Source organism: Moschus berezovskii, chromosome 25 (assembly GCF_049115385.1).
Source record: "Moschus berezovskii isolate FMDL1 chromosome 25, NW_MosBer_1.0, whole genome shotgun sequence".
Classification (NCBI taxonomy): Eukaryota; Metazoa; Chordata; class Mammalia; order Artiodactyla; family Moschidae; genus Moschus; species Moschus berezovskii.
In genome coordinates, this window is record NC_142484.1 from 10,453,818 (window position 1) to 10,735,977 (window position 282,160).

The 282,160-nt window shown below is 53.3% G+C and overlaps 5 protein-coding genes, 1 non-coding gene and 1 pseudogene across 24 annotated transcripts; 3 read left to right on the forward strand and 4 right to left on the reverse strand.

The window, feature by feature from the left end:
* Positions 1-31,507: 31,507 nt before the first annotated feature.
* Positions 31,508-32,606, reverse strand: LOC129548885 (transmembrane protein 183 pseudogene; annotated as a pseudogene).
* Positions 32,607-58,189: 25,583 nt separating this feature from the next.
* On the forward strand, positions 58,190-58,262 carry TRNAD-AUC (transfer RNA aspartic acid (anticodon AUC)). Its single transcript has one exon. It is a non-coding gene; the product is annotated as a tRNA-Asp (tRNA).
* A 28,098-nt stretch (positions 58,263-86,360) lies between these two features.
* Positions 86,361-100,114, forward strand: FADS1 (fatty acid desaturase 1). Of its 7 annotated transcripts, none has more exons than XM_088832419.1 (13): positions 86,905-86,922; positions 87,785-87,905; positions 88,592-88,702; positions 89,239-89,436; positions 90,106-90,207; positions 90,311-90,439; positions 93,752-93,812; positions 95,687-95,763; positions 96,655-96,752; positions 96,927-97,023; positions 97,273-97,352; positions 97,472-97,597; positions 97,829-100,114. In XM_088832419.1, exons 3-13 carry the CDS (start codon positions 88,640-88,642, stop codon positions 97,878-97,880), a joined length of 1,083 nt encoding a protein of 360 aa, XP_088688545.1. In that variant the 5' UTR covers positions 86,905-86,922; positions 87,785-87,905; positions 88,592-88,639; the 3' UTR covers positions 97,881-100,114. The 7 variants fall into 7 exon arrangements, with proteins under 7 accessions (XP_055271742.1, XP_088688545.1, XP_055271745.1 ...); XM_088832418.1 differs by lacking the exon at positions 86,905-86,922 and adding an exon at positions 87,110-87,124; XM_055415769.2 differs by lacking the exon at positions 86,905-86,922 and adding an exon at positions 87,164-87,380.
* A 1,173-nt stretch (positions 100,115-101,287) lies between these two features.
* On the reverse strand, positions 101,288-106,873 carry FEN1 (flap structure-specific endonuclease 1). Its single transcript, XM_055415772.2, has 2 exons — positions 106,726-106,873; positions 101,288-104,202 (listed from the first exon to the last, which is right to left on the reverse strand). Exon 2 carries the CDS (start codon positions 104,181-104,183, stop codon positions 103,041-103,043), a length of 1,143 nt encoding a protein of 380 aa, XP_055271747.2. The 5' UTR covers positions 104,184-104,202; positions 106,726-106,873; the 3' UTR covers positions 101,288-103,040.
* Positions 106,874-107,075: 202 nt separating this feature from the next.
* TMEM258 (transmembrane protein 258) lies at positions 107,076-110,795 on the forward strand. The gene is made up of 4 exons (XM_055415779.1): positions 107,076-107,181; positions 108,943-109,052; positions 110,050-110,186; positions 110,685-110,795. Exons 1-3 carry the CDS (start codon positions 107,179-107,181, stop codon positions 110,174-110,176), a joined length of 240 nt encoding a protein of 79 aa, XP_055271754.1. The 5' UTR covers positions 107,076-107,178; the 3' UTR covers positions 110,177-110,186; positions 110,685-110,795.
* A 2,673-nt stretch (positions 110,796-113,468) lies between these two features.
* On the reverse strand, positions 113,469-146,132 carry MYRF (myelin regulatory factor). Of its 11 annotated transcripts, none has more exons than XM_055415775.2 (27): positions 145,983-146,132; positions 133,192-133,279; positions 132,741-133,004; positions 130,293-130,354; positions 129,116-129,395; positions 127,845-128,095; positions 127,639-127,762; positions 125,508-125,703; positions 123,849-123,925; positions 123,552-123,662; positions 122,821-122,911; positions 122,263-122,463; positions 121,934-122,045; positions 121,366-121,475; positions 120,366-120,526; positions 120,221-120,293; positions 119,856-119,944; positions 119,490-119,558; positions 118,974-119,054; positions 118,747-118,832; positions 118,446-118,637; positions 117,956-118,207; positions 116,554-116,641; positions 116,248-116,322; positions 115,799-115,904; positions 114,279-114,353; positions 113,469-114,095 (listed from the first exon to the last, which is right to left on the reverse strand). In XM_055415775.2, the coding sequence occupies exons 1-27, from the start codon at positions 146,026-146,028 to the stop codon at positions 114,015-114,017; spliced, it is 3,441 nt and encodes a 1,146-aa protein (XP_055271750.2). In that variant the 5' UTR covers positions 146,029-146,132; the 3' UTR covers positions 113,469-114,014. The 11 variants fall into 11 exon arrangements, 10 of the variants coding, with proteins under 10 accessions (XP_055271750.2, XP_055271748.2, XP_088688238.1 ...); XM_055415773.2 differs by having other exon boundaries at positions 116,554-116,656; XM_088832112.1 differs by having other exon boundaries at positions 116,554-116,659.
* Positions 146,133-152,047: 5,915 nt separating this feature from the next.
* DAGLA (diacylglycerol lipase alpha) lies at positions 152,048-218,241 on the reverse strand. Of its 3 annotated transcripts, XM_055415783.2 has the most exons (21): positions 218,103-218,230; positions 181,154-181,290; positions 180,474-180,612; positions 179,920-180,131; positions 178,355-178,456; positions 177,436-177,574; positions 174,203-174,290; positions 172,030-172,164; positions 171,406-171,483; positions 169,483-169,607; positions 163,510-163,663; positions 162,897-162,980; positions 162,705-162,782; positions 162,129-162,209; positions 160,966-161,108; positions 160,343-160,411; positions 159,926-159,998; positions 158,551-158,747; positions 157,744-157,873; positions 157,029-157,216; positions 152,048-155,474 (listed from the first exon to the last, which is right to left on the reverse strand). In XM_055415783.2, the coding sequence occupies exons 3-21, from the start codon at positions 180,566-180,568 to the stop codon at positions 154,520-154,522; spliced, it is 3,126 nt and encodes a 1,041-aa protein (XP_055271758.2). In that variant the 5' UTR covers positions 180,569-180,612; positions 181,154-181,290; positions 218,103-218,230; the 3' UTR covers positions 152,048-154,519. The 3 variants fall into 3 exon arrangements, with proteins under 3 accessions (XP_055271758.2, XP_055271756.2, XP_055271755.2); XM_055415781.2 differs by lacking the exon at positions 181,154-181,290 and having other exon boundaries at positions 218,103-218,241; XM_055415780.2 differs by lacking the exons at positions 181,154-181,290; positions 218,103-218,230 and adding an exon at positions 181,763-182,537.
* Positions 218,242-282,160: the final 63,919 nt, after the last annotated feature.

A 282,160-nucleotide genomic window follows, 5' to 3' on the forward strand; every position in this document is an offset into this window, starting at 1 on the left:
CGCCCCTCCTGCCATTGGCCCAGGAGGATCTTTCGAAGGCCAGCGGGCTGGGGCAGCGGTTCCCGGCTCCCCCGCCTGCCGGGCCACGCGGAGTCCAGAGGGGCCGGGAGGCCGGTTACGTGTCCGAATTCCTCCCTCCCCCCACCCCAGCCCGGGGCGCCCGAGGAGGTCCCAGGGGAGCCTGGCGGGCCCGAGGGGGCGGCGGTTGGGGTTCCGGACGCTTGCGCGCAGGCCGGCGGCCCGTGCTCCCGGGTGTGCACCTGATGCCCGCACCTTTGTGCCGCCAAAGGCTCCGCGCGCTTTGCGGTGCGGACCGGCCCGGGGCCGGGCTGGCGGGCGCGCAGGCGCGGCCAAGCCGCCGGGCTGGCTATTTCCACTGGGACCAGCCTGGCTAGGTGACGCCCTCCCCTAACCCGCTGGAATCGGGACTCCAGTATCTCCACATTTTGCTCGCTCTCCACACTGGCGCCCTCCTGCAGCCTCCCTGGGGGAACGCCAGCCTGCGGCTGCCCAGGGCTCCAAAGCCTGTAATCAGTGGATCTTAGAAAAGAATTGTGGAACCTCTGATGTGCTTCCTTGTGTTCGGCGCCATGGTGGGGAGAGGACGGAGGCGGACGCCGTCGTGGGGAGAGTGGGGACGCCAGGACTTGGTTCTGGCCCTGAACTCAGGAATCTCTATTGGGAAGAAATACTATGGAAACAATACAGGACCTCATACGGTGAACTGTACGGTGCTGTTATACAGACTCCGAGAGATAAAGATGGGGATATCAAAAGAATAGGCCTGTGCAGGCCCAGCACCAATGGACCGAGCTGCGTGGGATTAGTGCCCTAGTGAAAGGATTGCCTGGCTTAGAAAGCTGAATTCTTCTACCCTCCCAGGTTTTTGCATAGTTTAATAACTAAAATGATATAAGATATTATCAGGAGAAAAACAAACACTTAATAATATATTTACCTCCTGTAGGGCTTCCCTGAAGGCTCAGATGATAAAGAATCTGCCTGCAATGCAGGAGACCCAGTTCTGATCCCTGGGAGATCCCCTGGAGAAAGGAATGGCAACCCACTCCAGTATTCTTGCCTAGAGAATTCCATGGACAGAGGAATCTGGTGGGCTACAGTCCATGGGGTCACAAAGAGTCAGACAGGACTGAGGGACTAACACTTTCACTTTTTCATACCCGCTGTATACTTGTGAGATACTCAGAAAAACTGAGTAACTCCCTGAAAATTGCATGGTGGAAGCTCTTCACCCTAAATACCATCTTCAGTAAAAAAGACAAAAGACGTGGGACTTCCCTGGTGGTCCAGTGGTTAAGAATCCACCAGCCAATGCTGGGAACACTGGTTCTATGCCTGGTTGGGGAAGATCCCACATGCCCCAGAGCAACTAAGCCTGTGTGCCTTGGGTACTGAAAGCCTGGTGCCCAGGGCAGGTGCTCTGCAACAAAAGAAGGCACTGCAATGAGAACCTGGCACACTATAAGGAGGAGTGGCCTCCACTTGCTACAACTAGAGAGAGCTCATGAGTAACAACCAAAGATCCAGTGCAGCCAAAAATAAATATATATATATTTAAAGGAGAAGATGTAGGATTTCCCTGGTGGTCCAGTGGCTAAGACTCTGTTCTTCCATGAAGGGGGCCAGATTCCATCCCTGGTCTGGATCCCACATGCCGAAGCTAAGAGTTCCCATGCCACAACTAAGTCCCTGTCCAGCCAAATAAATAAATGAAAATAAATATTTAAAACAACAAACAAAAGATGTTGGGGGTGAAGACCTATGGAAGGTCACCAGGAAAAGCACAGTAAACAAGGTTAGGTTTTGTGTGGATTTGAGGCTTTATCTTCTGCACTGGACATGAGTTTGAGTAAACTTCGGGAGTTGTTGATGGACAGGGAGGCCTGGTGTGCTGCAGTCCATGGAGCTGCAAAGAGTCGGACACGACTGAGCGACTGAACTGAACTTCTGCACTGGTAAGTGTTTCTAGAAATAAGGTCATCTTCCTCTGTACATTGAGGAAGATACCCTTACGGATGGAGATTTCCCATGTACATGTGAATGCCTCTTACAAAAGGGTAACTTCTACTCAGTTTTCAGTTTCTCATGGTCTGCAGTTTGTTAAAAGTAATCAGCCTGAAATAGCCCTATGCCAAAGAGTTAAATTCTGTGGTGGCAAATTTTGTTCCCGTATAGCAGAAAATTCCTTTGAAAATTTCCCAAGATGTCTCACAGCCCAGAAACTAAGTTGATAGATTGGTCCGTACCATGTTGAACCAGCTTCCCAATGGTGAGAATAGGTCAGTTCAGTTAGAGTTGTATATCTCATTTCAGGTGGTAAGTGATGCAGCTGGGTCGCCAAAGTTAGCCCCATATTGTTCAGGAGATCATGTATTTAATAAGAAGAATTTCTTTTTCTTTTTTAACTTTTAATTTTGTATTAGGGTATAGACGATTAACAGTGTTGTGATAGTTTCAAGTGGGGGACTCAGCCATACACACATATGTATCCATTCTCCCCAAACTACTCTCCCATCTAGGCTGCCACATAACACTGAGTAGAGTCCTGTGATATACAGGAGGTCCTTGCTGGTGATCCATTTTAAATCCAGCATCGTGTACAAGCAACCATACGTTCGTTCTCCAAGTTTGTGAGTCTTAATAAGAGGAATTTCTAAGGAAACAAAGTGAATGGTTGGAGCAAGTTATAACCCAATGTCTGAGTCCTGAGAGCCGCCAGTGAGAGCTGACATCAATTCTAGATGTCAGGCTCAAAGCATCTTCAGATGGAGCAAGGGCAAGTGGTGGCAATCAGACTTTCCTGATTTGCAGTTTGAATGTCTGATGATATCATCAGGCGTACTGGTGGCCCATCGAATTTTTCTGAATGGCCCAGACAACAACAAACACAAAGAAGATTGTCTAAACATGAGCTATTGTGGTAATTTCTCTGAAGTTTATATCAAGTCATTCAGTCTATAGGGCTTTGAGGAAAAGAGCAGCTTTTGTTCTTAGTGATTCCAAGTCAGAAGGGTGGGAGAAAATTGGAAAGTTTAGTTTGGAGCATCATAACCAGATATTTTAGGAAACTAGTAGAATTCAGGATCCAGTTCAGTTCACAAGTAAATAACAAAATCTCAAAGACAGTGAACAGCACTAGAGTCTGATATCTAAAAAGGTGTGCTGTTGAAACAGTTTTTGTCTTTAAAATCACCCTGTTCAGTCACTAAGCTGTGTCTGACTCTTTGCAACCCCTTGGACTGTAGCACACCAGGCTTCCCTGTCCTTCACCATCTCCTGGAGTTTGTTCAAACCCATGTCCATTGAGTCGGTGATGCCATCCAACCATCTCATCCTCTTTTGCCCCCTTCTTCTCCTGTCCTCAATCTTTCCCAGCATCAGGGTCTTTTCCAATGAGTCGGCCCCTCGCATCAGGTGGCCAAAGTATTGGAGCTTCAGCATCAGTCTTTTCAATGAATATTCAAGGTTGATTTCCTTTAGGATGGACTGGTTTGATCTCTTTGCTGTTCAAGGGACTCGCAAGAGTCTTCTCCAGCACCACAGTTCAAGAGCATCAGTTCTTTGGCACTCAGCCTTCTTTATGGTCCAACTCTCACATCCATACAAAACTACTGGAAAAACCATAGTTACACGGACCTTTGTTGGCAAAGTAATGTTTCTCTCCTTTTAAGATGATGTCTAGGTTTGGCGTTGCTTTTCTTCCAAGGAGCAAGTGTTTTTTAATTTCATGGCTGCAGTCACCATCCACAGTGATTTTGCAACCCCAAAATAAAAGCTGTCACTGTTACCACTTTTCCCCCATTTATCTGCCATGAAGTGATGGGACTGGATGCTGTGATCCTAGTTTTTGGAATGTTGCGTTTTCAGCCATCTTAAAATCACCTTAATTTCTACCAAAGATAGACAAATTAAGACCAATTTGTTTGCAAAAGAAGTATAGCCTCATCAGACTTGGCCAGATTATCTACATTAAGTGCAGCAAGAATAGTGATTGATCATGTGGGCTCTCTAAAATCTGGTTTGAGGGAACTTTACATAAGGAATCTTCAGAGTGAAATTTTCACAGCTTCTTGAGGTCAAGAAGCCAAGCCAAGGACCAGCCATTGTGAAAATTAATTAACAGAAACCTCATGTAAGATGGAGTTGGGAGGTCAAAAGAGGGAGCTCTCATGCCCCACCATTCAATGTCAATTGCAAACCCGATAGAAAGTACTTTGACTGTATAGTCCATGGGGTCGCCAAGTCAGACACGACTGAGCGACTTGCACTTTGCATCTCCAGCAGAAGAAGGTTACTACTTAATGCCCAACAGGAGGAAGGAAGAACTTCTCCTTGCCCTGCAACAGTCCAGCCAATGAGAGACTGTCACAACTCGGTCAGTGAAAAGCCACTACATTTCAAACTTCCTGTTTCTTACAGTGGACTCTTTGTTTATATCAGTCCCTTCCAGCTTCCCTTTCTTTTCTATCAAAGAATGATTTTGAAACTGCTAGGTGGCATTCAGCAAGAGGCAAAGTGATAGCTAAGAAGTAATTTATCAGATTAGGACACTCGTGGTGCTTACAAGTGGGTAGGAGAGAGGATGCTGTGTCCCGAGAACTTAGTGGGCTACAGTTTTATAACCAAAGGAGAAGTGTGTGGGGGGGTTCGGAAGACCACTTTATTCCTCATTCTTGAGTAGACGTCACGATTCCATCATCAGCTCCTCCTCCAGGTTGGACAGTGGACTTTTCATATCCCTACATGGTCAAGCTGGGACTATCATGGCACTATGGAAAAATAATTTCAGGTCTCAGTACAATGAGGAACTTTCACCTTAAAGTGTCACCTTTCCAGAAATTATTGTTTTTTATGTGTGCAGAGAGCATGTCCTAGAGGTCATTAACTTACTGAGCTCACTGGGCAGAATGTGGGTCTCATGCCACCATTGTTTTATTGTTTTGAGGCATGTCTCATGCCTCTGTTTCATGGTTTTATGGTTAAGCAAACCTGCTTTCTTGAGTGATCATTAACTTGCTGAGGTCTCCCAAAGCCCCCTAAGGTTCCCTCTGTAAATGCCTAATGGGATTTCTGAGCTGTTTGATTATCCTCCTCTGTCCCTATCAGTTCTCCCCTTTGTTCTCCAGATTTGCTTGTGATTTGCCATAGGTTGTATGTAAATTGCCATTCTTTGCTGTTCCCATATACACCCATTTTGCTGGTAAAATAACTGATGGTTTTGTTTTAGGTCAACACCATCAGACTCTCCTGCAATCCCTATAGATTCAAGTGAGTCCTCTATTTTTGAGGTTCCCTCAAATATCATGACATTCCTGCCCCTGCCAGTAAGTGGCAGATGAAGGCCTTATTCATCTGGTAAGCTTGCTGGTAATCTTGCAAGTAAGGTGCCAGGCCAGCTTTGTGAATGGGTTTTATTGGCTCCATAAAGTCAACCTGAGTTCTTTAAAGCTGTCTGGTCAAATCTGAGTCTCTGCACATCTCTCAGATACGGCATTCCAGTCAAAGGTCTGGTTATATAACCAGTGTTTCTCGTTGTGTCCTATTATAAGGAGAACAGATTCTTAGAAACTAAGAGTTTCTGAATTTCTGGAGGGATCTGGTAGAGAGAAGACATAAATGTTTCATCTTTGTTCACAAGATATATTTGACTAAATTACTGTAAGTCATAGATAGCTTAAGAGAAAAAAGTTTCCTTAAGTGTGGAAAGCGTGCGTGTGTGCATGCATGCTCAGTCGTGTCCAAATCTTTGCAACCCCAGTCAGGCAGATTCTTTACCTCTGCACCACCTGGGATGCCTAAGTGCAAAAAAAAAAAAACCAAAACAACCTTAAAGCAATAAAACAAAGTCACAAAAATTATAATCATTCTTATCAGTTTATTCAATTCCATATTGTTAATTCTTGATCTTTGTTAGCAATTTTATGAATCCAGTTTTTCCTTAGGGTTCTGTTAATTCTTACCCAGTTCAGTTTTATGGTCTTAAGGTTATCAGAAATGTGTATTTGTCAGAATTCCTTTTCTTGAATCTCCTTGATTCTGCATACATTGGAATGTTTTGCTTTTCCTCTGGCTCCATTTAGCTTAGGAAAAATTCCTGCTGGATCTGAATATCAGCTGTTCATTATGAGTTCAGCCAGACTGGTGGCCTCTCACCTTATTTTCTTTCTGTCTTTTATCGAACCATTAATCTCAGGAGGTAATCCACAAAAACTTTTGAGAATCCTTCCTGCATTTAAGGCATTCTTTAATTATGGCCCTTGGCTTGGCCTTTGACCGAGGAGTGACAGGTATCTAAGAAAGACTGTCTGCAACCTCAAGTGGTTTTATTTTCAAAAATAATTGTCTAATAGTCTCTGGAGTGGAAAGGGAATTCAGGCAAAGGATTACTAGGAAAAGCGCTGAAAGGAGAACAGAGAGAAGCAGTAGGAGTTAAGTTAATCTCATGGTCTTTTTTTTTTTCTTCTGTAAATAATTTTTAGTTTAAATTTCTTACGTTTGTTTGTTTGTTTTAATTTATTTAGTTATTTTAGTTTTGGGTGTTCTGGGTCTTCACTGCTGCACTTGGGTTTTCTCTAGGTGTGGCGAGCAGGGGCTACTCTTCATTGTAGTGTGCGAGCTCCTCCCTGCAGCAGCTTCTCTTGTTTCTGAGCACGGGCTTCAGCAGTTGCAGCACACAGGCTCAGTATCTCTGCAGCACGTGGAATCGTCCTGGACCTGGGATCAAACCCACGTCCCCCGCATTGGCAGGCGGATTCCAATCCACCGTGCCACCAGGGAAGTCCTAACGTTTTGTTGTGATACCTCTTGTATCTTTATTTTTCATTCGCCTTTTACAACAAATCTTTCAAGAGGCCAATTTGGAACCTGTGGGAGGCTTCCAAATACCAAGTAAAATAGGTATCCCTCTAACTATTTGATTTCAGAAGCCCTTGCTTGTAAGTGTACTTCCTAAATGGTTTTATCTAATCAGAATATTCCCCACTTTTTTCATGGTAGTTCTAGGCTGTAATTTCTCTGAGGGCTGGCAGCAGCTGGGTCGGAACCTAGCCACAAATGAAATGTAACCTACATTTTCTGTCTAGCCAGGTATGCTAAGTCACTTCAGTCGTGTCGGACTTTGTGACCCCATGGACTGTAGCCCGCCATGCTCCTCTGTCCATGGGGGTTTTCCAGGCAAGAATATGGGAGTGGGTTACCATGCCCTCCTCCAGGGGCTCATCTAGGGATAGAACCCACACCTCTCCTGTCTCCTGCATTGGCAGGTGACTTCTTTACCACTAGCGCCACCTGGGAAGCCCTAATCAGCTTTACCCCGATACAAAAGAAAAAGTTAAAAAAAAAGGTAAATGATTAAATATACAAACTAAGATAAAAGCTATGGCCCAATTCTCGGAAATCCCCAACCCTTCCCCCAAATAGTTGGAATAATCCTCCCATCCTTTAGCCTATGAAATTACCCATCCTTATAAAAAGTGACAGCACTGTGCCCTGCCGCCTCCCTCACTTCTGAGATGGCCCTCACTCTGTCAACAGAGTGTGTCTCTTCCTCAGCGAACCTTCTTTCGCTTTACCATAACTCGCTCTTGAGCTCTTTCTTGTGCAAAGCCAAGAACCCACACTTGGCAGCCATCCCAGGGACTTGCCTGAGACCTGGGACGTGACCATCTTCTCGAGCCTTCCTTTCTTTCCTGCAAGAGGCGTCCACAAGAGAGTGAAAACCATGCAGCCGTCACACGATCCAGAAAGTTCACTCTCAAAGACAGCCTAAAAAGTTAAACCCTCTGTTGCTACAGGCGGTAAGAATGATGTGAAAATGTATCTCCAGTTTCCCAATAGTGAGCCGGGTGTCTTCGGTTATGGAACTGCTAATCTTTGACAACCAGCAGCTGCTCCTGGCATGGAATTTTTTTTTTTTTTTACTACTAACAAAACAACAGAAGTTGACAGGACAAAGGCCTCTTATGGACAAGGACACCTTATGACAAAGTCGCGTAAGAGCTGGCAAGGTTGAACAGAGAGATTGCGGAGAGCGCAGTTGCAAGCCCAGGTCATTACCTGAGCATCTGACTAACTGGCTGATTGGATCCACAGCTTATATGGTGTCCATTAGATGCACACTGGTCCGTGCACCTCCCTGCTGGCAAGAGACTTGACAGAGTGTTCTCACCGGGCATAAAGTCAAGCGCTCAGGACATGAATGACAAAGACAAAAGAAAATAGTAATCCTCCCTGGAAAGAAAGGGGTCAATAGGACACTCATAACATTCTTAGCAAAATCTGGGCACGCCAAGGAACTAATTCCACAGATATTTTCTCCTGCTAATCTAAATTTACATAAAGAAAAGGACTCTCACCTCTCTTATTTCCATCAGATCCTGCAGGCAGAGATCCAGGAGACTGATGTGATAAGAATTCTTAATTTCTGCCAGCTTTTGCCTGAGGCCTCAGGTTCTCTTAGCTGCAACAGTCAATTACACAGATTAAACTACCAGGGAGGCATTTTTTTTCTTTTACCCTTCTAGGGTCTTTGACTAGTCTAATAATTTAACTGATGTAGGACAGATTACCTTGGTGGGTCAGACGGTAAAGAATCTGCCTGCCAATACAGGAGACCTGGGTTCAATCCCTGGGTCAGGAAGATTCCATGGAGAAGGAAATAGCAACCCACTCCAGTATTCTTGCCTGGAGAATTCGATGGACAGGGGAACCTGGCAGGCTACAGTCCATGGGGTTGCAAACAGCTGGACACAACTGAGCGACTAACATACACACAAGACAGATTAATGGGCTTCCCAGGTGGTGCTAGTGGGGAAGAACTCGCCTGCCAATGCAGGAGACATAAAAGTAGTGAATTCGATTCCTGGGTTGGGAAGATTCCCTAGAGGAGGGCATGGCAACCCATTCCAGTATTCTTGCCTGGAGAATCCCATGGACAGAGGAGCCAGGCGGGCTGCAGTTCAGAGGGTTGCAAAAAGTCACACACGATTGAAGCGACTTAGCATGCAAGCACGCGAGACAGATAAACAGGAGAAAAGCAAACAAAAAAAGCTTAAGAACATGTATACCTCCTGTGTGGGGCTTCCTTGGCTGCTTACCGATAGAGAATCAGCCTGTCAATGCAGGAGATGTGGATTCAGTTCCTGGGTTGGGAAGATCCCCTGGAGAAGGAAATGGTAACTTACTCCTGTAATTTTGTCTGGGAAATCCCACGGATAGGGGAACTTGTCAGGCTACAGTCCCCGAGGTTTCAAGGAGTCGGACATGACTTAGTAACTAAAAAACAGCAACACCTCTTGTATACATGGAAGATCGCCAGGAAAAATAAGTAACTCCCCAAAATGGCAGAAACCCTCACCTTAAACACCACCTTCAGCTGAAGACAAAAGGAGTTGGGGGGAAAATAATTTATAAAAGACAATTTGCAGGTGATCCAGTGATTAGGACTCTGTGCTTCCACTGCAAGGGGCATGGGTTCCATCCCTGGTCTGGGAACTAAGATCCTTCTTGCCCTGAGTGGCAGCTAAAAAAAAAAAAAAAAAGAGGTGTTGGTGGTGGAGAATCAGTTTGGGAGGTTACCAGGAAAAGCACAGTGAACAAAGGTTAGATTTTTCGGTAGATTGAATTCTCTGTCTTCTGCACTGATAAGAATTTCTAGAGGTAAGGTCGTCATCCTCTTCCCAGAACACAGAGGGAGATACCCTTGTAAATGGAGATTTCCCTTATACACATGAATGTCTCTTATCAAAGGGTAACTTCTACTCAGTTTTCAGAGCTTCTCCTGTGTCTGCAATTTCTTAAAAGAATCAAAGAGACATATTTTGGGGTGGCAACTTTTGCTCCCCCATAGTAGTAAGAATGGGGAAGAAGGGAGGACAGCTTAGGGACTGAGTTAGGAGTGAACAAGTGGTCCTCATATTTCAGTGAGGTGATTTCCGAGTCCCTGAGTTGTGGCACCCTCAGATGGTAAAGAATCTGCCTGCCAATGCAGGAGACCTGGGTTCAGTTCCTGGGTCAGGAAGGTTCCCTGGAGAAGGAAATGGCAGCCCACTCCAAGGATTCTTGCCTGGAGAATTCGATGGACAGAGGAACCTGGCAGGCTACAGGCCACGGGGTCGCAAAGAGTCAGACATGACTGACTGACTAACATACACACACACACACACTCATTAGCATCTCATCCCAACCCTGTAAGGTGGTCAGGATCCACACTGTTATAGCTACTTAAACATGGAGGGACTGCAGTTTTAGAAAGATGAAACAGCCAAATATGCATGGTTACAAGTGGCACGGACATCACACTGCCTCTCTCCTAATGGACTGTGGGAGGAGCCATTGTAGAAACCGCTGGCTGCAGCCTGATGCAGTAAGAGGCTGCGAAGATGACTTTGGACAACAGGCGGGAGGGCAGGGCAACGGGGCAGCCACAACGGGTCCCTTGCGTGCCACCCCTGCGGTGGTCAGCCTCCTCTCTAGCAATGTCACGTCATGTCTCAGTTCCAGATGGCGAGAATGAGACGTCACTGGCATTGAAGACTGGACATAGGGATTCACACCTAAAGCCTTGCCCACACAGTAAGAGAGGATGAGGCAGACGCCTGGAAAGAGTACGCTGACTTTTATGCCTGTTAAAGGTTTGCTGGGACTTCCCTGGTGGTCCAGGGGTTAAGAATCCACCTGCCAATGCAGGGGATGCAGGTTCAGTCCCTGGTTGGGAAGATCCTACATGACATGTAGCAAAGAAACCCAAGTACCCTAGAATCCATATACAGCAATGAAAGATCCCAAGTGCTGCAAATCAGCTAAACAAACAGATTAATCTAAAAATATATTTTAAAAAAAGTTTACTGAAACAGTAACCAATATTGTTAATTTTTGAAAGGGGGATTAACACAATACATAGAGAAGATGAATGAAAAATGTTAAAAAGATTCTGGAGCTCAGAGGAAGGAGTGCTAAATGAAAGGGAGACCCAGGGGTCATCTCATGGGGGAGCTTCCCAGGCTGAGAAAGGGGCATGTGAGAAGGTGGCTGAAGCCCTTAAAGGCAGCCAACACATTTGGAGTGAACAAGGAGGATGGATCGGCCAGGAGGGGTGGGCTTCCAGCAGATTCCAGGGAAACAACCCCCAGAGTAGACTCTGAAGATCATCTGATGAAGATACGAATGAATGCACATGAGAACAGTGAGGAGTGGCTCCAGGAGGGTTCTGGGAAGAACTGCTCTGCGTAGGGTTCAACCTGGGCAAAGCCTGGCGTGCTGCTGGAAGGATGGCAAGACTGTATCATGGAGGAAGCAGGGAAACTCCTGAAGCAGGAGTGTGCTAGGACCAGACCTATGATGTAGAAAGAGACTTTGGGGAACAAGTTGGAGCTGGGGTGGAATATAGGGGAGACATCCTGCAAGAAGTAAGATCCGTTCAGAGGCACTGCAGCATCCCAGCAGAGAGAAGGGGAGGGAGTCTGCACTAAGGGAGAACTCTATCTTATTATTTTTGCCCCATCACTTGTGGGATCTTAGTTCCCTGACCAGGGACTGAACCCAGGGCCATGACAACGAAAGTGAAACACAAGGGAACGGGGCAGACACAACCTTTAAAGGAATGACGTAGCCATTGTTGGTTAGTCACTCAGTAGTGTCTGACTCCTTTGCAACCCCATGGGCTGTAGCCCACCAGGCTTCTCTGTCCATGGGATTTTCCAGGCAAGAACACTAGAGTGGGTTGCCATATCCTTCTGTGGGGGATTTTGCTGACCCAGAGACTCAACTCATGTCTCCTGCGTTGGCAAGTGGATTCTTTATCACTGAGTCACGTGGGAAACCCAAGGTAACGTAGCCATATGACATGACAGAAACTGGTTAGAACCAACCAGGTTCAAGATAGCAGATGAGCAGACCTGAGCCTCATTAAATTCTCATTGTAATATATTAGCATGTGCTGAATGACACGCCCACCAGTGTCATGGTGCTCTGTGGCCAACCATAAGAGGTCAGAAGCGGGGAGGTGGCCCAATCCCTGGAAATCTCCATCCCGTACTCAAAACAGTTGGAAATAGCCGTTCCCTTCTGGAGGGGATCTTCCCAACCCAGGGATAGAACCCAGGTCTCCTGCATTGCCGGTAGATTCATTACCACCTGAGCCAACAGGGAAGCCCCAAGAATACTGGAGTGGGTAGCCTATCCCTTCTCCAGTGGATCTTCCCAACCCAGGAATCGAACTGGGGTCTCCTGCATTGCAAGCAGTTTCTTTACCAGCTGAGCTACCAGGGGAGCTTCCCAGTCATTCGCTTATGAAATTACCCACCCCTATAACAATTGACAACCCATACACCTTCTGAGATGACCCTCAATCTGTCTGTGGCATGTGTTTCTCTCTATACTCTCTGAATAAACCCACGTCTTACCTATCACTTTCTCACTGAATTCTTTCTGCGATGAGACATGAAGAATCTGAGCTTCACTGGGTCCTGAAATGAAGTGTGTGATCGAAATTAAAAGACTGTGGGTTGAAGTCCCAACCGGAGTTGCATAGTTTCAAAAGCGCTGAGTCCTAACCATGAGGCCACTAGAGAACTCCCCTAAGGGAGAATTTTAGAAGGCTGAAGTCTGCAGCATCACTGCCTTGCCCCTACCTACCTCCTCCTGCTCTATTATTCATTATTTTCACTTCTTGGATGGACTGGTGAGACTGTCCCCTTAGAGAAAATCCCCTGTTTTCCAACTGACTTCAGGGTCCTTCAGGAATCAGGGTGATTTCAGAGAGAGATGAGCTTGCCATGGCATCCTCCTGCCCCACAGAACCCTACCCTGGCTTGCAGCAGTACCAAGGACCACAGTTCCTGGGGATCTTGTCAGGAACTCTTTGTGATCCTTGCACTTTATCAGGAACAAACAGACCAGCATGGGTGGCTTAGAGCTGAGGTCGTCTCAGCCAGCCAGGTGGGTGAAAGGGTGGGCAGGGTGGGGCGGTTACCCAGGAAGACAGAGCCTGGAAGGATGGAGCCCATGACACCATTCCCCACAGAACTGGTGAGTGAGGTTTTCTGTCTTGTCCTCACCAGGAGTCTCTGAAGTCTGCGGTAGATTGGCGGAGTCCAGGTAGCAAAGAGATTGGTTAATCAGAGGGAGGGTGAAAATCAAAGACAGCCAAAGGGATCAAGCCCTGGGAATGTGATCAGACAGGGAATGTGATGTGACATGGAGCACCTCACAGGCAGAGGACCAGCTGGCCCAAGCCAAAAGCTCTTTCTGGCCACTTTTGTCTCTTCCCTCCTTTGGTTAATAAATACAGCCAAGTCACCTCAATCTTTAAAAAGTCTTTACAGTCATCTTTTTCTCAAGCCACCACTGCTCCTTCACAGGCCATTAATTGTTGAATTTGGGGACCACAGATCCTTTCTGCGTCTACTTTCTGTCTCCTCTTCATTTCTCAGATTGCTATAATCTTCTCCAATTCTGAGAGTGGCAGTAACCATCCCTCCTATCTGTCTAGCATGTTCAGTTCAGTCACTCAGTCGTGTCTGACTCTTTGCGACCCCATGGATGACAGCATGCCAGGCTTCTCAGTCCAGCACCAACTCCTGGACCAAGCTTATTCAAACTCATGTCCTTTGAGTCGGTGACGCCATCCCACCAGCTCATCCTCTGTCCTCCCCTTGTCCTCCCACCTTCAATCTTGCCCCGCATCAGGGTCTTTTCAAACGAGCCAGTTCTTCGCATCAGGTGGCCAAAGTATTGTGCTTCAGCTTCAGCATCAGTCCTTCCAATGAATATTCAGGACTGATCTCCTTTAGGATGAACTGGTTGGATCTCCTTGCCGTCCAAGGGACTCTCAAGAGTCTCCTCCAGCGCCACAGTTCACAAGCATCAGTGACCTCTATCAGGTTAGGGCATGCAAAGGGCTCTCAAGTGCACAAAAGCCCTTAGTCCAGTGCCTTCCTCCTCCTCCTCCTCACTCCTAAGGTAGCTACTATGACTCCTCCATCTTTGCAGAAGAAGACTCCAGTGCTCAGAAAGATGACAGACCCTCAACCAGCAGACACTAGACAGAGTCTGCCCCCACCACGGCTTCTGGAATCTGATCTGAAAACTCACCAGCGAGTGCGGTCACCCCTTCTCGACCCTCTGAGAGGCGTCTGTCAGGCTGATACCCCTCCCTCTTGCCAGACCATGTCCCTTGGCTCTTGGACAAGACGTGGTCCTGATTCTACTACTAAACCATCCCTTCTTTTATCTCTTCTGTTTATTTCTCTTGCTCTTCCTCCCCACTAAATGTTCTTGGCCTTTGACTCACTCAGTATTTTCACCTTCAGGCACCACGTCTAGGGTGACTCTGCCTCTCAAATCTATATCCATGTAACTCCAGAGGCATGCAAAACTAACCATCCCACTACCCCAGGTAACCTCCCTGAGTCCAGAGACAGGCATGCCCAGATGTGTTCCCTGGGCATACTCAGGTCTAACCTTCACTGTTTCTGGTAGAAAGCTGAATTTTCCCTCTTCCGTTCCAAAAGCCCTTACTTTTAACACGTCCGTTTCTATTAATGGTACCGCTCCTCTTCCTGTCATTCCATCAGAATTCTAGAGTGACTTTCACTTCTCTTGCTTCCCACTCTTGCAAAAACGTTGTGTTTGGGGATCTCTCTAGTGGTTCGGTAGTTAAGACTCCCTGGTGCCAATGCAAGGGGTTTGGGTTGGATCCCTAGTCAGGGAACTAAGATCCCACATACCCTAAGGCACAGCCAAAAGATTAAAAAAGAAAAAAAAAAGTTGTGTTCGACAGATTCTACCTCCATCAGTGTTTCCCATCAGCCTCTTTTGTTTTGATGCCGCTGCTGCTGCTCTCATTGAAGGCCCTCCGAAACCCCCGGCCACTGCTGCACTGCTGCAGTGCCCTTTGGCTCAGCCCAGCTCTTACTGGAACTTCTGCCCCAGCACTTTCCACGGTTTCACAATGCCCTGCCCAGTGAATCAGCCAGGGATGAGGCAAAGAAGGGAAGGACATAAATGGCAGTAATGTTTCCTGAAGATGTTGGTCTTGCCCAGGCCTCCAACTCTAAAGGCTAAAAAAATACAGGATGTCATCAGTGGTGAGGGGAAATGACCTTATCTTTGTGCCAAATCATAGTAGAAACATCCTCTGTCTCTGATCACGAGGCCAACTAATGACTAAGGAGGTGGGTGTCTTACTGCAAAAAAGATGCTCCTCGTTAGCCTGCAGATTGAAAGAGGAGGAACAAAAAATAATAAAGGTTGGGCTAAGGGGAAGCACTAAATCCTAGAATAAGAACCAAGATAGGAGGAGCCTCCTGGAGACCTAAAGAGGAGATCGAATACAACATATATATATATATAAACAAGGGTGACTCTACCTGGTGGGGAACCAGGGTAAGAACAAAGGGGTGATGCTCAGTCTAGAATACCTGGGAATGTAGTATCCTTACTGCTCATTTTAACATCAGATATAAACATGCATTTTTACAGAGCATCCAAGTCAGGGAAGGACAGTGACATGACCATGGATCAGACCCCAGAGAATACCCGTATTACAAAGCCCAGATTCTAGCGCAAGCTCTGGCCCCTGTTAGCTGTGTGACCCTCCTTGACTAGGTCACTTTATCCCTCTGAGCCTGTCTCTTCATCTGTTAAATGTATGTAATCCCCACCTCACAGGATCATGAAGATATAATCGACAAATACAATAAAAACTAAGAACACTTGACCAGCTATGAAGTAATATACATGATAAAAGGGACTTACGACTCTTGTTCTTTCTACTGGTTCGTCTCAGTGGAGCTGGAGCTTGCGTGCTCTTGCCATTGTTTGTTTGTTTGACTGTCAGGACCAATAAGGAACATTTCGTGAACATTTCCTATGCACATAGCTCTGCTAAATTCTTTAAACCCAGGATTCATTTTACTCTTCATAGCAGTCCTACAAGGACCACTAAGGACACTAAGGCTCAGAGGGTTAAGTAGCTTGCCATAGGTCCCACAAGCAGGGATGGAATATGTCTGATTCTGTAGCTCATGCCTTTCCCACCAACTTGCATTCCTTGGTGAGTGTCTAAATGCTAAAGGGTAAAACCTAAAACCATTCAGTCTTCAGTCACTCAACAGCTGTTGATCGAGTGCCCGCTCACACCAGGCTCAACAGAAACAAGGCAGCCAAAGTCAGTGGATAGAGCAGTCCTCAGGGGAGGAAGAGCTGCTCTGGGAACCTTGGGCTTGCAGCCAAGTTTGCTAACTTCAAGTGCATTTGCTCATTTCTTTATTTTCCAGGAAAGAACCATTTTTTCCCAATATTAATTTGGATGTACTAGATCTTAGTTACGGCACGTGCGATCTTTAGTTTTAGCAAGCAAACTCTTATTTGCAGCATGTAGGATCCAGTTCCCTGACCAGGATCCCACCTGGGTCCCCTGCATCAGTAGAGTAGAGTCTTAGTCACTGGACCACCAGGGATGTTCCTACATTTGGTCATTTCAGAATGTCATAGTTTTTAGAGCTGGGACAAGCTCATTAGATCACCAAGAGGGCTAAGGCCCAGCAAGCATGAAGGCCTTGAACCAAGGCTATGTGGCAATCTAGTGGAAAAAGAAAGACTGGAAGCTCAGGTTTTCTGAAAGCTCAAAGCTTTTTTATCAGCGATCGAGTTATTGACAGCAAAAAAGACAGATTCACATGGCAAGACTGCATCCAACACAACAAAACATACATGTGTGTTTGAACAGGAGGCTGATGGGTCTCCGAGCTCCAAAGGGTCTCAGAGCCTGGATCCTGAAGTTTCCTCCTGCCTCGCCGTTGGTCACATCTCTGTCCTCTCTTCTTACCTTGTAGACACCCAGGGTTCATAGGCTTCAATCTACTGGGACTTACAGGCCCTGGCAGGCTAGCCTCCAGCCAGCATCCCCACTCGTAGTCTTTGGTTTGCCAGACAGTTGACTCCCATGCTTGTGCCCGCACATGGGGTGACCTAAGGAAGGGAACATCCTGACAACTGAACATGCCCTTACTGTCCCCATTTTACAGTTGGGAGAATCAGAACTCAATGAAGTTGAGTAATTCACATAACTGGGATTTGACCTTTAGGTCTAATTATAAAGTACAAGCTCTTTCCAAACTAACAATTGATTAACCCTTTGGACACTCTGTTCAACCTTGATAATATATTAAAAAGCAGAGACATTACTTTGCCAACCAAGGTCCGTCTAGTCAAGGCAATGGTTTTTCCCGTGGTCATGTATGGATGTGAGAGTTGGACTGTGAAGAAGGCTGATTGCCGAAGAATTGATGCTTTTGAACTGTGGTGCTGGAGAAGACTCTTGAGAGTCCCTTGGACTGCAAGGAGATCCAACCAGTCCATTCTAGGGGAGATCGATCCTGGGTGTTCATTGGAGGGACTGATGCTGAAGCTGAAACTGCAATACTTTGGCCACCTCATGCGACAAGTTGACTCACTGGAAAAGACTCTGATGCTGGGAAAGGTTGGGGGCGGGAGAAGAAGGGGATGACCGAGAATGAGATGGCTGGATGGCATCACCGACTCTGTGGATATGAGTTTGAGTGAGTTCCGGGAGTTGGTGATGGACAGGGAGGCCTGGCGTTCTGTGATTCATGGGGTCGCGGAGAGTCGGACACGACTGAGCGACTGAACTGAACTGAACTGAACTGAACTTGGACACTCTGTTAAAAGAGAAGAAAAGGAAAAGATGGATGCCATAAGATACCACTTATACGTAGAATCTAAAATGTGGCACAAATAAACTTATCTACAAGACAGAAGCAGACTCACAAAGAGAACAGACTCGCGGTTACCAAGTGGGGACAGGGTGTGGGGGAGGGTTGGGTTGGGAGTCTGGGATGAGCAGACACAAACTATTGTATATGGAATGGATAAAAAAGAAGGTCCTACTGTGTGCCACAGGGACCTCTGCTCAATGCCATGTGGCAGCCTGGATGCAAGGGGAGTTTGGGGGAGAACGGACACACGTGTATGTGTAGCTGGATCACTTCGCTGTGCACTGAAACTATCATGATATTGTCAATCAGCTGTATTACAATATAAGATGAAAAGTTTGTTTCGGAAATTCTAGAATATCCAAATAGGAGGATCTTCCTGGAGATGTGAAGAGAGGACCGAACATAATGTATATAAAAGCAAGGCTGGACTACCCTGGTCGGGTAGTCCTCTACCCAAGGCAGAGGACATGGGTTTGATCCAGGTTGGGAAAATATCACTGCTGCTGGGCAACTCAGCCTGTGTGCCACAAGGACTGAGCATGAGCTCTAGAGCCTGTGCTCCGAGACAAGGGAAGCCGCCGCAGTGAGAAGCCCAAGCACCGCAACTGGAGCCCTGCTCTCTGCAACTACAGAAAGCCCACTCGCAGCAACAAAGAAGACCCAGAGCAGCTAAAAGAAAACAAATATATTTTTTAAAAAACCAAACAAGGGTGACTCTGATGGGGAACCAGTGTAAGAACGAATGGGTGATGCTCAGTCTAGAATACTTGGGAATCCAGTATTCTTACTTCTCATTCTAACATCAGATGTAATTATCATGCATTTTCACAGAGCATCCAGGTCAGGGAAGGACACTGACGTGGACCCTGGGCCAGACCCCAGAGAATACGGGTATTACAAGGCCCAGAGTCTAGTCCAAGCTCTGATCCCCACTGTCTGTGTGACCCTCCTTGACCAGGTAGGTCACTTTATTACTCTGAGCCTGTCTCTTCTGAAAAATGGAGGTAAACCCTACCTCACAGGATTATGAAGATACGAGCAGACAAATACTACAAAACTAACAATACTTGACCATCTATGATGTAATGGACATGGCATAAGGGACTCAACGATTACTGCAGTTTCTACTGTTTCAGCTCAGTAGTTCTGGGGCTTGTGTGCTCTTGCCGCTGTTTTCTTTGCCTGTCAGGACTGATAAGGAACTTTTCTGAGCATTTCCTATGCACCAAACGCTGTGTCAAATTCTGTAAAGCCATTATCCATATGAAGCCTCATAACAATCCTACAAGAACTAATAAGGACACTAAGGCTCAGAGAGGTGAAGTAGCTTGCCCAGGGTCCCACAGCTTACAAGCAGAGTTGGAATATGTCTGCTTCTGTAGCCCAGGCTTTTTCCACCAAATTGTGCTCCTCAGTAAGAGCAGTGTCTCAATGCTAAATGGTAAAAACTAAAACCGTTCATTCATTCACGCAACAGCTATGGATCGAGGGCCCACTCATGCCAGGCTCAACAGGAACAAGGTGGCCAAAGTCAGTGGATGAAGCAGCCCTCCTGGGAGGAGGAGCTGCTCGGGGGACCTGGGGTTCACTGCCAAGTTTACTAAGATTGAGTGCATTTGCTCCTTTCAGAATGTCATAGTTTTTAGAGCTGGGACAACCTCATTAGATCACCAAGATGGCTAAGGCCCAGCAAGCCTGAAGCTCTTGAACCAAGTTTGTGTGGCAAACAAGTGGCAAAAGAAAGACTGGAAGCTCCAGTTTTCTGAAAGCTCAAAGCTCTTTCATCAGCTATCTAGTAATTGACAGCAAAAAAGACAGATTCACGTGGCAAGACTTCATCCAACACAACAAAACATATATGTGTGTTTAAACAGGAAGCTGATGGGGTCTCCGAGCTCCAAAGGGTCTCAGAGCCTGGATCCTGAAGATTCCTCCTGCCTCGCCTTTGGTCACATCTCTGTCCTCTGTTCTCACCTTGTAGACACCCAAGGTTCATAGGCTCCAGTCTAGTGGGACTTACAGGCCCTGGCAGGTTAATCTCCAGCCAACACCCCTACTTGTAGTCTTTGGTTTGCCAGGCAGCTGACTCCCATGCTTGTGGCCAAACATGGGGTGACCTAAGGGAGGGAACGTCCTGAGAATGGAACATGCCCTTACTGTCCCCATTTTACAGTTGCAGAAATTGGAGCTCTGTGAAGTTGAGTAATTCATGTAACTGGGATTTTAACATTAGGTCTAATTGCAAAGTATAAGTTCTTTCCAAACTAGTAATTGATTAACCTTTTGAATGCTTGGCTTTCCTATTTATAAAAACAGAGATTTGACAAACCTAGACAGCATATTAAGAAGCAGAGACATCACTTTGCAGAGAAAGGTCCGTATAGTCAAAGCTATGGTTTTTCCAGTAGTCGTGTATGGATGTGAAAGTTGGATGCTTTCAAACTGTGGTGTTGGAGAAGGTTCTTGAAAGTCCCTTGGACAGCACGGAGATCAAACCAGACAATCCTAAAAGGAAATCAACCTGAATACTCATTCGAAGGACTGATGCTGAAACTGGAACACCAATACTTTGGCCACCTGATATAAAGATCCAATTCATTGGAAAAGACTCTGATGCTGGGCAAGGTTGAAGACCAAAGGATAAGGGGTGTCAGAGGATGACATTGTTAGACAGCATCACCGACTTCAATGGACATGAGTCTGAGCAAACTCAGAGAAGGACAGGGGAGACTGGTGTGAGCAGTCCATGGGGTCACAAAAAGTCAGACACAACTTGGTGACTAAACAGCAACAAATGAAAAAAAAAGATACATACACATAGTGCTCACTTCTGATGGCTGCACTTAATGAAGAGAAAAGCACTTTTAAATTGTTATAGATGCTAGTGAAATGATGCTGAAGCATATCTACATATGTGAAGTGAAGTGAAAGTCACTCACTCGTGTCTGACTCTTTGAGACCCCATGGACTTAGACCATGGAATTCTCCAGGCCAGAATACTGGAGTGGGTACCTTCTCCAGGGGATCTCCCCAACCCAGGGATCGAACTCAGGTCTCCCACCTTGCGGGCAGATTCTTTACCAGCTGAGCCACAAGGTATAGATAGGGTGTTCATACCTATCTATAAGGTTTCAGACAATTCAGCATCATTAACAATATAATTGGGAGGTTGCTGAACCAGGACTACAATTTAGATTTTTGGCTTTTAATCCAAAGGCTCCTTGCCAAAGAGGCCAGCAGAACTGGGCAGAAATGTTGCCACTGTTCTCCAGGGCTCTCTTCCCACGATTGCTGTCAGGTTTGATAGATGGCCTCACAGTTCAGCTTCTTAGTGACCAACTCTGAGAGGCTTAGAAAGTGCCAACGAAGCACGGGAGGAAAGAGATCTGCAGGCACTGCAGGAACGGAGCTGAAACACGGCAGGTATGTGGGCCCCGGCTCTAGGATGAGATTTCCACTGGGTATCAGGCCAGGGTGTAGGCCAAGATGCGACAGGGTGGCAGCAATGCTGTAACTTGGGCTGGAAGGGAGCCTTTTCTCACCTTATGAAAGAGAAACAGGCCCAGCGATTGGCTTGTTTAAGATCAGCCAGCAATTAGGAAATCTGAGAGGGTCCTATTCCTGATAACAGTCTAAGCATCTGGATCTACCCTGAATGAAATTAAAAATCTTGGATGAAATATACGAAGTATCACTAAAATGCAGCCACCACCAATTGCCTCAGCTGTGCAGAGGCTTGTCAGACCTCAGGTGCTCTGTCCTTGTGCTGATGGACCACATCCCTCACTCTGGGTCCTTCCCCGGGAGAGTTGACACCCAGCCCTGGCAGCACCACGTGCTGAGCTTGGCCACCTCTGTCTGAAGGCTACGCGAAGCAGGGGACAAGCAGACAACTGGGCTTCTGTAAGGGAGATACGACACCAGTGGGGGCAGAACGGGCCTAAGTTCATTGGCCTCACTGTGTGCCTCCTGGCTCTCTCCTTTCTTATAAAGGAACAGATTGTCTCTAAGTTCTCTCCTAACTTCTGATTCTGCTTTAGAGACATATGATGCTTCCTGGTGAAGGCACCACTTTCGCTGCCTCAAGGGGGCCAAGCCGAAGAGGCAATCGGGCAATGTGAGCTGGGGCCAGCCCAGTCCCCGTGCTGGCTGCCGAGAGGAGTCACCCACCAGCTTGAGTCACCTGGGAGTCCTGTCTGAACTGGCAGTGTTAAGGGAGAAGGTGCCAGTAGGAGAGGTCCATCCCGAGGCAAAGGAGGCAGCCAGCCTGCCTCTCCTCACCTCCCGCCCTAGCTCCTGACACTGGGTGTGGCTCAGGGGAGGCAGCCTCCTTAGAGGCCACTTTTATGAGCCCGTCCGTGCAAACCTGCACCTTCTTATGCCCTCAAAGTGATCCCCCGTCCACCCAGCTCCACTTCTAATTATCTCCAAAGTGTATTTCCTCCCCAGCCCCCGAGGTACTACCTATGTGCAGGCATTTTCATCTTCCTGCCAGGATTCTGAAGTCAGCATGGAAGACCCTCCCTCACTTTTCTGGCTCGTCTCTCTCTTCCCGTCATCCTGCCTTGCAGCCCAGGGAAGCTCTCCGTGTTCCGCCAGCAGGGCTGTGTGTGACCTTCAGCCTTCCTGGTCCCTGCTCCTCTCCTGGACAGGCTGCCACCCCCCACCCCCCGACCTTGTGGGTGAGTTAGTCGCTCGTGTCAGCCTTTGGCCCCAGTGCTGGGCTGGGCAGCCAGGGCCCCCTTCAGAAGTGAGTGTGGTAGAGGGGAGAGCCCTGCCCTCTGCTCGGACACACTCCTGCATGGCCTTTCGGTTGCCTGCTATGTGCCCCCGGACAAGTCACTTCTTTCCTTCATTCAGCATTTCTAGGCGTGGTGGGACTTTGGAGCATGACACCTTAGCTAAGGCGAACTGCCTTTCCTGGAATTCCCCTCCCTGTGGGGCGGCCAGGAGAGACAGATGTGCAGGACTTGAGGGTGCAGGGGAAGCGCAGCCCTTTTGTGTTCTGAGGATGGAGCAGGGAGGGCAGAGGCAGGGCGGCTCAGGCACCCTGGTCAGTGGGCTGGGTGTGTGCGCCTCTGGGGTGTGGGGCCCCGGCTGGTCCCCAGGGTCACCACAACGTGGAGATCACAGGCGGTGAGAGCTCTTCCAGTCTGTCCCTCATCCTCCCCTCTCCGTGTCCATCTTCCCTCCCGAGCTGGCCCCACTGATATGCAGGGAGGACACCTTACCCAGGCCGCAGAACCAGGTCACCTGTGCGGGAACTCGGACCCCAGGCCAGACCCCGACTCTGGCTCTTAGTGTATTCTGTGACAGGTACCCTTCCAGACAATGGAAATAGGAAAACAAATGTCAGCCCTGTTTATGGTCTGGATCCCCCATTGGTACGATGAGAGAAGAGGTTAAATGATCTTTAAGATCTCAGCCCGAGAAGGGAATGGCACCCCACTCCAGTATTCTTGTCTGGAGAATCCCATGGACAGAGGAGCCTGGCGGGCTACATGGGGGCTACATGGGGTCGCAAAGAGTCGAACACGACTGAAATGACTAAGAATGCAAGATCCCAAATGCTCCACCAAATCTCTGATCAGAAGAGCCCCCAGTGAAGTTGCTTGCAGCCACTCATTGCACATCCCATGGACTTATGGAGCCATTCCCTTGGAACATGGCTTGGTGGATGGAGAATCACCCAGGAGTCAAGCTTTATGTTGCTAAGGTTGTATCTGCCCAGGGCTGAAAGAAAGACCTTTGAGCTCTGTCCACTGTTAGCTCAGCCAATCAACCATGTATTAATTTTTCTTTAATCCTGAGGTCAAAGACCTTCCACACTGTGTGTGGGAGGTGGGAAGCACACAGCTTCTCCTCTGTACTTCTCCAACTATTCATGGTGAAGGACTAGCATTTCAAAACTAATTTCTAATCCATCTATGCTTTCATAAGCATAGATCGTTTTCACAGATCTATGCTTTCATAAAATACAATAAAAATGAATCATTAGAGTAATGAAAGCCAAAACACCAGTAATCCAGGAGGAGAATGCTTTAGAATTAGAGATAGTAGGCACAACATTCTTCCATCAAATTGCTATCAGTTCAGTTCAGTTCAGTCACTCAGTCGTGTCCGACTCTTTGCGACCCCATGAATCACAGCACGCCAGGCCTCCCTGTCCATCACCAACTCCCGGAGTTCACTCAAACTCATGTCCATCGAGTCGGTGATGCCATCCAGCCATCTCATTCTCTGTCGTCCCCGTCTCCTCCCACCCCCAATCCCTCTCAGCATCAGAGTCTTTTCCAGTGAGTCAACTCGTCGCATGAGGTGGCCAAAGTATTGGAGTGTCAGCTTTAGCATCATTCTTTCCAATGAACACCCAGGATTGATCTCCTCTAGAATGGACTGGTTGCTATAAACATCTATAAATTGTTGCTATTCTTATTTAGTCGCTAAGTTGTGCCTGCCTCTTTTCAACTCCATGGACTGTAGCCCACCAGGTACCTCCATCGATGGGACTTCCCAAGCAAGAATACTGGAGGTTGCCATTTCCTTCTCAGGGGGTTGTCCTGACCCAGAGATCGGACCCGAGTCTCCTGCGTTTCCTACACTGGCAGATGGGTTCTTTATTGCAGAGCCACTAGGGAAGCCCAAGCATTTCTAAATACCTGGGCATGGACAGACAGCAAACCAAATCGTGGCTGGTGAGGCTCCAGAGAGACCCGGGGCACATGACCAGTTCCTTAGTTCTCCTGGGTGGAGGCTCTTAGGGGACGCTCCCTGCTTGTTCTAGTACAGAACAACAAAGGAACAATCATCACTGTATGACCTTGCTTCCAGCAGGACCTGTCCGGTCTCAGATTTCTCACCTGTAAGATGGAACGGTGTCAGAACCATAAGGGCTGACCATGCAGACCGTTCAGAACAGCTGAGCCTGACTGGGATTTGGCTGCGGCTGCTGCTGTACTGCTACTTTTACTGATAAGTCAGTGAAAGGGCTCATCAAAGAGTGTATCTGGGGAGGCTTGAGGGCAGACACATAGCTGGGGGTGTCTTGCTCAACCTGGGCTCACTTGGTTGAAGAATATTTTTTTGGCTGCACCAAGTGGCAAGTGGGACCGTGTTTCCCAACCAGGGATTGAACGGGTGCCCCCTGCATTGCAAGCACAAGGTCTAAATCACTGGACTACCAGGGAATTCCCTGAAGGATGTTTTCATGGGATCTCTCTGGGATTTAAGGCAGCCATGCAGCCACCGCCCGGGGGACACAGAAGGATGAAAAGGGGAGAAGCATGCACCTCCTTTCCATGAGACATCAGCACCCTTTGGGGCCATCAGGTCCAGCGACTGGGAGCATGGGAAGGTGACCTTGGGAAGCACAAGGTCTTCTGCAACACTGGGTGGCCACCAGGCAAGTTCTTTCAAGAAGCCAAAGTGGGCAGGTCGGAGAGTCACAGGAGCTTCTCTCTCTGGTCCTGTAATAAGTGAGGAGGCTGTGATCTCAGTGGGGCAGGATCACTGCCAAGGAGACAAAAATTGCCTTCTTGGGGGCTGAAAAAATATCTTACTCTTTCTATATATAAACACAGACAAGCACAGGGAACTCTGCTCAATACTCTATGACAGTCTGGATGGGTGGGGAGTTTGTGAGAGAATGGCTGCGTGTATATATTTGGTTGGGTCCCTTTCCTGTTCACCCGAAACCATCACAACATTGTTAGTCAGCTATTCTCCAACATAAAAAAGTTAAAAGACAAAAATAAACATAGATATACAAACAATAAGTGGACAGTCATCTATGGTATTAAACTTTCTAGATGGGATATGATTTGGGGATAACTGTCTAAAGTGGATCCTTAGGGGCATGAGAATTAAAAAAGGTTTGCACATACTAACCTGGAGGGTCCAAAGTCCTGCCGTCATGTAGACAGAGGCAGTGAGCTGTGAACTCCGCTCAGATCTACCCACACCCAGGTCTCATTACTCGTAACAAGAAACCTCCAACTCCTGAGCACCCTGCAAACAGGGCCATCCCAGGAGCCTTCCCAGGCTGTTCCCATGTCCACCACCCTTGAGCAAAGCCTTTGCAAAGGCCTCATGCAGAGCTTTGATTCATTTACTAGCCACTCTTTGGCTCGCAGAGGCCTCGAGCTTTCTTTCATTGTAAGAAGCTGCCAGCTCACCCCCAGGACACTGCAGAAGATTTAGGAGGCCTGGCACAGGCTGGTTGTCTCACAAGCGAAGTCCCTGTTCTAATGCCAGCTTCCAGCAGGATGTTCCAGATGCATTAGCTGAATGGGGAACTCTTCCCTGCCTCCACGTTCTCCCCAGAATCCTGCCCCATGGAGAGCCTGTCTGTAGCTGTAGCATCTCCAGACTCCCTCTCGCTCCCCAGCAGAGCCTCCTGACCCCTCCATGCTCCACTTAACTTGAACCACGGTAAAATACACCCCGGGTCCTGTCACCTGCCTGCTTGAGACCTTTCCCATTGCACTTAGAGTTGTCCAAACGCCCCACTTCAAGCCTGCTTGCTAGTTTTGAAAAGTCAGGCTCTTTCCCCAAGTGTTCCTCCTCTCTCCCTGCCCACATCTGGCCCAAGTCATAGCTCAGCGGGATTCTCGCCAACCTCCCCACGCGCCATCACCACCCTCACCCGCCATCACCCCTTAGCCTCTACCGCCCTGTTTCCTCCATAGCAGCTGTCACACTTCGTTGACTGGGTGATTGCTTTTCTTCCCACTAGACTGGAAGCTTCCTGAGAGCAGGGACCAGGTCCTTTTGCCCCCGCTGCTGTGTGTGTCCCCCCTCTCAGAGTGCCTGGCGTATCACAGGCTTCAGTGAGTATTGAGTGAGTGAACGCGTGGACAGGCGACCACCAGGCTGTGCAAAGCAGGCTGGTGTGAACACACACTGGATGACTGTCTCCCTCTGGGCCGCCTGCCCACACCCAAGCCCAGCACTGCTGTTAAGGATTCACGTGGGCAGGTGACTGAAGAAGCGGCTAAAGCCAGAGACGGTGCTGCACAATATTCTCTGGGGGATAGGACCTGAATTGTAACAGGAGGGAGGAGAGCAGGACATACCCTTTGAAAGAATGACACAGCCAAGGACGTGACATAAACGGATTAGAAGCAAATGGGCCCAAGATGGCAGACAAGTCAATTGACTAGACCGTGATCCTCCATGAACACTCATTGTGACACATCAGCGAGGTAAGTGGCACACTCACAGGCACCAGGACAGTTCCAAGACTGACCATCAAAGACCGAAAAGTGAGAGGTGGCCCAATTCCTGGAAATCTCCACCCCTTCCCTAAAATAGTTGGAATAATTCTCCCACTCTTCAGTTTATGAAAGTCCCAGTCCATTAAAACGAACATCACCATATTTCAGAGCTCTATCACCTTCTGAGATGGCCCATACTCTGTCTGTGGAATGTGTTTCTCTCTAAATATATCCGCTTCTTACCCACCACTTTGTCTCTCTCTGAATTCTTTCTGCAATAAGACGTCAAGAACCAGAGCTTCATTAAGTCCTGAAACCAGGTGTGTGATTTCAGTTGGAAGACCGTGGTTTGGGCTGGATTCAAGTCCTGGCTGCGTGGGTTCGAGTCTCAGTCAGGGTTTTGGCTGAGTTCAAGTCCCAGTTTGAGGTACATGGTTTTAGAATGACCCTGGGAGAGATCACCCTGCTGATCAATTACAAAGCCTACTGATAATTAACCTAAGAGATAAATTACAAATTCTTACCTCCTCCCCAGGAGACCTGGTCAATAAGCTGGTAGAAAAGTGATTCCTCTTCTGCCTGCTCCAGTGAAAGTGTCCCCAGAACTGGACAGGGAAGGAAGAGGAGGCTGGGCCACCATGCTTCCTCCAGCACTGGCAGTGTTATGTTCACAACACCCACACCCTGTAATGTCCTCTTTCAAGACATTGTCCTACCTTTCACGACATTGTCATGACTTTTGCCACATCTCCATGGACAATATCCCCCCAACCTGACTGCGTGCATGCATGCTCAGTCGTGTCTGACACTTTGCGACCCCATGGACTATAGCCTGCTAGACTCCTATGTCCATGGAATTTTCCAGACAAGAATACTGGAGCACGCTGTCATTTCCTATTCCAGGGGGGCTTCCTGACCCAGGGATCAAACCCAAGTCTCCTGCATCTCTGCATTGGCAGGCGGGTTCTTTAGCACAGCACTACCTGGGAAGTCCCACAACCTGACTCTGCCATGCTAATTCATTGTGCTCTTAGCAATACCAGTGGGTTCCTATTTTCAAGGAATTTTCATGTCTTTGATCTCCCTGATTCAGCCAACGTAATGCTATGATGAGCCAAACTGATCACCTATGCAGCACTCAGGGGAAGGAACTAGAAGAGCAGCCACTAGTTACTATATACTAAAACTATGCTGGGTGCCTTCCATGCATTATTTCACAAGTGAGTCACTGCCTGTGGAGTAGGTTTTTTAATCTATGCCTTATAGAGGAGGAAGTGTGGACTCGGAGACAATAAATAATGTACTCCAAACCACAAAGGTGCTAACTGAAAACCCATTAAGAGGTCTTCATCAGACTGTGTTGTTCAATCCTAAGGATATGTGATAAGGATCTGTATAAATTTAGACTTCCTCTGTGTGATCCATGATCAGGTGAGATTTCACTAGAGAGGCTTCAGTGTTAAAGTTAAATACCATCTGTTCATCAGCCAGCAAATCTGCCTTGGGAGGTCTTGGGTGAGGGAGATTAGGGGAATTTCAGAGGCCTGGAATGAAACTCAGGAGGCCTGAGTTCCGGTTCTTATTTTACACAGACGGTGTGCCTTTAAACCAGTGCTTCTCCTCTCTGGGTCTCTGTTTCCCCCAAAATAAAACAAAGAGGTAAACACATTTACTACTTATAACATCCCTTCTGTTAATAGTACAAATGTTCTAGGAGTGAATCATTCATCATGTCTAAGACTCACTTTAACCTTCCTAGATACGCCAACTTCTTTCCCAAATTCTTTTCTGCCCAGTATTATCATACTTCCGAGCTCCCAGTAACAAAACATATGATCCCCATTGCCCCCTCTCTCCCTTCCTCAATATTCTTTCTTTCATGTTATTCAGATTTCATTGATTCCCATTTATTCCTGCCACCACCATCCTGCTTCTGGTTACAGTTGCTTTCTGGCTGGTTCCTTCCTCAGCCTCGGTTCGTCTGGTCCAGCTACCAGACTGATCTTAAGAGGCCACAGAACTGATTTCTCTGCTATAATCTTCAGTGACTCCCCTAAAGCCACAGCCTGCCAAGCTCCAGGGGCTGATCCCAATCTCTTTGCTTCTTAACTAATCATGTGGACATATAACTTCTTAAGGCCTCTATCCTATAAAACACAGAGAGTGGATAAGGTCCTGCTCAAAGTCCTTTTCAAATCAAAAGTGCCCTGATTCTACTAGAGTTGGAATGACTTTTCTGTTGCCTCTAGTGTTTTCTAGTCCCCAGGCTGCCAGCTCACTATTCTGTCCAAATGTCTCAGGAGTCACTCACTGGAGGTCTGCCTGATGGGGAGAGTGGGAGGGTCTTGGGTCATGATCAGTGACAGTGGGTGTGGCATTTCACCCCCTGACGCTGCTCCTCACCGAAAAAAAACAGAAAGTCATTCTTCTCCTCCCTCCCTACAGATCCATTGAGAAGATGAAGGAATGACTCTAGAAACAACCCTTCCTTCCTTCCTTCCTGCTTTTTCACTTCCTCCTTTCCCTCCTTCCTTCATAAAATAGCAATAAAATGCCAGACACTTGCCTTGGTATTGGCTGCTGCTGCTGCTGCTGCTAAGTCACTCCATTCGTGTCCGACTCTGTGTGACCCCATAGATGGAAGCCCACCAGGCTCCCCCGTCCCTGGGGTTCTCCAAAAACAGACCGATTTGGTTCCCGCTCTCAGGAAGGATCTTACAGTGGAGACCAGCACTGTTCAGCAGTATTTTCCAGGCTGACAGAAATACAGGAGCCGCTAATCACGTGTGGCTACTGGGCACTTGACATGTAGCTAATGTGACTAAGGATCTGAATCTTTCATTTTATTTAATGCAAACTAATCTAAATTTAAGTAACTGATGGGGCTGGGGGCTACTGTATTGGGCAGTGTAGGTCTGGACATTTAAGGGCAAGGAAGACATCAAAAGTAAATTGATTTTTCAAAAACTTGAACATAATAGATAAGCAACAAGGACCTACTATATAGCATGGGGAGCTATGCTCAATATCTCATCAGTCAGTCAGTTCAGTCGCTCAGGCATGTCCAACTCTTTGTGACCCCCATGGACTGCAGCACGCCAGGCCTCCCTATCCATCACTAACTCCCAGAGCTTGCTCAAACTCATGTCCATTGAGTCGGTGATGCCATCCAATCATCTCATCCTCTGTCATCCCCTTCTCCTCCTGCCCTCAGTCTTCCCCAGCATCAGGGTCTTTTCCAGTGAGTCAGTTCTTTGTATCAGGTGGCCAAAGTATTGGAGCTTCAGCTTCAGCATCTGTCCTTCCAATGAATATTTAGGACTGATTTCCTTTAGGATTGACTGGTTTAACTAGTTTAGGATTGATCTCCCTACAGTCCAAGGGACTCTCAAGAGTCTTCTCCAACACCACAGTTCAAAAGCATTAGTTCTTCGGTGCTCAGCTTTCTTTATGGTCCAACTCTCATATCCATACACGACTACTGGAAAAACCATAGCTTTGACTAGATGGACTGTTGTCAGCAAAGTAATGTCTCTGTTTTTTAATACCCTGTCTGGGTTGGTCATAGCTTTTCTTCCAAGGAGCAAGCGTCTTTAAATTTCATGGCTGCAGTCACCATTTGCATTGATTTTGGAGCCCAAGAAAATAAAGTCTATCGGTCTTTCCATTGTTTCCCCAGCTATTTGCCATGAAGTGATGGAACCAGATGCCATGATCCTAGTTTTTTGAAAATTTTTTTAAGGTTCTGAAAACCCTGTCACCTGCTTTATTTCTGCTGCCACTGCTGCTAAGTCACGTCAGTCGTGTCCGACTCTGTGCGACCCCATAGATGGCAGCCTACCAGGTTCCTCTGTCCCTGGGATTCTCCAGGCAAAAATACTGGAGTGGGTTGCCATTTCCTTCTCCAATGCATGAAAGTGAAAGTGAAGTCGCTCAGTCGTGTCCGACTCTTAGCGACCCCATGGACTATAGCCAACCAGGTTCCTCCATCCATGGGATTCTCCAGACAAGAGTACTGGAGTGGGTTGCCATTGCCTTCTCTGCTTTATTTCCAGATAAGGGTAAAGGGAAACAAGGAAATACTCACTTGAATTTGAGGGGCAGCTAAACTGAAAGCAATAGTAGCAACAATTTCACGCCTCTAAGGTTACTCTGATCCATAAAGGAATGTAAAAATTTCCTTGTTTGGAGATTTAAGAGTTTAATTTTCCCCTAAAGCAAGATCATCCACTTTGGCTGGGATAAAAGAACAAAGAACAACAAACTCAGTAGCACCAAATGGGGTTTAACACAGAAAATAGGGCCAGGTTTCTCCTTTCAAATGCAAAATTTTACATTAAATTACACTTAAAAAAAATAGTTGTTTTTCCTCCTGATTCAATCCATCTCCTTCTTTTACCAGGAGCCCCAGAAACCTAAACAGCATGAGCATTATTGACTAGATATACAATCCAGCTGCCCCTTCCAAACTGGAATCTAATTACAAATGGACTTGCCTAGCTCAGGGCTGCCCTCAGTGACAGGAAGTGATATCTACGCTCTTAGGGAAAACAGATACTGAGGATGCCACCAGTCAAAAAGTTGAACACTGTGCCCTGGGTCCAGGATGACTTGTACACCCTGCTCACTGTTTCTGACCACCATGGACAGGATGATCTTTGAACACCAGTCTCACTCAATGATGCTGCGTGTCCGTGCTCACACTGATAGTAACAAGGTAAATATCATTCCCATGATGATTGGAATAAAGATGAAATTGAGGGTGGTGACCTACAGTAGGCAGCAGTCCTGGTCTGGGTTGTTATGAACATCTTCGTACTGAATAGGAGGCTGTAATTCTCCCATACACTTGCTCTTTAATCTTGGGGACTGTTTTTTGAACTTGAAGTTGAATTCTCACATTGGTTCCTATCTGTTCCCAACAATCTTTCTGCACCAGAAAAGTAAGCATTTGGAATTCTTTACTGTGCTAGAAGTGCTTTCCGGAATGGCTGGATTCTTGGAGATTCGAGTAGCAGATGGCTCATACATATAGTACAGAGATTGGATCATACATGCCTGAAGACAGTGCGACTTCTCCATTGACTCAGGTCGCAGGCGCAAAGGCAGAGAGGCATCCAGTGTGTAGTGTCTTCCGTACAACCTTGTCCAGAAGGCAGCAGTGCAAGTGACAGTCCAGGCATTCTTATAAATCAGGGGGAAATTCACAATGTTCTCAGGACAGATACAGGAGGCCAGCGATAGCCAAATATCCATGGGATGCACTTCTCCAGTCCCATCCAAGTCTTCTCTTGTGCTTCTTGCTTTTCTTTTTTCTGGAGATAGTTCTCTCATGGATGCTTTCCTCCTGGGCATCAGTCTCACCACTGCTATTTACGATGTCACAGGGCTCACCAGCTCCAGAAAGAGCTTCCACTGCAGGAACCTGGGAGGCTTCCTGCTGAGCAGCATTGGCAACAGCTTTCTTGACCCTTCCAGACCTCACGACGGCTGGATCCGAGTTGGCATAATCCGCCACGGTCACTCTGCCTGAGGAGGTGTCTTGGGCCTGGAACTTGAGTCGCTTCCCTCTCTTGGGCATGGCGACCGTGTTGGGGCCAGACTGGGTTAGAGGGCCAGGACCCCAGGCCATGTTTCAGGCCAGAGAGCGGGATCTGTCAGCCTAGGGCCAACTCTGGCTGGCTCCGCTGCCATCCCACTCCCGAATGTTGAGTTTTAAGCCAACTTTTCCACTCTTCTCTTTCATCTTCATCAAGAGGCTCTTTAGTTCCTCTTCGTTTTCTGCCATACGAGTGGTGTCATATGCCTTTCTGAGGTTATTGATATTTCTCCTGGCAATCTTGATTCCAGCTTGTGCTTCATCCAGCCTGGCATTTTGCAGGATGTACTCTGCATAGAAGTTAAATAAACAGAGTGATGATATACAGCTTTGACATTCTCCTTTCCCAATTTGGAACCAGTACATTGTTCCATGTCCAGTTCTAACTATGGCTTCTTGTCCTGCATTCTGGTTTCACAGGAAGCAGGTATGGTGGTCTGGTATTTCCATCTCTTGAAGAACTTTCCACACTTTGCTGTGATCCACACAAAGGCTTTAGTGTAGTCAATGAAGCAGAAGTAGATTTCTTTTTTACCAGCTGAGCCACAAAAGAAGCCCCAAAATAGATGTTTTTCTGGAATTTTCTTGCTTTTTCTATGATCCAAAGGATGTTGGCAATTTGATCTCTGGTTCCTCTGCCTTTTCTAAATCCAGCTGGAACATCTGGAAGTTCTCAGTTCACATACTGTTGAAGCCTTGCTTGGAGAATTTTGAGCATTACTTTGCTAGCATGTGAGATGAGTGCGATTATGCAGTAGTTTGAATATTCTTTGTCATTGCCTTTCTTTGGGATTGGAATGAAAACTGACCTTTTCCAGTTCCCTGACCAGCGACCTTGGGATTACCTATTTGTTTGCTCTGTCTGCAGTTTTGCATTTCAAGCCACAGGAAACAGTCCAGATCTCCATAGCTGCTTCGGCAGAATCAAGCACCACGGGCCTTGTCGAGACCATCAGCAGGCACCTTGGAAGCAGGAGCATGTGAGGTGGGGCCAGAGGCAGCCCAGCCAAGCCCTGGTTGTTGGCTCTGAAAGATCAGTTCAGGAAGCATCTGTGTCTAGAGGGTTTTGACATCTAATCTTTCCAAGATCAAGGACAGCCTGTTCATCTTGGAAACTCCGACAACTGAAGATAGTCATTCCTCCTGCCCCTTCCCCACCACTCTAGCATTAGTGGAAAATGCTTTTTGAAAGAGGAAGTCTTCCTTTTGGGTGAGTTGGAGAGGTCTCCAGGAGGTGTTGGAGAAGAAGCAATAGAAAAGTCTTGGAGTCGGGGAGTTTGGAGACCTGGGTCCTAACCCTCCCTGGATGCCCCTGAAGCAAGTCAATTTCCAGGGCTTATCTTTTATATATATATAATATTCATTTATTTATTTAGGTTGTGCTGGGTCTTAGCTGTGGCTCGAAGGATCTTGTAGAATGCAGGATCTAGTTCCCCGACCAGGGTTAGACACCAGGCCTCCTGCATTGGGAGTGTGGAGTCTTACGCACTGGACCACCGGGGAAGTCTGTCTGGAGTTTATCTTGTCAAGTGAGGAGGAAGCCTGTTGGTCTGGCTGACCCACAGGTAATTGTAAAAATCAGGTGGGAATCAGAGGAAGAGTGTTGACACTGTGAAGCCCGATCCAGATGGCTGGGAACACAGTGCCCTCCGTGCTGGCCTGTTGACAGTCACCTTCTATTCACCCCTGCCTGGCTCCTCTGCCAGTCCTCCTGGGCCTTAGCTCCTGTTGGCCTACCACACCGAGCATTGGGCGCACTGGGGAAATAGGGAAGGTGCGAAGCAGGACCCCCAAACCTAATATGTACAACAGAGTTTGAGCTTTCCTCTATCTCCACTGCTTCTTTTTAAAATTTTATTTATTTTAGTTTTTGGTTGCGGGGGGTCTTCTTCCTGCACGTGGGCTTTCTCTAACTGGGGCAAGCAGGGGCTACTCTTCCTTGCGGTGTGTGGGCTTCTCATTGTACTGTGTTGCAGAGCGCAGGCTATAGGTGCACGGGCTTCAGCAGCTGCTGTTGTGGACTCTAGAGCACAGGCTCAATATTTGTGGGGCACAGCTTAGTTGCTCCTCGGCATGTGGGATCTTCCCGGACCAGGGATCGAACCCATGTCCCTTGCATTGCAAGGCTGATTCTTAACTGCTGGACCACCAGGGAAGTCCCAGGTCTGCTGCTTCTGTGTCTTCTCTAATTCCATTGGGGAGCCACAAGAACCAGGACATTGTGCTAGTAGGTTCTGAGGTCATGGCTCATTTTTCCCTCCATGGGAGCAGCAGCAAGTGAGCTGAGCAGAGAGTCATAGATTTTCAGATGACTCCCCAGGATGAAGAGTTTGCAAGGAAGGAAACCTGCAAGATGTGGCTTCAATCCTGGGTCGGGAAGATCCCTTGGAGAAGGAAATGGCAACCCACTCCAGTATTCTTGCCTGGGAAATTCCATGGACAGTGGAGTCTGGAGGGTTATAGTCCATGGGGTCATAAAGAGTCAGACAGGACTTAGAAACAAAGCAACAACAACAGAATATGTAAAATCTTGTGCAGCCATCACCTCCATCCAATTCCACAATATTTTCATCATCTCAAAAGGAAACCCCATATCCATTAAGCAGGCACTTCCTGGTCCCCTTCTTCTCAGTGCCTGGCAACTGCCAGCCGGCTTTCTGTCTCTGTGAATTTTCCTTTCTGACCATTTCATATGAACAGAACCGCACAATCTGTGCCCTTCTGGGTCTGGCTTCTTTTACTCAGCATGATGCTCTCGAGGCTCATGGGTCTGGCAGTGTGTGTCCGTGCCCCATTCCTTCATGTGGCTGAACACTAGCCCATCATGTGGATATCCTGCATCCTGTCCTCCATTCATGGACATTTGAGCTGTTTCCATCTTTTGCTGCTCTGAACATTCATGGACAAGTATTTGTTTGAATACCTATTTTCAGTTTGGGGGTGCATATACCTCAGACTGAATTACTAGGTCATATGGGAATTCTGGGCTCTCCTGGTGGCTCAGACAGTAAAGAATCTTCCTGCAATGCACAAGACCCGGGTTTGATCCCTGGATCGGGAAGATCACTTGGAAAAGGGAATGGCAACCCACTCCAGTATTATTGCTTGGAGGATTCCATGGACAGAGGAGCCTGGTGGGCTACAGTCCACGGGGTCAGAAAGAGTTGGACATGATTGAACAACTAACACTGTACTATAACCCTGTGGGAATTCTATGTTTAAATTTTTTTTTTCATTTTATTGAAGTATAGTTGATTTACAATGTTATGTTAGTTTCAGGTGTATAGCAAAGTGATTTAGTTACACACACACATATTCTTTTTCAGATTCTTTTTCATTATAAGTTATTAAAGAAGAGAAGTGAAAGGCAAAGGATAAAAGGAAAGATATATCCATCTGAATGCAGAGTTCCAAAGGATATTAAGGAGAGATAAGAAAGCCTTCCTCAGTGATCAATGCAAAGAAATAGAGGAAAACAAAAGAATGGGAAAGACTAGAGATCCCTTCAAGAAAATTAGAGATACCAAGGGAACTTTTCATGCAAATGTGGGGACAATAAAGGACAGAAATGGTATGGACCTGACAGAAGCAGAAGATATTAAGAAAAGGTGGCAAGAATACACAGAAAAACAATTTTAAAAAGATTTTAATGACCTAGATAACCACGATGGTGTGATCACTCACCTAGAGCCAGACATCCTGGAGTGCAAAGTCAAGTGGGCCTTAGGAAGCATCACTATGAACAAAGCTAGTGGAGGTGATGGAATTGCAGCTGAGCTATTTCAAACCTTAAAAGATGATGCTGGTAAAAGTGCTGCACTCACTCAACGTGCCAGCAAATTTGGAAAACTCAGTAGTGACCACAGGACTGGAAAAAATCAGTTTTCATTCCAATTCCAAAGAAAGGCAATGCCAAAGAATGTTCAAACTACCTCACAATTGCACTCATCTCACACACTAGCAAAGTAATGCTCAAAATTCTCCAAGCCAGGCATCCATCAACAATATGTGAACTATGAACTTCTAGATGTTCAGTTGGATTTAGAAAAAGGCAGGGGAACCAGAGATCAAATTGCCAACATCAAAGGTCAACAAAGGTCACTGGGGTCCCACAGAGCAATACAGAGGGCAGCAAAATGATGCGAGAGAAAGAGATAGTCTTTGACCTGAGGTGCCCAGGCTTATCTTAGATCCCTTCAATGAACCCTGCAGCTGAGCCTTGGCCCTGTTCTCAGCTGGCTCAGAAAGTGCCAGCCTGGAAAGAGCACCACAGGTCACCACTGTTTGCTTGTCTGAATGTTACCGGAGTCTACCTTGTGGCACGAAAGGGGTCAGAGGAGAGGCCAGGGCTTCATTTGGTAAGAGGCTCCGGGTCCCACAGATATAGGGCCTACCTCCCTTCAGCTGTGGGGCACACAGCCTCTGGGGAAGAATGCTCACCCTCCCCCAACGCTGTCTTGTGCTGGCCCTCAGTCAGACTTGAGTTCAGTGAGGGGGTCTCTGGCAACCACACCCGGGCGCTAATTTGCTATGTGACCTCAAGCCAGCCTTTTCTTTTCGAACCTCTAGGTCCTTATCTGAGCGATGAGCTCTCCAAGATTTCTGCCATCCTCCTGGTCAACATTTCAGGGCAGCGAGCACTGGGCCATCCGCCAGGCTTGGATGCCTGGGAAGCATGTCAGCATCCCACACCCTGGGGAAATGCGGTGCCATGCCCGGGCACTCACACCTCTGCCTTCTCCTGCGGGACCACCATGGTAGCAGAGCAGACATTACCGATGGCCCAGAGGACCCAAACCAGGTAGACTTGACCAGGGTTGTCTGGCATCTGGCTCAAGGCCTGGGCTACCATCCTAATACACAGAGGTCTCCTCCAGAGGCTTTGTGATTAGCACAGGCAGGGGTTCGATAGCCCCTGGGTCCACATGCAGGGACAGCCGGCCAACAGACACCTTCACAACATTGTCCCATCAGAATTCTGTGAGAGGTTTTGCTGTATCTATTTGATTGCGTGGAGAAATAGCGATGAGAAGTATGAACTAAGCAGCGTTGGATCACACAGCTAGGGCTTGGCGGCCCTGCATCTAAGGCTTAGCTCTTCATCTCCCATCAGTGCTCCTGACCTATGCTGGTGACCGACAACACCTGTACTTGCACCCCTGCTAGACTGGCTGCACTGAGAATCAAGAGCTTGCTTCTGGAGATGCTGATTCAAGAGCACAGGAGTCTGGGGGCCTGGGTTTAATCTCTGGTTGAGGAGCTAAGATTCCCACAGGCGGTGTGGTGCAGCCAAAAAAAAAAAAGAAAGAGGTGGAACTTGGAGAAAAGGGGACTGCAGTGGGGTCCTGGCACCAGCATTCTGCGTTCCTGAGTACATTTCTTAACCTCTGAGTGTCTGAATTTTCATCTACAAATGAAGATAATAATAAACACTTGTGGAATCGGTGACCCAAAGGGGACATGCTTCCCTGCACTGATTCCTAACCTCTCTGATCCCACCTGGCCTCCGGGCTGCCCCAGGCCTCCTGGGCTTAGGCTGTGCTGCAGCCATCTGTTCTCTGCCTCGGAAGGGGGGTGACAATGATGCCCTAAAGGGAGGGACTTTCCTGGCTGGGCAGCCCTCAGCCAGCGCCACTGGACTGATCATCCCTTCACTCTGACTGTACACAACTGCTGATGCCTAATACAATATTTTTTGTTTACAGAGCCGGGTTTATGCTTTCTGACGAGCAAAGATTAGGTGATTCTCTAAGTTACTCCGGGCGGTATACTGGAGCGGGTCCTCTTAACCTGCTGTACTCAGCAGCAAACCATGGTTCCAGGGGGAGGTGTCACCAAGAAGCCACTGGCAGGGTTGGGGCTTATTGATTTCCACCCTCTCCGGCTGCTTTTGTTTGCGTAGAGGGGTTGTGCTTCTGCTGGGAGACTGTGTTGCCCTGAGGGCCATCAAGTCAATGACTGTAAGAAAGACGGTCTCTAAACCATTTCCAGTCTGATTCCAGTGATGCTATGGTGAGTCTGTTGCATAAAGTGCTCCCTAGACTTCCGGTGCAGCAGAAAGAAGGTGGCATCCCAGATGGAGCCCGAGGGCTGCGAGAGCTGCGGGGCGCTGAGCCGGCAAGCATCTCCCCACCTGGCCCCGCAGAACTGCTGCCCCCTCCGTCTCCTGGCTCTGATTTGCTGGCTCTGGTGGCACCATGAGCTGAGCAACTCAGGAGTCCCGCTGTCACCAGGGCTCCTGATTTGTCCCTTGGCTTCCTGCTCATCAGGGCTGAGTCCCAAAAACTCAAAGTCCTTCTAGAGGTCGGAAGAGACCCTGACCTGAACCGAGCGAGCCTGTCCGCAGCTCGGATGATGTGAACTTCTTTGCCTACATTAAGTCACTCATTAAGCTGCGGGGCCAGGACCAGATAAACAGCCAGGGAGGTCAGTGAAAAGCCAACCTTGGAAACAGCTGCATTGCCTTGCTCCAGGCTGTTGGAATTGGGAAAGAAGACCTCTCCCCAGTCTTGGGGTTCTTAAGGTCATTCTCTGACTGTCACCCTTTCTGGAGAGAAATGACCTTGTCAGGTACACGTGCTTCTCACCATGTCACAGATATTCTTACAGTGCCTTCTGGGGCCTCAGGATTCATGGCCAGGACAAATCCCTACAAAGCCTTCCCTTAAGAGACAAGTCATGAGCCAGCAAATCCATTCCTAGATGGAATACACAAGAGACACGAGGGCAGATGCCCGTGAGAAAAACACAAGAATGGTCAGGGCAGCTTCACAGCTTTACTCACAGTAGCCCAAACTGGAAGCACCCCGAAGGCCCAGCAACAGTGGACAGGACGGAGGGAAGTTGTGCTGCAATCACACAACCAGTTGCATACATGTGTGCCCAGGTGCTACAGTCGTGTCCAACTCTTTTCGACCCTAGGATTGTAGCCCACCAGGCCCTTCTGTCCATGGGATTCTCCAGGCAAGAATGCTGGCATGGGTTGCCAAGCCGTCTCCAGGGGATCTTCCCGACCTAGGGATTGAACCCATGTCACCTACATTGCAGGTGGGTTCTTTACTGCTGAGCCACCAGGGAAGCCCACAGCAGGCTACTACTGAGCAATTAAAAAGAAAGAACTCCTGCTACTTGCAGGAACTTGAGGGGACCTCACAGGTATATGATGACTAAAAGAAGGCAGACATGAAATACTACACTCTGTGTGATTCCATCTTAGATGAAGTTCAAGAACAGGAAAAACTAATAGCCGGTGATACAGGTCAGAACAGTGATTTGGGTAGAGATATTGCTTGGAAAGGAGCTTAGGGAAATTCCAGGGTGTTGGGAAAGCTCCTTGTCTGTGGGAGTTACAGAGATGTGTATATGTGTGTGAATTATTCAAGCTGTATACTTAAGATTTGTAATTGTACATGAAAAGATGCTCTGCATTGCTAGCTATTGTTGTTGTTCAGTTGCTAAGTTGGGTCTGAGTCTTTGCGACCCCATGCACTGCAGCCCGTGAGGCTCCCCATTCCTTCACTATCTCCCAGAGTTTGCTCAAACTCATGTCCACTGAGTCCGTGATGCTATCTAACCATCTCATCCTCTGCCAACTTCTTCTCCTGCCTTCAGTCTTCCCCAGCATCAGGGTCTTTTCCAAAGAGTTGGCTCTTCACATCAGGTGACCAAAGTATTAGAGCTTCAGCTTCACCATCAGTCCTTCCAGTGAATATTCAGAGTTGATTTCCTTTTAGGATTGACTGGTTTGATCTCCTTGAAGACCAAGGAACTCTCAAGAGTCTTCTCCAACACCTCAGTTCGAAATCACCCAATTTTCACATCCATACATGACTACTGGAAGAGTCATACCTTTGACTATGCAGACCTTTGTCTCTTTTTTAATATGCTGTCTAAGTTTGTCATAGCTTTCCTTCCCAGGAGCAAGTGTCTTTTAATTTTGTGGCTGCAGTCACCATCTGCAGTGATTTTGGAGCCCAAGAAAATAAAGACTATCACTGTTTCCCATCTATTTGCCATGAATTGATTGAAGAGGATGCTATGATCTTATTGACAGTTTTTTTTATGCTGAATTTTAAGCCAATTTTTTCACTCTTCTCTTTCACCCTCATCAAGAAACTCTCAAGTTCCTCTTCACTTTCTGCCATTAGGGTGGTATCATGTCCCTATCTTAGGTTGTTGATACTTCTCCTGGCAATTTTGATTCCAGCTTGTGATTCATCTAGCCCAGCATTTCACATCATGTACTCTGCATATAAGGCCTTCCCTGGTGGCTCAGTCAGTAAAGAATCTGCCTGCAATGCAGGAGATGCAGGTTCAATCCCTGGTTGGGAAGATCCCCTGGGGAAGAGCACGACAACCCACTCCAGTATTCTTGCCCAGAGAATTCCACACCCATGCATGCACTCTGCACATAAGTTAAATAAGCAGGGTGTCAACACAGCTTTGTTGTACTCCTTTTCCAATTTTGAACCAGTCTGTTGTTCTATGGAAGTTTTTAACTATTGATTCTTGACCTGCATACAAGTTTCTCAGGAGACTGGTAAGGTGGTCTGGTATTCCCATCTCTTTAAGGATTTTCCACAGTTTGTTGTGATCCACACAGTCAAGGCTTTAGCGTAGTCAGTGCAGCCAAAGTATGTTTTCTGGAATTCCCTTGCTTTCTCCATGATCCAGTGAATGTTGGCAATTTGATCTCTGATTCTTCTACCTTTTCTAAATCCAGCTTGTACATCTGGAAGTACATGGTTCACGTCCTGCTGAGGCTAGCTTGAAGGATTTTGAGCATTACCTTACGAGCATGTGAAATTAGCACAACTGTGTGATAGTCGGAATATTCTTTGGCATTGCCCTTCTTTAGGATTGGAATGAAAACTGACCTTTTCCAGTTCTGTGGCCGTTGTTGCATTTTCCAAATTTGCCAACATATTGAGGGCAGCACTTTAACAGCATCATCTTTTAGGATTTGAAGTAGCTCAGCTGTTAAATGCAGGGAGGAGCCTGGCGGGCTACTGTCCACGGGGTCACAAAGAGACAGGACGGAGCAACTAACACTATCTATCGCTACACTATAAATGCAGTAAATCTTATCTCACAGGAATATGAAGATACAATCAGACATATACAATAAAAACAAAAACACCTGACCATCTGTGAAGTACTAGATACAATATAAGGGACTTATGATTATTGCTATTTCTACCTTTTTGTATAAGTAGTGCTGGGCTTTGGTGTTTTTGCCACTGTTTGTCTCTTTGGCTGTCAGGACTGATGAGGAATAGTGTGAGCATTTCCTATGCACCAAATACTATGTTAAATTCTTTATACTCATTATCCATTTTAATCTTCAGAGTAATCCTATAAGGATTACTAATAAAGACATCAAGAGTCAGAGAGATTAAGTAGCTTGCCCAAAGTCCCAAGTTTATAAGCAGAGTTGGAATATGTCTGCTTCTGTAGCCCAAGTGCTTTCCACCAAATTGCACTCCTTGGCTAGAGTAGTGTCTAAATGCTAAATGGTAAAACCTAAAAACATTCAGACATTCATTCATTTAGGCAACAGCTGTTGAGTGCCCACTCATGCCATGCTCAACAGGAACAAGGTAGGCAAAGTCAGCAGATGGAGCAGTCCTCCTGGAAGAGCTGCTCTGGGGACCTTGGTTTGCTGTCAAGTTTACTAAGTTCAAGTGCAAGTTCAGAGTGTCATAGTTTTAGAGCTGGGAGGACCTCATTGTATCACCACGATGGATAAGGCTCAGCAGGGCTGAAGAGTTTGACCAAGACTTTGTGGCAAACTAGTGACAAAAGAAAGATTGGAAGCTCAAGTTCTGACTCAAAGGTCACAGCTTATTCATCGGTGATCTAGTTATGGACAGCAGACATGACAGATTCACATGGCAAGACCTCATCCGACATGACAAAACATACATGTGTGTTTGAGCAGGAGGCTGATGGGGTCTCAGAGCCTGGATCCTGAAGGTTCCTCCTGCCCCATCCTTGGCCACATCTCTGTCCTCTCCTCTCACCTCGCAGAGATCCGGGGTTCAGAATCTCCAATCTGCTGGGACTTACAGGCCTTGGCAGGCTAGTCTCCAGTTACCACCCGTACACTCAGCTTTTGGTTTGCCAGGCAGCTCTCATGCTTGTGGTCAAATGTGGGGTGAGCTACGGGAGGAAACGTGCTGAGAAGTAGATGTGCCCTTACTGTTCCCATTTTACAGCTGGAGGAATTAACTCAATGAAGCTAAGTGATTCATGGAACTGGGATTTGACATTTAGGTCTAATTGCAAAGTGCAAGTTCTTTCCAAACTAGCAATGGATTAACACTTTGAATGCTCAGTTAAAAAAAGAGAAAGGTAAATATCATATAGTATCACTTATACGCAGAATCTAAAATATGACACAAAATAAGTTATACACATTCTAGAAACAGTTTGGACTTCCTTGGTGCAGTGGATAAGAATCCACCTGCCAACACAGGGGACTCGGGTTTGATCCCTGGTCTGGGAAGATTTCACATGCCGCAGAGCAACTGGGAGAAGGCAATGGCAACCCACTCCAGTACTCTTGCCTGGACAATCCCATGGATGGAGGAGCCTGGTAGGCCGCAGTCCATGGGGTCGCTAAGAGTCGGACACGACTGAGCGACTTCACATTCACTTTTCACTTTCATGCATTGGAGAAGGAAATGGCAACCCACTCCAGTGTTCTTGCCTGGAGAATCCCAGGGACGGAGGAACCTGGTGGGCTGCCATCAATGGGGTTGCACAGAGTCGGACACGACTGAAGTGACTTAGCAGCAGCAGCAGCAGAGCAACTGAGCCCCTCCACTAGAGTCCTTGAGCCACAACTGTTGAGCCTATGTGCTGCACCTTCTGAAGTCCACACACCCTACAGTTTGCATGTTGGAAGTACTGAGCCTGTGTGCTGCAGCTCTGGAAGACCATGCACCTACAGCCTGTGCTCCACAACAAAAGAAGCCACCGCAATGAGAAACCCATGCACTGAAACTAGAGAGCAGCCATCGCTCTCTGCAACTAGGGAAAGCCCATGCATAGCAACAAAAGACCCAGTGGAACCAAAAATCAGTTAATAATTAAAAATAAAACAGATTCACAGACCTAGAGAATAGACTTGCGGTTGCCATGTGGGAGGGTGTTTGGTGGGGGAGGCTTGGATTGGGAAAAGTATCAAAAAGAGTATGAAAAAGAATGCGTATGTATAGTGTATGGCTATATATACACATGTATGTATAAATGAGTCACTTTGTTGTACAGTGGAAATTAACACATCATAAATCAACTGTACTTCAATAAAATAAATTTTAAAACTATTTGTACATTTTACTGTATGTGTGTTATGCCTCAATTTTAAAAAATAAATGGCTAAATATATTCAAAATTTGTCCTGTGAGATATATACTCTGACTCTCTTTCCCACCAGTGGAGGCACCGCAGAAGTTCTTGTTCTATTTGTCAACTGGATGCTGATTTGGCTGGTTCCATAAATGATTCTTCTGAGATTTTTCTCTGAAGCAGGTGATGCTCTGACAAAAGCTACTCTTTCTCTTGCCTTCAATCCCTTTAACCTCTGTCTGCCAGTATAAAGTATCAAGGAAAAAAGAAGGGAAAGATGGAACCTGAGACATGGGAAGGCTCCATGAAGGGAAGATTTGAGCAGGGCTATGGCAGAAAAGAGCCTTACTCCTTGGAAGGAAAGTTATGACCAATCTAGATAGTATATTAAAAAGCAGAGACATTACTTTGCCAACAAAGGTCTGTCTAGTCAAGGCTAATGGTTTTTCCCGTGGTCATGTGTGGATGTGAGAGTTGGATTGTGACGAAAGCTGACCGCCGAAGAATTGATGCTTTTGAACTGTGGTGCTGGAGAAGACTCTTGAGGGTCCCTTGGACTGCAAGGAGATCCAACCAGTCCATTCTAAAGGAGATCAGTCCTGGGTGTTCATTGGAAGGACTGATGCTAAAGCTGAAACTCCAATACTTTGGCCACCTCATGCGACGAGTTGACTCACTGGAAAAGACTCTGATGCTGGGAGGGATTGGGGGCGGGAGGAGACGGGGACGACAGAGAATGAGATGGCTGGATGGCATCACCGACTCGATGGACATGAGTTTGAGTGAACTCTGGGAGTTGGTGATGGACAGGGAGGCCTGGCATGCTGTGATTCATGGGGTCGCAAAGAGTCGGACACGACTGAGCGACTGAACTGAACTGATGGCAGAAAAAAGTTCTTGGAGGATGTCTGCTACACTGGTAACTTTAGAATCTTAAGGAGAACACTTCACATTTCACATTTACATATTTCTACAATAGGGGCTTCCCAGGTGGCTCAGTGGTAAACAATCTGCCTGCCAATGCAGGAGACGCAGAAGACTCGGGTTTGATCCCTGGGTCGGAAGATCCCCAGGAGGAGGAAATGGCAACCCACTCCAGTATTCTTGCCTGGGAAATTCCATGAACAGAGGCGCCTGGCGTTGGGATCACAAAGAGTAGGACACGACTGAGCGACAGAGCATGCACCCTATTTCTACAATGGCTGAAGTTTTAAAATGAACACGAATTATCTCTTCATTTAAGAGTAATAATAGTACATGATCACACAGTTTTCTCAGTTGACCAATAATGAAGGTGCAGGTGTTTTGCCTGAGATGACACCACTGCCCCACAGCAGGCCAGAGCTGGTCATCAGGCCCTCACTCGTGTCTCGCTCTTTGGAACTTGTTTTGTACAGAACCTGACCTGGAATCACAGCTGAATGCTCTTGGTTGCTAAGGACTTCATTTGTTTTTCTTACTCAGATTTTCTTGGGGCAAGGCCAGTGCATCTTGAAGGATACATAATCAGCTTGGACTGCCATAACAAAATACCATAGGCAGTGTGGCTTAGACAGCAGAAATGTGTTTTCTCACAGTCTGGAGATGGGAGGTCTTGGGTCGGGGTGCTACATGATGGGTTTCTGGTGAGAGATCTCTTCCTGGCTTGCAGACAGGGCCACCTCCTTGCTGTGTGCCTACAAGGCATTTCCTTGGTGCGTGTGCATGGAGAGAAAGAAAGCAAGCTCTCAGGTGTCTCTTCTGAAAAGGGCACAATTCTCATCAGACTAGGGTCCTACCAATTGACCCAATTACCTCCCCAAAGCCCCATCTCCAAATACTATAACAATGGGGGTTGGGGCTTCAACATAGGAATTTAGGGAGATGGGGGACACAGATATTCAGTCTATAATACACAATTATTTCTCCCTGATGCATAGTGTGATTTTGAATCCCTTTTCCATCTTGAACTTTTTTTTTTTTTTTGACTGTTTTAATTTAATCAACAAATATTTACAGGGCACTTACGGTGTTCTGAGCTCTTGAACCAAAAAGACCAAGATCCCTGCCCTCATGGATTCTCTTTTAATGTGCAAGGGTCCTGTCCCTCAGTCCTTGACTCTCCTTCTCTTGTTTGACTCTACTTTTGTTGCAGAGAAGAAGCCAATTCTGATTCCATGTTGGAAATTGTTTCTTTCATTTGCTTTTTGTTGCTTTTGTCATTATAATCCAGGCTCCCCTGATAGCTCAGTTGGTAAAGAATCTGCCTGCAATGCAGGAGACCCTCGTTCAATTCCTGGGTAGGGAAGATCCACTGGAGAAGGGGTAGGCCACCCACTGCAGTATTCTGGACTGGAGAATTCCATGAACTGTATAGTCCATGGGGTTGGAAAGAGTCTGACATGACTGCGCGACGTTCACTTTCATTATGCTGCTGCTGCTGCTAAGTCACTTCAGTCGTGTCCGACTCTGTGTGACCCCATAGACGGAAGCCCACCAGGCTCCCCCATCCCTGGGATTCTCCAGGCAAGAACACTGGAGTGGGTTGCCATTTCCTTCTCCAATGTGTGAAAGTGAAAAGTGAAAGTGAAGTCGCTCAGTCGTGTCCGACCCTTAGCGACCCCACGGACTGCAGCCTATCAGGCTCCTCCATCCATGGAATTTTCTAGGCAAGAGTACTGGAGTGGCTTGCCATTGCCTTCTCAGCACTTTCATTATAATCATACATAATAGCCTGCCTCAGAGGACCCTGCTGCACCGCCCAACTGTAAATTAAAATGCCGTTGTTCGGCTCATAGCGATATATTCTGACCCTGCCCACCTATGAATAGCTACAACAAAAAGAAGAGATTAACACACCCCTTCCAAAGGCCAGCCATTTCCTTTGGAGATGCTTTGGGAGACTGAAGGCCCTTTCACTTTACTTCCCCATGGCCTCTCCTTCTCTGTTCTGCCTTTTGATTTTAACTCCTCACTGCTTCTCTCTCTCTGACTCTATAAAAGGACCTGGCATCCAGACTCTGACAAGATGGTTACTCTGAAGCATTAGTCTGCCATCTTCTCAGTCAGCCAGCTTTCCGAGTAAGGTCGTATTTCTTGCCTCAACACCTCGTCTCTCGGATTCATTAGCCTGTCCTGTGATGAGCAGAGCAAGCTTGGACTCAGTAACACTTCACTCTCTTGTTGATCTTATCCAGTCTCATGACTTCAGATAACATCTTTAGCACAAAGACTTTTGCCTTTGTGTTTCCAGCCCTAGGCATCTCTCCCAGCTCCAGACTCGTTGAATCACCTGCCTACCCAGCATCTCTCGGTTGTCTTTTCTGTAGTGGATGCTGTGAGATGCAGCCTGTATTTCCCCCCTTCAGGTTCCAGGCATCATTTCCCCAGCTAAGTCCTTCCACAGGAGCTGAAGGAAGCTGTCTCACCCAAGGTTAGGCCCTCTCCTCGGGGCAGCGTGAATCTAGCGGCTGGCTGAGGCCATAAGACAGAGGTCCAGACCTCTTGCTTCAACTTAAGTCAACTCTGAGGAGTTCTACCAGTTCAAGTACGCAGCGTGCAGCCACTAATAATGCTGCCTGAGTTCTTTTCTATCCTTTCTAGAGGAGGACTGGAAATTGACAGTCACAAGAACTGGACAATAGGCTCAGGGCTGGTTTTGCCCCTGGGCCATGTTAATTCTCTTTCTTCTGTCCCGACTATGTGTATGTGTGTGTGTGCTCACCCAGTTGTGTCCAGCTCTTTTCGATCCCATGCACTGTAGCCTGCCAGGCTCCTCCATTCGCGGGATTTTCCCAGCAAGAATACTGGAGTGGGTCGCCATTTCCTCCTCCAGTGGATCCTCCCAACTCAGGATCAAACCCCCATCTTCTGAGTTTCCTGCACTGGCAAGCGGATTATTATTATTATTTTTTTACCACTGAGCCAGCTGGGAAAGCTTCCTCTGTCCTAGGATAGACTGAAAGGATTTGAGCCATTGGACATTCTGCAGAATATTTCATGGATCCACTACATCAGTGAACAAACGTGGGAAGTATTTTGGAAGCCTTGACCAGACATATTTGTTTCAAAGGATGGGAGATAAATCCTATGAAGAGTAAAAGCCCAGCTGAAAATGTGTCCACATAAAAAACTGCATGCAGATGTTTATAGCAGCTTTATTCATAATTTCCAAAACTTGGAAGCATCTAGCATGTCCTTTTACAGATGAATGGATAAACATCCAGACATGGAATATTGTTCAGCAATAAAGATAAATGAGATACAAGGCATGGAGGAAGCTTAAATGTATTTTACTAAGTGAAAGAAGCCAATCAGAAAGGCTACAGAGTGTGTGATTCCAACTTGATGGCATTCTGGAAAAGGCAAAACTATGGAGACAGTAAAAAATCAGTAATTTCCAGGGCCCGAGGCAGGCAGGAATAAACAGGCAGAACATAAAGGATTTTAAGGCAGTGAAGCTATTCTGTCCCATACTATAAGGGCACATGTCATTATACATTGTCCAAACCCGTAGGATGCATATCACCAAGAGGGGACCTAATGTAAACTATGGACTTTGGATGACGGCGTGGTGTTAAAGTAGGTTCATGGATCATAGCAATTGTATCTCTCTGGTTGGGCACGTTGATAATGGGGGAAGCTATGCATGTGTGGGGTAGGAGTCATATGGGAAATTTCTGTAACTTTTGCTTAATTTTGCTGTGAACCTAAAACTTAACTAAAAAATAAAGTCTAAGGACTTCCCTGGTGGTCAAGTGGTTAAGAATCTGCCTTCCAATGCAGGGGATGTGGGTTTGATCCCTGTCTGGGGAACTAAGATCCCTCATGTTGCTGAGCAACTAAGCCCTTGAGCTGAAATTAGAGAGGCTGTGAGCTGCATCTATTGAGACCGCACGCTCTAGAGCCCATGCTCCCCAACTGGAGAAGCCCGCTCACCACAGGAGAAGCTCGTGTACCACAGTGAAGAGCCTGTGTACTGCAATCAAGACCGAGTGGAACCAAAATAAATAAATAAAACAGAGTCTATTTTAGGGGGAAGTTCCCTGGTAGCCTAGTGATTAGGATTCCAGGTCTTTGCTGCATTGACCTGGGGTCAATCCTGGTTGGGAAACTGAGATCCCACAAGGAATGAGGTGTGGTCCCCCAAAAATTCGTTTTTTAAAAAACAAGGCACACTGCATTGGGTTTCCTTGGTGGCTCAGATGGTAAAGAACCTGCCTACAATGCGTGAGACCTAGATTCAATCCCTGGGTCAGGAAGATCCCCTGGAGAAGGAAATGGCAACCCACTCCAGTATTCTTGCCTGGAGAATCCCATGGACAGAGGAGCCTGGTGGGCTACAGTCCATGGGGTCGCAAAGAGTAGGACACAACTGAACAACTAACATTTTCCACTGCGTCGGTGAGATTTTTAGGGATGGGGTCGCACAGAGTTGGATACGACTGAAGTGACTTAGCAGCAGCAGCAGGGCAATTAGGACATTTTTTTTTCCCAAGTAAAGGACAGAGAAAAGGACAAATTGTACTCTCCATTAAGAAAGAAGCAAAATACCCAGTAGTGTTAGGGGAAACCCTGACTGAAACCACTCTCCCTGACCAGGAAAGGTAGTAGCCACTTGCACGAGCTGTCATACTACAGAAGGTTGTCTTAAGGAATGTGGAACTAGTAAGCTACCACCAACTGGAAGAATTCAGGAAAGGCCAAAAGGAGAAAGGAGAGGCCAGTTCTTATGTCCATATGGCCTATCAACCTCCCAGAATTCTTTTCGCTGGAATCCATCTTGGGTGAACAAATATGTGTGCTACCAGGAAGGACCCTGTGTCAGAGCGATTGGTCAGAGACAACCTGGAAATTTACCCCATCATCGTAAAACCTAAGACTGAGCCACATGGCAGAGCAGTCCTCCGGGTTCCCTTAACCTCCTGCTTTCCGCCTAGGTGTCCCTTCCCAATAAAGTCTCCTGCTTTGTCAGCACATGTGTCTCCTCGGACAACTCACTTCCCAGTATTAGACAAGAGCCCTATCTTGGGCCCTGGAAGAGGGTTCCCTTGCTGCAACAGCAGGACTCTACAGGTTCTGTAAGCTGCAGAGTCTGCACCCGGGAACACTACTCTGACCCATCTATGGATGACATAGGAGGATGGCTAGTTTTGATGGGGTTTAGTAGAGGGAAATATTTCTGCAGTAGATCCAGGCTGAAGGGAGAGTTAACTCATGGGTAGTAGTGAAAGGCTTGGCTAGTTGGTCATGGGGTCTGGGGTAGAAATATTGGAAGATCAGGGACAAAGAGGTCGGGGGAAGTAGCATGTGGGAAAGCCTGCTATGGTGAGCAAGGCTCGTGTCCCCCTCCAGAGCGCATCCATGGTGGAGGAGGTGTCAGACACTCAAGGGGTCAGAACGACTCAGCTGGGTGATATGAGGCGCCTCCATCACCAGTCCTTCCAGTTTTAATGCAGTTGTGTATGCACAGCATAGCCATGCTGGCCAAGATGGAGCGTGCACAGGGGTTCCACCTGTGGCCTCATCTTTCACTCCCCACTGCCATGGCTGAATATCCAACCTTCCGGCAGAGACTGTTGTGTGCTGGAGCCAGGCTGTACTAGCATGGAAGTGTCAACTGTTCACTTCTCAGGACTTCACTGTGTCAATTGACATCATGTTGGTTGCTTGAAACTGGCTATGGTGGGAGTGTTTACAACAGAGATCTCTAGATGCTATACAATTCAGAGTTCCCACTTGCTCAGAGATCAGGTTGTTAGTTATCAGCATACTGCCGAATAGAGGACAGAACTGAGCCCCTGATATGGTGCTACACCAATGAGCCCCTTGTTGACAAGTTGATTACATTTTCCACCTGAAAAAGTGTTAGTCGCTCACTCATGTCTGACTCTTTGTGATCCCACGGACTGCAGCCTATCAGGCTCCTCTTTTCATGGAATTCTCCAGGCAAGAATACCGGAGGGTAAGCAATTTATCTTGACTGTAACTGACACATACTGGAGACTTTCCTGCCCATGGGGCAGCATCCAGCAATGTTATCTGACAACTTATGTGTTCAAGCCACTGCCACAAGACCCTACAGCATCTAGCACAGGTCTAAGGAATATACATTACAGCAAAGGAGCACTGGGCACATGACCATGGAATCCACTGGCCCGATCACACAGAGTAGTACCTAGAAGCCAGTAGCCTGAAGGAGTGATGGAGCAGACTTTTGAAGGTACAACCAAGTTGCTACTTGCAAGCAATACCTTACAAGAGTGGGGTGCCATCTGCCAAGATGCAATATAAACTCTAAATTAATGACCTTTATAAGGTGCTGTGTTCCCAAAAGGTAGAATGACATAAGTCGAAGAATCAGGGGTAGAAGTGAGAGGCCCTGCTTAACCGCCAGTGACTCAACTTGGGGAATTTATGCATCCAAATCCTGCAGCTATGAGGAATGGGGGTTTAGATCGGGTTTCCAGAAGCAGAGCTGCCAGCAGGAGACTTAGCTAGAGTCTCATTAAACTGTGAAGCTATGGTGTGTTCCTGATCACTTTGGGATCCTTATGCCCACAGAGCAAGAAAAGAGTCACCATCCTGGCAGGGGTAACTACCTCCATACATCAGAGAGACAGGACTTTTGTTATACAATAAAGGCAGGGAAAAGGTGTTTGGCACCTAGATAATCCACAGAGGGCCTCTTTTATAATCCTTTGCCCAATTTTCTGGGTAGGCTTTATTGACGTAAAACTTATGTACATATTGGGGCTTCCCAGCTAGTGCTAGTGGTAAAGAACCTGTCTGCCAATGCAGGAGACATAAGAGACACAGGTTTGATTCTTGGGTTGGGAAGATCCCCTTGAGGAGGACATAGCAACCGACTCCAGTATTCTTGTCTGGAGACTCCCATGGACAGAGGAGCCTACTGGGTTACCTTCGATTTGTCTAAGGAAGATCTAAATCTCAAGTGAAGCCCAGTTTGTTTCTTTTCACTGCTGAGTAGTATTCCACTGTGTAGTTAGATCACAGTTAGCTTCTCCATTCACCAGTGACTGGGTATTTGGATTGTTTCCAGTTTTTGCCTCTTATGAACATTATGTACAAGTCTTTGCTGTTGCTGTTCAGTCACTAAGTCATGTATGACTTTTTGAAACCTCATGGACTGCAGCACATCAAGCTTCCTTGTCCTTCACCATCTTCCAGAGTTTGCGCAAACTCGTGTCCGTTGAGTCAGTGGTACCATCCAACCATCTCATCCTCTCCTGCCCCTCCTTCTACTCCTGCCCTCAGTCTTTCCCAGCATCAGGGTCTTTTCCAGTGAGTCAGTTCTTCACATCAAGTGGCCAAAGTATTGGAGCCTCAGCTTCAGCATCAGTCCTTCCAATGAACATTCAGGGTTGATTTCCTTTAAGATTGCCTGGTTTGATCTCCTTGCTATCCAACGGACTCTCAAGAGTCTTCTCCCACACCACAATTCAAAAACATCAATTCTTTGGCGCTCAGTTTTCTTTATGGTCCAACTCTCACATCCATATATGACTACAAGAAAAACCATAGCTTTGACCATGCAGACCTTTGTCAGCAAAGTGATGTCTCTGCTTTTTAATACGCTATCTATGTTTGTCAAAGTTTTTCTTCCAAGGAGCAAATGTCTTTTAATTTCATACAAGTCTTTGTGTGAACTTTCTCTCTTGGGAAAATGCCCAGGAGTGGATTTGCTGGGCCGATGGACATGAGTTTGAGTGAACTCTGGGAGTTGGTGATGGACAGGGAGGCCTGGCGTGCTGTGATTCATGGGGTCGCAAAGAGTCGGACACAACTGAGTGACTGAACTGAAGTGAACTGAACTGAACTGATGCTTAACTTTATAAGAACCTCCTGTTTTCTGAAGTGCTGGGACCATTTTGCATTCCTGCTAGCAGTGCAAAAGGGTTTCAGTTGCTCCATATTCCTGTCAATGCTTGGTATTCTCAATATTTTCTATTTTAATCATTCAGGTGGGTGCAATGGCATCTCATTGTTTTAATTTGCATTTCTCCAATGACTAATGATGTTATTTACTCTTCACCAAATATTTATGATTCATACAGATGCTTTTTGGTGAAGGTCTTATTTGCCACTCATATATAGCTTCTCTAGTACTCTTGCCTAGAAAATCCCATGGACGGAGGAGCCTGGTAGGCTGCAGTCCATGGGGTCACTACGAGTCAGACATGACTGAGCGACTTCCCTTTCACACATTGGAGAAGGAAATGGCAAACCACTCCAGTGTTCTTGCCTGGAGAATCCCAGGGACGGGGGAGCCTGGTGGGCTGCCGTCTATGGGGTCACACAGAGTTGGACACGACTGAAGTGACTTAGCAGCAGCATGGCTTCTCTGGTGGCTCAAACAGTAAAGAATCCATCTGCAATGTGGGAGACCTGGGTTTGATCCCGGGGTCAGGAAGATCCCCTGGAGAAGGGAATGGCAACCCACTCCAGTATTCTTGCCTGGAGAATTCCATGGACAGAGAAGCTTGGCAGGTTACAGTCCATGGGGTCACAAAGAACTGGACATGACTGAGCGACTTTCACTTTTCATTTGTTCTTTGGTGAAGTGTCTATTGGAATATTTTGCCAAGTTTCCTTAGGTTGTTATCTTCCTATAAATGAGTTGTAAGAGCTCTTTACTATTATGTATACAAGTCTTTTGATGAATATATGACTCACAAATATTTTCTCTCAATCTGTGTCTTGACATCTCGTTTTATTTTTGGTGTCATTTGAAGAGGAAAACATTGATAACTTTAACCCAATCCAATTTATTAATTTTTTTCTTTTAGAGTTCATGCCATTTTGTGTAGTGAAGAAATCTATTCCTATCTCAAAGTCCCTTAGATTTTCTCCTATGTTTGTTCAATTCTTACACTTAGGTTAATGATTCTTTTACAGTTTGTTTATATATGTGTGTGTGATCTTCCCTGGTGGCTCAGATGGTAAAGAATCTGCCTGCAATGTGGGAGACTTGGGTTGGATCCCTGGGTCAGGAAGATTCTCTGGCAAAGGAAATGGTCACCCACCTTAGTACTCTTGCCTGGAGAATTCCATAGACAGAGGAGCCTGGTGGGCTACAGTCCATGAGGTTACAAAAGAGTCAGACGTGACCTAATGACTAAACAACAATAGTTTATCTATACAAATGAAAGGGTTTCCTCATCTTCTATTTCCTGGAAGATTTTGTGTAGAATTGGCACTGTTTTTTCCTTAGATGTGAGGTAGAATTTACTAGTAAAGCCATTTATGCCCAGAGTTATTTTATGGGACAGCTTTAAAAAAAAAAGTCTACACTTTATTCAGAGTCCTTTGGTTTTAAGGTAACATCCATTTTCTGTTCCAGAATCTTATCTCCAATATCATGTTACATTTTGTCATCCCTTCTCCTTAGGCTCTGCTTGACTGTAACAGTTTCTCAGACTTTCCTTATTTTGATGACCTTGACAGTTTTGAGAAGTACTGATTAGATATTTTGTAGAACATCCCTCACATGCGATGTATCTGGTGTTTTTCTCATGATTAGTCTAGTGGTTTTCTCCACTCTCTTCAATTTCAGTCTGAATTTGGCAATAAGGAGTTCATGATCTGAGCCCCAGTCAGCTCCCGGTCTTGTTTTTGCTGATTATATAGAGCTTCTCCATCTTTGACTGCAAAGAATACGATTCAGGTATGACTTAATTCAGATTCCTTATGACTATACAGTGGAAGTGAGAAATAGATTTAAGGGCCTAGATCTGACAGACAGAGTGCCTGATGAACTCTGGACGGAGGTTCGTGACATTGTACAGGAGACAGGGACCAAGAACATCCCCAAGAAAAAAATGCAAAAAACCAAAATGACTGTCTGAGGAGGCCTTACAAATAGCTGTGAAAAGAAGGGAAGCAAAAAGCAAAGGAGCAAAGGAAAGATATACCCATCTCAATGCAGAGTTCCAAAGAATAGCAAGGAGAGATAAGAAAGCTTTCCTCAGTGATCAATGCAAAGAAATAGAGGAAAATAATAGAATGGGAAAGACTAGAGATCTCGTCAAGAAAATTAGAGACACCAAGGGAACATTTCAAGCAAAGATGGGCTCAATAATAGGGACCTAACAGAAGTAGAAGATATTAAGAAGAGGTGGCAAGAATACACAGAAGAACTGTACAAAAAAGATCTTCACGACCCAGATAACCACGATGGTGTGATCACTCACCTAGAGCCAGACATCCTGGAATGTGAAGTCAAGTGGGCCTTAGGAAGCATCACGACGAACAAAGCTAGTGGAGGTGATGGAATTCCAATTGAGCTATTTCAAATCCTAAAAGATGATGCTGTGAAAGTGCTGCACTCAATATGGCAGCAAATTTGGAAAACTCAACAGTGGCCACAGGACTGGAAAAGGTCAGTTTTCATTCCAATTTCAAAGAAAGGTAATGCCAAAGAATTCCCAAAGTACCACACAATTGCACTCATCTCACACGCTATTAAAGTCGTGCTCAAAATCCTCCAAGCCAGGCTTCAGCAATATGTGAACCGTGAACTTCCAGATGTTCAAGCTGGTTTTAGAGAAGGTAGAGGAACAAGAGATCAAATTGTCAACATCAGCTGGATCATCCAAAAAGCAAGAGAGTTCCAGAAAAACATCTATTTCTGCTTTATTGACTATGCCAAAGCCTTTGACTGTGTGGATCACGATAGACTGTGGAAAATTCTGAAAGAGGTGGGAATTCCAGACCACCTGACTTGCCTCTTGAGAAATCTGCATGCAGGTCAGGAAGCAACAGTTAGAATTGGACATGGAAGAACAGACTGGTTCCAAATAGGAAAAGGAGTACATCAAGGCTGTATATTGTCACCCTGCTTATTTAACTTATATGCAGTGTACATCATGAGACACGCTGGGCTGGAAGAAGCACAAGCTGGAATCAAGATTGCCGGGAGAAATATCAATAACCTCAGATATGCAGATGACACCAACGTTATGGCAGAAAGTGAAGAAGAACTAAAGATCGTCTTGATGAAAGTGAAAGAAGAGAGTGAAAAAGTTGGCTTAAAGCTCAACATTCAGAAAACTAAGATCATGGCATCCAGTGCCATGACTTCATGGCAAATAGATAGGGAAACAGTGGCTGACTTTATTTTTCTGGGCTCCAAAATCACTGCAGATGCTGAATGCAGCCATGAAATTAAAAGACGCTTACTCCTTGGAAGGAAAGTTATGACTAACCTAGACAGCGTATTAAAAAGCAGAGACATTACTTGTCAACAAAGGTCCATCTAGTCAAGGCTATGGTTTTTCCAGTGGTCATATATGGATGTGAGAGTTGGACTATAAAGAAAGCTGAGCACCAAAGAATTGATGCTTTTGAACTGTGGTGTTGGAGAAGACTCTTGAGAGTCCCTTGGACTACAAGGAGATCTAACCAGTCCATCCTAAAGGAGATCAGTCCTGGGTGTTCATTGGAAGGACTGATGTTGAAGCTGAAACTCCAGTACTTTGACCACCTGATTGGAAGAGCTGAATCATTTGAAAAGACCCTGATGCTCGGAAAGATTGAGGGCAGGAGGAGAAGGGGACAACAGAGGATGAGATGGTTGGATGGCATCACTGACTCAATGGACATGGGTTTGGGTGGACCCCAGGAGTTGGTGATGAACAGGGAGGCCTGGTGTGCTGCGATTCATGGGGTCGCAAGGATTTGGACACGACTGAGTGACTGAACTGAACTGAACTTTCTCATGATTAGACTAGAGTTGTGGGCTCAGGGTAGGAAGACCACAAATAGATCAATTAGGCAACAGTCATCAATGGTTTATGCTCCCCCAGTGAAAAGATTCAGAATGGGGGGAGAAACAATGGCCAAACTATACGCTGCTTACAGGAGACCCACCTAAAACAAAATGACCCCAAGAGGTTAAAAATTAATGGGATGGTAACATCACCGATTCTGTGGACATGAGTTTGAGTGAACTCCGGGAGTTGGTGATGGACAGGGAGGCCTGGCGTGCTGTGATTCATGGGGTCGCGGAGAGTCGGACACGACTGAGCGACTGAACTGACTGACTGACTGAAATGCAAAGTTAAAAAAAAAAAAAGCAATATTAACATCAAAGCAGAGGGAATTCCCTGGCAGGAAGCACGGGTTCTATCCCTGATGGGGGAACTAAGATCCCACATGCCTCAGGCCCCACATCCCACCCCTACCCAAAGCAGAAATCTTTATCTGATGGCAAAGATACTGGCTTTTTGGAGGTATTCAAACTCTACCACTCCACCCCTCTGAGGCCAGAACTTTTGTGGAAGTGAAAGGGCTAAGGTAGGACTGCCTGTCCCCCAGGTCATGCAAGTGGCAGGACAGAGTCGAGGGCGCACTCCGAGGGGATCGTTGGTGCTCTCTTTTCATGCTCGCCTTGGCTGGCTTTCTATCATCCACAAAGTTCTAACCCTTCCAACTCTGGCTGAATCCCTGAACTTCCTGTCTGTGAACAAATGACTCAATCGCTTTTGTCCTCCATTTCTCTGCCTAAAAAATAACACTTACTTTTCCCTACCTTGCTTATACAGGTAAATAAAAGGCCAGATAAAAGTACTTTGAAAGTTTAAGATATAAAGCTATACTTTTTTTTGTACATAAAGCTTTTCCTTTATTTAAGTTTCTTTAAAATAATATTATGTGTCCTTAGTCACTCAGTTGTATTCGACTCTTTGTGACCCCACGGACTGTAGCCCTCTAGGCTCCTCTGTCCATGGGGATTCTCCAGGCAAGAATTCTGGAGTGGGTGGCCATGCCCTCCTCCAGAGGATCTTCCCAACCCAGGAATCGAACCCAGGTCTCCTGCATCGCAGGTGAATTCTTTACCATCTGAGCTATCTGGAAAGCCAAGTCAAGGGTAAAAAAATTATTACCAAATCTCAAATCATTTTTTTATTAAAGTATAGTTGATGTACAATGTTGTGTTAATTTCAGGTGTATTAATCAGTTCTAGATACATATGTATGTATTATATATATTCAGTTATATAGTTATTCAGTTATACATATGCACATTTCTATTTTTTTTCACATTCTTTTTCTCTTAGAGGTTATTACAAACTGTTGAGTGTAGTTCCCTGTGCTATATAGTAGGTCTTTGTTGGTTATCTATTTTATATATAGTATTTTGTTAATCCCAGACTCCTACTTCATCCCTCCCCCTGCCCTTTGGAAACTCTAAGTTTGTTTTCTATGTTTATGGGTCTATTTCTGTGACACAAAACTACTTAAAAAAATATTTTTTTTTGGACATCCCTGGTGGTCCAAAGGCTAAGACTCTGCACTATCAATGCAGGGGGCCCAGGTTCAATTCCTGTTCAGGGAGCTAGATCCTACATATTGCAATGAAGACTGAAGATCCTGTGTGCTGCAACTATGATCCTGCACAACCAAATAAACAAATAAATATTCTAAAAAAACTTTTATTTTTAAAGCAAATAAAGCTCTTCTATAATACAATCAATGTTATTTATCTGAGGCAAATACTCCTGTCTCTATGTGTGAGTAACTGCTGAGCTATGGGAAAGTTAATTGTCTGGCCTGAGGTCTTGCACAGATCATTGTTTTCTCTTGTCACTGTTTTTTTTTTTAAAAAAGATCTCCCTATTTCTTATCCTATGTTTTATCCACATAAAAATTGTCTTCTTCTGCTGTTAAATTTTTTTAGGTGTGATACTTGTCTTGGGCTTTTTAAAAAAATCTTTACAAGACACATAATGAAATACTTCAGTGCAGTTCATGGATGATGAAATTGTATGATGCTTGAGAGTTGCTTCAAAATTCTACCAAGGAGAAACGTGTGGTTTGTTGATGAAACGAAAACTGACCATAAGGTAAAAACTGTTGAAACTGGATGATGGGTACATGGAGGTACATTGTGTATTTTTCCTCTACTATTGTATAGATTTTCTATTTTTCACAATAAACAATAAAATTAAAACTATCCTTTTTCTCTTCTGCCACACACAAATCACTGACATCTCTCCCCCCAGCAAAGGGGATCACATTTTCTGACATCTAATCTAGGTCTATAATCCCAGCACTGGGGTCACTGAAGGACAAGGGGAAGAAGGGCAAGAGCAGAAAGCAATGTTGAGAATAGCCGAGTGGCAACGAGGGCACCTGATAAGTGACACCATCATCGCTTAAGCCCTTGAGAAGTAAGCACTAGTGGGTACCTGAGGGTTTGTGACACTATTTTCTCCAGGCAGGGTCTAAACTGCTGGGCCTTCCCCAGGGGTGGTTGAGCACAGGTTGGGACTTAGCTTGTGCTTTGGGAATGTTTCTGCTCTCCCAAAGAGCATCACCAACGGTCCCATGTTGCAAAACCCAGCGGACTCTCTTCACGGCTTCTTGGAAGCACTAAACCTTGTTGCCCATTTCCTCCTTTTGGAAACATGCTCGTGCCCAGGCTGCCAGGCCCCTGTGCTCTCCTGGTCCTCCTTCCATTCTAGCTTTGTCTTCTCGCGCTCCTCTGCTCGCCGACTGCCCAGCTCCTCACTGTGGGCCTTCCCCGGCCCTCCTCCTCACTCACGGTGTCCCCGAGGCTGCTCAGTTCTCCCTCCATTTCACTCACCCACCAGGGGCCCACAGCGCCAAGATCTATGTCTCTGAACGGAGCTCCCTCTCCAGCTGCTGACCAGACCACCTTGCCTGGGTGTCACACTACTGCAGAAACCAGTAGTCGAGAAACCAAGCACCACACTCGGAGAGTTGGAGAACTCAGGTTTATTATGCCAGTGGGCCCAGAGGAGTTAACACTCCAAGCTCTGAGCCCCAATGAAGGGGTTACAGAGTTTTTACAGACAGATTATAGGGGCAACACTAGCTGCTAACAGGCTCGTTTAAACTAAGGGGTTTCACGCACACGGGAACAGCAATCAAGATGGGGAGGGGGATGCCTGAACTTTACACAGACAGGCATGATTAAGCAGGTTCCCAGGGGCTGGGCAATTGCAAAGAGCAGGACAAGGGCAAGTGAGATAAGCTCCAGTTCCTAATATTTTAAGTCCACACTTTCTGAGACCACGTGACTTACTTGATCCAGAATTTGCAAGGAGCAAGCTGAGTTACAGAGGCAGAAGGAGCAGGAGGTTATGTAAAATTTTAACTTTTCCTCTTCAACACAAGTTTCTCATACTCAGAATATCCAAACCTACACTCATCACGTACCCTTGGCTCTGCTGAATATCCCGTTCCAGAGGGGGCCGCCTCCCCTCTAAGATCTCAGCTGTCCTCTCTTCAGCCACCCACGCGGCACGTGCCCCTTCTTGCACTGCCTTCCCGCTCTCCAAAAGAGGGGTCTCATTACCCAAGCCTGCAGGGAAAACCACTACAAGAACAAGCGCCAAGGCTGACCCTTCCCCGGATGGACAAAGCAAACGAACACCCTCCACGTTTCTCCAGAAATCTTCTGACAGAGAAAAAGGAGAGTCTTCACTAGCAGATAGTCTAGGGCCATTTTTTTTTTCACATAGGTGATCAAACTGAGGCCCATTGGTCACCAGGGCTTCTGGCACCCTTTTCCTTCTGGAGGTGGTCTCCAGGGATCAGCCCAAGGGTTGGAAAGAGTCCCACAGCCACTGATGGCACCCATCCCCTGCATCATTCTGTAATGCTAAAAGCCTTTCAGGAGACTCATGTTCGTGCCTTACCCAGTGTTCTGGTTAAAGAGCTATCAGTGGACCTTGTCTTACCTGCCACCAAACAGTGAGGAGGTTGTTACTGAATTTTGACAAGATTTGGGGAAGCTCTAATAAAAGAAGGGCTCCAAAACCCACACTGGAAATTCCGTGACCCTGGATTTGGCCAAGCCTCCAGCACCCCCAACTCCCAACCCCTAAGAAACCCAGGCCTCTTCTCCCCAAAACTCTCAAGTCCAGCAAACCATGTCTTCTGAATAAGTCACAGCTTTGTGACCCCGGAGCCTTCTCCAGGGCCCAGAGCTACATTCTGGGGACTTCATCGGCATCACAGAAACAGCCTCCAGCTCATCCCAGCTCTGGGGACTTCTCTCAGTAGCACTGCCTTCAGCAGGCTGGGTTATGTCTGACCACCGGCCCTGGAAACAACTGTCTTGTCTGACTGCAGTACCAGATCCGATCACTCCCAGGAGTTCAAGGTCCACGGGTCCTTTGCTTGGCTCTGCTATGCCCAATAGGGTCTTTTTCTTTCCTTTCTTTCTTTTCCTTTTTACTTTCTTTTTTAATTTTATTTGGGTGCACTGGATCTTAGTTGCTACACTTGGGATATTCAGCTGCAGTATGTAAACTCGTAGTTGCAGCATGTGGGATCTAGTTCCCTCGATCAGGGATCGAACCTGGGCCCCCTGCACTGGGAGCGAAGAGTCTTAGCCACTGCCCCATCCAGGAAGTCCTCCAGTAGACTCTTGAAGAAAGGCCAGCTCTGCATTCACCTTGGGATTCCAGAGCTTGTTGAGACAGCATTGCTAAGCTTTCTCTGAAGTTGCTCACCTCCCAAGAACCCAAGGCTACGGTTTTTCCAGTAGTCATGTATGGATGTGAGAGTTGGACTATAAAGAAAGCTGATTGCCGAAGAATTGATGCTTTTGAATTGTGGTGTTGGAGAAGACTCTTGAGAGTCCCTTGGACTGCAAGGAGATCCAACCAGTTCATCCTAAAGGAGATCAGTCCTGGGTGTTCATTGGAAGGACTGATGTTGAAGCTGAAACTCCAATACTTTGGCCACCTGATTGGAAGAGCTGACTCATTTGAAAAGACCCTGATGCTGGGAAAGATTGAGGGCAGGAGGAGAAGAGGACATCAGAGGATAAGATGGTTGGATGACATCACTGACTCAGTGGACATGGGTTTGGGTGGACTCCGGGAGCTGGTGATGGACAGGGAGGTCTGGTGTGCTGCGGTTCATGGGGTCGCAAAGAGTTGAACACGACTGAGTGACTGAACTGAACTGAACAAGAACCCAAAGCGCCTGTCAGTTTGCTCCTTCAGCCTAAAAGCCCAGAGCAGATCATCCCCAACCTTCAGAATCCACTTATGGACTCACAGACCAGAACCTAGGAAAGCTTGGAACCCATGTGACCAATAGTGATGAGCGCACATTGTGAGGGCCTTGAGAACATGGGGGAGAGTTTTCCTTCCTATCGGGGAAGGGCAAGGAGCCCAGTGACTATGCCACAGCTGTACCTCTTAGACCAGGGGTCAGTGCCTCTGAGGGCACACAAGGCCATGGGATAAACATGATCCTTGCCCAGGGTTCCCACTCACTCTCCTCTGCCATCATGAAACTTCAGTGGAAGAATTCAGACTCAATTCCCAACATGTCGGGGCTTCCCCGGTGGTCCAGTGGTTAAGAATCCACCTACCAATGCAGGAGACACTGGTTCAGTTCCTGATCCAGGAACTAAGATTCTGCAAGCTGCAGGGCAACTAAGCCCGTGTGCCACCACTACCGAAGCTGGTGAGCCCTAGAGTCTGTGCTCCACAACAGGAAGCCACTGCAATGAGAAGCCTGAGCTCCGCACCTAGAGAGTAACCCCTGCTCCCTGAGACTAAGAAAGCCCACACGCAGCAACGAAGACCCAGCACAGCCAAAATAATGAAGCAATTTAAAAAAATTCCCAACACCTCTCCAGAATTGCCTGGGGAGGTAATGACTGCCTTCTGTATTTATTTATTCTTAAGAATCTACAAGCCAAGCATGGAATTAAGTATGTATTGCAAATAGAGGCTGATGTCCTGAAATAAGCTTGAATGTAAGTTCTCTAGGCTTCCCTGCTACTAAAGGCTGATGGAAGGACATCATGACCAAGTTTAAGCTTTGTAGACCCTGGAAGACAGGGGGCTATGTGAGGACCAACAGCTACCATACCTGAAGCTCAATTCTTTAGAAGTATTCCCCTCCAGATATTTCAACACTGAATGCAAAGCAGATGTTATCCCCAACTTGAGGCTTGGAAAGGGTAACAAGTAGACCAGGGTCACACAGAAAAGTGATACAGTTGGCTTTAGAACCTGCTCCCATCTGATCCTAGAGCTCATGTGTCTTTCCTCCCAGCCTCAAACCCTCAAAAAAAAAAAAAAATTCTCTTAGTGCCAACTCTGGCACTCAGAAATCTTGGGCAAAAAAGGGCTTCTCTCCGGGGTGTGGATGGGATGGGAGATGGTGAGTGACTGGTCACTGAATACAGGGTTTCCTTTTGGGCTGATGAAAATCTTTCAGAACTTGACAGGGTGATGGCTGCACAACATTATAAATAGACTAAATGCATTTAAAAGTGTACACTGAATTTGATAAAGTGGTTAAAAAAATTTCATGTTACATGAATTTTGCCTCAGTTCAAAAGAGAAATAAAGACGGGACTACTTGGCGGCTCAGTGGTTAAGACTGTGCTCCCAATGCAGGGGGAACAGGTTCAATCCCTGGCTGGGGAATGGTGATCCTGCATGCCACAGGTGTAGCCCCAAAAAAGAAATAAAATAAAAGGGCTTCTCCTGTAACAGACTGGGCACTGTGGCTCCCCTCCTTCCCCAATTTGTCAAGTCACTGGTGTTTCCACAGGTCACAAAAAATCCTCTGCTCACTTTTTGACAGCCTTTTTTCTCTCCATTCTTCAGTGTGGACAGTTTCTATTGCTATGTCTTCATAGATTTAGATATTGTAGTTTTCATCTCGTGGAGTTTATTCACCGAGTCAGTATTCAGAGATAATGAGTTTAGCAGATAAGGATATTTTGAAAAAGAAAAATAAAATACATCTGTTCCACAGGTTCAAGAAGCTAGAGGGAAACAGGAGCAAGATAAGGAGAGAAATGAAAGATAGTTCTTAAAAAGACCCAAATTAAACTCCGCTAGATGAAAAATACAATATCTAAATCGAAAACTACATTGGGTGGGATAATCAGCCAATCAGAGGCTGCAGAAGAAGAGATCAGTGAAGTTGAAGACATAGCAATAGAAGCTGTCCACACTGAAGAATGGAGAGAAAAAAGGCTGACAAAAAATGAGCAGAGCATTATTTGTGACCTATGGAAATATCCAGCACTCTCACATAAGTGTTAGTCAAGCTGCAGTAGGAGAGGAGGGAGGGGGAAGACAGGAAAAGTAGCTGAAGAAATACGCGGGCCACTTTCCTGATGAAAACCATGCCATCATTTTCCAGGTGCCTTAAAACACTGCCCATGTTCCTTACATTGACCTACAAGATTCTTCCCACCTCCTCCTGTTACTGCTTCAATTTCAGCCTCATCACTTCTCCATCCATCTCACTCCAGCCTCACTGGACTTCTCAGCTCTGCAAACCTCCTCCGAGTCTGTTTTCTTGCAAGCTGTTCCCTCTAGCTGGAAGGCTTTCCCCCATTGCTGCTTGATTCCCACTCCTGTTCTGATCTCAGATAATTATCACTTCCTCAGAGAAGCCCTCCCTGACTTCCCAACCAGGCGTGGTCCTCTCAGCTCCCTTAACAGCCACACTCCTGGGCAGCATTTGGGACAGTTGAGATGAAGAAATTATGACTCTACTATCTTCTTCCTTAGAGTACTGCTCATCACCACAACCCCAGGGCTTAACCTCGTGCCCAGGCTTGCTCTTAAACCACCTCTGCTGTGACAAGCAATTTCCTGGTTTTATTTCTGCCTCCCCAGCATAGAACGGCTGTCTCAGCTTAGTTCTTGGTTGACTCTTTAGCATCTACTGTCAAATACTCATCTTTGCCATGAGCAAAATGGCCCAGCAGCACCCTTGGAGAGGGCCAGAGATTCCCATCTGTGTTAATTAGGGCTCTCCAGAGAAACAGAACATATATAAATATACATGGAGAGAGAGAGAGACAGAAAGAGAGATTATTTTAAGGAATTATCTCTCATGATAATGGAAACTGGCAACTCCAAAATCTGCCCAGTGGGCAGTCTGCGGATCCAGAGAAGAGCCAAAGTTACAGGTCAGGTCTAAAGGCCATCTATTGGGGAGAATCCCCTCTTGCTTGAGGGAAGTCAGTCTTTGGTCTATTAAGATTTTCAGCTGATTGTATGAGGGCCATCCACATTATAGAGAGTAAGTAATCTGCTTTTCTCAAAGTTCACTAATGTATTTATTAATGTTTATTGTTTATTTTGGTTGCCCTGGATCTTTGTTGCTACCTTCGGGCTTTTTCTAGTTCTGGTGAACAGTTCTGCCATGTCCCCTGCATTGGCAGGCAGATTCTTAACCACTGGACCACAAAGGAAGTCCAAAGTCCACTAATTTAAATGTCAATCTCGGGACTGTCCTAGTGATCCAGTGGCTAAGACTCTGAGCTCCCAAATCAGGGGACCTGGGTTCAATCCCTAGTCAGGGAACTAAATCCTATATGATGCAACTAAGAGTTCACATGCCACAGTGAAGACCTGGCACAGACAAATATATAAATAAATACTTTTTCAAAATGAATAAATAAATATCAATCGCATCCAAAAAGGAGAAGGCAATGGCAATCCACTCCAGTACTCTTGCCTGGAAAATCCCATGGACGGAGGAGCCTGGTAGGCTGTAGTCCATGGGGTTGCTAAAAGTCGGACACGACTGAGCAACTTCACTTTCACTTTTCACTTTCATGTATCATTGGTGAAGGAAATGGCAATCCATTCCAATGTTCTCGCCTGGAGAATCCCAGGGATGGGAGAGCCTGGTGGGCTGCCATCTATGGGGTCGCACAGAGTCCGACGCAACTGAAGCGACTTAGCAGCAGTAGCAGCATCCAAAAAATACCCTCACAAAAACATCCAGAAGTGTTTGACCAAATATTCAGGCACCGTGGCACTACCAAGTTGACACATAAAATAAACTGTCACACCATCTGAGAACCCCTCAGATAAACTCTCTCTGTGAAGTCCTCTCCCATCCCTACAAGTAGAAGTGAGGGGTTGATCTTATCACTTCTGTGCTCTCCACCAAGGGCAGATGTACATGATGAGTAAATGTTTCCTCTTCCTCCTTTACTTCTTTATCTGTTGGTCTGTCTTTCCCCCTCTAAGAAGAATGTCCCAGCCCCCAGTGAATGACCGACTTTGGCTTTCTGTGTAGGAATGGTTTTCTTTCTCTTCCATGCTGCTGGTCTTTATCCTTGGTTAAGGTTTTACATCTATCAGGGAAGGCAAGTTTGGTTATTACACATAGCAGTCAGTGGGCATTTCCTCTTTGCCCACAAAGCCCCTCTCCTGATTGGTCCATCTGTGTACCTGGGTGGGACTTGTTGATTTCATGTGATGCTTTAGGATGAGTGAATGGGCGAGGAGCTAGCCTTTGGGTTGTGTGAAACCTTAAACGGTAGAATGGAGAGGCCTCTCCTCTGGGGCACCAACACTCCCTTTAGCTATAGTCCGTTCAGTTTCTTTGGAGAATATGCTTTTTGGCTAGGTCTAAATGGAGTGAGGATGGAAGAACAGGGTATGGGAGTGGGGGCAGCTGATGGATACGGTTGCTCAACAGATGGACTTTCATTATTCCCTGACAGCCTTCCCAGCTTGCTTCCACTCTCTGTCGGAGGTACCCTACTTCCTGGCATTCTGTTCAGTGGGTTGGCTGTATCTGCCAGTGCTTATTCTTGGCTGTGGTTTCTTACACTCCATCCATCAAGGCATTTCTACCCAGTTTATATCTTCCAGAAATGCACTGAAATCCACCATCCACTGATGGCCTATGCTGTTCTCCTCAATATTATGAGTTTAATTCTGTTTCTTTTTTTAACTTTAACTTTATTATTGGAGTATACTTCCTTTACAGTGTTATGTTAGTTTCAGCTATACAACAAAGTGAATCAGCTAGATGTAGACATATATGCCCTCCCTCCTGAGCCTCCCTCCCAACCATCCCCCTCCCCATCCCACATCTCTAGGTCATCACAGAGCACTGAACTGAGCTCCCTGTGCTGTTCCTTTTTCTAATTTTGGTGGAGTATCAAGAGAGGAAGAAGACAAGTACATGTGTTTGGTTTGCTATACTGCAAGGGAAGTCCAGAGTAACCTTATAAAAACCTAACTTTCTTCTTTTTTACAAGGTTTTGATACACGCTAAAGTTCAAATGTCCCAAGAAAGGACATTTGGGACAATAGAAGGGACCACTTGCTCTTATGAAGTGTACACCCTTGTATAAGTGAAAGCTATGAATGTATTTTTTTCCTCTTTTTTCTTTCCAAGTCACATGGTTTACAGGATGTTAGTCCCCCGATCAGGAGTCAAGCCTGGGCCCCGACAGTGAAAGCGCCAAGCCCTAACCACTGGACCACTGGGGAATTCCCTGTGAGTGCATTTTCTGATCAACAGAGCAATAGATGTCTGTCTAGATGTCATGCGTTATATGAGGTGTCATACATAACTCACTTTGCGTGGAACCCTCTGAAGGAGAAGTTAAGAGTCTCCTTCCCTGGCTGTCTAGTGGTTAAGACTCCCTGCTTCCAATGTAGGGGGCATAAGTTTGATCCCTGGTCGGGAAGCTAAGATGCCACATGGGATATGGTGAAGCCCAGGGAAAAAAAGAAAAAAAAAACCCTCCATCTTATAGATGAGGTCATTGGGGTGTAGTAAGGTAACTAATATGCAGAAATATTTGCTATTTTCATTTATTCAATAAATATGCATCAAGGGCCTTCTATGTGTGTGCTGTTTTAGGTGCAGGGGATACAGGAGTAAACAAGAGAATATCCTAGAGCTAAGTCCTGCCTCTTGAGAAACCTGTATGCAGGTCAGGAAGCAACAGTCAGAACTGGACATGGAACAACAGACTGTTTCCAAATAGGAAAAGGAGTGCATCAAGGTTGTATGTTGTCACCCTGCTTATTTAAATTATACGCAGAGTACATCATGAGGAACGCTGGGCTGGAAGAAGCACAAGCTGGAATCAAGATTGCCGGGAGGAATATCAATAACCTCAGATATGCAGATGACACCACCCTTATGGCAGAAAGTGAAGAGGAACTAAAAATCCTCTTGATGAAAGTGAAAGAGGAGAGTGAAAAGGTTGGCTTGAAGCTCAACATTCAGAAGACAAAGATCATGGCATCTGGTCCCATCACTTCATGGGAAATAGATGGGGAAACAGTGGAAGCAGTGTCAGACTTTATTTTTTTGGGTTCCAAAATCACTGCAGATGCTGATTGCAGCCATGAAATTAAAAGACGCTTACTCCTTGGAAGGAAAGTTATGACCAACCTGCTGCTAAGTCACTTCAGTTGCGTCCGACTCTGTGCAGCCCACCAGGCTCCCCCGTCCCTGGGACTCTCCAGGCAAGAACACTGGAGTGGGTTGCCATTTCCTTCTCCAATGCATGAAAGTGAAAAGTGAAAGTGAAGTCGCTCAGTCATGTCTGACTCCTAGCGATCCCACGGACTGCAGCCTACCAGGCCCCTCCATCCATGGGATTTTCTAGGCAAGAGTACTGGAGTGGCTTGCCATTGCCTTCTCCGATGACCAACCTAGATAGCATATTAAAAAGCAGAGACATTACTTTGCCAACAAAGGTCCGTCTAGTCAAGGCTATGGTTTTTCCCGTGGTCATGTATGGATGTGAGAGTTGGACTGTGAAGAAAGCTGATCGCCGAAGAATTGATGCTTTTGAACTGTGGTGCTGGAGAAGACTCTTGAGAGTCCCTTGGACTGCAAGGAGATCCAACCAGTCCATTCTAGAGGAGATCAATCCTGGGTGTTCATTGGAAGGACTGATGCTAAAGCTGAAACTCCAATACTTTGGCCACCTCATGCGACGAGTTGACTCACTGGAAAAGACTCTGATGCTGGGAGAGATTGGGGGCGGGAGGAGATGGGGACGACAGAGAATGAGATGGCTGGATGGCATCACCGACTCGATGGACATGAGTTTGAGTGAACTCCGGGAGTTGGTGCTGCACAGGGAGGCCTGGCGTGCTGTGATTCATGGGGTTGCAAAGAGTCGGACGCGACTGAGCGACTGAACTGAACTGAACTGAAGAATAGATGGATAATAAACAGATCAACAAATCAATATAGGCCTGGTGAGGGGGTAACTGTGCTGTGGGAAGGAATGAAGCTGGAAAGGAAGGGGAAGCTGGGAGTTGAAATGGGTACTTTTTATTTTTGCTAGATTATGAAGCAGGCAGAACCCTAGTTCCTTGACCAGGCATTGAATTTGTGACTTCCGCAGTGGAAGCATGGAGTCATAACCAGGGGACTGACAGGGAAGTCTCAGGGGGTACTCCTGTATTCTGGGTGGGAAGACCTTCTGGAGAAGGTGACATTTGAGACCTGAAGGAGGAGAGTCTGATCTTGGACAAAGGACAACGGAAAGATGAGTCTTCTTTTGAAAAGGGAATCAGCTCTAATTAGGCTTCCCAGGAAGCTCAGTGGTAAAGAATCTACCTGCCAATGCAGGAGATGCAAAAGATGTAAGGTCTGATTCCCTGGGTCTGGAGAATCCCCTGGAGTAGGAAATGGCAACCCACTCCAGTATTCTTGCCTGGAAAATTCCATAGACAGAGGAGCCTGGGGGTCTACAGTCTATGGGGTCACAAAGAGTTGGACACAACTGAGCACACACACACACACACACACACACACACACACAAACTAATTAAACAGAGACCTTGAAAGAAATCCTTGGACCAAAAAGGACTGTGGTTATTCAGATACTGTGTGGGTACTTCGGTAAAAAACTGATTTGCCATCTTTGAGAATTATACCAAGATCTTTGAGCAGCTGATGAGTCAACTAAGGCAAAAGTACCCATAAAACTAAAGTGAAGTCTGTTTTATTCTCTATCGTAAATTACAGATCCTTCCATTTCACTTGACATCAAGAGATAAGTCTCCGCAACGTAAGATAAGACAACAATCTGTCTTAACCATCTATAATATAACTTTTATGTTATAATAGACATCAAGGCTTATAAAACCAGTTTTAAATACTTATGAAAAGCCATAAAACAGTGTGCTACCATTTCTGTAAAAAAAAATAGGAAAAAGTATAAACACACACAGAGTCGATATACTAACAAACATATGCTGTGGTAGACTGCAAAAAAAAAGGAAAAAACCACGAACTCTATTCATCCCTGAATGGATGCCCTTTTGCAATGTGATTTTAAAGCTCTTTCCAGACTTCCCTGGTGGCCCAGTGGTTAAGTATCTGCCTGCCATGGACTCAATCCCTGGCCCAAGAAGATTCCATGCACTGCGGGGCAACTAAACCCATGTGCTGCAACTACTGAAGCCAGCGCTTTGCAATGAAAAAAACCACGGCAATGAGAAATCTGTGCACTGTTACTAGAGAGTCGCCCCTGTTCGCTGAAACTAGAGAAAGCTTGAGCACAGCAATGAAGACCCAGTGCAGCCAAAACACCAACGAACAAACAACAACAACAACAAATATATTTAAAAAAAGAAAAAGTAACGCTCTTGCCATCAAAACTTGGAGTCTAATTCTCCAGACCCCTTGAATCAGGACTTGGCTGTTTGCTTTGATTTAATTTGCTTTGTCAGAGGTTCATCAGCAAACGTGATGAAGGCAGAGGCTCAAAGAGTGCTCGTGCATTGGAGCGTGCCCTCACTGTTGGGAATCTCCCGTTGTCACAAGAGGGAGGCTGGACTAGCCTGCTGCATGGTGGGAGGTGGGTATCTGTCACTCAGACTGACATTGACATTAAGCCAGCTTCCAGATATGTGAAGATTCCCAAGACTAAACAGCCTGCCAACTGCCAGACACGTGACTGAGGCCATTCTAGGTCATCCATCCCACTGAGTAAGCCTGGCCAAGAACTGCCCAGCTGGTCAATAGAATCTAGAGTGGATACAAATGCTTGTTACTTGAAGCTGCTAAGCTCTGGAGTGACTTGTCATGCACCAAGTACACATGGAAAGTATCTCTGGAAAGATTTCTTTACTGGCTATCCTGGTTGCCTGGGGGCATAGGAAGAACTGAGCCAGGGACAGGATGAGAGGAATAATTTTTACTGTATCCCTTTTTGAACTTTTTGAATTTTGAACCATAAGAATGTGCAGTTCAGTTCAGCTCAGTCGCTCAGTCATGTCCGACTCTTTGAGACCCCATGAACCGCAGCATACCAGGCTTCTCTGTCCATCACCAACTCCCAGAGTCCACCCAAACTCATGTTCATTGAGTCGGTGATGCCATTCAACAATCTCATCCTCTGTCGTCCCCTTCTCCTCCTGCCTTCAATCTTTCCAAGCATCAGGGTCTTTTCAAATGAGTCAGCTCTTCACATCAGGTGGCCAAAGTATTGGAGTTTCAGCTTCAAAATCAGTCCTACCAATGAACACCCAGGACTGATCTCCTTTAGGATGGACTGGTTGGATCTCCTTGCAGTCCAAGGGACTCTCAAGAGTCTTCTCCAGCACCACAGTTCAAAAAAGAATGTGCAGACTGCATTCTAAAAGACAAATGCAACTGTAAAATGTTACAATTAGAAAGCATGACCGGCGGAGAAGAGAATTTTCATTCATCAATTGTCCTTTTCGTTATTATGTCAAGAGTGAGTGAACTGAAAATGAACATACGGTGTTTGTGGTTTTGTTTCCTTTTCTCAAATGGATCTAAGGCCTTTGTCCGCCGGGACAATAGCAGCCTGGATGTACTGTGGCGTTTGAGACAACAGGGCCAGTCTCTTATCCTCTCTGCAGTGCTTCTGACAGTTTCTAAAGCTCAAATAGCACAACATATTGTTTTAGCCACATCTTGTCAAGGAGCTTACTCTGAAGTCCAGATTCCTTCCACTGCAGTTTAGTGCTGCTTCCTTCCCAGGGGAAGAAGAGTGGGATGGAAGCCACATTGGTTGCATGGGACTAACTTGAATTGGCTCAGGAAAAAGGAGAAATTTGTTGCCGCCCTAAATTCAAGGAGAGGTGGGACAGTCTGACCACTAGAAGGTGGGGATGGAGGGGATTGGGAATGAGCAGATGCAGGGACTTGAGGGCCGGCGGGTCTCTCCCCGCTTTGTTCCTCCTTGATGTCACTTCCTTCTCACTCCTTGCAGACCAGTATCTGAGCTGAAAACTAAAGTCTTAGGTCTTACTGCTTGCTGCATTGGAAGGCATGCCTGCTAATCTCTTCGGGTGTAAACTCAGACCCACCATGGGAATGTAGAGCAAAAAGACAGTTGTCTAAGAAGTCAACCATCTCACCAGATCCCCAGCCTGCTAGTCCCTTGATCTTGGACTTACTAGCCTCCAGAACTGTGAGGAATAAATTTCTATTGTTTATAAACTACCTAGTCTATGGTATTTCTGCTATAGCAGCCAAAATGGACTGAGATATGTCTGTCTCCTCACATAGTTCTTTCAGTGTGTGTAGATGGTGAGAACATTTAAAATCTACTGCCTCAGCAGTTGTCAAAATCACAGTTCAGTTTTGTTAGCTATAGACATCATGCTACCATATATTAGATCCCCAGAACTTATTCATCTTTTAAGTAGAAGTTTGCACCCTTGACCACCATCACACTTTCCTCCCCATCTCTCTGGCTACCACAATTCTACTCTCTGTTCTGAGTTTGTTTGTTGTTTTTTTTTTTTTTTTAGATTCCACATATAAGTGAGATCTTAAAAGTATTAGTCTTTCTCTGACTGACTTATTTCACATAGCATAATGCCCTCAAAAGACGATACTGTGAAAGTGCTGCACTCAATATGCCAGCAAATCTGGAAAACTCAGCAATGGCCACGGGACTGGAAAAGGTCAGTTTTCATTCCAATACCAAAGAATGCTCAAACTACCACACAACTGTATTCATCTCACACACTAGCAAAGTAATACTTAAAATTCTCCAAGCCAGGCTTCAACAGTATGTGAACCGAGAACTTCCAGATGTTCAAGCTGGATTTAGAAAAGTCAGAGGAACCAGAGATCACATTGCCAACATCCGTTGGGTTATCAAAAAAGCAAGAGAGTTCCAGAAAAACATCTACTTCTGCTTTATTGACTATGTCAGAGCCTTTGACTGTGTGGATCACAGCAAACTGTGGAAAATTCTTCAAGAGACTGGAATATCAGACCACATGACCTGCCTCCTGAGAAATCTGTATTCAGGTCAACAAGCAACAGTTAGAACTGACATGGAACAACACTTCCAAATTGGGAAAGGAATACGTCAAGGCTGCATATTGTCACCCTGTTTATTTAACTTATATGCAGAGTACATCATGCGAAATGCTGGGCTGGATGAAGCACAAGCTGGAATTAAGATGGCCAGGAAAAATATCAATAACCTCAGATACAGAGATGACACCATGGTGATGACAGAAAGTGAAGAAGAACTAAAGAGCCTCTTGATGAAAGAGGAGAGTGGAAAATTTGGCTTAAAGCTCAACATTCAGAAAACTAAGATCATGGCATCTGGTTCCATCAGTTCAATTCAGTTGTTCAGTCGTGTCCGGCTTTTTGTGACCCCATGGACTGCAGCATACCAGGCTCGGCCATGGAATGCTCCAGGCAAGAATACTGACATGGGTAGCCATTTCCTTCTCCAGGGGATCTTCCCAACCCAGGGATCAAATCTAGGTCTCCCACATTGCAGATGGACTCTTTACCAACTGAGCCTCCAGGGAAGCCAATACAAGAAGTCAAAGCATCAGGTTTCACCATGAAGCCTGAGGGTAATTAAATGTAATGACATGAACATTTAGAGTTTTGCAATCTAAAATGATTCAGCTGTTAATTAGACTTCTTGTGGTGATCATTTTCCAATATACCGAAATTTCAAATCATCATGGTATATGTTGTTCAGTCGCTAAGTCATGGCTGGCTCTTTGTGACTCCATGGACTGAAGTACACCAGACTCCTCTGTCCTTCACTGTTTCTTGGAATTTGCTCAAATTCACGTCATTGAGTCAGTGAGGCTATCTAACCATTTCATCCTCTGCTGCCACCGTCTCCTTTTGCCTTCAGTCTTTCCCAGCATTAGGGGCTTTTCCAATGAGTTGGCTCTTGGCATCAGGTGGCCAAAGTATTGGAGATTCAGCTTCAGCATCAGTCCTTCCAATGAATATTCAGGGTTGAATTCCTTTAGGATTGACTGGTTGGATCTCCTTGCAGTCCAAGGGACTCTCAAGAGTCTTCTCCAACACGACAGTTCAAAAGCATCAATTCTTCAGCTCTCAACTTTATAGTCCAACTCTCACATCCATACGTGACCCCTGGAAAAACCATCACTTCATGGCAAATAGATGGGTAAACAATGGAAATAGTGACAGACTTTATTTTGGGGGGGCTCCAAAAATCACTGTAGGTGGTGATTGCAGCCATGAAATTAAAAGACGCTTGCTCATTGGAAGAAAAGCTATGACCAACCTAGACACCATATTAAAAAGCAGAGATATACTTTGCTGACAAAGTCCGTCTAGTTAAAGCTTTGGTTTTTCCAGTGGTCATATATGGATGTGAGTGTTGGACTATAAAGAAAGCTGAGCACCAAAGAATTGATGCTTTTGAACTGTGGTGTTGGAGAAGACTCTTGAGAGTCCCTTGGACTGCAGGGAGATCAAACCAGTCAGTCCTAAAGGAAATCAGTCCTGAATATTCATTGAAAGGACTGCTGCTGAAGGCGAATCTCCGATACTTTTGGCCACCTGATGCGAAGAACTGACTCACTGGAAATGACCCTGATGCTGGGAAAGATTGAAGGCAGGAGGAGAAGGGAGTGACAGAGGATGAGATGGTGGATGGCATTACCGACTCAGTGGACATGAGTTTGAGCAAGCTCCAGGAGTTGGTGATGGACAGGGAAGCCTGGCATGCTGCAGTCCATGGGGTCGCAACAAATTGGACATGACTGAGCGACTGAACTGAACTGAACTGAATGCAGGAAATCTGGGTTTGATCCCTGGGTCTAGAAGTTCCCCTGGAGAAGGAAATGGCAACCCTCTCCAGTATTCTTGCCTGGAGAATCCCATGGACAGAGGAGTCTGGTGGGCTACAGTCCATGGGTCGCAAAGAGTAGGACACGACGAAGCGACTAACACACAAATAATAGTACAGGAGACAGTAAGTCCTCTACATACAAAACTTCAAGTTGGAAGCCTTCAAAGATGCACACGTGTGTTTGCATGTCCAATCACATAAGTTAGTGCATGTGTCTGGCTTCCAGTGTCATGCTCGTGCGTCCTCTGCAAGTCGTGCAGCTTGCCCTCCGTCTCCTACTGCTGATGACCCTCCAGCTCCACCATCTCTCATCTCCTCTCACTCTTCCAGTCAGTAACTCTTCTTGCTTGCTCAGATGATGCCAGGCCCTATATTCCAGCTGTCGAACTGTACTACTGTGCTTTTCAAGGTACTGTACTGTTAAGATTTAAAATGTTTCATTTTGGGGGGCTTTTTACATATTATTTGTGTGAAAAGTATTATAAACCTATTATAGTACAGTACTATAGAGTTGATTGTCTTTGTTGACTACCTAGGCTAACTTTGTTGGACTTATGAACAAATTGGACTTAAGAACATGCTCTCAGAATGGAACTCGTTCATATGTACGGGACTTTCTGTAATGATTAAGTGTACAGCTCTGGGTTAAATTCCCAGCTGTGTCACTTACTGGCTGTGGGTCCTTGGGGACGTTACCTGCTAATTACACTCTTTGCAAAATGGAATATAATAATAACAACCACTTCGTAGAGTTGCTCTGTGAAGTATATGAGAACTGTCCTGGAACACAGTGAGTACTTAAAGATATTAGCTGTTATTATTCCATATTCTTCCTATAACAAAAAAATGTTACAATAAACACTTTGGAAATTATTTATTTGCATTCTCATGCTAGTCTACGTCTGGAATTCTTGGGTCAATGAATATATGCCTTTTATAATTTGATGGATATTGCCAAATGCTTTCTCACTGTACTAATTTACCATTCCACAACCTGTTTTTCCAAACTCTAGCCAAGTCTAAGAGATATGGCCAAGCCTCTAAATTCTGGCAATCTGACATATGAAAAGTGCCGTCTCCTGCCTTTTAAATTCTTGTGTTTATTGATTATGTGTACATTTTTTCTTATGACTTCCTGTTGATATCACTCATTTGTCTTAACTTTTTTTCTCATTGATTTTATTCATTCATCCAATTAATTGTACTGGGTACATATTAGGGATACAAAAGTGAACAAGATAAGACCTCGTCCTTATGGAGCTTATAATCTGGTCAGGGAGACAGAAAATTAGCAAAGAAAGAATAAAATAATTACAATTCCTGTGAGAAGAAAATAAAGATGCTATTAAAATCATGAGTAAGCAGCAGTAGGGAGAATCTTCCTTAGAAAAAGTGGTAGTCATGGAAAGATTATTTAAAGAAATGAACTTTAAGTTAGGAACAGATGGTTGAGAAGGAGTGAATCATGGAAGGAGCAGTGGATTACATTTCAAGCAGAAGGAACAGACATATGCAAAATCTGTAATTCAAGAATGAGCTTAGCGTGTTTCAGGAACAGGCAGGCAACTGTGGTTGGAGTGTCCTTGGTGAGGGGAAGAGAGCCAGCAGATGAGATTGGAGAGGTGGGCCGGTGTCACAGGAATATGAATTTTACTTCCAGTGCTTTGGGAAACTGACACTAGGAAACTGACATGATCTTCAATTCTCAAAGACCATTCTAGCTGTTCTGTGACTGGATAGGAGGGAGGCAAATGTGGATAAAGGCAGGAAGGCTAGTGAGGAGACTAACGCAGGAATCTGAGTAAGTGACAATAGTTTGGACAGAGTGGAGACACTGGAGAATGGGGCTTCCTAGGTGACACCAGAGGTGAAGAATGCACACGCCAATGCAGGTCGATGTAAGAGACATGGATTCAGTGTCCGAGTCAGGAAAATTCCCTCGAGGAGGGCACAGCAAACCACTCCAGTATTCTTGCCTGGGCTTCCCAGGTGGCTCTAGTGGTCAAGAGCCTGCTTGCCAATGCAGGAGACAAAGAGACGCTGGTTTGATCCCTGGGTTGGGAAGATCCCTGGAGGAGGAATTGGCAACCCATGCCAGTCTTCTTGCCTGGAGAATCCCATAGACAGAGGAGCCTAGAAGACTGCAGTCCATAGGGTCGCACAGAGTCCGACACAACTGAAGCGACTCAGGAAGCACGCATGCCTTGGAGAATGGGGAAAAGGAGTACATTGATGATATTTTGGGAGGGTAACGAATCAATCGTGGCGGCTCGTGATGAGTGAAGTTGCAGAAATGACTTGCTGGTCTTTAGCTCTTCCCTCTGAGTCAGCTGAGCACTTCTAATAATAAGGAAGACCACAGAATGGGAAGTTTGGGAGTTGAACAGGGTGATGGCAAGTTCAGTTTTACACATACTAATCTGGATATGACGGTAAGACATCCCAATGGAAGTGGCCACAAAGCATTAGATATGTGAGTTAAAAGCTCAAAAGAGTGATCTGGACTAACCATAAAAATTTAACGGGAAATGTTCTTCGTGTTTCACCAGGAAAGTGAAAAAGAAAATTAGTCACTTAGTGGTGTCCGACTCTTTGTAACCCCATGGACTGTAGTCCACCAGGCTCGGCCATGGAATTCTCCAGGCAAGAATACTGACGTGGGTAGCCATTTTTTTCTCCAGGGGATCTTCCCAACCCAGGGATCAAATCCAGGTCTCCCACATTGCAGATGGACTCTTTACCAACTGAGCCTCCAGGGAAGCCAATACAAGAAGTCAAAGCATCAGGTTTCACCATGAAGCCTGAGGGTAATTAAATGTAATGACATGAACATTTAGAGTTTTGCAATCTAAAATGATTCAGCTGTTAATTAGACTTCTTGTGGTGATCATTTTACAATATACTGAAATTTCAAATCATCATGGTATATGTTGTTCAGTCGCTAAGTCATGGCTGGCTCTTTGTGACTCCATGGACTGAAGTACACCAGACTCCTCTGTCCTTCACTGTTTCTTGGAATTTGCTCAAATTCACGTCATTGAGTCAGTGAGGCTATCTAACCATTTCATCCCCTGCTGCCACTGTCTCCTATTGCCTTCAGTCTTTCCCAGCATTAGGGGCTTTTCCAATGAGTTGGCTCTTGGCATCAGGTGGCCAAAGTATTGGAGATTCAGCTTCAGCATCAGTCCTTCCAATGAATATTCAGGGTTGAATTCCTTTAGGATTGACTGGTTGGATCTCCTTGCAGTCCAAGGGGACTCTCAAGAGTCTTCTCCAACACGACAGTTCAAAGCCATCAATTACTTGGCGTTCAGCCTTCTTTATAGCCCAATTCCATGCACGACTACTGGAAAAACCACAGCTTTGACTCTGTGCACCTTGGCTGGCAAAGTGATGTCTCTGCTTTTTAATACACTGTTTAGGTTTGTCATAGCTTTTCTTCCAAGGAGCGAGCAGCTTAATTTTACGGCTGCAATTATCATCCACAGTGATGTTGGAGCCCAAGAAAATAAAAATTGTGTGTCCACTTTTTCCCCTTCCATTTGCCACTAAGTGATGGGACTGGAGGCCATGATCTTCGTTTTTTGAATGTTGAGTTTTAAGCCACCTTTTTCACTCATTATGTTTTCATGCCTGAAATTAATATATGTCAATCATACATCAGTTATTTTTTAAACCTTTTATTTTGTATTGGGGTAGAGCTGATTAACAATATTATCATAGTTTCAGATGGACAGTGAAGGGACTCAGTCATCCATATACATTATACTTTACTTTTTTAAAAAGAGCAAATTTTAAAAAAATAATGATTTAGCAGAGAAAGTATCTTGTACTTAGATCAAGACTTTCTCTCAAAAATGCAATGCAGGGGGACTTCCCTGGCAGTCTAGTGGGGCACTTTGCCTTCCAATGCAGGGCTTCCCAGGTGGTTCAGACAGTAAAGAATCCACCTGCAATGAAAGAGACCCAGGTTCGATCCCTGGATCAGGAAGATCCCCTGGAGAAGGGAATGGCAACCCACTCCAGTATTCTTCCCATGGAAGAATTCCATGGACAGAGGAGCCTGGCGGGCTACAGCCCACGGGGTCACGAAGAGTCAGACATGACTGAGAAACTAACACTTTCACTTTAAAATAGTCCACATCAAAAAAAAAAAAAAAAAAGCAATGCAGGGACTTTCCTGGCAGTCTAGTGGTGAAGACTCCGTAAGATTCCATGCTTCCCCTGCAGGGGTGGAGTGGGTTCAATTCCAGGTCAGGGGACTAAGATCCCACATGTCACGTAGTGCAGGGGTGGGGTGGGGGGACAAACAAAAAACCCATTGCACATTATCAAATCAGAATGGCTAATAAGAATGAGGAAGTATTAAGCAGGAAGGAAGCAGGGAAAGGACTAGCTCCTTCATTGTAGAAGAGTGTACTGCAATCTGGAGCCTTCCACTGGGGAGCCTTCCCCACCAGGGTAGAACTGAAACCCAGCAAGGGCTCAGGTGCCTGTGGCACAGATAGCCCAACTCTGACAATGGGAGTTTGCGGCCAAGTCAGGATTTATTGCAGAGCACCAAACAAGGGAATAGGAGACAAGCCTCAGATCTACGCTAACTTGGTCTTTGAGTGAGGGTTTTTTAAAAAGGAGAAGAATAGGACTTCCCTGGTGGTCCAGTGGTTACGAATCTGTCTGCCAATACTGGGGACACATGTTTGGTCCCATGTCCAGGAAGATTCCACATGCCATGGGGCAACAAAGCCCGGGTGCCACAGCTACTGAACCTGTGCTCTAGAGCCCCTGATCTGCAACATGAAAATCGACCACAATGGGAGGCCCGGGTACCACAACTAGATAGGAGCCCCAGCTCGCCCCCACTAGAGAGAGTCCGCAGCACCCAAGACCCTGTGTGCCAAAACAAAGACCTAGCACAGCCAAAAATCAGTTTAAAAAAGGGCGGGGGGGAACTTCCCTGGTGGTCCAGTGGCTGAGACTCTGTGCTCCCAAAGCAGGGGGTCTGGAATCCAATCCCTGGTCAGGGAAATAGGTCCTGCGTGCCTCCACTAAGAGTTTCATCCTGCAACTAAAAAATCCCACATGCTACAACTAAGACCCAGGGCAGCCAAAGTAAATAAATACATAGTTTTCAAATGGTGGGGAGAACAAAGAGGTGGGGATTAATCATCTTGTGAAATTTCTATGGCATTTCTTAGACGTAGTTTCAGGAGTCAGCATGTCTTTGATTTACAATACTCTGGCTAAGTGGTACATTATTCAAGGATCTGTTAGCCGATCTCGCCCTGAAGAAACAACGAAGTTTGCATGTTTAATGATGATTATCTAGATTTGAAATTTCAGTGGGTAATTGATGTTATCGACCATGGTAATTTTAGTCATCTGACTCTGGCTGATGAATGCTCAGTTAGCACAGGATTGAGGTAAGAGGGGATAAGAAAGGGATGAAGTTTTAGATAGAGAGATTAATTATAAATGGAATGGGACTTTGGGGAATTTGGTTTTAGGGGGACTCAATTTCAGAATCATTTGGCCACACTTTTTACAAAAACTCTTATCTCCCCAGTCTTTAAAAAAGAGAGTTCAGATGTCATGGTACCTGGGGAAGGGGTTTCTCTTTTCCAAGGTCCCCTATTCAGCCTTTCTGGGTTGAGACTTAGTTTTGGCTTAGTAAATAAGTGACGTGTTTAGCACACTGCCTGGTATACTGGAAGTGCTCAATGACTCCTTGCTATTATTAACATTAGAAGAAAGAACCCTGCCGCCTGAGAGTCAGAGGTTCTGGGTTCATTTCCTGGCTGCAAAAACAAAAAAGAAAGAAAGAAAGAAATTCTAATTAGTGTAAGGCAACAAATAAATTTACTGGATCACCTAGCTTGGAGGACTAGCCAAACAGCCAAAAAAACACAAATTAAGTAAGAAAGGTCAGAAATTATAGCCTCCGTTTTGTCATGAGGAAACTGAGAAAGTACCATCCGGCGGTTAAGTGATGGAGCAGGAATACTAATGTGATCTGTGACTGCTTTTGATCTGAGACTTCCCAGAGAACTAAATCGCTTCAGAAGCCAGGGCCTCTGGAAGGAGCAATTCAACACTTGATATTTGTCTCTCCTTTTCTTGCCCTGTTGGCCTGATTCTCTCTTACTGCGGGAGGGTCATCTCAATGTGATAGAAGAAAATGGCTGCACCTAAGCAACCCCAGCAGAACGTTTCCCCAGCCCCTGCTTCCCACATATATCCTCCGGGACTGGCTCTAACGAGCTTGAGGTCACATTCTGACTCTTGGTCCAATTACTGTTGTCAGGAATAAGCTTTTCTGCTTCCTTCTTGCTTCCCCCAGGGAAGGGGGAGCCTGGTGGGCTTCCGTCTATGGGGTCGCACGGAGTCAGACATGACTGAAGAGACTTAGCAGCAGCAGCAGCAGGATTAGGTCACAAATACAGCAGTGGATCTGGGCTTTGCGGAGGAATATCTGCGGAAAGTCACAGATCAAAAGCCATCACAGGGCACAGTACTCTTGTCCCATCACTTACTGCCTGATGGTAGTCTATCAGTTTCCTCATGACAAAATGGAGACAATAATATCTGATCTTATTTAATGGGGGTGGGGGGTGGGTGGGAGGCTGGTAGCACCACACAGCACGGCAGCAGGATCTTAGTTCCCCAACCAGGGATTGAAACTGTGTCCCCTGCCGTGGAAGCACAGAGTCCTAACCACTGGACCACTAAGGAATTTCTTAATTTTTATTTGTTTGTTTGTTTAAATAATGAGGCTCAGAGGACACAGGTTGTATGAAAAGAAAAGTGAGGGAAAAGAAAAGTCCTTTAGTTATGTCCGACTCTTTGCGACCCCATGGACTATACAGTCCATGGAATTCTCCAGTCCAGAATACTGGAGTGGGTAGCCTTTCCCTTCTCCAGGGGATCTTCCTGACCCAGGGATCGAACCCAGGTCTCCCACTTTGCAGGCAGATCTTTTACCAGCAAATAACAAAAAAGAAAGAAAGAAAGAAATTCTTCCCTGTGTGAGCCACACAAGGGAAGCCCTATAGGAAAAGAACTGTACACATGTTATCTTGGGCTTCCCTGGTGGCTCAGATGGTAAAGAATCTGCCTGCGAAATAGGAGACCTTAACACTATCAGTCTGGCCAAACTGCTGGAACCAAGCACACTAGATAACAATTTGCTAATTTGTGGTAAAAGTCATAATTATTTTAAAAATTCAGTAAATTTCAATAATAAAAATGGCAGAAACTTAATAGGAGTGTCAAATTTGCCTTCAATGACAGGCAACTGATGCGTAATCTATCCAAGAAAGGAACGGTTATCAAAAGCCTCGTCTCTACGTGAATACTGACCAGAGATATGGAACCTTAAGTAACACTTTCATCAAAAAACATATGGATTACCAGTACTGGAAGGAATCTGGCCTCTTTAATTTAGATATGGAGCCTGTAACCAGAGAGGTTGACGTGACTTCTAACACATTACACAGCAGCGAGTGGAGTAGCGGACTAGGTCCCAGGTCTCTCAGATACAAATCCTTGCTCTTTCTATCACACTGCCTCCCTTTCTTGCTATGTCTTGCTGGAACTTAATGGAGCCCTTTCTAAGCATGCATTTAGAATAGAATGTGCTTGCAAGCTGGTATTATAATTATTTGGATAGAATGCGGGGGACCGGTGAGATCCCAAGTGGCCGCGCTTCATTCCTGAATGTTCAGAGCTCACAGCGCTGGTGGGGAGACACTTAGCCAGGTAGATCTGCATTCCTGTCTTGTTCTGGTGTTGGCAGCTGCAGTGAAACTAAATCACCCAAAGTATGTGCTCAATAAACAAACTTTGCAGAGAAGCGACGTAGCAACACTTAACAGGAATCTAAAAATGTTTTTTATCATTCAGTCCACTAATTACACATGTGGAACTTATCCTAAGGAAATGCTCATAAATATAAATCATTATCTATGTTTAAATTTTTTCAGCATTGCAATTTTGGCATTAGGGGGGCATGTTGCTCAGTTTGCAGGATCTTAGTTCCCTGACCAGGGATTGAACTCAGGCCCGAGGCAGTGAAAGCGCAGTCTTAACCACTGAACTAAAAGGGAATTTTCCTTTTTGCTTTAAATATGGGCTTCCCAGATGGCAGTAGAGGTAAAGAACCTCCCTGTCAATGTAGGAGACATTAAGTGACATGGGTTTGATCCTGAGTTGGGAAGATCCCCTGGAGGAGGGCATGGCAACCCACTTGTACTCTTGCCTGAAGAATCCCATGGACAGAGGAGCCTAGCAGACTACAGTCTGTGGGGTCACAAAGAGTTGGTTGGACACGACTGAAACAATTTGGTATGCACGCACATACTGTAAAGTTATATTAAAAGACCAGCAAAAAGCTGACATCTATGGCTGGGGCACTGCAGACTGGTTTCCTGGGGAAATCTGAAGGTCTGGGGCCTATCTGTTCAGGCCTGCCTTCTCCCATTTTGTACAGGGAGGTCTAAAAACCTGGGAGGAAGAAGGTGACCAGAAAAACAAGGACAGCAACGCTGACCCTGCCACTTCTTTTTGGAACCAGGAAGGACTTATATTAAACCAGTTCATTGAATCCAGTTTAGGGACTCCTGCAGAGAGGAACTGAAAAGTATAAATGAGTCCCGGGGTAAATTCCCAGCTCCAAATGTCCAATTTTATTTAAAGATATTTTTATTGGAGTACAGTTGCCTTACAATATTATGTTAGTATCTGTACAGCAAAGTGAATCAACTATATGTATATGTATACATATATCCCCTCTTTTTTGAATTTCCTTCCCATTTAGGTCACCAGAGAGCAATAAGTAGAGTTCCCTGTGCTATACGGGAGGTTCCCATTAGTTATCTATTTTATATATAGTATCAAGAGTGTATATATGTCGATACCAATCTCCCAATTCACCCCATCCCCCTTCCCCCTTGGCATCCATATTTTTGTTCTCTATTTCTGCTTGGTATATAATATCACTTATACCATTTTTTTTTAAAGATTCCACATACATGCATTAATATACCGTATTTGTGTTTCTCTGACTTACTTCATCTGTATGACAGTCTCTAGGTCCATCCACATCTCTACAAATGATCCACTTTTGTTCCTTTTTATGGCTGAGTAATGTTCCATTGTATGGATGTACCATATCTTCTTTACCTAGTCTTCTGTTGATGGACATTCAGGTTGCTTCCATGACTTGGATATTGTAAACAGTGCTGCAGTGAACACTGGGGTGTATGTGTCTTTTTGAATTATGGTTTTCTCTGGGTATATGCTCAGCAGTGGGATTGCTGGGTTACACGGTAGTTCTATTTTTGGTTTCTTAAGGAAACTCCATACTGTTCTCCACAGTGACTGTATCAATTTACATTCCCACCAATAGTGCAAGAGGGTTCCTTTTTCTCCATACCCTCTCCAGCATTTACTGTTTGTAGATTTTGTGATGATGGCCATTTAACCCATGTAAGGTGATATCTCATGGTAGTTTTGATTTGCCTTTCTCTGATAATTAGTGATATTGAGCATCTTTTTACATGTTTGTTAGTCATCTGTATGTCTTCTTTGGAGAAATGTCTATTGAGGTCTTCCACCCAGTTTTTGATTAGATTGTTTTTTCTGACGTTAAGTTGCATTGAACTGTTTGTATATTTTGGAGATAATCCTTTGTCACTTCATTTGCAAATATTTTCTCCCATTCTGAGGGTTATCTTACTTATGGTTTCCTTTGTTGTGCAAAAGCTTTTCCATTTAATTAGGTCCCCCCTTTTTTTTTTTTAAATTCTCATTACTTCAATGTGTGGCTCCTGCTCTTTGGATCTCAATCTTATCTGTTAAGTAGTAGGTTTACTATACTGGTCTGTAAGGGGTAAGAAGACAACTGCATTAAAGAAATCCCATGAGTTCATTCTCTACAAGCCCCTTGCCCCCCACTTCCTTTGTTACCCAGCTAAGTTGTTGGGCATATTCATTTTTTAAATGGAAAATTGGCTGTGCTAGAGGGGAGCTTCATGGGCCATCATTCCTGAGCAAGGTACAGTGGCCTGGCATCTTACCTGGAAGTCAGGACACCTGAGCTTTCCCTCAGAAGTCCCTTCCCCATTCTGAACCTCCATTTTTATCTCAAGAAATGAGGGATTTGGGTTGAATGGATGAAGGTTCTTTCCTACCAGAAATCTAGCTGTATTTCTCCTAGTCTCCTGACTCCTATGGGCAAAGACCCTACTTCAAGTGCATGGAATATAGCCTCCTTTTTCTGGGCTGCAAACTCCCCCTAGTATAATCAGAGGAGAGACAGCAGAGCCCAGGGGTTCAGAGCACAGGTGGGTTCTCAGCTCAGTCCTTCCACTTAACTGTGTGACAAAATACTTCACCTCCCAGGGGCTCCATTTCTCCATCTATAGGTGAGGCTCCTACCTCAAAGTGTTGTTAAAGAGAATTAAATGAATGTAACGTTCACAACGTACTGAAAACAGTGCCTGGCACATACTACGTGCTTTGTAAAGTGCTTTCTGAATAAATAAAATTTAACACATGAGCTTCTTCATAACTCTAACAGCTTCTTGACTGCCCCGCACCCCCAACCCGGAAGCCTCTGCGTTCTTTTTCACCTTTTCCGAAAGCTCAGAGCTCCAAGCCCCTAAGCTACCTAAAGGCCTCCTGCAGTTCCCAGGTGCCTCCAGGATGGAGGAGGGATGCCGCAACAGGAAGGTCCAGGCTCTTCATCAGGGCCTCCCAGAGACTCGGAGATGCTGGGCCACTTCCTTTTATTTAAGGATGGCAGTTAATTGGGAGAATAAAAAAAAGAAAATGAAAACAACAAGCAAAAAAGGCAAACAGGGTTATCACATTTGTAGGGCATTTTTAATGTCATACTGAGCACAGTAAAGCATTAACCATTCCCTCCCACCTCCAGAGCCAACACCCCATAATTATGCCTTTGCAAGATAACTGCCAAGGGCTCTGACTCTTTCATTCCAGCAGCTCAACCGGTGGAGCTACGTGGGGAGAAGGCGGGAGAATTCAGCAGGTCACGGTCTGGAACAAGCGAGGATGCCCCCACTCCGAAGACGAGGCCCCTGGGACAGCCCCCTCCACACCGCCTCGCCAAACCCTCCAACCTGCACCCTGGAGGCACGGCAGGCCTCCTTGGCAGCGAGGCCCGCCCTTCATCCACCCACTCACCCGGCTCGGCCTCTGCCCACTGCCCTCCACCCCGGCCGAGCCCACCCTACCCTAGAGGCCCAGGGCGCCCGCGCACTCGGTGCCCCCCTCCCCGAGCCGGGCCCGGCACCCAGGAGTCTTCACAGGAACCGTTATCCAGTCCGCGGCTCCCCCCGTGACCGAAAGGCGCGAGTCGAAAAGTGGGATCCGGCGGCGACCCCCGCAAGGTGCCCGCAAGGGGGCGCGCGTTCCGGCCCCCCGCCCGCCTGCCACGACCCTCCCCAAGAGCACGCCCGAGCAAGGCCGGCGGGGAGGCGGGGACTCGCTCCCCGCGCCACGCGGCTCGACCAATAGGAGCGCGCGCAGCAGGGCTCCGCGCCGACCCCCTCCGTGGCTGAAAACCCGGTGCGCTGGCGGCGGGGATCGGGACGCGCACCAGCGGACCGGCTAACGGAGCCTGCGAGGCCGGCGCGCGCTACGCCGTGGGTCCTGTGCGCACTCCTGACCGCAGCCACCCAGCCGGCGCGCGTTGTCGCCCGGCCCCGATGGCCCCCGAAACCCCGGCCCAGGGGCCGACCCCGCGCTACTTCACTTGGGACGAAGTGGCGCAGCGCTCTGGAAGCGAAAAAGAGCGGTGGCTCGTGATTGACCGAAAGGTGTACAACATCAGCGAATTCGTCCGCCGGCATCCCGGGGGCTCCCGGGTCATCAGCCACTACGCGGGGCAGGATGCCACGGTGAGCGCTGCCAGACAGGGGCACCAGAGGAGGCGGGACCGGACGGCTAGAGCTGGAGGCTCAGAGCGCGAGACAGGAAGTTTGGCAGTCGTGGCTGAACACTGTCTAGTTCTGGGGAAAGCCGGGAGGCTCAGGAGCGTACCTGTTGCTGGGTGACTGGATGTGCTGCCAAATCGGGATGCAAGGGCAGGAGAGGCGGTGAAAAAGTGGAGTCTGGGGAGTAGGGACGGAGGCCCGCAATGTGCACTCACAGACAAAGGGCCGCCACACCGCTCTGTGGGCTCTGTTTGCGGCCCGGATCTGCGGTCTCAAAGCGTGGGCAGGCCGGGAAGCAGGGCTAGGAGGGAGAAGAAGCTCCGGGGTGCGGGGCCCCCCGACGGCGGACCTGCCGAGACCGAGGGAGGAGGGGTCAGTGGCGGGGAGAGGGTTCTCGGCCTGTCTGGGCGGCTAGGAGGGAAGCTCAGCGGCATCTGGACCGAGCGCGCCTGGCTAGGCTGGCGAGTGCAGGCAGGACGGAGAACTGAGGTGGGGGAAAGCCACCTGGCGCCCGCTGTCTTGGGAACCCCTGCACAGGGTGAAGACGAGAGATGGGATGGGGCAGCACTGGCCAGAGACGCCTAGCACCTGCTCGTGCCCGGGGAGGAATGGGGCCATCGTGCGGGAGGTGGGGAGCCTGCACCGGCATACACTTAGCTAGGACCCGAGAGCAGTCCTGGAATCCCGTGGGGAGGTCACTCAGCCTTAGTCCAGCAGGGTCTCCAGCTATTCGCCACAGCGGACAGCTGTTTGCACTCCTGGGCTCTGAGCAAGTGCTGGTGGCATCCCTCCCTCGGGCCAGCGCGCTGCCCAGCCCCGATTCTGCTGCTTCCCTCTCTAGACAATCTGCTAGCACCTCCCTTCTGAGTTCCAGAGCTGGGGCCGGGAGCGGGGGGTACTCCTTGGGACCCAGAGGTTGGAGCTTTCGCTTCGCTGTGTCCTGTCACCCTATATCCTTCGCCTGGCGCCGCGACCCCATCTACTGTTCCCAGCTTTCTCCCTGCTAACTCAGAACGCCCCTCGGGCCACTAGGGTTCTTGTGATGTCGCGGTGGAGCCTAACGGTGTGAGGACCAGCCCCTCCCTCGGCCTGGGAGGCTGTGCTCGTCTCCGGAGAGACCATTGGGGCGCGCAGGCTGTGGCCGAAGGCGAAGGTGTGGACTGGCGCATGCGTAGATGGAGCAGGCCCGAAAGCTGGGGCTTCTTGCAGTGTGGTTTGGGGGCCGGGGCCGGCCGCAGCGGGGAGCGCGATTGGTCCGGACATGTGGTGCCACTGGCAGCCGGCTCCGCCCCGGCTCCCTCCTCGCTAGTGGCTTTGCCTTAGGGCCTGGGGGGCTGACTGACCTTCAGGACGTTAATCTCATCAATTTAGTGACTGAGGACCCCACCTTGGAGAACCAAAATCGGTGCGCCAGGGCGCGGGGTGTTCAGAGTGGGAGGAGAAATATGGAAGGCCGACCGGAACAGCTGTGGAGCAAAGGGGGAGAAATGCACAGTCCCCTAGTGGACACAAGGAGTCTCCCTCCTCAGGTTTCATGAGCCATCCAGAGGAAAGGCCAGCCCAGGCGCGGCTTTCCGTGGTCCCCCTCCCCGTGCTTCCTGTTCCTTGGTGTGGTAACCTTACTAGAACACAGATGCTGTGGGTGATCTTGAGTGGTGGACACTAGGGACTAGTCTGAGCAGCTTCAAAGGGAGGCTGCCTGGAGGGCGGCGGTCTCCGTTTGAACTCGGGTGCAGTGTCCTTGCAGGATCAGGAGGATGACCTTTGGTGTGAGCCCTCCACAAGTCCAGGGGGCAGGGCTGACTTCCTTACTGTTCTGTCTTCTCCCCATCCTTGCAGGATCCCTTTGTGGCGTTCCACATCAACAAGGGCCTTGTGAGGAAGTATATGAACTCCCTCCTGATTGGAGAGCTGTCTCCGGAGCAGCCCAGCTTTGAGCCCACTAAGAATGTGAGACCCTGTGGTGATGGAGGGGCAGGGGATAGAAGGCAGGCCTCCATATGCTCACAGGCGACCACAGTCAGTAGTTCTTGCAAATCTTGAGATCCTTGCTTCTCCCACATAGTTGTTGGGTTTCAGAGCCTTTGGAAGCTGTAGTTCTCACAAGGCTACCACCACTACCATCACCATCCTCAACCCGAGACCAATCGACTGAGCACTTAACTCTTTGCCAAGTATAACATCATATAATCCACAGTTCCAGATGAGAAAACTGAGGCTCAGAGAGGTTAAGCAACATGACCAAGGATCACGCTGTCAGTAAGTGGCAGAGCAGGGGCAGATGATTCTGTTTAACTCCAAAGACCACATGGTCTTAGACCTGAACCCACAGCACCCCGTTATCCTTGGCATTGCGGTACCTTTACCTAGGACTGTGGGCTTCCTCGGTTATCGCAGCGGGAGTGCCTTGAGCTTAAGAGGGATCTTGGCTCCAGTGCTGGGTTGCACTGGGAGAATAACAGCCTTTGCACCTCCACTCTTTACAGAAAGAGCTGACTTATGAGTTCCGGGAGCTGCGGGCCACGGTGGAGCGGATGGGGCTCATGAAGGCCAACCCTGCCTTCTTCCTGCTGCACCTGCTGCACATCCTGCTGCTGGACGTTGCCGCCTGGCTCACTCTCTGGCTCTTTGGGACATCCTTCGTGCCCTTCCTCGTGTGTTCCGTGCTGCTCAGTATAGTTCAGGTGAGAATCCTGGGCTTGGTGAGAGCACAGCCTCACCCAGAACCCGTAGGGTAAGTTCTCTGTACCCCTTAGAAGGCCACGGAGGACACAGCGGGAGAGTTGGTACCGAGAGAGAACACCTGTTCTGTTGTCTGTGACTTGTCTCTGCTCATCTCCTCCACACACGCACCTTCCGTTTCTCCTGCTGCCTCTAGCCGCTCCTCCCAGGGTTCCCTTCTTCTTGTGGCATGTCTCCTCAGAAACTTCATGTTCAGATTCTGTCATGGTCCAGCCGTGCCAAGAACCAAGATTCTGGTTTCTCGGTAAAGCCTGGCATCCCCCACCCCCCACCAGAACACTGCCCCAACACCTGGCTGTCAGAACCCACTCGTTCGTTAAGCCTCCTGCTTGCCTGAGTTAGTCACTCTGTCCCAGTCTGTAGTTCTGGATGTTTAGTCCATCAGAAGTCACAGAGGCCCAGAGCTGGAGACTGCAAAGAACAGAGAAGGGATAGTGACTGGCCCCAGCCCTCATGTGAGTCGGTGGCAGAGGCAGGACCCAGACTTCCTGCCTCCTTTCCGGATGTACTCAGTTTGGCCAGCACAGGCCAGGCGGATGAAGGAAGGGGGAAAGGCCGAGTCAGCTCAGATGGACGCTGGGCCGCTCTCAGCGCTAACCCTTCTCACTCAGGTCCAGGCTGGCTGGCTGCAGCATGACTTTGGACACCTGTCCGTCTTTGGCACCTCTAAGTGGAACCACCTGGTACATCATTTTGTGATCGGTCACCTGAAGGTCAGTGGGATGGAGAGGAACTCTCTGAAACTCAAGTCGATGACGGGCAGCCCGGGGGAGAGGGGACACAAGGCTTTCACACTCACACCCCACTTTTCTGTAGGGGGCCCCTGCCAGCTGGTGGAACCACATGCACTTCCAGCACCATGCCAAGCCCAACTGCTTCCGCAAAGACCCCGACATCAACATGCACCCCTTCCTCTTTGCCCTGGGGAAGGTCCTCTCTGTGGAGGTGAGCAGAGGTATCCGTGATGGTCTCGGAGCACAGAAACCAGCCAGCACAGTGGGCTTGTGGGGAAGTGCTCACAATGCTGGTCTGTGTGGGTAAGCTATTGGGCCGGGCTGGCTGGGCGACTATTTGGAAGTCGTGGGAGGCCATAGGGAATAAACAGGCTGCCAGGACAGCCTAAGTCCTTCGTTGTGAGTTCAAGTCAGCAAATAGCTGTTGCAGAAAGGTACCACATGCTGCTGAGGACCCACAGGATGACCAGATTGCTGTGCAAACGCTGCTCAGCCTTGAAGGAAGGCGATGGATGGTCATCCGCGCAGGTGCTTTTAGACACCCCCACCCCAGACAGTCAGCCCCCTGCACTTTGAAATCGTCACACTCGCATCCTCCTGCGTCATCATCTCCGCCACAACAGCTAGACCGGATTATGCCTCTGACACCCATTGCCTAGATTATCCATCCTCTGAGTAATTCTTCCCACCCACCTGATTCTAATCTAACTTTCTGGGTGGTCAGCACTGGGTTTGAGTTGCCATCTGAGGCTGTGAGCAACAATTACGTTGCAGCTGCTACTGGATGAATTCCTGAGAGTGGCTAGGAGACCTTGTGAGCCTGTAGTGAGTGCTAGGTGACAGAAGGCTGTGAGTGGCCAGTGGAGTTCTTTGAAAAGTTGATGTAAAACCCATTGTCCCAAGGCTCTGGGCAGTAGTCCGAGTTTTGCCAGGTCCCCCTCCCCAACTCCATGACACACTATGACATTTCAACACACCCAGAATTAAACGGTTGTTAAAAACATTTCAGTTCCAGGCCTGAATTCAAGACAGCCTGGCCCTCCTTCCTCTCTGGCCCTGAGAAGAACTCTGTGGGAAGGTTCTGGCAGCACTGGCCGTCCTAGCACCAGGAACCCCTAGCTTGGGGCTTGTATTTCCTCTGACCACAAGGTTCTAATTTTCCCACTTCCTGAAAAGAGACTTACTTGGTTTGCTATATGCCCAACACTGTGCAAATGACACACTGGCCCTGGCCTCCCCTGGCTCGGGTGGCTCCTTAGAGAGCAGTGTGGGTTGTTTACTGGGCAGAGCATGAGGCTCTTGGTAGCACTTCTGTTGTCACTATAAAGATTTTTTTTTTTACAAAGGATGAGAGTCTTAAGTGGAAGGAAACCTTCTCACACCACTGCCTCTGTTGCTTCTTTTTCCCCCTCTGTTGTTTCTTGGTACTCGGGTTTTTAGGAAATTCCTTTCTGTAGACACTAAAAATAGAATGCTCTGGGACCAAAATAACTCTCTGGTGTTTTGGGGGTTTTTTTGTTTTTGTTTTTTTTTTTGGTTTGTTTAGTTACAAGGCTGAGGATAGGCTGTCTGTTAGGAAATGCGTGGGTTACAGACTGCTTGGCTCTTGGTTCAACCTCAGAGGGTCCAGACTGAGCACTAACCCCTGGGCTGACACAGGAGCATCTGTCCCAGTGCCTCCCAGCTCCCCTGGAGAACAGGGGAAGTGTAGGGAACTCTTCATGCTCAAGGTAACTTTACTGGCCTTCAAGAGCTGAAACACAGTGGGGCAGTTCTCAGCATTGTGATGGTCATTACAGTCTTGATTGCCATTCAAGGAGGCAGCCGGCAGACAGAGCTCCCTTCCGTAACAGTTCCGAAACAAGAAGGCCAGAGTTCTACCCACCTACTCCACCAAACACGGCAGATGCTTCTCTTCCGGCTTCTCCCTCTTAGTTAATGTTGCTTGGGATGGGATGCTGCCTTCAAAACATATTCCCAGTCCATAGACTTCTCCATCTCCCCTGCCTCCTGTCCCTGGGTCTGGTCCATCTCCGATCTGGAATATTGGTCCAGTCTCCTTGCTGGTCTCCCTTCAACTCTACCTGCCCCCTGCGGTTCATTCTCCCCACCGCTAGCCAGAGTGAGACTTTAAAGCGCAAAGCAGGTCCTGCCACCTGCTGAAGGCCAACCAGGGCTCCCCATCACTTTTGGAATAAAATCCAAACTCCTTCCTGTAGCCTTTCCAGGACCAGCATGATTTGCCCATCCCTAGTTTTTTGGCTTTATTGACTATTCTCCCTTTTATATTTCCAGCCACACTGGCCTTCCTCTGTCCCTTGAACGTCCCAAACTTTTGTTCCCTGTGCTTTAAATGCTTTTCCTCCCAGTATCAGCACTGCTGGCTCCTTCTCATCATTCAGGTCTCCATTCTGATGTCAGGGCCCCAAGGAGACTGTATCTGACTATCCTACCCAAGACACTGCCTCCCTCCCTTTTGGTCATATTTTACTGTTTCTTCAACTCTGTCTATAAGGTCATTACCAGTTTTCCCTCCTAAGATTATAAGCTCCACGAGGGGAGGAATTTTATGTTGCTCATCGCTGTATCCTCATACCTAGAACAGCGCCAGGTACATAGATACTTAATAGATACTTGTTGAATGAATCAGTTAATGTAGGAAGAATGCTGCATTTAGCAAAAGTGCCTGGCACAATCTCAGTAAATGTTCTGTCAAAACAGCAAATGGACCCATGAGGGAAGGATGAGCTCTGGGGTAGAGTTCCTCCTGTACCCCGTGGTTGTCTGGTCACCAGAACCAACGTGGGCACGTGGGGCAGAAGGAGCTGTTGAAGGAGAGTGCAGAGTTCCACTGTCATGGTTTTGAGCACCCTTGTTAGGGAACCCTGGCTGAACTGGCAGCAGCTCTCCTCACCACCTGCTGGCTTGCCAGGACCTTCAGATTGCCAAGCTGTTCTTGGTATTCTTTCCACAAATATTTGCTTAGCTTTCAGATACATTTCCACAAATACATTGCTTAGCTTTCAAGGGATCTTATAAAGCTCATGTTGACATCTGAAGAAACCGAACGATTTTGGAGAAGGTCAGGGGCTTGGATATAGAGAGACTGCTGACCCGTATAGGGGTGAAGATGGTTGTCTGTGGAGACCCTGGTGTCAAAAAAGTACCAGATGGAGACAGGAAGGGGAGGTTGGGGGGGCCCTGGAAACCTGACAGGGGTGTCTCTGGATGAACATGGGGAGCCCTGAGGATCCCCAGGCTCTGCTGTGCTCATGCCTTTTGCAGGTGTGAGCCACCGAGCTGCATCCATGGTATGGCGAGTTTAGCAAGCCCAGCAGCTTGGGCTTTAAGCGCCAGGAGCTGGAGGTCAGGCTGGGCCTATGGGAGCCTTCCATGGCGCCAGCAAACTGTCGGCCCCTACCGTAGGCTTCTGCTCCTGCTCGGGGAAGAGCCAGAGTCCCAAGGGGAGGGAAATGGGTGACCGGCCTGTGGGTGCTGATTTGTGTTTGCTTTTTCTTCCCAGCTCGGGAAACAGAAGAAAAAGTACATGCCCTACAACCACCAGCACAAATACTTTTTCCTGAGTGAGTATCCTCCTCCAGCACCAGTGGGGCCGCTGGCAGGGGCTGCCAACTGGGGTGTGAGTAGGGAGTAAGCCTCCTGAGATGACAGTGTCTGAAGTAAAGGCTGGAGGAAGTTCTCCTCATGGAACAGGTTACTTCCTGCAAGGGAGCAGTCTTAGCTTCTAAGGGGCAAAGTCAACATGTAGGCTAATGTTTGGTCAAAGGTCAATGGTGTTGGGATCAAACTAGTTTCTCCAGGCCCACCCTGGCTTCCACAAGGGAACTGAGTGGTGGGGAGAAATCCTGATTAAACCTGTGAAACATCACTTTGATTTGTCAAGCATACATCAGGGTCAAGGTGGGGCACAGTCCAACTCCCTGGGGGACGAAAGGTAGCTAGACTAGCAATGGGAGGATTGGACTGCAAGAGGGGCGGAAGAGGTAACATTTCTATGGTTGTCTTAAGCTCTTTTCTTTCTTCCTTTTTTAAAAATACTCATTTATTTGGCTGTGTTGGGTCTTAGCTGCTGCATGAAGGAACTTCGCTGTGGATCGCACACTCTAGTTGTGGCATGCAGGCCCTGGAGAGCACCGGCCTCAGTAGTTGAAGAGTGCGGGCTTAGTTACTCCACGGCATGTGGGATCTTAGTTCCCTGACCAGGGGGCAAACCCAAGACCCCTACATTGCAAGGCGGATTCCTAACCACTGGACCGCCAGGGAAGTTGTTAAGCTCTTTCTGAAGACTGGCGCTGCTTTAAAGATCTGCTCCATAATGCCTGTGCTGGTGGTTTAGTCACTAAGTTGTGTCCGACTCTTGCAACCCCATGGACAGTAGCCTGCCAGGCTCCTCTGTCCATGGGATTCTCCAGGCAAGAATACTGTAGTGGGGATCCTTCTCCAGGGGATCTTCCCAATGCAGGAATTGAACCCAAGTCTCTTGCAGGCAGATTCTTTACCAACTGAGCTCCAAGGGAAGCCCTTCCATAATGCCTAAGGAATTTTAAACATCAGCCAATTCCCCCAAGGCGGGGACGATCCCACTGATCCCATTTTATTTCAAGGGAATTTATCTTAACTGCCTGGAACTCCATCCCTGTGGAGAAACGGGGATGGGATAGAAGGGTGGGACAGAACCATTGGAAGAAAGGCTAGAATCCATGGCACATCAGGATAGAAGAGCCATGGGTGAGCCTCGTGATGCTGGGTTATAGGTAATGTCAGGGCCCTGCAGAGAAGGGACACAGAAGGAAACCGAATAGCACAGTGGATGGGAGCCACTTCTTCAACTCCCAGCTCTAAGAGATGCTCTTGCGCCCCTTTCCATAGTTGACCTCCAGGCTGCTTCAGGTTGGGTGGCATTTCCCTAGTCCAGGGAAGTGAGCTTTCAGCCTGTGGAGGATCAGCAGGGTCCCCCGACTCAACACACACACTTTCCAGCTCCTGTCCCTTCACCCACGTGGTGGAGCAACCAGGAGCAGGAGGCTGATGGCTGCAAGGATGGGCATAGGGCCAGGAGAAGGCAGAGACAGGGCTGAAGACAGGGCAGCTCAGCTCGGGGAGGATGAGCAGCTCCTTCTTAAAGGCGCAAGTGCGGGGCAGCTTCCACACGAAGTGAAGCTTGTTTCCCCAGCTGTCCTCTTCCACTGAAGAGAATGCCACGCCCTAGCCCTAACCCTCTCAGCATCCATGGGAGTCTCCTTTCTTCAGACTGGCCTTCATGCCCACTTTCAGTGCCTGGTTGGTCCTGATGGATTGAGGGGAGTGGCTGCGGGGGGGGCGACAGGAGATGGCAGAGGGGCAGCCCTGTGCTGGAGGCCATCTGTCCTGTACCAGCTGGCCCTTGGCAACCCTTCTGCGGCTCACACTTCGTCCCGTGTCTCCATTTCCTCCCCAGTTGGGCCCCCAGGCTTGCTGCCTGTCTACTTCCAGTGGTATATTTTCTACTTTGTTATCCAGAGGAAGAAGTGGGTGGTAAGTATCCATAGCCCCCAGATCCCACATCCTTTGTCGCCAGGGCTGGGAATGGGGCTCCTCAGGGAAAATTCCACTGGGGTTTACTCCAGGCCTAATTTAGAGCAAAGTAGCAGAACCAGGTAGAGACCTCCTGTATCTCTAGATGGGATGATTTGGGCTCAGCAGGCAACCTGACTTCTGATGCCCTATTTCATTCAGCGAGTATCTCTTGAGGTCACTGTGCTTGGCATAAAGCAGGGGCCAGGCTGGGTAGGGGGAAGAGGAATGAGAGACAGTCCCTACTCTTAGGAAATGTCTGATGAAGCAGGATGTGAGTACAACCAGAAAAGAGGTATAGATTGAAGGTTCTGGGATTCCAAAAGGGAGCTGACTGCACCTGGCTGGATGGGAGGCATCAGAAAGGACTTGATGACATCACTTTTCTAGCTGGCCGTAGACAGGTAGAGGTGGGGAAGTGGGAACGGACTCTGAGCAGAGAAGCTGGGGATTAATGGGCGAATTTGGTCAGTGGACGAGGGGTGCTGGACTTGGGTGTCAGGGGAGGAGAGCGATGCAGGAAATTGATTGACAGTTTGATCAGGGTACTGGCGTGGACTGAGCTGCGGTCCTGGAAGATTCACATGGCAGCCGGAGGAAGGACAGAGATGGGTTCGGGGGAACTGGAGACAGGGAGACCTGGCACCTGTGAAGGAAGGAAGCAAGGAGAGCTGGGGGCGCTGCTCAGAAAGGAGCAGCGGTGCTAGATGGCACTGGAAGGGGCAGCTGAGAGAGGCCGCCGTGACCACTCGTCTCAGGACCAGGGAGGGTGGCTGCTCCATGCAGAGAAACAGGCGCTACAAGAGGAGAGTGCTTTGTGGCGTCACAGGGCTCTCCTGCTTCTCGCTGCAGGACTTGGCCTGGATGAGCACCTTCTACGTCCGCATCTTCCTCACTTACCTGCCGCTCTTGGGACTGAAAGGCTTCCTGGGGCTTTTCTTCACGGTCAGGTAGTACTTGATGGGGGAGCAGGGGCTGGCATAGAGAAGCAGACGTTTGGGAATAACCAGTCTAGTTTGGGAGTGTTGGCTGGGGAAGGTGCTGGGCTGGAGCAGCTGTTTGAGGGAGAGTGAGAACTCTGGGCTCTGCTTATACTGACTTTGTCTGGGTGCCTTATCCACCAGGTTCCTGGAAAGCAATTGGTTTGTGTGGGTTACACAGATGAACCACATCCCCATGCACATTGACCATGACCGCAACATGGACTGGGTCTCCACCCAGGTAAGGGGCAGTCACTGGAAAGGCCTGGGCATAACACAGTTAAAGGGTGGGTGGGCACAGACCCAGGGAAGGGGGTGGGTGGTGCTAACAACAGAAGTTCCCGAACCTTGCCTCGTTAGCTGGACACTTCTCTCCTGCCACCACATGGAGAAGGGAGTGACCAAAGCAGGCCAGCTTTGCCTGAGGAAGGCTGGGCTGGCCCTTCCATCTGGTACCCAGAGCCATGCTCCCTCTGACCTTCCCCTCCAGCTCCAGGCAACATGCAACGTCCACAAGTCAGCCTTCAATGACTGGTTCAGTGGCCACCTAAACTTCCAGATTGAGCACCAGTGAGTAGGGAGGCCGGGGAGGCAGGGACCTGGGGAGGGTTCACGTAGAGGGGGAAAGGATGTGGTGGTGCGGGGACAGAGGGGCTGGAGCCACTGACTGTCGCCTCCTGTCCCTGAAGTCTTTTCCCCACGATGCCTCGACACAATTACCACAAAGTGGCTCCCCTGGTGCAGTCCCTGTGTGCCAAGCATGGCATAAAGTACGAGTCCAAGCCCCTGTTCTCAGCCTTCGCTGACATTGTCCAGTGAGTATCTGAGCTTGGGAAGAGGGCAAGGTGGTGGGGTCGGTGATAAAGAGTGCAGGGTGGGAGCCACAGCAATGCTTCCCGGGTCTTCTGGAATGGAGGGTCACCAGGCAAAGGGGCCTTACATCACCTCTGGAAGGGCCTCGCTGCTGCACTTCTGGTGGGTGGTCTGGCTTTGGGCTCCTCTCCGGCCCGTTTCCTTCACTACCTGCCCTCATCTTGCCCCCACAGCTCACTGAAGGAGTCCGGGCAGCTCTGGCTAGATGCCTATCTCCACCAATAACAGCCGCCTCCCTCTGCAAGAAGGGTTATGGCGCCAAAGCAGACGGAAGCTTGGGGGCAATGCCACTACAATCCTAATATTCAGAGGGGGTGGGTTTGAGGAGACAACAGGTTTGCACTCAAACCCCTCCCCTTTATTTTCCAGGCATAGATCTAAGACCCAAAGGGGTGGGGGAAACACACAAGTCCCCTGAAAGGAGGGGTGGAGCTTCTGGGACAGCGGTGTTTTGTGTTTTTTTTGTTGTTGTTTGGCAGATGCAGGTGGCTGGTGAGCTAAGAGGGAGGCGGGAGGGTGATAGAATAGGGAAGGCCTACTGAGCCAGAAATCAGGAAGAGATTTAGCACTGAAATTTTACCCAGGAAGGGGAGGCGCTCAGCCCACTGGTCCACTTCTCGGTGCCTTCTCTACCCTGGCTGGCAAACCTCAAGAAGTTCACAGGCTGGAGCAAGATAAGAGCAGCTGAACCGCCTGGGCACGATTTAGAATTCTGAGGCCTGGCACAGTGTGGGGCCTGGGAGCTCAGCTCACTCGAGGGCTAGGTGTGACCCATGTCTGCTTCAGACTCCTTAAGAAGCAGTTTTTCCACTTTGAGAAGCAGGGTGGCGGGGGGCAGCAGAGGCCAGGGCTGTGCTATTGGAGGCATCCAGCCCTGAAGGATGCTAACACTACTGGATTTGGTCTTGTGTTTAATCTATGGGACCAAGGGAACATGAGGCTGCCAGCGGAGCCACTGGCCATTAAACATCCTTTCAGCTTTTGATTGACCTCTTAACTATCACCCAAGGGACAGAACACTCCTAGGATGGGGAGTCTACTTCTTGCTCCATAAGCAAGTTGGGCACATGCGACACTCAGTCTTCTCCATAGAAACAAACTGGGTCTCCCAGTGGTTTCCCTGTACTCCCCTACTTGTAATTCCAGATTTAGCAAAAATAGCAATCAAGTGAGCGCAAGTGACCAGCCCGGGGGAGAGACTGGTGAAAACACAAGAGTTCAGTCAAAAAGAACATAAGGGTTATAAGAGATTTTCTATAACAAATTATGTTTCAGCATCACTTTTGAGCAGGGGCATTGGGTAAATATAATGACTTCATAGTTCTTATCAGAAATAGGAAGATAAAAAACAAAAGTCTGACCATCATGGGTGTCCTTTAGAGTCCTTACTCTGGCAACTATGTTCAAGTGTCTTTCTCTGCTGGAGACCAGGCAGAAATTTAGAAGAATCTCTTAAAAGTGTATCAGTCTAACACTGAAATACAATTTTTTAATCTCTTTTTAAAAAAAAAAAAAGATGGAAAACAGTTTAACGCATCTCTAGAGAGGGAACACCAGGACTGTGCCCCACGGGTTATCAGCATTCACATCCCCACCCCCACAGCCTTTCAGTTCTGGTGAGATCAATTCACCTGTTCAACAGCATCTTCTCTAAGCATATTGAGTATTCTGGACACTGGAAAGAGAGAACCTTAAGCTAGAAGAAAAAAGCAGAGGCCTGGGAGCATTCACATTTAGTTTAGGAAGAGAGTGGCAAAGAGATGAGAGTGATAATCAGGGCAATGAAGGGCCTAGGGCATGTTGGGGTGGGGTTAGAGGTACCACCTAACAGGGTTTGCTGTTACTTAAAACAGACTTACATTCAAACACACACACAAAAAACCAGGTTACAGATTTTAGATCTTTTCCATTGGGGCAGAACAACTGAGAAGCAGAATTTAGAGAGTCTACTTTCACTGGCTCCTTCACTCTAGAATAGGTGCTAAACCCAGCCTGTCAAGCCATCTGGCTTTGGGCCCAGGTTGCCCAATCTGAGCAAAGCTAGAGGGTCTTACGGAGCCACGTCCGGGTCCTCAAAGCACCTCAACCACTGTGGCCTTCTCTCCTTAGTCTGGCCCAGTGTGGTCTCACAGGGCCACTAAGGGACAGACAAGTAACAAAAAGCTCAGAGCTTCAAGATAACATGAGTGATCTCACAATGACAGGATCCACACCATGACAGGAGAAAGCCAGATTAGAGAGGATCAGTTGCCTCTCTGGTCATAGATGTGGCTGAACTGACACTTGAGCTCACTTTTTAAGAACTCCAACTTCTAGGCTGTCTGTTACTTTCATCTTCCTGCCAGTCTGCCACAGGCCTTTTAAGTGGGCCCTGTGTCAGTATCCTTTGTGTACCAATCTTGTTATCACGTGCCGATGAAGTCAAACTGGGAAATAAAAGTTAATTTTGACCAAACAAAGGCTCTTCACTTACAACCCATGATGCTTTCCTGTACCTGTTGATAGGGCTGCCTGTACCTCTGCTTCAAATTACTATCTACCTCTACGGCTCTAACTTTCTAGAACACGAGCTCCCTTGGGGTAGAGGGAGGATCGTCAGGCCCCTCTGCGAAACACCAAGGTTCGGATGAACTGTGGCAAGAAGAAAGGCCAACCCCTTCCCGTGATACTCAGAAGTTTAAATGCTAGACTGCCTGTGTACACTGTTTTCAGCGCTCAGTGTAGACAGCCTGCATACACTGAGCGGTTTCAGTGCTCAGTGCATCATCTCCTATCATGAGGCAATGCCCTGACCCTTTAAAACTCATATCTAATGTCAATGTAGGTAGTGTCCATAAGACTGCTTTTTGCCAACTCTTATACCTCAGAGTTGGACTGCAAAGCAGTGCCCTTTTAACCAGTGCCCTACTAGAACAGCTCTCCTCTCCAAGCAAGAATATTAGAATGTGCTAAATAAAATGGGCAGGACTAATTCTCCCTGCAGTGGTTAATAAACTTCTAGAAAAGACCAGGTAATTCCAAAGACAAAGCACTCTACCTGCCACCACAGAAGACAGGCCCTTAACGGGCTGCTGTGTCAAGGAAGTAACTCCCGAGTCTTCCCACTTCTGGGCCCCCATCACTATTGGTACAGGCTGACTCCACACTTCCACTGCAGGGTTCAATCCCAGGTCAGGGAACTAACATCCCACATGCTGTGCAGGAGAGCCAAAAAGAAAAATGGAACTCAAGTTTTGTGGCTTGGTGCAATCTGGAAAATTGGTTTGTCAACTGCTAGAAACAGAGACTAAGATCCCTGCCCTAAGGACAGAACTTTCTGTCTACACCAGTGGTTTAGAGGCCCCTGGTTATGAGATGTTGCTGGGGAGACCGTATCTCATTCCTGCTTTAACCAGAGGAGCTCTTACAGTCTTATATTTCACATAAGATTTCACTTCAAAGATAGTTTACTCTTAAAATATCTGAACACCACTGGTCTTTGAAAGGATATACACCAACATATCACCGATTTCACAGCAAGAGACTAACAACACTGCAAAGCAACTATATGCCAATAAAAATTTTTGAAAAATGCATATAAAAACACAAAAGACCCCAAAGGGTCAAAACAATCTTGAGAGTAAGATGGAGGCTTCACTTATTGATTTCAAATATATTACACAGGCACAACAATCAAAACAATATGATACTGGCATAGAAACAGGCAGATAGACCTATGGGCCCGAATAGAGCCCTCAGATAAGCTCATACATACTGGCACAATCATCTTCACCAAGGTTCTAAGACTCCACAATGGGAAAGAAGTCTCTTCAACAGTCATACAGAATGGGAAGAAAATTTTCAAACCACATGACTGAAAAAGGACTAAGAAATAACTATAAATCAAGTTCCAAAAAAGGGCTAATAATCCAGTTTAATAATGAACCAAATAACTGAACAGACATCTCGCCAAAATTAAGTAAAAATGGTGAAGTGATAAATGAAAATGTTCTCAACCTCACTAATCACGGGAGAAGTGCAAATCAAAATCACAACAGATATCACATCACACCTATCCAGATAGGTTTTTTTGATTCATTTTTTACTTAAGTATAGTTTAATTACAATGTTGTGTTAATTACTGTTTTTAAAAAAATTTATTCAAGTATAACTGAATTACAATGTTGTTTTACTGAGGGTATGTTTTATTGATAAAAGTTATGTTGGTGAAAAAATAAAAACCATAATATTCCAAATGTTTAAAAATAGTAATCTGAAATTTACGTCACAGAGGAAATAAGAAAGTGATTTTTGAATGACAGCTTTCATGATTTATAAACTGGTAAAGTAAATGCCTGGATGCTATGATGTAGTTGATCTAAATTGTGAGGATTTCTCAAAGGAGCTCCTTTATCTCACACAACAGGTGCAAAACTAGAAATTCATTCAATTTATTAAAACTCCTTTCCCAGCAAGGTAAACCAGGCTTCATGGCTAAAGGACCGCCAACGCTGCCTTGGTCATCCTGTGGAGCACTGGTGCCATCTTCTGGCCACTCTGAAATCACATGTTACTAATGTGCAATTCTAACATGCTACCTTGGAGTGAAAAGAACATTTTATATTGCCTGAAGCCTAGGGCACTTGAGATGTCTTCAAATGTTCTCAAAGAACAGGACATTCTGGTTACTTTTTATAATTTTATTGAATCTTTTCTTCTCATACCTTAAAAAAACAGCACATGAAAACAGCATCTTATCCCAAAGTTTCAACTCCAATGCTTCAGGAAGGCCGTGAGAACCACTCCAACACCTTAAGCCTATGAATTACCACTGCAGGGAATTTCATAGCAAGTTCCCACCCCAGGATACAAAGCTGGTAATCAAGCCCTTGTTGCCAACTCCAGGGACTCTGGCTCTCTGCCTATCTTACTTCTCAGCAGCTTTTCCCATCTGTTTAAGACACTGCATCTCCCTGATGGCTACTCTTTAGGGCGGGTCAAGGCTGAGCCAGAGAGAGCAGCAGTGTGGTTCCACGGTCACCTCCCACTAGCCACCACGTTGGCCAGGCAGGAAATCATCCCCAGTCTTTCATCTCCACCATTTACCTCCCTCTCTTCTTCAAAACTTGTTGCTTTTATGTAACAATGGATTCAGTGTCTATTAAATTGCCTGAGAGGCGGCTTAAGCCTGACATACTTTCCTGAGCTAAAAAAAAAGACAATGACGTACCTCTGTGGCATTCCTGCCATGAGATCAAGTAACAAAGGGAAATGCACTACTGAGCAGGGTGGTGCGGGGAAGCAATGTAAGCCCCTCCCCACCCCCACGGAGGTTTCTCAGCGCCAGCTCTTGCAGGTAGAGGCAAACATCCTGTGGTCACAGAGGTATCGTGAAGGGAAACCCGTTTATTTTCCTCTTTTGAACTTCCCTGCTGCCCCAGTCTTTGCCTTCTTCTTAGTGGCTCCCTTGGGCTCTGGTTCCTTGCGCTTGGCAGAAGAGAGGGAGCCGGTCACCTTAAAGAAATCATCCAGGCGGCCCTGGGTGCTGCCCTGGCGGCTCTTGCTCAGCCGCCTGACCCCACTGCGGATTCGCTCCTCGGAGAACTGCTTCTCCCCACACATGAACTTGACGAGCTCTTCTTCATTGGGCTCGCTCCACTTAAGCTCCACAGACTCCGGGTCCAGCACCTCGGGTTCCAGGAAGAGCTGCTGGGCCTCCTTGTGGAGCCAGTTTTCCGGCACAGGGTATTTGTTGGGGTCCAGCCGCCGCACAATCTCCTCGATGCTCTTGTGCTTCTGGATGAGGTCCACGGCCCGCTTGGGCCCGATGCCCCGGATGCTCTCACAGTAGTCACTGCCCAGCAGGATGCACAGATCCACGAACTGCTCCTGGTTGAGGCCCAGCTCCTGCAGAATCCGGCTCAGGTGGAACTCCTGGATGGGCAGCTTCTTGGCCTCGCTGGCAGTCAGGTGCCGCATGAGCACTGGGCTGCCGAACGTCAGGCAATCCATGTCCTCTGTGGCCGCGGCATAGACTTTGCCGGCCTTCACCAGGGCCGCACAGCTAGCCTCTGCCTCGCTGGGCGCATCGAGGTACGGGATGCCCATGAGGCTCAGGAGATGCTTGCACTCATCGTTGTGTTGCTTGGTGACCTTCACCAGCCGCTTCGTAAACTTTTCCACCTCTGCCTCAGCCCCAGCGGCCTGAGCCTGCTGCAGCTGCTTCTCTGCCTCCGCCCGCCGCTCGCTGCGCTTGGCCAGCTCCCCGGACTTGAGCTGCGGTGGCTTGCCATCGAAGACGTACACGGGCTTGATGCCGTTCTCCATCATGCGGATGGTGCGGTAGAACATGCCCATCAGGTGGCTGGTGGTCTCCCCCTCCTCATTCTGCAGCACGTCCCCCCCTTGGCGAACAGCTATCAGGAACTGATAAATGCTCATGGAGGCATCGATGGCCACCTTGCGGCCAAAGTAGCTCTTGATGTCATTCTCCCGGATGGCACTGGGGGCCACGTCAGCGATCAGTTTGGCCAGTCCTTGAATTCCCATAGTAATACAGGAGGAACAGCTAAAAAAGAAAGGTGGGTAAGACAAGGAGGAACTTAAAGGATGGAGGAGGGTTACCAGGGGCAGAGGGTTATCATGCCTTCAGCTAAACAAATTTAGCACAACAAAAGGACACCAAGTCATTAAGAAATGTACAGCAAGAAAGTCTACTCAATTAACACTAGTCCATTCAGTTAATACTAAGGATTCCTGAGTATCAAGAACTAAACCACATGCTGATAGGATAAGATAAGATGTTCAAGTCCTTGAGGGACTTAAAAGTTCTGTGGCTAAGGCAGCAACAGGGCTAGCATGCAAAACGGACTACAGCAAGGCCAGAGGAGGAGGCCAGGGACCATGATGGCAGCACTGCCCCCTGAACAACACACAAATCCCGGTTACACAAGGTGAGACAAGACAGATAAAAAGGCAACCAAATGTCTAAAGGGGTAAACAAACTTAGGAGTATCTGTCTTCTTGCCAATTCAAGAACAACACATTTGTTCCTCCTTTGGATCTTTATTCCCAACTCATTCCTCCAGCTCACCTCCTCTCAGCAGCTCTGAGGGTTAGTTCTGTGTCCATCTGTCAAGGCCACAATATCCAATTATTTAATCAAACATTAATGCAGGTGTTGTTGTGAAGGTATTTTGTGGATGTGGTTAACATCTATATCAGTTGACTTTAAGAAAAGGAGACTTCATTCCACAATGTGGCAAAGTGAAAATGTCAGTCACATTGTCGTGTCTGACTCTTTGCAACACCAGACTCCTGTGTCCATGGAAGAGGGGATCTTCCTGACCAAGGGATCAAGCCTGGGCTCCCGCATTGCAGGCAGATTCTTTATTATCTGAGCCAAGAGGGAAGCCCACAATGTTGGAGGGCCTCATCAAATCAGCTGAAAGGCCATAAGCACAAAAATGGGTTTCACAAAGAAATCCTCCCTCAAGACCAGTCATCAACTCCTACCTGAGTCTCCAGCCTGCGGACCTGACCTAAAATTTTCAACTTTCCAACACCTACAATCACCTGAACCAATTCCTTAAAGTCAGTCTTCCCATACATCCATATTCTAGATCCTGTTTGTTCTGTTTCTCTGGGCAACATAGCAGCTTTGAAGAATTGGCAGGAATAACATCTGTGTGAGAGTAATGTGGTTTTCACAACACTTCTCTAACCTCTCTTCAGCATCGGATCAGCACTTCAAAGAGTTTCTACTTCGGTCATGATGTTTTGAGTCTTTCCCTTCGTATTTTCTCTCCACCACTAAGTCTGAAATGTAAACTCTACAGCTCCTTCTCCACCCTGAGTCCTGATCCAGAGATGCAGTCACTTAGCCTAGTATGACAGTTCTGTGGTTCGAACTCCTTAACAAAATATCTCCTAGGACAGTATTTTCCAAACTTAAGTCAGGCCTAAACCACCCTCACAATTCTGTGCAACTTCCCATGAAAACCTATACTTTCATTCACTTAAGATTTTCTTTCTATGGACACCATTTTCTAAAAACTGCATTGGAAAAGAGAACTCATCATAAGCAATAATACCTGTACTTTATCAGTTATATTTTACTACACGTTAAATGCATAAGTATTCAAAAGGATTTGGGGGATCTTCCCTGGAAGTCCAATGGTTAAGACTTTGTGCTCCCAATGCAGAGGGCACAGTTTTGATTCCTGGTTGGGGAACTAAAATCCCACATGCGCCACAGCCGCCAAAAAATATTTTTTAAAAAAGGATTTTGGGGGTGCCTCTTAAAGTCATCATGTACCCTCTGGTGGTGTGTCCAACACGCTAACTTACCTTTACAGTCTGGGAACCTAAGACAAAGGCTGGGATAAGACTACCCTGCCTCACTTCTGCTCAGCTGTACCCTCCTCCCACCATGCTGCAGCCCTTTTCTTCAAGGCCTATCTTGTCTTAGTTCCTCTGTGAATGGCAGTGGCCTTGAATCTAGGCACCATTATTTACCACCTGGGTAATAGTGATCACTAAGTCACTTAGCGTGTGACATTATTAAGCCATTTAGCATTGATTTTCTCATCTACCAAGTAAGATGATAACCATGCTTGCCTTGCAGAATTACTGCCAGGGTTATCTGAGATATCAAACGAAAACCTCTGACAAACATTAGGTGTTCATAAACGTTCCCCCAGCAGAACCCACTCGATCCTTTGGTTCGTGCCTCAAGCTACCGGCTTTGCTATAACGAGGGCACCATGCCTCATTAGCCGGACATCCTCCCACCGCGTCCAACAAAGGCAGGGAGAAGAGGGATATGAACAAGTGCAGGTCAAAAAGGTATCTCCTCCAGGAGCTCAGTCACAATGCACAACGACCTCATGAGGTGGGAGCTATCCTCTTTCCACAAATGAAGAAAGAGGCTCAGAGATGAAGGGACTGGCCCCGGACTCACAGCTGGAAAGTGGCGGGCCCGTCTGAGTCCCGCGCTCGCTCCACCCCGCGCGCGGCAGCCGCCCGCCTTCCCCAACAGCCGGCGCAAAACGGGCCCGACGCTCTCAGAGACGCTTCCCAAGGGTCTCACCTGGCCTTTGGGATGCTCCCGGGTGGCCCAGAACAGAACTCAGCCCGACTCCCGCCTCTACCCCTAAGCCTCCTCAGCACCAGTCTCTGGTACCCTCTCGCTCCACCGCCTTCCAAAGCCCGCGCTCCCGTCACGTGACCTGTCGCGGCGCACAGCATCCTGGGAAGTGTAGTACAGGCCTCAGCCCCCTTGGCCAGCTTCTCTTACGGCAATCAGTACCCCCAGGGCGGACGGACCTGCTCTGAGACCTGACTCTACCCTTCTCCATTGCTTGCCCCTACTCCACCCCGGGCTCCCGAAGGCCCCAGATCCCGCCACACCCGAAACCACGGGACTACAAGTCCCACAATGTCACCCGCGTGACGCATTTCCTCTTCCGGTTGAACAGCGCGCCTGCTCCTGCCGACGTGTTCTTCCGGTAGCGGAGTGGCGGATTACCCTGTGCCCGGCAAAATGGTGAGAGGATTGAGGGGAGTTCCGGACAGGGCTCTGGGGACCCCCGGGGTCCGTCCTGTGCCTGTTTCTCTCACAGAGGCGCCAGGTGCCCGAGGTCTAGAGGGCGGGAGGACCCTGAATCCTTCGATTTGTACTGAGGGGCGGGGAAGGGGCTGACTCCTTAGGTAAGGTTTTGATCGCACTGGGCTTCTGATCTCGCGATTTATAAGGATGAGGAGTGTGGGTGCATTTTTTAATACCTTCCAGCATTTAGCTCTGTTTCCTGTGGTCAAACCGTTACCTCTATCTGACAAGTTTCTCCCTGCTGCGGAACTCGTACTCACACTACCCAGCCCTGGGCAAAAGTCACCTTCTTGGTGAAACACTTCCAACTGTCTCGGGCACTTGTCCCCTCTGTCCTGGGAGCCCCCACAACCTGCGTACAGCCCTTTTGCCGCGTGTCATGAACTTCTTTGTTTTCTGCCACGCCTCCTAGTGACCACCATCTGACGTGCCTCTAGCCCTGGGATGATGTCTATTCATCTTTGTATTCCCAGTGCCAAACACGGAGCCTGCAATTGGAGGCTCAGACAATGGCAGTGATTATCTTTATCGTTTATGGGGGGGGGGCATAAATGTTTACTGATTTGAATTCCAGTGTCTCTTAGAACAATGGGCTCAGTTTACTTGTCTAGAGTTGTTATGTTCTGGATTTAAACATTAGCTGATGGGTGACAATGGAAATTAACATTTGTACGGAACTTTACTTTTACAGCCCTCTTTCACAAGCATTAGCTAATGATCTTCCCTATAACGTTGGGAAGGAAACAAACACCTATTGAGCAACTACTCTATGCCAGGCAATGAGTTAAATGCTATGACGTTTGTCTTAAATCATACATCAACCTCGTGAGAGAGATATTATAATCACTTACTGAGATTCATGGTATTTAGTAGAGTCAGAATTTTGACTTATGTCTTTTGTTTGCAGATCCCAAGCTTCCTTAATTGTGTAGTGGGAAGAATAGAGAATTAGAAGTTGAGGCCCGTTCAGAGTCTGCCTTTCAGTGGGGATGCTGAGCTTGGTGTCTACAGACATGGGTCCATAAAGCTCCTAAAATCATAAGCAAACTTTTTCTTTAAAAAAAAAAAAAGCACTTTATTTTGTATTGGGGTATAACCAATTAAAGAAAAATGTTATGATAGTTTCACGTGAACAGTGAAGGGACTCACCACTCCCACAAACTTTTTCTTGTATGTGATTTGTCCCAGGCAAAGCCAGACCTTTCATCATGTTTTTTTTTTTTTTTCCCCATGATGATCAGTGACCTCAGACAATGTTAAGGACCAGACTTCCCTGGCAGTCGAGTGGTTAAGACTCTGCTCTCTCAATGCAGGGAACGTGGGTTCGATTCCCTGGTCAGGGAACTAAAATCCCACAAGCTGCATGGTGCAGCCAAAAAAAAAATGTTAAGGACTGTTGATCTGTAGCTAATCAGTCCCCTGGTGTGTCTCAGCCTCTGACTCTTAGCTGCCCTTCTCATCTCCTACTGAAAAGACAAAGTGCCACCTTAGTTTAAGATGTCATCATAATCGTTGTCATTCTCAAAAGGTATCATTTGACAGTGGTTCTGTCAAAGGAACCAGGAAGGATGTCCCTGTCTCCCAGGCTGAAATAAGCTTCTTGCAGTCACAGCAGCACGAGGCTCTGATGACCCCGTAGTCCTCCCAGGTTGAAGTCTTGGGATTCTTCGGTGGCTCTGATCTCACGCCTTCCCCTAGGAACTTGAGGCCATGAGCAGATATACCAGCCCCGTGAACCCAGCTGTCTTTCCCCACCTGACCGTGGTGCTGCTGGCCATTGGCATGTTCTTCACCGCCTGGTTCTTCGTGTATCCTTTGACTGAGCAGCCAGTGGGCCAGAGTTAGTGATGTGGGAACTGGAGGGAGGAACTACACTGGGTCCATGCACCCAGCCACTTTTGTTCTGGCGTGGGGAAGCAAAACAGTCAGGAAGGGCTAAGGGCCGTTGATATCCAAAGTCAGGTTGTGGCCTTATTTTCCAAGCTGAGGTGAGCTCAGTTTGCTCTTCAGGTTTCATAGTAAGCGGAGGGCCTGCCTGGACTGGAGGCTGGGGACAGGGACAAGTGTTTTAAGGAGTGATGCACTCAGGTGTCAGGAGATCAGAGGGCTAGTCCCAGCTTTGCTGCTCATTATCTATGTGACCTCGGGTGGTTGAAGGGTGTTGTGGGATCCGGAGTTGCAAAGCACACCTCGGAGGACACTCAAGACATTGGAGTACAGTTACAGTTTATTACTCCAGCGGGTCCAAGGGGAATCAGTTCCCAACGAGGACCCTGATGTTTCTGAGAGGCCCAGCTTTATACCCCCAACTACTTGACTGGTTACATGTTAGCAATCCCTTTGTTGTACATGGTTGAGTTTTACAACAAGTAGGTGCTAGGAGAACAAACAGTTAAGGTTGGGAGGGGGGACAGTGATTATACATCAAGGGGGGATGTCTCCATGCTTAATCTAACAGGGGCAGCCTGACCTAACTATAATCTCCGTTTGCCATCTGTGGGGAGGGAAGTCTCCAGACCTGGTTTACACCAGCAGTGGTTTCCTCACTTCTTGGGCAGGGTTCACATCTTGTCTTTAAGATGGATAACAGGCTTCAAGATGGAGTCTCTCCTGCTTTCCTCACACTGGCCCCAACAGTAGGAGCGCCAGGGTCTAGGTCATCTCTTGGGCCCCTCTTCCCGGCTGCACGGAGCCAGACCAGCCTCCGGAAATCTGTCAGCCCATGCCTTTCTCCCAGAGATACCCTGGCCAAGTTCCCTGCCCTGCATAGTCCACCCCTTTGCTTCTCCTTAATCACCCTGCCAGTTATGAGGTCACATCCACCAAGTACACCCGGGATATCTACAAAGAGCTCCTCATCTCCCTGGTGGCCTCACTCTTCATGGGCTTTGGAGTCCTCTTCCTGCTGCTCTGGGTCGGCATCTACATATGAGCTCCCAAAGGTAAGAGGGGTGACAGGGTGGTATGCTGGAGAAACCTCCCCACACCCACATCGGTGTCCTCGGGCCTGTGTGACCCCTTGGCTAATGGAGACAGCCTGGGCAGAAAGGATAGGGACACCAGACACATGGGCTTCTTTCCCTGTCCCTTAGTGGGCGTCTGAGCCGAGCGGGACCGTGTCAGATCTGAGGTCTCCACATTGTCCGACCTGGGTCTGGTGTTGGAGTGTACTGCCTTGGGCTGTGGGCACAGGCTTCATGTGGTTCCACCTCTGTGTTCTTACACATCATGTACAATGGCTGGGGAGCCATCAGCAAGTGGCCAGGCGGGGGGCCAGGATCCAGTACTTGCTGCCAGGAGTTCCATTTTAGTCAGTTTCAGCGTTCTCAGTCACTGAGATAAATTTTGACTGATGTTTAGTCACTTAGTGGAGGGCTTGTGTGAGGGAAGCTGATGGAAAGATGGGTCTCTGCCCTCATTCTGATATCCTTCTCTTTCAGGTTCTAACCGGGCAGCTTCACCGAATCCCTGCTTTTGTAAATTAATTTTTTTTTTTTACTGTGGCTGGAAGTGTCCCACCTGTTACTACAATAAAGGCAGATGTGACAGCCTGTCTGGTGCTGGAACCCATGGTTCCCCAGTCCCTCCCCTTCCTGTGTCTCTGCTGCCTCCCAGATGGTTCCTGTGGCTGGGAAGCCCTGCACTCTGCCTAGGAGGGGAATGTGGGGAGTATCTTATGCTTAGAATTGAGGGCTTCCTGTGGGTGGACAGGAAGGGACTGAGCCTGCCCTCTTCTGCAGCTTCTAGAGTAAACTTCCTTAGGAACCCACACCAGTCAAGTCTGTCCCGGGGCCAGGCCCCTCCTCTAAGTGTAGCCAGGGACCCTCGGAAGGCTCAGCTTGTCCGTAAGGTGGCTCCTAACCCAGGCCGGGCAGCAGTAGGTCCGTGGGGTGTGGCTGAGGGAGGGGCTACCACGCCCTGTTCCGAGGTCTGAAGCTGCTAGGGATAATGGGGTAGAGCATCTGTCAGGCTCAGGGGCTCCACATGGTCCCAGCCCCACAGATGACTCCATCCTCCCCCCCCCACCCCACCCTGGAACAATCTCAAGAAGACAGGAAGCAAGCTCAGATACAAAGCAGTATTTATACATTTATTTATATACGTATATTTACTTCAGAAAAGAACAGGGGACAGGAAGCAAGCAGGCCTGGGGCCGCTTCCCTCTGCCCACTCGAGTCAGAGTTGGTGCGATAAATACGAGTCAGAGCTCAGGCAGGGTGGCGGGGGCAGTTACGTGGGAGGGAGGGGGTGCGCTATGCACATGCAGGCTTTCTTGGGGGCTGTAACGTGGACGGGGTGCTTGTGCACTGAGAGGCCCTATATACAGCTTGAAGCTTGGGGAGATTAGCCCAATGGCTATAGGAGTAAATGCCACATGGGAGGCAGGAAGGGAGGGGGGTGCTGCTGGGTCACAGGTAGGGAATGAAGCCAAGACACCCACTCAGCAGCACCCACCGGGCAGCTGTCAGCCTCCAGCAGGTGGCCCACTTGCCTTTCCTGAAACCCTTTTGCCTCCCTGGGCTTAAGGCAACTTTGGTCCAAGGTTGACCCCCCACCCCCCCTCCAGCCTTGAGCAGCTTGGAGCCCCCACTTGGCCCCAGCCTCCACACAGAGGACCCCCTCCCCAGGCATGGAAACAGCCAGCTGCTAACCAGATTGGGGCGATGCTGTGTCCAAGTGGCTCCAGGGAGCAGTGGAGGGTCACTTTCCAGTTTAAGCACTTTAACTCCAGTTAAGGGGCTCTGGTCCAAGAAACCCGCAGCCCCACTGAGGAAGCCTCAGCATCCTATCACAAGGGACAAGGCTCGGCAGGTTTATGGCATTTAGAGGAGGGTTCCTGCAGTGGGGGAAGAACAGTAGTGCTAAGTAAGGCTCAGCCACCTGTGTGGGGTGGTGTCCGACTCTGTGATCCCATGCACTATACAGTCCAAGGAATTCTCCAAGCCAGAATCCTGGAGCGGGTAACCATTCCCTTCTCCAGGGGATCTTCCAAACCCAGGGATTGAACCCAGGTCTCCCGCATTGCGGGCGGATTCTTTACTAGCTGAGCCACCAGGGAAGCCCAAGAATACTGGAGTGGGTAGCCTATCCCTTTTCCAGCGGACCTTCCTGACCCAGGAATCGAACGGGGGCCCTCCTGCATTGCAGGCAGATTCTTTACCAACTGAGCTACCAGGGAAGCAGTGGTATGGGGAACCGTCTAATTCCTATGTCAGAAGAAGGGCATGGAATCCCACTGCGGAGGGGCTGGGAGGTGAGGTATCCTGGCTACCCCCATCCCGCCAGTGTGGACAAGTGCCTGATGTCCATAGCAGAACGGGGCCCATGGTTCCTAGGCTTCTTCAGGATTCGGGTCTCCCTTTAAAGGCTCCCACTCAAAGCTGAAAACGAGAGGCAGGAGGGGCAAGGCCTGCCTCCCAAAGAGGCGGCAGAACATCACCAAGCGAGAACGGCAATTCCGTCCACATTTCTGAACACAGACACTGTGCAGTGACTTCCACTCCTTCCATGAGCCTGGCTGTGACCTCAGAAGGCTCTAGATACCCACTAAGAAAGGTTTACGTTGGCACTTGAGATAAGACTTCAGTAACCCAAACCCACTGCTCTGCTCCGGAGAGGATGGGCAGAACTGGGGCCTACTGCTAAGCACAGGGCCCCTAGCCTGGCTGGCTGAGCCCAGCATGGGGCCCTTGATCTGGGAAGGTGAGGCGACCAGCAGACAGGAGATGGGGGAGAGGCCCGTCCTGTTGGCCAGAGTCGGGTGGGTGTCTCTAGGCTCCCAAGGACGGGTCAGAGCCAGGACCCTGCCTTCCCAGAGCCCCCAGAGCCCCGGCCCACTCAGGACTCTCCATCTCCATTCTCCTGCCCTGGTTTAAGTGCATTTTAGTAACTACTTCATTAATAACAGCAAAAGCTATTTGCATCCACTCATCCACCAGCCAAGACCAGCCTGCTGCCTTGCAGGGATTCCTGCTCCTCTGCTCAGACCCATGGAAGCTCCCTGGAGTCCAGGCTGTGTGGCTGCACAGGGAACTTCCCTTTGGGATATTCCAGGTTCTAGGATCCAAGGCTTGCCTGGCCCACTGGCCCCGCCCCTGGTTCAGCCAGGCAATGAGTGTATACAAGGCACATGTCAATCGCCAGCCCATCCAGGGCCGGCTTCGGCTGCCCGGGGAGCTCTTGGAGCCAAGCTCTTCCAGGGAGAACAGACCTCCTGGGCCACGCTTAAAGCTTAGAAGTCCGAGTCCAGTAACAGTCAAACCCTAAAACGTCCTCTCCCTAACCCTCCCCAGGGAGCAGCTTTGAGAGTGAGGGCTGTCCGCCCTCTACCGACTCCTGACCCGGCCAGGTCTCTGAGGGCTCGCGCCAAGTCCCCACCAGTACCAAAGGCGGGCAGGTCCTCTCCCCAAAGAGGGACGGCTCCCAGTGGCAGAAGGGGAGGCAGAGAGGGTGGGCTCTGGACAGAGTCAGCTTCCCCCGCCTCTGGGGCACCTGACATCGCCAGGCCTGCATCAGCCATGTCTGGATAGACATGAATTGGGCCCAGCAGTTCTCTCTCCAGCTCTGTCCGTGGTGTGGGGGTGCCACCAGCGGGAACAGCAGCTCCAGTGTGAGGACTTCCAGTTTCACCAGGCGCAGGGAGGGCCAGGCTGGCTCAGTCTCCAAAGAAGTGCCAGCAGCGGGCTCCAGTGTAACACCATTGCATCCAGTGTGGCAGGGGCACCCGGGATCCCCCGGGCCCTGGTGTGGCGCTGCCTCCAGAGGGCAGCTCAGTCACACAGGCGGTAGAAGTGGAAGTAGTAGTCCGTGGCCAGCTGGACCGGGGCCTCCGCGCTGCAGTTGGCCTGACCCTGGGTGGACAGGCAGGGGGAACCAATGAAGTGGCTCCAGGGTCAGGCAGGATCGCAGTCCCCCTGCTGACGTCATCGCCTGACTCTGCCCCAGGTCCCACTGTGTGCTTTTCAACACCCCCCACCCACTTCTCCCCCAAGCCCCACACTGAATGTCTTGGGGAGGCGGGGTGCCCTGCTCACCAGCAATGCCACCCGGAAGTGGTAGGTGAATCTGCGGAAGGACAGGATGGTTACTGGCCACTGGTGGGAGGTGCCCTGGGGAGGGAGGGGAAGAGAGGGGTTAGGACAGTGGCACAGACCCCCAAGGCCACCCGGTCCCAACCTGCATCCCTCACCATGGCCGTCACAGCCCCAGGCTCTGTAGCAGGTTTTACAAAGGAAAGTGCGAGTCGCTCAGTCATGTTCGACTCTGTGACCCCATGGACTATACAGTCCACGGAATTCTCCAGGTCAGAATACTGGGAATGGGTAGCCTTTCCTTTCTCCAGGGGATCTTCCCAACCCAGGGATCAAACCCAGGTCTCCCACATTGCAGGCGGATTCTTTACCAGCTGAGCCACAAGAGGGGAGAAGCAGAAATCAGGAGAGGCGGGAGGGTACATGTTCTGCTTTGGGGAGCAGCAGGGGCCACCACCTGCATGCCTGTGCCCGGCACTGAGGGTCCACGGCATCCTGTCTCACTGCCTTCCCTCTCACCACTGTGCTGTAGGCCCATGGAAGTGTTTCACTAAGCCTGTCCTGGTTACACGCGGCTGAGGAGGTGCTGCTTACAGATGAGGACACTGCTGAGTCATCTGCCTAAACTCCCGTGGCGACATGTGGCCGAGTTGGGGTTCACCCCTCTCTGCTCTCCCCTGTCTGCTGGGCCCTGGGGCCTCAGCCTCTGTAGGGCTCTCAGCACTCCATCCTCTACGCAAGCTGCTTCTGCACCTCTTTCCCCATTGGCGAGGGACTGCGTTCTTGGAAGACGAGGTCTGTTTCTACCCCATCTCTGGCTCCCCTCAGCTGGGCCCAGCCCAGGGCCAGGGACAGGGGAGGCCCCAATAAATACTGATTGAATAAACACACGAGTCGGTGAGAAGAAACCGCCTTAACTTTTGCTGAGCGTCACGTGGCCAGAGAGGAGCCGGACGTGACTGGGTCCCAGCCGCCTGGTTCCCAGACCACGAGGCAGCCCCCTCCACGCAGCCCAAGACCTTCCAAAGTCACAGATGGGACCGAGTCACCGCCCCCGCCCGAGCCTGAGGTCCAGCCTCCTTCCCAGCTCCTCTGAGGAACAACCCTCGCCATGTTTCCAACTCTGCCGGCATGCCATGCTCTCCCTGGTGGCCCGGCTGCTGTACACGCAGTTCCCTGACTCCTGGGACGCTGTGCCCTTCTTCCCCCAGCTGATCCCACATCGTCCTTCAGGTCTCATCTTAATCAAGCACGACCTGCAGGCAGGCGTCCTGACCCTGCGACCAGACAAGGTCCGCTCTCCCTGCTGGGCTCCCAGGACGCCCTCTGTCTCCACCAGGCTAGGCCTTGGGCAGGGCAGGGAGACACTCGCCATGGAGGGGTGCGTACACACCCCCTCCCTGGGGCACGGAGGCCCCGGTCCCAAAGGGTCCCTTGTGGAGATGCCTTTGCTCTAACCCTGGCTCCCACTCCTCGCCCACGTGGGGGCCTGGTTGGCCCACGGGTTCCCGGCCGCCCCCTACCTGGGTGTCCTGGTGGGCGTGAAGGCTCTCTGGAAAGCCTCCTTCTTCACATGGTTCCTCCTTTGATATCAGGCTGCACAGCACCACGGACACAGGGGACGAGGAGCTGGGGAAGCCCCAGTCAGCGGGGAATTGAGGTTCCGAGCTCCTCCACCCCAGCCCCCTCCCACCCAGCCCTCCACTTGGCCTCCCTTTCCCCACAGAAACCGGCCACTGAATCCTCTCAGCCAGTTAACGAGGCACGGCCGTCAAGGCCCTCGATGGCTACAAACCCCTTCCCATCCCCCGTTCCACACACTCTTCGCAGCCCATTTCACAGATGAGGAACTGAGGCCCGGAGACTGCCGGGTCACACAGCCAGTGAAGCACGGAGCGGGCAGGAGAGCCAGCAGCCCCCTCCCCCAGGCCGCCGGGACCACCACGCCCCCATCCCCCACGCCGGAACTCACTTCATCTGCAGGGTCAGGCGGAGGTGCAGGGGGGTGCTGCTGCTGACGGGGATGTGGTAGGAGACGTTTCCAGGCCTGAAAGGGCCAAGCTGGCTCCTCAGCCCAAGGGCACCCTGCCACCCTGCCCCTAATGCCCATCAGTTCCTCAGCCCTAAGACTAGAGGGGAGCCCTTCGAGGGCCTGGAAGGGGCTGCCCCACCTTGTGAGGGAACTTCCTCCCTGAGGGGAGCAAGATCCTGTCCCCTGGCCTCATGTCACCCAAGGGAGCCCGTCCTGGTGGGGGTGTCGGGAGGCAGCCAAACCCACCTGCAGGCATCCTCTGAAGCGCAGTACTGGGAAGTAATGGGCATCGAATTCTCCAGCACCTGGATGGAGGTCAGGGATGGAACCGGGTCTGCAAGGAGAGAGGCTGCTGGGGCAGGAAGGAGGGTGACAAGTCAGGACACAAATGAGGAGGAGCCAAATCTTCCCTTGCCTGACTTGGATCAGTCATTCACACTTTAGCATGAATAAGTCTCAGGTTATTCTTTCCAGCTCCCACTTAGACTGAGGTCACACCACCACCTTCCCCAGAAGCCCCAGGACTCCCCAGTCCCCATGAGCCCGAGGTCCGCCTCCTTGACGGTCCCAGAACACCCAGGAGCAGGGATGGGTCTTCCACATCCCCTGCCAGGAGCGTCCAGGAGCCCACTCTTTAGGACTCTGCTCCTGACTGCACACATTTCTCCCCAACTCAGGGCTCAGGGATGTCAAGTTGGTAGCTTGAAATCAGCCGTGGTAGGAGTATTCCCACACACAAATCAGGGCCCCACTGTCCTTCAGAGACTCAACTTCCATTTCACCTCCTTCAGGGACGCCTCCCCTGACGAATCCCCACCTCAGTCCAGATTCCGTGCCCTCCCCAGTGGCCAAGCCGCCTCTGTGCCCCCTCAGGACAGGTGAGGGGAGCCTCGCCACACTGCTGTTTCGTGTCTGTGAGCCCTTGGGGGCAGGGCTCATCCGCCTCCATCACCCCTGGGTGCTGGACAGAGCCAGCCACAGAGCAGGGACCCAGGATATGGTGCCTGGTGAGCGTCTACCTCATGGGGTTTCCCCATCACTTTGAACTTGAATCTCAGCAAACCAGTTTTGAAGGTTGTTGTTTTTTTTTTTTATTTCTTTAAGCCACAAAACCCATCAAATGAAAGTTGATGAGAAGGCCCAGTACCAGAGGTGCCTGGTTGAAGCCAGGAAGGTTCTCAGCCTCCCCTTCAACCTCCTAGGCAGCCTGGGGTGGAGGGTGGGGAAAGTTCGGAGACACCCAGTTTGAAAATGAATACAGCAAAGGGTTCTCTAGCTTTGTTAACACCAAAAGTTTGAGGTTTGGAAAACAGGGGGGACCACAGCACCCTCCTTGCCCTGGCAGGATGACACAGAAGGAGCCAGGCAGACGTGGGATCAAATTCCATCTCTGCCGCTAACAGGCTGTATGATCCTAGGAAGTCACTTCATCCAAGTTTCCATCTCCTCGTGTGAACAATGGGGATTAACCAACGCCATCGACACAAGGCTATAGAATCAGCCTGGCCTGATTCCTGGGACTCAGTCATGTTCAGTGAATGTGGACTGACAACTCTGCACCCAGGGAGTCTGTTGATGGGCTGAAATGGGCCCTGGCCAGTGAGCCCTGCAAGGCTGGGCTGAACTGGGCAGAGGGTAGGGCAGGTACCTGGCTGGCCCCGGGCCTGAGTGGGCCGAGCAGGGCTCAGGCCAGGCTCGGGAACTGCTCGGCGGCCTCGGCCATGGAGACCGAGGCTGGGGCCGTTCTTGGCTTTGCCCTGGCCCCCAGGGAAGGGGACCACAGGGCTGGCCACAGGGTTCGAGCTCTTTGGATGCTTGAAGTAGCCAATGCCATTGGCTGACAGGCCCCAGGACTTGGCTCTGATGTTGGTGACTGGCAGCAGGGCCATCTGGCTGGGGCCTGTGGAGAGAGACAGGCCCAGGCTGAGAGGAGGGCGTGGGCAGCCTCTTATCCAGCTGTCTTGAGGGCCCCACGGGACTCCAGGTCACTCCCCTCTGTCTCTTGGTCTCAATCTCTTTCCAGAACCTTATGTGGGCTCCAGGAGATCAAACCCTCCCACTAATGGGTTCTTGGGGCCTTTCTTAGGCCTCATGTGAAAACCCCTCAAGCCAAACCCTGGGCCCCAGGCGAGCCATACCTGAGCGGTTGGTGGGGGGGCTGGGACTAGGGCTGAGACCACGACCTGGATTAAAGCTGGGGCCCAGACTAGGGTCGGTGGAGGGGGCGGGGCTGGGTGAGGAGCAGCAGATGACTGGGCAGGGGCGGGTAGAGCACAGGTCCAAGGTGCGGAGTGCTGGAGCTGGGGCTGAGTGGGTCGGGCCGGTGGTACCTGAGGAAACCAGAGGCTGTATGAGCCGGAGGGGTCAGCACAGCTCCCCGCCAAGGACACACCCACCGCTCCCCATCCTACCCCTTCCAAACCCACCCCTGGCACGCACCCAGCAGCAGAGAGGGCTGCGGGCCCAGCACCCCAGTGGTCACGGGGGACTGTCGGAGCTGAGTGGTCCCAAAGCTCTGGCTGGACCTGCTGGGGAAGGGTGGGCTGAGCTCAGAGGGGCTGGGCGAGCCTGGGCTGGGAGTCGCAGAGAAGTGGGAGGGACGCAAGGAGGTGGACAGGGAAGGCAGAAAGGAGGCAGTGGGGAGAGGGCTTGGTCCAAACACGTACCATGGGCACATGGCCTCGCTCCCCCCAGGGTGCTGGGGCCGGAGCAGGGCCAGGAGACAGGAAGTAGACACGGCAAAAGAGCTAAGGGGCGGCAGAGAGGAAACGGGGGCAGGCACGGGGAGGAGAGAGAGAGAAGACACAGTCAGAGATGGCCCAAGGGCTGAGGTGACAGTGGGCAGAAGAGCCCAAGGCCCCACCCTGGCCCTCCTTCCCCCACCCCCTGCTCTAACCTGGGCCCCTCAGAGGCCCCCGGCCCCTTGGAGGCCCAGCTACCTGAAGAAGCACTGAGCAGGCCAGAGAGCAATATCAGCTTCAGCAGGACATCGAAGCAGCTGCTTCCCCCCTGAACCAGGGGACCTTCTGACCCACCCCACCCCCACAAACCCCCGGCAGGGTCAGATCTTGAGGTGGAGCCCGCTTTACAGCAGACATTCTTTGGGCTCCACTGACCCTGGCCGCCCCCCGAAGCCCCACCTGGCCTGGTGACGGCTGGCAGCCAGGCCTCCAGGGACATACCCATCACTGTCCACCAGGTCCTCCTCGGCGCGCAGGCTCAGCACGTACAGTGTGGACATGGACACCACGCTGGGAGCCGCAGGAAAGGGCCACTGTTAGAGCCGGAGCCACGGGCCAGCGCCCTCTCCCTAGGATGGGGCCCTGTGGGTTTTGGTCCCAGGGGACCGGCTCCCAAAGTGATGGCTGTATGTGGGTCTCCCCAGTCCCAGGGGGAGGAGGAGACAGGATGAGGCAGCCCCCCGCTCCTTCCCCAAGAGCTCAGCCACTTCATCTCCCGGGCCACGGCCTCCTGCTCCCCCAAGCCTGGGCCTGCGGGCAGCCCGATGCCCCATGCCAGCCACCCCAAGAGTTCGGAGGACCAGTCACCTGAAGGCCATGACCACCACCAGGGCCACGATGGTTCCCTGCAGGAAGCGCTGGCTGATGCAGGCCTGGTCTGGGACCACAGATGATGACTGAGGACCGGAAGAAAGGGGACAAAGGCCCAGACTTAGGGAGCCCGTGGTCCTGCCCACTGTGGGCTCTGCTGGAGGTAAGGGACAAGGGCTGCTCATCCCCCCAGGGGGCAGAGGGAGAGGAAGGAGGAACAGGGGCTGGGGGAGCTAGAGGGTCGGGAGGGGAGGGAAGGGGAGGCGCTTCTAGTCAGTAAGTCGGGAGAGGCACCAGCTGGAAAGGCGCCACGAGGATGGGGAGGCCCCAGTCCAGCCTGACCCCATCCTGCCCACCCTCACCTTGCTGGCCACCTTGGGAGGCCTCTTCTTATGGGGGACGCTGCCCGCCCGGCTGAACTGGCTCCCTGCGTGGCTGCAGCAAGAGGACCAGGTCAGAGGTGCCCCTGGGAAGGGGATCTCGCCCTCCCCTGGCCCGTGCCCCCACCTGAAGGCGCCCGAGCTGCCGGTGGACTTGAGGCTGTCGAGACGCCGTAGCTTGGCCAGTTTGTGGCTCCAGCGCTCCAGTTCGTCGATGCGCGTCTCCAGGTTGTCCGTCAGCTTGCACAGCTCCTTCACGGCACCCACGTTCTCCATGAAGATGCGTTCCTGCCGCGGGTGATGGCCAGTGTCCAGGGCACAGTCAGCCCCTGGGAGGCCCAGGCCATGGGCCCATGGGGGAGCAGGAGGGAGCCCTCGAAGCCCCACCCAGGCCAGCCTCACCTCTCGTCCAGGCTCAGCTCCCCCAGTTCCCTGTTTCTGCCTCTGAACACCATCCCACCTCTGCACCTTTCCCCACCCGTGGACAGAATCTGTGGTCCTCAGAGCCTCCTGCCTCCATCTCCTCCTCTGATGGACATGGTGTCGGAGACTTAAGCAGAGGCCAAAACCTAGGACATGCTCACTGGTACCCAGCCTCATGCCAGGAAAGTTACGAACACCATTCTCAACAAACCGTGTGTTTAAAGTTTTCCATAACCCCATGACAGAGGATGAGATGGCTAGATGGCATCACCGACTCAATGGACATGAGTTTGTGCAAACTCTGGGAGATGGCGCAGGACAAGGAAGCCTGGCGTGGTGCAGTCCATGGGTCACAAAGAGTCGGACATGACTGAGCAACTGAACAACAAAACAGCATGAGAAGTTCTCAGCTGTAACGACTGTTTCCCTCTTTTCGCAGGAGAGGAAGATGACTCTCAGGACCTTCCTCTTGCCCTTGATCACACAGCCACAGACTGGCCAAGTCCTCATCTCCCACCTCCACCTCTCCCTGTGGCGGGGGAGGGGGCTCTAGAAGCAGCATGAGAGAAGACTGGGCTGAGGGGGTGCTCTGACCCTCTGTGCTTCAGTGCCCTGTTTCTGTGGGGGTGGGGGAGCGCTGAAAGCCCTCCAGCTGGTCTACCCTTCTGCCTCTTGGGCTCCTTCCAGTTCCCCCACCCAGAGACCTTGTTCACCACCAGAAAGTTCTCTATGGTTTTCCCATTGGCAAAGACCACATCTCCCGTGTCCTTCACGGCCTCAGGCAAGATCTCCTTCACCTCCTGAGCGATGACACCTGGGGAGGGACAAGCCAAGTGTGTGTTGGAGGGAAGACTGCCCACAGCACCACAATGTAGGCAGGGGCTGGGACTGGTGAGGGTGAAATTCTGGGAGCTGGAGATCTGAGATCCAGGGAGCCCTGGAGCAGTCTCCCAGGGACAGGGATCAAGGTGTGGGGTTCCGAGGGGCAGGTGCGGATGGGGCAGATTCTCGGAAGTAAAGACCACAAGGGAAAGGGGACAGAGATCCAGGAGAATAAAAGTAAGATTCATCCAGGGAACAGAGGAGTGGGGATCTGGCCACAAGTGCCAGACTTCCAGTGTCAAAGTGCAGGGGCTCCGGGCGAAAGGGCAGGTCTCCCAGAGGACCAGGATTCCCAGGGGCGGGGTTCCACGAATCGAGGGAAGGGGTGTCCAGAGGACAGGGACTGGAGCGGGGTTAGCAGATGCCAGATTCCAGCCCCTAGATCTTTACCCGTTTCTGGCGCCACGGCTTCGATGCCGGCAGTGGCGGCAAACTCCGGCTTGTACCTGTAATGCACCAGCCGCATGCGCGAAATCCTCTTCAGCTGCTCGGTGGTGTCCACCTGCACGGGAGCCAGGGCCCAACTGAACCCCTCCCCTCCTGGGCCCGTCCGGCGGCAGGAGTGTGGAGCGGGTAGACCCTGCTACCACCAGCGTGGCGGGATCCAGAAACCCAGGGCCAGCCTCCTCCAAGGCCTTCCCCTGGAGCCCCGCCCACAAGATAGCCCCGCCCCCGGCTCCTCCCCGCTCATGGAGGCCCCGCCCCTGTCCCGCCCCCACCTCCTGCACGTGCTCCTTGGCCCGCAGGTCCGAGGGGTGCATGAGCGAGCCCATGACCTTGACGTTGCCGTGCACCACCAGCGCCTCATCGGGCCGGTCCGTGTTGATGCCCACACGGCCATGGTGGAAGACCGTATCCGGCACCTGCGCCCGCTGCCACAGCACCTCGCTGTCACTCTCAAATTGGCCTGGGTTGGAGGCCTGGCAGGAGTTGGGGCTGGATCAGTCCTGGGGGTTGGGGGACGCGCAGCGCCCTGGGAAAGGGGGAAACCCCGCAGCCACCCCTCCAGCTCCAGCAGGAGCTCCTCACACCCCCATGCCCAGCTTAAACTGTCCTCCGATGGCTCCAACTTTCAGAAAAGTCACCAACCGGGTCCTGGCCACCTCCACACTTTATTGTGAAGGAGACAATGGCCCTGAGAGGGTGGAGCCTTGCCCAGGACCACACAGGATCACCACTCCAGCTCCTGACCCCTGAGGACCCTGTATTTCTCCTGGGCGCTGTTTCTCCCGGGTCTGGGGAGAACTCTCAGCCCCTTGGGGGGAGGTGGCCCTCACCCGGACGATGATGCGCTCTGAGATCTGGGCAGCCAGCGTGTAGTTCTGATTTTGTGCGTGGGCTTGGAGGGCCACCACCAGCATGAAGTACCTGGACACAAGAGGGTCTCAGAGGTGCCCAGGGTCCTGCCCCATTCCCTTCCCACCTCCACCAGCCTTCCTGGGTCAGATGTACAGTGCACTTGGTCATCTCCCCCAGGATCCCGGCGCCCGGGAGGAGAGCATGAACACCCCACCCTACAGAGGAGGGGCTTCCCAGGTGGGCTTTAGTGGTAAAGAACCCGCATGCCCATGCAGGAGACAGAAGAGCTGTGGGTTCGATCTCTGGGTCAGGAAGACCCCCTGGAGGAGGGAATGGCAACCCACTCCAGTATTCTTGCCTGGAGAATCCCCACGGACAGAGGAACCTGGGGTGGGAGATGGGGGCTACAGTCCGCGAGGTCGCACAGAGTCAGACACGACTGAAGCGACTACGCACGCACTACAGAGAAGGAACCCGAGTCTCCACTAGGGGGCGGAAACAGCTAGGAAGCCAGCTTCCGCTCTCCCATCCTAAGTGGTGAAGGGCTCTGAAACCCAGGTCTCACTTCTGCGAAGTGGGTCAACCTCTGGGACTCCGTGCCTGGCATGCTACGGGGGAGGGGCGGGGCGGGGGGGAGTGGGGTAGACACCCTCCAGCCCCTGGTCTTCAGAAATGGAGGGGCTCCGGGGCAGGGGCGCAGCCCGCTCACCTCTGGTCGGGGTTGGGCTTGCCCTTCTTGCGCATGTTGTTGGCGGTGGTCTCGCTGAAGTGCAGCCTCCCCACAGTCACTTTCGTGACCTGTTCGGGGGGCAGACTGACCCTGCAGAGGAGGGGCGGGATACTCAGGGGCCAGGGAAGAGGGGCTGCGGAGAGCCAGGCCACGGAGGGGCCCCGGGGTCAGGAATGTGTGGGAGGGGCACATTGTGGGTGCCTTCGGCCCTCCTTGGCTCCTGCCAGGGGAGCCCTCCTGGGGACTTCCCCCGCCCCCCACGGCTCAGACACTCACGTGACGGGGTTGAAGGGCCGCTTGCTTCGGTCGGACTGCGATTGCTCGATGTTGATGGACTGGTTCAGGGCCTCCAGCTGGGGGAAGAGCAGAGGCCAAGGGCACCTCAGGGCCCAGGGTCTCCCTACCTGGTCCTGCCCTCCTCAGCCTCTCAGCCCAGGCCCAGCCCAGTGGGAGCTCCTGAGGAAACTGAGGCGCACCCTCCCGTCGGCCCACAGACTCCTGTGCCTTCTCCTACACCGCCGCGCCCCCCACGAGCCCACACCCACACCACTCTGCCCACCTGTGTGCACACATGTGAGCACACACATACAGGCAACTTTGCTGGCCACCAATTTACACCCATCTCCACCCGTCTCCAAATACACATCCCAAATCAGCCTCCACAAACACCCATGAGTGCATGCTACGTCACTTTGGCCCTGTCTCTTTGCGAGCCCAGCAGGCTCCTCTGTCCATGGGATTCTCCAGGCAAGAATACTGGAATGGGTAGCCACTCCCTTCTCCAGGGGATCTTCCCAACCCAGGGATCGAACCTGTGTCTCCTGCGGCTCCTGCCCTGCATTTTCTTCACTGCTGAGCCACCCAGAAAGACCATCCACAAACACCCAGTCACACCCAAAACCACACTCCCCAGATCCCATCCCACTCCCAGGCCTCTCAAGCCCTCCAGAGCACCGGCTGAGCCACGGCAATGCCAGGCCCCACTCATGACACAGAAGGAGACACACACACACACACAAAAAAGAAGGAGACACACGCGGCCAGGCCATCAGGGAGCCCGTGGGCTCAAAATCAACCACCACCACAGTGGAGGTGCTGGACAGGGAGGGGCCTCAAGTCAAAACAGGCCTCAGGGCAGGTGTCCCCAAGGAGGCAGCAGAGTGAACGGTGAAGGTCAAGGAGTGGTCAGCCAGGGGAGGAGGCAGGCAGTGGGGTTCAGAGGGCGTCCCAGAGAAGGAGCCGCCTGGGGGGAGGCAGGGGCTGTGACTAGGCACAGCAAACCAGGGCTGGGGTGAGGACGGGGATCCCGAAAGCCTCTCCCGGCTCAGCCTAGCAGTCAGGGCCTGGCTGGGGTGGGTGGGGGAGACGGGGTCCTGGGGGCCTTGAATGGGGAATGTCGGGCCCACCTGTGTCTCAGGTGGAACAGGAATCCGGCTTGTGGGTGGTCCGATAAGGAGGGGGCCGGCCCGGTCTGGGCAGAGGTGCGGGGAGGAGAGAAGGGGACCAGGTTGTGGAAAGTTCGAGGAGAGAGAGTGGGGCCTAGTGCACAGTGAGAGGTGGGCAAGCAGGTCCCAGATTCATCACTTGGGTAACCAGGGCCCCAGAGCCCCATTCCTGGAGAGGAGAGCCTGGGGAGGGCAAGTTTGCAGGGAACTCATTTTGGGATGCTATACTGAGGCAGCTGACAGCAGGGTCAGGAGCGGGGTCCTGGCTGAGGGCACAGACTTGGGGTCACAGGATAGAGAAGGAAATGGGAAGCGGAACTGAGAAGAGAGCTGGGGAGCATGACCCCTAAGGGGCGGGCCCAGGAGTTCAGGTGGGAAGAGGGGGCTGGACTCAGCACCCAGGAGTCTCCTCAGGACACACTCACCTGGCCTTGGGCTCTTTCGCTCCCCCAGCCTCCTGCCCACCCGCACTGCCGAGCCCCAGACCTGCCTTCACTCCGTGCAGCTTCAGGTAGAAGCAGTCCAGGGGCTGGAGGCCTTCGGGCGTCTTGACGTACTTGGGTTCGCCCAGCATGCCGATGTACACCGTTACCTGGAAGTGGTTCTTCTTCTGGCACACGAAGGCATCGTCGCCCACCGAGAAGTTGAAGCCCTTGTCGGCGTCCACGCGGTAGGTGAGCATGGGCCTGGGGGCAGGTGAGGATGCTTGACCGAGGCCCCCCGGCCGGGCCTGCCTCGCCTGTCCTGTCTGTGGCCTGTATCCCCAGGCCAATTTCCTACCTGGTGCCCCCATCCTCAAACCTCTCTCGGGATTGCTCCCAATTCTCAGAAGTGGAAACTGAGCCCCCCAGGAGGATCTGAGCTCTGGTCTGACAATGCCTCAGCCAATATTCCTCCCTTGCGTGCCTGGGACCACCGCGCCCCGGTGATGGGGGAGGCTGGGCAAGACCCTAGGACAGGAGTGAGCTCCTGACGAGGGGGCCTGAGAGCCCCTCACCACACTTGGCTTCTTCCCAGAATCTGCCTGAAGGCCCCCTCCCTCCAGGGAGACAGGGTGAGAGGGGATGCGTCTGTGGAGCCTCACTGTGCCTGACAGCTGGTTGCCATGGAAACGGTGGAACCAGGCGCCGGCTCTGCACAGGGCCCAGCCCCTGCCCACCCCCTGCCCACCAGCTTGCTCAAGCCCCCAGACATCCTCATCCTGACTCCTACCCGGTGGGGAGGGGGCTCTCTGGGCAGCCTAGACTCAGCCTCAGTTTACCCATCTGTTGCTGGGAAGGTGTTCTAGGTCTGGGCTCTTCAGGGGATCTCCAGGAGGTAGGACACAGGGAGACTGTTGGTCCGCCTTCCCCCAGGTTCCCAGGCACAAGCAGTGTCCCCGATGCCCAGGCCTGCCTGGAGGAAGCTGGGCAGGGAGAATGTTTCCAAACTTGGAGAGGCCTTTGGGCCCAACTAACATCTACAGGAAGATGCAGGGCTCACTGCTTCTCCCTCTCTGGGCTCCGCTCATCTGCCTGACCACCCAGGAAACACCCAGAAAGTGCCTGGACCACACTGGGGTGGACCTCAGGTGCTAACTTCCTGGCCTTGGGATTTGGGGTGGCAGGGCTGACCTGAGAAGTATGGCCTAGGAATGGAAGGGTCCTCACCAGGCCATAGGGCTGGACATCCAAAGACCTCTCCCTGCCACCCAGATAGAGTCTCAAAAGATCATTTAGCCACTATAAAAGTTGGACAGCTCCTTGCCCCAGCCCTGAGGGCTTTGCACTAACAACCCCACAAAGCCTGGGACCCCCAACTCCAGGAGACTGGACTAGCTGTGAGAAGGCAAGTCCACACCCTGCCCAGGCCCGGCAAGGTCCAAAGTGAGCTGATGGTGAGCCACGCTCTCACCCTTAGCTGGCCTTCCGTGGGAGTGAGGGGAGTGGTCCCAGAGTGCTCCTGGCCAGGTCCCAGGAAGCTGAATCCACATGGGTGGGTGCTGGAGCAGAGCTAGGAATGCTGGGGCAGCCTCTTACCAGTCCTCCCCCACCCACTGGTCCCTCCCCTGCAAGGAGGGGGCTTGCTGGAAGGGCCTCCCTGACACTCAGCTTCCGGCTACCTTCCTGGAATGCAGGAGGAGGGGGGAGGGGAAGGAGGAGCCAGAAAACACCCCTCTCCACCCACTGCTGCCAGACTCGCCCCCACTGGCCCCTCCCTGGCCGACACCACCTTCTTAAGGAGGCCCGGCCGGCTCAGGAATCAGGAGCCCTGAGTGGCAGTCCTAGCTCTGCCCTGAGCCCATCTGCTCTTCTGTGAAAGGGGACTATCTTGTTACTAGATTGCTTCCAGCCCTGTTCTAGAATCCTGAAGCCAGGGCTGGGGTTGCCCAGATGGCATGACTAGGAGGGGTGGTTGTTGTTGGTGGTGGTGGTTTAGTCGCCAAGTCGTGGCCGACTCTTTTGCGACCCCATGGTTGGTAGCCCACCAGGCTCCTCTGTCCACGGGATTTTCTAGGCAAGGATACCAGAGTGGGTTGTCATTTTCTTCTCCAGGGGATCCTCCCGGCCCAGGGATGGAACCCGGGTCTCCTGCGTTGACAGGCGGATTCTTTACTGAGGGAAGGGGCACGAATCACTCACAGCTCCTTGTAGTTAGCGTCGTATAGCGTCGCCCATTTGTTCTGCTGATGCGGTTGCCACTTGATGGACTGGTAGTTGGGGTCCAGGTAGGAGCCGCTGAGGCTGTCACTGTCCTGCAGAAGACCTGGAGAGAGGGAACGGCCATGGGCCCCAAGCCCCGGGCCCCACCTCCCCGACTCAAAAGCCTGAGCAGGCCAGCCGTGTACCTGGTGAGGGGGCACCTGGCGGATGCCAAGGGGGCGTCTGGACCCGGGCGATGCTGAGGGGCAGGGAGCCAGGCCCGGGTGAGAGCGGGCCCTGGGGAGGCCAGGGTGGGGAAGGGGCTCGCGCTGGGTGCGGGGGCAGGGCCGTCACAGTCCCAGGCTCCTGTTTGATCATTCCGTTCAGCATCTGGGCATTGAGGGTGTTGGGAGGTGATTCCGAGTGCTTCCTCTTCTTAGAGGGGTGTGGGGGGAGCCTGGGGGATACAGGTGTGCGTCATGGGGGACCAGTGCCCCCCCGACCTGTCCCACTGGGCAGTACCCCCACTCCCCTCTCTGCCCTGTTCCAGCAGGACACGCCCAGCTCAGTGGACACCTCCTGCAGGAAGCCCGAGTCTTTACCTCCTCTGTGCTCTCCCATCCCTCTGTACTATCATTCTGTGTCTGCCCCTCCTCCCTGCCCCCCAGGCTGTGGAATCCAGGAGGGCAGGGCCACACCTGACTCGTCCGTGTGTCCCCATCACACCCAGCAAATGGCCTGCTGCACCAAGTGCTCAGAATCGTTGGCGGAATGAATGCGTCTGTCCCTTCCCTGTGGGGTCACGCTTAGCATCACCCATTACAGTGAGGGCTCTTTGGAGAGCAGCCTCCGGAAACAAGCTAGAGGGCTTGGACCACCAAGGCTGGGCGAGTTTCCTGGGAAAGGGGCTGACAATTTGGTGGGGGCTACGCAGTACCCCTTCCCCTTCTGGTTTACAAAAAGCTTTACCAGTGGAATCTTTCCTTGAATGAAATCTTTCACGAAATCTCTAATGTCCAAAACTGATAAAAAGATAATTCTGCAGCGAGAGTCAGAGCGGAAGTAGTTCTGGCTCTACACCTGGAACCCCCTCAGAAAACTGAGGACTCCATGGTGGTTAGAAAGTCACTGCTATGTGGGTAAGAGCACCGGCCCAGGTTCAGGTTGTGGCTCTGCCCCCTCCTACCTCCGTGACCTGGGCAAGCATCCCCTCCCTGCCCCCACCAAGCCTCAGTTTTCCTATCCGGGCAACAGGGATGGCCATGCTCATCAAATAAGTTAACGGTGAGCATTTGGTCTTGACTGTAACTCCCCCAGGCTCTGCTGGGCACATCCGTCCGCTGATCCCCGTCTCTGGGCCTCAGAGCCTTCTGCCCTTCCTGGGTTCATCCCTGCTCCTGCCTCTGTCTCTGCCCTGAGGCCCCTCCGCCCCCACCAGCCCATCTCCCTACCCCCCAGGAGGCTGCCTGGCTCTTACTCAGCTCCATGTTGCTGGAGCAGCTGGTGGAGCATCTGGGACTGCTGGCCATGGTGGAGGTCGGTGGGCACCAGCCCCTGCCCCATGGTGGCGTAGGGGGGCATCGGAGGCTCGGCCTTCATGTACAGGTCCCGCTGCAGGACAGGGTAGTGCGGTGGGGGCGGTGGGGGCGGTGGGGGGCCTGGCAGGTGGGCTGGAGGTGGGGGCGGGTGCTCCAGGCGGGAGGGCACCCCCACATGGCAGAGGGTCTCGGGGGTGATGGTGCGCAGGAGATGGGGGTCTGTGGGAGAGACGGGGCGGGGGGTGGACATTAGGTTTCCAGGCACCAGCTCTCCCTGAGGCAGGGTCTCCTCATACCCACCCCCTCCTGAGCCCAGCCTGGGGGCTGCCCTCCCACCCATCCCACGTGGGAGGAGGCTGGGCAGTCCAATCCCACTGCAAGCCTGGGCGGGGAGGCCAGACCCTGTCCAGGGGGTCGGCAGCCTTTCACCCCATCCGAGCCCGCTCCTTCCCTGGGCCGGGCCTGGTCCAGCTCCCAGGGGAGGACCTGCGTCCCAAGGCTCTCTCCCAAGCCCCTTGCAGGCCTGCTCCTCCTCTGGACTTCAGCAAGGAGTCTCCCGGGACCCCCAGTACAGTCCTACGGTGGGCGGGGCCTCCTCCCTCCGGAAGCCCCTCTACCAGGCTCCCAGGGGCCAGCCCCCCAGCCTGAAGGGGGGAAGCCCCAGCTCCCTTTGTTCCCCAGGAGGCATTCCAGAGATGTTTCTGGTAAGATAAACAGAACTCTTGACCCCTCTCTGGGCCGTGGGGAGACGGCTGCCTGCCATCCTTCTGCTCTTGGCCACCTGGGGGCCGCGGCACCCCTGAGCACCCCCCGAGGCGCTGCACCCAGGCTGTCTCCCCCAGCCGTCCACTCACCGCCAAAGGGTGCGTCCATGATGGCGCAGGCGGGCAGGCGGCGTACATCACCGGCAGGGACACTTGCTCAGAGGCCGGGCTGGCTCCCCACCCGCCCACGGGGAACAATAGCCAGCGCCGGGAGTATTTGACCAGCGATAATCTGGGCCTGTTGGGCAGCCGCTGGCCCCCCCACCCCCGACTCGCTCCCTCCCTCCCGATAAGGCCGCCCCAACCACTTGCCCAAACCCCAGAGGGGGAGGGCGGTGCCCGCTGGACTCACCATTCACCTGCTGGGGGGAGTAGGCCTCGGAGCCCGAGTCTGGGGGAGAGTCTGGCAGGGTGCTGTGGAGAAGAGGGAAGGGCTGTTGGCTGGGTCACGGGACCCCTGCCTCCTAGTCGGGCAGCTCTTCTGCGGGGCAGGGTCCCAGAGACCCGGAGGCTGGAGGCCTCGAGGTCTCCCCCCTCCCCCGTTACGGGCATTTCTCTTTACCGCCCCCTTGGGGTTCCAGGCAAGGCCCGGGGCTGAGTTGTGAGTGGGGAGCCTTGGGCTCCCACCCCGCATCCCCTCAGACCTACAGGGCACTAGGGGGGCCTGTCACCTGTGTCCCTGATGCTGGTTCAGGGATTCAAGGACTCCCTTCCCAGATCCAAGGGCCAGGCCAGCTCTTTTCTTCCTGCACCCACTGAAGCCCCACTTCCTGGAAACTCTAGGGGGCCCTAGGGGGCTGGGCCTGGGAAACGTCAGTGGGTCACCGGAGGGGTTGCCCTGCCATGGGCAGGTGTGGGCTGGGCAGGGAGCCAGCTTGCCAGGCCTGCGCTCATAGGTTTTGTGTTATCAGTGGTTCGGGCGAGAAAGAACAAACTCGACTCTGAGAGGTCAGCACGTCCTGCATGAACCCAGCGCTCGCCCAGACAGGAAGGCGGTGGCCACTTGCAGGGGGCTGGCTCTCTGGCCATCGTGGCCCCCACATTTGGGAACACTGCCCACCATCAAGCCCAGGCAGTGTCTGAGGCAGCCCAGTCACTGCAGACACGGCCCTGGGCTGACTGAGGGTCCCTAAGCTCCTCTGGACAAGTCACCCCCCACCGGCTCCCCCAGGCCCCGTGGGTGAGGACGACAGGAAGAAGTGATGGGGACCCGGCCCTTGTTGTGGCCCTCGCGGCCTGGCGGGCTGACCGGGGCCTCTCCAGCTTCGTGCCTGTCTCCCCGCCTGCTGCCTGCACTGCCCTGACAGTGGCCTTGTGTAAAGGCCCTTCTCTCCCTCTAGCCCCTGCAAACACACGTGCCAAGTCCACAGGACCTTGCCTTCTTCCTCATAACTCCTCACAGCGCTCGAGTTGCTGGTTTACTGATTACTAACTCCCTCCTCAACTAGACCCACTGCAGGAGAGACGGGCCTGCCTTGTTTTCCACCTAGAACAGGGCCTGGCAGGGGTAGGGTGGTGGCAGCCGCTCGGGGCCCACGGAGTGTCTGTGTGGCTCTGGACATGTGCTTTCTCTCCCTGGGAAATGATTTCAGTGGGCCATCCGAATCCTGCTGTGAGGGAGACGGGGCTCTATTCACAGGCTGGCTGGTTTTGGGGTCCCCCAGTAGCTGGTTACTGGGGCAGTTGATGAGCTCACATAGAGACCTGGGGTACAGCAGCAGGCACCCAGCAGACGCTTGTTAGGTGGTGTTAATTCTCTTCCCTCCCTGCCCTTCAGGGTCCGCAGCTTTAGGACAGTGTCTCGGCCTGAAGCGGCCAGCTGCCTTCTGCCGCAATGGCTCACCCCTGCTGGCCTCCCCCCTATAAGCCAGGACATGGCCACTGTCCCCCAGTACTTTCTCTGGGCTTCCTCCCTTGATTCCCACAGTCACGTGATGGGGCAGAAGCATTTGGGGCTCCCTTTACAGCTGGGGCTGCTGAGGCCCTAACCCTGAAGAATGGGCTTCCCTGGTGGCTCAGCTGGTAAAGAATCCGCCTGCAATCCCAGAAGGCTGGGAATAGTGGAGCTGGAGACAGAGCCTGGCTGTCTGACAAGTGTCTTGCTCCCAGCACCCCACTATCCTTCCACTCAAGAGACAGGGTCCCCTGCCCCCTGCCTCAGCCTGGGGGGGACCCAGAACTTTCTCTGAGCACCTCTGCAGGGCTTGGCAAACCCATGCTCCCTGCCTTTACGTGGGCTGGGCTGGTGGCCGCCTGGAGCCTCAGGTCACAGCTGGGCCCAGGCTGAGCTCCTGGGTCAGGCAGGGACGTGGGCTCCTTGGAGAGGAGCCGGGGAGGACCAGGGAGGGGGAGGCTGGCTTGTCCCCACAGCTGCACTGAATTCAGGTCCCACACCTGCGCCATCGGCCAACTCCCTGGGGCCGCGGAAGACAGCGCACCATGAGGGGTTTGGGTGCCTGGGGTGCCTGCACGTGGGTGGAAGTGCCCCTGAATGCAAACAGTCCCGCTTCCAGTCTCAGCCCCTCCCCCCACTCTCCACACAGCTGGGGTGGAGCCTTTTCTAGCACTTACATTAGCACTCATCACTCCCCTGCTCGGAACCCTCAGCTGCCCACTGCCTCAGCACAAAGCCTCCTGGCCTAGCCCTGGAGCCCCTGCCCACTACCACCTTACTACCCGCAGGGCAGCCTGCTCCCCACTGCCCGGCCTCGGCCCCAGGCCCACCGTCACTGTGCCCACACCTTGCCTGGCGCTGGGCCCGTGTCTTACCCCGCCCGCCGCACTCCCTGCCCTCACTCACCCGGGGGCATAGGGAGCCTTGGGCTCTGCCTTGATGGGGGGCCCAGAACCCCCCAGGAAGGGCTTGGGAGCAACACCCATGCCGTTGTTGTTGTTGCAGTTGAGCGGGGCGCTGTAGCTCGGGGGTGGGAGGGCCCCATGGCGCCCTGGGGAGGGTCCGCCCCCCGGGGGGCTCAGGTGGTGGACCCCGCTGGAGCCGGGGATCGCTGGCTGCCCATGGGGGTAGGAGGCCGCACTGGCTGGAGCAGAGATGTCAGGGAAGCAGCTGCGGAGAAGGGAGGAAGCTCAGCGCCAGCAGGGGGCCCCCAGCCCCTCCGGGGCCCCACCCGCGGGGCAGCGTGGACCCCGCAGAGGGCTCGCAGGCTGGGGGAAGGGGAGTAGCGGCTTTCGGAGGCGGGGCATTCTCACGCCTCCCAGGTGAGGCCCGAGGGGCTGGGGGCGGGGCCACTCACAGGTCAGAGGCGTCCTCCTTGCTGATGTACTCCTCCAGGATGCTCGTGTCTATGTTGGAGGGCTCCAGGGCGCCGTTGATGTCGTGGCCTGCGGGGAGGAGTGGACATGAGCCAGGGCAGAGAACCGGCACCCACCACCCCCCAACCTGTGTCCATGTGGAGGGAGAGCCCTTCACGGTCACCACCTGCCGCCTCTCTAGCAGGCAGGGACGCTGCCGCCCCCAGCCCACAAGGCACCCTGGACTCCCCCCAGGAGGGGAGGGACCCACAGTCCGCATCTGGATGGACCCACCGGCTCCTGCCCCTCCATCCCTTCTCCCAGACGCATGACACGAGGGAGTCCCTTCATCTTGTCTGTAAGATGGGGTGAACGTGTCCCCATCTTACGGGGTGCCATGAGCAGCAAATGAGGTGCCACCACTCTCACGGACTCGGGCCCAGACTTGCTGACTCTGTCCTGCCCTGTCCTCCAGGCGGCAGTTCCAGACTGCCCAGCTGCGGGCAGCCGGGAGCATCGGGCCTGGCCGGGCTGGACCACACATCCTGGGTGGTGGGGCAGGGGCGGCGCGTGGGGTTGGGGGAGACTCCTGCACCCCAGACCCAGCTGCAGGTGGAGAGGGTGTCGAGGTTGGAGTCAGGAGCGCCCAGCCCACCCTGCGTGCGTTTGCCCACCACCCTCATAATGAGGGCGAGGGTGCTGAGCCCAGAGGAGGAAACAGCCTCAGACAGGTTCAGCGGGGGAAACACTTGGGGCCCCGGGCCCTCCCCCTGGCCTGGCCTGGCCCCACCAAGGGGAGGGACTCTCAGAAAAGGCACCCCCGGGCTCTCGGGCATCAGCAGGGGAGGAGAGGGGGAAGCACTGGCCTTTCCCCTCCCGGGGTCACCTTGCAGGGAGAGTTGGAGGGCGGGGTGATAAGGGGGCTGACGTGGGAGATGCGTCAACCCTGATAATGGAGGCTGGCCCCACCCACCCTGTTAGCCTGTTAGCTGGCTGGCCCCACTGAGGCAGGAGGCACTCCTCCCATAGGCCCCTAGGCCTTGAGTCAGGGGTCCGTACCTCATGCACCCTCCCCTGGTGAGCCCTGGGAACAGACCTCAGGTCCAGTAATAAATCCTAGATCACCTACTGCGTGCTGTGTGACCTTGGGCAGGTCACTCACCCTCTCTGAGCCTCAAGCTCCTCAGTAAAATGGGGACTCGAACAGCTAACACTTTACAGGATTGTTCTGAGGATGAAACAAATGAAGGTGTAAAAGGGGCCCGGCACATAGTGGGGCTCAGCAAACACTGGCTGTCCTCACTCCCCAGCACCCAGAGCCCTGGGGTCCCCAGGAACCCCCGGCCCAGGCCTCTCCCTGGCCTCGGCCGGCATTTCAAGAATGCTGAGCCCCGCTTAGGTGATTAATGAGTGGCTAAGCCCTCCTAGGAGTCACGCGCTGCCTGGGACAGGCCCTCCTGCCTGGGCTCACCCGGCCGGGAACAAGGGACACCCACCAAGCATCGCCAGTGGCCGCCGGGGGCAAGGGGAGCTTCTCAAGCTGGGGGTGACCAGGCTGCAGGCCGAGATCTTAGGACTCCAGTCACACTCTGGCCCCCACCCCATCCTTCCCAGTTAACTGAAGGTCCCATTTATTGAGCGCCTGCTGTGTGCCGGGCACTTTTAGAGCCTGATACGTTAATAATCATAGGAGTTTATTCTATGCAAGGCAACGTGCAGCCCCTTCCCGTGCAGTGAGACACTTTATCCTCCCAACCTGTAATGGTGACAATGGCATGATGATGATGATATTGACAGGGGCTCCCACTGAGTGCCCACCAGGCCCCAGCGCCCTTCTAAATGCTTAATGGGTTTACCTCCCAATCGCCCCTGAAGACCTGGTGTTTGTTATTAGCTTCATTCCCTTTGTCCAGAGAAGTCAAATCTCTTGCCCAAGCCAACAGGGTGAGGAGAGGCCAGGGGCATGGGCCTGACTCCAAGAGGAAAGGTTTGGTTGGTGGTTGCAGAGGCTTCTCAGCCATCCTGGGCAACCCCCCTGGATGGGGGGGTGGTCCCGAGGGAGGCAGGATCGGGCACAGGGAGTGGGGAGGGAGGAGGTACTGGAGCGTCACGCCCACCTTGGCCACTGAAGCTGCAGGTTTTTGAGACTGAACTTGGAATCCACAGTGAATGATGGGGTGATGGAGTCATGGTGTTGCTATTTATAACAGGCCAGGCCCCCTCCTCCCCCTCCTCCCCCTCCTCCCCTGGCTAGGAGCACTCCTAATCACCCCTAATCCTCCTGCCCACCTCCCCCACCCCAGGGATTGGGGGGGCTCAGACAGAGGCATCCTGGGAGACCCTAACGAGAACCAGATGTGGTTGGGGGGAGGAGAGGCCCTCCGGTGCCAGGGGCCGGGCGGACGGGAGGATGCAGGAGGGAGGGGTGAGCCACTGGGGCAGGGTGGGGGTGGGCCAATGGGTGGGAGAGAAGTATGAGGTCTGGGGGTTTGGTGGGACTCCTGAGGAACACTGACCCCAAATATTCACTTTCTCTGAGAGTCCTCGAGGCCTGTCTCCCCACACCACCCATCCTAAAGGCTCCAGCCACTAAGCAGATGCCCCCATTCTGTGCATCAACCACACTGGAGATCTCTAACCCAACATTCCAGCCCAGGAACTCCTGAGGCTGCAGCAGAGGCCCCCAGGAACTCAGGAGAAAGGCAGGGCACCCAGGCACTCTTGGGGCTGCCCCCTTCCCCACCGCTCCCAAAAGAACCCTGGAAATTGCTGAGCCAGCAGCAGACACCTGTCAGGCAGGAAGCTAAGAGTGTCTCCTGCTGATCCTCAAGACCTCCCTGGGAGGTGTGGAGGCTGCCCAAGGTTCCACAGCCTGAAGGTGGCACCACCAGGTCACAAACCAGCATCCTTGCCATCCCTCTCCCCAGACCCTCCAACTTCCCATTGCTCGGGACACCCAGAACCCTCGTGCAAGGCCTGGCAGCTGGGCCCCCTGCCTGCCCCCACGGCTGCTCCACGGTTCAGCCGCAGCCTCACTCCCTCCTGGGACAAAAAGCCCCACTTGCTCTTCGGGGCCTTGGCACGTGCTGTTCCCTCAGTTCGGTTCAGTCGCTCAGTCGTGTCCGACTCTCTGCGACCCCATGAACCACAGCACGCCAGGCCTCCCTGTCCGTCACCAACTCCCGGAGCTACTCAAACTCATGTCCATCAAGTCGGTGATGCCATCCAGCCACCTCATGCTCCGTTGCTCACGCTGTTCCCATTCCTCATCGCCCGTTAGGTTCTGCCTTAAGTGTGAGTGCCTCCCAGAGACCGTGTCTGACTCTCCCAGTCCCTGGAGTGGCGGCCTCCTTTCTACTTTCTCATCAGGCTCTTTGCTCACACGCCCCAAGGGCAGAGTTGGTCCTGTGCCCACCCACAGCCCCCATTCACTGAGTGGTCATTCTGCCCCAGCCCCACGGCACACACTTTATACAGCTTTCTGGGGGCTGCACGGCATGTGGGATCTTAGTTCCTCGACTAAGGATCAATCCCATGCCCCCTGCGTTGGAAGCACGGGGTCTTGACCACTGGACCATATATAACTCATATGTAATTCTTATAACAATCTGACGGGGTAGGTGGTTTTCTTGTTCCCTGTTTCACAGATGAGGAAACTGCGGCTCAGAAAGGATAAATGCCTTTCCACTGCCTTGCAAGTATGGCAGCTGGGCTGAGTCCTCCCCATCTGCCCTCTGTGGCAAAACTTCTAAGCATACCATAGGCACACAATAAATTTTCGCGGGATGAATGAGCAGAGTGGCAACCGGGGTACTGGCACCAGGCCTGCCTGGGTCTGGGGACCTCCGCCCGGCTGTGCTGCGGTCAGGATCCGGGGCTAGACAGGGCCCCTCCAGGCACCGCCCCTGCCCCGCTGAGCTATGCACCCCAGCTGCTCCTCATTAATTAAGCCCTTTATTACCTGCTTTTAACAGGAGCCAGACACTGCTCCTTCCCAGGGAGACAGGGATTGGGGCTGCGGGAAGGAAGCCCCCTGCCCTCCTCTCTCCTCCTTTCTCTAAGGCCACCCAGCCAGGCAGAAGGGGAACCCAGGGGACACAAGCCAGGTGCAGGCTGAGGGCGGGTGGGGGCTCAGGTGGTCCTCCACCCTGGACCCTTCCCTTCCTCCCCCGTCATGCTCACACCCCCTCACTGCCAGCTGTGGCTGCTGGCTGAGTCTCGGCCATTGTCCCAGGGAACGGGGGAGGGTGGGGACACGGCACAGTGGGAGGCTTGTGCCCTGTCCACACCCTCCCCCCCACCCGTCAATGGGGCACTTGTCAATTCATGCCCCAAACATGGCGGAAATCCCGTTGGCCACGTGGCTGTGGGCAGGGCAGGCCGGGGCCTAAGGATGCCGTCCGGGCCTGGCTGATCGGAACCCAGGGCTATCAGGGCACAGGTCGGCCCTCTCACTGTCGAGTGTCCACCCCAGGGGTCCTGCCTCCAGACAAGGGCTGGGCCAGGGTAGCAATGGTCAGGAGACTGCCCACCTTGGCACTCCCATAATGCCCTAAATGGACCCCTGGGGTCACAGAGACCTGGTTGGTAATGTGGGCCCCTCCTTCATTGCCGTGTGACCCTCAGTAAGTGACCTGAGCTCTCTGGGCCTTAGCTTCCTTCTCTCTCAAGTGCAGGAGAGTTCTGCACCATGGGGCGGCCGTGAGTCTTCACCGAGACGGTGGGAGAGCTCCTCAGCCCAGGAGGCCATTCCTCAGTCAGAGTTAACCATCCTGTCTCCATCAACCTTGGGACTCCCGTCTCCTTCCCTGCCCAGGCACAACTGGTGCCATGTTGTTACTCTGGCGCACCGTGGCACAGTCCAGCCTCCAGGACTTGGCTCCAGCCATCCCCACTCTAGTGGGAAAGACTCTGACTGTCTACCTACCCTGGCAGCCCTTCCGCAACCACCCCAGTCACAGAGGGCCCCCCGTGCTGTGGTTTCATCTCCCAACATTGACTGAGCTGATCAACATGCGCCAAACCAGTTCCCACTGGGACAGGGCACATGGGCTCTCACCTCCCTTGGTCTGGACTTTCTGTCTTTATCAATATGACCTATGATTAATGTATGATAACTAATTCAGGCTTCAAATTGTGACCAGAGCCTTCTCACCCAAAATGCCTTCAGGTCAAATGCTTGGTTCTGTAAGCTACTCTCTGCATCTCAGCATCAAATCCCCAGTGAGCCTGGGGCTGAATGACAAGGATGTGGCTTTGGAGTCATTGCCAGCAGATCCTTAAATCTGATCCACGATTGTCTTTGTTCCCTCTCAAATTCTTGCCAAAAATGCAGACAAGTCCTGCATCCTGTCTGTAGAGACCTAAAATCTTTAGCCCCCTCTGGGGTATAGCTGTGTCCTCCTTGGGTTCCCACACAGCTGCCACCCTGTCCTCAGATCCACACAAGGCTGAACTCAGCCCCAAGATGCTCCCAAGCCAGGTTCAACAGAGTTGGGCCCAGCAGCTGTGGCCCCTTCTTAGGGAACCCACATTAGTCCCTAGGGATTTCCACTTTGCGACCCCCAACCTTTTCCCACAGCGACCAGGCCAGGCAGGCTGGGGAAGACCCCTCTCCGCAGAGGTAAACTAGGCACCGTGCAGCTCGGGGTGGGCTTACCAGGGCCACCCAGGCCCATTTGTGTTCACACACCAGCATGCCCCAGATGCACGCGTGCACACAGGGCACACTCCCAGGCATGTACCCACGGCACACACACGATCGTGTACCTCTCCCGAGGCACACACACCAAACACTGATACACGCGTGTGCACACACCAGCATGCTCCAAGTGTGCTCATTCATACCCTCACACAATTATTTGCTGAGCATCTACTGTGTATCAGTCATGACGGTAGGCTCCGGAGATGACGCAGTAAATAGACAAAACCTGCCCTGTCCCATGCCTGGCCAGGTAGGGGGCCTAGTCTGGGGACGACCATGCCTTTGGGACCAGAGCCAAACAGTGAAGGGCAAGCTGGGGAGACATGTGCACACCCTCTTCCCCAGGAGGGCCTGGGGAGGGTGGCAGTTTGCACAAGGGACCCCCCACTTCCTCCTGGCTCCCCTTCACTTTCTGGCTGCCCCTCTCCCGGCCTCTTCACACCCACTCTGGGCCTGTCCCAGTCCCCTCTTCTGAATCAGGTTTATTGGTTGTGCATATAAATTGTACTTTCCTTAAAAAAAAAAGACAAAACCAAACCAAACCTCCTGCCTACGTGGAGCTGACATTCCGGATGCAGAGTCAGTGACAACATAGATGGGTGAAACCCACAGCATTTTAGAAGGTGACAAATGCTATGGAGACACTAAAGCAGGGAGAGGGGGTTGGGGTGCAAGAAGAGTGAGAAGGGGTTGAGATTTTAAGCAGGATAGCAGGGAAGGCTTCACAGAGCAAAGGCACGGAGGAGGTGAGCCACGTGGACAGCTGGGAAGAGCACTGCAGGCAGCGGGGAGCCAGTGCACAGGCCCTGAGGCGTGTTCACACCTCAACACACTTCACGTTTGTACACTCGTGCCCGCAGTGCTTCCCTGGTGGCTCAGCAGGTAAAGAATCTGCCTGCAGTAGAGGAGACTCAGGAGATGTGGGCTTAAGCCCTCGGTCGGGAAGATTCTCTGGAGGAGGAAATGGCAACCCACTCCAGTCTTCGTGCCGGGAAAATCCCATGGACAGAGGAGCCTGGCGGGCGACAGTCCATAGCATCGCAACAGTCGGATGCGACTGAGTGAGCACGCACGCGTGCCTACAGTGCTTGCTGACCCAAGGCAGGCCCAGGCCAGCACACCTCCCCACCAGCTCCAGGTGAAGCCAGCCCAGCTGAGCGAACTCGGTGTGAGCCAGTCCAGCTCCGTCACCAAAGGCAGCCCCCTCCAAGTTCGCAAAGCAGGGGATGAGGAGTCCCCCCTCCCTCCAAGACCACAGACCCCAGGAGAAGAACCATGGCAGGGAGAAGGGAGCACGGGGGACTGAGGTGATGAAGAACGGAGTGAGGGGGGTGGGTCCCCAAGCTCCTCAGAGAGACAGAGGCTGTGGTTGTGCATTAGTGGGGCTGGAACGATCTAGGTTGGATGAAGGAAAGCCTTTCCCACCGATGAGCAAGGAGGCAGGGAGAGGCCAGGAAGCCCTGAAGCCCACTGTCCGTGGTCCAGGCCAGGGGCTGCTTAGGAGCCAATTGCCCCTCGACCCCGGGTTTTCCCTTCCTTCCTTCCTTCCTCCAGCCTCAACAGTCTTGGGATCTCACTGCTGCTGTCACACAACTCTGACCATCTGAGTGAGGGGTCTGAGGTCCAGAGAGGTCCAGGGGCTGGATAGCAGTCATCCAGCACAGCCGCCCGTGGTGGCTCAGGCCCCCCAGCACACAGACGAGAGGCCCCCTCCCGCCCCACTCCAGACTGGCACCCAGCTGTGACAGGCTGCAGGTCAGGAGACGGGATCCCACCCAGCTCTGCCACCACGGCTGCCCTGAGTGAGCCCGCCCCATCGCCTCCTCCTCCTGCCTCAGCAGCCCCCTCTCAGAAGTGAGGGGACCCCAGCTGCATTTCCACAGGGCCCCAGGACTCCCGAGAGACAACACATGCCTAACCTCTGGCCTGGGTGCAGCTGGCAAAGATGATGGTCAAGCCCCTTCCCCCAGCTCCGGCCCGAGTTCCTCATCTCTGAGCTGGAGGGTGGGGCAGGTCCCGCTGGAGGCACCGGGAACCAGGAGTGGCATCAGGAGCAGGCAGGGACATGGACCGGCCTCCGAGTACAGGGTGCTCAACGAGGTGACAGCTTCCCTTCAGCCTTGGAATGAGCAGCCCAGAGAGGGTGAGGGGCTTTCCCAAGACACACAGTGCCAGCCACAGCCCCAGTCCAACGCTGGGGGTACTGACCTACCCTTGGACCGATAAAGCGGGGAGCATAGCGCCTGGTATGAGCCTCCCAGAGGAGAGCAATCACAGTCCAGGCTGCAGGCACTGTCCTAGACCCACTTTATCTAATCCCCACGGAAACCCTGAGAGGCAGGTACAACGCCTACAGCTGTGTTCCCATTCTACAGATGGGAAGGTGGAGGCACAAAGAGGTTCAGGGACAGGACCAGGAGAAGGCTAAGGATAGACTCACAGCCCACCTCAGTGAATGCAGAGACCCACATGGGCCCCAGGGGCTGCCCAATATGCTGGCAGCGGGGGCTGGAGACCTAGGTGGGAGAGGATGCCTCTCCATACACACACCCAGGCTGCGGGAGAAACTGAGGCCCAGAGGAGGGCTCGGTGAAAAGGAAGAAGGTGGGAGAAAAAGGGCAGGCAGCCTGGGTAGGGCGGGGCCAGCCCCGGTTAATAATTCAGTTAATGATTTCTTCTCCCCATCCTTATCAAGCGGTCAAAGTCCAAGGGCAGCAGCCAATCAGCTGCCCCCGCTGGGCAGTTACCCAGTGGCCTCTGCTGCCAGGGCCCCCAGTCCTGCAAGGAGTCAGGGAGCATGGGCCAGGTCCCCAGGAGGGGGCCATTCTGCCCAAAGCAGCCTATCTTTCCCCTCAACACCCTGCTTGGCTCTGCCTAAGAACCCCAGGGCCCCTTTGCCCAGGCCCCCAGACTCAGGAGAGGCCTTGGGGTCGGCAGGCTGGAAGCAGCCTGCTCCGCTCCTCTGCGCTGAACCAGGCCCCCAACCCTGCCTCTGTTCACACAGCCATTGTCGCTTCCACCTCCTGCCCCCTCCCATCCCGTGCGGCCCTGTGCTGGGTGCTAGGAACAGGGGGATGAGTCAGGTTCCCCCTCCACGCGCACCTCCCCCCCACCAGCTACCTACCACTTCCCCTCCAGCTGGGGTCAGGACCTAGGGAGGTGGGGCTGGGACAGGAGTCCTCCAGAGGGGCTCTGGGCAGACCCAGGAGGCACCCCATCTCATCCCCTTGAGAGTCAGGGGTCTGGTGGTCTCCCCCACCCACCGACTTCCCGGGGTACACTGCAGACAGGTGGACTCGGGCACAGTGCCTGGTCACATCTCAGCCCCAGACTCCCGTCCAGGGTGGGTCCACAAGTGGTCAGTTGGGCTCCCCGGGGGCCTCCTCTGCAGGCAGAGGGGTTGGTCCCCATGGGAAGGCCACCCTCCCTCCCCAAGGCCCTGGTGACGGGGCGTGCTGAGGCCTGGGTACCAGCTCTGGTTCACTCGGGCTGAACCCCTTCTCTCGGAGCCACAGTTTTGGACTCTGGGGAAAGCTGGCCAATGCCATCCCTCCCCTTCCCCATCTCAGAGCTCATCTGGGGTTGGTGAGGAGCCCGGCGCTTCCTCCCCCCATGTCCAGTGTATATGTCCTATTGCAAGGTCAAGAGTTTGCCATTGTTTGGTGGCTAAAAAGAATCATACTGGAAGCCCCTGCTCTGGTTCAGCCTACCTGCCTACCCCAGACAGGTAGGGGACATGAAGCCAGAGAAGGGAAGTCACCAGCCCAAGCTACCCATCAGGTCTGGAAGGAGTGAAAACCGGCTCCCACCTCCAATCCTAGCAGGGCTCTAGAGGCCAGGGGAGGCACCCCAACCTCTCTGGGTGGCCTCTCCAGCACATGCTGGCAGCTCAGCTCCGCTCAGTCACTTCCTCCATACCCACTGGCTTTCTGAGGGCTGACCGCTGTTCACTCACACCCCATGTGTCCCTGAAGCCAGGGGCCAGCACCCTCCGCCTTCTGAAACATCCCTCTTCTCCAGGGCTGGAGGAGAAGGCTCAGCAGAGCCCAGGGCAGCATCCAGACCTTCTCTGCCGCCCACTCCTGTCTTAGGGGTCCAGAGAGGGCGACACAGCTCTCAGCGGCCGAGCCCACCCCACAACCTCTAAGACCCTATAGGGATCCTCCGACGCCTGGCCCTGGCCCTGACCAGCTCTGGGAGCCCCAGGCCCCAGCCGGTCAATGCGATGAGGAGGACACCAGCCACTGCGTCCCGGTTACCTGCTGGGAGCCAGTGCATCGTGCCCGGAGGGTCCGCTTTCCGCAGGCCCTGTGCCCACGGGTCTGGGCGGCCGTAGCCTCCCTCTAGGGGATTAGCAAGGCGGTCACGGGGGCCCGGCTGTACCAGCCTCGAGGGGGCCGCCCTGTCCCAGCCTCCCACCTGAGGCTCAAAGCGCCTTAGCCTCCAGCCCCCCACCCTGGGGCCGGGTACAGCCTGGCCCCCCCACCCTGTGCAGGCAGGACCCAGGACACACGCCTGATGTGCCTGGAGAGGGGGCCATGTCACACGAGGGGCCTGGGCACGCCCTGCCCCCTTCAGTCAAGCCCTCTCCCGTCTCCAAGCCCAGAGCTGAAAGCACCGACCCTGTGCCTATGTACCCACTGTCCTGAGGGGTGACCACAGCCAAGCAGTACCCTGGATGAGAGCTCAGGCGTCCGCCAGCCCCAAGGGACATACGCACCGCGACTCCTCCCCCCCGGAAAAACACATCCACCACCGCTGCCCACACTTCCACTCATGACCACACTCGCCAGCACCCCCCACCCCCCCATGGGCTCCCTAACACCCACACTGAGTCCCCCACGTGCCACTGCCCACCAGATTCCCGGCCAGGCCTTTCCCACCCAAGCTGCCCAGGAGACCCCAGCCCTCAGCGCCTGCCCCACCTTCCCCCCATCGCAGGCTCTGGGAGCACTTTTCCAGCCCCTGGCTCCCTCCACAGACATTCTTGAGTCTCCTCTTATCTCTCTGGAGGGAGCAGCACAGCCTCCCCGCCAGGCCAGCCGCATGGCTGAGCTGTGGCGTCAGCCCCCACCCCCACCCCCCACCCACGGCCAGGAGGGAAAGTTTGGCTCCGGAGACAGGGAGCCTGGGCCAGCCAGGCCCACCCCTCTGCCCAGGCCCAGGGTCCTGGGGGAGGAGGCACGAGAATATCTGCAGGAAGCAAGGGGGTCTGGCTTGTGAGTCATCGGGACATCTGGCACGCTCAGGGCACCCCCAAAAGCTCCCAAGCAAGGACGAGTGTCCCCTTCCTACCTCCCCAGGGTCTCCATAAAGCCCCTCAAGGCTCCTAAAGGATGAACAGGAGCTGGGGAGGACCAGAGCCCCTGGGACCGACGGGGAAATGTCAGGACCCTCAAATGGCCCATCCACTCAGGATCAACCACTCAACCTAGTCCCAACCTGACTTCTTGGATCTGGGGCTGCTGGGGGTCCCAAAAACTGCAGTGGGGAGGCCTGAGGCTTGGGGATGCCCTTACCTGGGTTGTTTAGCAAGCTTTCTTCCTGTCTGTGACTTCCGGCTGGGGGGAAGCAAGCAGAGTGGACAAAGGCTCCCACCCTCACCCCCGGAAGTCACAGAGAGAAACTGAGTCACAGAAAGGCCTTCCTTGCTCCCTCACAGGACTCCAAAGGGATCTGGGCGCTGGGCTTGAAACCTGGGCCCTAATTCCCTGCCCTGTGTGCCCTGTAGGCCAACCGCAACTCGCCAGGGGCAGGTTCATACTGATGGAAGGTTCTGGATCATCGAGTTTTGCATTCTGAAAGCACTGAGGTGCAGGGTATGGGCTCAGGGACTGGGGAGCGGGTAGAGGCAGAGGGTGGGCCGCCGAGGTGGGTGGAGAGGGACACAAAAGCACCCAGAAGATCTGGCTAGATGTTCCAGCAAGGGTCTGAGAAACTGGGGGGTGTCAGTCTGCACCTGGCCCCCTCCCCCCACTCTGTCCCTTCCCTCCTGAACTCAGCACCCGGGAGGGGGACAGCTTGGAGGAGGGGTGGAGGCTACTCAGGAAAAGGGGAGAGGAGTTGGCGAGATGAAGGTGCAGCGCCCCCAAAAGCACTGCTCAGGAGTGGGGAGCGGGCAGAAGAAAACACTGCAGGGTGTGTGTAGATCGCAGCCCTGGCCAGGGTCCTGTAGGGTCAAGGTGAGGAGCAGAGGTCACTCCTGGGACAGGGGTGCTGTCTGAGGGGGCTGAACTCCAGGCACAGGTGTGAGACACAGCCCAGAGGACCCTCGGGGGGTTGGCAGGAGGCAGCGAGAGGTCTCAGAGGGTGGAGGTGGCTAACGCGGTGGGGGTGGCGGGAGCAGGGCGGGGGGTGATGCCAACTTCAAGAAATTTCCAGCCCAAGGAGAGCATTGGAGGTTGGGGGGGGAATCCCGCCCACAGAGGAATGCTGGGGAGGGGTACCCCAGCCCCTAGTAAGGGAGGGGTAGCTGCTTCCAGGGGAAGTTCAGCCGTGGGGGAGGGGGTGGCCTTGGAGAAGGTGGGTGATGGTCTCCCCGTCTTGATGGGGGCTCCTAGGCTCCCGGAAGCACCGTGGGGCAGGTCCCAGCTCCTAGGAGTCAGGCTAGAGGGAGCGGGAGCAGGGTGCCAACCTGAAAGGCACGGCAGGGCGCCTGGGTCCTTAGGCGGGGGTCCCAGGCTATGGGAGGCACGCTGGGGTGCCAGCCTAAGAGGCATGGAAGACCCCCAGAAGGCGTGCTGGGGACTCCAGCCTAGAGGGGGTTCCGGCGAAGCACAGAGACGGTCCCCGGGGCCGGGAAGTGTCAGAACTGAGAGGGGACTGCGGGTCCTGGAAGGCGTGGAGGGCTGAGTAGGCACGGGACGAGCTCCGAGGAAGTTGTGTGGGGGGGACAGGGAGGGGAGCCCAAGTTCAGCAGAGTGCGAATTAACCAGCAGGAGACGGGGGAGGCCCCGCCCGCGGCAGGCGCTCCGCGGGGGCCCGGCGTGGCGAAAGCACGGCCAGAGGTCCCCGTCCCCAGGCAGCCCGGGTTGGGGGCTCCCAGCGCCGGAGGGTCGCCGGCCCCGCCGGCCCCGCGCGGTCCCTCACCTTCGAAGAAGCGCTGCAGCGCCTCCGTCTCGTCCACCACCTCCATGTCCGGCCTGCCCGGCGCGCACTCCGCCCCGGCCCCGCTACAGCCCGGCCCGGGGGCGCGGCACCGCCGGCGCGGCCAGCGCGACAGTCCCGGCTCGGCGCGCGCTGCCGTCCCGCCCGGCCCGCCGCCGCGCTCGCCCCCCGCGCCGCCCTGGCCCGGCCCCCGCCCGCCCCGCACGCGCCCCGCCCGCCGGCCGCGCGCCGCGCCCCCTGCCGGCCGGCCCAGCCCCGCGCCGGGCAGCGCCGCGCCGCGCCTCCAGGGGGCGCTCGGCGCGGGGCCTCCTAATCGAGCTGGGGGGTCGCTGCGCCGCCAGACCCCTGGGCTGCGGGAGGCCGCGACCCCCGCAGCCCTCGCCTGCCCCTGGGGTGAGAAGACAGCGGGCTTCTCAGTCTTAGATGTTCAGAACCAAACCTCAGGGATAGCCCCCGTTTCCTCTGCTGACCCACTGCCCATCTCAGCAATAATAACTTACATTTCTCAAATATTCGTTAGGGGCCAGGCCCACCCTGAGTGCTCTACGGGGATTATCTCTGAGTACCCTACCAAAGAGAGACTGCTATGTGATTTTACAGATGGGAACACTGAGGCTTAGTGAAGTTCGGTACCGTCTGAGGAAGTCTGCCCTGTACAACCTTGCAGTATGGGGGAATCCCTCTCTGTCTTCCATCAGGGTCGCTGCCAGCCACATCTGGCCACCGAGCACTTGAAAAGTGGCTGTTGAGACTGGGAAACTGACTTCTCAATTTTTAGCCAATTTTAGTTAGTTCAAATTTAAATAGCTATGTGTAGCTGCGGTATTGAACAGTCCAGGTCTCACGCTTTCAAAGTGATTAGGGTCAAAGGCACCATCAGAGCCAGGTCCTGGCTGACCTGGGAAACTGCCCCCTCTGTCATCCAGGAGGGTCCCGAGTGAATCCACCAGCCTTCTCTCTCCGTCTCCATCTATGTGAGCGCCTCTCATTTCTTTTTTGCCAAACAGCACAGCCTCTCTCCCCACTGATCTCCTCTATAACCCTCCCTATCACTCCTTTTGTCTATTTTTATTATTTATTTATTTATTCTTTGGCCATGCCACACAGCATGTGGGATCTTAGTTCCCCAACTAGGGATGGAACCCCCCCAACCCCCATACCCCTGCACTGGAAAGCACAGTCTTAAACACTGGACTGCCAGGGCAGTCACCGAAATCACTCTTTTTAAAATGTAAATCAGATCATGTCACTTCTTTCCTAAAACCTGGGGTTTCCCTTTGCATTCAAAACATTATCTAGGTCCATCCATGCTGCTGCAAATGGCATTATATATGTGTATGTATAACTGATAGGCTTCCTAGTTGGTGCTAGTGATAAAGAACCCACCTGTCAATGCAGGAGAATTAAGAGACATGGGTTCGATCCCTGGCTCGGGAAGATCCCCTGGAAGAGGAAATGGCAACCCACTCCAGTATTCTTGCCTGGAGAATCCCATGGAGAGAGGATCCTGGTGGGCTACGGTCCATAGGGTTGCAAAGAGTCAGACATGACTAAACAACTTAGCACACATACACAGGTATAACTGATTCACTTTGCTACACAGCAGAAACCAACACAGCATTGTAAATCAACTATACTCCAATAAAAATTTAAAAAACAAAAAACAATATCTAAACTCCCGCCCTGGTTTCCAAGGTCGAGTATGACCTGCTCCTGCCTGTAACGCTGCCCTCATCTCCTACTTTTCTCTCCATTGCTAAGTCACAGCCGCCGAAAGTCCTCTTTGCCATCACTCAAACATGCCAGACTCACACCTGCCACAGGGCCTAGGCACATGCTGTTCCATCTGTCTGCAATGTAGGTTCCCCTGAGCTGGTTCCTTCGGAGTAGTAAGTCTCAGCTCGCTCATCACCTCACTGGCCATCCTCTTGAAGGCAATTTCCCCCGTGTGTGTGAGTGCTAAGTTGCTCAGTTGTGTCCAACTCTTTGCAACTCCATGAACTGTAGCCCACAGGCTCCTCTGTCCACGGGATTCTCCAGGCAAGAATACTGGAGTGGATTGCCGTGCCCCCTTTCAGGGGATCTTCCCGAGCCGGGGATTGAATCCGCATCTCTTACAGTCTCCTGCATTGGCAGGCGGGTTCTTTACCACTAGGACCACCTGGGAAGCCCAGCTCCCCTACCCAGCCTTTCTTTCTCACCACGTGAAAGGTTTGTATCTACTCTTTGTTACCGGTCTTCTCCTCGCTCAAGAATGAAAGCTCTATGAGGGTAAGGGTTTTTTCTGGCTTGGTCAGTGCTCTAACTTCAGCATCAAGAATGCTACTTGGCACACAGTAGGTGCTCAAAATATGAATAGATGTGATGAATGAATGACTGGAGGGTGGTGTCTTCAAACTGCAGAATCTTAGAACCCTGAAACCTCGGAAGCAGGGAATTCTGGAGTCCTGGACCCGGAGAATCATTTCACTACAGAGGGGCTCTGCTCACAGCCTCCCTGGGTCCTCAGACACAGCATGGGGGCTGGAAAAAAATCCACCCCACTCCAGCACTGTTTTGTTGTTGGTGTTCAGTTGCTAAGTCGTGTTCTACTCTTTGCGACCCCATGGACTATAGCATGCCAGGCTTCCTTGTCTTTCACTATTTTCCAGAGCTTGCTCAAACTCATGTCCATTGAGTCAATGACACCATCCAACCATCTCACCCCCTGTCAACCCCTTCTCCTCCTGCCTTCTATCTTTCCCAACATCGGGGGCCTTTCCAGGAAGTCAGTTCTTTGCATCAGGTAGCCAATGTATTGGAGCTTCAGCCTCAGCATCAGTCCTGGAAGTGACTATTCAGGCTTTGTTTCCTCGGCACTGATCGACAGATGACAAAACTGAGACAGAGGCCAAGGAGGGGGTGGTGGGAGGACTCACTGGCACATCAAGATGCCAGTCTAGCCAACCCACCGTGGCCCCTCAGAGGACAGTGGGGGTGGGGGGCAAGCTGGGCTGCCGGGTGGGGGTGGCAGTGAGAGCCTGCACAGCAGTTCCCACCCAGGCCACCCTCCTCCTCCTCCCCAGCCTTGGTGGGGGTGGGGGGGCCAGCCGGGGCCTGAGCCCCAGATGTGGCCCAGTCAGCAGGCCCGTGGTGGCCCGCCGAGGAGGGTCAATGCCACGACAGTTCTGGGGCTGGGGGAGGGGGTGCCCAGGCCGGCGGGCGACTCACAATGAGGTTTTGTCCCCCGGGGGCCGCTCTCAGAGCTGTAGCTCTTAGATATATAGAAATGGATTTTGCTGGAGGCCCCAGCTGTGTGTGCTGACCAGCGCTCCCCCCGCAGGAGCCCGACTGAGGGAGGGAGAGGGCCACACTGAGACGCCTATTCTTTTCCAGCTGATACACCCCAGAGGTTTTTCCCCCTCTGCAGCCTCCCTTAAGACAATTGTTATTCTCTGCTCTGCCCCCTCCCCAGCCCGGGTCAGGCCACGCCCCGCGGACAAAGTAGACACCCGCCTACGCGGAGTGATTTTTTTTTAAATGAATTTATTTTAGGAGTTGCCCAGGACCGCCTGGAAAATCAGCTTCTTTATAAGCCTCCCCCATCCGCAGGTCTGCCTGCCACATCCCACGTGGTGCCCAAAAAGTCTACCGTTCAAAGGCGGTCCCCATCCGTGAGCAATGCCTTGCCCTGGCAGTGGGTGGGTGGAGCTATGCGTATTTTGTCCCCAGCACCCAAGTCCTCAGGCTGGGTTGTTGGGTCTCTGCGGCGTAAGCCTTGAAGATGCATGCGGTGGGATGGGGCTTCCTGTTCATCTCGTGGGAGCTGGCCTCGCTCAGCTGTCTCCCCTGACTCCACTAAACCACTGAGCGAGGGAGCAGTGGTCCCCCAGGATCTTCGTCTCTGTGCTGGGGCAGTAGGGTGGCTGAAAGGTCCCAAACTCCAGGGCTCAGTGAAGAGTCAAGGCTGCCACCCTCCAACTCCATAATGAAGGAGGTTGAGGCTGGTGAGGGAGCCCCAGAGAGCCTTGAGTAAGCAGGACCTTGAGGGAACCCATCCATGGCGAGGAGTCCCTGCCAGTAAGTACCCCCTCCTCACCATGCCACACAAGTGAGGGACCGAGATTTCTGTGCTGGCCCGGCAGACATAGCTGTCCCTGGGGCTGGCTCAGCCATTCTGCAAGGCCCGTCCTCTGCACCTTCATCTCTGAGTCAGCCCATTATTCCCACCTCACGGTGTAGGTAAAGTACCAGGGAGGTGATTGATAAATGAGGCTTTCTCTGATTCCAGGTCAGTTCCCAGAGCCCAGCGCTGGCCCTTGAGGGGGGCAGTCAGGTCAGGGAGAGGCGGCCACTCAGCAGGCAACATTGGGGAAAGGGAGGCAGGGACATGAGGGTTAATGAGTAACGGGCTGGAGGTTGGCCCAGGGGAGGGTGGAGTGCTGTGGACAGAACCCTCCCTACTGCAGCCTGCAGGACTCCGGGCCTCATGTGGACTCACACAGTCCTTGGCACCTGCCCACCTTGCAGAGGAAGAGAGGAGGGCCCAAAGGGTGGTAAGCATGAACCCAGGGAGTCAGCAAGCGAGGCGTCCCTCTCGAGCAAGCAGGGTCACCTCTCTCCTACCTCCCTCCCAACTGAGACGGGACAGGCCATTGGGGGCCGAGCTGGGTCTGGGAGGCGAGGTGCTGCTCCAGGCCTTCCCCCAGTTGCTCCTCATGAGAGCCTCTCCCCATTCCACACTCTGGCTGTGTGACCTCAGGCAAGTCACAGAAACTCTCTGATCCTCAGCTTCTGCTTCTGCTCCCCTGATAGGATAATTTGCAAACCAAATGAGACCACAAGGTGTGAAGAACCTCTGAAGACCATTAGGCGAGTGTGGAGGCCACTCCAGAGCTGGGAAGGCCTGGATTTTAGTCCTAGATCTGTCCCTGGGCCTGAGTGCCCTTGAGAAGTTTTCCACCTTCATGTAGCCTCAGTTTCCTCTGTTCAAAGAGGCCCGGGGAAGACAGAACCACTCTGTCACTCTCCCCAACCCCTCAGTCTGCACTCAGAACTGGGAGGGTGGGCAGCGTGGGGAGGGGAAGGTCCAGGTCTGGTCAGACCTTGGCTGGGTCAGTGTCTGGGCGGCACTGGTGCAGGTCCCCTTGGGATTGGCTGGAGGAACAGCGCCATCTGCTGTGTGGAGGGGGCAGACCTGGGCACTGGGCTGGCAGGAGGCCTGGCCGCCTGCCTACCCTGGCCTTGCAGCCGCTCCTCAGGCCTCTGGCCTGGGCCAGGCTGGAAGGGGGTCCCTGGGCCTGACCAGGTCTTTTGCACCCTCCCTAGGGACGGTGGGCTAGGAGGTCTCCATGATGGTAGACCCCAAGTTCCTGTCTGAGTGCTGCCAAGGCGGGCTTCCCTGGTGGCTCAGACAGTAAAGAACCTGCCTGCAACGTGGGAGACCCAGGTTCGATCCCTGGGTCAGGAAGATCCTCTGGAGAAGGGAATGGCAACCCACTTGCCTGGAGAATCCCATGGACAGGGGAGCCTGGCAGGCTACAGTCCATGGCATCACAGAGTTGGACACGACTGAGCGACTAGACACTTTCACAGTAAAGCCCTCAGCAAAGACTTCCAGTGGCCCCTACATTCCAGTGCTACCCAGATCGGGGGGTTTCAGTGCCCTTACCAACCGGCCACCCCCTACCCCTGGCTTTCAGCAGTCAGGGTGGGGGGAAGGGCAGGCACGGTCAGAACTGCTTGGTTCCCCATCCTCTCTGGTCTTGGGCAGTTCCCTTACCCTCTCTGGGTCCCAGATCCCTCAGGGGGAGGAAAGGGCCCTAACGAGGTCAGACAGATCCCTTGGCATGTGTCTGACACAGGCAGGGCCCAACAAGGAGCTGACCCCATTCAAACGGGGCTTCAAGGGTTTTCTGGTCTCTCATTGCGACTCCAAGGATGGTCCTGGACCAGGGCATTGACAGCGGTGACAGCCGACCTTGGGGGGGTCCCCTCCCACCACTCTACCACTGAGATCCACCCCCACCCAACCTGCGGGAAAGAGAGGTCACTCCAGGCGGCCAGCGTGCTTCTACATCCAGTTTATACACAGCTCTATACAATATACAGAAACCTTTATATACAGATATATTTATAGAATAAGCTATATTAATTTCTCTTTTTACAGCAATATTAGTTTGGATCTTTCATACATTAGGTACAAAAAAAGTCATGGGAGGATGGCACGAACAGTGCATGAATGTCTGTGGGGCCCAGCTCTCACTACTGATTGCATATGGAGGTCGCCCAGGCCCCTGGGAGGACGGGCCGGTGCCGTCCGGGAGACCTTGTGCTGCAGGTCTGGGGGACAGAGTGGGGGGTCGGTCTGAGCCGAGCTGGGCTGAGGGGGGTGGCTCAGACCCCCCCGAGTGTGGTGCGTGGAGGAAGGGAGACACACGCAGCAGGCCCATCCTCCGGGGGCGAGGTGGGGAGGGCTGACCCGGGGGCGTCCAGGGCTGAGTCCGAGCCTGCCCCAGTCCCAAGCCTGCAGCCCTGTGCGGCTGCAGCCTCAGGGGCAGGGAGTCTGTCCCTGATGGCTCAGTCCTGGGCATGGGGGGGCACCACGCCCCCTCAGAAGTCCCAGGCCCACCCGGGTGGAGGAGGAATTGAAAGGCCAGATCCCAAGCCCCCCTACTATTGGCTGGGGTGCTAGTTGGAACTTTACTCTGATTTATGATGTGTCGTTTTTGTTTTTTAAACTCTAAGAGCCACTGATTCCGTCTTGCTTCTGTGCAGGGGGGGCGTGGGGGGCAGCCAGCAGGGGCAGGAGATTGATGAGGGTGGGCTCACAGAGGGCAAGGGAGGCCCAGCTCCCAGGTCTCTGTGCCCACGTGGCAGGGTGGGCAGGGGTCCCGGATGCCAGTGATTGTGAGATGGGGGTCCAGGTGAGGGAAGGCCGAGGCGACCCAGGGAGGCCATGGGTGGGCCCAGAGTAGGGGGGACCATGCCTCCGAGGAGATGAAGGCACAGCAGGCGGTCAACGCCTCGGCACATGCCCGTCTTCCAAACCAGGGGTCGGAGTGGCCAGCGAGACGAGGGGGACAATGTGTCAGAAGCTGAGCTCGTCCCGGGGCCCCTGCTGCATGGCGCCCCTTGTGTTCGCTGCCTGCTGTCTCGGCAGGACGGGGTGGGGGCAGAGGACAGGCAGGGTGGGGAGGGTGCCCCAGCCACCCCCGACCCTGTCCTCAGGGACGGCGCACACGCATGCACATACACACACCCCCCACCCCAGCATGCACCACCCCCCTGCTGGGCCTCCAGGGACAGGCAGGGTCTCCACCCCATCCCGCATGCTTCCCCAACCTAGCAGGGAAGGAGCCCCTCTAGTGGAGGCTGTGCAGGCCTCAGGCTAAGCCCCTGGCCCTCCCGGGTCTCTAGCCAGTTCCCACAATACCCTCTACTCTTGGCCCCACTTCCTGACAACAGGACATGGCAGGTGGGAGAGGAGAGAGCCCAGCTCCCAGGAGAGAGCCCAGGGCGGGGGGCAAGGAGCGGGAGCTGCAGGGAGTGGAGGCTTGTTTGGTTTCAGATCCCAGGGCCTGGGGTGCTGAGGCCTGGGGGAGGTGATTAAAAGTGGGGGGCATTGGTGGGGCCTTCCTTCTGCTCCAGGCACTGGCTCTGCAACCAGGGCTTGTCATACCTGTGCCCTCCACCCTTTGAGTGGCCAGGATCCTGGGGGTAGAAGGCAGACCAGGAAGGAACGGGCTGGAGGGGCAGGCAGGCCTGGGTACCCGGGACCCATCGACAGAGGGATCACCGTGAGGGACATCAAGCAGAGATGGATGGGCCACCTCCAGGCCCCATGGCTGCCTTGGGCCCTGTGGATGCTGGCCCCTGCCTGCTTAGAAAGGGGCGGCTGAACACACAATTGCAAGGGCAAGGGGGGCTTGCAAGCCCAGGACACATCCTGAGCCCAGCCCAGCAGCTTCTGTAAACATACACGGCACTGCGGGCCACCTTGGTTGGGGGGGGGTCACCCCCACGGGGCTGGCCAGCAGGCACCAGATCTCGGGGTGGCCAGGGCAGATGCCGGCCTGGACCACAGATGAGAATATGTGGGGAGGGGGCCGCTCTCCATCTCGGCCCTGGGAGAGCAGCCAGAGGGCAGTGATGGGGAGTCAGCATACTCATGGCCTGTCCCGGAATAGGGGGTGCCAGGATGCCCCTGTTGCGGGGCAGTCAGGCTGGGAGGGCAGAGTGTGGCCCTGTGCCCCCCACTCCCAGCAGGCTGTCCCTGCAGCCTCCTCCCTGCTCCACGGCCCTCCCTGTTATTCCCTATCTGGAGGGCCCAGATCCCAGCTGCCTTGGCTCCAGGGGGTCCTAAGCTGAGGTAGGGAGGCAGACCCCCCAGCTCAGCAGCAGTGCTGAACGCCTGAGGCAACACTGGCCTGGGAGGGGGCTCTCCCCAAAGCCGCCCAGCCTGAGGGGCAGCCACCAGGAGCCTGAAGGAGCCATCTGCTCTGGCCTGGGCCACGGTCGGTAGCCACTCCTGGGTGCTGCTAGCGTGCCGAGATGACCAGGTCGTCCTGCTTGGTGGGGCTGGCCCCGTGGCCAGCCGGGGTAGAAGTCCGGACCTTGTCCACTGCCAGGCACTCCTGACTGCTGAGGCCCGTGGGGGTGAGGTCCATGAGCTCGCCCGAGGAGCTGAGTGGGAAGGAGGGTGACAGAGAGATGCCCGAGGAGGGGTCGGCCGAGCCGGCGAAGAGCCGCGGGGGCTTGGGCACCAGATTGGGCTCGAACTGGGCTCGGAGCAGGATCTCCTGCTGGCTGGGGGACTTGGGGCCCTCGGCATAGTCGCTGGTGGGGCTCTCGGGCACCACCATGCAGTAGAGGTCCTGGAAGGAACTGCTCTTGCTGTCCAAGTTGAAGAGGCTGTCGATGAACTCGGCGAACTCCAGCACCTGCGGGCTGGGCGAGTCCCCCAGGCGCCCCTCCTGCAGCGCCAGCTCTCCGCTGCGGGGGGCTGCCCCTCCGCCCCCTTCCTCCGGCTCCTCGTTGGCCGCCGCGCTGGGGGGCCGCTCGGGGGTGACGCCCCCGCTGCCCAGGGCGGCCTCCAGGGGCTGCGTGTCCTGCGAGTGCTTGGACAGGCTGTCGGCCGCCAGCAGCTCGGTGCGCGAGCTCAGGGACGGGTTCTCCTCGGGGATGGCAGGGTCGATGTAGAAGAGGTGGCCCTCGTCGCGCTCCAGCACGGCGTGGAGGCTGGGCGAGCCGCGGATGCTGCGGAAGCCGGAGGAGCGGCGCGAGTCGAAGCTGTACAGCGACTCCGTGTCCGACAGGCTCTCCATGGTGGCCAGCGGCGCCCGCCGCGCCTGCAGCTCGGCCGCCAGCCGCTCCTGGGTGGACAGCAGCAGCAGCTCCACCGGGTCCTGGCGGGCCGCCGAGGCAGCGGCCACGGGCGAGAGCAGCCGCCCCTCCGAGAAGCCCTCCAGGCTCATCTCAGACTGGGACTTGCTCCTGCAGCGGGGGAGGGAAGGGCGAGACTCAGAGGGGCGGGGAGACCCACCCCCAGCTCCTCTGGCTGGAGGGAACTTGGGGAGGGGAGGAGGGGAAGGTAGTTGAACGGTCTGGGGACAGGGAACGCTCATTTTTAAAACCAGCTCAGGAGACCCCAAGATAGAAAACAGGAGGGTCGACGCAGGGCTGAGCAGGGCAGCGGTGGTGGTGGGGGGCACTGGTGCCATTGTACCGACCAGGAGACTGAGGCCAAGAGAGACTGGCTGCCCCACGTCCCTGGAGGCAGAGGAGAAGGACAGAGAGGGAAGGAGGGAAGGAGGGAGGGAGGCGGCGCAGCTGAGAGCCGCATCCACCGGGTCCAGCACCCAGAGGGAGTCCCTTCCAAGCTGCTGTCACTTCCTTCCTCACCCTGGGGTCCCTCCCACCTTTCCCAGGGGGTGTAGCCCTCTGCGGGATGGGGCCCTGGAGCCCTGGGCTCCGCACACCGGCCTTCAGGGAGTGACTGAAGGACCAGGGATGCGGAGGCAGTGGTTACAGTGGCTGCACGGACACTGGCTCCCCAGTCTGGTCAGCAGCAGGGAGAGACATCCAGGTGTGCCCACCAAGGGCCGGGAAGTGGCCAGCACCCTTCTCAACAGCCTTGGGGCCAGACTTGTCACCTGGACCCAGGACCTGGGAAGGAAGGGTCCCAGAGAGGAAGGAGGAGCCCCACTCGCCTCAAGAGCTACTGCCTCAGAGCCCCCAAAGAGTGTGCATGAATGCGGGGTGTGTGCGCACACTTCTGTTTCTGTGTGCAGCATGCATACCAGGTGGTTGCATGTCAGCCAGTCCAGGTATCTGAGTGGCTGGGTCTGGGCACAGTGCATCCCTCATTTACATGCATGGCTGCCTGTGCTAGCATAGCATACAAGTGTGCTGGCTGCTGTCTTGGTGTGTGTCCTATATGTGAGTCTGTACGCGGCTCTGTACACTCAGAGCTACTATCTGTGAACACAAGTACATACACATGTAAGCTTTAATACATGATGCAAAGAGCCGACTCACTGAAAAAGACCCTGATGCTGGGAAAGATTGAGGGCAGGAGGAGAAGGGGACAACAGAGGATGAGATGGTCGGATGGCATCACCAACTCAATGGACACGAGTTTGAGCAAGCTCCGGGAGATGGTGAAGGACAGGGAAGCCTGGCGTGCTGCAGTCCACGGGGTCACAAAGAGCCGGACACGACTGAGCGACTCAACAACGACAGATGTGTGTGTTTCTGTGTAAGCGCACAGGCGTCCGCCCATTTGGGTCTAAATGGCTAATGAGTGAACCTGTGTTTGTGACTGGGGGTGTATGCAACCCTCAACACCCACTGGCCCGTGTGGGCTTCGGTGGTGGCAGGGTGAGAGGCAGCGGGGGGCAGAGCAGGAGCAATCTCAAACAGGGGGGCAATCCCTCCTGTGCACATGGACAGAGCTGAGTGGACATCCGAGGGCCCAGGGTGTAAATATGAAGGTTCACAAGCATTCACGCTGTGAGGGCACTCTCTGGGGTGGGGAACAGCACTGACCTGACGCTGCTGTTTCGGTGGTCTGTGGCAGGCAGCTCCAGGGCCAGGCCAGCGGGCACAGGTGGCCCCGTGGGCAGCGGCTGCTGCTGGAAGATGAGCTCGGGGGTCAGGTCCACCTCTGTGGGGCTCACCATGACCTTCGCAGCGGACAGCAGGGCGGTCTTCCCCTTGTTGTAGTTCTCTAGCACCTGGGGATGGGACAGGGAGGCGGGCAGTGGCCGAGGGGTGACAATCATGTGTGGGCGCGGGGTGGCAGGCCAGGCCTCTCAGGCCCAACAGACCTTCATGGGGTCAGCAGGGCCCATTCTCCTTCCTACCAGGTCCCTGCTCCTCCAGGAAGGCCAGGGACGGGCCCTATGATGGAGTCTCGTCCCACACACAGGCCAGATTGGAGCTTCCCTGTGGTCGGCGGTTCCATGGCCAGGAGATGGCCAAGGCAGCCCCGGCTTGGCTGTGTATCTGCCCAGCGCCAGGTGGCTTTGGGGTTTCTGAGCCCAGCCTGGCTCAGGGACAGGTCCTCACGCATCTTCTAGACCCTACCACCCCAGGACCATGCAGTGGTGTGGACAGAGTGGGGGTGTGGGGGCCAGGACATGAAGGGGCTCCATGGCCCTCTGGGTGTCCAGGGAGCGCACGCTTCTGAGTGTTGCTGCTCCCTTGTGCATGATGTGGGGGTGGGCCCAGCCAGCGGGGGCGGGGGTGGGCCGCAACTCACCTTGTTGAGCCCCTCCATGACCACGTAGGGGAGGTGCTCGTGCAGCATGGCCGGCGAGATGATCACCTCGTTGAAGGCCTTGTTGTCACCCCAGATGGCGAAGTAGGTAGGCTCCTCCTGCTCGCAGCAGCTGAGGGGCACAGGGGCCAGAGGGAAGCAGGGGGCAGCCTGGCCTTAGCCCCCAGGCCCCTGGTCCTACTCTCGGCCCGGGGTGGATCTGGAGACCCCTTGCCTGGCCGGGCTGCGTCCCTGGGTTCCTCGCTCCCCACCCATGCCAGGAACGTCTTTGCCAAACGGAGCCAGAGAGGCTGACCTGGGGCCTCAGTCCTGACCCTCACAGAGCCTTTGATTAGTTGTGGTCTCGGCCTTTGCTGCTCCACCCTGGGGCAGGGTCCCGGCTCACAGCCCAGCCCTCTGAGAGCGCGGAGTGGGGGGATCGAGGTGGGAGAAGCCTCTCTGATGCCCCTCTTCCCCTCTCCTGCCCCCACCAGCTGACTGCCAGCTGATCCCAGCAGTGATGCCAACTGACAGCTGAAGTGTGGGCCAGCCAGAGCCTTAGGGTGACCCTCCAGGGCATTTGCTTTTAAATGGACGCAAGTAGGGAGAGCTAGCCTGGTGGAACACTAGAGAAGAGCTGACGCTGGGGGCATGGGCTGGCCAGTCATTCCACGTTCAGGGCCCAAGGCTGGGGCAGCCCCATGGTGAAAGCCCTGGGCCATCACTGCCCAGCCTTTGCCCCCTGCCCCGAGGGTGACCATCCCCTGCCCCGGCTGCCTCCCGGTGGCCTGGGTCCCAGGCAGCACCTACCAGCACTGCTCCGCGGGGTGGTTGTGGACCACGTGGATGATGCGGCCGGGGGGATAGAGGGGAGTGCTGGCCGACAGGGCAATGGTCAGGTCGCTGGGGTGAGTCCAGAGCCGCGTGCTGGCCAGGGTGGTCACCTCCACCTCCTCGGGCAGCTCTGACTTGGGGATGCATTTGGTGGCCCCCACAATGATTCGCCACTGTAGGGATAGGGCAGAGGCAGGGTCAGGGCTGAGCAGGGCTGGCCAGCTGGGGAAGTGCTCAGAAGGAGGGTTTACAGGTGATGGGGGAGCTGGGAGGGGGCAGGGGAAGGGTAGCGCCCACTGAAGAGTCAGGGGCTGGAGTGCTTGGCAGCCACGATGGCCAAAAGGTGCCAAGGACAGCTGGCATGAGGTGGCTGAATTTTGGGGCTGCAAGACCAGTCAACCCCTTGTGGAGCGATGGGAAACAGGCCCAGTGAAGGAAGGGGATTTGCTATAGGCTGTAAGTCAGAGGCAGAACAGACCCTGAAGCTCAGGCCAGCTGCACCCACTCGGCCATGTCAGTGTCAGGTCCCCCCTCCTGGGCCAGACGAGTGCCTGGTTCCACATCCTGGAACCAGGCTCCTCCTAAGGCTCTGCTGTTGCCCACCCTGGCACCTGGTACCTGGCCCAGCGCCCTGCCTGCCAGAGGGTCCTGGGCACCAAGGCTGGGAACGGTCCCACCTGGGCTGAGAGAGTGAGTGGAGTGAGGGCCAGCCTGGGGGCACAGAGGCCCTGCCTGCCTTGGGGTGCCTGGCTGCAGCCTGCCCACCTTTGGCTTAGCACGTTGAATGCCAGCTTGCTACAGGAGGAGCCCCCAGTGTCCCGCCCTACACGGGCCTGAGTGGGGGGGTTAGGAAGTGCTGGCCCTCTCCTCTCAGCTTCAGGCAAAAGCAGAACCCACTGCCCCAGGTCCCCTCTGCAGGTGACCTCCAGCCTCCCTGAGCCTGGGGGATCGCAGTGGGCTTTGGAGGAGGACTTCCAGTCACAAGGGACCACTGAACCTTGGGACTGCTTTGGCCTGACTGTAGGTGGCTCTGGGCCCAGGGGCCAGGACTCAGGAGTCCTCAGCTCTATTCCTGACTGTGTTATAATTGGCTGTGTGAGCAAAAGTGAGTCCCTTGCCCACTGTGGGGCTCAGTTTCCCCATCTGCCCAAGGACAGGCAGGGGGCAGCTGGGGGGAGTGCAGAGATGCTGAGAGTCTAACAGCCTGAGGTCCCTGAGACACCAGCCACATCCCAGTCTGGCCTCCCGCGGCGGGCGCCTCCTGTGCTTTGCGCTGAGGGACCCATGGGCCAGAAGGTCGGGGAGACTAGAGCCCTGGGTGCGCAGGCAGGAGAGAGGGGAGCGAGCTCACTTTGGGCTTGGTGCTTCGCTGCAGGACATCCAGGAGCTGTCTGCGGAAGCCTTCCAGCTGGGAGAGGCCAATCCTGGGGGAGGGAGCAGGACAGAACATCAGCCGGGGCCAGCAGGGGATGGTGAGGTGGGGGTGAGGGGCAGCTGGAGCCCCAGGAACAAGGAGACCGGTCCATCAGAGTCAGGGGGCAGGTGGAGGAGGGCCTGAAGCTCAGCAGGACCCAGCCAGGAAGCGGGGCCAGGAAGGGGGGTGCGGCAGGCCGGGGCCACCTTGTCCTCTCACCCTGGACACGAGTGGGGGGGATTCTGGGGTCTCTCAAGGAGGTGGGAATCTCAGTGAGAAAGACGGGCCGCCTGGGTGAGGGCCTGAGCGGGAGGCCAGCCCAGACCAGGCCGGTGGAGAGAGGGACCCACTTGCCTGGGAACAAGGTCTTTGCCCAGAACCACAGCCGTCACAAACTCCTTGGAGTACTCCATGGCGTCCTCACTGCAAGGGAAGCCAAAGGGGCGCTGAGGCAGGGGAGGGGTGTGGTGTGTTTCCTGGGGGGGCTCTGCTCCAGCACTCCTGGAGGCAATTTCTTGACTCAAGACCCTCCGTGGGGAGACTTCCCTGGTGGTCCAGTGGCGAGGGCTCCATTCTCCCAAGGCAGGGGGCCTGGGTTCGATCCCTGGTCAGGGAACTAGATCCCACATGCAGCAACTAAAAAGATCTCACAGGCCGCAAGGAAGAGCAAAGACCTCCAGTGCCACAGCTAAGACACGGCACAGCCAAATAAAGAAATTAAAAAAAAAAAAAAGACCCCATGGGGAGTAGGGCTGGGGTCCCTGCCCCGCCTACCCTGTCAGCAAGGCTTTGCTGGGGCTGGAGGGTGGGCCTGGCATTTGACAGAGCGCCCGCTTCCACCCTCCAGACCCTCCGCAGGTTCCCTGATGACCAGATACCAGCCTGCCCAGTGCAGCCCCTGGCCCAAGCCAGCTCCCCGCACCATCCACCCTTTGCCCTACCAGCCCCAGCCAAGTCTAGGGCCCTGCACCGCTTACCTCAGCAGGCCCCCTGGAGGGGAGTAGGCAAAGCACTTGAGGGTTGGGTACTGGGGTCTCAGGAGGAAGGAGAGGATGGCGGCGGTGCCCGCGCCCAGGGAGTGGCCCACCACAATCAGGCCATAGTGTTTGGTTCCGCGGCCCTGGGGATGGAGAGCAGCCCTGAGAGCCCTGCCCTGCTGCCTGCCAGGCTGACCCCAGGGAGGCAGAGGGCGCTTCCCAGCGTCCTGGGATCATGTCTGTGTTGTGTTGGGCAGAGGTAGAGCCAAGCTAGACACCTATGGAGCAACTTCTTAGAGAGACTATTTAACAAACTCCTACTCATCCTTCAAAACCTTGCACAGAGGAGAAGCCTTCTTGGAGAAGCCCTTCCTGACTTTCCAGGATGCGCCTATACCTGGGATTGTTGCTGTTGTTCAGTTAAGTTGTGTTTGACTCTCTGCGACCCCATGGACTATAGCCCGCCAGGCTGCTCTATCCATGGGGTTTCCTAGGCAAGAATACTGGAGTGGGTAGCCATTTCCTTCTCCAGGGGATCTTCTTGATCGAACCTGGGTCTCCTGCATTGGCAGGTGAATCCTTTATCACTGACCACCAGGGAAGCCTGCACCCAGGACAGACCTTTATATGAGTGATTATGCTCGATTATGACCATGTGGTCACTGCTCCCATCCCTGGGCCCCAACAGCTGGACCGGATCTCCTGAGCCCAGGGACGGCTTGGCTTTGGGAAGGGCAGTTGAGGCTCCTCGGGAGCTGCCTGCCTGCACAGGGAGGGGTGGGCAGGGGGCCGGGCTCAGATCACCCCGTCCACAGCAGCGCCCCTCTATCTGCCCTGCAATCACTTCCTGTGTTCTTCCTGCTCAGCATCTCAGAAGCCCCGGACCTGAGCCATCCGTGTGCCTCAGGTGCCCGGCACCGAGCAGGTGCTCACAACCCGGGTGGGGCCGAGCAGAGGCGTCCAAGAGGAGCTGGCACAAAAGAAGAAAGGGCCAGAGCGGGTGGGAGGGACTGATCAGCGAGGCGAGGGCTGGGGGCCTGGGATGGAAGGAGCGTGTCCGAGTCTGGCTTGTGGGGATGGGGTGGGGAGGGCGCCAGCATTCACCCATGCTGTCCTCAACCTGTCACCTTGTGGGAGGGCTTGCAGCATGAAAAATCCCTCACCAGGTCTCGCCCAAAGGCCTGGGACAGGACCATCTCCTGCTCCAGCTTCTTCTTGATGTACTCGGCCGAGAGGACCATCCCCTAGGTGAGGAGGAGCAGAGGTGGGTGTCACTATCACGGGGAGGCAGGGGCCCGTCAGGGACCAGTGAGACCAGTGACGTGAAGCTCAGCAACCCCGTCCCACCCACGTCCCCCTTGGGTCCTCAGGATAACCTGGCGGTGGGGGTGGGGGGGCTGGTGGACACTTGATCACATCATTCCCATTTCATAGATGAAAAAACTGAGGCTCAGAGGGATTGTGGGTCTAATAGGAACCAGTGAGATCCCTCCTCCGTTGCCTCCTTGAGCTCTCTCTTGTGGGACAGGGTCTGGGCTGTGCAGGGCTGTGGGGGTCCTGGCAGGTGGGGGGTAGTGGACCTTCTAGACTGATCCACACCGCTCTGACCACCTCTCTCTTGGTGAGAGCAGTGACTCCGGAGGAGCCGCCGCCCCAACCACGGGCCAGGCCTGCCTGCTGGCAGCAGAGAGGAGAAACCTGGGGGCCACTGGGGGCCCACAAGAGCGGAGTGGGGATACCTTGTGTCCCAGCCAGGTGCCGTGGTGGCCCTCCACAGGGAGGCGCTCGGCGTCACCAGTCAGGTCTGTCAGGGCGTCCTGGGGGGCAGGGAGGATGGTGAGGCGTGGGACTCAAGGCAGGGAGAAGGAGGTGGGCGCCCCCCAGGGGCTGTGAGGGGGCCCGGGGGCGGACGGGGTCACTGGGTGGCGTACCTTGGGGGACAGGGTTCCCCGGATACTGATCACCACCTTCTTCTTGTCGTGGTCCACTGCCACGTAGAAGGGGGTTTCGTAGACCTGGAAGGAGGGTAGCTCGTGAGCCTCAGTGGCCCCTGCGCTGGAGCCAGATGTGGGCAAGTGATGGGAGAGGTCTCCTTCGGGGCCCGAGACTCTGGCTCCACTGGCCCCTGAGGCCTGCAAGGGTCACAGTAGGTCCCTCCCAGCCCAGCACCCAGCCTGCGCTGCCCTCCCAACTCCGCTGACTTGAGCACCCTGAGTACCAGGTCCTGCCTGCCCAGTCCGAGGGGCTGCCCTCTCCCCTCCCCAGTGCCTCTCCGTGTCCCTCAATTCCTTCCCCCAAAGGCTGGAGCCAAGAAGCCCCAACAGCAGGTGCAGGGCTGGGGTCCACTTCCGAGCCCCAGAGTGGGCACAGGCCAGGATGGGGGAGAAGGAGGTGGCCCAGCTCTGGTTTGCCCACCTAGGGGAGCCATGGCAGCCAGGCCAAGGGCTCCTGCCACCGAGGGGGCCCCGGCCCCACCTGCCCCCTGCAGCCTGCGCAGGGCCCAGGCTGCAGGGAGGCTGCGCACTAGCGTGCCTGGACCCTCACCGCGTCGTGGCAGGAGGTGTAGACGATGTCCACCGCGGTCATGTTCTCGTCCAGGAAGTGGCGTCGGATGGCGATGGCGTTGCAGCCGCAGCAGTTGTCTTCCTCGATGGTGACTCCGGGGGCGAACCGGGGCCGGGCGGGGCACAAGCAGCACCTGGGCGGGTGGCGGAGGGCTCAGAGCTCGGGACCCCGATGGAACCACGGCCTCCCCCATCCTCTTGGGAACCTGTTGTTGCAGCCAGCCCCACGCCCTCTCTGAAAGCCTCCCTTGCAAAGCTCTCCAGCCCATTCCCCAGGCCTCGCCTTATTCGGCCTCTTGACAGCACGGGACCCGGGGGGTCTCTCCCGCCCCCATTTACTCTCTCCATTTGGCGGGAGGCACCCCCTCTCCCGGACTGCTTCTCCTCATCCGTGTCTTCTCACTGAGACCAGAGGTCAGCCCTGGACCTCCTCTTCTTTCTAATGACACGAGTTTCCGGGGCCTCACCCATTCTTGGGCTTTAAATACCACCTGAGTGCCAAAGAGCCCCCCAGACCTGCTCACATTCAACCGCCTATGAAAACCCTCCTCCTAGATGTCCCCCAGGATTGCAGTCCCCTCAGCCCCAGGTCCCGAGGGCCTAGCCCCCTGTGTGCAACAGTCCCCCACGCCCGCCCCTGAGTGTTCAGCCCACGCTTAGAGCCGCCAGGTCCTCAACCTGCCTCATATCCCATACTGTCGGTCAGCACATCCACCAGCTGTGCCTTCAAAGTCACATCCAGACGCCAAATGCTTTCCCAGCCTCGCGCCCCGCCCCGGCCCCCCGCCCCACTCCAAGCCAGCTTATCCCTGCCTCCCTGCCTCAGAGTGTCACAGGGGCTCCCGACTGGCCCTCCTCACTCACAGCCGCCCCTTACGTGCTCAGCCAGAGTGACCGTTTATGATAAAAGATGGGGCGGCGTCCCTGGTGGCTCAGTGGTAAAGAATCTGCCTGCCAGTGCAGGAGACATGGGTTCGATCCCTGGTCTGGGAAGATCCCACATGCGTTGGACCAACCAAGCCCATGAGCCGCAACTATTGAGCCTGTGCTCGAGAGCCCGGGAATTGCAACTATTGAGCCCACGCTCCGCAACAAGAGAAGCCACTGCATTGAGAAGCCTGCACACGGCAAGGAAGAGTGGCCCCCACTCTCCACAGCTACAGAAAAGCCTGTGCAGCAACTAAGACCCAGCACAGCCAAAAATAAACAAATAAATAAAATTATTTTTTAAAAAAGATATAAGATGAGTCACATCACTGCACTCAACGCCTTCCGATGCTGTCCCTTCTGCCCAGTGTAAACGCCGGAGTCCGAGCAAGCGCTGAGGCCCCGCTCCATCCGGCCCCGTTCTCTGGCCTGTTGCCTCCCACTCCTCTCGGATGCACTGGCGATACATTCCTGCCTCAGAATCTCTGCACTGTGCTTCCCTCTGCCTGGAACATTCTCCTCCTGGATACTGTGTGGCCGGATCCCTCACTCCTTGAGGCCTCTGCGCAAAGTTTATACTGCTGTGAGATCCTCTCGGGGCCACCTCATATGACAGCTAGCCCCTGCCCAGGGTTCCCCAGTTTGACTACACAGTCAGCTCAATTTTTCTCCAAAACACTCCTGTGTTCCAAAGCACTGCATTTCCTTGTCTGTGCCTTCCCAGCACCAAAAACACAGTTGTTGCTGTCATTCAGTCGTGTCTGACTCTTTTTGAGCCATGAACCACAGCACGCCAGGCTTCCCTGTCCTTCACAATCTCTCGGAGCTTGCTCAAACTCATGTCCATTGCGTCTATGATACCATCCAGCCATATCATCCTCTGTCGCCCCTTTCTCCTCCTACCCTCCTCAGTCTTCCCCAGCATCAGGGTGTTTTCCAATGAGTCGGCTCTCCGCACCAGGTGGCCAAAGGATTAGAGCTTCAGCTTCAGAGCAGCAGTCCTTCCAATGAATATACAGAGCTGATTTCCTTTAGGATGGACTGGTTGGATCTCCTTGCTGTCCATGGGACTCTCAACAGTCTTCTCCAACACCACAGTTCAAAAGCATCAGTTCTTCGGCGCTCAGCCTTCTTTATGGTCGAACTCTCACATTCATACGTGACTACTGGAAAAACCATAGCTTTAACTATATGGAACTTTGTCGGCAAAGTGATATCTCTGCTTTGTAACACTCTGTCTAGGTTTGTATAGCTTTTTTTCTAAGGAGCAAGTGCCTTTTAATTTCATGGCTTTAGTCACAGTCCATAGTGATTTTGGAGCCGAAGAAAATAAAGTTTGTCACTATTTCCATCTTCCCCCCATCTATTTGCCATGAAGTGACAGAACCAGATGCCATGATCTTTTTTGAATGTTGAGTTTTAAAAAGCCAGCTTTTCCACCCTCCTCTTTAATCTTCATCAATATGCTCTTTAGTTCCTCTTTGCTTTCTGCCATAAGGGCGGTATCATCTGCATATCTAAGGTTACTGATATTTCTCCCGGCAATCTTGATTCCAGCTTGCACTTCATCCAGCTTGGCATTTTGCATGATGTACTCAGCATATAAGTTAAATAAACAGGGTGACAATATACAGCCCTGACATATTCCTTTCCCAATCTGGAAGCAGTCCATTGTTTCATGTCCAGCTCTAACTGTTGCTTCTTGACCTGCATACAGGTTTCTTAGGAGGCAGGTAAGGTGGTCTGGTATTCCCATTTCTTGAAAAATTTTCTAGTTTATTGTGATCCACATAATCAAAGGCTTTAGTGTAGTCAATGAAGCAGAAGTAGATATTTTTGGAATTCTCTTGCTTTTTCTATGATCCAGAAGATGTTGATCTCTGGTTCCTCTGCCTTTTGTAAATCCAGCTTGTACATCTGGAAGTTCTCAGTTTACACACTGTTGAAGCCTAGTTTGAACGATTTTGAGCATTACCTTGCTACCATGTGAAATAAGTGCAATAGTGGGGTAGTTTGAACATTCTTTGGCATTGCCCACAACACAGGAGGCTCCCCAAAAATGAATGGGTGAGCTGCTGAGCAGGGCACCCAGCTTGGGTGCAGTTACTCCTTGGGCCACTAGAGGGAGCCAGCGCCCAACATATGGGGCTCAGGGACCCAGAAAGCATGTGACCCAAATCTGCCTGCTTTCCTGCTGCTGTTCAGTCGCTCAGTTGTGTCTGACTCTTTGCGACCCCGTGGACTGCAGCATGCCAAGCTTCCCTGCCCTTCACCATCTCCTGGAGCTTGCTCAAACTCATGTCCATTGAATCGGTGATGCCATCCAAACATCTCATCCTCGGTCGTCCACTTTTCTTCCTGCCTTCAATCCTACCCAGTATCAAGGTCTTCTCTAATGAGTTGGCTCTTTGTATCAGGTGGCCAAAGGATTGGAGCTTCAGCATCAGTCCTTCCACTGAATAGTCAGGGTTGATATCCTTTAGGATTGACTGGTTGGATCTCCTTGCAGTCCAAGGAACTCTCAAGAGTCTTCTCCAACACCACAGTTCAAAAGCATCAATTCTTCAGCGCTCAGCCTTTTTTATGGTCCAACGCTCACATCCATACATGACTACTGGAAAAACCATAGCTTTGACTATACGTACCTTTGTTGGCACAGTAATGTCTCTACTTTTTAATAAGCTGTCTAGGTTTGTCATAGCTTTTCTTCCAAGAAGCAAGAATTTTTGATTTCATGGCTGCAGTCACCGCCTGCTTTCCTGATTTGATGGCTAAGATTTTACTAAGAATCCTAGATTTAGGTGATGTGGAGAGGTCTGTCTTCACTGCAGCAGCCCCTGAGGGACTGATGCAGACCTCCCAACGGAAAAAGGCCTCCATGGGAAAACCCAGGGTCAAGCCACATCTTGGAAGCCAAAGGGTCTGGGGTGGGCAACCACCTCCATTTACTCTGGGAGACCCCTCCCCCTCCCCTGCCACTACTGGTCCAAATGGACACAGCTCAAGGTCTGTGGGCCAGGCTCTCGTTTTCAGGCAGCTATCACCCCTCTCCACCCTCAGCTTGGCCCTCCAGCACTGACTGCCAGTGTGGCCTGGGGAGACAGAGAGCTGGGCTGGTGGCCCTTCCTGACTGTGACAGCCTCGGGGGCAGGTGCCAATAGCTACTTCACAAGGCTGGGGTGAGATCAGAGGCCCAAGATGCAGAAGGAGCCTGGCACACAGTAGGCACCAGGGAGAGGGCAGCCCCCGAGTCAGTGGTCTACCTGGGGAGCCACGAGAGCGGCAGGGCCAGCAGCCTGGGAGGGAAGGGCCTGTGGCACCTTTGAGGCCAGCACTCCCGCCTAGAGGAGGCTGGGTGCTGAGGGGCTCAGAGGCTGTGGGAGCCCTGAGCACTTGCTTGGCCTTTGGCAGGGCCTCTCCTGCCCATAGGAGACCAACCACACGTCCAGGGCAGGGCTGGAGCTGAATGGGGTGTCCCCAGGGTTGGGGGGTGCATAGGCAGGCCTGGTTTGCCATGCTCTGCATGGGATGGGAAAACCACTCCAGCTGACGGGCCTGGGCCTGGGCCTGAGGCAGGTGGGCAGTCCTTCATCTAGCCCGTGCTGGGAACCCGGGCTGCTGTGGACAGGCTGGGCTCGGAGAAGGGAGCCCGACCCTCTGGGCCGTAGGCCGGGACTTCGGGCCTGACTCTTCTCCGCCCTCCAGGCACCCGGCTCTTCTTGGCAGGGAACCAGCTGGGCCCTCACGGGTCTGAGGTCTTTCTGCTGCCTCTCTTGGCAGCTCTGAGAAGCTGATACGAATGCAGCCTTGCCCCTGTTGGCAAAGCCCCTCAGATGCCCAGACCGCCAGGGACATCGCTCCCCTCCTGGCTTCTGAAAGATCCCGCCGGCAGGAGAGGCAGACCCTGCCTGTGCAAATGCCATTCCTGCCCTGCCAGTGAGTAAGGAGTGTAAGTAAGTAAGTAAGTAAGCCCTGCCAGGGCTGTGGGACCCCAGGTCTCAGAACTTCCGGTGCCGGGCTCATTCTGAGGACCTCTCATGGCCGCAGGGGCTCCCAAGGATGCTGTCTGTGGGCTGGCAGAGACAGGGAGGGGCGTGGGGTGCCCTGGTTAGCTCTATCAGTCACTGGGGGATGGTGACAACAACCCAGAGAGCCCCCTGGCTTTCTGGGGAAAGGACATTAAAGGAAGGGGTGGCTGCTGTGGGCCCCAAGGTCAGGGGTGTGGTGGACAGAAGCTGCCCGCCCAGCATGCCAGCCTGTCCAGAACAGGAAACCCGGGCAACCATCCTCCTGCCAGGCCTGGGCAGAAGGTGGAGATGCCAGAGAAGGGCAGGGGCCCTCACAGAGCTGAGCCCTCCTCTGGCCCACTTAGGAAAGCAGAGTCCACCCCGGCCACCCCCCGCAGTTGACCGAGGGTGGCACCCAGCTGAGGTCTTGCCAACTCCTTGTGAAGAAGATTGGAGCCGTTCACAAAGGGCCTTCTTGCTGCCCTTCCAGAGGCTTCTTTGGATTGGGCCTCTACCCAGAAAGGCCTTTCTTCCAGAAAGGCAGAGCACACACAGGAGGGGAGTCGGGAGAAGGGAGGATGTGGGCAGAGGGGGAGTGGTCAAGAGGGGTGGGGAGGGAGATGGGGGGTGGGGGGAAGGAACCATCTAGCCAGCCAGATGCTGGGTTCATTTCAGCCTCTCAGAACAGCTCCGGGAGGTATGTGTTACCATCCCCATTTCACAGATAAGGAAACTGAGGCTTGCAGAGGTATGCTGACTTGCCTGACTGTGAAAGTGACAAAGTATGGGTTCAAACCCACAAAGTGTGATTCCAAAACCCCAACCAGGATAACGCAGAACCAGAAAGGTCCTGGCCCAGAGATGGTGCAGAAGAGCAGCAGTGTGGGTGTCAGGGGGCACGGTAGCAGGTCCAGTCCATTTAGGGAGACCCCGCCCCACCATGGGCTGGCCTGGCATTGTGACCTCAGCCCTTCTGCACTCACCACTGGCGGGGATTGGGGAAGGGCCGGGGTACTTACGAGCAGGACCGGGCCAGCTGGCAGAGGCCACAGGCAGGTTTCCGCATCAGGTACATGGGCCAGCCGTAGGCAGCCAGGGCGAAGAGCATGTAATAGCAGACCTCCTTATAGCGGAGCATCTCATGCTGGAAGAGAAGAGGCAGAGGAGGGTCACCTCCTGCCCTTCCCGCCTGTAGCCTCGGCGTCCACAGGCTCCCTTCCATGGAGGCGATGCAGGCGGGAGCTGCCCTCCCCACAGGCTGCAGACCACTCCACCCCCACCCCGAGTGGATGAGGGAACACGCCTCCAGATGATAATTGCATTTCCCTAATTATCTGCATGCAACCAGGGCACGAAACCTCCCGAGACCTGTCCTGTTGCTCCAATCTCAGAATTAATGATTTGGGGACAGAAAAACACTCAGAGTACTGGATCGATTTCCTTGCCGGTTTCCCAGGAAGGGAAGAGAGGGGGAAGTGAGAGCCACAATCACCCGCCTTGGCCATCAGGCCCCAGGAAGGGCAATTGAACCCCGAGAGGCCTGGACCCTCTCCTCTGGAGCAGGATGCCCAGGCCAGGAGCAGCAGGGCCGGCCCTGGAGATGCAGACACGCTGGGGGCCAGACCAATCACCCCTGCCCTGCTCTGCACTCAGGGAGACCCTGGCTTGACTCAAGGGCATCTGGGGCAGTCGGGATCGGTCTGAGAAAGGCTCCGGTTTGAAAGCTGGCGTCTGACGCCGGTGGCTGCTGTTATCAGTCAGACTGCCCAGAGAGGCAGGCAGGAGGCACACGTGTCCCAAGGAAGCGGCTTCTCCCCAGTCCCGGGCGCCCCAGGCGCTGGGGGACTCCTGCACTTAGAGGGAATTAGTCACCTTGTAAAAGTTAAAGATGGTGATTAGTCATCTCGAGAAGTGAAATAAGCAGCACCTTAATCAGGGCCCAGAGGGGTGGAACCGTCCGAGGCAGCTCAGTCTGCTCTTCAGGAAGGCGCAGGAGTGGGTAATTAACCCCTGGCTCACGCCGGAGGGCGGGGCGCTGGCACCTGGGGGCTCGGCGGCCCCGCCCCGCCCCGCCCCTCCGCAGGGGAGAGCGAGCCGGGCGGGCATCCCCGAGGGAGGCGGGGACGGGCAGCCCGAGGGGCCTGCTACTGATGGGCTGTTTGGAGAAGGGATGCAAACGCCCGCCCGCTTTGGGGAGCGGGGCGGTGGGGGGCGATGGAGAACCGGCGCTTCCAGGCGAGTCAGATGTGAAGGCCGAATCCTTACTAACGCTGTCCTGACGGGCACTAGTGTTCACTCATCCCCTCCCCACCAGGGCTCTGGGTGGAAGGCGGGCCCAGCACCGCTTCCGCTGCAGGAATAGGCTCAGCGGGGTCAGGGACTCGCTCAAGGTCACAGCCCCCGGTGGGGAGCCGCACATTAAATCTGTTTGCTCCCAGCACAGGGTCGGCTCTCTGGCTGCAGTTCCAGCCCTGGGTGAGGGGCTCCCCTAGCCTAGGACCAGCTCCTCCTTCGCTGGGACACACAACGCCAGATTTTCTGCTAAAGGTGCTTAAGAAGAGCTCCTGCTACTCAAAAAAATTAAAAAACACCCTTGGAAACCAAGTGCTACGTCTTGCTGCCTTTTATAACAATAACAACCGTGGCAAGAATAACAGCAGCTCAGCCCCTGGAAGTACTTGACAATCTCAGGAGGCCAGGGCCAAACATTCTGAGCTCAGTGGAGCCGATTCAAGGGGTTTGCCTGTAGAACCAGAGCAGTGTGGAGGGGGGCAGGTCAGGGTGTGTTCGGGAGGAAGGAGGCTGCTTGGAGAGCCGAGGGGGGACCCACAGCAGAGCAGGTGCAGCCAACGCCTCAAGGGCCGCGGGCAGGCGGTCTGCTCGGGTAAGCCCAGCAGATGGAGAGAGGGACTCAGCATGCGGTGGGAGTGGCCCTCACTCACCGAGTTCTTGAGGTCGAGGTACTTAGTGTTTCTGGTCACCGGCATGCCAGACAGGAAGGCCAGGATGTCGTTGTTGGCCTGGAAGACAGGCATGTGAGGGTGGCTGCCCCGGGACCAGCCGCATGGCTGAGAAAGGGGTCCAGGCCCCGGCTCTGCACTCTGCCTGCCTCCCAAGGGCCTGAGACCCCAAAGAGGTGTGCGGTTTCTAGCTCTTCCACAACCTGGACGGCTTTCCAAATCTGAGGTCTCCTCATATTTCTAGTTGCTTCCCTTCCACCCAAAGCATCCATGCCGGGGGAGGGAGCCAGCCCAGGCCAGGAGAAAACATATTTCATGCGAGATGCTGGGAGACCCCTGCTAGGACTGGCGAGTTGCAGCAGGGCGGGTGATGAGGCAAGCTCGGAGGCCGGAGCACAGAGCTGGGTGGGTCATGGGGCCCCTGTGATTAGACGGTAGACTGGTGGAGACAGCCTCTGGGCCCTGCAGAGGGAAGCAGCTCGAGCAGGGGCCCTGGACGGCTAGCTGAGGGTGAGCTGGGGAAGGGAGGGGAGCGTGGGACCTGGGGGCAGCAGGGACGGCCTTGGTGGAGGGCAGTGCGGGGACGTGACCCGCGCGTGGGCTTACCTCGTCCAGCACGGCATTGCGCTTGGCCCGCTGCCGCTGCCGGAGCAGCACCAGGCCAGCGATGATGTCCGACGGCACAATGTCCAGGTCTCGGAAAAACTCAGCAAAGAGGTAGGCGATTTCCGAGTAGGCATCCTACGTGGTCCGGGGAGGCGGTGGGGGGCGGTGGCAGGGAGCAGGAGAGAGGACAGAGGCCGGGCGTGAATGTCCGGGGATGAGCATCCGCTCTGGGTCCCTCTGCAGGGACCCTTCTCTGGCCTGCTCTCCCCCCCAACCCCCCCGCCCTCCTGTCCTTGGCACTCCTTTGGCACTCAGGCACTAGCCTGATACCCCTGAGCATTTCCTGCTCCAGGACTAGGAACCAAGGGCTGCAGGCCCAGCCTGTTTCTCCTTCCACCCTTCTCTCCAGCAGAGGAGCCAAAATTGAGCTCCTGGCTGCTTTTCTCCCACGCTGTTTCTTCCCACCTCCCTCCAGCTGTGACCCTGAATGGCCCCGCCAAGGGCCCTTTGGAGCCCAGGGTCTCAGGCCCCCTCCCCCTCCTGCCTACAGCTGGAGGTGCAGGGACCCCCACCATGTGCCTGGAGAAGGGGCGTGTGATGCGGGGGCCCTGGCCCCCAGCTGTCCTGCAAGCTCTGTCCTCAGGACACCCGTGCTTGGGGCCGGGGGTTGGGGGGAGGTCGTGCGGACAGAGGCAACCCTGCCAGCCCTGTGCAGAGTCCTCTCTGCCTCCCGACAAGTGGGAGCCTGAAACCTCTTCCCTAACCTGTCAGGAGAGGCTGTGGTGGGAACAGACTCATGGCAACCGCCTTTCTCCTGCTGGGTTTTGCCCCTGTGCGTCTGGCACTTGTGAGAGAAGAAAAATCAAGGGCTGCAAACTCAAATGCCTAATGCAAGGGCCGAATCTAGAAATACTGAACTCGACACAAACGCCCCCGATTTTTAAATCCTGGCATCTAGTGCAAATGTTTGAGCAACACAGCATGAGCCGATCAAAACTCTGGGCGGGACCTGACCTGACCTGACCTGACCTGATCACCATCAGCGTCTGGTGGGACCCAGCTTCTGGGGAAACCCCTGCCTTTTTTGAGAAAAGACTTCCGCCTTTTCCCCAGGGTCCAACACCAGCCCCCAATCTGCCTGCCAGGAGGGGTGGGTGTGCCCTGGATGAGACCCCCCAGAGAGCCCCGCGGGGGTGCTTCCCACCCACCAGGGAACCTCCGGGGGTGGGGGGGCTTTCTGACACTTGATTACTCGCTCTATGGCTCAGCGGGGGCTGCGGGTGGGTAGGAGCCACTAGAAGCTTTTCTGGTGGCTTCCATGGAGGGCACTTGCTGTCTGGCTCAGGCAGGAGTGGTCTCCTGACCTCACTGGCTGTGCCACTACCTAGCTGTGGGATGCTGAGCAAGTCACTCCACCTCTCTGGGCCTCAGTTGCCTGATCTGCAAAATGAGGGGTGGGGCTAGATGATCCCTAAGGACCCTGACAGCACTGGGGGGGGGGGCGCTCCACGGAGGGCTCCCCAAGGCCCTGCCTCCCCTCCCTGACCCGGGGGCCACCCGGTGCTGACCCACCTTCCTTCTGCAGCGCCCTAGTGGGTGAGGAGGGCTGACAGTGCACAGTGAGGGCCACACTGACCACATGGCAGCTGATCTTACAGAAGGACTTGCAGCTGGTTGTGGTTTAGGCTGACTGGCGACCCCATGGACTTTAGCCCGCCAGACTCCCCTGTCCATAGGATTCTCCAGGCAAGAATACTGTAGTGGGTTGCCATACCCTCCTCCTGGGGATCTTCCCAACCCAGGGATCAAACCCATGTCCCCTGCATTGGCAGGAGGATTCTTTACCGCTGAGCCACCAGGGAAGCCCTTGCAGCTGGTGAGATGCTGCTTGCTTTTCTTTGTCTTCAGGTTGCCCTGATACTTGAGTACCTCTTCCCCTAGACTCATCTCTAAGTTCCAAGGGGGTCAATAAAAGGTCTTCCCATTTTTCTGTCCCTTGACAAAGGAAGGGAAGGGCTGTTTCACATGCAGGAGGGAGTTGGGCGGTGAACAACAACAGGTCCTCTGAGGAGCAGGCTGTCACCTCCCGTCCTGCTCAAAGCCCAGCCCCGCCCGGCCCCACCCAGCAGAGCCAAGGACCTGAGCCCCAGGGCAGCCAATTCCCAGTACTTACTGACTGCGAGTCCTTCGTCCGAGTGCAGCAGAGGAACACTTTGAGCCGGCGTGACCAGCTGGTGGCCTGACCCTCTTCTAAGCGGTGCCTGCAGTGGGGGAGAGTTGGTATGTGTGAGGTCAGAGGGCTGGACCAGAAGAGCTGGGCCCAGACGTTACAGAAACAGGGCAGCCTGTTCCCAGGACCCCAGCAAAGGGCTCCCTGGCAGGAGGGTCTGGGGGGGCAATAGGCCTGGGTGAGGTCAAAGCCGGGTGGCCAGTGAGCTGTCAGCCTGCAGGGCTCTCCCTGAGGGGCTCCTGCTTGCCTAAGACGGTGCGCTGCTGGCCAAGGCCAGGGCCTGTGCTTCCAGCTTCTGACATGGACACCAGCACATCCAGGGGGCTTCAGAGCTCAGAGCCCGAACTCGGGGCCGCCCTGAAGCCCACTCCAAAGGCTCCAATCAAGGGCCCTGGGAGATGGCGGGAGGGTGCTGGGCCTCCCTGCCGATTTGTTCCACGTTGGGAGCAGACCTGCTGGCCAGACCTGTTCCCTTCTCAGAAAGGATTTCTCTCATCTCTGTACTTGGGGAAGCTAAAGGGGCTGAATGAGGTTCAGCATGCTGCAGCGCCTTAGATCCATTATATTACAGGGGAGAAGGCCCTGCCCTTCATCTGCATGGTTGGCTCCTCTCCATTCCCCCACCTTCACCCCCAGCCCCAATGGGTATGGCTGCTCTGATGGGGAGGCAGGGTACCCAGGAGTCTGCACTCAGTGCGAGAGTGATTGGCCAGTTATCCATGGAGACCCTTCCAACGCTGAGTGTCCAGAGGTCAGTGTGTGTTTTGAGTATAAAGATTACAGATCCAGCATTAAAAATGTAAATTTCCAGACTGAGCAAGAGGGGCTGGCTGGCTTTTGTGACATGCATCCTCCCCACCAGCCCTTTCAGAGCCTGGTGCTGGGTGGTCAGGAGGGGCAGGCTCTGAATGACCCTGGATGCCTGCAAGGCACTTAGCATCCATCAGGAGTGACAGGCCAGGCGGTCGCTGCCTCCACCTCCTCTGCAGCTAACAGCCGCTTCCTGCTCCCAATCCTGGTGCCACAGCGCTACAGGCCACAAGGACAGGGGAAGCCACAGGGCCGTCAGGGCGACAGGAGTGGGTTAGGAAACGGCAAGGGACTTGCTGTTTCTGGAACCTGCCAGCCCTAAGGGACTTGGGCAGCCTCATATCCTAAGCCAATGTACCCCCTACTAGGGGCTGGATGAAGGGACAGCATGCTGGCTAAGCTGAATTCCCAAAACATCGTGTTCTTTAACTCTTTCTAACCAAACTGCCTGTCAAACATTCAGTTTCCTCCCGTCCCTCTGGGAGATTAAGTCCTGTATATGCTACTGCAGTACCCTTTAAGCCCACCAGGGGGCAGATGGAGCCAATGACACGTTTGGCCTAATACATCCGTTGGGCTACAGAGACCAAGACGGAGAGAGAGAGCCACTCTGTCTGGACAGAAAGTTCATGGACCTGGCACCCCTCTGCCCTGGGGCTCACGAAAGCGAAGGGAGGGCAGACACTCCTGCAGAGATCCAAAGTCAGGCTCCCAAGGAGCAGTGGTGCGAAGAACCCATCCCAAACCCTACCAGATTTCACTGGAAGGAGAAGGGGCCCAGGACTTGAGCAGCTCCCTGACTCCCAGAAACTAAAAGAACCCACCGGTGTGGAGCAGCACGGCTTGTGCACAAAGCCAAACCTGGAAGTGGATGAAGGGTCAGCAGGCTTGAAAAATGTCCTTGTTAAGGAAAACTTTCTGTTGGTCTAAGAGCAGAGCGAGGGGGCCAGGGGGAAGAGCCGGAGAGGTGGTCACAGTAACGCAGTCATGGACTGGGCTGCCCTCTCCAGCCCACCCGAGAGCTGCAGAAACCACAACAGGTGGGGGACTAGGAGCTTGAGGCCTCTTACAACCTGCACAGGGCCCGGAACCGCTGGAAGACTTACTAATTCAGATGACAGCCACCGCCAACCACCTCCACTGTAAAGGCATTGGCTGCCCTGGGCCCCAAAGGCAATTATCCAGAGTACGGGAGAGGAATTCCCTCCCCCCCCCTCCAGGGCCCCTGGAGTCCAGAAACCAGGTCAGGTGGGGGCATGTGCTCGGAATGAGCAAAATGGGACGGGTGGTGGTGGCCAGCTGTGCTGCCGGGAGAAACAACGGGCTCTGGGGCCTTGGCTTCCAAACCTGGCATTTGGGGCTGGGAGGTAGCCAGTCCAGGCGCGGGTGTGGCTCTGGTTGCATGACCCAGCTGATGTGGAGCACCCAGGGGGGCTGGACGGAGGGGTGTAGGAGGGTGGGGTGGGGACTGGGGCAGCCCGCTCCCCTGGGTGAGGGCTCCCAACCTTGCTGCCCTGGGCTGGGGGTGGAGTGCCAGCTCCACTCCCCCACCAACCTGACCCGGGGCACGTGGCCTGCCCTCCCTGGGACTCGGACCGCTCATCTGTAGAATGGGTCTCAGCCGCACCAGAGTTGGCAAAAGGATGAAACGGACTGCTGGTGGGAGTGCAGGGCCTAACCCGGGACAGAAGCTCGATGAACGGGAGCCACTGTGGCCTACCCTGGAAGCCCCTCTGCTCTTTTTCTTTCAATAAACAGAACTCTGTGACCGTCCTGGATGCCCTGCCTCATTTTCTCTGCCTCCCTCCTTCTTCAAAACACTGTGCAAAACATCTCCTCCGGCAAGAAGCCTGCCTTGGTTAACCTCCTCCAGCCCCCTTAATCCTAGAGGCAACCTCACCTAGTGGTTAAGTCAGGGCTCTAAGGCCAGACTGACTGAGCTTGGTCCCAGCACCACTGTTTGCCAGCTGTGCAACCTCAGGCAAGTCACGTAACCTCTCTGTGCCCCCGTTTCCTCATCTGTATCACGGGGATGACATGAACAGCGACCTCAGGGAGTTAGTCTAAGTTAATACGTGCACTTCTGGGCTCGCTTGTCCGAGTGCTTCCTACTCTCATGTTTTTAGCCCTGAAGATGATCTGAGCATGAAGCTCCCGTGAGTGCCCGTGTTCATCACTCTGATAAACCTCACGGCAGCTACATGAGGCAGGAATGATCGTGTTCCCACTTCACAGACCAGGAAACTGAGGTAAGCCTTGGGCCAGCAGCTGGGGCTCACACAGGTTGAGATGCAGTGAGGGAGGCGCGGGGCCGACCTCTGCCTGCCCAGGGTCAGCAAGTCCCACCCCCCGCCTGGCCCACTGACCGCAGGTTGTAGGTCCGCAGGTTGCGCTGCCTCCTCTTGGTGGCCCTCAGCTTGACGAAGGTGCGGCCCGTGGGGTCGAAGACGCAGAGGACGGTGATGCACACGCTCAGGATGACCACCCAGTTGCAGACGACCATCCCTGCAGAGGAGGGGTGGGAAACCAAGGGGCATGGCACTGGGGACACCTCTCTGACCCTGAAGAAAGGGGCGCTGGGGCCTCCCTACCTCAAAATGCTTCTGGGGCCCTACAGTCAGACTCCAAAGGCCCAAGCCCCAGCCTCTGGCTACATGGCCGTCCCCTGGCTGAGCTGTGACCACCCACCACGCCCCCGTCAGGCCCATCCTTGGCACAGAGCAGATGGCTATGTGGGTTTCCAGAGCCCTGGTCAGCTCTGTGCCTGCTGCTGTGCACTCCCAGACCAGGGCCCCCCGAGGTGGGGACAGCGGACCTCAGGATGAAGGCTACAGCCTCACCTAGCCAATCCATCAGCCAAGCTCACAGAAACTGTTTCCTTCTCAAGGTACCTGAGCTTACTACCCTTTAACCTGGCCCCCCGACCCCAATCTCAGGGTTAGAGTCAGGGCTGGCTGTGTCCCCTCCACCTCAGGGTTACCTGAGTGCTCAGTCACTCGGTCACGTCTGACTCTTTGAGATCCCATGGACTGTAGCCCTCCAGGCTCCTCTGTCCATGGGATTTCCCAGGCAAAAATAACGGAGTGGGTTGCCATTTCCTCCTCCAAGAGACCTTCCCAACCCAGGGATCGAATCTTTGTCTTCTGCAGTGGCAGGTGGATTCTTTTACCACTGAGCCATCAGGGAAACCCCTAACCCATGGTTAAGAATGCTGTGTCCCCTCCACCCCGGGACTGCCCTCTCTAACCTGGCCTGGCCCCTCCACCCCAGGCCCAACCACCATACCGAGCGTGACGTTCTTGGCAGTGAGGTCATTGCAGGAGGTGTAGTACTGGGTGAGCCAGACGATGCCCACGATGGCATAGATGAATTCGATCACCAGGATGGCTGCAAGCAGAGCAGGGTCCTGGCTGAGGGACGGGGAGGCCCTGGAACCTGGGCCAGCTCCTCAGCAGCAAACCACGCAGAGGCCCGGGGAGTGTGGCCATCCCATCCCCTGCTCTGGTTTGTGTGCCCTCAGGCCCTGACACCTCTTTGAGAAGGTGACTGCAAAGGCGGATGATGAAGAGGCATTTCCCTGCTCTTTCAGGAATTAGAGTTGTATCTGTGAACTTTGGAATCAGACGTGGGGCTTCCCTGGTGGCTCAATGGTAAAGAATCCGCCTGCAATGCAGGAGACCCAGGTTTGATCCCTGGGTTTGGAAGATCCCCTGGAGGAGGAAATGGCAACCCACTCCAGTATTCTTGCCTGGAGAATCCCATGGACAGAGGAGCCTGGCAGGCTACATTCCATGGGGTCGCAAAGAGTCGGACACGACTGAGCGACTAACATGTATCTTAGGCAAGTTACCTAACCTCTCCATTTCCTCCACTGTAAAATGAGTGATGAGGTCCATGGTTCAGGGCTATGAGAACTGGGGGACAGTTCCATTTCATGGAAATGGCTGTTCCCAGGGAGGCGGCCTCTAGCGCTTGAGGCAAAAAGAGGAACAGGGTGAACCAGCTGCCCAAGGTGCCCTGTCGAGGGCTGAGCCCAGGGCTCACATGGGGTTGGGTGTGGGGAGCAGGGGGGAGAACGGATGCCCCCCAACCCCACCCCGGGGACAGCACTGGAAGCCCTAGCTCCACAGGCAGCCCCGTGTGGCAGCCAAGAGTCCAGACTTCGGAGTTTGACAACCTGGGTTCAGATCTCAACTCTGACATCTGCACACTTGTTGGCTGTGTGACCTTAAGGGAGCGAATCAACCTCCTTGGGCCCCAGATTCTTCATCTGCAAAATGAGACCGACAAAGGGCTCCTCCCTGAGTTAACATAGGAAGAGGGCTAAGCTCTGGCCACGGGAGCACAAGAGTGTCCAGCAGGAGTGACCAGGGGAGGCAACTGAACCCAAGTCCAGGAGGAGGAGGCAGGTGGATCCTCAGGGAGCTGGCCTAGGCTCCTGAGGGGTTCCCCAGGATGGGGAGGAGGGGCTATTTGGAGAAGGATCACAAAGCAGCTGAAGAGACACACACAGCCTAGACAGAACAGAGGTCAGCAAGCTTTTTCCGTAAAGGGCCAGAGAGTAAATATTTTAGACCTTGTGGGTCATATTCTCCATCACAACGACTCAGCTCTGCCATGGTTGTACAGAAGCAGCCAGAGGTGGGAAGTACTAAATGAGTGAGTGTGGCTGGGTTCCAATAAAACTTTATTTAAAAAAAGAAACACACAGCTGGCAGGATTTGGCCCTCAGGCTGCAGTCTGCGCACCCCTGGTCCAGAAGTGGGTGCAGGGAGTCTGCCTGTTTGCTGCTGGCCCCTGGTGCTGGCTGAATGAATGTTGGGCACAGGATGGGGGTGGGTGGCCCTTACCCAGGCGCACGTAGAGCACGTACTGCATGGATTCGCGGGGCTCTGTGTAGAGGATGCCACCGCGCATGCTCAGCCAGATGATGGCCATCTCGGCGATCATGCAGCTCAGCAAAATGCCCAGGTAGCCGCGGCCGTGGTCCACCAGGTTCAGGGAGCAGGCCTCGTCCGGGTTGTAGACCAGGCCGAAGAGCACCACGGACAGGATCACAAACCTGGGGGAATGCGCAAATGAGAGGGCAGGCGGCCACGCCCAGCCTGGACTCCAGGGTGGAGGGCTTCACTGATCCGGGCAGGGGACCACCGTCCACCAGGCAGTGGGGCCCTCTGAGGACACTGGCACCCAGGGACAAGGCAGTGGGAGCAGAGAGCCCAGGGCTAGGTCAGCTCCCAGAGTGGCCAGGCAGGGTCTTTGGGCTCCGTGCGGGTATTGCCCTAAAGTGGGTGGATGTTTCAGCACTGACTCCTGGAACAGGGTCAGGACAGAGGGTCAGAAGGTCTCCCCCAGGCCTGTGACGCCACCCCCACCCAGGCCTGTGCATGGCCCCGAGACTCACCAGGTGGTATGCAGCAGGAAGAGGAAGATGGCTGGCAGGACGAGGTCATCGCTGCCCACAGACCAGCGCCGCCGGAACACCACGATCCCGGGCATGGCTAGCGGCTCTGCGGAGGCTCAGCGGGCCTGGTGCTCACCTCCTGAAACAGAGCAGAGGACCCCCAGGCTGCCCGAGCCGCGGCCGCATCCAGGGTCACCGTGCTCCTGGCCAGGCAGGCCCAGCAGCAGGGGCATCCTCCCAGTCCGACATCCCCAGGGCTTCAGTCCCATCCCTGGGCAGGACCCACCTCCCACCATATCCATCCCCCTGGAGCCAGTATCCAAAACTGCAGTAGCCAGACACTGGCTTCAGGCTAACCCCCGAGGACTTGCCTGTCCCCAAGGGTGGCACAGGCCCCTTGAGATGAGCTCAGCCTGGGGTTACCCCAACGGGAACTGCTTAGCTCCACTAAAGACCTTGGCTTATTCCTGCCCCCCTCCAAGGGATCAGGGGACCCCCACCCACCTATCCAGTGCCTGCAGTCCTTGGCGTGGGGTGGGGGTTTCCTAGCCCAAGCCTGAGCCTGTCTCCCAGCATGAGCCGAGCCAAGGAGGTGGAAGGCTGAAAGCGTTGGGGAAGGTGGCGGGTGAGCGCACGCGTGGGGCTGGCACACATGGAGGATGGGAGCACCCAGCACATACTAGTTGCTCAGTAAATATCTGGTGAATGAGGTCTTCCGTTTTGTGTTTTGCTGGAATGCCAGGACACTCCATGACCTGATTTTGCACCCATCAGACAGAATCCCCAACCACAGCGATGCCCCTTGGTAGGGAAGGACCTGGTTGAGACGGGGTGGTCGGGGAGAGGGGGTCAGGAGTGTGGCTGGGGTGCCCAGCTTCTCTGCTAGAAGGGCAATGGGCAAGCCCTGGGGGTATCCCATCCTCCTGGCAGCCGCCCTCCACCCTCCCCCTGAGCCATGCAGTCTCTACTGCCCAGATCCCAACTCTCTGAAGTAGCTGAATTCAAATTAGCCGCAGGGAAGCTTGGGGAGAAGGGCCCAGGAGTCTGATCCCCCTCCTCCCAAGAGCCCCAGGAACCAGGGCAGTGGCGTGGGCCACTGGCTCCCCACAGGGGGCCGGTGGGGAGACACCGGGGAGGGGTGAGCATCTCCTCTGGCTCTCCTCCCCCAGGGCACAGGGATCTCAATGGGGCAGGGGGCATCCAGCCCCGCGCTCAACTCAGTGGAGAAACCCCAGCCACTGGAGGCTGGGCGCTGGTGGGCCGCTGGCCCCAGGCTGGCAGAGGCTTACATGGCACCTGGTCCCGGGTTGGCGGCAAGTCCTCCTCTCCCCGGTGACGGCTCCAGGGAAGAAGAGCGGCCGTGGAGACCAGCATCACTCGGCAAGTGGCCAAGTCTCCCCGGCCGGTGGGCACGGCCCTCGGGGTGGGCCGGGGGGTGTGGGGCCAGGTGGCCGGCCCAGCGCATCCGGCCCGGCCCGTCTCCGTCGCCCTCTCCCGGGTGCAGCCGCTTCATCCGGCCGCTGCCAGGCTGCTCCCAGCGAGGTGGCGGCCCGCGGGCGGCGTGCTAGCCTGCCGGGGTCGTGCCTACTCCTCCCCCCACCCTCAGGAAGTGACATCATCCCACTCTCTCCAAGGAGGAGTCGGAGCGCGGATTCTGGGAAGCGGGAGAAGGATGGAGAGCCCGGAGCTGCGTGGCGGGGCGTCCGGGGGCGGGGGGCTGGACCGCGCCTGGAGGCCGGGGCGTCCAGTCGCCTCTCGTTGACGAGGGGTCGGAAGGAGCGGCCGGGCGGGCTGGGAGGGGCTGGGACGCCGGGCTGGGCAGGACGGAGCCGCCAACAGCTGGGATGGCAGCCGCCAGCCCCTCCCCGACGCCAGGTGGCCCCCGGAGGGTGAGGAGCAGCGTGGGGCTGGGCTCGGGGGTTCCCACACACACGTGAAACCACTTCGAGGTCCCAGCAGGTGCAGCAGCCGCTCTCAGCAGGCCAGACCCCCGGCAGAGGAACGGGAGGGCTGTCCCAGAGGGGCTGGCGGGCACGGGCTGCCCTGCCAGGAGCCCAGGACATCTCGCTTTCAGGGGTACAACCAGTGAACCCTTCCCAGCTGCCTCCTCTCCCAGCCCTTCACCTCTTAGAGTCTAGAATGGCTAAAACTCCCTCAACTCACACATTATGACCTAATAAGCTCACAGGCGGCCCCACCCTCCCGGCTCTCAGGTAGGAGAAGTAGGGGGGTGGGGAGCCTGGCACCCCTGCAGAGGGGGCTGAAGATCTCTCAAGACCCCTGAGTGATACGAGTGGCAGCCTCTGCCCCCCAGCTCGACGAGGTGGGGGGTGGCACCCAGCTGACGGCCATGGTTGGTGCCAGTCCCACCTAGGTCATCTGGCAGGGCGGCTGCAGGCTGACCCCGCTGGGATGCCCGGTAACAGTCCTGGGGACCACACCCCGCGACCTCCAGGGCCGGCGCTGCCTGGCTCCCAGCCCCGGCTCCATCACCCATTCCCGGTGCGACTTACTAGTTGCGCCTCAGTTTCCCCATTTGTAAAATGTCGACGGTCCCCACCTGCCAAGGGTCTGGTGCGGACCATACGAGAGGCCTTGGCAGCGCTGGACGAAGCCAGCGGTGGTCTTAGCTCAGGAGGGTGAAGCAGAGAGAGAGCGTGTGAACTGCGTGGACGAGCTGTCCCTCCCCTGCCTGGGCTAGCGGATTCTCCGGCTGGTCACCACCAGGTCATGGGGGGGTGTGGGGGGTGGTGATGACAGGGCCTGTGCTGCTGCTGGTGGGGGGGAAGGATGGGCCCCACTACTCCATGTGGATTCAGAAATCTCAGGACTGCTATTTTTAAGGGCCTGAAAGACGCCCTTTCTCTCGAGACCCCAGCCCTTCACAATGGGGGCCTGTTCCCCTGCTGGGGATGTGATTTCATCTGGAGGAAATGTCTCAGGATGGGGGAGGGCAGAGGCTACATCCTGGTCTGAGGAGGCCACAAAGCATCTCCTCTGACTCTCCTCCCCCAGGGCACAGGGGTCTCAATTGGGCAGGGGGCATCCAGACCAGCGGCACTTCCAGGGGAGGGGTGGTGCCCCCTTCAGCGGGGGCAGAAAAGCAGCATTGCTGGGTGCCTCCCATGCCCCTGGCTGGAACCGCCCAGGAAGGTGTGAATGCCCAGGATGCTCCCCACACAGGGGTGGAATGACTTGAGTGGCGCTCCGAGGTCCCTTCTTCCTCCACTCACAAAGCCCAGTTTCCTTGATGGGGGTTCAGGCCTTTGATTTAAGTATGAACCAACCTCGGAGTTCTTCTTTCTAAAAATGCAAAACTCTTTTTCAAAAATGCACAGGCTGACCCCTACTTTACAAACCATCCATGGCTCCAGGGGTCTGCAGGATGAAGTCCAAGCCTATCAGGCAGCACCTAAGGGCCACAGCAGCTGGCAGGCAGGCTGTGCAGCCTTGGGCAGGGGCCTTGCCCTCGCTGAGTCCCCGACCCCTCGGGATCCGAGGCAGGGACACACACAGAGCCGCCTTCTGCCTGGGGAGGCACTCCAGTGCCCCCTCACATTCCCTCCCCCTCTCCCAACCCCCAAACTTGCTGCTCCCTTAAAAACACCTCATTGGAATCTGTGCTTTGTTTATCCTAGTTCCTCTGGCAGTCAAAATCCTACTCATCTTTGTAAGCCAACCGAAAGCCAGCCCTCTTCGAAACCCTCCCTGACAGCACCCCCCGCCCCCTTCTCATGGAGAACAGGCCGTGCCCCCTTATGGGAGCCCCTCATCTCAGTGCCCTGGGCACACTGGCTTACACTTGCTGATTCCTTGTTGCCCATCCCGGTCCTGCTCAATGGAGAGTCCCGGGGGGTGTGGGGGGTGTGGGCCAGGTAGTGCTGCTCTCCTTCACATCACAGCCCCCTTCTCTTCCCCCTGGAGTGTGAACACAGCCACTCTCCCCCTGGGCAGCCCTGGCCCCTCCAGACCACTGCTCCATCCTCCTGAAGCAGCTGTAAGGGTAGGAGACATGACTCCCGCCCCCTTAGTTCAAATCCTTCACTTTGGAGGAAAGGTCCCTCCCCAGGGCCCCCACCCCAATCACTCTCAGAGGACCACCCTCTCCTCTGGCTGTCTTAACTATTCTAGGGCTCCAGTTTCTCCAGCGCAAAAGGGGGACAACCTCAGCCCCCCAGAAGGCTGTGGCAAGAGTGGGCTGGGACGAGGTCACAGAGGTCTGCACAGGTCCTGGCAGAGCCCAGGCTCCACTCGCGGGTGGGTGGGGGGATCCTATCAACAGGGCTTCCGGGGGCTTCCTGGCAGGGTGACCTGTGACAGGTGCCAGGGTCTGGGCAGGTGTTGTTGGGATGCCCATGATTGGCTCCAGTTGATTAGAAAGGGCTGGACTGAGCTGACATGAGTCCTAACAGGGTCCTCTGCCCTGCCATAGGCTTTGGAGGGCTGCTATTTAGAGCACCCAGGCTGGGCCTCATCCCCTGACCCAAAGGTCCCCTTGGGCTCACCCCTGGGAGCAGGCTCCAGGGAGAAGTGCCCCTCAGCAGTGGGTCCCGGCTGATAGGGTGCTGAGAGCTCCCGGGGGGAAGGATGAAGGCACACAGAATTCCAGCTTGAGCTGGTGGGAGGTGGGACATCATCTCGCTAGCCTGCAGTGGGGCCAGGGCACCAGAGTCAGGCTCAACCACAGGGGACAGGATGACGTGCTGTGGGAGGCCCGTGCAGCAGCCTCTAGGTCAGCCCATGAGATTTCCCACCTGGCAGAGGTGGCCTCGAGCATCTGGGCCCAAGGATGGGCTGGAAGTTGAGCCTGAAGGAAGGGATGACAGCCAGGTCCAGGCCACTAGGATACATCTGATATCAGCTGAGCACCTTCCACGTTTTGAGCCCCAGATGAATAGCCTGCCATCCTCTCAGCAGCGAGGCAGGGTGACAGCCTCGCTTCACTCCACGTGGGTCTGGGTCCTGGCTCTGCACTTCAGGGCTGTGTGGCCGTGGGCAAGTTACTTCACCTCTCTGTGCCATGGTTCCTTATTTCTAAAATGGGGCTAAGAACAGCAGCTACCTTGGAACTGTCACAAGGGTTAAATTAGTCACATACACTGAAGCCAGCACCTGTCACAGATGCTCAGCCAACGTGGCTCTTCCGCTAATATTTTCATTGAAAATGAGGAGGCTGAGGCTCAGAGGCCCTGCCCAACACCTTCTGAGGAGCAGGAGGCTGGGCAGGCAAGACATTCGGGTCCTTCCTCCTGCCACCCAAAGCCCACGCCCACTGCAGGAATGTCAGGCTTAGAAGGGATCCTGGAAACAGTCCCGGGGCCCCCATTTATGGGAGGAAACAAGTTCAGGAAGGCCCCAGAGGCGCCCAGCTTTCCCATTATGTCCTTCCCAGCGGGAGCTGGACATGCAGCCAGAGTCTCCGAGCCGGCCCGGCCCTTCCCTGCCACACAGCACATGCCTTCTCCACTCCTGAGAGCCGCTCGCATTAGTAGAGTGTGGCCCCAGGGAGCCTGGGCTAAGATCCTCTCTCACACTCTGGAAACAGAACCCTCTCGGAAGCCAGCAAAATCCACATGAGCTCCCTTGCTGGAGATCAACCCTAAAGAAGGCATCAATCACTTGAGCAGTTTCAAACAGACCCATCGGCGGCTAGCTCTCCACCGCCCGGCAGGTGGGGTCCCTGTGGCTCTGCAGCTTAGCTGGCAAAGGAGAGGAGGAGACCTTAGTCCCGAGCCCACCTTCCCTGGATCCTGAACAGCCCTGCCAATTGAGGCTGGTGACCGGGCCAGGTCCAGCCAAACTCCAGAGCTGCCAGTCCCAGACCAAGGGCAGCATCCGCAGGACAGAAAGTCACCGCCCCTCCAGACCTCAGTTACCTCTTCTGGAGAACGAGGAGCCTGGACTAAGGGAGGCTGATGTTTTTGTATTTGTTAACATTTATTTGCATCCAAGGCTGCATGTGCCTATATAGGAACCCAAAATAATGAAAAGGTGGAATATAAATGTGAAAACAAACTTGAGAACAAAAACTAAGTAAATTAAAATAGAAGACTGGGGAAACCATCGTCCATGTGCAAGACATAAAGCCCATCATAGGAGCTGCATGTAAAACTAGCGTTAGCCTCCATGCTGCCTGGTGGCCAAAATGAAAAGGGAAATTGGGTAGTCTGTATGCACTCTTTCGGGCTTCCCAGGTGGCACAGTGGTAAAGAATCCACCTGCCAATGGATGCAGGAGACGTGGGTTTGATCCCTGGGTCGGGAAGATCCCCTGGAGAAGGGCATGGCAACTGGCTCCAGTATTTTTGCCTGGAAAATTTCACAGATAGAGGAGCCTGGTGGGCTACAGTCCATGGGGTCACAAAGAGTTGGACACAACTGAGCATGCACACGCGTGCAAGGCCTCTTTCAGCACTCTGTAAGGTGTTGCATTCCCCGGGGCTCTGAGGGGAGGGCCCAGGACTCGAATTTCCATAATGAATGGGATGCCCCAGTGCGACAAGGCTTTGAAATGAGAAGATGCTCCCAAAACGGTGAAAGGGACCTGCTGCCTCCTAGGCCCTCTGGGTCCGTCTGTGTTGGCCGCTGGAGCTTGACTAGTCTTGAAGGGTGGTCCTCTGATGTGGAGGACTGACCGCAGGGAGGTGAGCCCCCGGGCAGGTAGCAGGGCGAGTGCTGGCCCCCAGAGGCTCGGTCCCAGCTGGGACAGGCTCACCAGGGCTGCCCCCTGGCCTATGTGGGCTGGCAGACGCCTCCTGCCCTCTTTATCTCTGTCCAGAGCACGGGCTCCGGGGGTGGTGGGCTCCTGGCACGGCCACTGCTACTCAGCCGAGTGGCTTGTTAGGGAGCTCGTTAACCTCTCTGCTGGCGTGCGAGACTTAAACGGGAGCACCTGCAGAGGGAGGGGCGCGGCGCGTAGGAACCAATCATCTCCCGAGCTTGCGGGGCGGTTCCGGGTGATGGAGGAGAGCTCCGCCCATCGCGAGGTGGGGACTCAGCCCTTCTGCGCCCTCCAGCATTTGCCAATTGCCTATCGAGTCTGGGGCCTCCGCTAAGCCCTTTGTGCACATAACTCACTCCGTCCTCATTGGAGGCACCGCTATTACCGTATTTTACAGAGGACGTGATCTGCCCCGGGTCACATAGCCTAGTTCCACAGCCCTTGTCTTAACCGCCACTTCAGAGGAGCAGGATCCAATTAAATGCGTTTCTGAACCCTGGGAGCGGGCTACTTATGCTCCCCAACCCGGTGGAGGGAGGCGCCAGGGCCTTGGGGACCACAACCCACTTTCTGGGTCTTCTTCTGGTTCCAGACTCTTGGTCCCACCACTAGGGAGAGACTGTGAGCATCGACCCCATTCCCAGATGAGGAAAACTGAAGCGGAGGAGAGGCTGTTCCACAGGCTGCCTGCAGGTGCGTGGGCTGCTGGAAAGTTTATGTGTCCCCTTACTCCAGCCTCATCAGGCTGCAGGGCTGGGATTTCAAAGCAGCCTCCTGGAGTTACTTCAAAGGAAACAATGTCTCTGCCCCTAGGTCTGACTCCTGCTTGCCTTGCAAGTCCCTCTGCCTCCCAGGTGTGAGGATCTCGGAGAGGCGAGGGGTGGGGGAGGGTGGCGAAGGAGGTGACAGAGAGTGAACTTGCGTGGGCCGGGGGCCGCCCGCCTGGGCCGAGGTGTGCGCAACCGGAGTCCGGGGCCGAAAGCTGTTGCTTTTCACACATCAGCTGTGCCGGAGCAGAAGGCAGAGGCGAGCCTGCCCAGGGCTGGGGACGGATTTCGGCAAGAGATGGGTCCTCACACGCCCAGGCCCTGGGACAGAAACAGGTGCCTGGTGAGGCCTGCAGCAGGGAATTAGCGGGGGATGCTGCTGTCTCTTCTCCCACCCCACACTGCCCACCCCCCACCAGGGTTTCAGGCTCATGAGCACCTTTCCTGCACCGCCTCTACCCAACCAGGGCAGCCTTGAAGGACCCGGGGAGGTGCCTCCTACTCCCCTCACTAGGAACCTGTGGGTGGGCAGGACTGTTTTCATGTCACAGGGAAACTGAGGTTCCGAGGTTAAGCAGCCTACTGAGCGAGGGGCCACGTCAGGCTTTGAAACCGGACCTCCCTGCAGTGTCCTCTCCAAGCCCACGAGCGTCCATATGTTACTCACTCAGTCGTATCCAACTTTACGACCCCGTGGACTGTAGCCCACCAGGCTCCTCTGTCCGTGGAATTTTCCAGGCAAGAATACCGGAGTGGGTTGCCATTTCCTTCTCCAGGGGATCTTCCTGGCCTAGGGATCGAACCTGGGTCTCCTGCATTGCAGGCAGATTCTTTACCATCTGAGCTACCAGGGAAGACCATGAGCATCTGTGGCGCCCCACAAACCAGCACTCTGGGGCTTGGGCACAGATTCAGGGAAGAGGATGAAAAGAAGCAGCCCCACTTACTGGGGGCCCACACCTACAGCCATGCTGGGCTGGACCTGGCGATGGCACCAGCAATTATTCTATCACCAGTTATTTAAAAAATAAATTCTTGCGTAGCGTTTCCTACATGCCAGTTACAGTAGTGGGCAGTTCATTGGTATCACCAACTTTAATTTCATCTTTCTAGCAACCCTATGAGCCACGTGTTATTGTCAACCCCATTTTACAGATGAAGAAACAGGCCCAGAGAAGTTAGGTCCCTTGCCCAGGGTCACTCAGCTAGTGAGAGCTGGGCCGCAAGCTTCCAGTCTGTGCCCTCGGCCCCTCCCGATGAGCCCTCATCAGGGCTCCGTTTAGCACAGAGGCTCCAGCTTCGCGTTCTCACGCTAATTATTTTCCACTCGTCTACAACAAGCAGAATTTGCCATCTGCCACGGGCCCTGTCACTGACACCAGCCAGCTCCCTGGGAATCAATTGAGGCCTTTCGTTCCCTGCTAGTTGTTCTGGGAGGGAGGCTGGCTGCTGGGGGATGAGTTTGGGGGGGCCGCCGCCCAGAGAGGCAGCGGGATGCGCCGTACTCCGGGCACGGCAGTCAGGCCGGGCCCTCCTTCCACCCTGCAGCCCTCCCTGGTCCTCTCCTCCAGCTTTGTCCCGGGCCAGAATGGACTCCTTCCGGAGAGCAGAAGAGATTCCCCTCCGGCCAGTCCAGGTTCTGTTTCTGAATTCTTCCCTGGAGACGGTTTCTGTCCTTTGTCCCACATTCATTCTGGTGCCTGGGGCCGAGGTGCCCTGGGGCGGCCCAGAGAGGCTGGGCTCTGGTCTCCCAGCCCCTGGCCAGTTCCTCCCGCCTGTCTGTGCGTGGAGGCAGGCGCCCATCCCAGGTTTGCTTCTATTTAGGCGGAGTCTTTCCTGCGCTGCCCCTGTGGTCGTGCCACGCACCCCCCTTCCCCTGGGACCCACAGTCTCAAATGCGAACACCTGGAGGGTAATGGCTCCTCCAAGGAGCCCACTGCTGGCTTCCCTCCAGCCTGAGGTGGGACCGCCCTGAGTCTGCATCTTGGTTCTGTTACTTCTAGGTGTCTGTGACCTTCATTTCTCTGAGCCCCTGTTTTTTCATCTGCAGGAGAGGACAACGAAGGTCCCCGCTTCACCAGGAGTCGTGAGGAGTAAATGAAATAACACATCAAAAGCACTCAGCGCCTGGCAAGTGTTCGTTGCCACCATCATTATTTATCCATCATCTTCTCCTGAGAGTGCTTAGACCTCATCCTCACGGCCCAAGTCCCTCACCGCCGGAGCTGTGGCAGGGCCGCTGATCTCTGCGAGCGAGTCAGGCCTCCCGCACAGAAAGGCCCTGCTCCCTACCCCTGGGCACCAGGCTGACCCATGCCTTCCCTCACCTGTGCCAGCCTACAGGATGCCCTGACCCACCTTCTCGGGCAGGGATGGCAGGAATCCCACCTGCCCAGGCTGAGGCCTCACCGGCCTTGCCTCCTTAACCCAGGACGAGCCACAGAGAGATGAGAATCACCCTCCCACAGCTCAGCTCGGACAGAGGAGCTCTGGCCCAAGGCCAGTCCGTGCTCCTGCAGACACCCCTTGTCATCTTTCTCAGAGGTTCAGGGGGTCCCCTGTAGGCCCCTTCCCAGCCCAGACTCTGGATGCCCCAAGGGGCAGAGACCCACCGCTCATGCCAATGTGCTCACTCCAGCGTTCTGCTGGCAGTGCCCCCTGCGGACCTCCTGCCCCTCACCTCCCCCAGGGCCTCTGCTCTCCAGCAAGCCAGTCGCTGGGAACCCCACCAGGCAGTTCATCTGCAGCACTCTGGCCGGGCTTCCAAGAGCTTCCAAGAAGAGACTCCCTGTTTCAGGTGCTGGCGACACCTCCGAGAGGATTTCGCACCCTCCGCTTCGTGAGGAGTCCCCTAGCAAGGCCGCTAATGAGTCTGCTAAGTGGGCACAGCTCGCCTGACGCCTTCCCACCGGGAGCCCTGCCCCCACGCCCCACGTGCCCTGTGCCACCACGGTCCTATCCCGCCTGCCTCTACCGCCTGTACTGGGGGGCTCCCAACTCCGGGGATGGGGGCTGCATGGGCTACTTAGGATCCACAGAGGGGGGCCACCTCCCCGGGCAGCACAGCCATCTAGGGCACAGCCCTGAGCTCGGCTATCGAGTTTCACGTCAACCATTCCCTGGGCATCGCAGAAGTGGGCAGGGATCAAGTGACTGCGTAACACAAGCCCTCTCCCAGGGGACGAGGCCTGCAGAGTCCCCATGTGCCACAGGAGCATCGCTGGAGGTGGCAGGTGCTGCTTCCGTGGTCCCCAGGGCCTCGGCCCAGGCCCAGCCCCTCTGCCCTCCTCCCCTGTGCCCAGCGAGTGGATGGCAGCACTCTCCGGAGTGGGTCTCTCAGGCACCCCCAGGTGAAGGGAGGGGGTCACGACAGGCTGGGGCTTGCAGGCTATGCTGGTTAGAGTGGCTATTAGCTTTTTTACCCACGGGGGCTCCTTGTGACTTTGTGTTTGAGCTAAACAGTCTCAGGGCTTAAAAAGTTTGAGAACCCACTGGAAACAGCCTGACCTCTCAGGTAGGTCCACTCTGGCCTTGGCTTTTAGAGTTCTACTTTAGTTCTACTTTTAGAGTTCTACTTGCTGTTTGGGTGCAGGAGAGAGCCTGGGGGCTCCACCCAGGGGTCTAGGCTAATTCAACCATCACTCGTGTCCGCCTGGCCTGCGCCACAAGGCGCCGAAGGAAACACATACCCAGGTGCTCGGAGACTCCCTCTGGTCCCCTCATTCCCTCACACCTCCTTGGGCACGGCAAAGGCAGGCCCAAGCACGTGACCCCAGCTCTCCAGGGAGGGCTGGGGGCTCCGAAGGCCACTGGATGGAGAACAGCGTAGACCTGCCTTTTGTTCTAGTATCTCTGTCCACTCAGGCGTGCACTGAGCCATGACCTTCAAAGTCAGGACGAGTCAACCACTGCTTTCTCCTCCTCGGGAAAGCAGGACTGGTGATGACAGCGCCTCCCACGTGGGAGACGACAAAGTGAGTTCAAAGTTGTGAAGTGCTGAGAGCTGGGTCCTGCATACAGGGGATGCTGGGTAGCATTGGCCATACATGCGCACACACACCAACCCCCTCCTCACAAGTCCATTAAGACTCCTAAATTCCCCTTGTGGTTGTCACTATTTAGTTGCTAAGCTGTGTCCGACTCTTTGAGACCCAGTGGACTATAGCCTGTCAGGCTCCTCTGATGATGGGACTTTCCAGGCAAGAATACTGGAATGGGTTGCCATTTCCTTCTCCAGAGGATCTTTCCGACCCAGGGAACAAACCCACGTCTCCTGCACTGCAGGCAGATTCTTTACCACTGAGCCACCAAGGAAGCCCCTAAATTCCTCTCAAATAAGATGACAACGCCCAACCATTAGCTATCGAGCTCTGCACCAAGCAGCCCCTCCAGCCCTGCTGTCGGGCAAGCTCATTCCCTGCACCCACGTCCCTCTCCTGCTCATCAGTGGAGAGGCCCCTGCCTGGTGCTTCCATCTCTCCAGACACCCGCTCACCTCAGGGGTTCCTCCCTGGTGAAGCCCAGGGCCCATACAGTCGGCCTTAAGCCCCAGTCCTGGTTGGTCAGCCCACGGCTCATCAGTGAAGTTGCAGCCCACCATCCTGTAGGCTCCGGGCCCTCCTGCCTCACCTTGTCTGTTACACTGGAGGCCCCCCAAAAGGAAATCCTGGCCTCCCCCCACTTCTCCCCCCGGACTAGGGGGGTCCAGTGGCTCAGAGCAGCATAGACTGGAAATTGTAGGGGGCGGGCACTGGCCTCCACAATGGGGGTGACTCCATCAGGCCCCGAATAGAGGTCAGCCGTCTGCCTTCTCAGGCCTGGGCAGGACCCAAGGGCCAGCTCTGTATCTGGGCACGTGAGGCCTGGGAGAGGGCAGGGCCCGACCTGGGCTCCAGAGTAGGGTGTCACTTTCCTCCCCAGAGGACTCACCCTCAGGGCCTGGGGCCCCAGGCTCATCACACTGTCACTTCTGGGGCCTTGGCTTCCAGGCCTGCTCCCTGGGGTGGAAGGGGGTGGAGCCTGGGTTGTGGAAGGAGGAACAGCCCTGGTGACTGCAGACTGCACTGCTGCCTGCCCTTCCTGCCCCCAGTGGCACTCCATGGCCATTTCGCAAGGTCACGGCAGGGAGGTGACAGGCATTGGGCGGGGTCTCCACCCCGTCAACCTGGGGCAGGCACCCGTGGCCCCATTAACTGCCCGCCACCAGCAGGGACGCACCTGGCAGCCCCAGGGAGGTTGGCAAAGCTGCCGGTGACTCCGGGGCCCAGACCTTAGAGCTGAGGCACCACGGAGACAGGCCAGCAGGGCCAGGCGCTGAGTGCTATAACGGGATGCCCACCTGGGGCCAGGAGACAGACAGGGTCCTGGCCAGACCAACTGGGGCCGAGCCTCCTGCCAGGCGGAGAGTGGCACTGTGTCCCCGCCGGGGCTCGGGGAGGAGGGTGACAAGGCCTGTTTCCGCAGCAGGCCCAGCCCTTCGCCGCTCGCCCAGGAAGCCTCTGGAGTCGGGGGTGGTGGTGGGGGAGTCGGCGAGAGCCAGGGGACCGGAGGAGGTGGCCTGCGTCACGGAGCCTGCTGACTGCCCCACCCTCGGTGGCCGCTGGCTGCTATAAATATGGCTCCTGCCTCCGATGGTGCAGGAGGTGACCTAGAATTGTGGGCTCTGGGGCCTCCTGGGTGCCCCTCCCTGCCAGCATCGGATGCGGCAGCCTGACCAGAATGTCCTTGCAGTCCGAGAGCCCACCCCCCCGGCCGGAGCTGGGGAGACCCCAGCACTGAGGAGGTCGACAGCTGTGGCTTCCCAGCCCCAGTTTCCCACCACCGTCCTTCCTACCACTTGGTGGCAAGTGCCAGGGATGCCAGATCCCCTGAGATCGAAGGCCTGGCCGGTCTGCAGAGGAGACAGGTGGGAGGCCTGAGACCGCCCACCGCAGCCTCCACCCTAAAGCCCAAGGGCAAAGGCCCCAAGGCCATGTGTTCCGGGCCCCCCCGCCTCTCCGTCAGTCCGCGGTTCCTTGGCAATGCCACCTGGCTTGCGAACCGGAAGCCACCCTGCACACACTCGACTGTGACTGTCCTCCTTCCAGTTGGTGGCAGGAATCTGAGCCCGTCCCCCCTCAAGGGACCCCAGGCGGGCCCAGGCCCCAAAGCCCAGGGCTGGGCGGACCTGGGAGCAGAAGACACAGTGTGGTCCCAGGCCTGGCGGTTTCGAGGACCCCCAACCCCAACGTGTGGCCAGTTTGGTTCCAGAACTCCCTGGCTCAGGGCCGCCCTGGGACCTAAGAAGAGAAGAAGCCAGAATCAGCCCCAGGGGTGGGGCCCCAGGGTATGAACACAGGTGAAACCTCCTAAAAAATTAATTTTCCACCCACAGTCATCCTCCACCCTCCAACACACAATCAGAAAGCCCACTACATGCCAAGGGGCCATGGCAATAAGTAAAGGCCCAGGTGGGGCCAGCCCTCACGGATCCGACAGGCCAGAAAGGAAAGACAGGCTGGAAGCTAATCTTCACATACGATTGTGAAAAATTCTACGACTTGTGCTCAGAAGACGGGTCCTCATCGGAGCCCCCAGCAAAGAGCTGAGAGGCGGCTGCCTTAAGAGTTGGGAGCTGGAGCTGACATCTGAAGGGTAAGGCAGAGTAACGCGGCCACATGGAGAGGGCGGCAGGTCCATGTGCAGGCAGCCGGTGGGGGGTGGGGGGGAGCGGAGCGAAGAATAGAACCAGCCAGACAGGAGTAGAGGGGACGGACGCGATGGAGAGGCTCCTGGGGTCTTGTGAGCCAGCTTCATCCTGGAGCTGGGTGGGAAGCTCCGGGCCAAGGCAGGCGTGATGGGGGAGAGGGGTGGAGGGCCAGAGATGCAGCAGACGGCGGTGACCAACAGGCCGGGTGCTACCAAGGCCGCCCCGCCTGACGATGGTGCCCCAGGACAGGCCAAGGGGCCGGCACTGCATCAGCCTTGAGCCGCCACCCGGGGCTGCCTGCCTGGAGCACTTCCTGCCTGGTCTCTTCCTGCAGGCAGGGGAGGATGGACCACGCCCCGCTCCACCCACTCCTGGGGGAACCCACTCCCCAGTTTCAGCTCTGCCCAGGCCTGCCCTCGGGGGATGCGGCAGGCCAGGGCGTTCGTCCAGCAGGCACCCACTCAGGGGTGGTCCCTGGGCTCCACTCCCACAGCCGAGGGACCCCCATAATGAGCCTGAGGCTGGAGGCATTCCTCCTTCCGTGCTCATCTCCTCACTCTTCCGGCCACTGGCTCTGACCACAAATGCCACCGTGCAGGGGAGGGGGGTGTGTGCTGCACTAAAGCAGGGAAACAGGCTGGGAGAGAGGATGTCTCTGCGTCGACCAGCCTCCCCCACCCCACCCCCACACTCCATTTCCAGGCTCTGTGCAGAGCTCATCACAAGTGGAAAACACTCCTTCCTCTGCCGGCCGGCCTGCCCTCAGCTTCACGCTGCCCTTGCTCACCACGCCCCAGGCACGTGCTCTTTCTCTCTGTCCTGTCTCCTGGACGTGCCCCCCGCCCCCGCCCACCCCATCATTCCGATCCCAGCTCACACCTCCCTCCTCCCGCCTTTCTGCCCAGCCTCAGGGCAGCCCGCAGGCCCTCTCCATCACATTACCATTTTATTTCCCTCTCAGCACTTTCCACCATCTAACCCTCTCTGGTTTATTCCTGTGTTGACATGTTTACTATCTAAGCGGCAACCCACTCCGATATGCTTGCCTGGAGAAATACCATGGACAGAGAAGCCTGGTGGGCTTCAGTCCATAGGGTCACACAGAGTCAGAACACGACTGAAGTAACTTAGCAAGCACATTATGGTCTGAGTCTCCCCACCGGCTCCTGGGCAGGGGCCTTGTCTGTCTCCTTCCCTGGTGTGTCCCCAGCCCTCAGCAAAGGGCCTGGCAGGTGGCAGGAGCCACATCTAAGCACAGCCTTGGGGAATCCAGTGCAGAGTGGAGCCCAGAACCCAGGCTCCTGACTTCCAGCCCTGGCTCTTCCCATTCCACCCACTCGCCATGTGCCTTGAGTCCCAGCTCAGGCCTGGATGGCTCTCCTGCAGCAGAGGCCACGAACGGGCTTCCTTGGCGCCCAAAGACCACTCTGCGGGCAAGGCAGGGGAGAAACGCGGCACCGTCGTTGCTTTGATGATGCAGAAATGCAGGGTTGGGGTGCTGGTGATCTGCTGGGGTGGCACAGTGAGCAATGGAGCCAGGATGTGGCCAGTTGTCTGGGGTGTCCTGTTGGCTAAGGGGCTCCACTCCATTGATGAACCTGCTCCCTTGGCCTCCCAGCAGGCACCCAGGCCTGCCTGTCCATGGGAGGGTGGCCTGTGGTACCCCACAACACAAGGCCTGCCTCTGGAGGGAGGGCACATGTCAGTCGGGAGAGCACCGGGGCTTGTGTGTTCTTGGGGTGTGGCGAGCACTCGAGCCCCCTCCCCACGACAGGGTCCCTGAGAGACCCACGTGCCTGCAGCCCAGGTGGCAGGGGGGCTCCTCAGGATCCCAGGGATACTGTCAGCAAGAAGGAAAGGGAACGCCTGGAGAATGACTCTCCTCTTGGAGCCTCAGTCGTCTCCCATCTGGGGCTTCCCAGGTGGTCCAGCTGGTAAAGAACCCCTTGCCAATGCAGGAGACGCTAGATATGCAGGTTCGATTCCAGGGTTGGGACGATCCCCTGGAGAAGGAAATGGCAACCCACTCCAGTATTATTGCCTGGAGAGTTTCACGGACAGAGGAGCCTGGTGGACTACAGTCCATGGGATTGCAGAGAGTCAGATACGACTGAGCACACAATACACAGGATCTCCCACTTCCCCAGGACTCACTTTTTTATTCCCCTTGAATGCTCACCTGCCAAGGGCCTTCAGCATCTGCTTTGCAGACATAATCCTAGGAAAGATGCTGAAATATTGATACCACCGCATGGCTGCCCTGGGAGGGAGATGGGCTGGGAATGACCATTCTAGGCCCAGTGTTTTAGATCAATCAGAACCAAGGCCAAAACCTAGACCATCGGTGACTTGCCCATGACTGCAGAGCCTCGAAGCCTCTTTCCTCTCCAGACAGACAATGGGCACGGGAACAGTGGCTGCCTCCTGGGCTGGGGGCTGGGGGCGGGGAGACCAGAGATGACCGGGAAAAGGGCCTGCCCTGCAGATCCTTACTCTGCCTCCTCCCTCATCTGACCCTCATCTGCTCTCTGCCAACTTCCTAGGAATGCGAGGAGAACAAATAGGACAGAGCAGAGGCTTCTTAGAAGGAAAGCACTATAAAAAGCCTCACAATATGATTACTTCCCTTTACGACAGAACCCTGGGCTTCGACACCCCTGCCCCCGTGGGGCCTCATCGGGATTCTCCCAGTGTCCCCCCTCCTCCTGCACAGACCGAGAGGCTGAGGGCAGGCCCAGCGGGAGACACGCCCCAGCATCCCCCTACTAGAGGCAGAGGACCAAGCAGGGTCTGGACGGCGAGCAGGCTGGTTCTTGGCCCTGTGGCCGGCTCTGTGCGGCCCTCCCACCCTTGGCGTCCGGTGTCCTCTCAGCTCTTCTGGGCCTTGGGAAGACACATGAGATCACATCTGGGAAGTGCTCGGAGCTCCTCAGAGAAAAAAATCCAGAGGGATCCAAAGTGGGATGGATTATGTATCAATGGGCTCATTTATCAGCACTTTGGTTTAGGTCAGGGGCAGAGGGGGAGACGCATGGGGTTCACTGTCAGAGAACCCAGGCTTTTGTACTGCGTTCGGCTTCCACTACCTGTGGGCAAGTTGCATCCTCTCGGAGCCCTGATTCCTATAAAAGGGGGAGGGGGACATAAGATCTGAGTGATGCTGGTTAAAGTACAGCCTGCAAACAGGGACTGCCAGGGTACCAGCCTCACAGTGTTCCCATGGGGGTGACAGTCGAGGGCTTAGCAAGGGACTGCGTGAAAATGATGTATGTTAGGGAGCATCCTTCTGCTGGGGAAGTTGAGTCGTAGAGGAAAGGCCTGAGGATGCGGCTGTCTGCAATGCCACTCGAGCTTGCAGACCCTGTGTCCATCCCCAGGCAGACACCGACACGGACCAGCAGCTGGAGAGAAGGCTGAGCAGGGCCTGGCAGCCTCTGTGACTTAAATCACAACCTCAGAGGACTAGCACTCCCCTCTTCCACGTCGGTCCTGCTCCCCAGATAAGAGGTGGTGGTGGAGACGCCAGGTTGCCTCCCTGGCCCCAGCACACAGCCAGCTCCCCCAGGGCCAGCATGGGAGTGACCGGACAACCTCACACAGCTGCGCCCACCTGGGAAGACCGTCCCCAACTTGAGCTAGGATGCGCTCCTGGCTGCCCACTGTGTAGAGAGTTCTTTGCCCATGGTGGGTGCAGTCCAGCCACTTGGTGACAGCCCACTGGCCCTCACAGTTTGTCTGGCAGGCACCAAGGGGTGGAGTGACCACGGGCCACAGCAGTGGACTTGCTAAAGGCCACAGTGCAAAGCAAGGTGGGCACTCCGTGGTGGGGCAAGATCCCTCATTCTCGCAGGAACCGAGCCATAGGCAGGACTTCAGGGAGGGGGGTGCCGGCTACCTGCCCAGCTCATTCAGGCCTCTCCCTGGGGTCCCAGCTTCGGGGGAGAAATGGCTACTTCTCCCCTGGGACGCCAGGCCCTCCCAGCTTCTGTTTACCTAATCTGTTCCCCTTGGTCCCAAAGACCCAGCCTGTGACTTCAGGGAGCCACCAACACATTCCCCAGTTGGTGAATGCCACTCTCAGGAGGAGAGGCTGGGGGGGGTGCGGGGGCAGGTGGGCCCAGGCCCAGACCCAGGGAAGTTTCTGGTTCTGATTCATCTGAAAGGAGGTGAGGGCAAAGCAGGGAAAGCCTGAATCAAGGCAGACTCTCCTCGCTGGGAGGGAGAGCAGGGCCATGGACAGGCGCAGCTGCCCCAGGAAAGGAAGGGACAGAGGTGTCTGGTGGGATGCTCCCAGCTTAGGCCATGTGCTCCTCTGCCCTTGGCTGCACAAAAGCCCCATTGATGCCAGGCCTCGCCTCCACGCTGCTGCCCTGACTCAAGGGCTCTAGGGACCTCTCCGGCTCCTTGCTGGCCATCCAGCTGCCACCGCCACTGCTGCCCTGGCACGCCAGGCATGCTGGACCCAGCAGTGCAAAGTCACATGCTGTGCGCGGGCGAGGCCAGGCACTGCTGGGGCAGCGTCAGACTGCAGGGTGTGGCGCTTATGGGCAGTGCAGCCCTTCTTGGTTACACGGAAAAGCTGGACGCCAGAAGCAGTAGACCACTCGTCCACCACCCCCGCCCAGTCCAACCCACTTTCCTGGAGGGCAGATCCTTGGGCAAACAGTCAGCCAGGTGCTGGCGGCACGGCAAAAGCAGGGCTGGGAAAAGCAAACACTGTGGGCCACCCCCACCCCACCCTGCACACCAAGCCTTCTCCAGGGGACAGGGTACGTACCCAAGCAGGAGGCTGCGAGGGAGAGTCAGGCTGACCTGGGCCTGGACCTTGGCCAGTAACTGACTGGGTGACTCTGAACAAGTCTTGGGACCTGGGGCAATGCCCACATACACCACTCCTGTGAAGGTTAAATGGGAGGAGGCCTGTGTGGGAGCACTTAGCACGGTTTGGCATAGACTAGGGTCTTGATTCCGGAGAAGGTGATTCCACTCCAGTACTCTTGCCTGGAAAATCCCATGGATGGAGGAGCCTGGTAGGCTATAGTCCACGGGGTCGCTGAGGGTCAGACACGACTGAGCAACTTCACTTTTACTTTTCACTTTTATTCTCTGGAGAAGGAAATGGCAACCCACTCTAGTGTTCTTGCCTGGAGAATCCCAGGGACGGGGGAGCCTGGTGGGCTGCCGTCTATGGGGTCGCACAGAGTTGGACACGACTGAAGCGACTTAGCAGCAGCAGCAGGGTCTTGATTCATGGAGGCTCTGTCCAGTGCTACATGGATGTGGGGTGAAGCCGGGGCAGGTCACAGAACGAGGGGCAGCACCCATGGAAGTCTGGGCACCACACCCTCTGAGGGCATGCTTATTCATGGCCCCCTTGTCTCAGCCTCTGGGAGAGACTTCTGACAATGGCTCTACCAGCAGGGGCTGCTCCACCAGCAAGAGATGCTCCACCAGCTGAGGCAGGAGGTGCTCAACCAGCAGGGGATACTCCACCAGCAGGAGGTGCTCCACCAGTAGGAGGTGCTCTACCAGCAGGAGATGCTCCACCAGCAGGGGATACTCCACCAGCAGAGGGATGCTCCACCAGCAGGGGATATGCCACCAGCAGGAGATGCTCCACCAGCAGGGGATACTCCACCAGCAGGGGATGCTCCACAGCAGGAGATGCTCCTGCTGGCCCCAAACTCAGGGCAACCATGAGTCAGATCCCAGAATTCCCTCCAGTTGCCGGGGGCCCCACTGGCCCCCATGCAGTGCTTCTGCTCCAGGCTGGCCCCGCCCCACAAGCAGCCAGAGGGTCACGGTCTGCTCCTCCTCACAGACCCTGCTCCAGGGTTGACGAGCACTCGCTGGTGAAACAACCAGGCTTTCATCTGCTCTATTACTCACCACGGTCGAGTGCTCTGCGGCATCAGAGTTCGTCATGCCTCCGTGCCCTTGCACAGGCCATTCTTATGGCATAGGATGCCTTTTCTAATGCCATTCTCCTGCGAACTCCTCAACATACCAGGGCTTAGCCTAAACATGCCCTCCTCTGTGAAGCCCGCAGAAGCCTGCCGGCCTTGAGGCAGACCCGATTGGTGCCCCTCCATTCCTGTCCCAGGTACCCTGGTTTCCCACCAAGCTGGGAGCTCATAGAGGGCAGGACTGCATCTTCCGCCTGTATCCTTGGCACCCAGACTGTGCCTGATGCCTCGCAGCTGCTCAAGAAACATCAATCCAGGCCCAGGCCCTTGTTCTTCCGAGATCTCACCACTGGCCTTTTTTGGCCAAAGAGACTCAGGCAGCGTGTGGGAACCTAAGCAAGACAGCTTCCCTCACGAAGCTGATGGGGGCTTGAGGATTCTTCTGCTTGGACACCGTCCGCGCTCTGCGCACGAAGCTTCCCCACAGTCAGAGGCAGCTTCAGGGGCTGCAGGCTGCCTCCCCGTCTCCCAAAGCAGAAAGCAAAGTTGACAGGAGGGTGAGCACAGGGAAGGGAAGTGCAGCCGGAACGGCAGGGAGAAAGGGAGTCGTGGCTGCCATCTGCTGTGAACAAGATGTTTGGAGAACATGCACTCCTCGGCTCGGAGGTCTCCCAGCCAACTCTCGGAGGGCGGCCGCCTCTCCGCAGATGGGCGCCGGCGGACTCAGCCAAGCCTGAGAGGGGCCAGGCCCCCTCCCACCACCCAGACCTTCCAGCTGCCCCCGCCTGACCTCTTGCTTCTCAAGCAGGCTGGGCCGGGGGGCAGGGGGAAGGCGATGCCAGCCCAGGATGCGAGCCACCCCTTCCAGGGAGCCCCCCACAGGCTCTGAGGGGACAACTCCATCACAATGATAACACCGCAGACATCATAACAAGGGTCACAACGCCAGCTACTGTTCAGTGAGCACTGGACAACCTGCTTGAAGGCCTTGTACTGGGAGCTCGCGGCCACAGTCTCATTTCAGCGGTCACCCCCGGGAGGAGGGAGGAGACATGGAGAGTCCAGGAGGGCACCTGTGCTCTGCCCCAGGGTGCGGGGCACCTGGCCACCGAGGCCCATGAGGAGGCCGTCCTTGGGCCCACCTTTCTTCTCTAAGCTGGGGGGGCTCAGTGAGCAACAGGAGAACATCTGGATGAGAAGGAAGTTTCTGGGCCACGGGGTCACACACCCGCATTTCAGGGAGGGAAGCAAGGGCTGAGGATGCGGGAACCTGCCCCAGGCCACCCCGAGGGCAGCGGGAGGTTGGGAGCAGCATGAACCCTGGCCTGGGACCCGGCTCCCGGGGCCTCAGCAGGCTCCCAGGCAGGGCTTCCTCTGGCTTTAAAGAACTCGGCCCTCGGAGGCTAAGGGGCCTGGCCCTGCTTTGAGGGCCCATCCCGGTTTGGACCAGGCCTCCCTTATCCTCCACAACCCAGACTGCGGTGGGGGTGTCGAACTGAGAGCCAGGGAAGGAGAGGCCTCTCTTCCTGGCTGTGCCCCCAGGCCTGCTCTGGACCTCTCCCTGGGTCGCCCTGCCCGGAGCCTGCTCACAGAGGAATTCATGTGGCCAACAAGGCTGGGCATGCTTGCAGGGGTTCTGGGTGGCCCTCTCACCAGAGACGCTGGAGCTGCCCCATGGCACCCGGCCAACCACACCCACGGCCTCTCTCACCAGACCAGGAGGGTGGTTTCTGCAGGTGGGCTGCGGAGAAGCCTGCCCGCCTAGACTGAACTATGCCAGGGCTCTGAATGCCCCTCCGTGGACCTCACTCAGCCCTGGGCAGCCTGGCCCCTGGAGGGGTGGTAGTGGCGGGTGGGGGGCTGCTGGCCCCTACCATTCCAGCCTGGATGGGTCAGGGGGCAGCCCCTCCTTTGGTGCCCGGAAGGCAGGATTTCTGCGGCAATCACCCAGAACTGTGCCTCCCATCCCATCCCCAGTCCGGCTCACCCCACAGAGCCTGCTGCTGCCACCCGCACAGGCCTGCTCTCCAGCCGCGCGCTCCACATTTCTGTCTGCTTGGTCCTCCCCCAGCAACCCCCCACCCCCATGCCACGACTGCACCACCTCCATCCCGCTGCCTGCTCTCTGGAGGGCGGCACAGGCAGCCGGTGGCCAGAGGGTCTGAAGATGGGCTCCACGGGGCATCTGTGGGCCCAGAGATCGCGCACCGGCTTGTGTAAACTCTTCTGGGGGGCAACCTGCAGTCTTCTCTCCTTCTCCAGGGGCTCTTGGTCCCTGGGCTGGGTCACTGCCCTGGCCCCACTTCCTGCCTCTCAGTCCCCACCGGGTCGCCCTGGCTCTGAAGTGCCCAGGCGGATCAAGGGAATCAATAGCTTCTCTGTTCTCTGGAGGGAAAGCATTTCATCACCCTTGGGGGGAATCTTTCAGGGAGGCAGGGAGCAGCCAGGCCCCTGCTCAGGACCCCCGAGGCCTCAAGCCTCCTCTTGTGTTGGAAAGTGGGAGCCCTGTGCTTGATGGAGATGTCAGGGTGTGTGGGGGGGAGGCAGCTGGGTGCGGGGGTCTGGGGAGGCCTGAGGACTCCGTGGGCAAATCTGCCCCCGGCCGCCCGGGGCCCCTCAGCCCCAGCTCCCCTGGTTCCCGGGACACCCTCCAAGTGAGTGACACCTTCAGGAACGGCTCCCGCCTAGGCTAAGGCACCGGCAGGTCGGGGTGAGTGAGTCAGCCAGGGGAATCCCAGCGCCCGCACCCACCGCTGGGTGACAGTTCCGCTGACACCTCCAGAGCGGGGCACCCAGCCCCTCCCAGCGCAGGGCGAGAGGAACACCCCAAGGGCTCCCCACCCCCAAGCCCTGTTCCCTGAGGTGGGAGCCTGGCTGCGGGGCAGGGAGGAGTGACTGCTCAGAGAAGCTTTGCGAGCTCTCGGGGCCTGGGCCGTGCTCTGCGGCCTCTTCGGGGCTCTGGTCTCTCATCCTTGGTGCATCAGTCAGGAAGGAGGTGGGAGCAGGGTCGCCACAGCCACTGCCAGTTCCAGCCCAGCGCCCATCACCCCGGGCTCTGGGTATTCTGCTTCTTGGGGTGTCAATATCTCCAGAGCGCATTCCTGGTGTTCTCGGTATCTCTCCCTCGTTCCTGGGGGGCCCTGGCTGGTCTCCTGCCTGGGCACCCCACCACAAGCTGTCCTGGTCTCCAGGAAGGGCAGGGTCAAGCCTCTGTCCAGGAAAAACGAGGCAGAGCAAAGCGAACAGCAAGGCCAGCAGCCTGAGCGGGGAGGCCAGAGAGGACAGGCACAAAACCTGCTCCCAGCAGGACGTCCAGTCCCTCAAGAAACCCAGCCAGGTCCCCACAAACCCGCCAGACCGGTTAGCGGCCACCTCAGTGCTGACGGCCGCCTGAGGGTGCTGGGCCGGGGGTGGGGGCGCCCATTGCGCAAGATCCTGCCTAGCGGGTGCCTCACTGTCGACCCCCCACTCCGTTATCCCATTCCCTCCCAGCCTGATACCTGCCCAGGGAGGGCCACCTTCTGGGCACAGGTGAGGGCAGGGAGATGTTTTGAGCATGCTCGACCAGCTGCCTCAGGTGGGCTCTCAGACCAGGGGTAGGAAAGCAGACACCGCCCCCCACCCCGCCCCAGCCAATGCGCTCAGCGGGATCTGAAGAAGGAGCCTCGGGGCTGTGAGCATGAACGTGACAAGCCCCAGCCCCAGGAGCTCACGGTGCAGAATGACGAGAACACCCACACGTGGGTCAGTGAATGCAGGGCTCTAATGCCAGGGGCCCCGCAGCGAGGACAGCTGCTTAGCCCAAGGCAAGACAGAGAAGGCTTCGAGTCAGCTGAGCATCAGGGCTAGCTCCCAACTCGGGCCTCTGGGTTGCTGCCATTCAGGGAAGCTGGTGAAGGGAGAGACCCAGAAACCCATCCATTTCTTTCAAAGAGCAGTGAAGAGATGTGACCACAAATCCCATGAGTTTACTGAAATGTCTTTAAAGCCAACGGCTTGAACAGATTTCTCCCACCCTCTCTCCCCACTGAGCCACTCACTGGAAAACAGCAGCTCACACGGTAGAGACTCGGGGCTGCTGGGGCCTGATGGAAACGGAGTCTCAGCTGCAAAGCCAGGCAAGAGACACTGGGATAAAGGCAGCTCTGGGCAGGAGATGAAAAATGACACCCAACCACGGGCAGGGCAAAGGTGATGGAGGAGGGCTTGTGGGAAGCCAGTATCAGATCCAGGAACGCTCAGATACCCTCAAGCCCTTGACTACTGGTGGCTTTCCCAGCACCATGGGGCTCCCTCTATCCTGCTCCTCTCTTCACCCTCGCCTTGCGAGCCCTAACCCGACCAGCTGCTTCTGCACACAGTCTCACTGGGCAGCCAGAACGGACAGGTGAGAGTTTCCTGGACAGCACAAACTGCTTGCAAAACCAGGGAAAGGAGCAAGAGTGGGAAGGTATGTGACTCACCAGAGATGAGAGCTGGATGGGCCCAGGGAAACCTGAGTTCAAGAGTCCCTGAAACTTAGTGAAGACTCTAATAGGCCCAGAGAGGTACGCTGATCTACCCGAGGTCACACAGCTATGGGTCCTTGTCCTGTCCCTGGCTTCATTCCAAGACTTGTTCATTTCAACCGTTACTTCTCAAGCACATCCTAGGTGCCTAGACTCTGGAATTTAGGCTTAGGCTTTTCCTAGATGATGCCCTGATGAAAACTGAAGTCTGTCCCCTGAGGCTTGCAAGCCAGGGGGCAGGGGGCCTCCCACTGCTTGGCTGTCTCCTCCCCATTCATACTTCTTGTTTAAAGAGAAGGAGGAGGTGCCCTCCCATCATCAGGGGAAGACTTAAAGAAGAGAGGAAGTGAAAAAGTGGGAGAAACAGTGGGAAGGACTGGGGAACACTGGGCACAGCTTGATGGGGAAAGGAAGAGACCAAGGTGAAGGACCCCCGGGGGGCAGGCTGAGCGAGAGAGACACTGCTCTGAGGGTCCCGGGCTGCTACCGGCACCTGTGGCCTAAGGACCCTGGGCCAGACATGATTAACTATGCCTTCTTTTTCCTTCTTATCACAAAGTACATGTTCTTCATAGAAAACAGAAACAAACAAACAAACAAAAAAAACAGAAATCATCCAGGATCCATCCAGGAAAATTAACTATTAAGATCTGTGCAGTCGTTCTTCCCTGTTCAAATACAGGATCATTCCGTACCTGCCACATTTTTTTTTTTAACCGAGCCAGAGAAGGTGGATATTTCTCATTAAACATTTTTCTAGCCCAATCTTCCCTCATTATTGTACAGCAGTCCATGTGCATGCAGTATGTGAGTTTATTCAACCAATTTCCTACTGGTGGCCATTAGGCTGTTTTCCCTTCTTGCTGTGAGAAAAGTCCCACAGCTAGACCCAATGATGAGCTGCTCCGGGCCCCCAGGTGGGATGGTGCTGGCTACTGGGGGCTCCTAGCCCCTATCTAGCGTCCTTTCTCCCCCAGCAGAGGCAGAGCCTTGTGTGCAGTGTGGGGAGGTGGGTACAAGTGTCTTGCCCTTCTCCACTGCTCTCAGACAAGGAGTGATTTTCAGTGACTCAAACTTGAATAGGCAGAGAGGAGGTGGGTAAATGTAGGTTCCCAGGCCCCACCAGGCATTATGAAAGCTGGTGGTCCAAGGTAGGGCCCAGGAGCCTACAGCTGAGCCCATGAAGGCCATCAAGGTCAACCCCAGGAGATTCTGAGGCTGGGTGAGCTTCCTGGCATTGAGAGATGCCCTCCTGGAGAAGATGAGGCCCAGCCATGCTTCTGTTTCCTGAGTGAGCCAAGGAGGCACCTCAGAGCTGCTTGAACTGCAGAGTCCTGGGCCCCCCTCCAGAGATTCTGATTTAGTGGGGGGGACGGAGCCCTGAGATTCTGACCTTTCTAACCTGTTTTCAGGCGTTGCCGCTGGTTCATGGACCACACTCAGGAGCACTCAAATTAAACTGGAGTGGGCACCGTGTGCAAGTGCAGTGGGCAAGTGCAGGTGCTGCGCACCATGCCTGGAAGGGCAATCGCAGCCGGTACTGCACGAGCACTTCTGAGGGCCTGAACACTGCCCTGGCCACTCAAGGTGTGGTCCGTGAGCCTCGCTCATCCCAGGAGGCAGATCTGGGCCCCACCCGGCCTCAGAGGGAATCTGCGTGATCTTAGTTCTCCAGCCGGAGATGGAACCCGTGACCCCTGCAGTGGAAACGTGGGGTCCCAAGCACTGGACCACCAAGGAAGTCCCTAAAGCGGCACTTTGCTGAGACCCGAACCCCATCATCCCGTGTCCTCCTTCTGACACTCCTCCGACGCAGGTCCATTATTCCCAATTTTACAGCTGAGATTCTGCAGCTGTGAGGTTACGTGACGTTGTTAAGGTCTCACAAGTGCCACCAGCAGGGGCTGCAACAGGAAGCCGGATGGTCTGGCCCCAGAGCCCGGGTTCCTCACTCCAACTCTCAACACCCCCTGCAGTTTTCTATTCAAGCCCCACAATCATGGCAAGAGGTGAGACCTCAGAGACCAGGGGAGTCAACCCAACTGCTCAGAAGTGCTCCCCGGGAAATGCAGGCGGGGCTGGGGGGTGGGCTGTCTGCTGTGTCCACGCCCGTGTCCTTCCCTCTGGGCCCACTGTGTCGGTGGCCCCGGTCTGGGTGGGGGTTGCGCCTCCTGAAACCTACAGGCTCTGTGGACACGGTCGGGGGTGGGCAGGAAGCGGGAACTGGGGCGGAGCTACCAGTAGCTCAGTTTGGTCTGAGGACATTCTTTCTTCACAGCCAGACTCAGCTCTGTGTGCCTTTTGAAAGGCAGCAGAGAATATCTGTGCTCAGCCCAACGAGGCTGGCCCCTTTCAACCTTCCCCTTGCTGCCATTTCCAATTACAACTTCAGAGGCGCCTGTAATTTATACATCTCAGGATGCACTGCTCCAGCCGTTTTATGACGGGAGTTCATTACACCATTAAGGTTAAACTTTCATAAAGTACTGAGCAGGTGGTGGGCTGGGCGCCCAGCTTAGTTACCACCGCCGGAAGCCTGCTGAATAGGGTTCACCTGGGGTGGAGGGGGGATCAGGTTCTCTGAAGGGGCCAAGAAATGGAGAAGGCGGTCCCAGAGAATGGGGGCCCTGCATTAGCCATTTATTACGTCGCACGGTGGAGCAGGCAGGCGACAAGGAGAACAATCTGCAGCAGCCCAGCAAGGCTGGCAGGGGGCGTGGGGGTGAGTGGAAGCCCCCCGTGTGGCCTGCCAAGGTGTAGGGTCTGAGCCACGGACGGGCCCACACACGGGCAGTGACAAAGGAGATGGGAGGCTGGTCCTCTCTGCAACAGGGTGGCTCCGGGGGAGGGGGGTCTTCCTTTTATAGGAACCTGTCCTTCCTGGGGCTCAAGGGGTCCCCCAACCCGATGCCAGGTGAGGGAGCAAGAAGGAACACCTCCAGCTCCCCCAAGAGCAGGGGCCAGAAGAATGGGGGTCTGAGGCCCAGCCGGCCAGCTGCAAATACACGGCCTTGAGCAGGTTTCTTCAACTCTCCAAGGAAGCTGAGATCCTCAACCCGTCCCTCAGCTGTCAAACGCACGTGCCTCCCTCCCAGGGCGCGGCCCCAGCACAGAGCTGGTTGAGCGCCCACTGCATCAGAGCTGTGTCTGTTCTTCGCATTAAATGAGTTAGCGGCAGACAGAGCTCTGAGGAAGGTGTGCCCAGCAGGGAGGGGATTCTTGGCTCTTTGTCGCCGCCGCCGTTACATTGTCTGTTTATGTATCTGGCCCTAACCTGGGAACTCTCTGAGAAAGCGGTGGTAAATTTGCTTACTCCCAGCTCCAGGCCCAGAACTTTGGCCTGCAGTAGCTGCTTGACCAGGGTCCGTGAGAGCGGGTGGATGGGAGTTTTACAAGTGGCGGAGCTGTTCCTGGCTCTGCAGGCTGGCCTGGGTCCCGGGGACGGTGTCGGGCGGAAGACCAAGTTCTCTCAAAGGTATGAGACTGAAGCCACCTCTTGAGAAACATTCCTTGACTTCCTAGGAGGAAAGAGACTCCAGATGTGGCTGGACTTTCTGGCTCCGGGACACCGGGGTTGACTCGCCTTCTCCTTCCACAAGTGCCTGGAACCCAGGAGGATGAAGCAGGGTCTGCTGGCTCAGGAAGCACCGCTGTGGCCCCGCAGTCGCGGGAGAGGCTGCCCCAACCGACAGGCTCCCAGGGCTGGACAAGACCGGATGGGACTCTGGACTTGTCAAGGTCGCCAGCGTTCTTGGCTGTGAGTCCAAGTCATGGCCCCCATGCTCAGGGTGCACAGTCTCAGCCACAGTCCATCTTCCCACAGTTGCAGGGACGGGGAGGGGCGGCGGGACGGCCACTTGGCACCAAGGGGTCAGAGACTCTAAGGAAAGACTGGCCTCTCCCAGAGACCTCAGGGGAGGAAAAGGTGGATGAAAAAAAAAAGAAAACAGAAAAAAAGGCAGCCGGATGGAAGAGGCGCCAAAGGGAAGGAAACCAAACTAGGAGAGGAACCAAGAGGGACGGGCCGCCTCGGAGAGTGCTGGGGCGGGAACAGGGTTGGACGCCAGAGGGCTGGCGGGTCACTGCCAGCCCTGAGCAGCGCCAGGGTTGCCTGGCTGCAAAATGCAGCCTCACAAAAGCGGGGGTGGGGTGGGGGGCCTGTCCCCTGGGGGGACAGATGAGTGGATGGCAGGTAACATTTACAGTGCTCCTGGCATTGAGCAGAACGTCCAAAGAGGTGGCATCTCATTTGATCCCAACAGCTGCCCGGTGTGCCATGTTCCACTAGACACCCCCCCGCCACTTTAGAGACGAGGAAACTGAGGCTCTGAGAGTTGAGGGACTTGCCCACATAGCAGTGGACTTGAATGGAGCTTTATGCTAAAGTCCATGTTCACAGGCCCATGTTACACTGACTTTAAAGAGAGAGAGAGAATGAATCGGAGCTGGGTGATTGGAAGAGTGAGAGGGGCAGTGTGGTCTTGGGAGGCTCGGCCCTGCTGAGCGGGTTAGGTGGGCAGTGCCAACCAGGAGGCAGCATGTCCGATGAGACTGCAGAGGCCAGGGCGGTCCGCTGGGCCCAGAACTGCTGGGAGGACCCGGGCCGGCCCGAAGCTGCAGCGGGGCAGCTGGCCCAGGGCAGCGCAGAGCTCCTATGAAGCAGAGTCTGATGTAATCCCCGCCTGCAGAGGGCGGAAACTTGGGAAATGAAACCAGCCGTCACCTCGCTGCAGCCCGGCCACAGATTTCCAAACGGCCATGCCAGGCGAGCCTCGCCCCTGCCACAGTCTGAGGCCTCTGCCCTCCTCCCCAGGGCCCAGGGGAGCACCCCCCTACCTTGCCCCCAGACCCGGGCCAGCGCTGAGACATGCTCGGGAGTAAAGCTGATGAGAAAGCAGAGGGTTTCTAGCCAATGCCTGGGAAGCCTGCCATTGGGAGGCTGACGGTCTCACTGCCTTCCAGAGCAGACGCGGGGCTCACCTCTCCACCAGGCTTTCCGCATACTTGGAGCGGTGAGGGGAGGTACCCCAGGGCGGCATGGTGAGCCATCCTCTGTCCGCAACGAACCTGCCTGAAGCTACATGGTCGGGCTGCTCGGGCAAGTGGCAGAGGAGATGGGTGGTGAGGTCCGAATCCCAGGCAGGCCCCGCGCACTTCCACATGACCCAAGGCTCCAGGGCAGGCGGGGTGGCTTCCAAAGGGCCCAGGTACTGGTCAGCCATCTGGGACACCAGACTGGGGCCTGGCCCTCTTGAGGGACCTCCTGCCCAGCTCTTGGCCCAGCAGGGTCCTCAAGCAAGGCCTTCCAGCTGGTAAACCACGGAATTCACTAGTCCGTGCGGGCAGCTCAGAGCATGGGTGTAGATCCCTGGCCCATGTGTATGCCCAGTCGTAAGCATTCCTGCCCTTTATGCCAGCTCCTGAAGGTCTGAATCTCACACACAAGCAATTCTAACCCCTGACCAGCAGAGTGTCTTTCCCACCCAGCATCTCCTCTGAGCATGGGCACAGTCAGAGAAGCAGACAGGGTAAATATCACTGTTGCTGCTATACAAGTGGGGCAACTGAGGCTCGGAAAGGCTGAGTGACTCATCCCAAGTTGCCCAGCAGAGCCAGAGGCAGGATCCAAGCCTGGCGGCCTCCACCTGCCTTGCTGTCCCCCTCAAATCACCCATCCTGGGACCCTTGGAATGGGTGCTCCTGGTCCCCATGACAGAGGAGGCAGCCCGACACAGGCCAACACATCAGACCAGACAAGCGAAAGGTTTGAGGCTGCTGGATAAATATACAGATATCAGATAAACAGGCCAGAGGAGATGGAGAGAGGAGAGAATTACGGGCGGATGAGGCCAGCACCCTGTATCTCAAGGCTGCTAGAGTCCAGGAGGCTCTGCTGTCTGTCAGCCGACTGCCTAGAGCACATTTCCACACCTCACCTATAAAACGCGTTAATACCACCTGCCTCTCGGGCGGTCATGGGGATTAAATGAGCGAACGCATGAAAAGTGCTTAGCATGGCGCCTGGCGTGTTCGGTAAGTGCTATTTGCCATCATTGTTAGTCTTCAGTGAGAACGTGCATTAGTGAGGGGAACAAGCCATGAACATTTAACAACACACGCTCAGAAGGGCGCCTGTGCTCCGCCCCCTGACCACGTCACGTAGTACCGTCCTGGTGTGCAGGGGCGTGGGGAAGAAAGGCATCACAGTAGATGGGGACACTGTGCAGGCCCAAAGGGGAGACAAGGCTCAGGGAGGAGACGGGAGGGTCCTGGGCTCAGGCCCTGGCTGCCCACCTACTTGCTGTGTGTCCTTGGGCAGGTTACTCCCCCTCTCTGAGCCTCCTATAAGACACGAGTGGAGAGGGATGGGGAAGTAGAGGGATACTTATCACAAGGAGTGAGTGGGATTCTCTGTGCTATATGCTGTCCCAGGTTCCCAGCATTCACAAAATGGAAACTATTGTTATTGTTACTGTTATTTGGTGGCTGAGCAAAGGCTCCTGGAGACAGATGCCCTGAGGCCTCCCAACCCCTCAGACCTGAAAGGGTCTGGCAAGAGCTGAGGGCAGGGCTCTGGCCCTAAGGTGGGTGGGGGTGGGGAGCCAGAGGAGCGGCCTCACAGAGCTCACCTCACGTGAGGCCTGCCCAGCGGGAGCCGCCACGTGCTGGGAGGCACAGGGCGGATTGTATATAATGAAGAGACATCAATAATGAATTAACCTCAAGGAAGTCCAGGAACATCAATCATAAATTAATTAAATGGCTCCGGGAAAGGCAAGGACAAGGGGCCTCTTCGGGGCAGCAAACTGCCTCACCTTACGCGGCATGGCCCACCCTCCCATCCCCGGCCTGCAGGCTCTGCGGCATGGGCATCTCCAGGTGGAGGAGCTGGTCCTTGGGAGCAGCTCCCCAAACGCAGGTGAAGCTAAGCCCAGCTCTCCTCCCACCCAGCCTCCAGCTCAGAGAGCTCTCAGACGCCGAGAGAGTTTCTGATGAAACTTCCCAGAATAGTAACCTCCTGGGCTGAACTCGGGCAGGCAAAATTTCAAGGGGTAATGTGGTGAGAAAAGGATCAGATGCCTGGCAAGAAGTGCGAGGAACACTGGAGCCCCCTTGCTGGGTGCTCGGGGACGAAGGAGCACAGCCTCCTTCAAGGCATCCCCGACAGCCTCCTGCTCGCACCCTCAACCTGGAACCCCCCCGCAAGTCAAAGCAGCTGGAAGGCAAGTGTGGGAGCGCATCTGAGTCCCAGAAGAGGCTCTGCCCCAGGACCCACCTCTTACTGACCAAAGTGACAAACCTCGACGCCTCCACCTTCCCGGCCTCCGGAGGGCGGCCACTGCCTGGCTGCCAGCCTCCCCATTCCCGCCCCCCGGCCCCTGGGTCCCTGGCACCTGCAGCGACACTTCTTCCCGGCACACTCTCGCTCAGAACACTGTGGTGACTGCCCACATTCAAGGACCAGACCTTCTGCTTCACGGTTGTGGCTCTTGGGGACCCAGCCCCAACTCACTTCTCAACCTTTTATCACTTCCGTTTCCTGCTCCCACGGTCAAGCCAGACCACAAAAGGTCAGCCCCTCGCTTTCTCAGCCATATCCCCTGCTGCTGCCTTTTCCTCTACAATCACCTGGCTGGCCCAGGTTAAAGGCCACAGCCACTTAAGTCTCCCCTGATCTCCATGGTTTGAGTCGCTCTCTCTCCTTTGACCTCCGGTAGCACCCACCTCTGGATGTTACAGTGGAGACCTCTAGGTCCATCTCATAGCGTCTCAATAGGTTGTAAACACCAGATTCCATACCTTATAGGTGCTGGTATGGTCACTTTGGCTTCCCAGGTGGCTCAGTGGTAAAGAATCCGCCTGCCATTGCAGGAGACACAAGAGATGCGGGTTTGGTCCCTGGGTGGGGAAGGTCCCCTGGAGTAGGAAATGGCAACCCACTCCAGTATTCCTGCCTGGGAGACCCCATGGACAGAGGAGCCTGGTGGGCTACAGTCCATGGGGTCGCAAAGAGTCAGACACGACTGAGCATGCATGAACGGGTGTCCACTTCATCTTCATGGCCCTCACTGACCTCCAGCCCTCAGAAGGTGCTCAAGAAATAACTATCAGCTCCATCGGAGTGGGAATGCACGCCAGGGACCACAACATTATCTTGAGTATGCTTCTATTGACAGATACGCCAGATTCCACCCATGCCGAGGGTAGGGTGGAGCTAATTTCTCCTCATCAAGAAAAGGGACATGACCTACTGCGTCTCCCTTGGTGCTAATACATGCAGATCTGGACGGAGCTGCTTGTTTTGTGGGAAAGATCCTGACTGCAGGAGCAGAAGCACTTACCAAGTGTGCTTCTCACCACTGGGATCTCTCCACTCACCAGGCATGTGGTCCTTACAACCCCTGCTGCCTGTGGGAGATTCTACATCTTACAGATGGGGAAACTGAGGTGTAGAGAGGCACCAGGATTCGAACGCGGATCTGTCTGACCCCAGAGTCCCAAGTCCTAAGGCCCATGGGCTGCGCTGCTCTCTTCTGTCACCTGGGTGGGCTGTCCCCGGCTGACTTCCTCAGGGGCTTGGGGAGGAGGCAGAAGCAGGCGTTATGCGTGCACATATGGGCATTGAACCACTCCCCCCAGCCTGGGCTTCCTTCTAAGGAATACTGAGAAAGCAGAAAGGCTGCTCCCGGAAGAATCACACCGAGACGTTAAGCTCCCCCTCCCCGAGCTGGAAGGCGACCCCTCCCCCCGCCTCCCACTGCTCTCTCCTGCTTCTTGGGGCTCAGCAACACCCCAGCGCGCACACCCACTGACACCAGGCCAGCCAGACACAGGAGCCCACGGGCTCCCCCGCCACCAGGCGCTCCTCCCGCTCAGCCCTCACTTCCCACAGAAACACTTGCTTACGGGCACACGCGGCTTGGCACACGTGCACTCACCCAGGAGCCCTGTGGCGGGAACGGCCCCCCCCCATCCGTCTCCACCACGATCCTGCCGAGGATTGGGGTACTCCTGCCCATGGCCCTCGATGGTGGCCACACCATCCCACTCCACATCACCTCCCCAGAACCCTCTCTCAGCGGTCCAGAGGACCCCACGGGGAAGACGGTTTCCTGCATCCTCCTTGCCAACACATCCAGTGCCCCATCCACCAGAGAAATCCCGTGCAGCCAAAGTCGGAATCAGAATGGAAAAAGGACAAGATAAACAGCCTTCAGCCCTGCCCGCTGGGATGTAACCACATCCCACAACATCCTAGGCTCCACGGTGCTAGAAGATTTATTGTCCTCTGACCGCATGTTCATTGATAATTCCCCAGCGCCACATGCCTGGTCCGCTTGAGTGTGTGGGTGTGCATGTTAGTCGCTCAGTCATGTCTGACTCTTTGCGACCCCATGGACTGTAGCTCTCCAGGCTCCTCTGTCCATGGAATTCTCCAGGCAAGAACACTGGAGTGGATTGCCCTTCCCTTCTCCAGGGGATCTTCCTGACCCAGGGATCAAACCCTGGTCTCCCACATTGCAGGCTGGTTCTTGACCAACTGAGCCACCAGGAAAGCCCCTGCTGGAGTGTAAGGCAAAGCAATTCCAGGGAGAAACTGAACTCAGATGGAGCACTGGGCCAACAGGTGATTAAACCCTGAGCGGGATCTCTCTCTGGTCCTGGAGAGAGGGGCTGCAGGGAGGGTCCGTGCCTTCAGCTGTGGCCTATAAGCCTCTGTCCAGAGATGCCCGATCCCCTAGCACCCCTGCGGCTGAGCAGCTGGGCACCATGATTTACATGGCAGCTGAGGTGGAAAGGTTGCCAGGAGCTGAGTTAAGCAACTTTTGGAGAAACACGGACAAAGAAATGGGAATAGGACTGAGGACCAGAGTTGAAAAAAACCTCGGCTCCAGAGAGCCCTCGATGGCCACTCCTATGTTACCAGTTCCCTCTCCCCAGCTGGAATCTGCTCAATACCATGACAAGGGGTGGTGGTGACCTGGCAGGGCTCCTGGTGGCCTCAAACCCTGAGGACTCGGAAGACAGCCCTGCTCTGCTTTGGGCCAACAGAGGCTGGGTCCACCCATTGGCTTCTCCTATCTCCCCCGCCTGCCACCCAGCTCGCCTGTGCAGAGTCCCAGCCTCCCAGGCAGATGGCAAGGGGTGGCTGCAAAGGGCTTCTGGATCCCCAAACCACAAGGCTGCGCCACCAAGCAGAACAAACAGGCAGAGGTGGGGTGGGTGCGCTGAGGGGACACAATTGTTCAATATTCACATCGGGGAGGCTTGAGGCTTCCTCTTAATGGACTCTCACTAGGAGAGCATTCCAAGCGGAGCTGAAGTGCTGGCAACTCCTGGGGAGGCAGCGAAAGGGGCCGTGGGGAATGCATACAATAGGCCTCTGGTACCCCAAGGATGATCTGGGAACAAGTGGCCGAGGAAGCACCAGGCAGTGTCCAGGTGGCGACCCCTGGGAAGGCACAGTCCTTGGCCTGGACAAGTTAGCTCACCATCCGGGGCCTGGTAGGATGTGTCCTCCTCCGCCCCTCGTGCCTTGACACTGCAGCGTGGACATAAGGCAAAAACTTTCTGCCTCGGGGACCAAGCTTGTGAAACGGGTTGCTGGCTAAGGTGGATACTCCTGTGGAACGCTGGAGAAATGGGCCTGGGTTCATGGAATCCGGCCTGCCAGTGTGAAGCTTTCAAGCCATGGGGTATGTAATTCGGCTCTGCAGCCCATTATCAGTAACTGGGCCCCAGTGACAGAAAGTAAAGCCCCTGTCAGCCACCCTCACTCATCTTCTCCACCTGGGTCGACCCTTCAGGCAGAAGCGAGTCCTGGGGGATTCCTGCTACACCTGTCCGCTCTCAAGAGGCCCGCTCTGAGGGTGTCCATCACCCCTTCTCCTTGCCCCCTGCACCCCTCATGGGCCCCAGCCTCCTGCCATCCAGCCTCTGCCTCCATTACAGGACCACCCTGCCCCTCCTGGTGACTCTGACCCATTTGGCTTTCTTTAGGTCACGGCCCCCAAAAGGAGGATGTGGCTGCTGCCCACTCGCATCTTCTGAACCAGGAGCCAAAGTAAATTCTCAGGAGAAAACACACACGTCCAAGTCCTGCTCCCACCTGGGTACCCCAGATCTGCCAGCCACAGACACCTCCCAGCCCTGCGCGGCCACAGGCACATCTGCAGCCCCGGCGAAGGGCTTCCTTTTGCTCGGGCCACTCCTGCAGGGCTCTTCAGTGGCTGCGGCCACGCTCAGACCGTCCTCGGGAGACCTGGGGCCTGGTTCCGGCTCAGCAGCTGACTCACAGTGTCAACAGATCCCACTTTCCCCACCAGGAGCCTTTACGCTCAGGGCCTCTAATTCCCCACGACAGGCCCTTCCTCCCCATTTACATTCCACACTTCCATCTTCTCGGCCTCTGGCCCTGCTCTCTTCTCCTGAGGATAATCCCTGACCCTTGGACAGGTCTTCACAAAGGGGTTCTGTGGGCACCATCTTTCATCCTCTGTGATCACCTTCCGATGTGGCTGTGAGAGGTAAAGTCACCTGCTCAAGGTCACACCGGAGAGACTGGAATTCAAGTCTTCCAGCTCCAAATGCACCAGACAACACTCCAGCTTTGAGGAACCTCAGCAGCATCTCCAAGCACCCACTTGGACAAATGAGTTGCCAGCCCTACCCTAGTCTCCTATACCCTCAGCCTGGTCCTTCTGGTCTCCTAAAGGCCCAGCCTCATTTATTCTTCTCCTGCGATTCCACTTCCCCAAGAGATCCACGAAGACCTAACAATTTCCTCCCACATCCGAAGACTTCTCTGGGGGTGGGGTGGGTGGTGGGTCTGTAAATTGCCCCTCTGTGAAGTAGGGCATATGTGATGCTGAGTGAGACTCTCACCCAGAGCTTCCCAAAGGATCAGTGAGGGCAGACGCAACCCTAACACACTCCTGGTGGCTGCAGACTCGTCTTTCAAACATGCCCCAAATGACCCTCTGGACCCAAAGGCTTCTGAACATCACAGACGCCCTCACCTCAAGGAAAAGGCCCGGGAACCACAGACAGCTGGAGCCCTACGCCTCCCACTGCCTACCAACATGGCCCACCTCTCAGCCCTGCAAATGTCTCAGGACACATGTTCAGAGATAGTGAGCAGAGCTGAGAACCACCCACCACTCCCCTCTTCCCCAAAGCTGGGTGATGCTAGTGCCTGAACAGGTCTCCATCTGGCTCACCATCAGGGTCTTCAAGGTAGAAGCATCTCCTGGTATCTCTCTTCCATGTCCATTATAAAGGACACCAACCTTCTCTCAGACTTTTGCATTTCTCAGTCCCCCAGTGTGCCCAGCAGACGTTAAAGGTGGGTCTCTGTGCCAGAAGCAATACCCCTCATCATACGCAGAGTGGGAGGACAGGCATTCACCCTGCCCGTCCACCAGGGTCTGAGGGCCACGGATTCTCCCCTCGTAGGGCCAGGCTGCCCCAGCACTATGCTGTGCCAGGGCCATTTCTCACAGTCACGGCCAGAAACTCCTGCCATGCTGAGAACACAAATTCTTCAAGCCCCGGGTGCCATCACTCCAGACCATCTCAAGGCCAGAACCATTGGACATCTTACTAATGAGAGCACTTCCTCACACCCCTGCCGGGGGCACCACCATATTCCCACCAGCTGGCCACCGCCATCCCAGCACGAGTCCGATTGCCATGCCCATCACCTGCCCGCACAGAGAGCTGCGACCGCCTCACACCTGGGCGGCCACCACCACACAAAGGTGGGGGTGAGTCTCCTTCTGACACCCGTGCCAGGAAAACCACGCTGCTCGGGCCAGACCCACGCTGCCCACGCCCGCGCCACGGGTGTCACCCTTCCCACATCGGTGCCAGGGGCTCCACGGATCCCACACCTGTCACGGGCGCGCGCGGCAGCCGCACCTCCGCCTGCGGACCCGTCGGGCGGGCCATCGCGCGCCCTGGACACTGCCCAGCTGCCGCTCCGCTCTCACCGCGCCCGAGCCCGGGGCCCGGCCCGCCGCGCCCGCGTCCCCCTTTACCTCCAGCCCGCCGCAGGGCTCGGCCCGCCGCCACCACCGCGACCGCCACCTCCATCCTGGGCTCCCCAAGGCCCCGATTCACTAACGCCGCTTCCGCAGGGCGCCGGCGCCGGCGCGAAGGCCGCCTCCGCCCCCCGGGGGACGCTGCGTCCTTTACGTAAACCCCACTCCGCCGCCAGCGGTGACCATGGCGACGGCCGTGGGGTGGCAGCGCCCCCTGGTGCCAGGGAGGGGAGTGGCGCCGAGGCCGGAGGGAGCGGAGTCTTTCGCCGGCTGGGGCCCGGCGCGTGGGGGCGGTGGGCGCCGGGCTTCTGCCGCCGCTGGGGCTCCGTGGGCGGCCGGGAGGGGCACGACCCGCGGCGCGGCATGTGGGGAAGGGAGCCGCCTGGGTCCCCCTCCTGTAGGCCCCGCGTGACCGGGTTTAGCGTGGGAGAGGGGAAAAAAAAAGCGTGTAGGATCACTCGAGAACTGGTTCATTTGGGGGGAGGAAAGAGGGAGCTGGATTCCACCTCCTCCGGGTGCGGAGCGCTCCTTGGAGTAAGGGGGATGGGGGGCAGTCAGAACGCGTCTTCACCATCTGTGTCCTCTCGCCCTCCCCACTGCTGGGGCGCAGCATAGCGCCTGGCTTCCAAAAGGGCGCCTGGTCAATTTTGAATTCCCAGCAAATGAAGAAAATTGCCCTTCCCCTTCTGCTTCACACGCATCCATTCATTCCCTCAACACTCTTTCCCTGAGAGCCAGCCTTGAGCAGGGAGCGCCACTGTCCCTCCGAGTGCCTTGTGCTAAGCTGGGGGAGTGAGTGGGCACAAAGATGAGCGGAACCCAGGCCCAGCCCTCCTGGAGTTGGATCTCAGGGGTACTAGACCATCACAGTACAGGGAGCTTGCGGTGACTCCGCTTGCTCAGCGGAGACTGCGGGCGGTGGAGCTCTTGGACGGACCCTTAAGCAAGCCCTGGGGGAGGGAGTTGGGTCTGGACGGCAAGAGGACCCAGCTGGGTCTCAAAGCTGGAGTAGAATTCAGAGCAAATTCAGAACAAAATTCAGAGAATTCAGGGAGCCGCATATTTCAGTGAGGGGAGTGCCTCTAAAGTGTTGTTGGGGGGGCCCTGTTGTCATCCCAGCGAAACAGGGTGAACCGCAGAAGTTTGGTGTAAGTGGGAGCTATGTGAAGGGGAACTGAGGTGGACCACCCTCCTGAACATTTTCTGGACTTTTGCTTTAAAGTGAGACTGAGTCCAGGGCAGCCTTCCTCTCTGTTGAAGCATGTGGGAGCTACTTCTGGAAGGAGTTCTGTATTATCCATGGTTATTTTGAAGGCAAACTCCAGTTTGCTTTAAAAAAGGAAAAATGGAGGCAGGGAGGACAAATACTGGATTGGATACCTTAGGGGATTCAAGAAAGAGGTGGACCTTCCCAGCCTCAGGAAGAGCAGGGTATCAGGAAGGATTTAAGGACTGATTGTAGCATAGCAATTCAGGCACCTTCTGTCTAGATCACTGCAATGAATCAGAATAAAAACTGCCAAATTTAACGTTCCCTTGGTTCAAAGTTCTAGATTCCCAAAAGAAAGAGTTTTGTTGGTCCAGCTTGGTCCTTGGTCAATCGTAGCAGCTACATTCCACTCCCTTAGCTGCCCAGTGCATACAACTTCACACATGTATGTACACACACACACACACACACACACACACAAAACCTCCTCCCATTCAGTCATCTTCACCAAACAATATTGTGTTCCAGTATTCCCTGGTCAGCTTCCTCCAGACTTGATGTCATAATCAGAATCCAAGTTCAAGATCTTCAGGGTGATGTCCATGTCCACTTCTCCCCAAGGTTATGGTGATCCCATCTGAGCACCTAACAACTGAGTTAAAAGGTACTTTTAACTACCACCAACATGTCGTCTGAATTCTTGATGCTCACAGGGTGGAAACAGCACCATGGGGGGGGGTGCTTGTGAGAAATGCAGAATCTCAGGCCCCCACATCTCAGCAGGTTGGCATGATCCCTCAGTGTTACGTATGCACATTATCATTTGAGAAGCACTGCTGTTCCAAATACGGATGGAAAGGAAAAGGAAATACATGAAAAATGTGTTTTAATGGTGATCGTTGCTGTTTAAAAAGAAAAACAGGAGGGGTTATTTATTTAATCTTCAGCAACTCCAGTAACCAACGAGATAGTGGCTGCAGTCTTTGTTTTTGCAACTGTTTGCAAACCCTTAAAAGGTGTTTATGACTTCCTTCCTCTAACTCCTGTCTGCATCTCATTTTCCTGGTGGACTGACCGAGCCTCCAGCCTTGAAGGTGTGTGTTAGTTGCTCGGTCGTGTCCGGCTCTTTGCAACCCCATGGACTGTAGCCCACCAGGCTCCTCTGTCCGTGGGATTCTCCAGGCAAGAACATTGGAGTGGGTTGCCATTTCCTGCTCCAAGGTCCATCCTTGAGGCCCTGAGTGATCCTGACTGTAAAGCATCAGAACAGACTTCTGTCTGCCTTTATCATAGGGTGTGAGGGCGTCAGAGGTACTCCATGGGGACCCTGCGTTCCACCCGTGTCACTCTTAATGTGTGTTCTGTCTGTGTGTGTGTGAGATGAGGATCCCCAAGTGGCCAGGTGGTAGTCCCAGCCTCCAATTCAGCGGAACCGTTATTGTGCCCCCTGGTGGAAACATCCCTCCCTCTAGTTCTGAAACCACCAGACAACCGAAACTCAAGAACTGCCTGAAAGAGAGGCAGACAGCAGACATTTTGACGCTGGTGAAACTCACATCAGCGCGTCCACCCCTAGTTCTGAGACCCTTTGGAAGGAACATACCCTACCAGACGTCTGGTTCGGAGCACATGTTCCCTGGGGGCCTTACCTGATCCAGCCACCAGGCTGCTCCCTCTCCACTCCAATATCCCATCTGCCCTTCCTGCTGAAAGCCATCAGCCTTGGTTCTGACAGAGTCTGGCCAGGTGTCTTTGCAGACGTCCACCAGAGCTGTGAGCAGACTGGAGTCAGGGAAGAGGACAAGACTGAGGGCTCCAGGATGGGCGATGAGCCATAGATTGGTCCCGGTCCAGCTGCCAGGCTGTGTTCCCTCAGCTCGGTGCCAAATTCCCACTCTGGCCTCAGTTTCCCTCTGGGTCCCAGTGGGGATAATAACATGACTCCCCTTCCAGGGGGGCTATGTGGATTAACTAATTAATGAGCATGACATCGTCTGCTTCTGCAAAGGGGCTGATTAAATGCTGAGTGTTGTTATTAGAGCGATGAGGGTGTGTGACAGGCAGAGTCAACTGCAGACAGATCTACTCCCCTCGCTCGCCTCCTCCCCGCCCTGTTCCTCCGTCTGCCCCACACTCTGCAAGCTGAACATCTTGCAAGACAAAACCAAGATGATTTTTGGCACCCCAAAGACGGTGTCTAAGTTTTGCGTGTTTCCCCTGTACTGGAATGTGAGTCACAGCCCAGGTCCGTAGAGTAATCTGTCTCCGACAGCTGGCACAGCTGTGCCCTGCCTCAGACTCTCGGCTCCCAGCAGCTGCAGGGTGGGATGGCTCGGCCAGTGATTGTGTCGGGTTAGAGCTGCCTGCGGGAAGACAACTGCAGCATTCCTGAGCTGGGCACCAACCCCCTGACTGCATTGCCCCAAGGTCCCAGCGACTGAGTGATTGCCTTTCCTCACAGCCTGAGGGAGGGAAAGTCAATGCGGCCTACTGGCTTAAGGCTTAAGTGGGAATTCAGAGCATGCAGCATTGTGAAGTATAAAGTATCTGCTCAAGGCTGCTGGAGATCCAATGACTACATTTTAGCTTGGATGCAGGGTATAGGATAAGGCATGAAATCAGCTCTGGGCGTGGTGACTTTAGTTTGTTCCCAGATGCCCAAGCCCTGAGTGAAATAGTGAATGTGACTTTCCCAGTAGTCCGTGTGAAATCATTGCCCACTCACCAGTGCTGGGCCCCCCATCCCTGAGTGTTGTAAGATGCTGGCTCCCACCCAGAATCCTGGCACCCATGGTGGGGCGGATGGGAAGGAATGGCTCAATCCCACCACCAGGTAAACACCACCAGGTAAACATCTGACGACCACAGGCAATGTTGTTTACCCAAATAGCACTAACTCTACCTGCAGAGGGGAGAGAAAAGCTCTGGAGGCCGAGCTGCCAGACTCCCACAGGGAGAGAAATTAGCCAGTTTTGAAGTCTAGGGAATGAATGCTTGTGAACTGTGGTTTGGGACACCTGAGCCAGCTCAGGATCACCCAGGGTTTCTCATGGCAGGATTTCAGCCCTTTTTTCCCCTAAAAATTGCTTCTCTCCTGCCTTCTTGATCCTCCCACTATGAGGTTTAGGAATGGGTCATGGGGGCAGATAGCCTAGAAGTGGGGGACTGGACCCACAAGGATTAAAATCAGCTACCACTGGGATGTGCTGAGGTCTTGTGCAAGAAGCAAGTCGTCCCTTCCCACCTGAGGGGAGCCTGCCACCCATGCCTTTTACCTCAGTGAGCATCATTTGCGATCAGAGTCTCAACACATCTGTGTGGCGATGGAGTGATAACGGTGGAGATACCGGAGGAGGAGAGAGTACTGATGGTCTAGGTGGTGGTGCTGATGGGGAGGAGGTAGGACTGATGGCTTCCAAGGGGGTCGTTCTGGAAAGTTTTTCGCTTCCCACCTCATCCTCCATTCACTTGGGTATCACTAGTGCTTTCACTGTAATGCCCAAAGGATTGGGGGATCCTTGCATCTCATTAAACCAGCCTATTTGTAAGCGTCTGCTCCCTAACGGGCATTGTAGTAACTAGTTTTTCTCCTCGGGGCACTAGGGAGCTATGGGATTATAAACACAGATGTCTCAGGAGAAAGACTGCATGCTTATTGACTAGTGTGATTCATCTGCACTTTCTGGACAATAATAACAAGAGGAGAGAGTCCTCTTGAGGGTGTTCATCCATCCACCTACCCACTCATCCACCCACTGATTCTCTCACCTCCTCTCCACACACATGTCCAGCCACCCACCCATTCACCCGCTCACCTTCTTCCACCCAGTCTGTCCGTTGCCCACCTACCTACCTACCCTCCCACTCACTCCTGCATTCACCCACCCATCCATCCACTCGTCCACAAACCCACCCATCCACCCATCCATCTATCCACTCGCCTGTCTGTCCATCAGCTCTTCAATCGCTCCACCTATCCAACTGTGTCCTGAATCTTGTCCAATTAATTGTCCCTCCTAACTATCTTTGCAACTACCCACTTCTGTCCATTTCCACCAGTACCCCCCAGGGACGGGCCACCCTTCCCTCTCTCAGGGCCACTGCCGCAGGCTCCTAAGTGCTCCCCCTTCTCATCCGGTTTTCCACCCTACAGATAGAGTGACCTCCTGTCAGTGAACATCAGATTACATCACGTCACTGCTTAAAACCTCGCTGTGGTTTCCTATCCTTCTTAGAATACAGACCCCAATTTCTGTTGGGTTTACAGGAAAGTGTACAGATGATGAATTTCCCCGTATGTCTATACCTGTGGCCGGAGAAGGCAATGGCAAGCCACTCCAGTACTCTTGCCTAGAAAATCCCATGGATGGAGGAGCCTGGTAGGCTGCAGTCCGTGGGGTCGCTAAGGGTCGGACACGACTGAGCGACTTCACTTTCACTTTTCACTTTCACACATTGGAGAAGGAAATGGCAACCCACTCCAGTGTTCTTGCCTGGAGAATCCCAGGGACGGGGGAGCCTGGTGGGCTTCCGTCTATGGGGTCACACAGAGTCGGACACGACTGAAGTGACTTAGCAGCAGCAGCAGCAGCTATACCTGTGACCACACCCAGATTAAGACACAGAGTACTTCCGGTTCTTCGTGCCCATGAAAGTCAGCTACCCCGCTCCCTGAGGCGGACACTAATTGTACGTCTACACCTTAGGTTTGTCTGTTTCTGAACTTCCTACAGATGGAATCACAGAGCACGGACTCTTTTGTGTCTGGCTTCTTTTGAGAAACATTATGTCTGTGAGATTCATCCGTGTGATTATGTGCACCAGTAGTTGCCCGTTTTTCATTGCTGTGTGATATTTCATTAGGGTTTTCCTGGTGGCTCAGCGGTAAAGAATCCACTTGCCAATGCAGGAGATTCAGGTTTGATCCCTAGGTCAGGAAGACGCCCTGGAAAAAGAAAATGGCCACCCATTCGAGTATTCTGAACGGAGGAGCCCTGTGGGCTACAATCCATGGGGTCGCAAAAGAGTAGGACACAATTTAGCAATTAAAAAACAACAATAGCAACAACATTTCATTAGATAAGTGTAGTATGAATTGTTTATTCTGCTGTGGTGGCTTTTTCCAGCTTGAGGCTCTAGTGGATAAGGCTGCTACAGTCTTGTAAAAGTCTTTTAGTGGATATTGCACTTATTTCTCTTGGGTTGGGGATGGACAGGATAATGACCCCAAGTGATGTCCATGTCCTAATCCCCAGTACTTGAATGTTTAAGTATAATATGTGCTTGCATGCTAAGTTGCTTCAGTTGTGTCCAACTCTTTGCGACCCCATGGACCGTAGCCTGCCAGGCTCCTCTGTCCATTGGATTCTCCAAGCAAGAACACTGGAGTGGGTTGCCATGCCCTCCTCCAGAGACTCTCCCCGACCCAGGGATTGAGCCCGCATCTCTTACATTTCCTGCATTGGCAGGCAGGATCTTTACCACTCGTGCCACCTCGGCAGCCTCTCTCCTTGGGATTCTCTAGGCAAGAGCACAGGAGTGGGCTGCCATTTCCTTCTCCAGGGAAGCCCTCAAGTATAATACAAAAGGGAATTCAGGTTACAGGTGGAATTAAGGTCTCTAATTAGCTGGTCTTGAGATAGAGGGATTATCTTAGATTATCTGGGTGGGCTCTGTGTAATCAAAAGCTTCCTTATAAGTAGGAGAGGGAAACTGGGTGAGAGAATCAGAGAGATGACAGTGTGAGAAAGACTTGACCAGCCATTACTGGCTTTGAAGATTAGCCAAGGAACTGGGAAAGGCAAGGAAACAGGTTATCCTTCTAGAGCCTCTGGAAGAAACACAGGCTTGCTGACACCTTGATTTTACCCCAGTGAGACCCATTTTGGACTTCTGACCTTCAGAACTATAAGATAAAGATTGGTTTTAAGCCACCAAGTTTGTGTCAGTTTATTACAGCAATAGAAAGCTAATACAGATAGATGTGAGATTTCTTTGGTGGTCCAGTGGTTGAGAATCTTCCTTCCAACACAAGGAATGCAGGTTTGATCCCTGGTGGGAGAACTAAGATTCCACATACCTTGGAGCAACTAAGCCCAGTCCCCACAACTACTGAGCCACGCTCTAGAGCCTGTGCTGCACAACAAGAGAAGCCTTCAAGCCACAACTGGAGAAAGCTTGAGCATTGCAACAGAGAGCCTGTGCACTGCAACGAAGACCCGACACAGCCAAAAGAAAGAAAATACAGGTAGATACTTAGGAGTAAACTGGTGGAGCTGCTCGGTCAGAGGGCGGACGAAACACTCAAATTCTTCTTCATGCCACCATCCAGCATAAGTGGCCCTGCCAACATGTCTGCCTGCATCTTGGGCATGCTCTGCTCCTCTGTCCATCCTCCAGCCAGGCAAGCCTGCCATGATATTCCTCAGAGGTGTGCCCTGTGTGTGCTGTTTCCTGTGCCAGGGTGGCCCTCCCCCACTCTTGAGCTGTCTGTTCTCAAGATGCTTCCTCAAGGGAAGGAGGTCAAGTTCCCAATTACTGATGGGCTCACCAAGCAGTCTGGTTTTTTCCTCCAGGCCACTTGTCAAGGTTTCTTGTTTAGCTGCTAAGTCATGGCAACTCTTCGCAAACCCATACTGCAGGCACCAGGCTTCCCTGTCCTTCACGATTTCCCGGAGTTTGCTCAAACTCACGTCCACTGAGTCAGTGATGCCATCCAACCATCTCATCCTCTGTCGTCCCCTTCTCCTCCTGCCCTCAATCTTTCCCAGCATCAGGGGTCTTTTCCAATTACTTGGCTCTTTGCATCAGGTAGTCAAAATATTGGAGTTTCTGCTTCAGCATCAGTCCTTCCAATGAACATTTAGGGTTGATTTCCTTTAGGACTGACTGGTTTGATCTCCTTGCTGTCCAAGGAACTCTCAAAGAGACTTCTCAAGAAGTCAAGATTTACCATGATATGTTCATTTAAGTGGAGGACTGGGGAGCCTGGCGTGCTGCACTCCATGGGCTCACAGAGTCCTACACAACTTGGTGACTGAACAACAATTTATTTAAGTAGCTGAGTTTGCCCCCCATCCTTACGCAGCACCCTATCCACAGACTAGAAGCTCCCTCTGGGTAGGGACTGGGTCACTTTCGTGTCCTTAGCACACAGCTCCACTGCCTGGCACATAGTAGGCCCACAGCAGCTAACTGCTCCCTGTTGAATGAATGAACTTCTGTTTGATAGGGATGGGGAGATGTCTGGGTACAGTGAGGATGTCAGAGCAAGTGTGGAGAGGGGGATGGAAGAGGAAGGAAGGAGGCAGGAGGAGAGACAGAAACACACACCCCGGAGGCCATCGAGCCCGATTCTACCCTCAATTTCAATCTCATTTTACCAGCATCCCCAGGGCAAGAAGACTCTTGAAAACCATCCGTGTGAATCAAACCCATAGGAGGAAAATGCTGATCTCTTAGTGAGAAAGGCCCTGTATTCCTTTAAAGACAGCTCAACGCCTTTCCAGGGACCTGTGACTCATACCTACTGCCTTGGAAACAGTCGGCCTGGCCCCTGAGGAAGGAGGGGTATTATACATAAGTCTGGAGCTGACCGCGACCTCAAGGTAGACGGTGGGTTTCCTAAGACCCCCCCACCCAACGTGTTAGAATCAGAGCTGGGATCTGAAACTGGAGCTCTTGACTCCCAGCTCGCTGGTGGGGTGGCGTAGGGTTGCCAGATTTAGCAAATTAAAAAACAGGATGCCCGATTCAATTTGAATTTCAGATGAACAACAGAAATTTTTTTTTTAGTGTAAGTGTGTCCCAAGTGTTATACGAGACATACTTATACTAAATAATTATTGTTTTTCATCTGAAATTCAAATTTAACTGGGCATCCTGTGTTTTATCTAGCAATAGGTGGGGAGTAGGACTGCAGGCGCAGGCGGGGGAGCATTTAATCCCTGCTTCATTACCAAACAGGCCTATCTGGGGACCCAAGTCCCCATGCTCTGTAGAAAAAACAGGGTATGTTTGTCCCCTGGGCAGAGCTGGCCACCCTCTGACCTCTTTGGCTTCCTTAACTCACTGGCTTGGGCCTCGGAGCAGACCCCGCCTTCTACCAGGACACTGGTTCTCAACTCAGAACCTTAGAATTGTCTGCCCAGGCTGCACCCCAGGCCAATGACAGCAGGCTCTCTGGGGATTGCACTCAGGCATCGGGAGTTCTCAAAGCTCCCCAGGCGACTCCAGCGGGCAACCGAGGTTGAGAACCACTGTGCAGCAGGACCCGCTTGCTTCTCGGCAGCTGAGGGCGTATTAGTTCTGCTTTTTGCCTCCTGGAAGAGCCTTGGGAAGCACCGCAGTCTCGGCCGCTGCCCTTTAAAAGCCACGTGCCGCGGGCCCTTCTGCCCTGGGCTTCTTTCAGCCCTTTCCGGTTGATTCTGAGGAGTTCTCCTTTCAGACGATGACAGTTCCCGTTACCCCATGGCTCAACAGGAAGGCAGGAGTGGGGAACCCCCACCTCCACCCCACCCCTATTCTGGGATCCATGTGCCCCTACTGGGATCTGGAGCAACCATAGAGCCTCTTGGGGATCCAGGGTCAAGGCCAGGCAGAAAGCAGGTTGTTCTCTGAGCTGATTCTTTGAGCCCCCTCCTTGTGGCTGGGCTGGCTCTGTCAGCTGTGGGAATCTGTTGCCCCTCCATTCTTCCCCCCCCAGAGCAAACAGTGCGCATGTGCTTACTTGTCCCTCTCTGTCTGTCTTCCCTACTAGACCAGCTCCAGGAGGGCAGGGGACAGGTCTGTCTTCTCAGTCCCCAGATCTTGGCTGGTGGCTGGAGCAGGGGCTCCATGAATATTTTTGTTAACTGGTAGATGAACCCTTAGCAATTATGAATTCTTACCCTGCCCTTGTATAGATAAGGAAACAGAGGCACAGAGAGGGGCAGGGACCTCCCCCAGGTTGCACAACCTGATGGAAGCTGAGGGAGGACTAGAACTCAAGACTCTGATTCCCATTCTGGGGCTATTTCCACTCAGGGGGGCCCCCACATGTTCTCCCGCCCGTGTCACCCCTCTCAGCCCTGTTCTGAGTCATCAGCTTCTCCTTTCAAGCTCTCCTCCTATGGACAGACAGACACACACACACACACACACACACACACACACACACACTATATCCTCTCCCTAGGCTTCCCTTCTGGAAAGGGTCAGGGGGACCCTTGTCCCTGGCAAAGGTGGGAGGAGACATGTATTCTGTAGAAAACACCGGAAGTCCTTTGAGCTGAAGCCTCCTGTACCAAACAGACTTCCAGTGAAGAGGCCTGCCGGGTGTGCAAGGACTTCTGCGTGGACAGGCTTCGCAGGGTGGACCTTGCCCTCCCCCGACCTCCTCTCACCTTGGAAGAAAGACTGAGCTGCCCCCAAGCTCAAAGAGCCTCCTTCTCCCTAGAGCAGTCTCCAGCTTGAAGGTCCACAAGCGGGATTTGGAGCCAAGTAGAGCCAGCCCACACACCCCTCTCCTTGATGTGAGACCCTCACTGAGGCTCAGTTTCCTGATCAAGAAAATAATAATATTGCACTGGACAGGCAGTGGTGAAGATGATTTGCGGGGTGCTGAGCTTCCTGTTAGGTGCTCGGCCAAGGCGCTTTCCCAGAGCCTCTGCCCTGGAGTCCCAGCAACATTCTAAGCTGCACATGAGCACAGTTAGCAGGAATTCAATGCTGACCCCCTAATCGGACAAATCGATATCATCAGCCCCTTCCTGAACTGTGAATCAGAAGGTGGCCTTTTTGGTAATTTCATGAATGATGATGGCTTCCCAATGGGCTCCAAAGAGACCGAGCTCCTTTCAGAGACTTCCCTGCCTTTTAAAAAAATTATTTTATTGGAATATAGTTGATTTACAATGTTGGGTTAATTTCTACTGCACAGCAAAGTGATTCATTTATACATATAATGTTCTTTTCATAGTCTTTTCCATTATGGTTTAACCACAGGATATCTGACGCAAAGGGCTGGCTCATGGGAAAATACCGTGATTCTGGGAAAGATTGAAGGCAAAAGGAAAAGGGGGCAGCAGAGGATGAGATGGTTAGATAGCATCACCAACTCAATGGACATGAATCTGAGCAAACTCCGGAAGAGAGTGAAGGACAGGGAAGCCTGGCATTCTGCTCTCCGTGGGTTCGCAAGGAGTAGGACACGACTTAGCGATTGAACAACATCAAAAAAAGCTGAATATAGTTCCCTGTGCTATACAGTAGGACCTTGACGTTTTCTCTGACTTTTGAAATCATGTCAAGAAGGTAAGCAAGCATTTGCACCGCAGGACACTGGAGGCAGGTTTGCAATGGGTCTTCCTGGGGGGGGGGTAGATGTCAGAGGAGACAGAACCTGACAGACTTCAGTGAGCAGGATGAACCCCAGAAACCTCAGGGATGGCATTTGCTCTCAGACATCTGTTTCTTAGTAGTTTAAAAAATGTGTGTGTGTGTGGTGGTGAAATTGTTGTTATTGTTCAGTCGCTAAGTCGAGTCTGACTCTTTGTGACCTCATGGACTGCAGCATGCCAGGCTTCCCTGTCCTTCATAATCTCCTGGAGTTTGCTCAGATTCATGTCCGTTGAGTCAGTGATGCTGTCTAACCATCTTATCCTCTGCCGCCCCCTTCTCCTTTTGCCTTCAATCTTTCCCAGCATCAGGGTCTTTTCCAACAACCCTTTTAACCATTTTTAAATGGTGTTAAATACATTCACATTGTTGTGCAACCGTCTCCAGAATTTTTCTGTTCCCTCATAGTTCAGTTGATAAAGAATCGGCCTGCAATGCAGGAGACCCTGGTTTGATTCCTGGGTCGGGAAGAAGGGATAGGCTACCCACTCCATTATTCTTGGGCTTCCCTTGTGGCTCAACTGGTAAAGAATCTGTCTGCAATGTGGGAGACCTGGGTTTGATCCTTGGGTTGGGAGGATCCCCTGGAGAAGGGAAAGTCTATCCACTCCAGTATTCTGGCCTGGAGAATTCCATAGTCTATGGGGTCGTGAAGAGCTGGACACAATTGAGCAACTTTCACATCCTGAAACTCTATATCCATTCAACAGGGACTCTTCATTCCCCTCTCTCCCCAGCCCCTCCCAATCTCTCTCCTACTTTCTGCGTGGATGAATTTGACTGTACTAGGTACCTCCTAAAAATGGCATCGTGCAATATTTTTCCTTGTGTGTCTGGCTTATTTTGCTCAGCATAATATCTTCAAGATTCATCTATGTTGTAGCATATGTCAGAATTTTCTTCCTTTTAAAGGCTAAATAATATACTGTTGTATATATAGACCACATTTCATCCATCAATGGGCATTTGAGTTGTTTCTACCATTTGGCAGTAATAAGGCTATGAACGTGGATATACAAATATCCGGTCAAGCCCCACTTTCAATTATTTTGGGTATGTATCCATGTCAAAATATAAACTGAGGCATGTTAAATTTTTTAAGAATTGAAAAAAATGGATTCAAATCAGTCAACAGTCAATCTAGCAGACAGAAAGGAGCTCCGAGGAGCTGAACAGAAGGAAAGACTTTTGTGGGCAGAAGGGAATGGGAACAAGCAAGTTACACGAGGCAAAAAAAAAGTGGGTTGGTTATTGCAAAATTACTTTCCTTCCGGGCTTGGCAGGGGTCAGTCAGGCAGATGACCTAACTAACGCTGATCAGACAATTCCTGATGGACTGGTTTAAGATTCCATTTCTGGGAGAGCCAAAACTGTCATTCAGTCTCAGTTTGGGGACATGGGGTTTAGCATGAACAACTTTATTTGGGTCCTGTTACCTGGTTTTTAACACCCAGAAGTAGGAATGATCATATGCTAATTTTATATTAGACTTTTTGAGGAACTGCCATACTGTTTCCCATAGCAGCTGCACATTTTATACTCCCATCAGTAATGCCCCGGGGTTCCGATTTCTCCACATCCCATGCCAACACTTGTTTTCTGGTTGGCAACTTATTTGCTCATTTGTTTCTGTCTGTTTTATATTTTGCTTTGCCGAAACACTTATTTGCTTTGTTTTTATTTGTTCTAGTTTTTGTCTGTGTGTGGGGGTGTTTTGTTTTGTTTTGGCCATGCCACGTGGCTTGTACGATCTAAGTTCCCTGACCAGGGATTCAGCCTGGACCCTCGGCAGTGAGAGCACAGAGTCCTGCTGTGAACACTTGTCTCTGCGTCTTGGAGAGCATGTGTGTGCACCCATTTCTGTTGAGCACACTCCCAGGGATAGGTTTGCTGAGTCATTGGATATATGTATGTTAGGTTTGGTCAGTTCTTTCAGTTTCCCAAAGTGGCTCTACCAATTTACAGTCCTGCCAACCACGTATGGGAGTTCCCATTGCTCCACATCCTTGCTAACACTGGGTATGGTCTCTCTTTTCTGTTTTAGTCGACTTTCCAGCCACTTTTTTTTTAGGAATATGACCCAATTTGTTTCCTTTCCCACCTCCTGTAATGACCCCGTTGGTCAGAGCTGATAGCCCTGGGCTGGCCCCCAGTCTGAAGGCACCTCTATGTGGACCGGACAGAAGGTCAGTTAACTCCCTGGTGGGGGTTGATCTAAGCTTCACCCCATGGAATCATTCTATAATAAGCATTCAGCGCTGTGATTCAAAAGAAGTATACCCTTGGTCATTCATATGACTAAAATATATGTTTCCTGTGTTTGGTTCCCGTCCATGTTTCTTGGCTCACAGCTCCCCAGGCCTTTGGAACTTCCTGTGCAATATGATCAATGGGAACATCTTTTTTAGCGATATGTGGTCTCTTGTACTCGGTTCGTGAAATCTCTTCAGAGACATGGAGGTGAAATGAGTGGTTGGTTATGCGTGTGTGTGCATGTGTGTGCGTGTGTGCGTGAGTTTAAGTCTCTTCAGTTGTGTCCGACTCTTTGCGACCCTACGGACTGTAGCCCTCCCGGCTCCTCCATTCATGGGAGTCAAGAGTGCTGGTATGGGTTGCTGAGCCCTCTTCCAAGGGATCTTCCTGACCCAGGGATCAAACCTGCGCCTCTTACCTCTCCTGCATTGGCAGGCAGGTTCTTTACCACCAGCGCCACCTGGGGAGCCCTTTTTTATTCACAACAAACCCCTTTCACCGCAACTAGGTTTATGTTAATGAGGTGACTTCTGTATAGCGCCTAAGGTGGAGGCTTGTTGTCAGGGGAACCACCATGAATACAGGAGTTGGACTGATTTCCAGGATGGGGAGAAGGAGGTTGAATCAATCGCCAATGGCCAATGCATTAATCAATCATGCCTAAGTAATAAATCCTCCATTAAAAAACAAAAGGCGTGAAGGTTCCGAGAACTGACATTTAGGGGAAACAGAATGCTTCCATGTGCTACCTCAGTTCAGTTCAGTTGCTCAGTCATGTCCGACTCTTTGCGACCCCATTGACTGCAGCACACCAGGCTTCCCTGTCCATCACCAACTCCCGGAGCTTGCTCAAACTCATGTCCATGGAGTCAGTGATGCCATCCAACCATCTCATCCTCTGTCATCCTTTTCTCCTCCTGCCTTCAACTTTCCCAGCATCAGGGTCTTTTCCAAGGAGTCAGTTCTTCACAGCAGGTGGCCAAAGTATTGGAGAGTCAGCTTCAGCATTAGTCCTTCCAATGAATATTCAGGACTGATTTCCTTTAGGATTGACTGGTTTGATCTCCACGCAGTCCAAGGGACTCTCGAGAGTCTTCTCCAACACCACAGTTCAAAAGCATCAATTGTGCTTCCTGGCCAGCCCTAAACTCCCGGAGGACAGAGGCTCCTTTGTTCGAGACCGCACCCTCTTCATCTGGCTGTTGAGTCGGGTTCTTTAATATCCTCTATAATAAACCCGTAATCTGGTGATTGAACTGGCTTCTAGAGTTTTGTGAGCTGCTCTAGCAAATTTACTGCACCCGAGGAGGAAACTTTGATTTACAGTCGGTCAGTCAGAAACACAGGTAACAACCTGGGTTTGTGCCTGGCATCTGCAGTGGAGGGCAGTTTGGATGAACTGAACCTTTAACCTATGGAATCCGATGCCATCTCCAGGCAGATGGTGTCAGGACTGAACTGAATTCTCAGACACCCTGCTCGTGTGGGGGAATTCCTTGTTGTTGTGAGGAAGGCTTCTACACACATTGAAACTGGGGCCAGGAATCACAGAAAGTGTGGCATTAGGACCACCCAGTCAAAGCTTTTCCTCGGGACATATAATAGCAGCAGGGAGCAGGTGACATGGGTCAGGACTCCTGTGGTGACCCTAAGCACTGCTGCCCTATGGGGTGATCCGGGACCTGGGGGATTGTGTGACTAACGCCTGCCTTTACTTTGGCTTCTGGGCTTCTCTGGTGGCTCAGACGGTAAAGGATCTGACTGCAATTCAGGAGACCCAGCTTCAATCCCTGGGTCAGGAAAATCCCCTGGAGAAGGGAATGGTCACCCACTCCAGTATTCTTGCCTGGAGAATTCCACAGACAGAGGTGCCTAGCCAGCCACAGTCCATGGGATCGCAGAGACTTGGACACGACTGAGTGACTAATGCACACACACACTGTGGCTTTCATTTCCCGCCTGTGCCCTCATTCCAGCATTGCCCGTAGGTTCCACAAGCATTGTAACTGGGAGGCATTTGGCTTCTGCATAGGTAATGTTTTTCAAAGGTACATGGATCCCATGGTGGTTAATAACATTTGAATTGACTGAAAGCTTTTCAGTATTCACAGTCATCTTTTGTGTTATGTTTTCTCAGCTCGTGACTTCACAAAGATACAGTTAATAAATGGGGTGGGAATAGGTCAAAATGAAATGTAAGAGTTCAGAAAACAAAAGAGATCGGAAGGCCTTGGACGTCAGTCAGTGTGGCCACTTGGAGGTTATCAAAGCATGGGGGGTGTCATGGGATGCTTCAAATCTTCTACCTCCCTCCAGTCACCCTGCCTTGAAAGATCCAGGTGAAGTGGCTTGAGACCCTCTTCTTCGTGCTGGGGATGTCTGTCGTCCTTCACCACTTCTCCAAGTATCTCCAGTGGATGCTCATGATTGCTCTCTTGGTATCTCGTAGATTCCTGCAACCTCACCCCAGTATCCCCCCCGCCACACACACACACCTGCTGCCGTGATTTCTCTCCAAAGTGCTTCATCCAAGCACAGGCCTGGCGCTTGCTGATGGAGTGATTAAGCTGGACCTCAAGGGCAAGACTGCCCAGGTTCAAAGCTCAGCTCTTCCCTTGACAGACAGCTGACTGACCTTGGGCAAGGTTCTATGTCTCTCTGGGCTTTGATTTGCTCCTTATAAAATAGGGGCAAGTGTGGCCCCTCCTCTCCAGGCTGGTTGATGGTCACATGAGTTGATGGGGGTAAAGCCTCCAGTGCCTGGTAGTTAGGGGGCACAAACATCATTTTTATTCATCCCCTACCAAGTCCTACCAAGGGCTTTCCTCGTAGCTCAGTTGGTAAAGAATCTGTCTGCATTGTAGGAGACACCGGTTCAATTCCTGGGTCTGGAAGACCGCTGGAGAAGGGATAGGCTACCCACTCCAGTATTCTAGGGCTTCCCTTGTGGCTCAGCTGGTAAAGAACCTGCCTGCAGTGTGGGAGACCTGGGTTCGATCCCTGGGTTGGGAAGATCCCCTACCCACATGGGGTCTCAAAGAGTCGGACACGGCTGAGCGACTTTCCCTTTCACCAAGTACTACTGTTTACAACTGATTTTATTTTACTGTTAATTTTTTTTTCACCTTTTGGCCATGTTTCTCTGCATGTGGGATCTTAGTTCCCCTACCAGGGATCGAACCCTCACCCCCTGCAGTAGAAACTTGGAGTTGTAACCACTGGACCGTCAGGGAAGTCCCTATAACTGATTTTATGGAAGGTGGATCGAGAAGGGGGATCACAGTGCAGCGTCAGAACAACTTACAACTGAACCAGAGACCTCACCACGTTTATCATCTCTCATCTATCTTAGCAAGTGCCCACCAGCCTGCTAGCCCCTCGGGCCCAGACCTGATGCCATTTCTCGGAGCCTGTTCACCAACCGCCTCTCCAGACCCTCCTCTCCAGTTCCGCCCTCCTCTTAGCCATCAGAAGGTGCAAAGTTGATTTTGCAGGGCATCTACATTTTGGTCTCAGCTGCTGTCTTGTAGAAGAGGCTCTAAGACAATGATACTCAATTAGGAAGGGTCTACGAAAACTGTAAGGGTGTTTTTTCTTTGTCACAATGTGTGTGTGTAACCAGTTATTATATATAAACACCAAGTAATTTTGCATGCTTCTAATATACACAGAATCTTCCAGGAACACAACTCTATTATGGACACGGAAGGAGAAGATTGTCCTTTGTTTTGTTCCGAATTTTGCCAGGACTCGTTGCCCATTTCACGTCCCCAGCCTCAGCACGGCTCGTGGTGTGTGAGTCACCACCAGGAGGACCACTTGGGTCTGTCTGCCTCTGTGGCTGTCATGTTCCCAGTGGGGCCACAAGGAGCAAGTGTCAGGGCTACGTCAGCCTCCACAGTCGGCCTCCACAGTCGGCTTGTGCGTTTTCACCTTGAAATTATTTTATTTTAAATGACTTCCCTTTAATTTCTTCTTCATACTATGGTCAGGATATTACATTGATTTGCTTTCAAAAAAACGTGTGAGGGCATGTGTGATCACTTAGGAATTCCATTTCAGCTTGGCAACAGGGGAACAAAATATTTGCAATGCTGCTGTTTAGTTGCTAAGTCACGTCCAACTCTTTTTGGCCCTGTGGACAGTAGCCCGGCAGTCTCCTCTGTCCTTGGGATTTCCCAGGCCAGAATACTGGAGTGGGTTGCCATTTCCTTCTGCAGGGGATCTTACCGACCCAGATTCAAATGTTCGTCTCCTGCACTGGAAAGCATATTCTTTACTGCTGAGCCACCAGAGAAGCCGCAAGATATTTGCAAAATATTTGTCTTCTGAAAGGGGCTTGAGTCTGCCAAGGTTGCCAGCTACCTCTCAAAGGCCCACCTCTGCATAATTTAGTAACCCATTCGTTTTCACACAAACAATAATTAACATTGTTTATTTTCAAAATTCAGACTTGTTATTCATCTCACTTAAACAGTAAATACTTGAAATCAACATTTAAAAACCTAGGTATTAAAAACATTTAATAATTTTTACCCCTCTCTCCAAAAAATAAATCCCTCCTTGAGCTCTTGCCAACCAGGAGTGATTGTTTCTGAAACGAAGTTCTCAGCTCACTCAATTGTGCAGCCGTCATTTATTCCTTTTTTAAAAAAATTTGGCTGCACTGGGTCTTCTCTGTGGCACGCAGGCTCGGTCGTTGGAGTGCACAGGTTTAGTTGTGGTATGTGGGGTCTTGGTTCCCTGATCAGGGATCGAACCCAGGTCCCTTTCATTGGAAGGTGGATTCTGAACCCCTGGACCCCAGGGAAGTCTCCATTTATTCTTTTAAGCAGCTCTTTTCTCTCCCCTGTAAATGCTCTGGGTTAACAATCCTGCTGCTGGTCCCCTTGCTCCCAGATCACTTCCTTTTTTGATTGAGGCTCACGGAGTGGCCCCAAGAGATGGTCTCAATATCCGAAGGTGACAAGGCCACATCTGGACCTAAAACTGCTCTGTGGCCCCACGTTGAAGTCAGAGCCCCTCAGCCTGGCCCCGCTGAGCTCGGGCACAGGATACGGCCTCCTCTCTGCTCACTCCTCCCACCCACCTCGCCATCCAGCCTCAGTGCCTGTGCCAGGCTCCTTCCTCCTCTGGATCCCAGAGTCCCACCACCACCCTCATCTCCATCTACCAGGGATGTCCTCTTCAGCAGAAACTCAGTCCTGAAGGTCCACTGAGAGAAGATGGGTATCCACTGGGGCCTGGATTGGGCAGGAGAGCAGTGGCCACTGGGGAAGGAAGAGCGAGATGTAGGGCTTCAGAGAATTCAGTCAAGAGCCCTCCTCTTCCCCATCCAAGCCTGGAACCCTCTGGGAGAAACACAGAGCAGCTGTGCAGACAGAGGTCAAAATAGTTCCCTCTGTGACTTCAGATCCGTGGCCAAGGGCACTTCCTATGACCCCACCCTTGAACTTGACATTCACCCACCCAAGCCACCCAGTCCCCAGCCCAAGTGCATAGTGCGGATGTGGTAAAGGCTTCCAAAAGAGAGGGGCTGGGCTGGGCGTGCACAAGCACGCCTCCCAAACTTGGCCATCAGTCACTTCTCTGCAGGGGGAAGTGAACGACAAGAGAGAGGCTGGAAGATTACTGCAATTCAATGGACACTCCTCCGCGTGCAAACGTGATGGGAGAGAGGGTGGGAGGAAGGGAATCTGTGATGAAGACACCAGCCCCTGGTCAGTGTTGAGGGCAGGTTGGAGATGGGGCCGAGGCTCAGAGAGGAGGCTGAGGTCAGAGGGAACCGTCAGAGTCAGGGACAGTGCAGAGAAGTTCTCTAACTTAAGAAACTTTGATTATCGCCAAAGCTGTATATGTACATTGTAGAACGTTGGAACACATAGATAAGCAAAAATAAGAAAATAAAACCATTTCTATTTCTACCATCTGGGGAGGATCACTGTAAATACCTTATTGTCTGTCTTCCCAGATCTCTGTTTATGCATATAGATATATATAATCATCAAGACAAGCTCATAATGCCCTTGTTGCATTGTAATCTGCTTCCCCCTCCCCAATTAACAATCTCGACCTCCCATCAAAACACTTTTGTCTTACCTACTGCACAGCACATATTCAAAACCCCTCTTTGTCCCCCAAGCGTCCTTTAAACCGATGTAGACTAGGGTGCTGCCAGGACCCTCTGGTTGGCTGCACTTAGGTCTCCTTCAGTTTGTCAAGTCCTTTTCTTATGACAGGCTTCTCTGGTGGCTCAGACAGTAAAGAGTCTGCCAGCAATGCAGGAGGCCAGGGTTCGATCCCTGGGTCAGGAAGATCCCCTGGAGAAATGGCCATCAGTGTTGCCATACTGCCATCACTCCAGTATTCTTGCCTGGAAAATCCCCTGGACAGAGGAAAACCTAGCGGGCTATGGTCCATGCGGTCAAAAAGAGTCAGACACGACTGAGCGACTCACACTTAGCTTTCTCATGACAAAGACTCGTGAGGACTAGACTGGTTGTCTCGCCAAACGCTCCACCTTCAGGTTTCGTCTCCTTGTTTCCCTCTGGCCTTGTTACATTCATTCTTCTGTCTCCTGTGTCACCAGAAGAATGCTGGACTCGGGTTACGAGGCATCTTGGATGAGGGGGTGTGGTGGGTGACAGTGGTCTTCTTCATAGAGCGTCACACCGGAAGCCACATTTCATCTCAGGAGTCACGCTGACCATTTCTTGCAGGGCTGGGCCGAGGCATCCTTGAGCTCCTGGCTCTCATTTTAGCGCAGAAACTGAGGTCCAGAAAGTGACCTTCTGGGACCCAAGCCCTTAGGGTTTACGGAAGGACCTCTTCTTTCAGAAAGCCCCTTTGGAGCTTCCCCGTGACTCCAAGATGCAGGAATTGTGACTCTCATTCCAAGGAAACTAAGGCTCCGTGTAGCTAAGTGACCAGAGCTGGGAAGTGACCGCTGGTCTCTGCCTCTGGGTCTTTTCTGTTTCCCCTGCACCAGGCCACAGGGCACTGCCTGCTCTGCCCTTTTCAGGCGTGTCTGACTTTGGAACCCTCTGGACTCAGCCTATGGGTCCACCCCAGGGCACGTTGACGCCCTCAGCAGGCTCCACACCTGTCCTTGCCTTTCGGAGGCACAGGCCTTTGCCCTGGGCTGGGGGGCATGGGGACACAGCTGTCTAGACCCTAGAATGTGCCAGCTCAGCAGGGCTCAGATTTCCCTGGGAGGACAGAGCCTCTCACAGGCAACGGAGGACAGAAGGGAGGGCTTGGCATGGGCTGCCCTGCCGCTCCCTGGCTCTCCTTCCTGCAGGCTCCTGCTTTAACCTGCAAATAAACTGGGTCTCAGAGAGTCTGCAGAGCTGCTGGCCTAGGGATGCCCAGGTGGATGGGGCAGAGCCAGGACGGGAATGTGGGGCCCTGCCTTCTAACCTAAGGCAGCTTCCACGGCCCCCATCCTCTCACACCGTTCTGGAGGAGGTTCCCACTCACCAGCCAGTCCCAGCCCAGTTAAAAGCTGGGGGAAGTAAAGAGAGCACGGATAAGGAGTTCTGGTCACGGTCCAGCCTGCTGTCCATCAGCCAGGCCTGTTCATTCATTCGTCAACATGCCTCATTTCCTGACAGGCACCACGTCTGCTTTAAATGTACTGGATACAGAGATACAAAACGTTTTGGAATCAGATGGAATTGTTTTCATACCTTGGCTCAGTGACTCACACATTACATAACCTTGGAGAAGTTATTTAACCCCTCTTAACCTCAGTTCCTTTATCCACAAAACAACGATAAGGTTCTCTGGTTGCTTTGTTGAGAGGATTAAATGCATGGACAGTGCTTAATAATAGGAGCTCACACTTATGTAATGTTTACAATGTGTGCCAGGCGCTGCTCTACACATTTCAGACAAATTAATTTGTTTCATCTGCACAACAGAAGCAGACAAAGCAGCTTATTAACATCTTCATTGGACTGGGGAGGTACCCAAGGCTCAGAGAAGTTAAGTGACCTGTTCGGGGTCACACAGCATGTAAGCAGTGGTGCTGGGCTTCAAACCCAGGCAAACTGGTTCCAAAATAACCTATGCTTATAGTCACTAGGCTTGGGCTAAGACCTGGCCACAACCTTCATAAACATAGGATGCTATCATTGGATCGCAGAAGGGAAATGCTTTCTGTTAATTCCCTTCTTGTCACTATGCTTGGTGCCTAACGTTCTCTGTCCACTCCACAGTCTAGGAAGGTGTATCAGGCAATGAAGGCGGCAACTGTGCTGTGTAACAAAACACTCCCAAACTCAGTGGCTTATTTCTTTTTCTTTTATTTGAAGGTCACCAGTTTTAAGGCTTTTTAATTTTTCTTTCTTTCTTTCTTTTTTTTTTTCTGCTGTACTGGGTCTTCTTTGCTGTGCGTGGGCTTTCTCTAGCTGCAGTGAGTGGGGGCTGCTCTCTAGTTGCAGTGCTTGGGCTTCTCTTGTTGAGTGGCACAGGCTCTAGGTGTACAGGCTTCAGTGGTTGGGGCAAACGGGCTTAGTTTCCCCATGGCAAGTGGGATCTTTCCAAACCAGGGATTGAACCCATGTCCTCTGCATTGGCAGGTGGATTCCTAGCCACTGGACCACCAGGCAAGTCCCCAAACTCAGTAGCTTAAAAGGACAATCACAACTTCTCACACTCATGGGTCTGCAGAGAGGCTGGGCTTGGCCGTGTGACTCTGCTCCACGTAGAAAGTCCAGCTCAGCTCAGATGCACCGCTCCTCCTGGGGCCCAGCCTGAACGGGCCCACATCTGGATGTGTTCTTCCTTGAGCTATGGCAGATGTGCAAAGGGGAAGGGGCAAGCGCAGTCAAGAAAGCAGGTTTAGAACCCCCGTTCACCTCACCCTCCAAAGGTCAAAGCAAGTCACATGATCAAGTTCACAATCAAGAGCAGAAAGGGCCCGCCTCCCACCATGAGGCCCCTGTGACGGGGTAACGTGCCAAAGCCACTACAGGGCAAGGAAGAATTGGGGTCAAAATTTCAAACCTCCAAAGAAGGGAAGGGTCCGGGGCTGAGTGACTCAGCTTGGGGCCCACATCAGGCAGGAATCTCTCATGAGCCCAGAAGCCCTGGGCTACATCCAGTTCTGGAAGCTCCCAGCTTATTAAAAAAAAAACCAAGACATGCTCACACGGCTTACGATAATTGTGGCATATTTTAGATGTTTACATTGAGCAAATTAATGCTTTTAGCACGCACACAAATTGCTAAGCGATATAATTACGCTGCTCACAAGAAAATTATAGGATTTATTAAAATTATTAATTGCTGGTCTATTACAGGCAGCAGGGGCCAGCAGTGGGCCACAGGTGTGAAGTTTTCTGGTTCAGTCAGGCCAGCTCTCTGTCACCAGACAGATGACTTCCTTGGGAGACAATGTCCTAAGCCTAACCCCGAGGCCCTCATTGTGCATTAGAAGCACCCGGGAAGCTTTCCTAAAATGCTGATGCCTGGGCCCCACCCACAAAGTTTCTGATTAAATGGGACCCAGGGTAGAAGGGCTTGGGAATCAGACTTTTTTTCCCCCCAAAAAACTCCCTGTGTAATTCTGATGTGCAGTCCCAGGGTTGAGAATCACTGGATTATGGGGTGGGAAGTTCTAAGTCAATCTGTGTTAATAAGATTGAGGTTAGACTTATTCAAAGCTTTTGAAGTTTTTGGGAGAGAATCTTCCTTATTTTTTAAGAGAGATCTGGAAAGCTAAGTGTCTCTTCTGGTGAATACGGACAGGAAAACATACTGTTCCCTCTTATTGGTGACATTTCTCAGCTATGAGGCAAGCCAGCCTGAGGACAAAGGGGTTACAGAAGAAAGAAAACAGAAACAGCCAGAGCCTTGATCTCACAATACCTGAAACCTCCTTACCTTCAGTTGTAAGAGCCAATACAAATCTCTTCTTGCTTAAATGTGTCTGAGTCTGGTTTGTGTTACTTGCAACCATAGGCACTGAATAATGAAAGCACTTCCCATGGGCTTCTCTGGTGGCTCAGACAGTAAAGAATCCACCTGCAATGTGAGAGACCCGGGTTTGATCCCTGGGTTGGGAAGATCCCCTGAAGAAGGAAATGGCAACCCACTCCAGTATTTTTGCCTGGAGAACCCCCATGGACAGAGGAACCTGGCGGGCTACAGTCCATGGGGCTGTGAAGAGTAGGATATTACTGAGCGACTAAGCATGGCTGGGGGAAGGACCAAGAGAAATGCCGCATGTGAGTGCACCCTTGACGTTAGCTGCAAGGGGTGCTGGGAGAACGGCTGCCCCAGGAGAGACAGTCCAAGGGCTTTCTGCGTGGCAGAACCTAGGCCTAGGACCTGTGCGTGGCAGGTGCTTAATAAATGTCTGCCCAACAAGATGGATGCTTTATGCTACCATTTCCCTTTCTGTAATGCCTGGTCTCCGCCAGATGTAGGGGAAAGAGTAATCTGATTATCTGATTAAAGTAATGTCGCCCTGAGTACCAGCAACTCCATGGTTTAAGCCACGGGGCAAATCCATATAGGTAAGAGGCTTACCACTCCCACAGTGAAATAATCAGGCCAGCAGGGGGGCAATTAATTAGACAGATGTTTCCTAAGAGCCTACTATGCGCCAGGCACTGTGCCAAGCTGAAGCAGCTGAGGAAGCTTCACGACCTTTGCCCCCACCAGAAAGCCCGCAGGGATCTCTGAAGATGGAGGAACACTTCCGCCCCTTACCTATGCCCTCCTCTACATGCCTGGACCACGACAGCGGGGAATGCCCTGATACCCAGCGCTCATGCTGTCCAAGTACTCTCTCCTCTAAGACTTTCCCATGTCCTAGACAGTGGGATAGCAGGGACTGGAAGCCACGATTTTGCATGTGGTATTTTTGAAATCATGATTTTTCAACCAGGTAATTCAGTGCCATGAATCAAAAATTTAAACAGCATAAGACGGCAAAGTCAGAGAAGTCGGTCTTGTCCCTACCCCTGTCCTGTGCACCCCACTTTCCTGTCTCTTAGGGCAGTCACTTCTGAGTTTCTCGGATGTCCTTTCTGCAGTGGTTATAAGGCCAGTGGCAATCTGTTGTGTGCTAGCTGTTAAATATTCTGATTATCACCTTGCCTGCCAGCATCGTGATAAAGTACAAGCAGACGAAAAATGTTTTCTCCCTTCCTTACTTTCTCACACAGAAGTATTGCTATGAACACGCAGTTCTGAATCTTGCCCTTTTCATTGAAAAACTATCCCAGTGTTTTTTTCCTTGCAGAATAGAAAGCGTCCTCATTCTTTTTACAACTTTATAGTATTCCTTCCAAAGATTATTTATATACAGTGCATGTTTAATTTGCCTCCAAGCTTTTGTTATAATAAGCAATGGTATAGGGAGTAGCCTCATATTCATTTATGAACAGCTCTACCTATAGGATAAAATGTAGATTTAGGATTGCTGAAAAGTGAAAAAGTGTCAGTTGCTTAGCTGTATCTGACTCTTTCCAGCTATAGCCTGCCAGGCTCCTCTGTCCATGGAATTTTCAAGGCAAGAACACTGGAGTGGGTAGCCATTCCCTTCTCCAGGAATCTTCCTGACCCAGGGAGAGAACCTAGATCTCCTGCATTGCAGGCAGATTCTTTACCGTCTGAGCCACCCAGGATTGCTGAGTCAAAGGGCAAATGCATTTGCAACTTTGATAAATATTAAAATGTTGCCCTTCGTAGGGAATGCTCCACATTGAATTCCCACCATCTATATATGAATGTTGTTTGTTTTTCACAAGAACCAAATAAAATACTTTTCTTCCTGAAAATGAAAATGTGTCCCTTGTATTGTACAAAAATGGGAAAATACAAACACAGAACAGAAAACAAAAATTACACTTGCTCCAACTTTGCGGAGATCCCTCCCATCCACATTCTGGTGTATTTCCTTCCAGTCTTGCTTGGTACCCTGCATATTAGTCCATAAACTGATTTATTCACTGAACTAATATTTTGTGAATGGTTTCTCATGTTGGTAAATTTTTTTCCACTCTCAGAGAAGTGATAGAACAGAGATATTAAGCAAGCGGACCCTGGTTCAGAGCTCAGCCACACCGCTTTGGGCAAGTTACCTAACAGTTCTCTACTTTCATCTCCTCATTTAAAATGGGGATCCTAGCGACTGAACTGAACTGAACTGAACTGAACTGAAGAGCACCTACCTCATGTTTTTGTCATGAGGGCTGAGTTGGGAGGGCCAGCACATGTGAAATGCACAAGCAGGGTTTGGCACTATAATAAAAGTTAGCTGACACTGCATCACATTTGACGGCATGGTATTCCCTCGGATGGAAGTAGCATCGCTTATGGAATGAGTTCCCTATTTTCTTGGACACCCAGGTTATTTCTGTGTTTCACTGTTCAGCTGTGCTGCAATGATGCAGCTTTGTGGATACAACTTTGCCCGGGTCTCTGGTTATCTTCGTGGAAGTGGGAGGGAAGAGTTATGGCCTACCTCTAAGGGCTGCTCAGGATTTGCCCCTTGAAGCTTTTTATGGTTGGTTTTCACATCCCTGTCCCTCTGGGTTTTCCTTCATGCAGGCTTGAGAGGCAGCGTCCGGGCTCCCTGGTGCCACCCTTGGCCCCTCCACCTGGGTAAATCCAGTCACCTCTCTCAGCCAAGAGAACATCAGAGCCTTTAAACCATCTGGCAGCTGATGAATGGATTTTTTGAATGTGATGTCGCCATATGGAATTGGTACTTGTTCCAACAAGGATGAGTCTTGAAGATATAAAGGTAAATGAGAGAAGCTGCGCACAGAAAGCCACGTACATTCCATTTATGTGAAATGTCCAGAAAAGACAAATATGTAGAGACAGACTGTCGATTAGAGATTGCCAGGGGCTAGCAGGCGAGCTGGTGGGGAAGGATTGCTAATAGGTGAAGGGTTTCTTTTTGGGGTGATGAAAGCTTTCTGAAATCTGATGAGGTTATGTTTGCACAACCTTGTGGCACATACTAAAGCCCACTGAACTGTACATTTTGTGCCGTGTGTGCTTAGACGCTCAGTTGTGTCCGACTCTTTGCGACTCCAGGGACTGTAGCCCACCAGGTTCCTCTGTCCAGGGTATTCTCCAGGCAAGAATACTGGAGTGGATAGTCATGCTCTCCTCCAGGCGATCTTCCTGACACAGGGATAGAACCCAGATCTCCTGCATCGCAGGAAAATTCTTTACCGTCTGAACAACCTACTGAACTGTACACTTTAGAGGAAGCAATTTTTCTCTAAAAAATAAATAATAAAAGAGAATTGAGCAGAACTGGACACACTGGGAGGTGAAGGAAGCCCCCTCCTGCCCACCCAAGGCTTAATGCCACCTGGCAGAATAAATAAAGTTTAACCTCTGGGTCTTGTCCCAGTCCTCCGGGCATCTCAGAATCACCTGGGATGCTTTGTGATCCCAAGGCCCAGGATGCACCCAGACCAAGGAAATCCAGTGAACCCCATGCAGAGTCGGGACTGGGAACCAGTGCCCACGTGAGCCTAAAAACAATAACAGTAAAAAACAAAGCAAAACACCTGGCCTGTATGATAAGGACTCTGATGCCCGGAGAGGTGAGTCTGTTTGCTTGGCAAGTCACAGACTACCCAACTTGGCAGATCCTCTTGCATAAGAGCACGGATTCTGGAGCCAGGCGGACCTGAGTTCAAATCCTGGCTCTTACTTAATTATCTGAACCTCCCTGAGCATCAGCTCTCTCATCCACAGGCTAGCCATTAGTACCTGTTCCTCAGAGATTAGATGAGATGCCATATGAGTAAGCACTTATTTTATGCAAGTATCTGGCAGTTTCCAACGTGCTCGGAGAAGGGCAAGGTCTGCCTTTTTATACCCTTAATAATCATAATAACTGTTGAATCTTGCTCATTCCAGGTGTTTTGTGGGAGAGGGGATGTCTTGACCCAGGTCCCAGACTGACCCCCGTGTTCTCGTCCTTGTGGATGGATATCGGAGTACCAGTTGGTGGGGAACAGCCTCTGCAACTCTCCTGATGGTGAGTTTCCCTGGGGTGGTGGGCTTCTCTTCTCTCTGCTTCCACAGCACCTAGTGGCAGCTCTGGTATTTAATAGGACCTCCCAGGGACGGGGTAGACTGGTGGGCTGCCGTCTATGGGGTCGCACAGAGTAGGACACGACTGAAGCGACTTAGCAGCAGCAGCAGCAAGAAAGATTGCCACACGGAGCAAAGTCCCCAGAGGAGCTCCGCTCCTGGTGGGTTTCCCAAGGAGACGGCAGTCCCCCGTGAGGCCACTAGGGGTCTCCACGCTCCACCAAATGGCTCCGCTAGGGTTTCGAGAGCATCGGTTAACTCGGGAGGAGGGTCCATCCCGCTGAGAACAGGCTTGGCGGTGACCCGCTGAGGATGCCATGGCCTCTACGATGCCATTGCACACTGGCCTCTACGATGCCACCCTTTCCCCTTGCCCACCCCTGGGGTCAGATCACCAACGACGGTGAGGATCAGCTTCTCAAACGGCTCAGTACAATGTCAGTATAAGGGAGAGGGGTCATAAGGTTGTCAGCATAAGGTTGGAGGGAGGTGTTAATGGTGATTGGACACCTATTACGTGCTAACTCTTTGAGCCAGCTCATTTTCTTTAATCCCCACAGCTGCAAACCTGTGAAGCAGACGTCGTTTTCTCCATTTTATAAATGAGGAAACTGCAGCTCAGAGAACCACAGCCGTTGGTGGGGCTGGATTCCGGCTCTACGTGCCTGGTTTCAGAGACTGCATGCTCTCTGGGGCCATCTGCTGCCCTTGTCTCCCCTGGGGCCTGGCTTCTGGAGGGACTCACCCTACCCACTCAGTCACTCACACAGCACACTACACACACACACACACACACGGGCCCCCACCCAAAATCTCAGAGCCCAACAGAGACATCTCAGTTCCTGGAACCAGGGTTCTCATGGAGGGAGGTGAGCCTTAAGGAGTTATGACAACAAGATCAGTTGCTCTGATCTAACCGTCTCTCTATTTTTAAAATTTTTTCTTCCCTCTGAATGTACTTTGCATCAAGGGCTTGTCTTCTTGGTTCCTATGAGAACGCGATGCTATTCCTTAACTGAAGGTTCATTTATGGTATTTTTTTCCTGGTATTACAAAAGCAGTGTGTGCCATTGCAGAAAACACAGAGAAGCCAAGAGAACAGAAACTCCTCTCCCCCATGCTGAAAACCCATGGTCCACGTGGAAGACTGCCCTTCCCCCCACATACCCTTCTCCCACCACCGGGCCTGGAACCCCCACTGAGTCTCAGCTGGTTCCCTGAGACAGAACTCCCTGGCGGAATTCAGAGGCCGGGGTCTTTGTCTTGCCCTGCCGCAACGTCCTGTGTGTCCTTGGGCAGGGCCTGCCTGTCTTGGGGTGGTCCTGAGGATAATTCAAAGGGCCCTAACATTCAAGGACTCTGGGCTTATCTGGAAGGGCTCAAAGCCCAGGGGGCAGCCCCAAGGGCCTCCTTCTCAAGCAGGACAGGTTAGATGCACCCAGTCACAAGTGCTTCTGGAATAATCTGGAGACCAGGGAAGGCAAGTTCAGGGAAACCCTCATTTAGATTAAGCATCAAGCAGAAAGGCAACCTTCCTGAGGACAGACCACGGAGCCTCTCTAAGGACTGGGGTGTCCTATCTCCTGATCAGGGCCAGCTTCCCAGGTGTGTAACATGTGCAGAGGGTGGCAGAGGATGAGATGGTTGGATGGCATCACAGACTCAGTGGACATGAATTTGGGCAAACTCCGGGAGATAGTGAAGGACAGGGAAGCCTGGCGTGCTGCAGTCCATGGGGTCACAAAGAGTCAAACACGACTGAGCGATTGAACAACAACATGTGCAAGTAGCTCGGGGCCCCAAGCTTGGGATCATGTTCTGCTGTCGCTACCTTGAAATTCTTAATCATTTTTTAACAGGTACCACACATTTTCATTTGTACCGGATTCTGCAAATTATGTAGCCTGTCATGCTCCTAATAATAATACCTATTACTGATATGGGCTCCCCTGTAGGCTCAGTGATAAAAAATCGGCCTGCCAAGCAGGACACATGGGTTCGATCCCTAGGTTGGGAAGATGCCCTGGAGAAAGAAATGGCTACCTATTCCAGTATTCTTGACTGGGAAATTCCATGGACAGAGGAGATTGTTGGGGTACAGTCCATGGGGGTCACAACAGGGTCAGAGACGACTTAGCAACTAAACAACAGCAGCAACAACAATTAGAGCTCTAGATCTTGCTGTATGCCAGGTGTGACCAGCTTCTCCTAGCTATAATTCATCTGTCCCCCAGAGCAACCGGGTATAAATTGCTTCTCTTGGACTTGGTCAACTCAGATGATGATGTTTACTGGGAGCGAGGCATTTTTATATATGCTGATACTCCCAAGGCTCTTAACAATGCCAGAGGTACTATGACCGTCCACATCTGACACAGGAGGCCCCAAGGCCCCGAGCAATTAAGCAACTTGCCTGCAGTCTATAGGGTCACAAGGAGTCAGACGCAACTGAACACACATGCATTGCAGTTGTGCAGCGAGTGAGGGGTCACCCGCTATTTGAATCCACGCTTACAGACCCTGGTCCTTCTGCCACTGTGCGGGGAGCCCACTGAAGCCAGGGGTCATCGCAGGAGCTCGGCTGCCCTGCCCCCGCCAGCTTCCAACCCAGCTGTGGTGCTGGGTGCCCAGCGGTGCCCGGGTGGGTGAGCTGTCAGTTTCCATTCCCTCCGCTTCCTGATCCTCTGACAGCTGCTGTGCTCTGCCACCCCCTGTGCCCAGGTGCGTGATCTGCTCCCCCGCTCAGGCGAGGACCCGTGGGGCCAGGAAGTGTCACTTTCCATTTCTGCCCGCAGTGCTGAGCTCCCTGCGTTCCCAGCTGCAGCTGTGGCTCCAGGGACCCTGGTCCGCCGGTGCCAGTTAGCACTGACGTGACAACCCAGGCGGAAGGGTCTGAGGCGGCTGGAAATGGGGTGGACAGACCAGCACGCAGACATAAAGAGGCGATAAAGAAAGCAGGTTCATCAGTGAAGAGTTTGGGATCTGGGACACATAGTCTTGAATTTAAGTCCAAGATTTGGCACTTATCAGCCATCTGACTTGGGTAAATTACGGAATTGAATTTCAGGGTCCCCTTCCATAAAAAGACAGCAAGAAGGAGGCATCCTGGTTAAGAACTCAGACATAACGGGGACTTCCCTGGTGGTCCAGTGGTTGAGGCTTCTTTCTCCCAATGCAAGGGGGCCAGGTTTGATCTCTGGTCAGAGTCCCACAAGCTAGTAAGCTAAGCTGCTTCAGTCATGTTCAAGTCCGTGCGACCCTGTGGACTGTAGCCCACCAGGCGCCTCTGTCCATGGGATTCTCCAGGCAAGAATACTGGAGTGGGTTGCCATTCCCTCCTTCAGGGGGTCTTCCCAATTCAGGGATCAAACCCATGTCACATATCTCCTGCATTGGCAGGCGGGTTCTTTTTCACTAAAGCCACCTGGGAAGCCCCAGTACATCCCACATATGGCCAATTATTAATAAGACCCGTTGAGGCCAAATAAATAAATTAATTAAAAACCTCAGACATGATAGACTAATGGAAATTCAGATCCCAGCTCTCGCACTTATAGCACTCGTGCTAAGTCCTATCACTTTGCACAACTCATTTCAACTTCTCCGAGCCTCAGTTTCCTCATCTGCCAAATATAGATTACCCCTGTGGCAACCTCATGGTGTCCCTGGAGGCCTGAGTCCCTTTTCCCAGTGCCTGGAATTTAATACATGTTCAGTAAGCCATTGTTACAACCATGATCTCTCAGGGTCATCGCGAAGACCTGATGGGATTGCTGAATGTCACAAGAACCGGTGCCCTGCTGGAAGGATCTGTGTCAGGCCAGGCCGGGGAGAGAGTCGGCCAAGGGCAGGGTATCCTCCGCAGCTGGGCTGTGAAGAAGACAGCCCATGTCCCACACAGAGGCCGAGCTTTGGGAACTTGTACCTGAGACCCGGAGAGCTGACCAGGAGGCAGGTAACTGAAGGGCTAAGCCTGGAGTGCTGAACTTATTCAAGTTCAAGACCGTGGCAGTGGAGTGGGAGAGACACACCAAGCCCCTGCCAACCTGGGCCACCTCCCCAGCCTCTCAATGACCTCTCCTTCTCCCAGCCCCCAGCCCACCCACTCTTTAGGCCCCAAAGCTGAGCTTCTAGAACTTTACTATTCAGAGGAACCCCAAGTGGGTGCTGAGACCCCACATTTTCTCACCGGCCCCCAAGTATACTATTGCTGCTGGTTTAGGAACAGACATGAGTAACCAGAATCTAAAACACTGCATAAATGTAGATCATGAAAATGAACAATAATATGGGTTGTTGAGATATTATCTGGTCTAATGATTGCAGCCATGAAATGAAAAGACGCTTACTCCTTGGAAAGAAAGTTATGACCAACCTTGATAGTATATTAAAAAGCAGAGACATTACTTTGCCAACCAAGGTCCATCTAGTCAAGGCTATGGTTTTTCCCGTGGTCATGTATGGGTGTGAGAGTTGGCCTGTGAAGAAAGCTGATCGCCGAAGAATTGATGCTTTTGAACTGTGGTGTTGGAGAAGACTCTTGAGAGTCCCTTGTACCGCAAGGAGATCCAACCAGTCCATTCTAGAGGAGATCAATTCTGGGTGTTCATTGGTAGGACTGATGCTAAAGCTGAAACTGCAATACTTTGGCCACCTCATGAGACAAGTTGACTCACTGGAAAAGACTCTGATGCTAGGAAAGGTTGGGGGCGGGAGGAGAAGGGGACAACCGAGAATGAGATGGCTGGATGGTATCACCGACTCTGTGGACATGGGTTTGAGTGAGCTCCAGGAGTTGGTGATGGACACGGAGGCCTGGCGTGCTGTGATTCATGGGGTCGCGGAGAGTCGGACACGACTGAGCGACTAAACTGAACTGAACTGAACTTTAGTTGTCTTCAGGATCCTGTCTGAGAGATGATTCTCCCCAGAGGTCAAAGTGAACACCGTCCTCTGAAAGTCAGAGGACACTAGGATCTGATTTTTCTCCTAGGAGCAAAGAGAAAGGGAGAGGGGTCCTTCCAGCTTGGTAACATGGACAGTAGTTTCCAAACTCTGAACCACACGCTACCTTCATCTGAGCTACTTGGGGATCCTAAAAAATACAGAGGGACTTCCCTGGTGGTCCAGTGGTTAAGAATCCACACTCCCAAAGCAGGGGGCTCAGGTTCAACTCCTGGTCAGGAAACCAGATCCCGCGTGCTGCAACCAAGACTGGCACAGCCAAATAAAGAAAAAGAATATTTTAAAGACAAATACCGCATGATTCCACTCAAACGAGGCATCTAAAGTAGTCAAATTCAAAGAAACAGAAAGAAGAGTGGTAACTACCAGAGCCTGGGTTGGGGTAGGGGTGGGGAGTTGTTTAATGAGTGTTGAGTTTCAGATTTGTAAGATACGAAAAGTTCTGTAGATCTTTTTCACAACAATGTGAATTTACTTAACACGAGAAATGGTACCCTCAGAAATGGTCAAGATGATAAATTTTATGTAATGTATTTTTTATCACAATTTTTTAAAAAATTACTGATTCTGTCTCTGATTCCTGAGATCATATTTAGGTGAATGAAGGTAGAGCTTAAGAATCTGTTTTTTAAAGACTCCCCCAGGGGATCGGGCGCATAGCCAGGCTTGGGGACCACTGGTTGTTGGTGGAGGGAGGCTATACCCTGCATATCTCCTGAACCTGCTCACCTCTCCTATCTCAGCCCCCCATCCTGACGATTAGAAGTCCCATGCTCCCTCTTCCTGCCTCCCTCCACCAGGCAGTTAGCTGCCTCGTGACCTTTTGAGATCACAAATCCGATCCTACAAGCTCCAGCAAAACTGTTGCCCAGCCTCCCATTGCCCTTAGTACAAAAGAGAAAAAAGCACGTCCCCCGTTAGCAGAGTCCAGGAGTTAGGGGCGTTCTGAGCGTCACACCAGGGAGCCTTTGGAGCTATGGCAGAGGTGTGTACACAGGCCCCAGGGCACCAGGAGGCAGGGACTGATCCTGCATCAGAGAGAGGGTGGCAGGAAAGCTTCTCTGAGAAGGAGGCGTTGGGATTTCCCCTCCAGTCCAGTGGCTAGGATTCCTCGCTTCCACTGCCGAGGGCCCAGGTTCAATCCCCGGTCAGGAAGCTAAGATCCTGCAAGTTGAGCAGAGTGGCCAAAAAAAGAGAGAGAGAAAGAAGGAAGCATTATGCTGGGTCTTGGAGGGCAGGTTGATGTCTATCAGGGACTGGGGTAAACGGGCCAGCTAAACAAAGGTCAGGAGGGGATGACCCCGAGGGGAGGAGTGGGGCAGGCGGAGAGGAGATGGGAGAAAAATGAAAGTGGAGGTGGGACGAGGTCTGTAAGGGGCTGAGCAGGGAGGAGGTAAGAGCCGGTTCAACTGGAATCAGTAGGGGAGAACTTCTAGGGCTGGCTCCACCCTGGCCTCATGGAGCCGTCAGATCCCCAGCGTGGATCAGTTTACCAGCTTCAGGCCTAAGTGAGTGCTCACTGCCACAGTCCCTCGTGGGGGTCTCGCCCTGCAAAGACACCTATCTGGGAGGGGGCACAGTTCTGTTTGCTCAGAACCCCTACAGCATCCCAACTATCCACTCACACCCCTGGCTTGGCCCACTTCCCAAGGGCCTGACTCTGGCTTTTGGACCCAGTGCGTGCATGTGTGTGTGTGTGTGTGTGTGTGTGTGTGTGTGTGTGAGCTTTCAGGACTGTGTGACCACGCAATCTCTGTCTTTGCCTGTCTGTGCATCTGTGTACTTGTGGGTGGTTTGTTAAAAGCTGGGTATACAGCTCATACGGGCTTCCCAGGTGGCGCTAGTGGTAAAGAATCTGCCTGCTGATGCAGGAGACACAAGAGACATGGGTTCGATCCCTGGGTCGGGAAGATCCCATGGAGAGGGAATGGCAGCCCACTCCAGTGTTCTTGCCTGGAGAATCCCACGGACAGAGGAGGCTGGTGGCCTACAGTCCACGGGGTCGCAAAGAATCGGACAGGACTGAGCCAATGAGCACACAGAGTGTTTACAAGTGTCTGAGTGCAGTCCCTTCAGAGCCTCAGTGAGGCCCCAGGGCCCTCCCAGGCGGAAAAAGGGGATTCTAGGGGCCACAGAGATATGAGGGAGCCAGGGAGGCCCTCCAGCCACCCCAGATAAGCACAAAACCCAGGTAAAAAGAGAGAGCCCCCTGTGCAAACACAGCATCTGGCAGGGCCAAATTCCCCTCTGATCTCCTCCATGTCCCCAGGGTCACCCCCACTACCACCATAGAGGAATTCAGGGGTGTGCATTTCAGGAAGGGCCCTTTTCATTAGAGACCAAGTAAACTCATCCTCTGAGGCTGGGGCTCCACTTCTGCACCCCCTTCTCCCCTGGGGAGGCCTCTTTTCTCTCCACCTGCACCCCACCGCCCCCGTATACACATGCAGTTTCTTACCTGGAGCAGAAACGGGGTCCCACCTGGGGCCTGGTTGAGCTGGTCAGCCTCACATGGGGTCACATGGCCCCAGCTGGAGGGACATGACAGCCACCTGAGGGCTCACGGGAGGCTTCTGTCTTTTGGAAAGGAGATGGGAACAGAGATATCCTAGCCAGCCCTGGAAAAGATATCATGTCCCATAACGGTTGGCAGGAAGGTTAATTGGACACAGCCGTAAGCTTGTTCCGACAGTGCTAAAACATCTGAAAATGTCTAGAGACACAAAGAGGAATTAAAAGGCCTGGCGAGTCCAAGGGCACACTGAACAGGACCCAGGAGTGAGAAGAGCACTGGACCAGGAGTCTGAGACCCTGGCTCCTTACCCTGACTCGGCAACTACTCGCTATGCCCCTCAGGCGAGCTCCTGCCTCACTGGACCTTGAGAAACATTACTGTGTGCAAGGCACACGGAAAGCTCGCTGTGGTCCCATGCGGTGGTATTGTCATCATCAGCTCAGTTCGGGGGATGAGGAAACTGAGGTTCCCTGGGGGGAGGTGGCTTTTGCCAGCGCTGGCAGCGATGGGTCAGTATTGGACCCTGACTCTGATCTGAGAGCCATTCCTTACAGGGTGGGACTAGAAGCTGGGTGACTGTGTCCTCTGCTCAGGTAGACATTCCCTTGGTGTCCACTAGGAGGCGCCCCAGGCTTTCTCCTGGGCTCAGCACCTTCCTCTTCAGCCTGTGTGGTCTCCCCAACTCTGAACTAGGGTGGGCCTGGGGGCCAGCTCCTGGGGCAAGGTCAGAAGGCACACTGGTCCTCCCCCTCCCTCCCAACCCAGCCCTTATGGGGGCGCCTCCTTCTAAGGGTAAGGGAGAGAAGTGAGGGGTCTCAAAGGCACAGTGTCCAATAGTTCCTTCCTGGGAAGGCTGATGTGTGTGTGCATGCAGGCTCAGTTGTCGCAACACTATGGACTGGAGCCTGCCAGGCTCCTATATCCGTGGGATTCTCCAGGCACGAATACTGGAGCGGGTTGCCATTTCCTCCTCCAGGGGACCTCCCTCCTCTTCCCAACCCAGGGATCAAACCTACGTCTCTTGTGTCTCCAGCATTGGCAGGTGGATTTTTACCACGGCCCCCCCGCCCGCCGGAAGCATGCCAGATCGGTGTCAGCTACAAATGGCAGAGACTCAGAGAGGGTTAGTAACTTGCCCGAGGTCGTACCGCTAGGTGTGTCTGGTTCTAAACACCAGAGCCCGGCCCTGGTTCAGGTGAAGCTCTGGGCAGGTGTACTGGACTCAGCCTGTCACATGGCCCACAGCAGGCAGGAAGGTCCCAGTCAGCTGGGCCTGTGAGCCCTGGCGGTGACAAAGTGTCCCTTGGCCCGGGCAGTCAGGGACGGGCACAGAGGCTTGTGAAAGGGCAAGGCGTGCACTCAGCGGGCAGCTGGTGGCTGTCCTTGATGCTGGTGTCGGCGTCTTTCATGGAATGTGGGGTGGAAGTGAGGGGTGGGAGCAGAGGGGGTGTAAGTCGGGCTCAGGACCCCCAGGTCACTCTGGCTTAGAATTCAGATTTGTCAGGGTGCTGGGAGGAAAGGGGACAGTGCTGAAGGGGGACTGGGGTGGGGAGAGGCCTTTGGGGATGGGGGTGGGAAGTCTGTCATTTGAGGCGGGCACTTGCACAGAGGGTCCAGTGTGAGTTGGTGCAGCGTTGACAGGATGGGCTGGGCTGGGCGAGGTGACAGGGACAGGGAGTGTGGGGCTGCAAGGCCCTTCTCATCCCTGCTTGGCTTGCTGTGGTTTTTGTTTGTTTGTTTTGTTTTTGTTCATTGTGTGTATTTTTTTTTTTTTTTGGCTTCACGGCACAGCAGGTGGGACCTCAGTTCTCCAACCAGGGATCGAACTTGTGTCACCTGTATTGGAAGCACGGAATCTTAACCAATGGAGCATCAGGGAAGTCCCCTGCTTGGCTTTCTGAAGCATGGACGCTTCTCTGACATCCAGGGTGGGTGGCCTGGACCTTCCAGGAAAGCATGGGGAGGCTGAGTATTGGGGGAGACAGCCTCCTTGCCTCCCCAGAGTCACAGCCAACTCCTGCCCTCCCACCCAGTCGGGGCATCTCAGCCGGGACCCTACCCCAGAGCAGGGCTGAGTCCCCTCCCCAGTTAGATGGAGACATCTAACCTGAGCCTGTGGCTCACGGCAGCAATGGTGGAGGCAGGGTCTGGCCCAGGGCTGGACTCCGGCCTCCAGGGAAGGAGAGGAGCACAGCCCAGACCCCAAGGCACTCGGCAAAACTGGGGAGACAGGAGACCATCTGCGTGCACAGTGATGGGACTCCAGGTGTGGGAGTTCCGTCTCCCCCATCTTCCAGTAGACAGATGAGCGTGGGGACATCAGGCCAGTGGCACCGTCCTGAAAACTCCGAGTCCTTCTGCAGGCAGGTCACAGAACCTGCTCTCCCAGCCCGGGGCCCCTCCCTATCTCCAGGCAATGTGTCCAGGGGCACCTGACTTGAACAGGCTATAAATAGAGGGATGACGGAAGGTTCCTGAAGCCCAAGGGAGGGCGGGAGAAAGGGTTCTGATTCTCCCCAGAGGGGCCTAGGGAGGTTGCACTGAAAAGACGTTTCCGTGGTGAGTCTTTGGGGTTGAATAGGGGACCCCCTGGCAGAGGAGGCATTCAGGCAGAGGGAACAATCTGGCTTAATGGAGCAGGTGGGGGGCTCAGAGCCACTGGGAGAAGGCTGAAAGGGGTTATAGCAGGTGATGAAACCCAGCATCCAAGAGTTTTGAATGCCAGGGTAAGGGCCATGTTTCAGGAGCCAGGTCTTGCTCTCAGAGTAGTTCTGGTTTTGTGATGATGAGTCAAGAGTAACACATGAGAATAAGTTGAGGGTGAGCCCAGGGTGCCTGGAACACACTGCCAGAAAATACATGGCCAGTGGAATGGAAGAACATTACGGTGTGCTAAAGACTGCTAACCACTCCCCAAAATCTGTGCTCCCCATCTTCTTTGCTGTAGTACTCCTGATTTTTTCCTGGGCATATAACCATTTGAAATAAAGATATTTCCCAGCCTCCTTTATAGCTAGCTATGACCACGTGAATAACCCTCTGCCACTGGGGTGTAAGTAATGTCATTTAAAGACAGAGGTTTTCACCCTTTCTGCTGCTTCTTTTCCACCGGCTGGAGTGTTTATGTGATTGCTGGAGCTGAAGCAGCTACCTTGGATCATGAGGTAGACACCGCATGTTAAGGATGATCAAACAACAAGGAAATGATCTGGGTTCCGATGTTCGCGGAGCTGCCATATCAGTCCTGGAGTAGATACTTCTAAACGTTGTTTGCTTGGGAGAAAAGAGATTCTGTATTGTTCAACACATTATTTCTTTGAGCTTTTCTGTCTCCTTCAGCTGAACATAATTCTAAACAACACACAGGTCAGAAGAGAACCTCGAGAACCCTTATACCCAACTGTTCTGCCACTGAAATAATCTGTAAACAAAGCCAAATGAAAAAGGAAAACCCCAGGGGCATTTACACTTGTTAAGCAGTAACAACTGGCATGAAACAATTCTATTCCAGGTATCATCCCTCACTCACTGGATCCTTTCCAGTCTCCCTTCCCTGTAGTTTCAATAGAACGCTTGGAAATGTACCATCTTGACTGCAGATAATATACAACATCCTGAGAGCTCGGTTCCCTGTGCCAGGCCCCACATCCAGACTGCCTGTTCTTCTGGATGCTGTCACTCAGGTACCCCATCCCCCTGCCAAAGAGTCACATGCCCAGAGAGGCACCAGAAAGTTGAGCCACTCACTGTTGGAGGAGAAACTTTCATTACCCCTTTGGCATGCCTGGGTGGGTCCCTTTAACCCTTCTCAACGCACAGGGTTGTGTGGTCTTTTAGCTCTGATCATTTATTTTATCATGATCATGATGAAATGATCATGAGAACTATGATAAGCTGCCACTTAATGAAGGCCTTAAGTGTTCAGCTCTCTCTGAGAGGACTGGTCAAGTGGCCTCCGCCCTCGGCTGAGATGGAAAGGGAGAATACAGCCCTTGGCTAAGGATTTAATGGAGCCCTTTCTGGGAACGACCTTCTCCTCGCATGGCTGAAGGAGTAGTTGTTAAGGACCCTGGAGCTGCTCTTAGGTTCATACCACTTACTGGATCCCGAGCGGGAGCCAGGTCGAGAAAGGGAGGCAGCTGGGAAAACATTTCTAAGCCTCCTAAGGCGGCTCAGGTCGTTCTGTCTCTGAGTCTCGTGTTTACCTTCAGTAGAGGCTTGTGAGGCTCCCAGAGCTTTCAGCCAGGCCACGCCTGCAGAGGGAGGTGGAGTGGGCTGGCAGGGGTCCTGCTGGGAGGACCTGGGACTATCCTAGGGCTTGCCCACCCCTCCTTCCTGGCTGAAGTGGCAGGCAGGGCACTGCCTGGGCTGCTCCTCAGTACCCTGGCTGCTGGGGGAAGGTCCCTCCTCGTGGTTGGGATGCAGCTTCCCGACATGGGGGTGGTAGGGGATAGGAGGGGGGCTTTGCACCAGGTACAGCAGATGGGGCAGGAGGCTGAGGCTGGTGGGGTGGGGAAGGGATGAATGAGTGACTGGAGCCAAGCTGCCCCCTGGGTTTGGTCCTGGCTCCACCACGAGCTCTGGGATTCGCCCAGTGACTTATCGTCCATGAGCCTCAGTTTCCTCATCTGGACAATGAAGAAATTCACAATTCCCCTCCTCTTTGGGCTGTCATGAGGATGAAAGTTACATGCCAAGTTTTAGGATGAGCATGTAGTGTATGAAATGGGCTGGAAGAGTATTAGCTGCTGCTGCTGCTAAGTCACTTCAGTCATGTCCGACTCTGTGCGACCCCATAGACTGCAGCCCACCAGGCTCCCGCATCCCTGGGATTCTCCAGGCAAGAACACTGGAGTGGGTTGCCATTTCCTTCTCCAATGCATGAAAGTGAAAAGTGAAAGTGAAGTCGCTCAGTCGTGTCCGACTCTTAGCGACCCCATGGACTGCAGCCCACCAGGCTCCTCCGTCCATGGGATTTTCCAGGCAAGAGTACTGGAGTTAGCTGCTAGTTGTTTTATTATTATTAGATATTGCAAAAGAGAAGCTCAAACTCCATGAGTCCTCTCAGTGAAGGGAACTTGGGGTGAAGAATCTAAGTTCTGAGGTGCTACCTCAACACCTTGGAGCATCACCTCCCACTCTGTAAAGCTGTCTAATCACTCTAGCCCATCAGGGGAGAAGGACTAAACCCATCCGGGGGGCAGAGGCATGTAGTCGTTTCCAGCACAGACTCGGGGGCCAGACTGCCTGGGTCTGAACCCAAGTTCTGACCTTCTGGAACATTCCTTAATCTCTCTAGGCCCCCAACTCCTTATGGTGATGTAGGATAATGCAAGTGCCTCATCAGTGAGGTATAAGTGTCTTGTGAGCCGACATGACAGCCTGGAGCTAAGGGTGTGGGGAGACCAGGGGCCAGTGCCATGGGACCGGCTGCCACAGCACCCCGTGTTCCCCAGCGTGCCCCTGAGGGATTGTGCCCAGGAGCTCCAGAGTGGCTAGGAAGCGGTGCGTGTGTGTGTGTGTGTGTGTGTCAGAGCTGTATTCAGGAAAGTTGCCCAGAGGGCCCACACCTGCCTCATCAGGTGAAACAGGAGATTCAGGCTCCACCCCACCCAGCTGGAGGCCCCTTCCACAGGGGGTGTGGGGTGGGTGCCCAGTCGGCTGTCCCACTTCATCTTCTCTCCACCCCAGGAGGCTGGCATTTACTGTCCCATTCTGCAGATGAGGAACCCAATGACCCAGAAATGGGGGTGATCCCAACCTTGACCAATTCTGGTGACCCCCACCCTGACCAGGACACCTTGGCTCCTGGCTCCAGTGTAAAGCCTCTGTCACCGTCTCTGGGGTGCAGAGCTGGGGAGGCACATTCTCCCTCAGCTGACTCCCTTCCTCGGGGTCCAGCCTTCTAGTCCCACCTGCTGGCCCCTTCTTTGTCTATTTATCTCAAAGAGCAGTGACTTGGAGTTTACCGCAACTCTCTCCTGAAACCTTGAAGACAAGCAACAAACAAGCCCTCCCCTTGTGGATCTTGTCCTGGAGCCTAGGAGGGAGCCGTGGTTGGCAGCAGGCACATGCTGCCCCTGGGGACACAGGGGGACCTGTGCTGGAGCCAGCCCGGAAGGCTTCCTGGAGGAGGTGGGCCTTGAGACCATTTGTTGGGACCATTTGTAGCACCCGCTTAGTGCTACATGCTTTCCTTGCATCCTTTCATTTCAATTTCACAATTATCTTACTTGGGAGATTCTATGATTGTCCTGATTTTTCAGATAAAGAAACATGCCCAGAGAGGTTTGCTGACTTGCCCAGGGTCACACAGTTGTCAGTTGGCAGGGCAGAAGCTAAGAACCCAGCGCTGTCTGATTTCTGAGTCTGTGTCCCTAACACTCTGACCACTTTCTCTGACCCTCCCTCCCAGGCTTCCCCATCATTAAGAAGGTCAGGGGGTGGGAAGGTGGTACTCTGCTCCATCATGACTTGGGGCCCCAGCTGTCAGTGGCAGCAGCAACAGCCTCTTCTGGAGCCCAGTGCCCCCAACTGGCCTCTTAGCAGCATCCCTGACCCACCCCTGGGGCAGTGAGGAGCAGGTGCTGGGTGAGAAGCCTTGTCCTGGGGCTAATTTTCCTGTCGTTGCTGAGGGTGGGGGGCTTGATGGGGGAGGAGTCGGGTCCCCAGTGCCCAGGCTCTGCTGGCTAAATTTAGGTGCTGGGATATAGAAGGAACAAGGGTAATTAGGGGTGTTGTGTCACTTTCCAGCTGCCTCTTACGTCCCCTGAGCAGTCACACGCCACTCGGGAAGGAGGGAGGAGGCGTGGGTGACACAGAGGGGAGGGGTGGATGGACTGTTGGGGCCGGAAGAGGTGGGGGGACCCAAAGCCTTCGCCCCAAACTGGAGGACTCGGCAAGCAGGGGCTGCTGTCCCAGGACCCTGCAGTGGGGGTGACTCACAGGGAGGAGATTTTCAGCCAGAAATCACAACAGCTTCCTCCGATTAATATCATCCGTAAACGGCAAGTCCTGCCCTGAAAGCTGTGACCCTCTCGTCATTGGCAGTGTTCTGCCTAGGGGGACAGTCACACACAACATGCAGCAGGATTTACGTGTGTGTTCTCAGCAAGTGCTTCCAACAAGGCCACGAGAAAGGCATTACAATTCCCTCTCACAGAGGAGACACTGAGAAGTTAGCTGCCCAGGTTGGCATGACTGAGACTTGGGGGTCTGGGTGTGAGTCAGGCCAGCTGGCTCCAAGTTCCCAGCTACAGGCTACAAGCAACAATGATCCACCGCAGGGTGGTCAGTTATCACTCTGAGAAGCAGGGAAGGATTACCAAGAAGGCTTTACTGAGGTGAGAAGGGGAGGCAGTAGGAACCAGGTCTGCAACGACTAAAAGCCAATCTGGGGAATTCCTTGGCAGTCCAGTGGTTAGGACCCCGCATTTTCACAGTCAAGGTCCCAGGTTCAGTTCCTGGTTGGGGAACAAAGATTCAGCAAGCCACCCAGTATGACCCCCCAAAAAAGGCAGTCTGCCCATCCCAAAACGCACAGGCTAATGTGAAAGGAAACATGAAGCTTCTGTGTTGGATCCATAGTGATTGTTGCTGTGTCTTTACAACTGTTAAAACCAGACTTGGCCTGGGAGCTTCCCTGGTGGTCCAGTGGTTAAGACTCCGAGCTTCCAACTTAGAGGTGCAGGTTCGATACCTGCTCCAGAAGCTAAGATCCCACATGCCATGCAGCATGGCCAAAAAATAAAAATAAATGAAAAAACCAGACCCTAATCACCCAGTTCAAAAGCAGGCAAAGGAATTGAATAAGCATTTCTCCAAAGAAAAGATCTGCAAATGACTAAAGAGCACACGAAAGATTGGTCATCTGGAAAACAACACCATTGGTGTTAAACAAAACCAATGATCAATACCATTGGTCATTTGGGAAAGGCAGATGGAAACCACAGTGAGATCCACTAGGAAGGCTAGAGTCAAAAAGTCAGACAATAACCAAGTACTGGCAAGGATGTGAAGAAATCAGAACCTGTGAGCCTTGCTGGCGGGAATGCAAAAAATGGTGCAGCCACTTTGGAAAATCATTCAGCAATCCCTCAAAAGTTAAATATAGATTACTGTGAAAGTGTGTTAGTCGCTGTCAGTCATGTCCAACTTTGTGACCCCGTGGACTGTAGCCAGGCTCCTCTACCCATGGAATTCCCCAAGCAAGAATACTGGAGTGGGTAGCCAGTCCCTTCTGCAGGGGATCTTCCTGACCCGGGGATTGAACATGGATCTCTCACGTTGCAGGCAGATCCTTTACCAGGGAAGATCCAGCAATTCTACTCATAGGTATACACCCAAGAGAACTGAAATCATATGTCCACCAAAAAATTGTACGTGAATGTTTATAGCTGCATTACTCACAAGAGCCAAAAAAGCACAATCTAGATGCCTATCAGTTGATAAATGGATATCAACATGGTACATCCATGTGATAGAATGTTATTCAGCCTTTAAAAGGGGTGGAATTCTGGCACATGCTACAACATGGATGATCCTTGAAGATATTACGCTGCATGAAAGAGGCAGACACTAAGGACACATATAATTCCATTTATATGAAATATCCAGAATAGGCACATTTATAGAAATAGGAAGTAGATTAGTGATTTCCAGGGGTTCAGGGGCAGGGAAAGGTGGGAAGGGACCGCTAATAGGAGCAGTGTTTCTTTGAGGGGGTCATCTTCTGGGTTTAGAAGGTGAGGGGTAGATAAATAACTTTTTGAATTTACCGAAAACTACTGAATCGTACACTTGAAAAGGATGAACTTTATGATATGTGAATTATATATCAATAAAACAGCCTAGACCTATCTCTAATATTTGCAAGAGCATAAATGGAAATCCACATACCATATGCCTAAATATTTAAAAATCAAGCAAACAAGCTGTTAAATATGTTCCCTTCTCTTACCTTGACAAATATACCTCTATAGTGGTAAAATTGAAAAGTATGTATAAAACTATGCTTTCTATATGCTTGAAAGCTGGCATGTTTGGGTATTCTGTTGATGGAATGGCTGTGTTTGGACAAGTGATAAAATAAAGACATGCATTATTCATAAATTATTATAGTTTTATTCCACAAAAAATGTTCATGCCTTCATTTCACCAAAAATACTAATTTGCGTTCTAGTAAAAGGAGTGATCTGAAAAGACTAAAGAGACAAAATATGTTTTCAAGACAATGATGAATTATAGTAAAATGTAAAAATGTTTTACCATTTTTCAAAAAATATATATTTCTAACATATTAAAATTATTTATTGACATTATAAGGCAGAATACAAATTCAATTAAGAAAACACCTAAAAGTCAAATTTGAATTTTTATTTTTTAATTAATTAAAATTAAATATTATGAGACATTAAAAAAATAATAATACTCTCAGCCATTCTAGTGTTCAGTGCCTGTCTACTTGGTAATGTAAAGAATCGGTATCATGCTCCACTCACGTTATATCTGAATTTATCTGTACGGATTGAAGAGTAATAGAAGTTGTTTAAACACTGCAAGATAAATGTTCCTCAGCCACCGCGGGCATTGTTGTGGATACGGCATTAATTCACAGGAATCGCTGGAACCAAGAGTTGCTACATGAAATAGAACAGAAAACGACTCTCGACCCCTAGTCTGAGGGTGAGACTGAGGGAAACTGCAGACCCTCCCTGGGCGCCTCATCCCGATGGGTTCATTCTCATGAATGTTTCCATGCAGCTGGCACCCATTCTGCATGGTTGTCTAAACTGTGTCTTCAGAGACGCGGAACATCTGAGCCAGGAGACATCTGGGGGCTGCCTCAAGTGCTAGCCCAACACCTGTTCCTTCTTTCTGGCTGTCGCCCGCTTCTGCACACTCCGCTCCTCCGTGGAGCACTGTGTGGCTCCTCAAACCCCAGGCTGACCTCCGCTTACCCGCACCCACCTGTATCCTCTCTGCCGCTCACACGGCCGCTCCAAAGCCCCTCCCTACCCAGCCAGCAGGCCTGGGCCGTGCAGGTCCCACTCCCTGGAGCCCTCCTTCCCTCCCTTCTCTGTCCTCAGCTCTCATGTTTCCCCAGCTCTCCTCCTCTGGAATAGGAGCTCTCCGGGCTGACCTAGAGTGTGAGCGCTTGGAGGTCAGGGACCTGCTGCCTGGCTCAGGGCTCCTTCCCAGATCAGGCCCTTGGCCAAGTTGGCTGAGCAAGGAGGCACCAGCCCAAGGGGCCAGGAGAGGGGTTGGGCCTGGTTTCCTCCATAGGCTTTTCCTCTGTGGTGATAATTCCGAGAATAGTGGGTTCTTCCCAGAGGGGTCTGGGCCAGGTGGGCAGCACCTTGTGGTCCCCTCATGGTCTGGATCACTGAGGCCAGGGGCCCTGGGGACAGACTCCTCATCGCCTGGTCCACTGTGAGCCCTCTGTCTCCCTCCCTCCCAGATCCCCTCTTTCAGCCCCCCATGACTTCCAGACCTCAGCTCCCCGAGCTCAGCACAGTTGCATATGACAGCTAAGATTCTGGGAACCTCCAGGGCCACGCTGTCTAGAGCAACCATTCTTCCTCCCTAGCCTGTTCTTTGGGCAAAAGACAAAATGATCAGGCTGGTTTCCTTGACCCAAAAGCATGAGGAGAGGAAAACAGAAAGTGTGGGCTGGAGACCACAGACACAGAGTAAATTTCAGCCTCCCCATCTGCCAGCTGTGTGACCCATTCTGGCCTCAGTTTTCCTCATCTGTAAAATGGGAACAGTTAGGGTTCTGCTTCATAGTGTTACTGTGAGGATTAAATGAGATAATACTTCATATAAGGGGTATAGGGTATAAAATCCTCAATATATGGGGTTGTAATAATAATAGTAAAAATGATATGACAATTATTATCATAAACTTATATAAACTTGATCCTTACTATCCACTCAGTCAATTAACAGGCATGTAAAAGTGCCACAGGGTCCAAATATCCTACAGTGGCCTAGAGCAATGGAGACATTCACAGACAGATTTCAATCTGCATTGGTGAGAAAAACATTTGATCACTAGTCAAAGAAAACCTGAAAACTGTGGCTTAAATATTTCAGGGATTTCTTTTCTTACATATCTAAGGAATCTAGAGGTAAGGCCATCCTTAGATATTGGCTTTCAACCTCATGGTGCCACAGTGGCTGCCATACCTCCAGGCATTATGTCTAGGTTCCTGGCAAGAAAAAGAGAAGTTGGAGTCAAAGGAACACAACCAGCTCAGTCTGCCTCTTATTATAAAAAGCAAAACCTCTCCTGAAACCCCACACAATTAACTTCTGCTTAAGCTTTATTGGTCAGACATAGACTCATGGGAAATTGGAGAGCATGATTAGCTCAGGTTAGCCCTGATCCATCCATGGGGATGGGGGACAAGGCAACCCTTCACAAAATTGGAGTGTGGTTAGCAAGAGAGGGATGGGTATCATATGAGTAGTTAGCAGCATTTGCCACAAGTCACAGGATGAGGGGGCCTGAAGCTCGTCCCCTCCATGTGGATACTAGGGCACTGGGATTTAGAGAGGGGAAGCGACTTGCCAAAGGTCACACAGCAAAACAAGGGAGTACTGGAACCCAGACCTTCTAAGGCCACAGGCAAAACTCTTACGCCTCCCCTGGCCAACTGACATGGCTCTATTGACAAGCCCCCATCAGAGGACTCAGGAGCTGGGGACCCCAAGGCTCTGGCACCCAGAATCTTTCTGGAGGAGAGGAGGCATTGTCCATAGGAGGAAGTGAAGGAGGACTTCTCTACTGTCACCATCTCCCAGGGGCAGAGACGGCTACTCGGGGTGGCTAGCTGGCAGGCAGTTAATTACCCTTGTCACCCACTGCTTTTTGGGAGAGACAGCCATATAATCTGCCTGTCAGCTGGAGAGAGGAGGGTCCCCCCCCTGCTGGGGCTGACACTTGGCTGACAGGGGGGTGGCAGGGTAGCTTGTGAGGGAGGGGATGATGGGGGGCCAGCTGGTAGACAGATGGACACGTGAGAGAAAAGCAAGGATGCCAGGCACCAGAGCACTGTTAGGATGAGTAAACTGAGGCAAGACCGAGGTTCAACCTCTGCCAGGGGATAGCATGAGCTAAGGTGTAGGGCCTCTCCTGTGCCTGGGTCTCCAGGCTCCTTGGAAGGTGTCCCTAGAAGACCCCAGTGAGAGACTCCAAAGTCCAGGTCGGGGTGGAGGGCAGGGCTGAGGATACTTCAAGTTGAAGAAAGCAAAGAAGGGCAGGAAAGGTACCCAGGCAGAAGGGACGGCATGAGCAAAGGCATGGGGACCTGCCAGCCTGTCAGGGCCTGTTTTGCTGCAACTTCCAGGGAGGGGCAGCTAGAGGCATGTGGTGGGCGTGGGGACAATGGAGGCAGTACCTGTTGCAAGAGGGCGCTTTTCACTATCTCCTGGAACCCTCCCACCACCAGGGGGTCCTCTTTGTATTCCCATTTTATAGATGAAAGGGCTGAGGCTCTGAAGCCACACAGCTCACCAGTGGCAGAACAGAGACTCAAGCTCAGATCTGCCTCCTTCTCGAGCCTGCCCTCTTAGCCTCCACCTGATTCAGCTGCCGGCCGTTGGGAGGATGGATGAGGGGTCCATAGGAGAGCCTGGACTTTGAGGAAGGCAAGTCATTGGAGGTCTGAGCAAGAGGAGGTTATGTGTTCCATTTGTAGTTTTTTATATATTTTTTCACTTGTATGTATTATCTTCCTTACGGCACGTGGGATCTTTAGTTGCAGCACTTGGAATCTTAGTTGCAGCATGTGGGATCTAGTTCTCCAACAAAGGATCACACTGTGCCCCCTGCATCAGAAGAGCAGAATTCTAGCCACTGGACCATCAGGGAAGTCCCGCCCCCTATCTTCGTTTAAGAGGATCCTTAGTTGTCTTTCTAAACACCACCCACAATGTCTACATCCTTGATTTTCCTCCTGTTTCCTGCATAGGGATGTAGAGTGGTGGTGAAGTGCATGAGATCCAGAGCCAGACTTCCTGGGTGCAGATCCTCTCTCTGCACTATGCCAACTGTGTAACCTCAGGCAATCTACCTAACCTTTCTGTCCCTCAATTGGCTCATCTGTAAAATGGACATCCTAAGAGCACCACCTACTTCACTGTTTGGGTATGAAGGTTAAAATTGTTATATAGGGACGTTCCTGCTGGTTCAGTGGCTAAGACTGCACTCCCAATGCAGGGGGCCTGGGTTCGATCCCTGGTCAGGGGACTAGATCCCACTTGCCACCACTAAAGATCCCACACGCCAGAACTAAGACCCATTGGAGCCAAATAAATAAATAAATATATTTCTTAAAATCAGTACATAAAAAGTCTTGTAGCAGTGCCAGGAAGGGAGCGAATACTCCGTAAAGGTCAGCTACTGTTAGCAGAGTACCCTGATTCTACACGTTTGTTAATGGGCCCCTGTCGCCTTGCTACACTGTTAGCTCCAGTGAACCAGAACGGTGTCACTTACTGTATTTATTGCCTAGAGCTGCTGAAACAAAGCACCACAAACTGGGTGCCTCATAACTGTAATAATGCATTATCTCACAGTTCTGGAGGCCAGAAGTCTGAGGTCAACGTGTCAGCAGGGCTCTGGGGCCACTGAAATTCGTTGGGGAGAATCCCCCTTGCCTCTTCTAGCTTCCACTGTTGCCGGAAATCCTGGTGTCCCCACCAGTCGTATTGAATTACGGTCTGCCCTACTTCAGTACGATCCCCTCTCAACTTGACTCCATCTGTGATGACCCTTTTTCCAAATAAGTTCATGCTCGAACGTCTGGGGGTTAGGCCTTCAATGTATCCTCTGGAGGTGGGTCAGGAGCGGGGGATATGTTTCAACCCATAACACTCATCAAAGCAACCCCAGCACCAGGTTCCAGAGAGATCTGTGGGGTAGATGATAAACATGAGTAAATGGGGTCTTCTGATTGTGAGCCCCCAGGAGCAGGAGTCACTGTTCCTGGGAGCTGTGGAAAGCCTGCTTTCTTGGAGGGCTTTAGATGGCTCAGATGGTAATCTGCCTGCAATGCAGGAGATTCAGGTTTCAATCTCTGGGTCAGGAAGATCCCCTGGAGAAGGAAATGGCAACTCTAGTTGCCCACTCTAGTATTCTTGCCTGGAAAATTCTATGGACAGAGGAGCCTGATGGGCTATAGAGTCCGTGAAGTTTCAAAAAGTCGGACATGACTGAACGACTATCACTTAGGTTGATTTTAATTTAGATGCATCTGGGGAAATTTTCCCAGCCAGCTGCCTGACCAAACCACCCGTGACAAGAGTCCTCTGGGACTGGGAGGGGTAGAGAGGAAACCTCAAGAGGTTTATGCCCCTCTGAAGGGCAGGCCTGACTGCTGAGCCCAGAAAAGCTGCCACTGTGCTCAGCACTGCTGTCACTCAGCGAAGACAGGGCAATCCCGGGGGAGATGCCAGCCGGGGGCGACCGATGTTTCAGTGACATTGCTCATCTGGGGCCCAACTGCCGTGAGTCAGGCAGTGACTGGGCGGGGTGGGGGACGGGGGTAGCTGACGCTGAGTCAGGGGAGAGTGGGCTCCCCCTGCCTGAGTAAAGAGAAGGGCCCCACCTCTCAAGCCCCCTGCCCAGCAGTGCCTGGCCCCCATGCCTCTCCTGCTTTTCCAGAAGACTCCAGCATCCAAGGGACGGTCAGCCAGGCTGCGCCCAGAGGCCTCGACAGGCAAAGGAGGGCTCAGGCAGCGACTGTAAAGGTCAGCAGCCCTTGGGGCCAGGAACATCCACGATGCAAATGTGGAATTTACACTCCTGGGTGCCCGCTGGCCAGCCTGCCTGTCTGTCTGTATGCCAGCCAGCAGTTCTGGGCAGCACGGGCACAGCAGATGTCCTGGGCCTTGCCCGGAAATAGGTAGCTCTGGGATTCCCCGTGGCTGCGGGCGCCTCCCCACTGAGGCCCTGGGCATGGTTGGGGAGGGGCCTCAGCAGTGGCCTGGCCCCCTGGGGGCAGGGGGCGGGGGCTGTTTTGGCTGGTGTGGACTGGGGCCCATCTGGGTGGACTCTGGCTATCTGCCTGGAATTTCCACCACCAGCTCCCTTGGCTCCACGGCTGAGAGATTCTAGGGGCCAGACAAGAGAACTGGACACCAACCAGCCCTCCTTTCTGCTTATCTGGCTTCCCCCAGATTCTGTCCGGGGCCAGTTCCATTCTACGATACTGTACTGACCTTCTCGGGCAGAATTGTGGAGCCCTGCTACAGGCCAGAGGTTTTTCTTTAAACCTGCTAACATCCTGTTGTTATCCTGCTGTCCCAGGAGATGAAGCTGAGGTTCAGACAAGAACCCTGGCAAGGTCACACGCGTGTGGAATGGTGGGGCTGGAACTCAGACCTGGGTCACCATCACCTCCGACAGGCAGCGAGCAGGTCTCTACACTTTCCTCAGCCCCCACCATTCTCGGCCACCTTCCCTCCATCTGCTTAACCCAGCAGACCCGAAAAGATGCCCTCCACACCCCACATCAGGCACTGAGAGTCTGGGCATGTGTTCCGCTCAACTGCATGGTAACGGGGCCTTGCAGGGAGCCCTGGGCCAGGAGTACCAGACTCAGGACCCAACCTGTATCTGGCTTGCTGAGTGACCTCAAGACCTTCACCTAGCCTCTCTGAGCCTCAAACTCAGCAGAGACCCAAGGGTGACAGGGATCTTTCTAAGTTGGTCGCTTCTCCGTGTGTCTGGAATCCCCTGGGGCTGAAGCCACCTTCTTCTCTCTTTGCTTTGTGAGCTCCATGTGCCCCCAGCAACCAGTGACGAGCTTGACACCCCGTGGGTGCTTGATAACAGCTCATCCTTGCCTGAGTGACAAACTTGCCACTCTGAGTCCCCTGGGACGCTGTCCACAGCCTCCTCGGAAGGCTTCCAGGCAGAATACTTTCCAGGGCTCAATCTTCATTTGCAAACTTACTCATTCTCTGTCTCTCTCTCTCTCCCTACTCCACACACACACACACACACACACACACACACACACACACCCTGCCCTGGGGAGCCCTTCTCCACCGCTCTTTTGTGCTGAACAGGCCAGCCCGGAGTTCAGAGTTTCGGGTGTTTGGGTCACGAGGGAGTGGAGTAGGGAACAGGCCTTAGTGGTGAAAGGCTCACAGTCCCCCGCAAGAGCCACCTGGTGGGTGGTATAAGGGGAATCACCCCTCCTGGGCAGCTGGAGTCTCTTCAGTCTTCTTGGACAGAGGCCAGCCTGGAGGTAGGGGCAGGCCAGGGAGGCACTTGACTCTTGCAGGAGGTGTGGGTGAGGTGAGGCCAGGGAGGCAGAGGGACCAGCCCAGGACCACACAGTGAGGTGGACTCCTGACCCCTGGCTCAGTACCTTCCCTCCCCCACCTCTGGGCCCTCGAAGGAGAATCCAGAATCACTCACCAGCTGATTGTTGGTTGTGCCAGAGACACTTGGGGGTGTGGACTCAGAGGGCAGAGGGGCCAGGCCCGGGGTTCCAGCGCTAAATGTGGACAGGCCGCTGGGGCTGTGGGTTTCCTGGGGAAGACAGGAGGGGAGGACTCCGGAAACCAAGAGGCCTGGGGGAGCTGCCCGCAGAAGTTGCTGCTGGGAAACGAACCCCCGTGAGTGCCTGCCGTGGGAGCTGGTATTGGCTCTGCCTTCTCAGATGCCATCTGCCTGGAGCTTAGGACCAGCAAGCTACCCTCCTGCTGAGCCTCTGCCCTAGGAGGGCAGAGCAGGGGCACTGGGAGTCCTTCTCAGGGAGGCCCCACCCCTGGGCAGGACTACAGGGACCAAGTCTTGTCTATCACCCACTCCTGGGAAGCAACATCCTGTGGGGGAGCCCAGAGCCTGGGTGGGATTGGGGAGGTTTAGGAGGGGGTGGTCCTCGCCCTGGGAGATCCTGAGCAGCCCAGAGCCAGACAGCAGCCAGAAACAAGGAAGGAGCATGGGCTCCAGGCAGACAACCTGGGTTCCAATCTCCCATCTGCCTCTTGAAGGCTATGGGACCTTAGGGAAATACCTAACCTCTCTGGGCTTCAGTTTTCTCCCATATAAAGTCAGGCAACTGCTATCTGTTTCCAGCGGTTCTCGGTGAGAAATGAGCATAATGTCACATGCAACACGTGCTTGGCACGGTGCCTTCCTGCTCAGTAAACAGCCACCGATATAATTGCTGTTTGAAAATTTCTAACCACAGCAACAAACCATTATTCAAATATCTGATTGGCAAAGCTCACAGAGTTTGATAAAACACTGTGCTGGCAAAGCTATGGGAGAACAGGCAAACGCAGGCATGCCTGGTGGGAGGGAGGATGAGACAGTCTCAGCGAGGGCAGTTTGACCCCACCTCTCCCTCAAGGGAGTTCCTAGCCGGGTCCCAGCCCGCCGTTCCACTTGTGGGAATGAGTCTACAGGCTTACTGGCACACATTTGAAGTGGCACACATACACGGTTGTTTATTATAATATTTAATGTAATTACCCAACACTGCTGCTGCTGCTGCTAAGTCACTTCAGTCGTGTCCGACTCTGTGTGACCCCATAGACGGCAGCCCACCAGGATCCACTATCCCTGGGATACTTCAGGCAAGAACACTGGAGTGGGTTGCCATTTCCTAGAAACAAGCTAAACGTGCATCAATAGGAGATCAGTTAAATAATTTGCAGTCCTTCTGTACAAGGAAGTAATCTGCAGCCATAAAATAAGAACGGGGAACCAGTTTTCAGCTGATATACAACAATAACTAAGAAATAGTTTTAAGGGAAGAAAGCCAGGTACAGAGCAAGATATACAGGCATTGAAAAAGAGAACAAATGAGAACAGGTGTGAACGTGACCGTTCTCTGGAACCATCTGGAAGCAAACACAGGAGCTGGCAATAGCGCTCCTTTCTGGAGAGGGGACCTGAATGGGCAGGCCAGAGTGGAGGAACAACCTTCCCTTATGCGTCCCTTTTGAATTCTGAATCATATAAGTGCGTGACCCACTCAAAAATACAAAGGTGAATGATTTTTAAGTTAATTTTTGTAAGTTATTTTTTAAAGTCCATTTTTAAAAATTAGACTCTCCTATGGGAATTCCGTCAAGGTCCAGTGGTTAAGACTCTGTACTTCCACTGCAGGAGACATGGGTTTGATCCCTGGTCGGGGAAGCCAGATCCCACAAGCCTTTTGGCATGGTTAGAAAAATAAAAAAATAAAAAACTAGACTCTTGGCTGAGACCAAGCTTCAGATGTTCTTTTGGTTCTGCGTATCCAGCAGTGGGAATGGAGACCAGGGAACCTCAGAAGCTACACCCAGGGTCCCTAGGCAGTGAGGTGGGACCTCCCAGGACCTGGATGGGCCAGGCTGAGGACCTCAAGTCTGCCCCAAAGGTGGGAAAACACTGGGACCGAGGAGTTATATAGGCACCGGCTCAGCCATGGCCCCAAAGCTGGTATAAAGTCCTAGAGAACAGATCAGCCCTCGTTACATTCTGCCCACATCTGGCTGAGGTTGGCACACTGAGGAAGGGGAGGGTGGATGTGAAGGGGTGTGGGATGGTCCTGGAGCTGAGGTCACCACTGCCTATTGTGTGAGGGAGCACTGAACACTGAACATTCCCAATAGCCACTGTCAAATCCCGTGCTCTCCCCCCCTGGTTTTCTGCCCCTGCTGGCACCCAGGGTGTTCAGAATCCATCGGGGAAGGCTCTCCCCAGTCTCCGAGCACCTGCGTGCCAGCTGCTGTCCCTCCCAGTGGAACAGGCCCAGGGCAGCCAGGACCGCCGTCTCACCTGCCCCCACTACCATACTGTCACCTGCCCCCTGGCAAGTGCGGACCCTGGGGCTGGCCCTGTCTCCAGCCTCCCTGGCCGGACACCGGCCCACTCCCTACGCCAAAGCGACTGCGGCCCCCGGGCGTGACAGCATCACAGACACCCATGCAAGGCGAGCAGCCGAAGCTGTGCTGCCAGGAGACCGTCTCCCTGGATTCTGACTCTTTGAGGAGATAGCAATGTGGAGGAGGAGGGGTGCCGTCCACTCCCTCCCAGAGCGGGGGATAGCTGGTGCTGGGCTCTCAGAGATGGGGGTCGGCCCTCCGCCAGGACTGGTCACTGGATACCGAAACCCCTTCCCAGTTTTGCTATTAGTGGTGGGACCAGAGCAGAGAGGACTGAGCATAGGTGGTCCCTAGAAACAAGGGCCTCGGGTGATGGCTTTTCCTGCATTGCCAATCCCAGGGGGTCTTTGTTGAACTCCACAGATACAGGCAGGACCACCCTACATCTGTCCCAACCGGGGGTCATAGACCTGCTCTGTCGGGACCATCACCCCCACCATTGTTAGACCTCATGAGAAGCTGGGATGAACATCACTATTTTGCAGAAACTGAGGCTCAGAGAGCTGGTGACTTGCCCTGAAGTCACATACCTGCCCTTCAAAGCCCCTGATTTCTTTTCTGCCTCTCCCCCCTACCCCACCTTCTCCCATTATGCCCAGGGGCACTGGAGTCAGTTAGAACCTACAGCAATGAGCAAGCATTCCAGGAAGAGGGCACAGTCCACGCAAAATATCTAGAGGTGGGACCGTTCATAAAGTGGACGAGAAGTGTGAGATGTGTGCTTGGTCTCTACAATGTGGAGGATGAGCACGGGGCTGGAGGGAGGTCGGGAGGCCGGGAAGGACGGGGTTCGAAAGCCAGGATGGGAGCACTGGGACCCCACAGGGTGTTTCTGGTTGGGGGAACAGGCAAAATGAGAAGTGCCTTTCTAAACGATTCCTAGAGGAGGTGATGTGGGCACCAACTCAGGAACAGAGGCCCTGAAGCAGGTGCAGTGACAAGCAGAATATGGTAGCTGAAAGAGAGGCTCCTGGGGTAAGGATGCTGGGACTGAAGCCCAGCTGTACTGCCCAGCTATGTGACCTTGGGCCAGTTACTTAACGGCTCTGGGCCTCAGTCATCTCATCTATAAAATGGGGATGATGGTAATACACCTCTTAGGGCTATTCTGACGACAGAGGGAATTAGGACATGTCCAGCAGGCAGAGCAGAACCTATTAGCACGTAGTAAGCACTAAGTCTCAGCTGTTCTTTCCTATTACTGTCACCCTGGTGTTCAGCCCTAAGCTACGTGACATGTTTGTTCTCTTTTCCTACTCTGGGAGGAAGCAGATGGGAAGACAGGAAGCCAGTAGGGAGGGAGGACCCGCCCTCACTGCAGACGACGGTATCCATGACCCGGATCTAAATGGTCCCCTCTGTTTTCAGACGCCTGGCCAGGGTGACCAGACAGGCAAGGACGGGTCCGGCCACACCCTGTCCTGCCCCACTTCCAAGTGGATGGGGGCACTTCATACCAGTTTCCCTGGACAGGAATCCTGTGCCCACTTACCAATGCTCCAAGGCAGGCTTCAGGAGCCCCATGCCAAGCCTGGGAGGTGGGGGAAGGGCGATGTCAGAGCAGAGAGCCGGCAGGCACACCCACGAGGCTCTAATGAGGCGTGCGAAGGCCACAGAGGCCGCCTCGGAGTCATGGTCACGGGAGGACAGGGGCGCAGCAGGCCTGGTGTGACGGCGATGGAGTCGCGGTGATCTGCCCTTTGCTGGCGGTTGCTGGGGTGAGCTAGTGCGCTCCGAGTCATCCAGCTGTAATAACTCTAATCTGCTCATTACCACTCCCGGGGCTGCCAAGGGTCCCTGCCTTCCTTACCCCCATTCGCCCCGCCTCCCTCCACCCCTCACATCTGTGCAACAGCTGAGCTCCGAGACAGCCAGTTCTCTGCAGGCCCCACACCATCTGCTTCCCCTGGGGAGGAGGCTCTGCAGAGGGTGTGCCTGGGCGCTCCTGCCCCTGGAAGGGCAGGTGGACCTGAGGTTCGCTTGGCCTGGTGTTCCGGGCTCTGAGCCTCACTTTGCCTCCCACCAATGGGCCAGGGATCCAGGCTGTGGGCTCAGGAGGCTGGAGTCTGTCTCTGGCCCCTGATGGACAGTCAATGCTTCATTTATTTTCCTGACACTTGAACGTCAAGGTCTCATCCGCATGGTGACACGGCTGTCCAGCCCCCTCCCAGCTTCTCCAGCCAGCCAGACCTAGTGTGTGAAGGTGTTTCCCCCGTGTCTTTCCTGGGGCTCCTTCGTGTGTTAGGGTCCAGTAGAGGACACTGAACGGCTGACTTCTCTGGGCTGGGGCTGGGGTGCAGTGGAGAGGAACGAAGGCAGAGCACCTGCTGGCTCCACCCCACCCCAGGCTGCCCACCACTTCTGGGGTTCTCAGTCCCGTCCGTCCTCCCCCTGCCTGGATGACGGGACTTGTTCTCCACGGCTGCCCCTTCCCAGAACCGTCAGGACCCTCAGGAATAACAACAGCAGCTGGGCTCCCCAGGTGGCGCTAGTGGTAAAGAACCTGGCTGCCAATGCAGGAAATATGAGAGGAGGGTTCAATCCCTGGGTCAGGAAGATCCCCTGGAGGAGGAAATGGCAACCCACCCCAGTATTCTTGCCTGGAGAATCCCCATGGACAGAGGAGCCCGGTGGGCTACAGTCCATGGGGTCGCAAAGAGTCAAACACAAACCAAGTGACTTAGCATGCATGAGGCTTACGGAGCACCCACCGTGCACCCCTTGAAGGCTTTATGCCAGGTGACCTCATGGGGATGGGGCAGGTGTTCTCCTCATCCACAGATGAGAAGCCTGAGGCACAAGGGCCCCAGAAGGTGACACAGCTAGCAAATGGCAGCCCTGGGGTGTGAGTCACGGCGGATGTGACCCTGGAGCCCCCTCACCGAGCCCTAGAGCTACAGGTGGCCCCAGTGCAGGCTCTGGGAGTGGGGCTCCCCTTATCAAGCCAGAACCTGGTCAGGCTGTCCCTTCAAACTTTACCCTCACCTGGCAAAACAGGGGTGCTCAGCCCAGCCACTGTTTGGGGCAGGAAGGAATCCTCAGGCAAATTGCTTAAAGCAGAACTGCTCTGGTGGAAACAAAGACAGAGTCCCATCGGAACACCGCAAAAGTGCTTCTCTCCCTGCCTCTCATTTTCAGAGAGTAAAACAGAAGTCCAGAAAAGAAAGGGCCTGAGTTGGGGAGCGGGGGGACGGGGACATCACCCATCAAATTGGTGGCAGAGTCAATCTTGGACCCAATTGGTGGAACTTCCCCAGTGGAGTGAGACAGAGTCTCAGGGTTCTCTCTCTTCGCAGAGGGTGGCCTCAGTCCCTGGCCCCTCTCTGGGGCTGAACCAGAGCCCAAGAAGAGGGCTGGAGACCCAACCTGGGCCGCATTCTCTGAGCATCTCCACTAGCGAGCATAAGGAGCTCCTCGGGTGTATCAGGCTTCCTGGGCTCCTGCTCGCTGACGCCCTGCGCAGAGACCTCCATGGTTCACTCCAGGGACAGCCCATGTGTGTGTGCAGTTCAGGGCCACCTCATTCCCCACTGTTGACACACCCGTCTCCCTTATTCCATCAGCAAACACTGGGTCTGGAGAGACAGTCTAATTGGCTGGCAGTGCCCTGCTCCCAGATCCCCTCCTTGCCCAAACACACAGCCCTGTTTATTCTGTGTGCTCAGCCACCAGGACCTCACTGTCACCCAGATCCCTACCCTGTCAGCCACTCAGCCCCGTCTCTTTGCCACAGTGCCCCTGCCACAGCAGGAGAGTCCCATGGAAAACTCGTAGGGCACCCCCTAACCACTTACCCAAGTAACAGCGCCTCCACTCAGAGAGATGGAACAACTGGCAAAGGAAGGGAGTGGCTGGAGGTCACAGCCCAGGAGGACCTGCTTCCCGCCGCGCGCTGGGGTTTGAGCACCACCTCTGTGCCTTTGCATGAGCTGGTCCTTTAGCCAGGAAATCCCTTCCTCCATGCAGCCTCGGCCCACTGAATGACTGACAACCTCATAGGAAACCCCACATCAACCCCCACGGTTGCCTCCGTTACGGCCAATAATACCCTCTACCTTCTATGGGCCTGCCTGGTGGCTCAAACCACAAAGAATCTGCCTGCAATGCAGGAGACCTGGGTTCAATCCCTGGGTCGGGAAGATCCCCTGGAGAAGGGAACAGCTACCCACTCCAGTATTCTTGCCTGGAAGATTCCATGGACAGAAGAGCCTGGCAGGTTATAGTTCATGAGTTCATAAAGTTTCTGTATTACCCTGCAAGTTCTTGAAGGCCAAGACCTGACTGTTTCATCTCCGGGCCCCCAGTCCCAGCCCAGAGTGAGGCCCTGAGAAAGGACTGCAGTGAGAGAATCAGCGGGCCAGAGCCAGGTTCTCAGTCCTGTTCCAGCCTGGCCCATCCAACGAGCCCATCCCTCAAGTCCCCGAGCCTGCTCCCCTGCCCAGGGCTATTCCAAGAGCCCTGATGCACACCGCTCCCCTGGGTACAGGAGCCCAGCGGGCTTTTCAGATCGTGTCTCCCTTGGTTCCCGAGCCTGGGCACAGCCTCCTCTGGGCTGTTGTGGGTGAGTCACGGGCAGACTGTAAACAAGTCTACAGAGCACTGGCTGTGCCACCAAGGCCCTGGCACTCGTCCTAGCTGTGCCGGGGGATCTAAAAGAAGCCATGGCTGGCTCCCACGCACCCACTATGGAAAGGAGAGGGTGGAACAGAACCAGGGAAGCTTCCAGATTTGCATATCAAACACGCACAGGGGTCTGCAGAGAGCCCCATCCAAGCGGGGACTAAGCAGAACCCGGGGTTGGGACAGTGTTCGTTGCCCAGTCGTGTCTGACTCTTTGAGACCCCATGGATTGTAGCCCGCCAGACTCCTCTATCCATGGAATTCTCCAGGCAAGAGTACTGGAGTGGGTTGCCATTCCCTTCTGCAGGGGACCTTCCCGACCCAGGGATTGAACCAAGTCTCCTGCATTGCAGGCAGATTCTTTATGGTCTGAGCCACCCTTACTGTGATTGGGGTTGGGAGCTGGCAGTTAATCAGGAAGAGACATGCCTGCTGGGAGTTTCAGTTTTTTGAGTACCTACAATGTGATGGGTACAGATGCCGGGCTGGGGATACTGCCATCAACAAAACACAACCCTGTGTTTTGGGAAACAGGAAAAGCAGAGCAGGGTAAGGGAGGGTGTGGGGCAGTCACTTTATTCATCATTTGAAAGATAGTGTAGAAAAATGAAATCCTGGAGTACTTTCCAGCCACTTGACAAATGGGGAAACTGAGGCCTTGGAGGGCTAAGCATTTGCCTGAGGTTACACAGGGAGACAGGGCAGAAGCAGGTCCCAAGACCATGTGTGGGGGCTCAGAGGTGAGGCTGACACCAATGTGGTCCATACGGAGCCTCATTTCTATAGTCCTGGAAGGTGGGGGCTGATGAGTACAGAACCCCTCTCCTCTGCCTCCTGGGGGAGGGGCTCCCCGGCTCGGCAGCAGCAAAGACTCCTGGGTGAAACCAGGCTCTGCAGTTGTTCCACGGTGGGTTTCCAGACCAGCCTCCTCCATCTCCCCATCTATGAATGGGCAGCTCTAACTCTGTGCTCCTGAATGGCCTCCCCAAGACCAGAAGGTGCTCCTCAGGGAGCAGCCAACTAAGGCTGCCAGTACGGTCTGGCGTCGGAAAACTCTCCCACCTCCACCGCAGCCTGGCTGGGAGCTCTAGGAACACTGAGTGACTCCATTTCCCTGATTTCAACAGCCTTGCCCGCTGCAGGGTCAGACCACGGGCACTGACATTTTGGAGGCTCGCTCTTGGCTAAGTGAACATTAGACACAGCTTACTTAGCCACTGAAATCTGTGGCTGCCTCCTACATGCTGTTTGATAAGCTTTTATTGTCACCTCCCTCTGGTACTGTATCCCCAGGTCCTGGGGAAGCTTGTTTGCCAGGAACCAGGATGCTGCCAGGTCAGGGGGCAGGGCAGTGGGTGGCATAGAGCCCTGGCCAGGAGCCACTACTCAGCTGTGTTCCCTTGAGTACAAGGCTTGCCCTTTCTGGTCTCACCTGGAAATGGCTCTCCATAACGTGACCCGGCTTCTCTGTCTAGCAGCCCTTTTGCCAGTCCACTCCTGGGTATCGCCCCAAGTTTGAGACAAAGTAACCCATTCTTGGGTCACTAAGCCAGCCCTCCCATCCCCAGCCCTAACCCCTGGCCCAAGCAGTCATTCCAGGATCCTCACATCTCTTCCGGGCAGAGTCTCCTAGGATCCCTTCTCCATTGCTGCCCCTCTGTTTTCTGAGCTCCCAGCACACCCTGTCTAGGCTCACCCTGGACAGTGTCTTGGACCACTGTGCCTGTGGATGCCCCATGGCCCTGGGGCTGAATGCCCTACACAAGCCTGGGACATAGTTGATCTCTATAGATGTCCATTCAGTCATTCAACAAACATCTCTTGGGGCAAACTATACCCTGCTCAATGCTGGGTAGTGGATAGGGATATTAAAAGCTAATAAGGCACAGCCTTACCCTCAAGGAGCTCCAAGTCTGCTGTTGAGAAACACAACTACATAGCAGGTGATAAACGCACGAGTAGGGGAAACCCAGGAAGCATTTGGGAGCACACAGCAGGGTTTACTTGACCCTGGGAAACCAGGGAAGGCTCCCTGGAGGAGGCAACATCTAAACTGACTTGAAGGATCAGTAGAAGTTAGCCAGTGGAGTAAGGGTTCCTGGTAGAGGGAACAGCTGAGGCAGAGTCTGGAGTGTAGAGGAAGCATGGTTCATTCTGGAAACTAAGTATTTGGGCTAGCCTCCTGATTCCCTGGCTCTTTCCCACCCCTCTAATATCAACAAAAGAAAGGAGATCATTCTCTCCCATCGAATGAGTTTCCCAAATTCCTCTCCCTCCTGGAAGAGACCAGGGGACTCCCAAGAGGTTGACCATTGGCCCCATGCCCCCTGAGCTGCCAGTCACTTCTCCACTCTGAGCTTCAGCTGCCTCATCTGTTAAATGGACTGGGGCCCTCCGGCCCACATGGTTAATATTTTGAGAGACCCAAAGGAAAACAGAGCAGGCGCAGTCCTTTCCCGGCCTGGCCGGGGGTGCAGCCCAGGTTGGGGACTGAGTCTGCAGAGGTCAGATGCAGGGAGATCTTGCCCACCAGTCTGAGCCCAGGCTGCGGAGTCTCTCTGTCTCAGAAGTCTCTCTTCCTGGCCGCCTGCCCCCCCAGCCACTTTGGATGGGGATAAAAAAAGAAAAGAAAGAAATGGTCCTCCCACCACCTGGCAGGCGTGCCCACGATGAGAAATGCCTTTCTGCTGAGCCATCAATACCACCCAACCCTACCTGTCGTGATCTTGTGGCTGCACGCCCCCAGACGGCCTGGGGAGGGTGGAAAAGACACCTCTCATGGTGGGCTGGGGACCGGGAACCTAGGTGTGGGGGCTGGAAGGACAGAGGGGTGAGGGGAGAGCCCTAGGGCCAGCTTCACACAGGCCATTCTTCCCCTCCTGGTTTATAGGGGGAATATGGGGAGGGAGTGGAGTCCATGACCAGCAGACACACTGAGCCTAGCTCAATTCCTGGAAAGCATGACCCCCATGAACGACTTGATAAGCTTATGAATCAGATGGGCAGAGTCGGGGGGCAGCAGGAATGGTCTCATCCAAGAAATGGGATTCCCAGGTGGTGCAGTGGTAAAGAATCTGCCTGGAGATGCAGGTTTGATCCCTGGGTCAGGAAGATCTCCTGGAGCAGGAACTGGCAACCTGCTCCAATATTCTTGCCTGGAAAAATCCACGGACAGAGGAGCCTGGTGGGCTATAGTCTATGGGGTCGCAAAGAGTCAGACACGGCTGAGCACACAAACATCAATAAATGGGAAAACTGAGGCCCAGAGGGGCCTGGGCTTCTCCAAGGTAACGTAGCAGGTTAAAGGAGGCAGAGTCAGGACTAGACCTTGGGCCTTCGGAGTCCAGTCCCGGATGGGGACCAGCGGTGGGGATGGAAAGCAGCGTCCCCTTGAGGACTGTGGACTGTGACACAGCCAGGCCAGGCTGCTAAGGGGCCAGAATCCAAGCCTGAACACAGCTTCTATGCCTCCTTATGCTGAAAAGGTTTGTCCATAGGTGGGCTGGGTTCCTGTCCCACCAACTGAGGTGAATGGCAGGGAGAAAAAGAATTCCTGCCTCAATTTTCCAGGAAGCCAGACTTCCAGATCTTTCAAAATTCCAGAATTAAAGAAATGCTGGAAGGAACCTTCTGAATCACCTATGGATATGGGAACTGAGGCCCAGGGAGAAGAAGACTGTCTCAAAGCCCAGACCCCAATGAGTGGCCAATGCACGCCTCCTGTCCCCTAGTCCAAGCTCTCCTGGTATATCAGTGGTTAAGAGGCTGGGCTGCGGCTGGAGGCTGATTGACCTGGGCTGGAATGCCAGCTCTGCCATTCACTGGCTATGGGGCCTCACTTCACTCCCTAGTCTCTCTGAGCCTCAGTTTCTCCATCCCCATGTAAGCCAGGGATAACAATACTGACCATATAGGGTACTATAAGGATTTAATGCCATGACAAGAGCCCCACAAGGATAGACTTAGCCTCATTCACAGCTGTGTTCCCAGCACCCTGACACATGGCACACCATCAATAAAAGGGAAAAGTTATCATCACCGTGTACTATACTACTTGTGGCTTGACATCTTTAACTCTCAAGTCCCCCGGAGGGAAGTGGGGGAATCTGGAGACAGTACAGGAAAGTAGCCAGGATCCTAGGAAGAATGGTAGTGCCCCCTTAGGCAGGTCCCATGCCCTTCTGTTTAGTCCCTTCCCACAGTACAGGGAGGACATTGCAAAGTGATGACTGAAGGCCTCCAGCTCCAGGAACTGTTCCTGACCTTGTGCCATGGCCTTGCCTGAGGGCACTGACCCTGACTCTCTTGGGTACCCTAAGCCCAAACTGAGGGTCAGACTGGACACAAGGGATGGGAAAGAGGCAGGAGCCAGTCTGCGAGGTTCTCAGGAGCCTAGACTGTATTAGGCTGCCTGCTTGTAGGACGCACGAGCGATCAGAGGAGCCAGGCATCAGTCTGTCCTGAGAGCCGAGCTGATGGAGGATGCTGCCTGGTTCATTACAGGGGTGAGGGGCAAAGCTAGCTGAGCACTTCATGGGCCCTGCTTCCACTCCAGCCTTACCACTACCTGCACTTAACAGTTCCCTCCCCACCAGGCATTTGGGAATGTAAGGTTCATTGCGGCTCGTAATAGACTCCACAGCCCATTCTGGCCATTAGCTCTTGCTACCTGCAAGCCTCCGTGAGGGTGTCTACCTCCAAGTTGCAAGGGGGTGGGGGATGAGGGAAAGTCCAGGAGCCAAGAGGCTCCGGTTGGTCAGAGCGGGCCCCAGTGTCAGGGCCGTGAGCCCTAGCCTAGGGAGGGCAGCTCCCATCCCGAAGTCTTTCCCTGGTGTGTTGCCCCACACGAATCCTTCTATCCTCTCCCTCCACACACATATACACACACACACACACACATCCCTTCGGCAGAGCCTGTCCCCCCCCACATCACAGCCTCAGCGAAGGGACTAGCCAGTGGACTATTTTTCAGGGAACTTGAAGGTCCACACCTGGAAGTCTGCTAAGTCTAGAAAGTTCTGGTTTCTGGAGAGTAAAGTAAAGTTCTTAAAGAACATTTCCTTAGATGAAATGGCCTCCAGGGGCCAGGGAGGAAAAACAGGAAGGGCCTGGCTGGGCAGGAAGTCCCGAGGGTGGGGCCAG

Coding starts and splice junctions, on each gene's coding strand:
- MYRF (XM_088832111.1), bottom strand. CDS start 146,028: ATGGAGGTGGTGGACGAGACGGAGGCGCTGCAGCGCTTCTTCGAAG. Junction 123,926..125,507: donor TGAAGCTGCACGGAGTGAAG/GCAGGTCTGGGG, acceptor CTCTTCCCCCAG/CTGGAGGCCCTGAACCAGTC. Junction 122,912..123,551: donor AAGCCCAACCCCGACCAGAG/GTGAGCGGGCTG, acceptor TCTTGTGTCCAG/GTACTTCATGCTGGTGGTGG.
- DAGLA (XM_055415781.2), bottom strand. CDS start 180,568: ATGCCCGGGATCGTGGTGTTCCGGCGGCGCTGGTCTGTGGGCAGCGAT. Junction 174,291..177,435: donor CTGCGGACCTACAACCTGCG/GTCAGTGGGCCA, acceptor CCCCCACTGCAG/GCACCGCTTAGAAGAGGGTC. Junction 162,783..162,896: donor GGGGAACCCTGTCCCCCAAG/GTACGCCACCCA, acceptor CCTGCCCCCCAG/GACGCCCTGACAGACCTGAC.
- FADS1 (XM_055415767.2), top strand. CDS start 86,525: ATGGCCCCCGAAACCCCGGCCCAGGGGCCGACCCCGCGCTACTTCACT. Junction 95,764..96,654: donor TCCAGAGGAAGAAGTGGGTG/GTAAGTATCCAT, acceptor TTCTCGCTGCAG/GACTTGGCCTGGATGAGCAC. Junction 97,024..97,272: donor TGGACTGGGTCTCCACCCAG/GTAAGGGGCAGT, acceptor CTTCCCCTCCAG/CTCCAGGCAACATGCAACGT.
- FEN1 (XM_055415772.2), bottom strand. CDS start 104,183: ATGGGAATTCAAGGACTGGCCAAACTGATCGCTGACGTGGCCCCCAGT.
- TMEM258 (XM_055415779.1), top strand. Junction 109,053..110,049: donor TTCACCGCCTGGTTCTTCGT/GTATCCTTTGAC, acceptor TCACCCTGCCAG/TTATGAGGTCACATCCACCA.